This window comes from Chiroxiphia lanceolata, chromosome 5 (assembly GCF_009829145.1).
Source record: "Chiroxiphia lanceolata isolate bChiLan1 chromosome 5, bChiLan1.pri, whole genome shotgun sequence".
Lineage (NCBI taxonomy): Eukaryota > Metazoa > Chordata > Aves > Passeriformes > Pipridae > Chiroxiphia > Chiroxiphia lanceolata.
This window is the reverse complement of record NC_045641.1, coordinates 3,125,917-3,412,670: the sequence shown is the minus strand read 5'-3', so window position 1 is coordinate 3,412,670 and position 286,754 is coordinate 3,125,917. Positions and strand designations below refer to the sequence as shown.

Below are 286,754 nucleotides of genomic sequence, written 5' to 3'. Positions count from 1 at the left end.
TCCACCTGCCTCTTCTTTCTCATTAACTACACACAGGTGAGCTAAGGCTTTCCTTAGGCTCTCCAGGCTCAGGAACACTCTCCACTGAGCAGGTGCAAGGATTGAGGCAGCATTTAAGCCAGGAGAATGTATTTGTCCCCTTCTATTTTGGCAGAGAACATTGAACAAGTAGCTCTCAGTACCTGAGCAGCCTGCTCCCCATCATTGGAGCTGGTGGTGAAGGTGGACATTCCACCACATTGGGGCCAGAACTGAGCCTGCAGAGGGCACTTGGTGGGACCCAGGAGAGAGAGGTTATTGAGACAACAAGGCCTTCTGCTGTCACTAACTACCCATAAGAGATTATTGAAAAGACAGCACCAGATTTTTCTTGAAGGCGCACAGCGATAGGGCAAGAGAAAAATCAACCCAAGTTGCAGCAAAAAATGTTAAAATTAGATATTGGAAGGGAGAGGGGAATACAACTAAAGCAGTCAACTGTTGGAACAGGTGTCCAGAGGGCTTTGGGGATATCCATCCTTGCAAAAGTCAGTTTGGCAAGGCTCTGGGAAATCTGATGGAAGGGTGACATCAGCCCTGCCGTGAGAAGGAAATCTGGAGTTCCCTGGAGTTCTTTTCCTCCCCAAATCTGTGTGATGCTGGGATCTGTGCAGATGGATCTGCGGTGGTCATGTTGCTGTCCTCCTCCAACTGACTGCCAATAAAACCACTGTACACTGCCTGAGCGTGTTGGTTCTGTTTTGCATAAATTTGTAAGAATACTCTGTGCAGAATCCAGAAGACTGTATTGCATATAATGGGAAAAATCCCAGGTAATTATGAATTCATTGGTTTAACACTGATCCCAAACAGTATCAAAGAAAATCTGATATAGGCTGTGATTAGTAATGAATTAAAGGATGCTAACCTGATTGATATGCCTGAGCAGTTTTATGGAAAGCCTGTCATGTCACACAAATGAATGTTTTTTTAATGAGAAAGTAAGTTTGGTTAATAAAGATAAGGCTGTTATAAATTACTTAGATTTCTGCAAGTTATTGAACAGTTCCTGAACACAGTCCCAATTAAAGAAAAACGGTACAAAACCTAATCTAGGATACTAAATGGATTAAAAACTATTTCAGCAAGAGATCTTATAATGTAATTTGAAATTCAATTAGACTGGAGATATTGAAGCCTTCCATTTATTTATTTTGGACCCTGGGTTGCTCAGTGTCTTTAGGATTGACCCAGAGGAAATGATAATAATCATCACTGATAAACTTCAAGATGACGTGGAAGTTCCAGACTCATGGTAGGAGAGAGCCAAGGAAATAAGGTGAATTTAAATACAGCAAAGTGCAGTGTCACTGTTGTTAAATTAATGGATCACATTGGCAAGACAAAAGACAATGGCCCAAAGTGTGGGAACAATTAAACAGCCCAAATAATCCACTAAGTGGGAACATGCTGAGGGAATCTTGCAGCAACCCCAACTCAACTAACAGCACTCAAAGCTTTTTTTTTTTTTTTTTTTTTCAGGAAAAAGACTTCAGGATGTTCTTGAAGACAGAGAAGAGATTGATTTAGCACCCAGGACAGCATTCAAAGAGCTGTTCCAAGGAGGAACAACCACCACGATGCAGGGATTTATACCAATAAAGGAGTAGAATTTTGCTGCTACCCACCTACTCTGCACTTTGCAGGCACTTGGGACATCACAGCAGAGATTCAGGATGCCAGCCAGCAGCTCCAGAAAGGAAACAAACCTCCATGGCACGCTCCAGATTTCTCCTCTCATCCCCTTTCCTCACTGGCCAGCACCAAGCACCAACTGGTTTGCTGGTCCAAGGGAGGCTGCAGCCTCCTTCAGCTGTCACATCCTGAATCCCTGCCAGATCTGTGTTGCAAGAGCTGATGCCAGTGTTTTTAACCCGGAGTGTATTTGGCCCTCGGTGTTCTCCATGACATAGAATAAACATTAGGGAGGAGATTCAGGCTTCAATGAGAAATGCTTTCCCATGATACGTTTTCATTTTGGCATGCTCACTGTTTATGATGAAAGGATCCTAAAATAATTGTATTAGTTGAACCGTCTGTTCTTCTTGCTTTGAGGCCAGTACAGCGTGACATTTCAGAGATAAAATGTTGTGGAACAGCCTCTGACTTACAGCCCAATGGAACTTTCCTGAAGCCATCCTTCTTTCTCTTCTTATTCGCTTGAGGTTTATAACCTGAAAACGTCAAGCTTGCATCACAGGGTTGCCAAAAGATCGCCCTGTGCATTAGCTAAACCTTAAATTATCACCAAATTTTTCTCCAGAAGGCTGATTCACAAGCAGTCAGCGGGCCCAAGGAAAAAAAAAAAACCCTCCTCCCTCCAATTCAAAGGAATTCCAGGATTCACAAGAAGTTTCCAAGGGGAGACTGTGTGTCCTTAGGAGAACTTATTCCTGTGTGCAAGTTCAAGTGAGTCTACGGGACCTTAAATCAAAGCAGCCCAATGCCACTTGAGTTGCTGAGTAACTGATACAGATCATCACATCTTGACCAGCTGGAAGAATGACAGCAACAGTTTCTTGGGATGGTGTCTAAAGTCTTCTGCATTTTATTTCCATGCAATTAACTCTTGACTGCAACCTGAACGAGGGGAGATTATTTTCAGTTGCAGATAGATGGTTTTGTGCCATGTCCTTTGGACAAAGGTATGTGATTATAAAGCCTCTGAATCATTATGTGCATTGCTTAGATTAGTGCAATTACAGGAGAGCGAGGAGAGCACTCTGTCAAATGCTTTGAGAGCCACAAGTGAAAAGGGCTAGCCAAAAGCCACATCATCCATGCTGGGCCAGACTCTGCCTGGCTCCTTTGGGAAGTGCTCTGTAGCTGGAAACGAAAGGGGAAAAGGTTTAGCAGGTCCTTGCTGCTATCATCCCTTATAGAATGTTTTGGGTTGGAAGGGACCTTGAAGATCATCCAGTTCCAATCCCCTGCCACAGGCAGGGACACCTTCCACTGGACCAGGCTGCTCCAAGCCACATCCAACCTGGCCTTGAACACTTCCAGGGATGGGGCAGCCACAGCTTCTCTGGGCAACCTGTCATAGATTCTATGCTGTGGAAAGAGGTGGGATCCCATCGTGCTGTTCTTGGTGGAGAGACGTGGTGCTCCTTGAAGGAATTCAAGGCCACCCCTCTACCCTCACCAGGCCAGTCAACAGCAGTGCTGGGGGACACAAGCTGTCCAGAACACGAGCTGTGGCATGCACTTGGGAAAAGTCTCTTTTGCATGTCTGCAGCTGGTTTGGCTGCAGACAGTGACCATGCAGGGCACAAGCTGAGCCTTCACCAGCACAACTATTTATGTTGCCTTCACTTGGGCTGGTTGCTTCATAGCCGAGATTTTTGAAAACCACTGAGGACAGTGATGAATGGGAGGATGCTGGAAGTCTCAGGCTAAAGCATGAAAAGTCCTGGCTCTAGGAGCTTGGGACTGGCACTTCTGCCTGCACCTTAGCAAGGAAACGGGGATAGACCAAGCAAGGCATTTTTGTTGGATCATTTATTTATTGTTCTGTGCAAAGCACAGGGTGTAACTATCACCAGTCATTTTTGGCTATTGAGCTAGCACCAGACATCACAGTGTTAGTATTAGAGCAAAACATATTAGCTAATCATGAATTTGCTTTTAGCCACAGTGACTGCACGGCTTTCCTGTTTTTGCGCAATGCTGGAGTCCGTGAGACAGATCCCACAGCCACGAATTCCTCCTGGGTGGAGACCTGCTCGTTGCAAAGAGCCCCGTGGGGTGTGAGGGTGCACAGGGGCATGGCTGGAGGTCGTCTGTTGGGCTGGTTGGGCCTTGGTCTGAGCCTACAGCAGTGACTAGGTGGGGCCAGGGCACAGGGTCAAGCATTGCCCATGCTCTTAAATTTTTAGTGTGGTCCCTGGGCCAGTTTTGGCCAAGGCTAATGAATGGTCTCCAGGATTATGTCAGGGCACAGTCCTGACATTAACTCTCCTGATGGGCAGTTTGACTATATGGTCCCTGTTTTTGAGAGTAGAAGAGTTTATCCTGGTGGCCAGATGCTGCTGGGAGTTTATCCCAGTGGCCAGGGAACACAGCCAGGATGGCTGTTACATGGTTGTTCTTCCATGGTAGAGTTCATCATTACCCAGGTGTACTCCAGGCCTTTGGTTTGTCACATGCAATGAATGCATGTATTCCCTAGTGGCTTAATACTTCACAGCTAATTTCCCCCCAAAATATGTGGAGGTACATTAATCAGTCCTAAAGACATCTCGTTCTTTAGCTCATCCTTTTTTTTCCAGCATCTCTTTTTCTGCCCTCGTATGACTTCTCTAGATAAGCACCTCAGAGAGAGGTGCTGGGAAATGCTTGGTAGATGGGATTGTCCCAAAGCAGAGCACCTGGCAGCACAACCATCATGTATAAACCATGGCAGGGACAATGCCCAGGGCACTTGCCTGCTTTTTTTGGGGGGCTGTTGATGTGGTTCGCATGAGGATGTCCAAAAATGTCCTTTATGTACCAGGAATTACAGGAATTACACCAGGCATTGCAGGTGTGTGCTCTGAACTGATGCCTGTCTCTCTCCAACCACCACATGGAATGAGGGTCAAACTTGGACGCTCTGGTGCCTGAAAGGGACAGTAGCTGTGCTCACACTGAGAAACCAGGTCCCTGGTTCCTAAGTCTGGAACTTCTGTTGGGTGTCCAAAGAAGACCTGTGGAGGTGGAGAAAGGTCTGGAGTGCAAGTCTGATGAGGAGCAACTGAGGGAGCTGGGAGGGCTCAGCCTGGAGAAAAGAAAGCTCAGGGAGGACCATCTTGCTCTCTCTGCAACTCCCTGATGGGAGGGTGGAGGCAGGTGGGGGTTGGGCTCTGCTCCCAGGGAACAAGTGATAGGACAAGAGGAAGTGGCCTCTAGTTGTACCGGGGGATGTTCAGGTTGGATATCAGGAAAAATTTGTTCATGGAAATTGTGGTCAAGCGTTGGCACAGGCTGCCCAGGGCAGTGGTGGAGTCACCATCCCTGGAGGGATTGAAAAGACGTGCAGATGTGGCACTTGGGAACACAGTTTAGTGGGGAACACAGCGGTGCTGGGAGGATGATTGGACTTGATGATCTTAAAGGTCTTTTCCAACCTTAATGATTCTGTGATTCTGTGGCAAGAAAGCCCTGGCCATGTCCTAAATTCATATCCAAGACAGACTGACATGTGCACCAGCCTGTCCTCTGTGCAAGGGACACTCAAGCCCCAGTTTCTCTGTGCTGGGAGAGGATCAGGACTGTACCACAGCAAGCCCCATGAGGCAGCACCTGTGGACACACAACCAAACTCTCACATCTGAGACTTTTCCCGTGACTCACAGGCTGGCTCCTTGCTCTTGGGGTGCCCCTGAGTCAACCACTACCACGGGACATCCTCCAGCTTTCCTGGCTTCCCAACCCTTCTGCAGGGCAGACGCAAAAGCCACCAGCCATGGAATCATGGAATGGTTTGGGTTGGAAGGGACCTTCAAGACCATCCAGTTCCAACCCCCCGCCATGGGCAGGGACACTTTCCACTAGACCAGGTTGCTCCAAGTCCCATCCAACCTTGCCTTGAACACTTCCATGGGGAAGGAGCTGCTTTCATGACCCGTCCTGGCAGTCGGGGGCTGTGCAGCCTCAATGGAGATATTACACACACTTATCTTTTGTTGGCACTTCAGTTTTTGTTAATTTGGGGTGAACAAGCTCCCTCCAGCAGACTAAGCTGTCTTTTGCATTATGCTGACTTTCTGCTGCTATAATATAAAAAGCACATGGGCTTCTGCTGACGTAGTTATTCCACCAAAATGTTTAAGTACGAGTTTAGCCTAATTCTTTGACAATATTCCCAGATTTATTACATGCAAAGAGCAAGCACAGAACAAGTATTTCACTGACAATCTCTGGATTGGAAACAGACACAAAGAAATCATTTCTCTTCTCTGCAACATCCTAATTGCCCCTTTTACTCTCTGATGGGCTGCCAGATTACCAGTTTCCTTTCAGGTTTCCTTACTCTGCCTCATACATTATAAAAGTTCCTATTTTTTCTAATGCCCTTTCCTGTTTGCAGTTTGTACTCTCCCTTAATTTTTTTTCAATATCCTGGTGGTACCAAACCTTCCAAGGTTTAAAGCTTAGAATTTCAATATATTTTAAATGATTTTAACATCACCTTTCTTTCAATGTGCATCTGTAAGTGCTTTATGCGATTTTTCTGCCGTGCTACTGACTTTTTAGTACTATGGAGTTGTACATTTTAATAAAGACTAAAATAGCTGAAAGACAGTCCACTAGCAAATGAAAATCAACTGTAATTTTAATGTTATGTAATACAACTTTATGGGGGAAAAAATCTCGTAGAACTGAGTAAGGAAAGAAAGCAGTGGGAGTCGATAGAAATGTAACTCAGTTTTATGGAAGTTATTTTAAAATGCTGTAGAGTTAAACAGAGAATAATTTAATTTTTACAGAGTTTTTAATAACCTCTAAAACTCTATTGCACTGATTTAATATCGGCTAAGAGCTCAGCAGAAAGGTATAATTTCCTGCTAAATTCTACAGGATCGTAACATAGGTTTGTAGCCTAAAAATAATTTTATTGCCCAGGAGAGCATAGTCTCTGAGCAGGAGACTGCCTCCCCCCCCCCAGCTGAATCTCTCTGTAAGATGCTTTAGTATCAGAACCCTTTGCTTGCGTTTTGTTTCTAATATTTTATCTCCACACTGTTGGGAGGAAAAGAAGGCTGCCTGGTTTTTTTCCTGCTTAATAAACTCAGCGTCTTTCCCTGTTTGCCCAAATCCCTGCTTTTGGAAGCTCCATATCATGTCATAAATGCTACTTGTCCGAACAAACAGAGATTTATTTACAGAGCTGAAAGAACTTTTTGTGCTCCCTGCCTCATTTGCAACATTATTCCCGATTGATTTCTGCCGTACCTATTATTGACTTGCCAGCAATATTCCAGAGTAAGGTTGGGTCTATGTCAGAAAAATTTGTTGCCTCACACTGAGCCTTTTTCAGCACCGTTTACTCAATATTGTTCCCCTACCCAGCTACTGCTCCAATAAACCAAAACAGCTCGCTGTTGTCTGAAATGAAGAATAATTGGAAACACCATGCCTGCTTCTCTCAGCACAAGTAACAATTCGGCCATTTAGGGCTCCTCTAACACTCCTGAGTGCAGAACGACTCAAACCTTGGCTCCTGCTAGACAGTAATACCCAGACTTACAAACTGCTGGCAGCCTTTACCTCTGTGCTGCACAAGGTTGGGGATAAAACAGCACGCAGGGTCTGGATCACCTCATGCACAAAGCCGGTGGGCAGCGTAGCAGCATCTTACCTGAGCGCTTCCTAGCCCAGGACTTGCCTGGCACGTGGCAATTAGTGAAGCCTTAAAGATGTCCTCTGGGAAGTATCTGCGGTGGGTGGTCCTCTGGTGAGCTTTTCCAGGTTCCCTTTTTTTCCTACTGTGTTCTTGCAGACCCCTCGTGAGTCCTCTGTGCTCGCAGTGTGAGCCCCGGGGTGCTGCTCCAGCACAAGCAGAGGAAGGGGAAAAACAGCCACGTTTCACCTGGGATGCTTCAGCTCTCAGAGGATTGGCTGTGGGACCCTGGAGGACACTCAGGGTGCCAGAGGTAAGGGTGGATTGCAACCTCCTGCTCCAAATACTCCATTCCATCCCCCAGAGGGAATATTTCAGGACCTCACTGGGTGATTACGCTGAGCTGTAAACCCTCTGCCTTAGAGAGCAAAGGGGATGTGGACCCAGCACAAAGCACACTAGTGTTGTCTCCTTCCCAGCAGCTGGCTCTGACTCATCCCTTGGTTTCCCCTCCTACCCATGACTGGTGTCTGCAGGGTGATGCACCTGTGATGTCACCTTCTCCTCAGCTTTGACCCCCCCCATGACACATCCGATGGCAAAACTCTCGCCCCCACTTCTGATTCTTTGAACTTCAAGCTCTCTCCCAATGTCTCAGGATCACAGGGATGCTGTGTCAGCAGTTCTCTTTTGCTTAGGAAAAGACAGTTCAGTCTTTAAACACAAATGTCTCCTGCCTTTTCAGGAAGACAAGGGCATGACCTGCTGTACAGGTAATGGCTCACCCTTGCCTGTCTGATTTAGAAGGTGCTGGATGCCCCACCATCCTTTGATCCTTTCAGTCAAAGGTCTTCTCCAAACTTAATGATTCTGTGATTTGAGGGGGTTCACAGCCACCTCGAGTTTCAGTGGGGAACCATCTGGAAATGTTTCTTTCCGACAGAGTTCAGCTCAGCCCATTGTCAGGGAAGGTCTGCGAAGCTTCCGCAGAGAAAACTTCTCCAGCACAATCTGAATCCTGGTTTTGTTGTGTTTTTAAGGATATAGACCCAAGGTCCAGGAGGAACATAGAGCAATAGGGATTTGCATGGTGAAAATCTCTTAAAAAAAAACAAACATGGAGTTTGCACTTTGCTTTTGGACCTGAAAATGTAGAGCAGCAGAATCCATGAGTTGTCCAGAGGGGTGTTTGGATGGGCAGATGGATCCCTGTGTGAGAATGGCATAACGTTGGTCCACCTTCCAGCCCAGGCAATCCCACTGGGCTGGACTAAACCTGTGCCCCAGGCAGGAAAGAGGAAACACCAGGAAAACCCACTGCTGATCTCATTATTGATATTAATTGACCAGTTTAGAGACTGTAGTGAGAGATGATGCACAAGGATGGAGAGAGGGATACAGAACTCCATCAACAAACTTCACATCTGATGGCACAGCACACATTTGGGAGCATGGATCTGCTCCTAACCTTTAGAATGGGCAGAAATTCAGGCACTAAACACAATAATGTGGTTATTTTGGCTCTGCCAAAAGATGATTCCCATCCACTATGCGAAAATGGGTGAGTTAAACTGCCCAACAGCCCTATGAGTAAAACAGGTGCTCTTGTGTCCTTGTCACGGATAACAGAGAAGGAGAAGCTGGTGATGGATACCCAGGCCAGCAGAGCCAGCAGGGATTCTCAGGGGAGATGTCCTGGCTCTACTGAAATGGATGGAAATCTTGCCACCGGCTTTACTGGGATTTCAGCCCAGGACTTTTGGATGCTTTCTGCACACTTCTCTTGCTGCCTCTGCGTGACACAGTGAAGCTGCAAGAGCCATCAGATTTCGTCATTGCTTGGGCATCCCAGGAAAAAAGCCTTGTGCAATGCATCTCCTGGGCTACCAGAGTGATTTTTGCCATCTCATGTGGCACATCTCTGACTTTGTTTTTAAAGTATAACTGGCTGGCACGAAGGCATTTTATATTATATCATATTTATTATATTAGTCCCTGGAAGTCCGAAGTGGCACCAGGAGAGCAGTAGGGCCCAGCTGGAAAATGTGTTACAGCCCATAAAACACTATCCTTTGAGCATGAAAGGTTAGACTGAGCTATTCAGCCATCTCCTCGTTATTTGGAGGGGTTAATTGCGATATTAGATTGATGCACAGAAGATTTCCACCCTTGTCATACTGCTCAGGTTATGCCATCAGATTTTATGAAGAGGGAAACTGAGGCATGTGTAGGGGAACAAGCACACAGACTTGCTGCCACCCAGCAGGTTGGACACAGCAAGAATGGAAGGTGTTCCCTCCACTTGGCCGTGACACCTGATGCCATCTCCCTCCCCTATCCCTAAGTAAGTTCTCCCTCACACAGGCAAAAAGCATCACCTGCTAGTTTATACACAGGTATACATAACACTTTCTTAAAGCACCTGCCTTCTTCTCCCAAGTTGTGAGGAGGCTAAATCCCACTCTGAAAGATGGACCTGGTGAAGCCACCAGCTTCCAGCTGCCCAGTTCTCCATGTGGTGGGAGACTCCTGGGGGAGAAGGTGCTCTTTGAGGCAGATCACCCTGTGGAGCATCCTCCCTCCTCAGCCTGTGCTCAGACCGTGGGTGGCACCGGCTCATCCCTGCTCAGCTGAGCAGTCACGAGGAGTCATCTGGCTGGCAACGAGACCAGGGCTGGCAGCACCACCTGGGGTGCCACCACCCCAGCCACGGGCTGCAAACCCCAAAACTCGCTGCTGGTGTTGTCAGCATCCTTCCATCCCAACCACGGCAGCCAAACAGCTGCTGGTGTTGAAGTGCCTGGCAAAAGCAGCCGTCGGGATTCGGGGAAATATTAGGGCTGAAGTCACAGGAGCCAGAGCTGGTGCAAGGAAAATGTCCAAACCCTGAAATCACTGAGCAGTCGTTAGGTACACAAACGATGGGTCAGGGAGGCACAGATGGATCATGCACACGCGGCGCGTCCCTCCGTGAGTCAGGGCCCTGTCAGAGCCGTGTGACCGGCAGCAGGAACATGATAAAAAGCCCAAAGTACTGGAGCGAATCCCAGCAGTGAGTGGTGCACAGTTGGCTCAGAGGAGGCACTGCTGGCTCTGCACGGCTCCTCCCGGTGACGCAGAGCTCCCCTTCCAGGGCCTGGCGAGCGCCCCGGCCCAGGGAGGCTTGTGGGGAGTTCAAAGTCAGAGCCATACGTGGTGTGTGAGATCATCTGGTTGGACCTTTCTGAGATGATGAGCTGGTGCATTTCCCTGGTTCCCTCAGTGTGGGGGCCCATAGGCTTTCCCAGCAGAAGCACCTGCTCCAGCCCAGAAAAGCCTCATGCAGGGAAGGAGCCACTATTCACTTCACCACTCATTCCAGTGGTAGGTCAGGTTTCCCACTGTGGTCTTGAAGCTTTTCTCTTATTTGAGGTTGTCTGGCTTCTACTTTGAGTCATCAGGTCTTGCTATAACTGTTTGATGTTTAAAGAGCCCTTGAGAGCCTAGTGTCCCACATCCTGTGGAAGAACAAACCTCTGCCTACCTTATGACCAGCTAAAAAGCCAGACCTTCCTGACCCACTCCCTCCAAAGCTTTGCCTCCAGCCCCTGAGGCACTGATCATAGAATCATAGAACCATTTTGGTTGGAAAAGCCCTCTAAGATCTTCAAGTACAGCCGTTAACCCGGCACTGCTAAGGCCACCACTAAACCATGTCCGAAGTGCCACATCCACATGCCTTTTGAACCCTTCCAGAAATGTTCCAGGGCTTGACAACACTTTTAATGAAGAACTTTTCCCTAATATCCAACTAAACCTCCCCTGTTGCTTCCTCTCATCCTATTGCATGTTACCTGGGAGAAGAGACCAACCTGGCTTCAGCCTTCTGTCAGGGAGTTGTAGGGAGTGAGAAGGTCCCCCCTGAGCCTCCTTTTTTCCAGGCTCAGCCCCCCCAGCTCCCTCAGCAGCTCCTCATCAGATTTGTGCTCCAGACCCTTCCCTAGCTCTGTTGCCCTTCTCTGGATGGAACATTTCTGTCCTGTTCCTTTTACCCCTTTTTCCAACACTCTCTCATAACCACAAGCAGGACAGAGCTCCCCACCATGCAGAGAAAGGGGGACGTGCTTCTTACAGAAGGTTTGCAACAACCATTTTAACCAGTCTCACTCTGGGAGACCAAATTGAGTTCCTGGTCTCCTGAATTATTTCCACAGTTAATATTTTCAGAGTATAATCCTTCAGCAGATGGGGATGACTGGCCATCCTTCTCTCTGGGTGGAGAACTGGTGAGTGTTTGAATGAGCACAGTTTGCTTGGGGAGCCCAGGTCAGACTATTCATCCCACCACGTGTCATCAGAAAGTGACACATCACCAGCAGTGAATTTGTATTTACGATCAGATTTCTCATCCGTGTGACACCTCACCTTCCAAATTGCATTTGCTGCTAATTCCCAGCCAAAGCTGGAACTTGAGGTCTGCCAGGCAGCCAGTTTTTAATCCATTTTGCAAATAATAATTTGTGATAATTTAGAGTGCCAGTTTTTTAATGGAAATATATCATCAACAAGTGAGTATTGACTGTGGGGCACGAGGACAAAGGTCTGAGCATATTGCAAAGTCATAATTACCTCTCTCAAACAAATCTGTAATTTCACTCAAGAATGATAAGCCAAGCTCATTTGAAAATGCTGTTTTTCTCTCAAAACCAACTTGATTGACGTTGATTATGTTCTTGTCATTTAATTCCATATGGATTGAATTGTGTGTCAGCATTTCCAGTGTTTTCCTGGGACCATGCCTATAATTACTTGTGCTGTCCTGTTTGCCTTTTCATCAGTCATCATTGGATGGGGCTTGGAGCAACCTGGTCTGGTGGAAGTTGTCCCTGCCCACGGCAGGGGGTTTGAAATAGATGATCTTTAACGTCCTTCCAACCCAAACCATTCTAGGATTTGATGATTCCATGATAACCCTGCCCCTGGCCTTCAAGAGCTCCTCCATATTCCAAGGCTTGCAATAATATTAACAAGAGCAATCCAGAGGCCTATGGGGCCTATGGGTCCTCTTAAGGACCACGTGATGCAAATTTCCTAGATGACTAATCTAAAAATACTTGTCTGTAGTAGATATCCAATATCCTCCTTGGTTCTACCAACAGATGAGACTCATCTCACCTAATTTTAGCTGCCAAAACGTCAGGTGTTCGGTGCGAGCCAAGTGTCTGGCCTCCCCCTCTCTAGTCAATGGAGGGAAGCAGTTTTAGAAAGCATCTCATCCCACCCATCTCAGGAGCGACTGAATCACTCTCCAGAAGAGCTGTCTCTCCCCATCAGCTGCTTAGAAAGGCAAAGCAGGCAGCTGCATCAGGAGATAACTCTTGGTAGCCCTCTTCCCTTTTGTCAACGATTTAACATCTCCATTGCAATCCCTCCTTTTGCTCCTCATGTGCCCTAAATATTTCTCCTTATCTTCCTTATGCTCCTCAGCCCAACCACCACCGTGTTGCCTCTCACAGCTACAGTTCCCTTAATTATTTTCTACATGACACTTTCTACCTGGGACCTGTATCCCCTCTTTCCCCCGCTTTTTGTTAATTATATACTGCTTTTTATTTCTTCTTGCTGCTTTCTTCTTGCTGTTCACCCAAGATGAGCACCACGCTTAACACTTTAGTTGTTTTGGACATCTCCAAAAAACTCTTCTTCGCGACCTTCCCATTTCCGCTCGGGGAGTTGCATCCCAATGTTTTATCCCATTTCTCTCCGCAGCTTTGGGAAACCTACAGTGCCACCAGCTGCTGTGTCTCTCTTTGGGTCTGTTCTCTCTTAGTTCTTACCAAATGCTGTTGCAGGTGACGTTCACGAGGCTGTGAACAGCCACCAGCTTCCAGTCCGGTGATAAATACAATTTTAGCTGTCATAATGAGGTTTGAACCCGTTGGCTCCCATTTGGTGCAAGACCTTTTGTGTCAGAACTGATCTCCTTTAATTTTTAGAAGGCTTGTGGATGTTTTATTCTCCTGGCTGCCTGAAACTTGTCACGTACCTGACTCACGTTGACATTCATCTTAATAACAGCTGTATTTCCTGAAATGTATTATGAAGATGGACTCATAGAAAAGTTCATTTTACTCTGTTCTTTACCTCCATGACCCACGTTGATTCTCAAATGATACACATACCTGCTCTTGGGCTTGACTACGATCAGCCCAACTTGTTTATAAAACTGAGAGAGTATAGAAGGCATATGGGCCAACAAGACCAAGCCTCTAATCATGTTTTACCAATAACTCACAAAGAAACCTTGAGAGAAACCACTTTTTCTCTCCCTCCCTCTCCCCACCCCCATCACTGTTGTTGGAAACAACATCAACTCTGCTTTACAAAAGGATCTGAATTTCTTGGATGCAAGAGGTTGCAAAAGTACAGGCAGTTACCACCACAGACTCATGCTCGTGAGAGATGTTCTCAGCTCGGAGAACATTCAGATCTACTTTCCCCTTTAAATAAACTGGCTCACATGATTACCTCTGTAATGAGCTGGGACCCACAAAAAACCACTCTGTAGCTACCAGAGTTCAGAAGAAGTGCTGATACAAAAGAGCTCCCTTAAATGCCCCGGAGCCAGATTTACAGAGACAGATAAGACACGGCCTGTAAAAAAATCAGGCACCGAGTTCAAGTCTGAATTCTCCTAGGACTCATATGTATTCATTTCTCCTCCCTCTCTCCCTTTCCTCCTTCCCTGCTGCTTTTGCCAACAGAGATGAGCTGGCTATTGTTAATGGCATCACCCTGAGCGTTTCTCGTGTTGCAGCACCAAGACTTGTTAAAGAAAATCCCTGTGTAATGGCATTACTTTGCACTTTTATACAGAATCTGCAGCTGGGACCTCCCACACCGTCTACAAGCACAAAGTGATTAAGCCCCACAATGCACTGCCCAGTAGGAGCCATCACACACCTTTGCCAACCTCCATGCCAAGGCCTGGGGGGCTTTGCTGATCCCATGGTGGAGTGGGAGAAGAAAGCAGGGATTGATTCTCCTGCCTTTCTGAATGTCTCCATCCACAGCCCGGCTGGAAGTGGCCAGTAAAGGGGTTTTTTGCAGTTCAAGAGTTGGGGTGCAGCTGCAGAGTGGGGGAGCAGTATGAGTCCTTCCTTATTTGGCGTATTCCCTCCTCCCCTCTCCTCCACAGTGCACTGGGAGGAACAAAAATGATGATCCATGGGTAGAGAGGAGCTTTCTGCATGTGCATCCCAGTGGTGGGCTGAGGGCTGGACAGCTCCGGTGAAGGCAGAGGAGCCTGTGCTCCCCTGGTCCCACCTCTGCACACCAAATTTATGGGAGTGAGGGAGAAGCATTCCCCAAAATCCTGACCCCGAGCTGTTGCTCGGGCCACCGGGCTCCTTCCCTTCCACCAAGCACCAGAGGAAATGCTCGTGCCTCGTGGAGGAAACGGTGCTGCTGAGTAAATCCTCCCTGTCCCTCCCTTAAATTATTTAATGTCCTACAGGAGCAGATGACCCCTGCTAAGCAGACTGTCAGGAGAGCAGCAGCCTTTGATGCAGTAATTGGAAATTTCCATTCTTTGCTTGCAGCCCTGAAAAACAGAAGAGTCTAATATACTGGGAAATCTCCATGCTGAGCTAGGAAATTTCCATGATGGAAAATTTTAATATATTCTCCATCTTTAAACTGCTCAGGTTGATGAGGCTTGGGGTGTTTATTTTGTGTTTTGTGTTGTATTTGGGGGCTGTGGTCTGGTTTGTGTCTGTTTGTTTGTTTGCTTTGCAATTTGCTTAAAAGAATCAATGAATGGCCGTGGGAAGGCTTGGAAAAATCAGCCAGACCGAAGGAAAGTGATGCATTTGCAGGAGAGACACGTGCAGGACTAGCAAGGCACCTGTAACACTCCTGGCCGAGTCAGAGATAATGGGAACCTGTATTTTAACGAGACGGTCGCTGCCAGCAATGACTCCGCAAGAAGCTCTGCAGCACAGCTTTGAAAGGTTGGAGCTTTTGATGCTCTTTCCATAAAAAGCCCGTGAGCCCAGAGGGTGAATGTGCCTTTGCCCCCTTCAAATACTTTGCAGACCACACACATAAAAAGAAAAGCAGGTAAAATAGCAGAGAAACAGCTCTTAAGAGGTACCTGTGTGAGCCCTCGGACTAAATACCTGGTAGCTCTTGCCGGCGCTTTGAACAGAGAGTTCTCAGGGACAGAAAATATGGGAGGGAATTGTCAGCTGTGCTGTAAAAATGATGATGAGGAGCTCGTAGGAGCGAGGGTGGGAGGACAGCAAAGGAAACACATTGGAAGCAGAGCTACCGCCTTTCCTGACTGTAGCACTGAGGCTGCACAGGCTCCCGGGTGGCTCCTGCAAAACCTCTCCCAGGCTGCAGCTCCCGAGGCTCTGCCAGGGCTGGACCCAGCTCCCTGCACGTCCCATACGGATCGTGGGGCAGCTCCTGTCTGATGTCAGGCAGCAAAATGCGACGTGGCCTTGACATTTCAAAATAACAGCGTGAAAACAAAGCCCCACCAAGCCCCAAGATCCCTCGGCATGCAGAGCCCTCTCCAGCCAGCGGGGGAAAAACCAGCAGGAGGGGTTGGTTTTATCACCCACTGGGCCATTTGTTAAGCAGAAATTAGGGACTCATGGAGATGGAGACATGGCAACTTCATTTTGCCAGGCAGCTCCCTGTGGAGTGGAAGGGGTGGGGAGGAAGGGGGGCAGCCTGCCCCACACCGAGGGCTCCAGTTTTGGTCCACAAGGTGCTTGTGGGATCAATGCAGGCATAAATATGTCCACAAAGCCAGCCTAACCCAAAGGCACTGAGATCTTCTTGGCTGCTTTGTTTCTAATGTTCCAAAAGGTGTTTTCTCCCTCTGGCCACATGCCCACATGTGCATTCAAGATGTTCCTGCCAGTTCCCAGCATGCAGGAACTCAAAGGAGGCACTGAACTGGGATGAGTGGGTGGGTGACCAGTCAGTTCTTCATGTCCAAGCACACAAAACCAAAAAGCATACTTGTGGCACAGCAAGGGACTTCACCTCTGTTCCAGCTGGAACAGATCATTGCACCAAAATATCAAAGGCCTTATTTAATTGTGCTCCTGAAGGGCCCTTTAAGCACAGAATCACAGAATCATTAAGGTTGGAAAAGACCTCAAAAATCATCGAGTCCAACCATTAATCCAACACTGCCAAGGCCACCATTAAACCGTGGCCCCAAATGCCACATCTACACAGTCTTCAAATCCCTCCAGGGACGGTGACTCCACCACTGCCTTGGGCAGCCTGTGCCAATGCTTGACAACCCCTTAGGTGAAGAAAGTAGTCTTAAATTTTTCCTAAGCTAGGAACAGATATGGTCAGGTGGCAGTGGCTGAGAAGAGGTAGGATTGGTCCTCCTGAGCACAAGTCCTGTTGCCTTTGGGTCAACTCATGAGAGTATTCTGAAGATCCCCTTTGCTTGTCCATCACTTAAGCTCTAAATACCAGTGAGCCAAGACACCAAACCAAGTTATGTCTAATGGGGAAAGAGCTAAGTTGTTGAGTGTCTGCCTGGGATGTGTTGACTACAGTTGACAAAACGAGAACTAAATCTTGCTCTGCATTTGCAGTAAATGCAGAGAAGTACAGACCCCTAGGGCACAATCCATCTCCCTGTAAAGCAGACACTCAACCATAAGTAAAATTACTGAGTTTAGAGTCTGGCTCTACAACACAAGTGGGTGGATCCAAGCCTCACAGACTACAGAAGTGGGTGACTTTGGCTAGACAGCTGGCTTTGTCACTGAAATACTGTATTCATTTATCTGTCCTTCAGTCTGAGTCCATCTGCTGTCTCCTGTATTAAACACAGGAGGTAAAAGCCATTGTTGAAGCGAGGTGAGTCCTTTACTCTGGATTTTGTACTCCTTCCACAGTCTAGTCCATATAGTCCCCAGGTACAGGAAGAATATAAACAATGTGCTGTTTCCCTCTGGGTTTGGTTGTTCGACGGAGAAAAAAAACCCACAAAACCTCTGCTGGGCTTTCGCTGTCCTCTGCTAATGATGGTATATTTTTATTTTCAAGGATTTCTTTATTATTTCCTCTTCACTGCTGCTGCCAAAGAGTCACTTGAGTCATTTCCTCCATCCTGGAGGTGAGCCAAGCTCGGGATCAGGTCTCCAAAATCAGGACCATGCCTTTGAGTGGGAGAGGAGCCAGAGCCCAGGACCTGGTGTCCTGGAGCCTGGCACGTGGCTCGGCCACCACTCCGGGATCGGGGCACTCGGGGTACGATTTCAGGCTGCTGCTCCCTGGCTTTTTCCACTTTGCAAACTCATCTCGACCTTAGAGTTCAATTCACCACTGCCTGGCTGAACCCAAGCCAGGTTTCCCCCTAAGCAGGGTCACACCTGAACTTTTTGGGCTCAGGGTGTTGTTCAGCCCAAGCAGGGAATACACCCCCAGGCTGGCTAATTGCTGCTTCTCACCCACTGCAGATGGAGAGGGCAGGGGGAGGGCAGATCACTGCTGTACATGATGGCATAGCAAGCAGTCTGACTTTTGGACCTCTTCCTCAGGGGTTTTATTTCAGAAAATGATTTATTAGAATGGTCTGTTTGATTTAATATGCCATGAAAATGCTCTGTGGGTCACAAAACTAAAGTCTGATGGAGAACCTTCAGCAAATGCTGCCAGTAGCATTTTGCCTCTATTTCCTCCCATATTCCAAGAGGTTTGCAAGATTTGTGTTTGGGTGGGTGGGTTTTTTTAGCCCATTAAGAGTTTCTCTGGCCTGGGTCAGGTTTTACTGGCAGATAGAAGCTGTATGTAAAATTTACAAGGGGAATATTCACAGCAGGGAGATTTACATCGAGGCTGGAGCCGTTTAAATAGTCAGTCAGTCAGTCGGGAGCAGCCATAGTTCCTGGCCATCCAAATGGAATCAGCTCCAGAGTGGCGCCGGCGCCTGGTCCGTGCAGAGTCAAAGAGTTGAACGGAGCTGAGGCTGCGGATGCCGAGCAACCTTCAGGAATTGTGATATCTCCATGTTTATTTCATGAGCATAATAAGGAGCCACATTTGTTAAAGGAGCTGGTGCTTATGAATGATGCACTTATCGCCCCGCTCGGGTTCTCTTAGCACTTCTCCGAGCTGCTGGAAGATTACCCACATTATACATTCGACAGGATTCGTTCCAGCCATTTTCCAAGGTGAATATTTTTTTTTTACTGTTCCCCGTTAGCTTGGCTTCCCAAGGAAGCAAAGTTTATGGGTTCAAGCACCGTGTGCTTGGGTTCACGCTCACACACCTGTCCCTCCAGCACCTCTCGCAGCTGGTGAACCTGGTGGGCGTCTTCATCTGAATTCGATAGAGATGGAAAAGTGCAAAGTTGCCCAGAGAAGTTGCGGATGTCCCGTCCCTGGAAGTGTTTAAGGCCAGGCTGGATGGGGCTCTGAGCAACCTGGTCTAGTGGAAGATGTCCCTGCCCATGGCAGGGGGGCTGGAATGAGGCGATCCTTAAGGTCTCTTCCAACCCAAACCAGTCTATGTTTCTATGGTTCTATGAAAATTTTTGTAAGTTTAATGAAAGCAAGCAATCAAAAGGGAGGAACAAGAAAGAGAAAGATTGCAGACTGACTGAAACTTCTCTGGGAATACAGATAGAAATGAAGCCTTGTAAGACCTTCGACCCCGTGAGCCGCAAGAGAATCCACATTAAAACGCATCCTCATAAGGAACCTTATTTTTTCCCTGTCATAACTACTTTGATTTTTTTTTAAATTTACGTAGAAGTTGCTGTTTTAAAGGAATAGGTACCTTGTGGTACAGCATCAGAAGAAAGACCCAGTGAGAGACACCATTAGCAGGTGGAGCCGAGCAGAAAGCGCTGCCTCCCGTTGTGATGCTGTTGGGGACTGAACAACGGAGAGAGAAAACATTAAACAGAAACAGGCTGTGATATTGGCTCGTAGCCTGAGCACAGGCCCAGGGGTTTGGAAATCCAGGATCAAATCATGTCCGTGATAACAACTCCTTTTATTGCCGACAAGCACTTGGGGTTTTGGCTACCTTAGCTAAAAGGAGTGGGGATGATCGAGCCTGTCTCACAGGATCACTCCTGTCCAGCAATGTATAATCACTTGATGTGCTCAGAAGTTGAAAGCACCCTGCAGTGAAACAAAAGGCACCAGCCATCTCTCCTGTAGGCATTCAACGCTTCTCCCTACCTTTGACAGCTGCCACGCTACGGCAGAGATTGTTCTGCTCAGCCCCAGCTTCAGAATCCAAATTTAGAACTTGTCCTATGACAGGAATCATTTACATGACAAAATCTGCCTTTCTCCAGATTCCTCTAATTAAGTCCTGCCTCCCTCGCAGGCGAAGCCGCTCTCGGGCTGGTGGAGCGTTGCAGGGAAGGCGGCGCGGAAAAAGCGGCGTGTCTGTCTGCAGGATGCTCTCCTGAGCCCGCCAGGCTGTCGTTGGAGCTGCACATCCATCTGTGGGATGCTCTCCTGAGCCCATCAGGAGGTATTTGGTGCTGCACATCCGTCTGCAGGATGCTCTCCTGAGCCCATCAGGATGTGGTTGGTGCTGAACGTCTCAGGGTCAGCCCAGACAGCCAGAAAGGGAGTGAGGGCTCCTCGTCCTGCACCAGCTGCAATCCCACCATCAAACTGCAGATGTGACTGGGGAGCACTTCTTTTGGGACAGTTTTTTAGGGCAGATGCGGGTGCTGTTGTAAATCCTGCTGTGGGTGCCTGAATAAGAACGGATGTGGGCAAATTTTTGGCGTCTCCTGGCTCTCTACTGAGTACCTGGGGTGGAAAGGCCCACTGTGGTCAACAGCAAATGCTGTCCTCCAAAGGATGTGCTGAGCTGCCAATGTGCCTGGCAGCTTGGAATCAAAGCTACATGCTCACACAAATAGGAGGATTTTAGGAAATCCCACATATCCTTCGACCTATTCTAGCAAAAAAAAAAACCCTCCTTGCTTATTCATCCTGGGGTCACTGAGGATGTCTGAGCTCCTTGCAGCAGAGTACGTTTCAAAGACTTCCTCCTTGAATAGCTGCCGTCTTCCCTGCTGGGAAGATCTTATGTGTAACTGGCAGAGGAGCTTCTTCCTCCCACGGGAGGGATGTGCGTGGAGCCCTCGTGGCACTCCCCACCTCTGCGGCTCCTGGGAGGATCAGACCTCCCTTCAGATCTTCCACACCGCAAAGATCCCTCTGCTGAGGCACCCGGAGCCGGCTGGGACCTGCTCTGTGTCTGCATGGCGCTGTTTGGGGATGTGGAGGGATCAGAGGGTTCAATGTGCCATCCAGGCTGGGAGCACAGGGACAGGGTGGCCCCAGTCGGTGAAACACAAAGGAAGGAAGGGCGGCACTGGGAGCTCCCAAGTGCTACAGCCCATCTGGCTCCAAAAAGCCTCGCTGGGATGGGTCAGTGTTTGTTCTCCGCCGGCGGCACTTTGCCATCCCTGCGAGGTCTGGGCGGGATTTGGTGTTGCCCGTGTTTCTCCAGACAGGGGCACATAAGCAGCTGGAGCAAGAACAGCAAGGAAGCTCCAGGAACCACAAGACCATATGCCAGTGGTGCAGTTGGAGGTGCTCCTCCCAAGGAGCAGCTCTTCCTCCTGCCCCTACATGCCAGGACGGATCGTCTTCCAGTTGAATCACAGACTCCTCAAACCCAGCACCAGCTACAGGAGTGACGCTCCCAGGCTCCTTCTGAGGACGGCACCTTCCTCCCTGTCACCCATCCAGGTGGTGACCTGAGTCCTTTGCCCTCCCCTTCATCCATCCCTCCATCACATTCCTGCTGGAAGCCGTTCACGGCAGGAAGAGAGCACAGTGGGATGTGATGACCACCAGCAATATGCAGAACGCGTTGAGTGGGGACAGTGACTCCAGCATGTTTATCCCCTTGATAAATGAGATGCTGGATCCTTGGAGGCTCTGCCACCATTGGGAAAAGCCCTTGAACTTCCTTCCTGTGAACCTGCAAACACCTTTTGATGGTGCAATAAAGTCTTCAATGCCCTTCAGCCACAGCACAGCACAGGGAATTCCTGCCACAGGGAACCTGTTGTCCCAAATAGGAGCACATTGGTTTCGTGCTCTCACCCTCTTTGCAGGAAAAGGGATCATTTCACTCAGCTATTCCAGCCAGTTTCCACCAAAGCCATTACAATTCAGGGTCTGTTTCTGTGTCGGATGCCAACCACATAATGCTCCTAATCTTGGTAATTTTAGTTTATTAAGGATCTTGGAAACTGGGAAAACGGCTTTCAGAGGAATAAAAAAAAAAAAAAAAATCATTCCCAAACTCCAAATCAGGGAGGAAATTCCCTCAGTGGATCATGGCTGAAAACAAACATGTTTTTGTGCTTCCAGAAAATCAGCAAGACTAACAGTGCCATTGTTTATGTAAGGGGGGATTTCCACATTTCAGGGAACAGCTTGGAAGCCAGTGCAGTGGCTGCTCTCAGGAGAGCAGATGTGAACCAGCACCAGGAAAAAATCCCAGCAGGTTAAAAATCATGGAATTTTATAAAATGACCGTCCAGATTTGGGTTGTGTTTTGTTTTTTCTTTCCTTTCTGTGCCTGCTTTTCAAACCTTTAGGGGGCATATTTTCCTGCTTCCCTCGTAGCACGAGGACCACAACTGCACCAGACTATTTTTGCCCCTAATAAAAGCTCCCTGTCACGGAGCCACGTGACTCTGGCCACCCTTGCGTCATCGATGGCATGAAATATCACAAGATTTATAATAAAATTACGTGAGTCAGCAACACTGAAACCTACCACGAGAAACAAGAATGCCATCCAGAGGAGAAAACAAGTGGATTTTTAAAATCAGTGCTGGGGTGTGTGTTAGGACAACCCACATCTGCTGCCTAGGATTGCAGTCCCATTCCAGATGAAGGGCCCCATGGAGACCACGTGTACTCTGCATCACCCTGGAAGGGCCAGGAGACAGCACCAGGCTGATCCCATTTGCAGTGGTGGGACTAGAAAGGGACAGAGCCTGCTGGCCAAGGAGAGAACCATGGGAACAGCAGTCAGGGAATGATGGGAGGTGCGAGAGAGGGTGAGGGAGCCAGGAATCTATCTTGTCTTGCTGGCTCCTCATGACAAGAAGGACATTGAGGTGCTGAAGAGTGTCCAGGGAAGGGAAAGGGGCTGGGGAAGTGTCTGGAGCAGCAGAAGCGGCTGAGGAGGCTCAGCCTGGAGAAAAGAAGGCTCAGGAGGGACCTTCTGGCTCTGCAACTCCTTGACAGGAGGGGGGAGCCAGAGGTGGAGTCTTTGCTCCGGGGTAACAAGTTAGTATGAAAGGAAACAGCCTCAAGTTGCAGCAGGGGAGGTTTGGGTTGGATATTAGGAAAAATTTCTCCACTGAAACAGTTATCCAGCACTGGAACAGGCTGCCCAGGGAAGGAAGTGGTGGAATCACCATTCCTGGAAGTGTTCAAAACACCTGCGGATGTGGCACTTGGGGACATGGTTTAGTGGTGGTCTTGGCAGTGCTGGGTTAATGGTTGGACTCGATGATCTTAGAGGGCTTTTCCAACCCAAATGGTTATGTGATTCTATGACCTCAGGATACTTTCCAGCCTAAAAGACTCCAAGGTTCTACGGGGGGGGTGGGGGGTGGATGCAATCACCTTAAACTCTGCAGTGACATGCTCGGGCCTCAGCTGATCACCCTGATGCCGTTTGGAGATTACCATATCCCTTGGCTGGGCTGCCTGCCAGGAAAACATGACTGAGAGGGCGATAAGAAGGGTGCTTTACGGGGAAGGCGATGGCGTCACTGCTGACAGGGATGTTACCTCACCCCCTCTGAGTAAGCACCATGTGACCAGCCCGAAACTGGAGCAGTGGCTTGGCATGGGGTGACACTGCGGGGCCGGGGCAGGGTCACATTACCCCTGCCAACCACGGATGAACCTGGGACAAACATTTGGTGGGGCAGGGAGGGCACTTGGGATGTGCTGCTGGAACGTTTGCTCTGTCCTGATGTCCTGATGCCCACGGGAGTAAGGAGTGTGGTTGTTCTTGGGTCTGCCCTGCCATGCTCTGTACGGTGGGTCTGGGTGATGCAAGGTCCTTTCGGGGCTTGGGCAAGAAGAAATCACTGATGTTGGTACTTTCTAGTATCAGACAGCTATATTTCCTTAATTTTAGTACCTTTTTTTTCAAGAATTATATGACTATCTCAGCAGATTGACTCCAGGCACCTTTGTGGTGGGACACACTGGCCAAGCAAAGATGAGAAAACACAAACTGGGAAGACCCTGGCTTAAAAATATCCGTGCAACCTGCAACGATCCCCCTTGTGTGGGTGAGTCCTGATGGCCCTTAATTGAGCACTCCGGAGCTATTTTTTGCACTGAGCTGCTGCCTCGTTTAGTGCTCAGGATGTGCCCTGCTCAGTTAATGAGCAGCTAATCAGTGCTGTTCTCTGGTTGCTTGTGGCTGAACCCCGCAGAGCCGACGGACCTGGCAGCCCTCAGAGCACAGGGATAGTCCTGCTCTGTCTCCAGCTGGAGGGAGGGCACCCGGTGGGCTCTGAGTCTGCTGGGATTTCAGCTGCTGTCATCAAAAACCTCTCACCTGAGCGCCGGCCAATGGCCATTCTTGAAGATGATTTGCACTCAGGCAGATGTTCACAGGAATCCAAAGGACAATCCTGCTCCAAAACTACAATCCACAGGTATTTTTTTTCTTAAAAAGGGAGAAACATCTCACTCTTCCCTAACCCTGTTTTTAGAAATGGGTGAATGGTTTTGGCTGAAGATGGAGCAGTTGTACAAACCACTCTGTAGAGAAAACTTCTGCCCGAATGTTTCAGAGTTCACAGTGTTAAAAGCAAGATAATACATCTTCTAGTGGGAAGTTTTGGGTGATTTACTAACCCATCCTGGAGTGCTACACAGACGTTTAAAACCATATGTCTCCATCACTCACTGGAATTAACTGCTCCAAAGAAGAGAGCAGCTTAGCTCAGCTGAGCCAAACAGAAAGGGGAACAATTCAAAAGACACAATTTCCAGACTAGACTCAGAGATGTTTCCCTTGTTCTTCCCCAAAAGCTCTTTTAAACAAATAAGCCATGTAAGATACCAGAAAATCATAGAGCTTAGTTTCCTTAGGGTCTCTGAGGTGTTCAGGAGGCAAAAAATAATTATAAAACAATCAATAAATTATAAGCTCAGCCTGATGAGATGAAGGACAATGAGAAAATACTGGAATTAAAAATACCTGAGATAAACACAGAAACACTTTGTGTCTTTCCACAGCTCTTACAGTCCCACCAGTGCAGGGTCAGATGGAGAGGCTTTCATCAGCACATTAACTAGGGAAAAGAAAACTGAATGAAAATGGCACCTGATGTGTTACAGATTGACTAAATAAAGCCATTAGAGGCCACCATAGCTCTAAAACTTGATAATACAGACCATAATCTTTGTGCACTTCCCAGCACATCTGATGTGGTCCATGAGAGTCCTGTTGGGTTCCCTTGTCCAACACAACCCTGTCCCTCCCCCATGGGGAAATGCAGGACCAACATCACTGCATTATAGAAGATGCCTTGGCCAAATTGAGAGATCCCAGCAGAACATCTGCCAACAAAACCATCTTGTTTTGCAGCAACCTCCCTGCTGCATGGTGGAGGCTGATGAACGTCGTGTCCGCTGTGCCAGAGGCAAAAAACAAAGCCCTGGAAAATATTCAAGATCCATGAGAAGTATTTGGGGCAAAACATAAATGAAGTCAAGAGATTTGTTTTGCATAGAGCTCTCTGGTGAGCCAGGGCAGCACTGGCTCATGGACTTTCTGCTTTTTGGTCCATATCCACAGATTTGGACCTGGCTGTTATGACAATAAATGAGAGAAGGTAAAGAAGGTACTTCCCCAAGGAATGAAAAGCTGTTGTAGGGATTAACTTGGTACTACCCCTTGAAGTCAACAGGCACGTGGCACCCCTTAAATGGATGCCAGGCTCTGGCATGTTAGAAGACCTGGATGTGTTTATAGGACAGGTAGGACCATTTATGAGAAAGGTCAGGTTTTGTGCGGGGGCTGTGAAGTGTCTCCCTGAAGCACCTTTATAATTCACAAGACAAAAGATCAACATTATAAATGCCAGTGGCAGCAGTAGGGGCCATGATTTGCCTTCACTTTAAGGTTGGCACCAAAAATGACAGGCCAGTCTCCAGATGCACCCACATCTCTCCATTAGCGGGTGACCGAAGGGAGCTGAGGGTGATGAGAGCAGTAGGTACCTGCTGTTTACACCCAAAACTAGGGGAGATGAGTGCTGTCCCTTTGCCAGGGGTCTGGCGTGGTCCTGCTGGGATGGAGGAAGGACATCACTGCGCAAAGGAAAAGGTCCAGCCATGGGGCTGCAGTGGATGCCAACTGACTGTGTCACCGACTGCTCCAGAGCCAGGCTTTGCCCCCGTTGTCTTTGCCAAAACTCAGCCACTGCTGACTTGCAAGCAGTGCCCAGAAGGATCCTGTTTCGCTGCCAGTCAGTCACATCCAGACACTGAACCTTGTCCTGGACTAGCTGCAAAAACAGGGCAGGAGTAAAGTCCTCCCCCCTCGGCGTGACTCCATCGCCTTGGGATCTCACCAAGGAATTGCCTTCCGCGCGGCTACAGGGGAAGAGGCCCCTGGGGGCGGGGGGCAGTGGCTCTGCAATCCAGCAAGGAGAGCCTGGAGAACTGGAATTCCCCGTGGTGCTCTGCTGTGCCACTGGCCCCAGAAGAGCTGACGCATCGCTCAGGAGTTGCTAGTGGAGGGACCTTCACCGACCTTGGCTCCCGGGATGTGGCTCCCGCCGGTTACTCAGCACAGCACCTGGAACCTGCGCCTGGACGCTCGGAGGCAAAAGCTGACGAGCTTGGTCTCTGCCTCTCCTGGATGAAGACCAAGGCTCCAAACCTGGCAGAGGGTCAAGTCACGCAGAACATCCGAGGGAAGAGCTGTTCTGTTGAGGGAGTGGAAGAATGTGTTTATCTCAGCTCTCTGGGCAGGTGTTTGCTGGATGAGCCGTAGAGAGATGTCCTTGATGGGCTTGCTGAGGAGGGTATGGGGACCCTACAAGCTGTGACTTGTCACCAAATCCAGCAGCTGTAGACCTACTATATAACACCAAGAGAGAGGTGCTTCTGAAGTGACTCACAGGTGCCCCAGGTATTTCATAAGAGTTGCCAACAGTATTTTTCTGCTGTGCTACAATGTGGTTGGTTCCTTGTGTGGAGTCAAGCACATTTCAGGATTTGGAAGATGGCAGCGTTGTGCAGGTGCTGGAATGATGATTCACACTCTTGCCCATGTGGCATCTTTGGGTGAACCCACAGAGTAGACGATGCCTTAAAACTAACCACTGAAATCTGGCCAGGCCAGACCCAGCTTAGTCAAGAAATGGTGCTCTACACAGTGGTCCAGCACCTCCCTGAAGCTGACCACAGTCAGTGCCATCTTCTGCCCATTTTCCCCATGTCCTAACTTTTTTGGCCATTTCACTAGAGAGGCCACTGTATCCCACCCAATGATCAGCCATCCCACCTTGCAAAGCTGTGCCTTGATCCCTCTTTGCCTCAGTTTCCCACGTGCAAAACTGGTCTTGGTATTTTCCTACCCCTGTAGAGCTGCACGAGGATCAGTATATTAAAAACTTGGCTGTTGTTCAGGTTCTGGAGTACTGGGAGTGACTTAAATAGATGGTTTAAGGCCAATTAAAGCAAAATCTTTGCTCTAAACATAGAGATAGGAACAATACCACAGGTCAACCAGCCCTCATCCCTGCCAGTGTAGGGTTGTTCTATTTATTTACTGGTCTTCAGCCTTTTCCAAGTGCATGTGCTGTGAGCAAGTTCCAGTTTTCCCAGCAGAACAAAATTTCAGCATTTGACCTAAACACTTGCTCTCTTCATTTCACCCCTTTATTCCCATTTATCCCCTTGGCAATCCATTGTAAAGCTTGTTTCCCAGCTAATAACGGGAGTTACAGCAGGAAGGAGATAATGTCACGTTAAAGGGATGACTCTGTTTGGCCTGAGAGCATCGTCTGGGTGAATTAAACACTCCCAGGTGCCTGAGATGATGCAGAATGGATTCCCTGCATCGGGTCCCCTCCTTCTTCACGCCTCTCTGGCACGAACGTAGGGTTTTCACCCATCACTGGACAAGGCCAGGCTCTTCCAGGCTACGCTTGAAGGTGGAAAAAAGTGTGATAAGGCAGTGCAAAGGGCAAATGTCTGTTGAAACACCCACTACCCTGAAGCCCCACGGCAAAAACACGGTGCTGACTTCTCAAAGTCGAGCTCTCACCTCGGCGACCGCGTCCCTTTGGGCGTAAATCGCTCCTAAACTCAATCTGTTCATTTTCATTTGCCTCCTCGTCTCAGTTTTACCCTGGCTGTACAGACACAGACCCATTTGTGTTTCACGTCTTTCCAAGTGGTGTTTTTTTCATTCAAAGCTTTCAGAAGGTGTTTTTTGTTCGGGGGGGGGTGTGTGTCAGCTGAGATGATGCTGTTCCAGCACCATGAGCTGCTGAGGATTTGGCTGCTCCTTCACTTTTGCTTTAATAATGTGCATTTCAGACCAATTGATGGAAGCAAATGGGACATTTTGGTAGGTTTTCACTCTTGTAAAATTAATGAGCTCCTCAGCACCACTCTGGGAAAGGATTAGCTCAAGATGCACAAGAAAATATGCACAGGCAAGACTTTACTGCAAGGACACTTTTCTCCAAGCCCCTTCTGCACGTGTATTTCTGCCAGGTCATAGAACCACAGAATGGTTTGGGGTGGAAGGGACCTTGAAGGTCATCCAGCTCCAACCCACCTGCCGTGGGCAGGGGCACCTCCCACTAGCCCAGGTTGCTCCAAGCCCTGTCCAACCTGGCCTTGGACACTTCCAGGGATGGGGCAGCCACAGTTTCTCTGGGCAATTGCCCAATTGCTACGTTGTTTGAGCCCTGAGTAGGACTTTCACCAAAATACCCAAGTAATTGCAGTCTACCGCTGTTGGATGTTCTTTAGGCACAGCTGTGAGGGCATAGGACCAGAGGTGGGGGCAGGATTTGAGCCTGGTGGGATATGGCTGCTCCATGCTGCAGGCTGGATTCCCCATTGTGCCACTGGTGATGCTAAAGAAGTGAATAAGTTTTAAGAATTTCTGGTGGGAGGAGCATGACTCTGTCCACGCTGATGCCTTTTAGCCACATTTCTACTTTATAAACATCAGTCAGTCATGGGACTATCTTATTTTAGTCAAAATCTTTTCATGGCAGGCAGGACCTCTTTGTGCAGCCTCAGAAATGCCAATGCTCTTATTACCAGAAAGCATTATTCTGAGTCACTCTCCTTCAGTAGAACTTTTGAGATAAATCCGTGGCAGCCTTCGACCACTAAAGTGGAAATAACCTTTGAAAATAATTTGACTTGTCACAATTTTCTTTGAACTCACTGATGACTTGGCCCATTTGCCTCTACTCAACCCATCCATTTCCTCACATCTTGCTCTGGTGACAGAAGCAGGTCCAGCTCCTGGCAGTGACAGCACATGGGGCTGGATGAGACCACAGACCTCTTTGTGTTGGCTTTTCTAACACTGCCAATGCAGGTGCTGCATTTTGGGAAGCCCAGCTCAGACACTCATTCCCTGGTTCCACATTTACCTCTGAAATTAAAGAGGGTGGTGAAACACTGGCACAGGCTGCCCAGAGAGGTGGTAGATACTCCATCTCTGGAAATATTCGAGGCCAGGTTGGTCATTTAGTCTAAACCCCTGCCATGAGCAGGGACATCTTCAACTAGACCAGGTTGTTTAGAGCCTTGTTCACCCTGACCTTGAATGTTTCCAGGGATGGGACATCCACCACCTCCCTGGGCAACCTGTGCCAGTGTTTCACCACCCTTACTGTAAGAAACTTCTTCCTTATAACTTAATCTAAATCAATCCTCCTTCAGTTTAAAACCATCACCCCTTGTGCTAAGGATCTGTGTGTGCATCCCACTGTTTATAGCCTGTCCCAGAGGTCTTGGTGGACAGAGGGACAGTGGGCTGGCAAAGCAGAGCTGGTGTGAATGTGCAGTATTTGATTAATTAAGGCTTCCAGAGCATGCTAAGGACCACAGAAGTCTCCAAGTGCAGTCAATTTAATATTTGCAAGACATCCTGCTTCCTTTGGAATAATCCCTGTCCCACATTGCAATCAACTACCAGAAACCTCAGGCTTGTGGGAACCAGCTTGTTGCCTCATCCCCTTGGGGACAGTGACATGAGCACCCACACAGAGAGCAGGCACACAGGGTCCAGGTGTGGGACCCAGTGCATCTGCCCACTTTGGAAACATCGTTTCTTGGATGCTGCGCCCAAACTCCTGAACTCCAGGGGTTTGGTGCAGCCAGCTCAGGAAAGCCTGGGCTGTGCTGTGGATCCTCTGGAAGGAGAGGAGCTGGAGCAGGTTGGGATCTGCTACACCTCTCCCTTCCCTTCTGAGCTCTTCACAGCTTCCAGATAAATTCATTAAAGGGTAGCGCAAGGATTTTTGGGGAACATAGTAAAGCAAGCCTGGAGCTGCAAGGGATATGGGAAAGGAGCAAACAGATATCTCTTGGTTCTCTACATTCACCTCTGCCTGTGCCTGGGGACCCAACCCTCAGCCATGGGAATTAAAGGAAGCTGGAGAGGAAGAAGGGGGCTGTGGGAGAGCATGGCCAGCATCCTGCCATCTGCTCCCTTGGGCTGAGCCGCCTCCTTTCCTGCACCTTGCTCAGAAGCAAAGCTCCAGCTCCCCAGAGGTCTCACAGGAGAGTTACAAAAGTGCACAGAGGAGGCCGTGAATGTGGGGGAAAAAAACTGTCTGCAGAAAACAGGGAAAGATGATTTCTGGCCTCCAGCCCCACATCTCCACCTCTGCCTCCATCCTTCCTTATCTCCATCCCACTCCCTCCATCATCCCTAAGCATCCAGTGCTGTAGGGCATCTCCACCCCATATGGAGCAAGGCTGCTAAAACCCAGCACGTGGGTGATGAGACATTGTCTGCTCTGCTGTGACATCCCTGATAACTGCACGTGGCAGCTCCCGTGGGGCTGCAGAGGGCTGGGAGTGCCCACCTTGCTCAGATGGGCAGCAGTGCCTGGCTGGCACCTGCATCTGCATTTCTGAGCCTCTCTAGCCCTGCTTACACCTATATCCTGCTGCATCCCTCCTTCCCCCACCCATTCCCACTTTCCTTTCTGATCTCCTGCTCTGCTTTCCCCAAAAACCACTCCATCCTTCCCCATCTCTCTTTTTCTCCCTTTGTGAGGAAGAGGGGAATATTTTTTCTTTCAGTTCAGGTGGCAACTCAGCTGGCCCAGGGTGATCCCAGTAGTGAAGGAAATGAAACCCATCCAAAAATGAAGTCCTAAGAACACAAGCAAAGCCCCTCAGCACTGCACCTGCTCTGTGCCACACGGGCCTGTGCTGTGCTGTCCATAGGCTCCCAGGCTGCAGCTTTTTCTTTTCTGGACTATAAAAGACCATGGGGAGAGAAGATCTTTTCCTTTGTTTCGCTCAGCATTAACACAGGGGTGCTCTAACAGGAGTTTTGGGTACCCCCAAACCAGCATCCCTACGGAGCAAGAAGGTGATGGTTTTCCAGCCCCCATTTTCAGGATGCTTTGGAGCAGGACCCACATTTACTGCAGTGTTTCTTTTCCTCGGGAACAGTGGTAACAATGAGAGTGTTGGAAGTAGGCTGATGCTTCCCAGTGACTAATTAGTGTTTTTTGAGGTCTGACCACCCTCTGCCCCTTCTCAGCAGTCCTGGTTGTTGAAAGAGGTGAAGAAAGGGCTGCTGTGCTTCATTTGCAAACAGCATCTCTCTGGGGCCCTGAATAAATGTGCTTTACCCAGGAGAGGGGTGCAGAAGGGCTGCCTGACTTCTGGGGAGGGGGGTGCTGCCATGTGCCTGAATATCCACAGCCACTGTTTCAGCTCCCCTGCGCCCATCCTGGGCCACATTTGGGACAAGCCCCGGGGTCACATCCAAGCCACAGCCTTCACTTTGCCCCTCTGCCCCTGTCAGCACTGTCTGCTTTTGGCTGTGCCTCGTCCTCTGCCTTTTGCATCCCCACCAACCCCGCTCCTTGCAGCGAGGATTTTTATTTTTCCAGCCTAACCTTTGTCTCGTTGAGCCAGTGACTCATCTCACTCATTAGCTGAACTTTGAATATCTCTTTATCCGCTGGATCCCTTTCAAGCTCGTTCCCTGGCAGCGGAAGCGCCTGCTCGCCTTCGCTCTGCTCTGGATTGCAGAGGAACCGCCTGCCTCGCTCTTGCAGCGGCATCTGCCTCCCCGGCAAGGCAGGATAACAAATCCAGGGTGGAGCGGGGATGGATTTCAGCCCGTGCCCGCCTTCCCGTGCCCCGCGGGTTAATCGCAAGGACACAGCCCCGAGCTTTTAGAAGCCCCTCAGGTTTTTGGCAGGTATCCCCATTCTGCTCCCCCTCCCCCCCCGCCACCCCAGTTATTGCTGCAGTTTGTGTGTGCAAAGTGACAAGGACGCTCTGCAGCCACTCTTAGACCCAGCTGTGCTCAGTGCCAGCGCCAGCAGAGCCAGACAAGTGCTGCCTCGAGGACTGGTCTCCTCGTGGTCCTCTCCAGAAGGTCCAAATCCTTCCTTAGTTGTCGCCCTTGCTCTGTGCATAGACCTCCAGGTGAGAGCAATGATGGCCACGGGGCAAGGAGAGGAAATTTTGGCTCTTGCAACTGAACCTCCCGGGAAGAGCAGGAGGAAGGATGGGTCAGGTGTGACAGGGCATGGATGATTTAAAGGGTGTTAAAGCAGGTTGGAGCGATGTAGGTGACCTCAAATCACTGCTCCTGATGCGCTCCTGCTACTTCAGTATGGGTGAAGACATGAGAAGCCTCTCACCTGATTAATTAAGAGCAGAAGGTGTTTGGTCAAAGGGAGAAAACCCCTTCCCTGTTGCTCCCTGGAAGGAGAACAGGAGGTGACTTTATCTCCTGGGGAAGACTGGCAGCCTCCTCTGAGTCCCCACTGCCTTTCAACGAGCTCCTTTTCCCACTGAAAACTTAATTTGTTTTCCCTGGTGAGCAGCTCTACTCGCCTTCCCAAACTGCTGGGCACACGACCGAGAGCATCTCCATCGGCATCTCCGCTCTCCCGCTCCCGCTTACTTGTGCGCCGGTAATTTGTGTCTCTCCGAGCTCTCTCCAAGCTGGAGAGCCCTTCCCCATGAGGAGCTGGTGATTCACAGAGAAGGGAATCAATAAAGGATGACTAAGGCAGCCCTACATCAGGATGGTGATTGGAGGCTGCCTTCACAGCTTTGTCCAGAGTGGCAATTTGCTGACTGTCTTTACGATCTTTGTCTTGTGGGGTCTTTGCCAGGCTCCCAGCAGCACTTTTTTACTTATTCACTTATTTTTTTGCCTCTGGTGTCTCACAGGGATTTGCTGTTTTGAGTTTCTGGGGATGGGAAGTTGTGCCAACCCACGAATTCCTCGGCGATTCGGCGAGAGCAGTAACTCACGCTGCCCTAGACCAGCCCAAACAGGGAGATGGGTGCTATTAATCACTGCTGTGGGGCCTCTGGGGGATTGCTCACCCAAGAAAACTCCTTGGGACAGAGGAATTCTTTGATTTATGGACTCGCCACCAAATGCACTGAGCACACAGACAAGATAAGTGCATGCTGGACAGGAAACTAATTATGTCCTATCAGCAGCCAGACATTTCTGAGGGGGGAAATTAATGCCTGGCCAAGAGACAGAGGATACTTTACACCTGGTGCAGCCCAGCTCCCAGGAGTACATGTCCACACAGGTACTCTAAGGCCTGGAGATCAGCTCTTGTTCCATGCCATTCCTCCAATTCACTGTGTGCTGGAGCCTTCCAGGAGTAACACATGGTTGCTCCCATGTGCGGAAGGTGTCTCTGCCCACAGCAGGGGGTGGGAAGGAGATGATCTTTAAGGTCCCAAATAATTCTGTGGTTGTAGGGATGTGCCTGGTCACCAAACCAGCCCCACTCAATGTCTCTGGGGCCATTTCTCCAGCAACTGTGCTGTCCGAGCGTGGCCTGAGGAGGGATTTTCTTTGCAAGGTTATTCCATGCTGGATCAGTTCCCCAGCCCAGATCATTGCACAGCCCCATGGCAATGAGGAGAGGGATCTGGGGGCCGTGGGGCTGTTAAATAGGGAACAGCAACCTTAGTGACAGGGAATGTGAGGATGGTGCTTGGGGCAGCTGGCTGGTGCAGAAGGCACCAGGGAAAAGTCTTATTGTGAGGGGGGACTGCTTGGAAGATCCTCCATAAGGGTGAACTTCCAGAAGGGGAGCACAGAGATTACACTCATCACCTGATGGCATTTCATGGGCATCCAGGCTCCAGAAATGCCACGGGGAGTGCAGACCCTGTGTTGGAGCAGCCCTCAAAGCCTGCCGAGGTGATGACAGGGAAGAGGAAAGCCAGGAAGGAAGAGGCACTTCCCCACACCCATGCCAGGAGGATGCAGCACAAAATTCCTGGCACAGAAGTTGCAGTTTCCACAACAGCCCCCCAGGCTCAGTCTCATTTCAGTCATCACAGGGAACTAAAATACCTCTCTGATCTACCTGCTCAAAAGACCTGTTATCCTTGAGGTGCCTAACGGGAGAAAGTGCTCCTGGGATGGACAATCCATCCTGGACATGCCTCAGCTTGTTTTTCAAGCTGAGATTTCGGCTCTGACTCATCCCATTCCCAGCCCTGCATGGTCCCATTTATCCAGAAGGGCTGCTTCCACATCCCAACAGGGCAGATTTCTCCCTGCAGCCCTTCAGACATGCCTAAACTTCTCCATCAGCTCATCCTCACACTTGTTGCTGCCAGCATCGTTTTTATTGCCTCCGTCCAAGTGCGTGGGGCTGCCTCCAGGGGGCAAGCCAGGATGCCCAAATTGGCTATAGGGAATCTGGAGAGGTGACTTTGGCCTGTCCAGGAGCAGTGAGTTGTCCCCACTGGCAGAGCCCAGGTCTCCTGCTCTGCTCAGCCCACTGGAGCCCCCAGCTCTATGGAGAACCCTGTGCAGCTCCCATCCTGGGTGAATAAGCAAGTAGAGGAGGTACCAGCAGTGCTGAAGCACGTGGCTGGTGGATACCTGGGTTTTCCATGCCTTCAGTCCTGCTGCTCCTTCCTGCCCTCCTCCCAGTTTCATGGATGCTCTTCCAAGCTAAAGGAAGATAAAAGCCAGGTCCCAGCCAGGTGTCACAGGTGTGGGAGCACAGCTGTGTCCAGTGTTCCCTTTCCTGGGTGTGGGTGAGACCTGCTGGTCCTGGCACCACATTCTGCTGGGGATGGTGATGCCATGGATCCCACCGGGAACGGTGATGTACTGGGTAATGATCTCACTGAGGACAGTGATGCTCCAGGTGAAGGTTCTGCCAGGGATGGTGATGCCATTGGACAAGGGCCTTGCTGGAGATAATGATCCCATGGGTCCCTCCAGGGATGGTGATGCCATTGGACAAGGGCCTTGCTGGAGATAATGATCCCATGGGTCCCTCCAGGGATGGTGATGCCATTGGACAAGGGTCTTGCTGGAGATGGGGATGCTGCAGGTGAGGGCCCCACCAGGGACAGCGATGCCATGGATGAGAGTCCCACTGGGAACCCCCCCTGGCCCTGGCAACGCTTCTTGATTTCAGGCCCTCATCTCAGCCTCCCTGTGAGGCTCCTGCCCCTGGGCAGTTCCCAAAACCCAGTCAGATGACGGGGTTATTTACTAAGGTTGGCAGGAAGGAAAGGCTGTAAAGTCCCCAGATAAAAAGGCTGAGTCAGAGAACGAGGTGTCCACAGTCAATTCCAGTGTGTCCTGGAAGAGCAGCTCCAAGGGAGGGGACAGGGTCAGATGTGGGTTGCGTTGTCCCCCATAAGCCAGGAGGTCCCTTGGAGGCTGGAAGGGATGAGGAGGTACCAGACAGCAGGTCCTGCCAGCTCCCGATGATCCTGGAGCTGCTTCCCCTGGGAAAGCCACCCTGCTCCCCATGCTGGGAGGCAGCAGTTTTCTTTGGTCTCCTGCCCTGCTCGAGGATCATGGTTTGGTTGGAAAGCCTTGCAGACAGCCTGCCCTTCCACGCCAGGGATTGCTGCTCCTCTGGTAGGAAAGCCAAAAGGTTCAGCCTTTGGGTCTGAAGACCACATATTATCTTGTGCAGGGTGTTTTGCAACCCCTTGGGTGCCCTCTTTTGAAAGAAAGTAATTGCACATTCCTAAAAATTAGCCCTGATGTCCCGCAAATGCCAAACCCACATATTTCATTAAGAAAAAAAGAAGAAGGAGAGAAAAAAACCCCAAAACCAAACACCATAAGGAGACATTTGGATCCATTCACGTGCGTTTCTTTTTCCTCTGTTTCGTTTGGTTGTTTGGTAGCAAATTCTGCAGCAGTTTCAAACAGTTTCAAACCAAACTGGATAAATATTGTCTCTCCAGAAGGCTTTACCCCACACCTACTGCCCCTCACAGGGTAAAGCCTCCATGGCTGACCCACCCAGACCCCACCCCTGGTATTTTGCTCCTGGTCCCCTCATCAGTTGCTGAATCCAGTATTTCTGCTCTCTCCAGGTTTCTTCCTCCTCTCTCTCAGGGGCACTTGAGACTTCCATGGGTGATGATGGAGGGTCCTACAGTTTGTGAACCCCACCCCTCATTTAAGGCTTTACAAAAGCTCTGGAGCTGCAAAATGCACCTCCTGAGGACCTGATCCCGCCACATCCCCAGACCTCTTGGGTGTCAGTGTTGCATATCCCTCCCCTCTCCGGGCCTCCTGTTCCTGGTGTGTGAGGCCATGATGCTACAGCCCCAAGGACAACCAGCGATGCCCTGACCAGGGCATCTCCCACAGGCAGACACAGCCAGGAGAGAGAACGGGGTGTTGGGATCTGCTGTAGAAACTGCAGGTGAAAACAGCACAAGTGCCATCCCCACCTCTTCCTCCTCTCCCTTCATTCCCAGCAGGTCCTGAGAAGACTGACAGATGAAGGTCTCCCTCACTGAGGGTAATTCTCTCCCATCACCAGCCTGATTCCTGTCACCATTGAGCTGGATCTGTGAGAAGGGACAAAGAGCCATGAAATCAGCCCCAGAAACACCTTGTGTCCTTACGGCCTGCTCGGAGAAGACACAAATGCTGCCAGGTCCGTGTCCTCTGCTGCTCCCTCTCTCCTGACAGCCAGGAGAGCTCGGCTCAGTGCTCCAGGGACGTGGCTCAGGCTGCTCCAGCGATTCACGGCTGTTGTTGCTCAAGACCTCACGGATGGAAAGGTCTTGAGCAACAACAGCCGTGAATCACCCGAGTAGCACAAAGACAAGGCGGCCAGGGGAGCGTGTGGGCAAGCACAGAGCTCAGAGGCTGCTGGTGGGACCAGTTTAAGCCACGTTAGGTCGGGATGGGCGACACATTTGGAGGCACGATGCTCATCATCAGCCTTTCCAGTGGTTTTTGTTGCAGGGGAAAGGAGGCAGGCGATGAGCCCGGAGAAGGCGGCTGCGTGCGCTGGGCTGCCGTGTCTGCTCCAGAAATGTCTCTCTAAATATCAAACCAGGGCTGGGGCTGCAGAAAGACCTGGGAAAGACACCCATAAGTACATTCAGAGGGTTAAAAAGAGACACTGAGTGGGCTAAGTGGTGAGTAATGAAGATGTCACTCAACGGGATGAGATGTTTCAGCCTGCTCAACACCGCTTGATGGAAATTTCCAGGTGTTTGGAACAAAATCAGAGAAAACTCTTTATTATCACCCAAACTTCTGTGAATTTACCAACCTCTGTGTATCTCATTTTATACTGGAAGGGAGGCATTGTCCTTCCAGATCATTAGCAAAGATGTTAATTAAACTTGATCTTTAGCCCTGACTCTTATTCTGCCCCGGTAAATGTGCCTTGGTCCGTGTGCCCACTCCTGTTCAGGATTACTGACTGCACCTCAATGTGTTTTCAGTTTGTACAAACCACATTTCAGACCAAGGCTTTTTTATTTTTTTCCTAATTTTTTTATTTCCTAAGACAAAGAAGCAAGATATATTAGTCAAAATAAAAACATATGTTCATAAAAGGCTGCGCTGCCTTCATCCTCGGGTCGTGCCGTTCCCTAACAGCGTTCCTCTTAGCACCAAAAAGAGCTGGAAAATAAGAAAACCGGCAGTTTTCTGTGCCAATCATCCCTCAAGTCTGACTCTTGTCTCATGGTAATTTTATTCAGCGTCTGGCTTCTGCAAATTTCCTCCCCATTGACACTATTGTGTGGACAGAACCAAGCTCTAAACATTTCATCATGATTTTTTCTTAACTATTTGTTCTATTACTTTTATTGGCTGGTGATTGCCAGAATTATATTCTCCCCTCTTTTGTTTTAAATCACCACCACATTTCCTTTCTTCTGCCTCTCAAGGATGACAGTGTCTAAAGATTTTCAAATACAACCACCCAAGGATCAATGTGCTCGTTAACAAATCCTCTTGTTAGCAACTGAGAACGAGTACTGGATGTCTGCAACCTACACAGATTGATTTTTTAAATATAAAGAACCTCTTTTTCCTCTTTCTCCCTACACTTGGTGGACAGGATTTTAGAGATTGCTCAGAGTGTTGGCCCTTTTGGCTTGTCAATAGTGTCATTTTCCTCCTCACTCACCTCCTTCCTACCTTTTGGATGTAAATCCCTTCTTAATCCTTCAATGGAGACCAACCAGTTTTCCTTCTTTGCTCGCTGTGTCCTCCTCTCAGCAATCCTTAACTGTCTCAAAAGGCTCCCACGTGGTCACCTCTTTATATTCTCCATCCATGGGCAGATGTTCACCCCACAGAGGGCTCTGCCAGCTGGAAATGTCACCGTGTCCCAGCTAATTGTTACTGTCCTCAGCTGGACATGGAAGTATCATTCTGTCCCCAAATCCGCTCCAATGGGCGATGCTGCTTTGTGTTAAACAGGCTGGAGCAGCTGGAGGGTGGGGAGGAGTGGCTGGAGGGGGAACATGTCCAGTGGCACAGCTGGATCCAGGAGCACACATCTGTCCATGGCTCCCCATCCTTGAGGAGCCTCTTGAGACTCATCCTTGGCCTACTTTTGTGTTGGACAAACTCCTGGACTTCAGCCCTAGATAGAGCCTTGCTTGGGATTTTTCAGCCTTCTCCCTCACCCCTGGCTTTTACTGTCCCTTCAAGCATAGACTTAAATTCCCCTAAACCCCTGTTTTGCTTTCTATCCTTATGCAAACCTCTCTGTGGCTTGGCTGAACTCCATTCACATGCTGCATGTCCAAGGATTCCCATCAAGTCCCAGTCTGCAAGAAGCAGTTTTAGGAAGGTCTTCCAAAGCGTAACTCATCACATGAGTGCATGTGTTGGACTCCTGCACTGGGATGAGCAGCTGAGTTGGAGAGAAGCAGGGACTGGGTGGAGGATTGGCTGGAAAAATGTGAAAGCCCAGTACAGTCTCGAAGCAGCAAGACAACAACCATGTAGTTTTTGGGAGGTTGGGGTGGTCCTTCAGCCTTACAGCAGGAGCTGATGAGCCACGAGCTCCTTTTCAAAGCATCCAAGGAATCAGTGACTCCACCTCACGCCAGGAAGCTGTAACCAGCTGTAACAGCTTGGATTCCTCCTGCACTTGCCCTGCTGCCTCGGGGCTCTGTCACATCACTGCACTGGCCTGGTGTGGGGGACACGCTTTGCACCAGCGTTTCTGCCCTCACCACCCACACTGCTGCTGGGGAAGGGGAAAGGATGAGTGTTTCAAGTGCAGAAGCATTTTGGGGGATCCACAGTGCCTGAAACACCACCCCTGCTACACAGAAAGCACCAAAAATGGGGGGGGGGGGGGAAGTCCCACTTTAATCATTGCTGTGATTAAACTGAGAATTAGATTCAGATTTCAGCCCTGCCATGGGGAATAATCGCTCAATCACACAGACTCGGAGGTCTTCGCCTCGCTGGGCAAGCAGGAGCCGTGATGTCAGTCTGCAAACTGCATTTCCCTATGGAATGGCTCTCGTGTGTTTCAGCTTTCAGGTCTTTCTCCATCCCCAGGGCCTGGCTGTTAATGGATTTCTCTGAAGGCAACTCAGGACTCAGGTGTGATTTTGGTTGCCCACCCAGTAAGTCCTGGTGTGTGCCATCCACAAGTTAATGCAAAGCCTTGAAGGTGTTACTATTTTATCTGCTTATTATGTAGCTGGAGGAGATTGAGTAGAGAGGGAAGGACACAGGCTTAGGGGATCATGGGGCTGGCAGGGACAAGCCTGGAGGTTCACTCACCAGAAGCCGTCCCTGGGGGTAACAATCAGGAATTGCCCAAGGAAGAATCTCTACAGCCTTTTTCTCCTGAAGAAGGAGTCATTTCCCATGGAAATATCCCAGGCAATCCCCAAACACCTCATCCCTTCTCCTTACACACCCAGCCAAGGCAGAGATGCTCTGTTATCTTTCAAACCACAGTGATCTGCCTTTCCTCTCCCAACTCCATAACAATAGTGGGTCTTTAGAGGGCATTTTCCCTACATTTACCCTAAGCCAAGATGAGCTGTTTGTAGAGGGAAACAGAAGCAGAGAGACAAGGTAAATGCATTTTTCAGTGCTAGAGCTCTCAGGAGCTGTGGTGCCTCTGGACCTTCTCCCCTGCCAGCCTGCCAGGCTGAAATCACTGGGAAATGGGGATATTTGGGCAGAACTGAAGCTTAAGGAGAGTAGGTTTAGATTAGATACTGGAAAGGAATTCTCCCCTCTAAGAGTGGTGAGGCCCTGACACAGGTTGCCCAGAGAAGCTGCGGCTGCCCCATCCCTGGAAGTGTTCAAAGACAAGTTGGATGGGGCTTGGAGCAACTTGGGATAGTGGAATATGTCCCTGCCTGTGGCAGGGGGTTGGAACTGGATGATCTTTAAGCTTCCCTCCAACGCAAACCATTCTACAATTCTATGATAACTTTTCCCCCAAAAAAAAGCTTTAAATCCTCATCCTACCTCCAAAGACTCCCTGCTGCCCTGGGCAAGCCACTGGATTTTTCCGTGAGTCAGAAATGATGACACCTCTTCACTGAGCAGCGTGAGGGTGCAGGAAGGAGAACACAACCCTGCTCCTACTAACGCTGGATTTCTGAACCTGCCTCCCCTCCACCCACCTTATCAACTTGTTCACAGTTGCTGTTTGTGATGGAATTATTTAGCAGCAAAAGCTTTCCTCGTGGTGTTTTGACATCCCCCCCAAGAGGTTCACATCTGAGATGCAGATGTGCCGGCTACAACCTGCTGCCTGCGAGACGTGGAACTGTTGAGGGAGGTTCAGACGGAACAGCGTTGATGTGTAGAGCCCTGGGGCCCCACGTGCCCCACCTGTATTTCCCAGGCTGCAACAACACTGGTTTTTGTACCGAAATCAGCAGTAAAGTTTTCATCAACTCTCGCTACGCCGAATCCAGGCCCACGGATGGCGCCGAGCCCAAACATGATTAATGATTTTCCAAGCGCAAGCCAAAGGTGGGTGGAAAATGCATCTTGGGAACCAGCTTGGTAGCACTTTGATGCCTTCTGAAGTCTTCCCAGGATGCGAAAAATCTACCTGGCATTTTGCAGCTGCAAATACGGGCTTCGCAGCCACACGCAGCACTTCCAGCTGCACAGATGCTACTTATCTTTGTGTTCTCCTGGAACAAAACCTCGCTTTATTTTTCTCACTTCCAAAATAAACTTCCTTTTCTGCACTCCCACAGAGAATCGCCACCGGGAAGAAAAGCTGCGCGGAGTTTTTCTATCCAGCAGATTGTCCCTCTGTTCCCTCCACCCCGAGAACCTGAAAGCAGAGCTGGGCTACTGTTTACAGAAATCCGAAGCGCATTTAAAGATGCCTTGTTTCTAAATCCATCCGTTTCTGATTGAAAGAAGCTGAGCTACTCACGCTGGAGGAGCTCATTAAAATGTAAACAGCGTCGCTTTTAATTGCCAGCGCTAAAAATTGTCATTATTTATTTTAAACGTCGAGGTGCATAAGAATATGTGTTTAATTGCAAAAAGAAGGAGGAGGTGAATTTTAAATGTACTTTGGAGGTGCTGCAGCCCTGTTTCCATGAGGAGTTGCAGCGGGTTTTTTCACCCTGCAACTCCTTCCATGCACACTTTTCATATACAAATATATATATATATACACACCTTTTTTTTTTCTCTTTTAATGCATCTTTTTGCTTGGCCTTTCTTTTTCAAAACCTTATTTCCCACCTATTTCCACAATTCTCACCCCTGGAGAAATGTGGCAATCAGTCCAGTGCTTCCAGATCAGTCATTATTGGATGTTTTTCCCTTCACGCTGGTAAGTGGCTCGAGTGTGTGTCATTAGCTGAAGATGTGAGGTGCCGACCAAGTGCTAAGTAATGTTACGTGAGTGCAATGTGTGGCAGACACACTGTGCCACAAAAACCACGGTGCTGCTCTGCACTGAACCAGCACCTTTTACCCCAGGCTGGCAGAGCTTCTCAGTGTCGCTGCTGGAGGTTGTCAGCACCCAACAAAATTAGGAAATTGTTTTAATACGTGTTTACAGCTGAGAAAACCGAGGCACAGAGCAGCAAAGTGCCTTGTCCCCATTCCCGTGGTGAATCAGCAGCAAAGCCGGGCATCCCAAATTCCACCTCTGGTTAGGGGTGACGCTCCATTAACCCCTGGCTGCATGGATGCTGCCATGCCCGTTGTTGGCAAAACCCTGGGGACAAGGGGGAGGATGTTCTGGATGTTGCAGCCCACCAGTGTTTGGGGAAAGGACTGTGGGATCAGTGCATGGCCACCGGCACCAGTTGTAAATGTGCTGTACAAGGGGCTTGTGTCCTCAGAAAGGCTCCCATCCTGGAGAAGGATGGAGACCCCATCTCTTCCCTTTCCACAGCCAAGCTCTTGTGACCAAGATCAATTTCCCTGGGAAGTGGCAGGTTTCTGCATCCCACCATGTGTTTTGGTAGGGCTTGCTACACTGAGGAGGGAGAGGAAGAGCAGCTTCATCTCTTGCTGCCCAGCTCACATCATTTCCCACCTCATGCCCATTCCATGGATACACACTAGACCCAGCTGCCCATTAACTCAAGGGCTTTCCCTGCAAAACCTAAGAAGCCATGTGGTGAGTCAGGACAGTTTGGGACACAGTTGAGTCACAGCAGGCCACTGCTCTGTGTCTAAAGTCACCAGTCATAAGCTGGGACTAACCATATCACTGGGATGCTGGTCCAAACCCAGCCAGATTGTCCCTGGAGGGCTTTGGGTGGGATGTGCATCATCCCTGCTGCCTGGAGACACCCGTGCTCTGTCCTTCTTTAGCAGCATCGTGTTCCCCCCACATGTTCCTCCTTACAGCCTCTCCCTCCCTCTCCAAGGCATTTCTCTTCAGCTGCTTTTATAACTGTGCCCTCTTTGGATTCGCAGCGTCCTCTGGAAAATTTGATTTCACACCATATTTGTAGGTTTAACAAAAATAATTCCAAACACCAAAAACAAGCCGTGCCCTGACTGGCGTTACGTGGCGTTTGCGATAATTGGATTCTCAGAAAGCCAAGCACTTTCTGGATTTTAATGAGATTCAGACTTTAATTACTGCGGCCCTTTCCCAGGCATGCAGTGGAAGCAAGGAGGAAAATGACCATAATCAGGACTTGGGCATGTTGCAAGAGACAGTCTTGATGGATCTCGTTTCTGCTCCTTAATGAGGGGCCATTCTTGCCACACAGTTGGAAAGCCACTTTCTCTCACAGTGTGGCCTACATTTACACTCCTCGGGATTTTGGCCACAAACCACTGCTGCTGCATCCTCTCAGAAGACAGTTCTTCACTGGTGGAAAGCCAGCAGAGGTGGCTCCCGGTCCTGCAGGACAAGAGAGGGACACAAGGACTGTCGGAGAGTGGCAGATGCTTTCATTGAGGGTCTTTTGATTTCATCCAGCTCTGGGGTCCCCAGCACAGGAAGGACATGGACCTGTTGCAGAGAGTCCAGAGGAGGTCACCAAGATGACCAGAAGGATGGAGCAGCTCTGCTGCGAGGAAAGGCTGGGAGAACTGGGATTGTTCAGCCTGGGAAAGAGAAGGCTTTGAGATGACCTAATTGCAGCATTCCAGTACCTGAAGGGAGCCTGCAAGAAAGATGGAGACTATTTACCAGAGCACGGAGTGACAGGACAAGGGATTGGATTCAAAGTAAAAGAGAGTAGGTTTAGATTAGACATTAGGAAAAAATTCTTTACTGAGAGGGTGGTGAGGCCCTGGCACAAGTTGCCCAGAGAAGTTGTGGATGCCTCATCCCTGGGACTGTGATTCAAGGCCAGGTTGGATGGGGCCCTGAGCAACCTGATCTAGTGGAAGATGTTCCTGCCCACGGCAAGGGGGTTGGAACTGGATGATCTTTAAAGTCCCTTCCAACCCAGGCCATTCAATGATTCTATGATTAAGGTCTTGACGATGATGACGATGATGATGATGCAAGCACATGGTGATCCTTGGGAAGGCTCCAGGATCCCTGCAGGACCAGCACCAGCTCCCTGCAAGCCCCTTGCACGGCTCCTCGCCTCCTGCACGGCGCAGATCCAGGCAATTCCTGCCCGTAAGGCTGGGATGACTCATTTTCTGGCTTTCTCGCTCCCCGCCTCCATCCTGGAGGATGCAGTGTTTTGTCGAGTCTTATCTGCACCGAGGTTGGAGGAAGCAGATGAATTGCAGTGGTTTCACGTCTGCAGGGCCACGGCTTCAACGGAGGGATGGGGTCAGTAACAGAAACAATCAAACCTTATCTGTGAGGAGTCAAGACGCCGCGTGGTCATCTGAGAGGACCTTTAAATTGCGATGTTCAGCCAAGATGTTCAGATCCAAGCCAAGAGAAATTAATTAAAAAAAAAAAAAAAGACATGGCTTTGTTAGACACTACATCAAACTCCTCACCGATGAGTTGATCTATGTTCCCACATCCACTCATTTTATAGAGTGATAGGAAATCTCCCCATCTATGATCCTCGATAGCCCTACGCCTTAACTTTTGTTATCCCATCATCCTTTAGCTGGTCAGAGATTGATGTCACTCCCTGCCTTTCCCCTTGCTGTGTTCAGGACCAAAGTCAGAATTGCCAGGTAAAAATTTCCAAGATTGCTCTTCTTTCCATTTCCTTTTCCAAGTTCACAGCTATCTGCCTGGTTTTCCATCACATATAAAAGGTCACTGCTGCTGCTTCTTTTCCTCTCTGAGCCATCTGGAGTACACACTGTCCTTGCTTAATACACACAAGCTTTTTCTTGGAATTACCTTCTTTTTAAGCACTAGCTGCTTCCACATTCAGCCCCGTGCTCTGGATGCCCACACAGAGGTGTGACTGCTGCTTGCTGGCAGAGGGGAAGCCAAGGTCTCACAGGCAGCAGCAGTGGGCGGTCTGAATCTCTCTTGATATGAGACACCCCAGCACCCACTGTGCGCAGGTTTGGCACCTCCAGTCTTCCCAGTGCTGTGATCTCCATCATGGAATGGGGTCAGCAGCGAAGGAGACACACGGGAGCTGGGGAAGAGCTTGGCGAGGCCAGCGCTGTGAGGGGAAAGCCTTGTACGGGGTTCAGAGCACCTTGGGGATGTGGTTTTTGTGGTCACCCCCCCAGCACTGCCCAGGTGATGTCAGGCAGAGCAGGGACACATCTTCCAGCCCTCGTCCTCCAGAGACAGACATGTCTCTCTGGAACTTCTTGGGCCTCACTCCCCTCTAACTGCTCTGTAGCACCGATCCCCTGGCTCAGTATTGTGTTGTTGCTCTTCCCCCCACCTTCCCTTTCCCATGCAAACCTGGCTTGACTCACCCTGTCTTCTTTGCTTGCTTTGCCCTTTTCCCTTCCCAGAACAACTTATTTTTACCCTTGGAGCTGTGTATTCCCTGGGGGATCCATGTCTGCTGCTGCCATCCTGCTGGAGGAGGCAGGGCTGTTCTGCCTCCCCTAGGCTCATTTTTAGGGCTCTGCAGCAGGTATGGGTGGTAGGTGCTCCCCAGACATCCAGGGCAAACAGGGAGTTGGGAATCACAAGCAAAGCCATAGCTTTGGGGTACATCATATATTCAATGGGGTTACAACACAGCAGTTTTACACGGAGCCAAATTCACCAGCCTTGATAAAGATGACTGGAAAGATTTCTGCAAAGGGCAGAAATAAGGGCCTCAGGGAAGATGAGAGGGTGAACTAGAGGATTCTCATGGGATCAGGGCCTCACCTTGAAGAAGGACACAGCCAGACAGGCCCCATTGAGACAAATCCCAGGAACAAGGTGTCTGCATAAAGGCTCTTACCCTGGGGCTTATGCAAAGGAAAGTCCTCCACTTCCCGCAGCGACCAAGGAGCTTGAATTTCCACATGTAAATCTGGGCAAGTGGGGATACATCAGCAGGGAATGCCAGCAGAGAATGCAGGATGACCTCTGCAGGAAGTGAAGTCTCTTGCTAAGCGCCCAGACTGGAAAAGGGAAAGCTGCCTTTTGCAGGTGTCCCTCCTGTTAGTCCCAGGACCAGGAGAAACTGAGTTGTGCTTGGCTTGTGGCATCCAGCACCACTTCAGGACATGATTTAACGTCATTCTGCGTCCCATTCTAAGCCAGCATGGGAAAACCTGTGCTGGATGGGGTTAGGAGGGACCTTATTCCAGCACATGTTGGGATGATACTCTCTGGACAGTGCTTTTCCTGGTGCCCAGGTTGAAGGACGTGCTGACTTGGATCATACTCTTGTCTCTCTTCTCCTCTGACTTTGGGTAGTGTATCCTCCGCCTCTGGCATCTCTGGAGAGGATCAGCTGTGTAGGGAGGCCCCTGAGCCCCACAGCCAAGCCAGGGATGTGGAAGCAGGTCGGGAATGGCGCTCCCACATCCCACAAACCTCAGCTCTGCCTGCCAAGCCCACACAGACGACTGCCTGTAAGCACGAGTCCATCCCAAGCCTTCAGCAGTCACAGGACTGTTGCCTCCCTCCTCTTCCCGGGAAGCAGATTGCAAAACCGTGTAACCGCGGAGACTAACACAGTGTGGATCGGCTCAGGCACCAGTCCACGCCCATCTGTGGCTCCTGGGAAACTGCTTCCTATGGGGCGGGAGAAGTCGAGCTTGGTGAGAAACAAGCCTCCTACTGGGTATGTGGCTCTCCTTTCTCCCCCCAAAAAACCTGGAAACATTGTCCTGCAATGGACTGAGAACTTCTGGGTCTGTAGATAAAAAAAGCCCCATCCCATGTGTTACCCCAACCCCTCCCAAAAAAAGCCTTTTGGTGGGCGGAGCCCTAAGGTTTGGGCTCTGGACAGTGCAGAGACTACTTGGGTGGACTTGCTGCTGGGGCAACCTCTGGAGTTAAAAATGCAACCTGAACGAGTTGCGCTGAGAGAATTTGCTTGTTCCTTCACAGAATATGATTTCTGTCCTCGGTGGAAGGAAAATTCATCCCCTTTCATGGGAGCAGTGTGTTCCCCTCATTTTGCACTTGTGCTTGAATGCCAAAGAGGGTCTTAAGTGCAGCATCTGGCCATGGCCTGGAGGGTGTCCTTGGTGAGCTGTGTCCTTCCCCAAGCCCTGCCCTTTCCAGAACTGCTGCCAGTGTTTCCACCTACTTACTATAAAACCAGGAACAGACACAACAGGAAACGATGCTCTGGAATAAAGCAGCCTTTCTGAGACTCTGTAGACTGGGCACAATTCATCCCCAGGGAGTGCTGGGATGGGTTGGTGGGTTTGGCATGTGGACATTTTATGTGCATGTCCACAGATGTGCATTTCATCAGGGAAGTTAAAGGATGCTTTCATTTTCCAGAAATCAGGCATTACTCCTTATGGATCTCTCTGAAAAAGATCAGAGAATGCTGGTGGTGGAGAGGATCAATTCCAGGTTATCCATGGTTTTTCCTCTCCTGGCTCCTGGCTGTGGAGATCCAGCATGAGATGTCTGTACAGGACGCAGAGCAGTTGGCAGAAGCTGCTGAGATGCTCTGTGGCTGGTTAACCAAACACCAGGGAAAAGAGATGGGAGCTGGCATCATCTCCATGTGGCCTGTGGCTGGACACTCCACAGGAAACAGGGAGAGCCCAACAGCCTTGCTGGAAAAGTCATCTCTTGCACAGATCAAGGCATGGGACTGTCCTCAAGATGAGGAAATAAATAGAGTGAGAAACATTGGGCTGTTTAGAAAAGAGGCAGAGGGAGAAAGTGCTGCTCTGGACTGGCCTGGCAAGAGCCAGGCTTGCAGAGGTGGGACAGCAGATCCTTGGAAGGCACTGGGACAGCACTGGTGGGTTTATAATTTTCATATACAACAACAAGAGGTTAAAAACATTTGTTTGTAAACCCAGAGCATAATTAGTAGTGAGTCATGGAAAGTGTTGTTCCAGCTACTGTAAAAAACAAGCTGGCACTGAAGGGTCTGCTGGTCATTTGAAAGCGCAGAGAGCTTCAGCCCAAGATTCCTCCTTCCTTAATTGCAGCACTCTTGGCCACTCGCTCTAAATTAAGTAGACAGGAGCACAAGAGAGCTAATGCACTGCTCCGAAAGGCAGACTATTAACCAAAGTGTCTCTCAGATGTTTAACTTCAAGGAGGTGTGATTGAAACCCCATCAATTACGATCAGCGGACATGAGAAGGGAGTGAAGTCCATCCATAACGTAATTTGCAGAATAATAAAAATTGAACATGTGAAATCTCTGTTGGGCTGAGGCTACTTCAATCCCCAGGGTGAGTTAGACGGGCCCCTGTACCACAATTCCTGCTGTGCTGCCTGCACTGCAGTAAATGCAGTGCAAGAAAAGTTTCCCTGGTGCGTTTTTGTTACTCAGAGGATGTTGCTGTTGAATATTTATGTAACAGTTACACACATAAGGACTTTCTGGGCAGTCCCAAGTATTCCCTGCTTTTGCCTTCATTGGCAGTTTTCTCTTTCCAAAATCAACCCAGCTATTCTGACAGTTCTTCTGGATCACAAAGAGCTCTCTGCTGTCCCTGGCATCCTCTTCCTTTAAACACTTTGCCTAAGTTCCCTGCCCTCAGCAAACCAGTCAACGGGAACAATGGACTTAGGGAGACCGTGACATTCCCAACTGAAAAACAAGATTGAGTCCTTCACTTCCCACTGTGCTGCTGACAGCAACACTGCTTAGCACTCCTACCCTATGACACATTACCCAAACATTAGCTAATTATCCTGCCTGACTCCTTAGAAAGTAGGCAATTAAGTATTTAGCTCGGTTCTCCTGATGAAGAAACCTGGGCACAAAAAGAGGTTAATAGGGGAAAGACCAATCCCACTGTGTAGGGTGGAGAACATCCCTGTGCTTGAATCATGGAATCATAGAAGGGTTTGGGTTGGAAGGGACCTTAAAGATCATATATTTCCAACAACCCTGTTTTGGGACAGGAACACCTTACACTCTCCCAGGTTGCTCCAAGCCCCATCCAACCTGGCCTTGGACACTTCCAGGGATGGGGCATCCACAGCTTCTTTGGGAAACCTGTGCCAGTGTCTCACCACCCTCATAGGGAAGAATTTTTTCTAATATTTAATCTAAACCCTCTGTCAGTTTAAAGCCATTCCCCCTTGTCCTGTCACTATGTGCCCTTGTCCTATCACTATGTGCCCTTGTCCCTAGTCCCTCTCCAGCTCTCTTGGAGCCCCTTTAGGCACTGGAAGGGGCTCTCAGGTCTCCCTGGAGCCTTCTCTTTTCCAGATTGAACACCCCCAACCCTCCCAGCCTGGCTCCAGAGCATAGGTTCCCCATCCCTTGGAGCATCTCTTTGGCCTCCTCTGGGCTTGCTCCAGCAGCTCCACGTCCTTCTCACACTGGGGGCCCCAGAGCTGAACACAGCACTGCAGGTGGGGTGTGACCTTCCAGTCAATGCCAATTGAATTCTAATTTCTCCAATTTGGAGGAGCAATGAGGAGCTTGGGGCTTGTCTTTCCCATCTCAACTGACTGTGCTAAAGCTGAGCCCCTTCTAGAATGTACATAAACAGACCAGAACCTCAGGAGAGTGATTCAGCCTCACCCAGGACATGTCCCATTGTGATGGGCTGAATCAGCCTCTGGGAAGAGCATCCAAGGAGTCTACCTTCTCTGTGCTGCCAAGGGGAAGGTGAGGAAGCCCCAAGCAGACAGTGTGAGTTGTCTCCAAATTGCAGACATGCTGTTGCCAGGATCAGTGCTCAGGAGCTCCTGGGAAATGTATTGTTGCTGTCATTTGAGCCAACTTTTATGTGCATCGTGGAGCACTGTGACAAAAGCAGGCTGCAAATTCTCTTCTTCCTACTGTCCATTGGGTGATCAGTGCTCCATGAACTGGGGGTATCTTTGGAGGGAGAAAACGCTGCAATACACTTTTTTTTAATGTAGAGAGAAAATGTTTAGTGGAAAGGTCTTTAAAATAAAGCAACAGAAGGAGTCCAAGCCTAATAACAAGAGCTCTAGCCATTGTGACTAAGTACTCCATAAAATGTGTAATTAGGCACTATAGCAACTATTGAATTCCAAGGCACATTTTGCATCTGAAACACAGGACAGAGCATCCTCTTTGGGTGATTCAGAGAAATCATCACAGCACCCCAGGCACAGGGAAAAGGGAGAAGCAGCGCAGTGTGTGATAAGCAGCCTGTGCCTGACGTGGAAATGCATCCCAGCAGGAGCAGCCCTGCCTGGGATGAGCACACCTGCCTGGAGGGGGAAGAGATGAGTAAATATTTTTAGCCTGAGGCACAACTGGGAGGATCTCCTCTGCTTCCCAAGAGTGCTGGTTGAATCGTGGAGTGGAGCTGAGCACGGCAGGGCGTCACGCTCGTGGGCATGGAGAGGGTGGCACAGGGGTGACGTTGGAAAAGTGCATTTTCCAAAAAAATGAAGGTCATGGAATTGTTGGAGCTAGTCCAGAGGAGGGCCATGAAGTTGCTAAGATGACTGGAGCATCCCCCCTTACAAAGACAGGTTGAGGAAGTTGGGGCTGTTCAGGAAAGAGAAGGTTGCACGGAGACCTCACAGCAACCTTCCAGCATGTGAAGGTGCTACAGGGAGGCCAGAGAGGGACTCCTCATCAGGAACTGGAGTGATAGGACAGGGAGTAATGGGTACTTTTGAAAGAGGGGAAATTTAGGCTAGATATTAGGAAAAAATTCTTTACTGTGAGGGGGGTGAGGCCCTGGCACAGGTTGCCCAGGGAGGCTGTGGATGCTCCAACCTTGGAAGTATTCAAGGCCAGGTTGGATAAGGTCTTGAGCAACCGGGTCTAGTGGGAGGTGTCCCTGCCCATTGCAGGGGAGGTTGGGACTAGATGATCTTTAAGGTCTCTTACAACCCTTAACATTCTATGATGTTATCAAAGGATAGAGAGTGTGAGTGTGATCTGTGCCGCCCTTCCCATCTCCCCGGCTTTTCCTGCCCTCGGGTGCCCTGTTTTAGTTCAGATGGAGCTGAGCACACAAGGGTGCCAAGGAGATTTTCTTTCCCCAGCGTGGCTTGGAGCCACTTGCATCCCTTAAAAGGCATCTTCTGACTCTCATACACTCTCCTCCATTGTCTGGGGCATGTTGTTTTGCAGCTGGAGACTGGTGAATGAAGCTGAGTTACTGACCTTGATTCGAAAAAAAATGCACACTTGTGCTGTGCAAAACAAGCCCTTTAAAGCTTGGCTTTTATGCAGAGAATTATGGCAATGTGTGTATGGAGGCACTGGAATTTCAGGCCCCTTTCAGTCTTCTGGATTGCCAGCAAGGTCTTTCACTGATGTAAGCCTTCAACCAAAGGACAGATGCTGCAAGAGGCAGTGAAGAGGACTCAAGCAGGTTTTGGAGTGCGCAGCCCAGGAGCAGATGCTTGGATCACAGCCTGGATCAGAAGAGGTATTTTATTACCTCTTCTGGAAGGAGGTATTGTTTTACCATGTCGTAAGGAGGCACAGATGATCCCTCCTCTCTCTAAAGGGAGCGAACAATAAAATCATCTGGTTTTGAGGCTTGTTCTCCTGCCTCTTCAGTGTGAATGTGCATGGCAGCCACGCAGAAAACGGGTCTCAATGAGCTCTGCCGCTTTTTTTTTTTCCATCGTGTCATCAAAATGAGAGATGAAGATGAGTGAGGCCAGTTTGAGGAGTTTTTGCAATTCCCCTGGTCCTGCTCCAGCCTTGCCCACAGGTTGGAGGAGATGCCAGGAGCCAGACTTTGATGATTCTTGTGGGTCCCTTCCAACTCAGAATATTCTGTGATTAGAGGCATTTTGCTTTGAAGGTGCTATGGGAGGCAGCAGGTGTTTGGCTTGGAAGGGAGCTCTGAGCCTGGGTCTGGTGCAGGCAGGAGTTTTTATCCACTTTGCTCGACGTACTGAGTGAAACGAGGCAGAAGGAGCTTGGTTAGGTGAGCATCGCCAAAATCTGGTAGGACAATCCCCCGCCGGGCCAGCGCTGCGCTTCCGCTCCGAGAACAATGGGAGTTTACACAACTGCAGCCCACTTGAGGTTTCTGCCTTACTTCACGAGCCCCCAAATGTTACAGCTCTGCCTGATGTCCTTGGCTCTGTCCTGCTTTGGAAGGAAACATGCAGCGGCCTGTGCTGCCAATGCTATTTCCTCCCGCCCGTTCTTCAGAGGTCTCTTTTTCCAACAGCTGATCGGCTCCGCAGCTCCGGGGAGTACGTGAGATCCGGCTGGCCCACGAGCGGGCTGGTATGGCCGCCTGCCATGTTGTTGTTTGTATTGCTTTCATTTTTCTGGCGTTACTTGGCTCTTCCACGCAACTTGTTTTCATCCTGAACTATGTGCTCGTTACGTATCCAAACGCCCACGCGAGGTTTTGCATGAGGAAACTCGAAACACACGCGCGGCAGAGGAACAAGTTCCTGATGTGGGGGGGGGTGTGTGTGTGAGATATTTGTCTCCGGGCTGACACAAAAGATTGTCACATCCCCGAGTTTCCTGCCCTTGGGTTTCCAGCTTTCTGATGACAAGCACGTGAACGCTGTGTGTGTATCGTCCCCCTGGCAAAGAGATGTGGGGAACATCTCTCGTGGTCACCCTGGTCTCTCCCAGCAGCTCCAGCTACTGTCCAAGGCACCCTTCCAGGGACCTCTGAGCTCGCCAAAAGGCTGGGCCCTGATCACCAAAGGGACCCTGTTTGCAGCAAGGGAAGCTCTTGCTTCCCCTCCTCGGCCCCTTCCTTACAAACCAGTCAGCCGCAGGCAGCACGGATCCACCCAGCCAGCTCTGGTCTGGGAATTGTGCTGGAGAGTTTCAGTACGGTCCCAAATGAGGGGCTCAGGAGAAGGACAGCTCTGCAAGGTGTTCGTTTCGTAAGGACAAGGAAGCTCGTGAAAGGTCTGGAGCACAAGTCTGATGAGGAGAGGCTGAGGGAGCTGGGGGGGCTCAGCCTGAAGGAAAGGAGGCTCAGGGAGGACCTTCTCGCTCTCTACGACTCCCTAAATGGGGATTGGAGCCAGGTAAAGTTTGGTCTCTTCTCCCAGGTAACAAGAGGTGGGATAAGAGGAAATGGCCTCAAGTTGCACCAGGATTGGATTGGATATTTGGAAAAATTTCTTCACTGAAAGAGTGGTCAGGCATTGGGACAGGCTGCCTAGGGCAGTGGTGGAATCACTGTCCCTAAAAGTGTCCAAAAAACATGTGGATGTGGCATCTGGGGACATTTTTTAGTGGTGGCCTTGGCAGTGTTGGGTTAATGGTTGGACTTGATGGTCTTAGAGGGCTTTTCCAACCTTAATGATTCTGTGATAAGTACCCTCTTTTGGGGTTCTTCCCCAGAGCAGTGGGTCTCAGTCACTGCTGGAGGTAGGACAGGGTACATTGATTCCTTTGGGTTCCACAGGTTCCACAGATCCAGTGTTGCATTAGAGCAGGAAATGCAGCACAGACCTGGAGCAGCACAGTGGGATTCAGCCACTCGTGTTTTCTGAGTCTCCCCTTCCTCTACAGCCCCGTCACCACTGCAAGGGCAGCCACCCTTGTTGGGATACAGAGAGCTCAGCTGGAGGCTCCAGGCTGTGCAAAACTGCAGCACAGACACTTCCCTGCACATCACACTCCTCCCCACCGTGCTCCGTCCACTCCGAGTGTGGAAAAACCCTCCTCTCCCAGCGTGGAAAAACCCTCTTCTCCAGCATCCACCAGTAACTGCACAGCACCAGGAAGGCTGAGCTGGAGAAACCGGGGGGGGGGCTCAGTTTGCAGCTCAGGATTGCTTTGCTTCCTCACAGCCTTCCCTGCTGCCTGTGCTGCAGATGGAGAAAGATTTTCCAGGGCTGTCAGTACTGCGTATTTCACCAGCATTCCCCTCACTTTAAGTCCAAAATGTGCTAAAAATACGCTGGCTTGGCATCCAGGTCTTGATTCAAGTGGTAACAGGATACTGGGCAGAGAAATCCTGGGGTGGTTTCACTGTGCAGCAGGGAGCTGCTGCCTCTCCCTCCTCTTCCTCCTCCTCCTCCTTCACCTCTTCCTGGCTGCTGTGGGGCTGTTGCCCCCCACTCTCAATTCCCTAAATTTCATGTTCAGAGGTCACAGGTTTCCCATGTCATTGCTCCTCTTGTGCTGGTTGTTCGTGAAGCTCCGAACATCGAGGTGACGTCTCTTCCTCTGGGGTTGGGAGTATATTATTAGTAAAGTATTTGTTTCATTACTCCTGTGGTAATTCTGGGAGAGGAGGGATGCCCGCAGGCAGAAGTTTGGATAAGTGAAGTCTGAAATGCCACGGGAAGCCCACAAACTTCAAAAAGCCTCGTTAGTGCGGCAGCCGAGGGAGATGTGGATGTTTGTGCCTCATCCATGGACTTTGTGGTGTTGTTGCAGAGCTCTGTGGCTTTGATTCCAGTGAAAACACTGAGAACCCCCTCCGGGAAGGGGTCTTGAGATGAAGTGCTTGCTGTTCCCCCTCGCTTTTGAAACACCCAGTTGATGTTCAGCCTTCAAGGCTGCGGAACGAGTTTTTCATCCACAGGCAGATTTTGCTGCCACATTCTCACTCACTTTCCTAAAATAAAGGGGGAAAAAAAAAATAAAAGAATCCTTGTGCTAATTTAATCTAGCCAGGCATCCTGCTGTCCTGCCTCATAATATCTCTCCAATCTGTCATTTCCAACAGACAGCGGTTTATTTGTTTGGCTTTTTTTTCCCCCCATGGTCTTAAAATATTTCCCCTGCTTTCTCCAGAGCTGCCCCAAGGATGTCCCAAGCTTCCCCCTGGCTTTGGTTGAAGCTCCGGGTGAAAACATCTCCCTTCTCCAGGAAAAACCCTAAACAACCTTAAATAGAGAAACTTGAAAAAGAATCGCCAGCTTATGTGCTGGCCCATCAGTGTTTGGGGTTTCAGAGCCAGGTTCTGGGCACGTGGTGGTCCAAAGCACTGAAATCCAACCTGGTCCAGGTCTGGAGATCCCAAAGGGAGCATCCCTCCAAATGGAGCACAGCACCAGAAACCCAGAGAGGTACCACAGCGCTGCCAGAGAATTATTCAGCAGCATCAATTGCAAAGGAGGAAACTATGAATACTTTAATGTTTAATATAGAATCGTAAAATCACAGGCTGGTTGGTGTTGGAAGGAACCTAAAGACCATCTTGTTCCAACCCCCTTGCCACGGGCAGGGACACCTTCCACTATCCCAGGTTGCTCAGAGCTCCTCCCAACCTGGCCTTGAACACTTCCAGGGATGGGGCATCCACAACTTCTCTGGGCAAGTGGTGGTGGTGGTGTTGACAGTTGGACTTTATAATCTTTAAGGTCTTTTCCACCCTTAACGATTCCATGAGTCTGTAATTCCAGGAGCCAGTGTGGGATCAAACCCCACTGGGTTTTCCTAGATGCTTTTCCCAAGCACCTACCTGCATGGGGCTGGGAAAGGAGCCATGCCCTTTGGCAATCAACACCCCGCTCCAGCCTCATGGGGCACCCCCCACCCCAAGCCCCTCAGCCCACATGAAACCCCTCAGGGCATCCCCTGAGCACCTTGAGCCCCTCAGCCCCACAGGGCATCCACTGAACTCCTCAGTCCCCCTCAGCTGCACAGGACACCCCCTGAGGCCCTCAGGGCATCCCCCTAAGCCCCACACCCCACTCCAGCCCCATGGAGCACCCCCTTAACCCCTCAGCTCCTCAGGACATCCCCCAAACCCTTCAGCCCCTCAGGGCACCCCCTGAGCCCCTTGAGCCCCTCAGGGCATCCCTCGAGCCCCTCAGCCCCTCCTCTGACTCCCCTGAGCCCTTCATGCCCACAGGGCAACCCCCCGAGCCCCTCAGGGCACCCCCTGAACTCCTTGAGCCTCTCAGGGCATCCCTTCAGCCCCTCAGCTCCCCCTCAGGGCACCCTCTGAACTCCTTGAGCCCTTCAGACCCAGGGGGCACCCCCCAGAGCCCCTCAGGGCTTTGAACATCTCGAACCTCTCAGGGCACCCCTCGAGCTCCTCAGGCCACCTCCTCAACCCCTTGAGCCTCTCGGGGCATCCCCTGAGCCCCTCAGGCCAGTCCCTGAACCCCTTGAGCCCTTCAGATCCCCGAGCCCCTCAGCTCGTCCCGCCCAGCACAGCCGTGTGTGTCCCCGCGTCCCCGGCGCGGCCCCTTTAAGAGCGCGGCCCCTTTAAGGGCGCGGCCCCGCCCGCCGCGGTCGCTGCCGGGGCCGCTGCTGACAACAAGATGGCGGCAGCGGCGGCGGGTCCGGCGGGCACCGAGAGCCGCGTGCTGGGCTACAGCCTGCACCGCTGGAGCAGCTTCTCCTCCACGTACCTGCCCGAGTGAGTGCCGGCACCAGCGCCGCGCCCGGGGCGCGCTCCGGGCTCCGGTCTGGGGGTGACCGGGCGGCCGGGCCTGTGCGCGGCCTGCGCGGGGCCTGCGCGAGGTGGCGGCGGCGGGGGGAGCGGGAACGGAGCTGTGTGTGAGGGGGGTGATCTGTACAGCGGAGTTTGGGGTTTCTTGCAGAGTTTTGCGGGGCTGCGTGTGATGGAGGGGCCTGTGTATCGGGTTTTGAGGGGGGCGGTGTGTTCGCGTGCGGCAGAGTTTGGGAGTTCGTGCGGAGTTTGGGGGGCTGTGCGTGAGTGAGGATCTGTGCAGCGGAGTTTGGGGAGCTGTGCGTGAAAGGAGTCTGCATATCAGGATTTGGGGGTTTGCGTGTGTGACGTCTCTACAGCGGAGTTTGGGGCTTTGTACGGAGTATGGGGGGCTGTGTGTGAAGGAGTGTCTGTGCAGCAGAGTTTCGGGAGCTGTGTGTGTGGGTCTTTGCAGCGTAGTTTGGGGGCTTATACAGAATTTTGGGGGGTTGTGTGTGTGGGGGCTGTACAACAGAGTTTGGGAGTCTGTACAGCAGGGTTTGGGGGGCTGAGTGTCAGGGAGGGTCTGTACAGCAGGGTTTGGGGGGCTGAGTGTCAGGGAGGGTCTGTACAGCAGGGTTTGGGGGGCTGAGTGTCAGGGAGGGTCTGTACAGCAGGGTTTGGGGGGCTAAATGTCAGGGAGGTTCTGTACAGCAGGGTTTGGGGGGCTGAGTGTCAGGGAGGTTCTGTACAGCAGGGTTTGGGGGGCTGAGTGAGATGGAAGGTCTGTACAGCAGGGTTTGGGGGGCTGTGTGAGATGGAAGGTCTGTACAGCAGGGTTTGAGGGGCTGAGTGAGATGGAAGGTCTGTACAGCAGGGTTTGGGGGGCTGAGTGAGATGGAAGGTCTGTACAGCAGGGTTTGAGGGGCTGAGTGAGATGGAAGGTCTGTACAGCAGGGTTTGGGGAGCTGTGTGTGAAGGGGGTCTTTGCAGCAGAATTGAGGGAGGTTTTGTGTGTTTGGGTCCGTAGAGCAGGTTTGGGGTTCTATGTGTGTGTGTTGGTCTGTACAGGAGGGTTTGGGGACTTTGTGTGAAGGGCAGTCTGTACTCTGGGGTTTGGGGGGGGGCTGCGTGTGGGGTTGTATAGCAAGGTTTGGGGGGCTTTGTGTGAGGGAGGGTCTGTAAAGCAGAGCTGGGGGGCAAGAGGCGCTTGAAAGGGGTTCAGAGAGCTGAACTCCATCACTGGGGGGGGTGTTTGGGGAAATGGTTGATGAAGAGACTGGGGGTCTGTTTGGGGCGGAGGGTCTGGGCTGCAGGTTTGGGGTGATGAGTGAGTGGGGAGGGCCTGGAGCACCAGGAATGGGCAAGGGAAAGCTACACCTAAGGAGGTGAAGCTGACCCCAGGTTTGGGGGAAGGACATTTGTGGGACAGGCTGGTCAGTCACTGGTTGAAATGGGGAGAAGGGTCAGTGCCCCTCTGCCCTGCAGGTGAGGGGCTGTCAGATGCCTGTGGGCTCTGTGTTTTTTGGCAGCTGGGTGTCCTCTCCTGCCCTTGACCTGGAATGCTGGGCTGTGTCACCTGCTGTGTGTGGCTTTTGGGGAAGGGGGTCCCCTGCTACCCTCACCTCCTGCCTCTGGGAATTTGGGGGTTGGCAGGAGGAGGCAGGAGCTGTGCTTCACAGCCATGTGTTTGTGCTGCTGTGCTACCCTGATCCCATCCTCAGTGGGAGAGTTGGCTCCGTGGTATCCAGCTACATACAACCTGTTAAATTCCTCCAGTGACTGACAGAGAAGTTTGGAGTGACCACAGTGAGGTTTAGGTATAATAGTTTCAGTGACACCTTTTTGATAAGCCAGCCTTGGTGCTGGAATTTGGGAGGACCGTTAGGATCACAGGACAGCTGGGTCATTGTGGGTTGTAGAGCCTCACCTGATCATCGATTGTGCTGCTTTTACTGACCTTTGATTGAAGTATCCTCAACTCACCCGCTCTCAACAAGTGACAGAGTTGCCTTAGTTGTTAATTATTAATATCCTCAATTATCTCCACTTTCCAAAATGAAGCGAACCTTTAAAAACAGGTTTTTAACTGAACTCTTTGTTGTTGTATCTTTCCGTGTATTTGCTGTGTTAGGTATGAAAAAGAACTGGATTCTTTCCTAATTGATAATCTTTGGTGATAATTAAGTAATCCCCTTATCTTTCTTGTTAAAACAACTTGACTTTAAGGCGGCTCTTTCAGGTCTCTGATCATCTTGTAGTTATTTCTGCCAGCATTTCTGGCTTTTAACTCTGTGTTGAAGTGTTGTTCCCTGAGGAGGAGGGTGACAGTCCCTTATTGATCTCACTGATGAGATGTAAACATATAGTATTATCTTTCTCCTTGATACCCCTTTCCAAGACTCCCGTTAGTCCCTTTTGCTCCAGGCTCATGCCAGGATTTAATGTTCACGTGGCATCTGCAGTGCTGCCCAAAGTCCTTAATGTCATTGCCTTCCCTGATACAATTCCCATTCCTGTAGCAGGGCTGGTGTTTTCCAAAGCATGACCTTGCATCTGGCTGTTTTTATGATGTTGTTTAGAAGTGCTTATCATCAGGGAAAACAATTTTTATCAGCTTTTCAGCAATGTAATCCCAGGAATGGGGTTATTCTCTGGCATGCTGACCTTGGTCTGAGGAATGCTGGTCTCAATGTCTGTCAGAGCTGCCTGCTCTGAAAGTTTTGGGTTTTACTTTCTAACTTTTGATTCCCATGGGAATGAAAAAGGAGAGAGCTTAAATGCAGTCTGAAATGAAAAGGAGAGGCTTCGACCTGGGATTTGAGATTAGACTCCCAAAAAGAGAAAATGTGTGAAGAAACATTTTCTTCACACAGGGTGGGGTGTGGTTTTTTTTTGGAGCAAAGGGTGGGGTTTTTTTTTGGAGCAAAGATTGAAAACTTGAAAATTGCTGGGGCAGGAACATAACATACTATGGGATGGACATGCAGGTAGAGCTAAAACTTGTCTTAGTGTTTGACATGAGGAACAGAATGATGCTTGTCTGGCAGGAGTCAATCTTAGATGTGTTTCCTAACCTAAATGATATCACAATAATGGGAATTCTGGTTATGCTGTAGTTTAAAGTTTGAGAAAGTTTTCTAGTCTAACTAGGAAGAAATCACTTGACCTTGGAGTAGAAGAGGGGCTCTGCCCTCATGGATGTAGGAATGAATATACAACTTAATAAGTATTGCTGCTTGTTGTTGGGAGTTGTGGTAGTGCAGGAGAAGTGCTTGTGGAAGGAGAGCAGAGTAGCTTGTCAGCTGAGCATGATTTAAACACACTTCTTAAGTAGTTCTATGGTTTTAAATGTAAAACAAAGTTATGAAATATAAAACTTTAATCACTGCTGACCAGGAAAGAAGTTAGATGTCTAGTGACTTATATCACGTCTGGTTATGTGATGCTGAACTGGCACTGAAACTTTTCAAAGTACTGAAATCATCTGATAACTGCTCTTTTTTTCTTAAAAAAAAAACAAACAAACCCAAACAAAAGAAAACAACTAGAAGTGTTTTTCAAAGGCCTTTCTGGTCATGCTCTAGTTGAGGATCAGTAGTCTATCGAAAAAGACCACTTTTCTTTCAGTGACCCAGAAGCTTCCTCTGGTGAATGCTGGCATCTCTCCTCTGGCATTTAGTGCTGGTACCACGGATTTGATGTTGGATTCAGTGTCTGACTGTTTCACCAGGGCTGCGGCTACCTGCATGTTTACAAAGACCTTTCCAAACACTGAGTGTGGATTATCCTTCTGGAGTCTGCCAAGGAATCATTCTCCTGTTTTTCAAACCACTGGAGTTGCCCTCTGTTGGTTTGTAGCTGCCAGCAGGAACATTGCCTTGGATATTTACTTTAAAAACTCTGTGGGTGGAAGTGAAAGAGTTGGTCTGGTAATAGTGGCTACTTCAGTTTGCACTGAGGGGAGGTTTTGCCTTTGGGAAGAAAATTGATCCAAGAGGAAATTTGTTGTTGAAACATCTGGTGTTTCCAGAGACGCTCTGCCTGTGCAGAGGCACTTCTGCAGGAAGTGATGAGCTCAGTGATGAGCTCAGTCACTTCTTTCTTTTTTTTTTTTTGGATAAGGAGGGATAAACAGTTTATAGAAGGTAATGTCACCTTTGTCCAAGCTTGGGGTTGTTTTTTGTTTTGTTTTGTTGTTTGTGTTTGTTTGTTTGTTTGTTGGTTTGGTTTTGTTTTGGGTTTTTTGTTTGTTTGTTTTTTTGTAAGGAAAGGAATCAAAAGCTTTTATTCTGCATTCTGAGAAGCACTTGATATCCTGATATTTTAGTAGCCTGTTTTTGTAGCTGCTCCTGTTTGAACTTCCTCTGAGTTGGATAAGGGGTGAAGTGCTGTGCTCTGTGCATGGCAGTCGTGCACCCTTTTCTACTGCCAAATTACTGTATCCAAGGACCCTGGTTTCTAATGAAACATTAGAAACTTATCAGACACATGACTGGTGGTGTTTTGTATTTGACTGATGCACTTGGGTCCTTCTGTCACCGTTTTATGGAGCTGAAATCCCACTTCAGAGACTTAAGAAGAGCCTTTTGTGATGTTGCACTAGTCACATACCTCTGTGAGAAAGTTTCATCCCGTTTCTATTGCTCAGATCTTCAGAGTCATTCAGGTCTTCCTGTATAGAATCCCTGTAGAGGAAGATCAGTGTATTTCCTAGGTTTGACTTTAGGATTTTGAGTTGGGAATTTGTTTTACTACTTTTTGTGCTAAGGTGGTTACTAAGAATATAAATTGATTGGCTTCTTAGCTGATAATTTAACACCATTTACAGCCTTCTGATTGTGTTGCTTTTTCACTGCAACTCATTTTTATATAATTCATGGTGGACTTCAGTTGTTCTGAGAATTCCAGTCTTTTCCAGTTTGACACTGTGAATGGTATCAAATGCTGAAGGCTGGATGACTCTGCTGTCCCTTTCCTAGGAAGTGTACTGGAGCAGGGAAAGAACCAGCTGATTCGTTAAATGCACTTAAAATAATTCTATATTTTTGCTGGTTTTCTGTATTTCCATCAAAGCAGGGGGAAGTAAACTTAGTCAAAGATACTTTGACGGTAAAATGTGACTCATAGACTTTCAAAGTGAGAAAGCAAATTTGTTTTGTTTTGTTTTCTAGTGACAGCAAGTTCCTGACCAGTTGAAAATGTACTTCTGTATTATGTTTACTCTGAGAGAGTAAAAACTCTTCTATGTTTTTGAATCTAAGGTCCTGCAAAACCTTAGTAAGAAAGTGCTGAGAACAACACGTGTGACAAACTTTTGGGGGTAAAGTCCATAAGGATTAAAAAAAAAAAACCAACCAAAACCAAACAACCAAACAAAACCAAACAAAAAAACCCAGGTGGAAAATAACCTGAACTCCACCTCCCCTGTTTCTCTTCCTACCATGTGAAACCAGGGACTCAAGTCTGCACCTTAGAGGTTCATAAATTTCCATAAAGGTGCATCCAGGTCTTGAAGAATCCCATGTTCGAGCTGAGATCAGTCGTAACTAATGAAAAGGTTTATTCTTAATATTCTGTTCCCTGAGCCCAAGCTCTGTTTCCCTGACAAGGTGAGGGTACCCTCTGCTGAGGCCTTTTAAAGCCATTTAAACCAGACCCAAAGGGTGGACTAGTCGTAGAACTGTGACTTTGGGGGTTTTTTTTTTGCACAAACAAGCAATAATGTAATTTTTTCAGCTTCAGTTGTCAGTATTTATAGCTTTACTTGAATATTTCAGTGTAGCCAACTCACTTTCCTTGTTGTGATTGCTTTGCCTTGAGATATGGGAAGGTGAGCAGGCACAGGGCTGGGTCTGTCACTGCTGATGGCTTTAAATATTGATCAGTGCTTCCAACATTCCCTCAAATGAGCTGGGAATGCAAACCCTGGCTAAAACAGGGAGCTACCCGACTCTGTTCCCCTCTGCTGAACCCTGTCTATAGAAATGTTCTCAGTTCTGCTTCTCGTTCTTTTCGATGTCCAGTGGAAAATATTTCCCCCCCTGCTTGTTTGTATGGATTTTCTGGATGTTTCTGGACAATCTCATGTTCTGACAGGCATTTTCCCATTGTTTACATCACTTCTGTAGCCTAGGATTTTTCTCCAAAAGCTGAAATTCAGTACTTAGAGAGCAAAACATTTCTGTAGAAAATAAAGTTGCACAGATTCAGTACATAAGTATTAGGTGCTTCTCTGGTGTCTGATAAGGTGAATTAATGAGAGAGAAAAATGTCAGAGAGGTGAAGGGAGTGAAAAAAAAAATCACAAAATTATGAAGTTATGATGAATTATGAGTTATGATACCTCTTGCTTCCCAGGTAGAAGCACAAGTGTAAGAAGAAATCTCTGGGCCCTGGATAAAATATAGACATTACTTAAGAGATTAGACAGTTTTATTCACTGGCAGAAGGATGAAGGTGAAATGCTAATTGCTCAGGTTCCCTGGTGTGACCAACCTGGCAGAGCCTGTATTGGATGTTCAGCCTATTCTGGGATGGCATTTTTCAGGAACATTAAGAATGTACAATTTTCCTGGAAGGTGTTAACATCATCAGATTATGGATCATTTACCCTGTGTGTGGCTGTACAGCCTGTGAGTTTAATAAAAGTTTTCCAGCTCCTGATGACTAATTACTGGCTTAAAGACTAAAACACTCTGTGAAACAGAGTTTTCCTTGGGATAAGTGTGATTGCTCAGACATCATGTACAGTCTGCTTGATTTTCTTTTTTTTTTTTTTCTTTTCATGGCAAAGAATATAGTTTCGAATTCTGCACATTCATCATGTTCCAAAGCAAGCCAGTGCTTGACTTTATATGAACTTGTAAACCCAAATGTAGCTGTGCTTTTTTTGCCTGTCGAATTTTGTGGGAAGAGTGAACTGTAAGTTCAGCTGGGCCTGAATTCCATAATACACCAGTTACTGGAAGGGGAGGAGGAGGGAGCGCTGAAGATGTAGAGTGGTTGTTGCTTTAGGTAGCTGCTATTTCAGTCATTGCTTGAAAGTCAGCGTGCACAATCCTTGAGAAATTATTTCCTGGATCAATTTGAATCAAGCAGCACAGCCATCTATTTGAGTTGAGGACAGCAGCCTGCACGTCTGGATTTGAGCTGCAGCAGCAGAGTGGCTGATGGCACTTGCTCCTCCTCTGCTGGAGTGTTTTGCTGTTCCTGGCAAATAACAGGATCTTCATCCTGGAGAAAAACTGTGCCCTGGTCAGTTTGAATTTGGTGGTGTTTTCCTTGGTCTTCCCTGCCTTTCCTCCCAAGACTCCTGGGTTCATAATGTCACCCTGGAGCTCTGGGAAGGTGCCTGAAAAAACGCTGAAGCTCTGGGACGTGACCCGTATTTTTCTGGGATTCCTTTTCCTTTAAGCAGCATTTGGCTCTTACAGCTGTGTTTAAATACCAATTTCCTAGCGTGTTCTGAACTTGAAAGTTGTGTCAGTAAAGAGATGGTCTTCACACAGACTGCTAAAATGGAAGGGAGAAATTTGGATTTGATAAACTGACCCATGAGTAAGGAACTGCTGAATGAGTTCCCACTCTGCTCTCTCGTGGTGGTGTACTATTGCTAACTCTCACATTTTTGTCTCCTTGAAAACCTGCTTTTGGGCACAGTGTTTGGAAGCTGCCAAATATGAAAGTAATGCTGGCTTGGGAACTGCTGTTTCCTTCAGCATGAATTATGTATATTGCCCCAAAATAAGGAATTATTCTGTAATGCAGCTCCAGGGGCAAATGTTTGGCTTGTAATGCATTTCCCCAAATAAGCAGCACTTAACAGGCTTCTTTATTTTATATACCATATATAAATATACTTCTTTATTTTCCCAGATCAGTATTTTGTCTTCTGCATTCCCTGAGTTAATTAGTGAGAGAAACTTAATTTTGAAAGGAAAGCTGTGAAGGTTGTCCCACTTGGGACCAGGAGGCATTTTCCACAGAGTTCTGGTGGAAAAATCTCCAAACCTGACGTCACTTTGGGCATGAGGAGGCTCCAGTCTGTTTTGTTGAACATAGTCTGCTTTAAATTCTCTTTACAGGCATCAGTTTTTTGGGTGAACTTTTACTGGGTGTGAGGTTACGGTGCTGATGAATGTTAAAGATGTGTTTATGGCTTACATTAGCAATGTATATCTGTACATGTAATAACTTAGTCTGGTTTTGTGGCTTCCTCTGAGTGGAAATATTGCTAATATTGTGGCATGTAAGAGCATCCCTGCAATGTTGTGAAATTGTGGAAGGCCTAAATCTACTTCCTGGCCTTCGGTAAATTTTTCCATATGTGCATTAGTCAAGCAAAAATACTCCACCAGGGCTGTGATGCTTCCAAAACACAGCCCAGGGGATTTGTGTGGACATTGCTATCCTCTAATCTTCTGGTAAAAGGATCTGCCCCTTCCCAAGTGCTTCTGGAAATGGGAAGTGAGCACCATGCCGTGCTGAAGTGAGCTGCTCCACCAGAGCTGGGGAAGTTTTGGAAAGTTGAAGTTCAGCGACTTTTCTGGTGATTGGCAGTAGAAATCCCCCTGCTCACACACTACCTAAACTATTTTTTCAGCAAGATATGAGATCTTTTATGAAATAGAAACTGAACTTTGTTATCAAGTGGTCGTGGCTGGTGATTTTTTTTTAAACTCTGGCAAATTTTACTCTAGTATTTTATCTATTAGCTACAAATCTGATCAGCTGAAGAATTTAATCTCTTCATCTTTTTCCTTGACTATTGAAGGGCAGAATTCACGCTATTCTTGGTCCTTTTATTAAGCCAGGGATTTATTTCTACTCAGGGAACCTCCTCAGACCTCACCTAGGCTAAACTAAAAGGCTGGATTTCAGATATCCTTGTGTCTTGGACATGTACAGATGAACACTGAGTATGAAATGAGTAAAAGAAACTGTTCCAGAGGATCTTATAATCACTGAGTTCACTAATATCACTGACATTTTAAATTACTTTCACATAAAAAAGTAGAGAGACATTAAGTACATGGACAAGTTCCCTGTTGTGCAGAGGGAGAACAAACCTTGGTAATTTTTCAAGCTTGAAGGTTCTCAGCATCATTTACCAGTTAAATTGCATCCAAATTATAATCCCTGAATGTTGGGACAATTAGGCTGGTAATCATCTGTGATGCATGAAGTTTTTGTGGGTACCAAAATAGATGACTAAGCCTGACTTTATTTTGCCTCCAGTTTGTTTTTCCGCTGTGCCAACACTGATATTCCCGTCCTGGAGCTGGATTTGGGGCTCTCAGTGCTGCGATACAGTCAAAAGTTTAATCCCTGATTTAGGGCTGCGGAGTGTCACTGGAATAGAAGTTATTTACCGACCTCTGAGAACCTGGAAGTGACCTCAAGTTTGTGCCAGGGCAGGTTTAGATTGGATATCAAGAGAAATTCCTTCACCAAAAAGGTTGTCAAGCCCTGGAACAGGCTGCCCATGGAATGGTGGAGTCACCACCCCTGGAGGGATTTTAAAGGTGGCACTTGGGGACAGGTTTTACTGGTGGCCTTGGCAGTGCTGGGGGAATGGTTGGACTTGGTGATCCTGGAAGTCTTTTCCAACCCCAAACAGTTCTATGACTTCCTGGGAATTCACTGCTGCAATTTCAGTCACTATTGGTAAACATTTAATTCTTGGCATGTCAGGAGGAAGTGCCGATGAATCAAAGAGATCTTGTTTAAAGAAGTCTTAAGTAGGTGGGGGAAGTGAAAAATAAGTACTTCATAATTTACCTTACTGGAAGTGCCTTCAGCAGTGTCATTTTGCTTTTAAGGAGCAGTTTGGTTGGTCTGGCAGCGACGAGAGGCTGCTTAAAAACCAAAAAGTAAAATGTTAATTGAAAGAAATAATTGAAAACCTGTTTTTAATTGAGCAATACAAAGTTTGTTGTCCAGTATAGTCAGCTGTGATCTGATAAGGATATCTCTGTAAGGTGATTTCTAAATCCTTCAGTTTATTTTTGTTATGCCGTACTTGCTAAGCTATTTTACTTTTCAGAGAAGTGAATTTACAATATGCTGGATGTTTTGTGTGAGACTGCTGAGGAGATGAAGCAAATTTGAGCAGTCACTTGGCAAATCTCATCACAGTATCATATTTAAAAGTGCACACTTGTACATGTTTAACTCAAGCTTTGTTTTGCTGTGCAGGAGGTCCTCCTGTGGGGTTAAGAAATCCCGAGTTTTAAAAAAGCAAACCCAAGAAACAACACCCAAACACCCAAAAAACTTGTTTCCTGAATGGATCTGCATAATAACTGTGCGTGTTTTACTGCGTTTCAGCCAAGACATCTTCACATCCTTACATCCTTCTGCCATTTTACGCAGGGAACTTTTCCCACAGGAAGGAGAAAACCTTTGTAACAGAACCTAAAAAGGTGGTTTGAAACCAGCATTAGTTGCAGTGAGTTTCTGCGAGTTGCAGGAGAAAAAAAATCCGTAGTTCTTTCCAGATCCGTGGACTTTTTTTTTTTTGGTGGCAAGTTGTTTTTTTCCCCTCGTTTTTCTTGGTTAAGACTGTGTGTGCATTCCAGTGTCCTGGCTGGGCAGGAGTATCTCCGTGGATGCCTTGTGCTGGCTGCTCTGATGGCTCCACATGCTTGAAATAGTTGGTCCACCACCTCTTACGATGGCCTTAGTGGAAATTCTCGTCCGTGTAATCCAGTTGCCGTGTTCTCCCTTAATCCCTTTTGGGATGGTTGTAGGAAAAACTGAAAAAAAAAAAAAAAAATCGACCCTGGAGCGAGTATTTTGCCCATTTGCAGTTAGTCTGTGTTTCCCTAGCACTCCAAATGCTTTTTGCAGTGTAATGGCCTGGTACCTCTGTGGTTTTCCAGAGGAGCCCTGTCCGTGTTCCAAGAGCTCTTGGCGACGCGCGTGCCCTTTCCTGCACAGCTGCTCTCCGAGGAGCCACGTGAGTGTGCCAAGCAAAGCGAGTGTTTGGGATTTGTTTATTCTTAGGGGCTCGTTCCTAAAGTCGTGGATTTCTCTTAATAGCAGCTTCATGAAAATATTTAGGTTAGATGCAAATTATAGCAGCCTTAAACCTAATTTGCAGCGTGTTCTGCGAAGTCATCTTTATTTCTCCCTTCCCTCCCCCCCACCCAGAGCAGAGGAAAACTCTCTCTTCGTGGTTGTTGTGCAGAACTCTTTGCAGAGAAGTCCCCAGACATGGGGTCATCTCTGTCATTCCAGCAGAGATCAACCAGCACAACGGATATGACGGTTTTTCTGGGATGGTGAAAGGAAAAATTATCTACTTCCAGCAGTTGTGAGGGCAGTGTCTGCCCGGGTAATAAAAAGAACCTCGCCCTGTGCTCTGCCAGAAGGGCTTTTTGCATGGGGAAATCAGAATCATCCACTTATTTAGGGCTGGGAGCACTTTCAGTAAGGCCGAGCTGTTAATAGCCCTGCAGGCAGCCAGGTTAGGAAATGAAGGCACACCAGTGCCACCTCTGGACAAATAAAATGGCTCCTTCTCCTTAGCTTTTAGTAGCAGAGGTATCACGACATCTGATTTTTTCCAGTGGGAGAGGGGGATTGGGAGTTTGGGAACCTCTTGTCCGGATCCAGCTGCTCATCTTTGCCATCCCTGGTGGTGCTGGCACTGGAGATGAGCTGGACTGGAGAACTGATCTGACTAACCAAGTTATTTATGCAAATCTTTATTATAGCTGCTGGTGGAGAGAGTGGGTGGGATGGTCCCTCTTGGCACTGCTGGAGATTCATGAGAGACTCGCTCCTGTACCCACGGCTGATGATTAGGAGTTATCTCAAACCACATTTAATGGGTTGCTTTTTTCTCAGGAAGAGCTTGTGTAAAACCATTCTGTTCTTGTGTAGCTCGAGGATTTACAAATACCTTTTTTTTTATTATTATTATTTTTTTTTATTTTAGTGCCTTGTGAAAATTACATGGAAAGTCGTTGAGTTAATGGAATTTTCACTTCTAAAGTTTCTCAGATTTTAATCTAGGTGTCATATCTGCAAAGCCTGCCCCTGGGTATTGTGTGGGAGTTTGATGTCCAGAAAAAGGGCTTTACATGGAAAAAGGAGTCTGCCATTAGGATATGAATTTGTTTGTTTCTTACTGTCTCATGGCTCGTGGAATGCTTGAATTCCTCCAAGGCCATAAATTTTCCTAAATTCTTTTGGTAAATTGACTTTGTACATATGGACTTCTGTCTTCAATGTTTGTTTAATCTTAATAAATTAATAACCCACATATTTTTAAACATTTCTAACTCCATTGACACTGCTATCTTTATCTTTCACATTTCTTTTCAGCCTTAATTTTGTGTGACTGCCTGTCTCTTTTCTCTCTCTCTGTGGAAGGATTTTTATCTTGTCTAGCTGTGCTGATTGAGATCCTCTTTGGTTGTGGCAAACTGATCTTTGACCTGGAGAAGCAAACAAATCTCCTTCTAAAAATACGATATTTGGGATCTGTCCCAGGTATAAAATGCCTTTTTCCAGCAGGGAATTATCTGACCATGTAACAGTGCCAATTCCTGCAATTGTAGCTCAACATATGAAGAGTTTATGTCCAGTATTTAAGCAAATGTAACGGCATCATAAATAAAATATAATCTGTGGGGTAAGTTGTCTTCTTGCATTCTAGGATAAAGTTCTGTAAAGGCCATTATCTAGTTCTATCTGCCTTTATATCCCTTAAGTATTTAATATAAGATATGTATCTTCAAGTTTAGCATTTTTTTTTCTCCCCAGATGGTAAAAGGCATTAAGAATTTATTAAATACCATGTTGTCTTGCCTGTGGCGTGGTGTAGGAGAGTGCAGGTATGAATCTCCTCAACAGCAAGTGTCTTGTGGTTTCTAATTGTGACTTAGCTTGGAGACTGGCAGCTTTTATTAGAAATCTGTGTCTCAGAAGTTCTCCCTTTTGGTTTAGTTGGTTTTGTCCTGGTTGTAATTAAAGATGGGGGTTAGGTTTTTCTCTTGGAGCTGAGAGATTGTTTGCACTGCAAAGTAGATGTACTTATGTGGATGTTTAATTATGCAGATCCATGGCTTGATGTTCCCTGTTTGATGGGGTTTGAGCAGGAGGGCAGTGCTTGTCCATATCCTGTTCCACCACATTTTCGCCATTGGAAATGGGTGAATAAAGTACCTGTGGCCCTGGATCAGCGCTGGCATCGCTGTGTCAATAAATATGCCTTGGTGGGAATTAGCTGAAGGCAGAGGGGAAAACCTGAGTTTTATTCCCACGCTGTGTGAAAATCCTGAGGATCCAAGCCTGCAGATGGACACAACCACTTCACCAGCTCTGGAAAGTGTTGGGATTTCAGAGGCCACCCACCCTTGGTTGGCTCTTTGCTGTCTCCCTTGTCACAGCAGGGACTGCTTGGATACCGTTGCTAGAGCAGCAATTTCGGTCTGCCCGGTGTGGAAAGAGCGAGCTGATTTCTGTCTCTTAATGCTCAACCTCTGACTTAACCTCCTTCCCTTCGGAGCTTTCATGGCAGCGCTTTTTCCTCCAGCCCTTTGTAGTAATCCAGATGCTCGTGTTCTTTCCCTCCTACACAGCAGATGGAGATGGCATAAGCCTTTTGATGAGTTTCCTTTCTTTTTACATAAGTTTTATGAGCTGACGAGTTCATTAGTTGGATGTCGTGGAGTTCATAAGGCCCGTCCAGCAGGTGGTGCATCGTCACCTCGCCAATAATTATATACATTTTAGTGATTTTTGGTTGGCTTTTTTTTCTTTTTTTTAGTTTAATCTGGGAGGTGAACTTTACTGCATTGTTATTAGGAGAGGAGGCAGACCTGTCATGTGACTGTCACGATCAATCTGTTTAATTTTAGCCAAAAAAATCTCTTCTGAATTTGCTAATCCCGTAAATACTACGCTAATTCCGAACTGCAGCTCAGTTTTGCTTGGTTGAAGGGTTGAACTTCTGCTTTCTTGTGTGTTGTTCTGGGCTCGTAGCTCATGAAAAATACTTGTTAAAATATGGCATGAGTTAGGTGGTCATCTTCCACCCTCCAGGAAAGCTTAAGTAGGTTAACAGCTCTCTCTCTCTCTCTCCCTTCCAATATTGCCTGTCTAGTAAAGGACAGTTTCTGGCTTAGTAACCCTCTCACTGCTCATCACTTTAACCTTATTGAGAAGTTCTTACCCCGATGGGGTGAATGAGCCTGTTTTTCCACTTCATTACAGACTTGGGCCCGTGTAAATTCATCTGTTTTACATTTGTTTCACAATTTGGATTTTTTTTTTTTTTGTTTCGCAACTTTCACAACCACGAGGCTCGGGGGCGTATTTTGATGGGTCCTGTAAAATAGTGATGTACAAAGTTTTTAACAATGAGGGGGAGAACCTGAGTCTCTACCTGGTGATTTAGGTGGTTGCATGAGAATGTTACTGCCCTGCACGTAAACAGATTTATTGGAGAAGTAAAGTAGGTGGCTGTTGTTTAAATTAATTCTGGCTTCTCGGTTTTTTTTTTAGGAATATCTTGGTGGATAAGCCCAATGATCAGTCCTCAAGGTGGTCTTCAGAAAGCAATTATCCCCCCCAGGTAAGCCAGTGTTGTACAACTTAATATATCCTGGAATTTTTAGTTTGAATGCATGCTGCTGCTGTTGACAGCCTTTATAGGCTTCCTTCTCTGAGTAAAATGCAGATGGTTGGTACATCAGGTATTTACATTTCTAGCAATTTGTGATGTTTCAAGAAATGCTTCATTGCGGGGGGGAAGTTTCAGGTTTCATCCTTGGCAGTCGTGGTCGTGCTGGAAATAATGGAACCTTATGGTGAGATTAAGCTGCTAATGAGGCGTGAGGTCCCCCTTTGTCAGCACTACTGGAGGCTGTTGTAGGTTCTTGGCCTTGAATCCCAGATCTGAGGAGCCTGTGTTTGTTTCTCCTTAACGGCACGTTTAGAAATGTAGCCTCTGGTTAAAGAAACAGGAATGTCACCTCTTCTGCTGGTTAAGCACCTTATTAAAATAAGATTTGTATTGATTTTAGCATCTAATTTACTTTCTCGCTATTAAGTAGGTTTTAGGTTATCCAGAAAATGCTTTTCCACTTTTTTTTTTCTCCACTAGATGTGTTATCCTTTTTTTTTTTTGTGTTAGATCCACTCCTTATTACTCTGATACTGTTCGATCAGCTTCTGTATCTCTTATGTTGCTTGTTGGTTTGAATTGTTTTTAAATTCTTTTGTTTAAAGCACTGAGCAGGGTGTCTTGTGCAGTGTCTCTCTCGTGCAGAGTTCTGCTTATCTGCTTATTTAATCCAAGGGTTCCTCATGAGTGAACTCTCACAGGATTTTTCTCCAGGTAAATCTTGCTGCTTTGCCTCGGAGGTGTGTTAAAAATCGATAGTCTGCACTGCTGGCTCCTTAGAGCAGCAGGTCATCCTGTCCAGCTGAAGAGCTTTCATCTGGATTTTCTGATCAATCCTTCTCTGTTGTGTCTACAGAAGTGGGAGATTTTTTAGAGGAGATGGAAAACTGCCCTCTTTATTCCATTAACATGTTTCATAAACCTACTTGTGAAGACTAATAATTTTTCCTCTCTTGATGCCTCTGTGCATCTACTGCTCTTTTGATTTGATTTTTTTTTTTAATATATAATTATTTTGATAAACAGCATAGGAGTTTAATCCATGACCTGAAGTAGTTTTAGTCTATGTAGGAACTATGGATTGCAGGGTAATGGATGCTGAGCTTGGGTTCTATTCCAGTCTGTACATCCTTCCTCTCGTGCAGGAAGCACATGTTGTTCTTAGGGTGCTCTTGTTCCCAAGGCAGGGTCAGTTTTCGTGGTGTGGTTTTGGACTGGGTTTTTCATCTGAGGTGTACTTTTAGTTGCTGCTCAAATTTGCTCTTTCATTTTCTGAGCCATCCTGAATATTTATTGCTCTTAAAAATCTGATTGTGGAATGGGAAGGAGCCTCTTGCAACTGGGTGCTTTAGAATATTCCCAACCTGTGCTCAAAGCTGACAAGCAGTGATGGGGGTTGTATTCAGACATGTAAATTAAGCAGGTAATAATTAGAGTGGCAGACTTCTGTACAAACCACACGAGCTTGTTAAAGAGATGTCTTCCAAAAATTTTATGTGGATTGGCCGTGACCTGAATGGAGATGTTGCTGCAGAACGACTGAATCCAGCCCTGGAGAACTGTGCACTGCTCTGAATGCTAAGCAAGGCATTTAAACCAGCCTTTTTGGTAGGAGAGAGATGAATTAACACTGTCATTTATCTACCTGTGTGTCACATATCTAGACATGTATTAGGTATCCAGAATTAAGGTCTGACTTGGGAAAAATTGATCTCAGTAGTTGCAACCGAGATTGGCAAGACAGTATTTGAGTTTTATTCTGTTATTTAAAGACAAAACCAACAGAAAACCTGACTGCCTGACTGGAAAAGATCATCCTGCTCAATTCCTCTTACTGAATCTCTGTATCCAACAGTGAGAATATAAAATGCTGTGTAGTTGGATTCAGCAAGTCCAATCCTCAGTGCTGAGAGAGATGAAGTATTTGCAGTGCCCATATACTATGTAAAGTTCTTTATATATACTTTATGTTGAATATATTATATTATAATATCATGTATATTTATATTTTACATACATATATACTTTAGCTAATTCTCGTGTTTCCAACCTGAGCTTATCCATGTAAAGCATTTTTTGACAGTTAAATTTCTCTGTTGAAAAATTAACTGGAAAGAGGGAATTGGGGCTTAAAATTTGTAGAAGAGGCCTGGATGCAAAGAATGCAGCTTTTATTATTTCTGTGTATGTAGAGACAATTCCCATTTGTGTTGTCTCATACTTGACAAAAGAACTTCAGATTCGGTTGCATTTTGCTCAGAGTAATTCTTGCACCTTGCTCATTGAAAGACTGCCACATTTAAATGCAGGTAAAACTTATGCATAGGTACTGTGCTTCCTTGTTTTTCCAGGTGGCTGAAGTTTTTAAGCTTGGAAGTTCTTAGCTTGGAAACCTTCGACTGAAACAGTGGGTGACCAAATTATGAGTGCGGTGAGGAGAGAAGTTGGGGCAAAATCAGTTCCTATGTTAGAAGCTGAGTAGTTCATATTCCAAGAAATGTTGATATATACACACGTAGCTTTTAATTCCCCAAATAAACATCACATATCCTATGGAAAATGAAGCTGCAAAGCTTCATTTTATGGGTGGTGTGTTGGCAGCACTTCAGTTGAAGGCTGGTCACTTGTGCGGTGACGCATTTGTTGGAGTGTGTGGGTGGCCAAAATAGTCCGGAGAGGAAGCGAACGAAAACTCGGGGAAATAAAGCTCTCCTTGTTCCCAACTTTGTGGGCTGAAACCAGGGCTAAGGCCCAGCACAGGGACTCGTGTCAGTCCTGCTCATGGGAACGTGCTGGGAGATATTTAATGAGCTCCAGTAGCTTGTGTTTGTCCCGTCGGTGTCTCACCTGAACGTCAGGGCTTAGCAATTCCCTGCCGGGGTGAGGATGCTGTGCTACCTTAGAAGTATGAGTGAATCCCTAAACATTGATTTATTTCCTTCCCTTGTTGAGTGAAACAAAACCTCTCCAGGCACCTTTTCTTTCACAATCTTCCCCTTGCTGGGATGAGCACGAGTTGGAAGAACGTAGGTAAGAACCTCAAAATGTGTTCAGTAGCTCCATGAATATGCAGTAAATGTGCTGGAATCCGTATCAAACCTTTTTGAGGAAGGGAAGAGAATGAAAGTGGAAGTGTAGACACTTGAAATGCTGCCACGTGACTGTATTTAGTAAAGGGTTTTCCTGGCTTTATGGGTATGGTAGAGTTAAGTAATTCTCATGGCCTTGAAAGCCACCAGTTGGTTATGAATGAGTGCCAGTGAAAGGAAATACATCTGACAGCTGGTTTTCTGTTTATTAAACTAGATATCTTTCTTCAGTCTTGAAATAGATGACCCAGAAATTATATATTTAATAACAAACCTGTTATGCAGTAACCTATTCAAGCAGGAGAGGGCTGATGGGTCTATTTTTAATCCAGTTTTCAGTTTACATAGGAAGTGTGAAGCAATGAGGCTGGTGATGCTGAAGACCACAGCTCTGTCATAAAGGCTCATCCTGATGATTCTAGTGATGGTCTGACACAGAACAGCATCTAATTTCCCTGAGTGGCTTGATTAATAATGTGTAGAACAAAAGGATAGATTTTTATTTAGCCACCAACTTAATTGAAAAAGCAATCAGGAGGTTTGTGTCATGGACAAGAACAGCTCCTGTTATTTTGTTATGTTGTGGTGGTTATTTTTACCTGCAGTACAAGTTTCACTACTCCCTAATAAAAAAATGCTTAAAGAGAAGGAAATTAGTGACTCTAATTGCACAGGCAGCTTGTGGAATCTGGTTCAGTATATTTGATCACAGAATCAATTAGGTTGGAAAAGACCTCTGAGATGGGGTCCAACCTTTGACCAAACACCACCTCATCAAGCAGACCATGTCATTAAGTGCCACATCCAGTCATTTCCTGAACCACTCCAGGGATGGTAACTCCACCACCTCCCTGGGCAACCCATTCCAACCTTGTGGAGATGTGAATTTTGAATACTGGAAGAGCATATGTAGAAAGGTAGTGGTGTTGTTGACACGATTGGTTCTGCATCGGGGAAGACTGGTTTTCCTCTCTTGATTTCCATCCTACTCAGTAGATTGTATCAGGAATTAATGTAAAGTACATTAATAAAATTTACACTCAGTTGTGTGATGCAGAAGCTTTCGTGTGGTTGTCATCAAATGGTAGCACAGACCAGAGCTTCAAAAGAGTTTGAATTTGCTGCAGCTCCCAGTGTGACAGGGCTGGATTTACTTTATTTTGGGTGCAGTGTAATGAGCTGTTGGGGTGCTGAAGTGCTACACGTGCTTTACTCTTTGTGCATCTTCGCTTACAAATATGTTGAGTCATAAACCAGAAGTTTTACTCTTCTAAAGTTTTGTAACATCTCTCTTCTAAGTGTTGTAGTTCGAGGCTTAAACAGTTGGGCTGAGGTTTTTGCTCAGTTATGCCAGTTAGTGTCCTTGTGCCCTGTTTTAATGAACAAACACTTGAGTTTATAATTTGGACTTTTGGAATACTGCATGAATACGTGGACATTACATGTACTGATATTGCTTATTGCAATAGGAAAAGTGTCAAGTGTCCTGGTGTATGTATTGGCCTGAAATCTCATAGACTTGTTCTCTCCAGGTTGAATAAATCACTTGGTCTTACATACAGTTCTGCCACTTCTTTCAAAGCCATAGAGAATAGTCTGTCGTGGCTACAATCCTGCTAGCAGTCCAAAAATATCCATGCAGCCCAGCTGTTTGCAGCTCTTGAGGCAAAGTGTTTTTTCAACATCAGTGAGATTTGTAGCTGGTACCCACAGAGTGGCAGCAGTGTGTGTGTTTAGAAACCCAAAAAGTATATTATGTCTGTATTTTTATATATATCATAGAATGGTGTGGGTTGAAAGGGATGTTAAAGATCATCCAGTCCCAACCCTCTGCCATGGGCAGGGGCACCTCCACTATCCCAGGTTGCTCCAAGCCCTGCCCAACCTGGCTTTGAACACCTCCAGGGATGGGGCAACCACGACTTCTCTGGGCAACCTGTACCAGGGCCTCACCACCCCCACAGTAATGAATTTCTTCTTAATATCTAACCTAAATTTCCCTTCTTCCAGTTTAGAAGTCTTTCGGTTTGTGTGTGTATATGCATTAAAAAATACAGAACTCCATACCTAGGTACGGGGTTTTAAAGCAAACCTGTCTTTAATTTCCATATCAGTCAGTGGATAAATTCACAAAAAGGTTGTGTTTAGCTTTTGTGCTTCTGTTTTCTGTGGGGTCTGTGTGACTCAGCAGGTGGTGGGATGTGTGGAAGCGGGAAGGAGGGCTGCAGAGTTCCCTTCTGTCTGTAGGGTTAAGAAATCACTGCTGACCCTGTGGAGTAATTGCTGTACCTTGTTCCCTTCGGGGCACAAAGGGTTTAAGGGCAGTCCTGCTTTTCTCTCCCATAATTTAGGCTAAGAATTGAATAATGCAGGATGACCTTTGTGCCAAGGTTTTGCAAATCTTGTGTGGTACTTGAGAGAATATGTGTTCATGGCCCAGGCATTAGGTTTGGGATTCCAGCAGGATTAAGAATTGCAATTGCTGGTAGTGCTGGCTTTGCTTTTCCAGCTTCGGGAGAAATCTACAGGGAAGATATGATGGTGTGGGAGGAGTCCTTAGACGTTGTGTACTGTCTGTTCTGCATGGGAATTTTGGCAGCGGGCTGTGCCATGTATCAAGTACTGCCTTACTCATTACAGGACTGTCCTTTTGCTCATCCTCTGCTTTAGAAAATCAGTTTTCTGTATAGAACTTCAGGGGTTTTTTTATGGAAGTTTAGGGAGTATTTTGAGACAAAGGTGTGGCTTGCTTTGCTGGTTAAACTAACAGTGGGTTCTGGTATTTAGGTGGATGGTGTTCTTCACAAAACTAGGAATTTTTCATTAAGAAAAATCTGGAAATGCACCAAAGCATTCTTCTGTTGTACCCTTGCAGTGCTGACAGTGGTTTATTTTCTTCACTCTGAAAAAATTTGAGTTACTGGAAACATCTTTGGCAGTAAATCTTCTGTTAGGTACCTTCCCAGTCTGCATCATCTGCAACTGCTGTTGCATGTACAAGTATTTCTTTCAGTCTGAGCTTCTTCTGAATGTAGTGAGAACCAGCTGCTGGGAACCTTTATCCATCCCATCTTTATCCTGGTGCTCTCCAGAGTGATGTCAGTCCTGCTCATAGGTTATTAGTAGCTCTGTAGGGCTGAGACAGAAAGACTGAGAACTAAAGGGACAGGCAAGTTTGTTCTTCTTCTCTCCCAGGAGTTACACTTCTAGGGTAAGGTTCTCCTACTGATGGAGCTGTTTATGCTAAGCAGAGTGATGTCAGTGGCACTTGATAGGGAGACTACTCAGTCTCTACTCAGGATCCACAGAAAGGAGCCACACACATGCAAAATACTCTGCTTGATGTCTATGAAAGGCCGAAAATAAGGTGTGGTGGCTGGCTTGGCAGTGCTGCTGCCTGGGGGGACAGGGCCACCAGCAGAGACTGTGGTGGGAGGTGTCCTACAGCTCTGTGCTGATCTGCTTGTGCTGGAGTCCTGATGGGGTTTTGTAACAAAATCCAGCACGATGAGTAATTGTGATTCTGCGCTTTGCCTCGGTTCCCTGCGTGCTCTGCTTAGTTCAGAGAAATCAGGGAAAAGAATTAAAAGCGTTGTTTTCAGGTATAAAACTCCAAGTGTTCTGCAAAACAGAATGTCTCTACACTCCCCCCCAAGACCTGTTTGGTGAGGAAGGTGCTCAGTGGTCCCCCATGAATGGTGCAAGTGCTTCCCTGCACCTGCTTTTCCATGGGAATAGCCCTTTTCCTCCAAAAGGGCTGGTGAAGGTGGTAGCTGGAACCTGAGTATAAATCACCTGACCATTCACACACTGATGTGTCCCCACGGTGTAAAAGGGCAGCAAATGTTCAAAAGTGAGAGCATTTTCATCATTTTCTCTGCAAAGACCCTTTATTGTCACGAAGTGGCTCAGTTTTATTTTGGATGGTTATTAAGCAGTTGGTTCCTGTGTCCTCCACGCACCAAACTTTGTGCTCAGTGGTTAAACAGCGTCAGCCCAGAGAGGAGAAGTAATTTGATGTTCTCTTAGCGTGTGGAACATACTGTATTTATCTAATTGTGTATTCAGTTTAGGTTTCATTTCAGGCTGTGGTGGGCGTTTGAATCTTCACTCCCTGTAGTTTGATCCTATTTGCCAGATTTCAGGAAGTGTTGCGTACAACTTAAAGGAACGTATGTAAGTCCTGAATAGAATTGCTAGGAATAGATAGTTCAACCACATCTTTTTCCTGGATAAACTGCTTTTAAAGGAATATTCCTAAAAAACCCTTTCCTTCGTTTCAGTACAAAGGAGAAAATATAATAATGGAGAGGTTTCATCTTCAGTTTACAAAGCTAAAAGAATGAAAGTGAATTTTTGGAGGCTGTAATGCTTCTCCCTTAGTGTGTTTTGCAGCCTTGGCTTTAATATTAAAATCCACTGTTCTCTCTTCCACAGTATTTGATTCTGAAACTTGAAAGACCTGCCATAGTCCAGAGCATCACGTTTGGCAAATATGAGAAAACACACGTCTGCAATTTAAAGAAGTTTAAAGTTTTTGGTGGGATGAATGAGGAGAATATGACAGATCTCTTATCCAGGTAAGACATGATTCCATCAGCTATGGAGTTGTAAAGGCTGGACCAAAATGCTTTTCCCCCCTGGTTCCCGAGCAGATGCAGCCAACAGTGGAGCAGAGCTGTGGTTGTGATCCTGCAATTATCTGCCCTCATGTTTACGGTCAGGTCAGAGCAGCAATCCCAACACTGACTTCAGGAAGCCTTCCTGATCCTGCTCTAACCACAGAGGATTTGTGGAGAGCAAATTTGGGGATTTGGAAGAGCTGAGAGCAGGGTGCAGCGTTGGTGGATTGTGATTCCTTCCTTCCCTGTGCTTGAGGCACAAGAGAAATGATTCCCCAGGTGTGTAACTTTGAAGTAGCTTTTAAAAGCCCAAGTAAGCTCCCTAAAAACCTCATGGCAGCTGTAAAGATCTGAACTAGTCATCTGCTCTGCCTTTCCTCAAACGGGTAAATAAATTAAACAGGCAAATGGGAAAAAACTGCATTTTCCTTTGTTTAGTTGGATTTGGTAGTTAGGGTTGGATGAGGACTGAAGAAAGAGCCTTTTGGCTGTTCACGTTATCCAGAACTCCAGAGGAGTTGCCAATGTAAATTTGCAAGGGCCTTTTAAGGACTCTGCTGTTTCAGAAAGGGAAATGAGAGTTAAGTATCCAGGAGTACAAGAGAAGCAAGAACTAGTCTATTTTGGGAGGCCTCCAGAAGAGAAGTCCACCTCCAGGAATGTATGGGCGTACATCATCTGTAGCCAAGCAGAATAGCCATGGAGAAACATGGGAAGTTCTGTGTTGCAGGTATTCTTCATGACCATATAGAAACCATCCACAACTCTTCCCACCCTTCTGCCCTCTTTAGATAGAGCAGTGTTGCAGTTTGCCTTTATTGCTCCTGCAGCTGTGGGGGAAGAGGTCTTAGTATCGTAATAACTATTGATCTAATGTCATTTCACTTGTGCTGAAGTTTAATAAAAATCCTCATTTTGGGACCTGTACTTGCATCTTCAGTAAAAATGAACTTAAGGTTTTTGATAAATTATACTAAATATTTGATATTTTCATGAAGTAATGCCCATAAATTGATCAGAAAGCACTTTGTCAGGGTGATAATTTTAAGATCTGATCCTTCTCCCTCTGGAGAATGGAAGAGCTCAGTTCAGCAGATCCTTGGCTGAAGTCACAGGGTTACAGGGGCAGGGGAGCAGCACTGAACCAAAGACAATTCCCTCCCAAAATCACCACCCAGTGCTGCCTCCCAGGGAGACACAAGGTGGTGGAGAACAGCCCAGGCATTGGTCCAGCACGTGTACTTATGATTCAGAGTGATATGAAACAAGCTTCGTGTTTCAGGCATGACCTAGATTGCATTTATTAGCTAGTTCTAAAATACAAGGTAAGATTTAGTAACCTTATTTATTTTTTCCCACAGTGGCTTAAAGAATGATTATAACAAAGAAACATTCACCTTGAAGCATAAAATTGATGAACAGATGTTCCCCTGTCGATTCATTAAGATAGGTAAATGCATTTTTTCAGCATTCTGAGTAGAAAATAATCTCTTCTGATACTTGTGCCGGTCTTGGCACTCGTGACTTCATTGTACTCAGGCAAAGTATCCACAATAGCTGTTCCATTTCATCATCTTTTAGGCTGGTTAGACTTGGAACACAGTGAAGTCCTGTTAATAAGAAATAATACCTTCATAATTTAAATCCTGGGGAGTGAGAGCAAAACAGAGTCATTTTCAGAAATACAGTTGTTGAGTCAACTTCATTGCGGGAGAAGCTGCTTCCTATCCTCCTATAAACTGCTGTATAGAGCTTTAAATAACTGATTAAGCTAAGCACCAGTCAAAGTTTGAAAAAAGCTTGAAACCTTCCATTCTCAAACATGCTTGTGACACATAAAGCAACAGCAGGAGCCTCCCTTGTTCTCTTCCTGCTACTCTAATATTATGTCTCACCTCTGGGTAAAGATGTCATCCGGGGGCACCAGAAGGATTGTACCCCTGGTGTCTGGTTTGGCTGGAGGGGATTGCTGAGGGGGCATGGGGGTGTGTGATGGGAGCAGAGGTGAAGATCTCCTTCTTGCAGGCCAGAGAGAACAGGTGTCTTAGTTTTTGGATTTAATCCAAGAATTTGGAGCCTTTTGGCTTGCTCAGTAAATTTATCTTCCCCTTCCTAACTACTGAGATAGTACAAGAATGACTGGTTTTAAAACTAGCTGTTTAAGGTTAAAAATAGAGGAAGGAGGTAGTTGCTGAAAAAGGAGGTAAAGATCCTGTTGGCCAATTTAGATGAATTTAGGAGTGTTTTGATGTGTTGGGAAATTCTTTTGCCAAGACTCAGCTGATAGTGGCTGTGTAGGGGCACCCTGGGAGCCCTTTGCTCTGGTGTGTTTTACACAGCTTTCTGAATCTCCTCCTGTTTGCCTGAGGAACTGAAAGCCTCAGGCTGGGAATCCAGGAATCATTTGTGTGCCATAAACGGTGGGGATTCCTGTTCTTGGAGAAGTAGAGGATTTGGTTGCTCTTTGGGTTTGTTTCTGGCTGCTACTTTTGGAAGCATCTGTAACACTTGGCTTTAGGAAACCTCAAGAGTAGCAGAGGATTAGAGTTAAACGTTGTCTACATAAGGGAAGTTAAAATAATTTTTTATTATTTTTTTTAATTTTTTATTCTGAAGCTTCCAGCATTAGGTTTTTGGGAAATGTTATTTTTCAGGGGCTAAAAGTAGCAAGTAGTTCCTGGAGGGCTAAAAGGGCCAGTGCAGAGATTACTGGCTTCTTCTCTGGGTGCGTAAATGGTATTCCTGGAAAGTGTGTTCTGATGTAATGAAGTGTAGCACTAAGCTGAAGCTTGTTAGGATGGTGAAGTGCTGATTAATTTCTACTGCCAGAATTTTTTTCTCTGACATGGAATGAGCAGCTTGTTTTGTTGGAATGGGATCTTCATGTAGCCCTTTTCACAAGGACAGGTAGTGATAGGACAATGGGGAATGGCCTTAAACTGAAGGAGGGTAGATGTAGATTGGATATTAGGAAGAAATCCTTCATTGTGAGGCAGGTGAGACACTGGCACAGTTTGCCCAGAGAGGTTGTGGACTCCCCATCCCTAGAAGTGTTCAAGGCCAAGTTGGAAGGGGCTTGGAGAAACCTGGTCTAGTGGAAGGTGTCCCTACCCATGGCAGGGGGTTGGAACTAAATGATCTTTAAGGTCCCTTCCAACCCAAACCATTCCATGAATCAGCATCCTATATGATATACATTAATATTAGATTTTAATTGAGCTGTCACTTGTTCACCACTTATGGTTTGAGATGAGTTGTCCTGTAGCTCTATCTCGAGGCTGCCTTCCATGAAGAAATTGCTGTGCTAGAACAGAACTGGAAATGATCTTTTCACCAAAACCTGTGAAAACCTCAGGTTGATGGCTGGTGTCACTTTGGCTATGACATTGTGAGAGTGTTTTTTGCCGTGAAACAACTGCAAAACAATGTTACGAAATTCTGTTATTTTTCAGATTCACAGCTTGAAAATGTTTTGAGTTTGTTAGAATTTCCAAGCTGTTGGCCAAAGTAACTCCAAATTTCAAGCACCGTGCTGTGTTCCTCGTAAGTCTGCCAGGAAACGAGGCCAAAATCTGCCCTTTTGGACTCTTGGAGACTTGACACCACCAGAGTTCCTGTGATCAGTGAGGTTTGGGTTTTGGGAAAGGCATTGGGCAGCACTTGCATCAGGAATTTGCTTTATAATTCTGCAGATCAGCACAGAGAGCTTACCACAGCACTGTTAATATACAGAGAGGTTTTTAAGGGGGGACAGAGCAGGAGGAACCTGGCATGGGTTGGTCTGGGAGAGGGGAAAATTCATCCTACAGCTTCCATTGCTCTCATATCAAAGGAAGTTTCAGGCTCATAGAAAGCAGAAAGAATAATCCCTCTCCTCCTGTCAAGAGAAGCCTTGCACTTCTGTTAGTTTAATTAGTTCAGCTTCAGTTCCTGAGCACTGAAATGCCCAGTTGTGCAGCTTTTGACCTACTTGACAGGTAATTTTTACATTTCATGTAGCACCTCATTACAGAACTGGAGAGAGGGAAGAAGATACTTATCCAGACAAAATATCGAAAAATAATCTTTTTACTGTCTGTGAGCTTTGTTTTTGGCTCTGCTCTTGTGGTTCCTCCAAGCAGAGATTTTTCTGTGCTGTGTCCTTGAAAGCAGAAGGTGCAAAGACTGATTGCAGTGAAAGATGAAAAATTCTAGGTGTAATTCTCATGCCAGTTTGTTACAAGCATGGGAGTTGCTAACCAGGCTTCAAGATTTTTAAGCTTTGGTGTAACAAATCTGACCAATTTTTTTCTTCATGGATGTTTTCTTAATTTTTAAAAGCATACACTGTCTGTCTGTGCCTATAGATGAGGGAAACAGAAATCACCTTGTGAGAGGTATTTCAACTTATTGTGCTGTTTTTAATGCCTCTGCTACTGTCTCCTCTAATACAGAGTCACAGTCCTTGTCTAGGCATAGCTATTACTGAGAAGTATCCCCTAAAATCATCCTTGTGTGGATTAAGAGCTGTTTAAGTGACTCAAATGCCTTCTGCTTCTTAGAAGGATATTGATTTTTTTTTTTTAATTATTATTTTTCCTTCTGCTGGACTCCTCTCACTGTGGAGTGATAGTTCAACTGTTCTGAACAGTTACACGTGTTTCAGGATGGATTTCTGTAGTACCTGCAGAAAAAAAACAGGCATGCTGAGGGGGCTTTATGGTAAAAACTGGAGGAATAATGTAGCTTTGGGCTTTTAACACCTTTAATTGCAGTGTATTTCCACCTCAAAGATGTGGAGGAAAAAACTACTTCCTTGCTGCACTTAGTGTCTCCTCCTTCCAGGTTTAAGTCAGATTTTGGCTGCTCTAACAGGACATTTGTCTGAAGAGCTGAGCACACCTCAAAAAGGAGGGGGATGGAAAAAAAAGGGTGAGAGGTGTTTCCTGGGAACCAGAGGAGATGATAAAAAGTGGGGAGATGATCCAGCAGAACACTTGAATTTGCCAAACTGGAGTAGAAATCACATCCCAGTTTCAACCCTTCTGCTTTGTTTCTTTTCCTGCTCCTATGGAGGAGCTGATGAAAATCAACTTCAACTTTCTCTGTCTGGGGAAGAGTTTTTTCAGCACTAGGGAGGCATTTGCCTTGCATTCCCTATACAGTTTAATATCTGTGCTTTCCTTGGAATAGATGGTTGCACCATGAAAGTCTTGATGTTAAAATCACCATTTCTGGTGTTTTGTTTCCTTTTTTGTAAAAAAGACTGTTGGAACCTGAGTTAGCTGTGGGGAGGAGAAGTGTCAGCAAGTTGATGGCTTTGCATTTTGGTGGTTGTGAGAGCTGTCCAGGATTCTTCTGTGCACCCCAATATCTTCTTTGGTGTTGTAGTTGGCTACAAAGGGATGAATTGTTAATTTTTTTTTTCTGGGAGAAGGCCACTGAAGTTCTGAGGAGAATTGCTGAAAAGAAGTACAGGTGGATACCTCTGTGTGTTCTCTGGAAAGAGGTGAGAAGGTGATAGTGCTTGGTTTGGTTTTTCACCCAGTAAACTCAGTGTGAGGAAATTGGCCTCAGGTTCACCTCAGGAAATTCATGGTCTGGGTGCATTTGAGGTGGTCTGTGGTTTAGTTCAGTGTGTCAGTGCAGTGAGCTGCTGGTCTTTGATCTCTGTACCTGACCAGATATCAGATTTAACTTGAGTTTGGTCTGGTCTGTGTGTTCAGGTCTGAAGACAGACCCGAGGTGTTACCCTTACGTGTGGTATTTTCAGTCTGCTGCATTAATGGGGAGGATATCCGGGATCAAACTGATCTCTGTGCTTGGATTTAGAAATAGGAATGTTTTATGGTATTAAGGGACCATATTGGCAGCACTCACCTTGTGTGGAGGACAAAAGTAAGCAAGAAGGAAGTTCCCTGGGCAGAGTGTGGGGACTGTGGATGGGAGACAGGTGACTCGTGGTTTTTCTGACCAGTTCACGTCTCTCTTGTCTCCACAAACATGCACCTAAAAGGACCTGTTCTGAAAGCATCTTGCTTTGCTTTGTGTGCTGAACAATCAAGTAGAAATAAGCTCTTGGAAAAGATGATTTGAGAGCTGTAACATAGAAAGTATCTACTTATGGATATTAAAGTCAGTTAAGAGTTGCATATACAAAGTCTCTTTGGATCTCTTCTAAAAAATCTTTGCTCTAGATGGCTGTTCCCAGAAGTTATAATGAGCCTTTAGAAATAGGTTTGTAAATACACCCTCTAAAACTCAAGAAAATCAGGTGTTTGAGCATGTGCTTTGTGCCCAAACACACTGCAGAAAATAATAGATGTAGCTTGTTTGAAGTATAAATACTTAAGAACCTTTAAGAGCTCAGGAACAACTTTTTGATAAGCTTGGGGTTTTTTGTTTCCTCATGGAGTAGGAGTAGGTCAGAAAAACCTTAGTTCAACAGAGTAATCTCAGTGGTATTTGATAGTGGTTTGAAAGACAAGAAGTAATTTCTCTGTGGCAAAAACAGTGGAAGGGAGGAGGTAGTGGACTCCTTGCTGTTGCTGGTAACTGCACATTCACCTCTAATACTGCCTTTTCCTGTTTATCAGTTACAGTCAAATACAAAGGAAACAAAAGTATTTGAAATGAAACCACTTGATTTCACTGCAGTTTTTAGGAGTCAGAGTTCACACACGAGTTTTCGGGGAGTTGGAGCTGCTTCAAAAAGCAGAACCAAGTCTTAACCTGCAGATTAATCCTGAGATCAGTGCAAGGCCTCAGATACTAACCCAGAGTGGTAGAGGAGCTGTAGGTGAGAGGCTGCAATGTCTTTCATGGGTCCTTTAGTATTTTAAGTACATTTGTTCCAATTCTCAGATAAAATAGTTTCAGCATAAACCTGCACAGATTAAAGCTTTAAAAAAAAAAATTAGAGTTTTTAAATTGGGAACTGACAGTTATCCCTCCCTCCCTCCTCCACAACTTGCAGATGTTACTAATTTTGTAAAATTTTAAATACCCAAGCTTCTTGTCTTCACCATTAGGGAAAATAATTGTTGCTGACAAATGGGGAAATAAATGTACTATGAGGAGCAAATACTGTCGCTAGTGTGCTCGTGATTCCCAGCCTTGTCAAAGCTTGTTGCCTCTTGGAGCTGTTTTAAATGATAGTATTTTTGCTCTTTTGCTTAAAGCAAGCTTCTGCTTTGTAATAATCTGCTGTGTTAATGTTACTCAGCACAGGTTGCTTTAAATGACAAGTCGAGCATGATGTATTTGGTAATTTTCATAAACTTAGTTAAACAAACTAGAACTTAAGTCAGATCTGAAACACTGAAATTTGTGTAACCTTTAAGAGCATTCTGTTGCAATAGTACTGTGTAATGCAGTGGTTGTTTGATGTTTATGCAGCCTCTTTCTCCTTTTCCTTTCTTCTCCAGTTCCACTCTTGTCCTGGGGGCCTAGCTTCAATTTTAGTATCTGGTATGTTGAACTTAATGGCATTGATGATCCAGATGTGGTCCAGCCGTGCCTCAACTGGTACAGCAAGGTAGGCCTGCATTTTAGATGCCTTTTTTGTTTGAAGATTCCCGGTCTCAGAATGTTGTGAAACTTGTCTTCCTGGAATTGATGTGACCTTTTCACTCCTTGAATATCAGAACCAGCAAAAACTCAGACCACATGGCTGACTTGGACTCGAAGGGAATCTTTTTGAATTGTATCTGCTTGTTCTCTTTGAGAAACCAACAAAACACTCTCAAGAAACCCCAAAACCACCGCAAAAACCTGCCACGTAGACATCATAAGAAGAACATAAAACAAAGAAACACTTAGTCAAAAGGGGACAATATTAGGAAAATAATATTTGTATTGGAAGGGAAATGAATCTTGACAAAACCAGATTCCCTTTCCCCCCTCTTTTTGCCTTTTAATTAGTCATTCTTTTAAGGTGCCAGTCTGTAGAGCTACGTGAGTGCAGAGGCTTTTGGGTTAGAGGTGCAGCTTTTGTTACAGGGTATATAATGAGCTTGTTTTAAAGAGAATCCGTGTTGGTGTCTTTCCTGTTGCAGCTCCTTGCACTTCTGATGTTTCCCTCTTTCTGTGTTTTTGCTGAACACTCTGGAACAGAGTGGGGCCGGTGCCGCTGGACTGTGAGATGAGATGATTTATGCCATTTGTCACTTTGATAGTTCAGAAGGTTCCAAACATTATTTGTATAAACAGTGTTTAATTGAGTACAAGAGACGCCTTTCCTGTGGGAGGGAAGTGCACACTGACAACCAGAATTCATTTTGTTGCTGCATGTTATGCACTGGATCTTCTGGAACAATTAATGAGATTCATATTGTGTTGTAGAGGAGACATCCTTCCCAGCTGAATAAGACTGAATAGTGGAGCAATGTATCTCTGCTTCCAAAAGGTAAAGCTTAGAAGGGGATAGAGACTGTGTGTGATTAGCAGTGAGACTCCCTCACCCGTTCATGGTGCTGCCAGTGTGGTGAGGAAAATGTGTGACCGTGGTGTCTGGCTCATACCCACTTACACCAACATCACGAGCTTCTGCAGGGAGGATTTCAATGCAGCCCTAACAAGCACAGGACAAGTTGTCTGTAGCTGCTTTATGATCCAAGTGGTGGTGTGGTCATTAGTCAGCTGATGATTGATGTCCACTTCTGAAAAGTCAACTTGACAGAAGCTGCTGATGGTTTTCTCTGCTGTCTCTGCACGTGGTGCTGTGTGTGGCAATTTGGAGCAGTTGCTGCAAGCAGAAAGCTCTGATTTGTATTTTTTTTTGGTTAGGAGCCATCTGATGATGATGTCTGCATCTGTTTTCTTCCATCTTGTCCCATGGAATCGGCACTTTTCATGGTCAGCATGAGTGTAGTGACAGCTTCTTCAGGGGGTGCCAGCATTGTTCTCCTAAAGCTTGAGAGCCCCAAAGCAGGAAGGCAGAGACTTATTCATGATGGTCTGGGCTCTGCTAGGATCAGCTGCCAAGTTTTTGGTGATGAGTGCATGTGCCACTGATGTTCTCTTCCCTCCCAGCCCTGAGAGGCCACACATTGCTGGATCCACGTAGGAGGATGTGTTGACCCATGTTTTGGGAAAGGCAGGAAGGTTGACCTGTTTCTTTGAGTTGCTGTGAATATTTTCATGCGTGTTTTTGGGAATCTCAGAGGCTTTGAAATCTAGTATTTCTTTACTGCCTGTGACATCAGACGAGAAGAAGGTTCTGCTTGAAGTTGCCTGTCCTTTTTATTGTGTGCCAGCAAAACCTCCCTTTCCTGCAGGCAGTGGAGTTGGGGGTAAGGGATAAGGACTGAAAGCAACCAACACACTCCTCAGTTCCCCCCTACTGCTTTCTCCTTGCTGTCCAGCTCAGCCTACTGCCTCACAAAAGCCTTATCCCTTTCTCCTGAAGAGTGGGAAAACTTCAGCACCTAAGAAGTGGCAGTTTAATAAGGAGCACGTGAACTTATTTTTAATTCTACAAGTGTGTTTGACAGTGTTAATATCTTGGTCTCATGCTGCTGTTACGTTTTTAACCATAGGAATTATTTACAGCTTCAGATCAGAGCTATTATTTGGGTTGTCATCTCTTTAAACCTGTATGACAGCATTTATAAAGGAGCCTTTTACATACTTTTTATACACCTTTTTGCATAAAAAAGAGGTTTTCATATTTAACTTCTGAAGTAGTACTATGGTGTCACTTGAATAGAAGCTTTTCTGTGGCATTGAGTGGCCAACCTGCACCCAGCAGTCATTCCCTGTTTTAGAAGCCAAACTCAGTGGAAATACAGCAAGTCTGAATTTTGCCTAATTTCTAAACTGGAGGATCTGAAAAAGCAGAAGCTGGTTGTTACTGGTGTGCAGCTCTGCTTTTGCTTGCCATGGCTTTGAACAACAGGGATCTAATTTGGTTTTGGCTTTGATGTAAGTGAACATTTCTTAAAGACAGTGTCTTAGATATCTGTTGGAAAGACAAAAAAACAGTTGTTTTTTGCCAGTTGTGCTGTAGAACTGTTTTAGCTTCAATACTCCTTTACTGCAGCCTTGCATTCTTATCAGTACGTGTCCTTGGCCTTTTTCATGTGGGCTGGGAACTGGTTTTCTAAAAATGCATAGTTCTGGCTATTTGCAGCTGTGAAATACTGATGGATTAAGAACTAAAAATATATCACATGGCCGTGTTTCTTTTTAGCCGCTTCAGTTTGTGAAATTCTTGCTATCGAGCCATTATTCTGAGAGCACTAATTTTTGTTGAGAGTCAGTGTTAGTTCCAGGTTTTCAGAAAGATTCTATTCATTTAAATACCATAAACTTCACTTTTAGCAGTAGTGGCCACTTAGGATTAAAATCTCTTGTCTGTAATCAATCCTATAACTGCTTAAAGTTACATTTGCTTTTTACCACAGTAGTTGCGTGTTAAAGATGGAAATTGAGATTTTTTTTTTTCTTTAATGCCTTAGAATTTAGGTTTGAAGAGTCTATTTAAAATAAGTGGTTCTGCTACTTATCACCTTAAAAATCTATGTTTCTTATGCATGTTGTTAGCAGCTTTGAAAACACAGTGGAAGATTTGGTCGGTTAACAGCACAAACTGTGGGTCTTACTCAGAGTTTACTATTCCCTCACGTGTCTGTGCAGGGATGTTGGACCCAGTGTGGGTTTCTCTCACCTTAGTCACCCCTTTCCACAGTCAGGTGGGATATGGGCAGCTGTGGCTCAGAGAGGTTCTGCTTCAGGATGCAGGGGAATATTTAGAAGTTAAAACTTTGCTGTGCACGTAAATCCTTGTTGCCCTTGATCCAAAACCCTCACGAACCCGCAGGATTTGGGACCAGCCTTCAGCCTTTCCATTGCAGGAGTGGTGGTCATTGCAAGTATTCCTATTCTTGTGGCTTTTTTTTTTTTTCTTCTGCTCCTAGAAAAGCTGTGACCTACTTACTCTTCTAAATTATTTTGTTATGTAAGAGTCATACAATCAAATTATGTAACGCTGATAGAGAAGGCTTTTTCCTGCTCTGCTCTTCGTGTAGGCCTCGAACAGCAGGGCCAAGCAGATGGGGGGGAACTAATGGTCACTCCAGAGATCTGGGACACCGTGCACTCTCTTCTTGTACGCTCATTAAATTGGATGATACCAAGCTGTATAACTTCTATACTGTTGGAAAGTAAATGCCTGCACAGCTTGTAATGTCGTCCACACAGCATTCCTCTGTGAGCTGGCGAGCAATTTGTGCAGCGTGGACAAGAGATCCTGCTCCAGGTTCACAGGTAGCTCCCAGCAGTGCTGGTGGCAGGAAAAATCTACATGTCTCATAGGTTTTCTTGTGTTCCAGTAGTACCGTGAACAGGAAGCCATTCGCCTTTGCCTAAAGCATTTTCGGCAGCACAACTACACCGAGGCTTTCGAGTCGTTGCAGAAGAAAACCAAGATTGCTCTGGAGCACCCCATGTTGACAGACCTCCACGACAAGCTGGTGTTGAAGGGAGACTTTGATGCTTGTGAAGAGCTGATAGAAAAAGCTGTGAACGGTAAGAGACTCAGAGGAGTCGGATATGTCAACTATAAAAAATTAATTATAAAAAACACCCCATTGAAATATTGCCTTCTTTGAGCGTTGATGTGCTTTGTAGTAGAATTGGCTGGTCTGTGTGCTGTTTGATGTCTGGTGTGGTGTTCTGTCAGCTTTTGGGCTTGTGAGTGTGTTGTGTGACGAAGGCTAAAAATTCAGTCATGAAATGTCTTGTCACTGCTGCTTTTGGAGCCTCCTTCCCCCAGAGATGACAACGAGGTGCACTTGAGTGGGTAAAGATAAGTTTTTCATCTAAGTGTTGGCAAGCTGAGGGTGGGCTTGACTATCAGGAAAGTCACTGAAGTGGTGAGCAGGGAAGCTGACAGCTGGAGTTCTCCGTGGTGATGTGGATCATGGTTTCTGGTTGGAACTTGCCACTAAGTTGGTGTTCAGGCAGAAGTTTTCATCTGTATCTGGATGAGAATGCTGTTTTTTCTTATAGGGAAAATAATCCTTGGAGAATGGTGTGGAAGTCAGTGACTAGAGGCAAAGCCTGTTTTCCCTTGCAGAGCAGGACCTTGTTGGTTTCATTGGAAATACTATTAATCTTTTACTTGGAAGCTTTCTGCTTAAAAACACGGTGTATAAACAGCTCTCAACTCCTAAAAGGAGGGAGATGTACTTTCTGTTGTTAAAATGGGATGTAGAAAGAGTTGGGCTATTGCACTGAAGTGTCTCTCAAGACCTGTGCAGCGGTTTTGGATTGCAGTCTGATAAAAGAGTGGTGCTCCTGGCTGTGGGTGTAGTGCTGTTTGAATATGTGCAGTCACTCCTCATGGGACACTTGTGCTGGCATGAGAGGAGAACTGTGTGTCTGATGCCAGTAGAGTTAGGGACTTAGTGAACCGATTTCATGGATATCTGGCACCGGAGATGTTTTTATCTGATTCTGGGCTAATCAGTCATTTTGTAATACCTTTGGATAGATGCCAGTGTACCTCCTTGACTCCAGCAGTGGGGCTTGTACCACTGAAGTTGGTAGTGGTTCTCAGAATTTGATAGCAGTGATAGCTTTAAAATCAAGAATTGTCTTCCATGAAAATCCACCATCTTTTTGTGACTAAGCTGTTCAACTGAGCACAGTTTTAGGGAGCTTATTGTAACAGGTCGTCCAAAACTGCAGTGAGTGGTTTTCTGTGTGTTTGGCTCAAGGTTTCTTAGGCAGAGCAGCTGAGCCCTGCCCTGTGCTGAGCTCCAGGAGCAGCTACAAGTGTTGAGACTGAGAACAGCGTTCATCCTTGCCCTCCTGAGCCCATGGAGTGTTGTTGGCTGGGATGGGAGCGTGAACAGCTTCCTGCAATGCAGGGACATTGTGCAACTGGCAGCTTCCCTCTGAATCTTAAGGGCAAGGGAGGATTTCAGGCTGGAAAAGCAGCAGGGAGCTGTGGCTGGCTGTTACTGTCTGTGTCGCAAAGACACGAGTGCCTGGGGGAGCTGATGAGCCCACCAGGATGCTACAGCAGCCAGAGGAGTGCTCTGTGCTGATGGTGATGATTTTATCATTGCACAGCCTTGGCTGTGACTTAATTTCAGTGCCTGGAGGCCCTCCTCTTTCCACTTCATTGCAGGCTGGAGTAGGAACTCGAATAGAATTTCACTCAAAGTCTAGAATGTGCTGAAAAAGTTCCCTCAAAAATGGACTTTTTTTCTTGGGCACTAATGAAGTGAATGTTTGTAACTTTTTTTAAAATTTGTTACATCTTTATTTCTTTTCTACTTAATATTTGACATTTATTTCATCCAGCAGTTTTCCCCTAGGACTTGAGCTGAGCTGGTTGGTGTATGTTGAGAGTGGGGTTGCTGTCCACAGTGCTCAGCTTTTCCAGGGCTGGAAGTACTGGCAAAGGACTCTCCTGGTAGATCAAAACAAGACCTGCAGTCTTCTGTCTGACAAACAGACACTTGTTCTGTGTCAGATTTGATGTGGACAGTCCTGCTTCCCTGGTTCTTGAGATCATTCCCTCTAGGAAGGCTGAGGAACTCAGCAACCCTTAAGCAAATGGGAGGAATATGCTGTAGCTTGTTTTATCAGTCCTTTTTCTTTTGTTCCAGCAAGTACAGAAGCATGTCTTGCTCGCAACAGACGGTGGGTAATTTAGCAGGAGAGTCTTCAAGAGCATCATTGTTTTGTCACTGCTTCTGAGGGACAGAAAAATATGTGTGAGGGTGTTTATTTTGCTGCACTTTAATCCGGCACCTGGCCAGCTGAAATTAAATGTCAGCATGCGCATCTCCCATTGCTCTGTTGGTCATCCTTAATGATTTTGCTTGCCTTGGAATATATTAACCTTCCTTCCCCCATCGTCCTGCCATTCTTTGTACTACCTTCAACTCTTGAGCTCTGTCGCCTCCCAGCACCCTCTGGAGGGAAGTGCCATCTATCCCGAGACACGGAGGCTGCAGCCCATATTTGCTTTAAGCTGACACGACTGCAGGTTTTCCCTAACTGGGTCAATTGTGCCCTCACTCAGGACACTGTGTCCTCTGGCACTGGTGCTCGTGCTGCCTCATGGCAAACCTGGGCATGGAGCTGTTCAGGCTGTGATGGGACAGTGGACAGGACAAACCTCTTCTGATAACTACAAAACTGCAGCTGGAATAGTTTGTCTGGAGTTGTGCAAAGTGGCAGTCAAAGTGTTGAATATCACTGGTACTTAACTGGTGCTGGTGGGATAGGATGGGAGTAGGTGTCTTCAGCCTTTAGCATGTTCTCCTACAGTTTTCCTACCTCCTGCTCCTTGTGGTCCTCCACTGTCCTTAGTCTGCTCTGCATGTCTTAAGCTCCTCAGCATTTTCTGAGCAACCTGGTCTGGTAAAAGGTGTCCCTGTCCATAAGGACCTGACCCTTCCATAAGGGTTGGAACTGGTTGATCTTTAAGGTCCCTTCCAACCCAGGCCGTTCTACGATGATTTATTACCGTTTTACTTTCTTAGCAGCTCTGTTGTGAAGTCTCCGTAGCTGCTGCTTAGTCTCTAAGGTGTGGGTGTTCTTACCACTGAGCTCCTCTCTCTGATGTGTTGCTTTTCCAAATAAAAGCGGATTAACTTTGGTCCCGTGTCTGTGTAGTGTAGCTGAAGTGTAGAGTTAATTGAGACATGCAGATCCTTAAATTATCCCTGAAATCGTTCAAAGAGCGGCCTGTTCTGCTGCAGGCCGGGCATGAATATGTGAACTCCTGACCGCTCGCTGATCTGGGAGTTCATTGCCTTAAAGGCACAAACAGAAGTGCAGCGAGGTTGACAGAGATACTGCACACTCAGTTCAGCCTAAAATGTCTCCTGGAGAGGCTGATCTTTGCAGTGGTGGGTACTGAAAAAGCGCGACGCGCTGCATCTCTCGCGGGGCCATTTCCATAGGCTTAGTCATGTAGAAAAAGAGTAGGTGGTCAAGAATTAGCGCTGGCAGAGCTAACTCTTGTTCTTTTGCATTGCTAATGACGAGCGCTGTCTTCCACCTCACATCACCAGATGATTTCTTTTGAGAGCTCGGTGGCAGGCAGCCACACTTTGCCCGCAGATTCTTTTGACTCGTGCGTTACACTTCGAAAACGGGCAAATGGAAACTCTGGCAGCTGCCTGACTTCCTCTCAGAAAGAAAAGGGTCCCTTAAATCTCAGCTGGTTCACAGACTCGGTTCAAATGTTTCGCATTTGGATCCGTTCCTATAGCTCTCGGGCCTATATTATTGAAGGAAAAAAAAAAATCTGCTTAATATTCCTGCAAGAGAGTATGTGGAGTGCAAATTACTTAGTTGAGCTGCCTGCAGCTCCTGCAGACGTGGAAAGCTGCTTGGAATGGATGGAAGATCTGCTCGGTTCGTATTAGTATTCCAGGGACCGAGGTGTTCCTTGTGGCACTGCTCGTGTCAGGGTGTGACATGTGTTTATCTGGTGACAAGTGAGCCCTGCACAACAAACAAGAGGTAGTGATGCACAGCCTGCAGGCTCCAATGTCTCCCAAAACTCGTGATGCGCAGGAACAGGACGTACAGGAACAACTGTATTCCCCTGGGAGCTTTAGACAGACTCGTATACCTTAATTTTACCACCCAATATTGTTTGGATTTGGTTCTGAGAAAGTGTGGTTGCTGCTCTGTACGCTCAGATATATGGAGGGGAAGGGCTGGCTAGGGATCCAAAGCCTATCCTAAGTAAATGGTAGGGTTTGTGTGGAAGAGGGATAACTTATAGGGACTTGAGAGCAGACCTAGTTTCGTTTTTGTGAAGAATAAAGTTGAAGAAAATATTACAGCTCTGAGGCTGGAGAAAAAACCGTGTTTTTCCTTGTTTCTCCCAAGAAATTGTCAAGTAATGGCTGGATGCGTTCTGGTTATTTTTCTTTGGTTTGAGAAAAATCATAATTCTTTAAAAAATCCAAAGCCCAACTCCCAGAAATTATGGGTCACTCTGAAGTTTTTTCAGCCATTAGCAGTGAAGTGAATAGATTTTAGTAATCCTATCTGCAGATGTCTTGTCTGAAAAACCCCCAAACTTAATACAGCTTGTTCCTGATTGGCTTCAGCAAGTTAAATATTTTTGTCCATGGTGTTTGTCCTGATCCTTTCTGGGTAACCTGCAGTTGGCTGGCAAAATAAAGGCTTGGGTTATCAGAGTGGCAGAATTTACTGAGCTTTAACCACTGTGAACTTCGTGTTGTTACATCCAAAATGCGTCATGACTTGCTGAGAAGAGCTTGAAAATAGTACAGAGCAAGGTTTTGTCTGTAATTTTAGTAAACATGGACATTGAAGTGAGAGGTCTCCGGAGTGAAGGAAAACTTCCTTTCAAAACTTCCACTTGACACTTTTTTTTTTTTTTTTTTTTGTCAGGAGTCTTGAAATTTATTTTAAACTCCTGATTCATTGGGAACAGCTGACAAAGCTGAGCAGGCCTAGATCTGGTCCTTGGAGAAGCTTTGGAGACCTTTTGGTCAGCAGAGCCATCCTGACAGGAACATAAGGAGTGCGCTGGTGTAGGTCTGGCATCAAGTATCAAGTGCAGAATCCACCTAGAAATCCTCCTTTTTCCCCCCCCCCTTTTTTTTTTTTGTCCCTGGTGGTGTCAGACAGGTGGTGATTCAGCTTCCAAAACAAGCTGCTGCTGGTTTGCAATACAAGTAGAATGAATGTGGAACTGCTCCCCGCAGAAAGAAACATTTCTGGGAAGCAAGCTGGAGTGTTTCCAAACCAGTGTCCCATGGAAGACAAGAAGCATTATTAAAAGAGGCTGAAGGCACAGTAGGGGAGAAGTGTCGTATCTTGACAAGTGCAGCCTGTGGGTGTTGAGCATGGGAGAGAGGTTAAATGACCCTTTCAGATCCTATGTGGTGTAATTCATCCTTTGGAGCTATTTATGTCCAATTATCTATTGGCTGCCATCGGGGTAAATACGGTTTTGGTTTGTGTCGTGCAGACCCAGGGCTGTAACAGTAACCAAAAGGCTGCGTTTCTGTCTGGGTTTGTGGCTGAGTCACTATGGGATTTCTTACAGCACATGCATTTGTTCTATTAGAGTTGGCTTTTCTGAATCAGAATTTATGAGATCTCAAGCTTCAAGCCTCTCGTGTGTTGTCCCAACTTCATAAATGCTGAAGAAGTGGGAGTTAAGAACCCTGCTATTAAACCCAAAATAAACCACTTTCTACATACATTGAGCAAACTTCTGGCTTTCCTCGATTACCTAATGCGGGGAGAGAGCTGATGGTTTTGGCTCTGAGGTGAAAGTAAAACCTGCCCTGTTTTCAGAGTATTTATTTTGAAAAACTTGCACAACTGAGTTTATGGAAGCTTTGTGTTTTCAGACCAAACTCAGCACCTTTCAGGAGCTCTTGAGTGCCCTTGTTTTCCTATTAGATGGTCTCTAAATAGAGCCTTCATCTTCTCCCAGGAAATACTTGCCGGCTTGGGGTTTAATTAAAACCTGGATTTCAGTCACGACAAACTACAGGATGCCAGGAAACACTTTAAAATATTCTCTGAACCTTGTGTCATGCTTAGCAAAGATTTTTACCTTTTTGTAAATAAATAGGGATGTGTTCAGTAAGGATCATTCTATAAATAAACAGAGGCATCCATCATCTGTTAAACTCTTACCTCAAAGCCGAAATTACTGTGGTCAAAAGAACTAAGAACTATTTGATGTTGGTTGCCTGAACTCCCTTCTTTTTTTTCAGGCAATGCATAAATGCAGCAGAAACACTTGTCAGGAAGGGCTTGTGTGTTGAGGTGGTGGGTGGGATGCAGCCAGGACAGCAGTGCTGTCTGATAGTTGGTTGTGCCTGCAGAAGGTGAGGTGGCTTTTTTAGAGGAGACATTTGAAGATCAGCAGCACCAAGTTCCCCAAAGGTTTGCCAAACCCTTCCCAGACTGAAGAACAGTCCTGGAGGGCGTGGGTGTTTTGAATCTCTTTTTTCAAAAGATGAATGCTTATGTGATAGACTGATAACCTGGAACCAGAATTAGGAGCTGGCCTCTGGATGCTGAAGAGGTGGCGTGTGGAAGGTGTACCAGGGGAGAGGAAAGCACAAGGGGAGTTGTGGATGAAGTGCTGGAGTTGGTGTTTCTCACCAAAATGCTGCAGTTGGCATATCTGCCCCGTGACCTGACACATCTTCTGTTTCTCTTCTTGCTTAACTCCCTGAAGAAAATGTAAACTATTATTTTGTTTTTCATCCAGTGCCCGTTCGTCCCATATCGGAGCATTTAAACAATCTGCTTTTGCTTCCCTTTTCTTCTCAGATGAAGCTCCAGAGATGCTGTCTGACCTAGTTTTAACTTCACATGGACTAAAATGGTTGAATTTTATATGCACTGGCAACTTTCCTTTTTGCTTAAATCAGGGGTAGGGATTCTATTCTTAATTAAATACACCACACTGGAGATTTATAGACACTTGGCATGACCTGGCAGGCAAACTGGATAATTCCTGATTGATCTAGTAGCAAGTATTCTTTTTATTTTAGTGCTTTCACATTTAGTTCATTAACAAACTAACAAAAGTTTAACAAACTAACAAAAGTTGAACAAACTAACTGACATATAATGGCACATTCACTGAACGTGAAGGCTTTGGAGTGGCAAACTGGCTTGAGTAAGGCTGAAGTTACCCACATGAAAAGTGATTTTGCTATAATGGAAGTATAAAATGCTTTATCCAGCAACATTTTTGTTTTGCAGATGGCTTATTCAATCAGTATATCAGTCAGCAAGAGTACAAACCTCGCTGGGGGCAGATTATCCCCAAAAGCACCAAAGGTAAGGACATTTCTTAAGATAGAACTGGCAGTATGTGAGTTCTGTCTTGTTCCTTTGAGAATATTGAGCAAGAAAATGATGCTGATGCAAGAAAGGCTTCTCTAGGACAGGTTTTCTAGGGAATGGTTTCTTCAGTGAAAAAGTCTGCAGAGTCAGTGAAATGCAGCCTTGTCTCTGGTTGAGTAAGGAAGACTGCAGGAATACTTGCAGTAACTTCAAGGACAGATCATCACTTCAGTACCAAATCTCAGGATATAGGTTAAACATGAGAACAGTTATCTGTGTTACTGGATTTAATGAATGGAATTGACTCAAACTCAAAGCCAAGAGTGACAAGTAAATACATTGTCTGAACAGGGCGTGTTTTGAATGAGATCTTTTGAAGTCTTTATGTGTTATGTAGTAAATGTAAACTGCAGAATCTTCCTCTGTTGTTCTCAAGGCAGAAACCAGACTTGTAGCAGGATCCTTGACTACAGAGTACAGAACTCACTGTCACACAGCAAATGTAGGATCCAAGGTGACAACTGCCAAATGTAGAGCAGTGTCCCCAAACCCCTTGGGAAGGGTTATCAGGAATACAAGCAGAACACGGGTTATCTTGCTAGTGTTCCTTCCCGTGGATGACACCTGTCCTGAAAGCTTAAGATATCTAAGGAGGTTGGAAAGCAGCTTTAATGGGACAGTTGGGATTCCCTTATGTGTGAGGATAACTGTTGCAAAGGCAGCTGTGCTGTGTCTCTCCATCACCTCCTTGCTCCCATCCCAGGGGTTCATTACCCTGTCAGCTGAGTGTCTGTTCTCACAGCTCAGCCCTCAGGCAGCTCTCAAGTGGGGAGAGAGGGAAGAGGAGCCAAAGGCTGGTTGTGTCCTCACTGCTGGAGAGCTGGAGGGACGGCTCAGAGCTCTTTTGTGAGCACCTGTGTGGCTCCAGGAACACCTTTCCAAGGTACTCAGAGTTGCAGGAGAGTATAAACTTTTACTCTCTGTACTGTCAGTCACCAGATACAGTTTTATAACACACAGAAGAATATTACCTGGGAAAAGTGCTAAGCTAATGAAAGCTTTAAGGTAATGCTTAAAGAAGAGTGAGTTACTAAGTTGCTCTGCTTCTGTATTGAGGTTGTACCTTTCCATGGTTTAAAAATCTCATAATGGAAAACCCTCTCCTCCCTCTTTTTTGAAGGTGATGGGGAAGACAGTCGACCAGGGATGAGAGGTGGCCATCAGATGGTTATAGATGTGCAGACGGGTGAGTAGTTGTTACATTTCTTAATTAACTTAATTATTTAATCCTCTGTTTTCCAGGTTTGGAGGTTCTTTTTTTTTTCAGGTTTTGAGGCAAAAAAATTGCACTTTCTAATAGCTGGATTTAATACTCTGCTTTTTCTCTGGAACTGTATTCCAACTGCCTTCCCCACCCCTTCTTCCCTATTAATTCTCTGTTATGCCTTAGCCATTGCTTTGGCTTAACTAAGAAACCAAGAACAATTGGTTTTTATTTTTTGTCCCTCCTACCCTCTTAGAGCAGGAGCTCAAACAAGAAAAGAGAAATTAAGGATAATAATTTCCCTTGTCTGCTACAGGCTGTGCTCTTTGGAATAGAGCTCAAGCAATAGATCTGATGTGTTGAAACATTCTTTGTATTTTGGTTGGAGTGGCTTCTGATTTCCACAGTGTGCAAGAAACTCCTGTTAAATATAATTTGTTAGACTTTTTTTACAAAAATGTTTCTTGTAGCAGTCTAAAGAATGGTTCAGCCTCTGCTTCAGAGAACCTGCAGAGAAAAGAAAGGGGGCTGTGTATCAGTAACAGTTCCAGTGATAGTTGTTCTCCATAACTTTATGTATCTTTGTCTTGCTTTAATTTGATCAGATTCCCGTGGCACGTCAGCCCTTGCTAAAATAAGGAAAGCATCTACCTGAGTCTTTGCTGTATGAGTGAGAGGATTGTTCTGGGGAAAGGAGAAACGAGATCAGGGTGTGATTAATGGAGAGGAATATAGGGTGGCATGGAGGGAGTTGGCAGAAAAGTGCCTGTGACTGTATCTGTTGTGGTCACACGGACGGGACAGGAGCATGTGACAGGGCAGCACCTTCAGGAGTAATTTGCTAAGTCATAGTGAACAAGCAAAAATGTAGCTGCAGTCTCTGGCTTGTGCTCAGAGTGTAGTTAGAGCTCTGGAGGAAGCACTCGAGTTATTTTGTGTACGAAAGCAAACTTTTTTTTTTTTTTTGGTGGAAGAGGTTTGAGATTGATTAGAACAAAACGCTGCTGGAGGATCGCTGGTGTTTCCCTACAAAGAGGCTGGGAACGCTCCCTAGTGGCCTTGGGAATAAGTAGACAGTGAGTGTTTCACTAGAGCTTGGAAGTAATGTGATCCTTAACTTGGAAATGATAGTCCATCAGACCTTGTGAAAATAATATATCCCTGGTAGTGTGAGCCTTCCTTTCCATTGCTGTTGGTTTTTTTAAGCCCTTGTAAGATCTACCTTGGACTTCACCTTTCACTCTGTTTTAATAAGGCAATAAAAACCATCTGTCTATATACATATATTTTTTTTTTTTCAATTGCACAAAAGTGGCTGGGGAGCACCGACAGGGGTGGAGTCCCAGTGTGGGAGAGCTGGATCTCCCCCTCTCATGCTGGCCCTTTCTTCCTGCAGCTCTGTCCAGTGGTGGTGGGATACCTTCCCAAAGTTTGTGGGCTGTTTGGGAAGTTGCTCTTAGTTTTGCATCCAGGTCCACTGAGGCTTGTACAAGCCAAAATGTTTTTGAGATTATAAGTATTGCCATTTAGTTTGGGTCATAACAGACCAGAGGGAGTTCTTGGGGCTTTTATCCTTAAAACCAGCCACTGGTGATTGCTGGAGTTTTCCTTTTGAATATAGGTAGTATTTAATGAGCTGGTGGGAATTGAGCCAGTTATGTCAGGATGTGTTTTACAGACTGGAGCTGTAAAGCTTCCTGACTAACCTTGAGCAAATCCAGTGTTAATGGAAAAAGGAGCAGTGGTGTGCTCTTTCCTTCAAAGACATCCTCCCTGCCTTACCCACGCACTTGCTGAGTTGTGGGGTTTTTTTTCCTCTTTGGCAACTGAAAAATCATCTCACTTTGCACTCTTTGTTAGAGAGGTGAGGTCCTTCTCAAAAACGAGTGTTTTCTTCAGTTTCAATGTTTTGGAAATGAAGTGAAACACCAAAATCATACTTCTAAGGAGATTCTGAAGTTTCATATCACATAAAATACATGTTGGAAGCAAATTTCCATCTCTGATGGCCAGACCTGCTGTAGCTATAACTGAGCTACAAGTGGTTCTGTGTTTTGATTAACCTCAAGGAAATGTTAACCAGTTATTGTTGACTACAAAAATATGCTTAATTTTAATTTGGTAAATAGCACTGAGCCTGCTGGATGCATGTGTTGGTGTTAGGATAGAGGATATGGATTGGGAAGCAGCTGAGCTGGATCTTATGTTCCTGATGGTGCATTGAATCACTGAGACTCTGTTTATAAGTTTCAGGTAGAACATAGTTTAACTTGGTCTAAACTGCCTTATAGCATGTTTTGTCTTCTTACATAAAAAATAAATTAAAAATGAAGAGTTACTGGTTCTCATAATGCCCTCCATGCTTCTAATCATATTAACACTCAAGACTGGAATGACTCTGTATGGCAGAATTAGGAGGTTGGGTTTGGTAACCACGTACAGAAACATAAACTAGAGCTGAGACCACTGTTAGGTACTGTATGTTATTCCTGCTTTTTCCTGCAAGGTCCATGTCTCATGGAGTTCTCCCTTTGGGAAGCTGGAGAGTTCTCTGTGCTTTTATACAAGGAAGGGGAGGTAATTGGGTCCTGGAGGTAATTGTCACCTGGGTCACAATCCAGGTACATAAATTAAAACAAAAGTATCCTCCAAACAACCCCAGAACTACACAGGAACACAGTGGCATGTGCTGAATGTCAGTCATGGAAGGCTGTTTATGTAGGCCCTGGTGAAATACTTGAGCAGTAAAACACAGGCTTGTGTGTGGAACTGTGTTCCCAGGGCCATTGAGCCCTAATGCAGTTTTGGATGAGGATGTTGGGATCTGGCATTGGTACTTTGTTAACAGAACTTTGAGTCTGCCCTCCCAGGCCTCTTTATAGTTCAGATATGGCACACATTTCAAAATTCCAGTGCTTATTCTGGAAGAAAGTGGGGATGAATAAGTGAATTGCCAAATTCAAGCTTTCAGGAATAACATCAGTGTTTCAGAGCAATACATGTGCTGTGTTTTGGAGATTTGGGTTATAATTCCATAGAAAAGGTGGCATTGATCTCCTCTGCCCTCGTAGGACAGGCACAGTTTTGTGCAAATCACAGTGCAGTCCATAAAGATACACAATTTATTTTGGTAACAGAATTATAGACTATATAGAAATCATCCTGTTTAAAAAAAAAAATCTTGTGTTATGTCCTTCTTTTTTCAACTTTCAGCTTTCAGTTCATTAAGCTAAAGCCTGCTGAAGTTTTCCAATGAGACTGTTGTAGAAACAATAGCAAAACAACCAGGATGATTTCCTTGGGTCTCCATTTCTCTTCTTTTTGGCAAGTGAAACAGTTTTTTGAGGGGAACATATTAGTGGAATGGTGTTTATTGATTTGTTACCTCTGTTCACTCACTGAAGTGCGACTACTCTAATTTTGTTTGTACGTTATTTTGCTTTTCCTTTTGCTGGAAGGAGTTCTGTTTTCCTCCTTTTGTTGGATAAGTGAGAACAAAAGCTGTGGGTTGGGAACACAGGGAGATGCAGAGCCCTGGGCCCAGCGTGCCCATGGTATGTGTGGGCAGCACAGTGGAGACGACAAGGCTGGTTCAAAAGCAGCATGGAAAGATGAAAAAGATGAAGAGAGAGCAGCAGACATGAAGGATGCTGTTTTGCCTGAGGAAAACACTGTTATCCATAAGATATTTAAAGACAGGACTTGTGTACAAGATGAAGGGATCTCTGAAACAAAACACAGATGGCTTCTATGCTCTGAAACACAAACAGCTGCTGAATCCTGGAGGTTACTCAACTTCGTGGTGCTTTCACATTTGAGAGGAAGACTCTATGCCTAGTCTGAAAAAAAAGCTTGGATCCAGCCAACATCTACACTGAACTGTGGCTCAGAAACCGAGGGGTGTGATACTGCACAGAAATTTGGGTCTGGTTTTACATTTGTGCTCTAAGTGCCCCTCACAAAGTGGACAATGCTGCTGGCACATGACTGAATCTGTGGTTCTGCATGGGGAAGTGATGTCTTTTCATAGAAGGCTTTTGAGATACCAGTGGTGTGTCCTTGTGGTGATGAAAACCAACCTCCTGCTGGGCTGTGTCAGCAGGAGCATGACCAGCAGGTTAAGGAGGGGGATGTTCCTCTCTTTGGTCCTCAAGGCCACATCTGGAGTGTGCCTGTGCCCAGTTTGGGCTCTCTGGGACAATAAGGATTGTGTCAAACTGAGAGTCACTGAAGAACCACCAAGGTGGCCAGGGCTGGAGACTGTGATGTGTGAGGAGCTGCTTTGGGAGCTGCTTTTGTGCAGCTGGTAGAAAAAAGGTTTGTGGGAGGGTCTCAGAGCTGTCTTCACGTGGCTGGTGGGAGCATGGAGGTGACCACACTCATTTTGGGGCGGGGGGGGGCAGAGGGATAGGATGAAGGGCAGGATGGGAAACTCCATATTCCAGATATTAGGAATAAAAAAAATGTAATGAAGATAATCAGTCATTGCAGCAGATCTGAGACTGAAATATCCATCCTTGGAGATACTCAGAGTTTAACAAAGTAATTCCCTGTGCAGCCTGGTCCTGCTGTGAGAGGTTTGGGAGGTGACTGATGGATCAGATGACTTGCAGAGGTGTTGTAGGTCCATAATTCTTTCATATTTCATGGAGAACTGTTCTAGCAGACACATGGAGATACCATTTGACTAAAGCATGTAGTTAGATATGTCACCAGGATTGGAATGTATTCACTGTGCCTGTGTATTAGAAGGTGAAACAGGGAGGCTCAGGCACACCAAGCAGCTTTTGTCAGCCTGGCCAGAGCAATTTGCCATGTAACACCCTGGTCAGATGAGGAAGACCCACTGTACCAAAATCCCACCCAGGATTTCATCACATGGGGAAGGTGGAGTTAACAGACAATTCTCTTGGAGAACACGAGTGAACCTGGACTGAAGCTGCCCCAGGATAATTTAGTATTTCACAGGGGTTAGAGAAGGATGCTTTACATACTTGTCTGAAAAATAAAAATTAATGAGAGATCGACAGGAAATATGTTGAATTCTGGGAACATGTGTCCTCTAATTTGAGGAGTGCTCTGGCACCCTTTAGTCATCCAGACAGTAAGGGAGGAGAAGAATTCAGATATTACAGAAACATTTTTGTCTGAGCAAGCAGTTTAGAAATATCCACAGAGCATATTTAATTCAAAGTGTTCAATTTGTATTCAGAACTAAATGTAGAGGAAATACGGTGAAAATGCTAGAGGAGAAATTTGACTTCCTAAACGTAGCTGGTGAAAGCTTTGGGTAAATATAATTACTTTCATGTTTTTTCTTGTTGCCTTGCAGGTAGGTTTGAAAATTCTTCTCTGTCCCTGAAGCAGAATAGAGACTTGCTTTAATAAAGCAGCAGCAATATTGCTGTGTTACACATTGCTTGGATACAGAGGGAGAACTCCTCTCCTCCTTGAGTTCCCCAGTGCTGCCAGAGTAGGAATAGTTATATTGGTGTGAGATTCCTGGGCTCCCTTCTGGCTGCCCCTCTCCTGTGCCTGGAGTTTGTGGTCTCTGCCCTCTTCTTTTGAGTATTTGCTGATATGTTGGTGAGGTGGGAATTGCATCCTGGATCTCTGCATACAAGGTGGAAAAATAACCCTCCCATAAAATCTGAATTAACAGGGAGAACAGAAGGGTGATTCTGGTTGGGGAACATACTGAAGTCTGACTTTTAAAAAAATTTGAAATCGAAAAAAATTTCAAAACCAACCAACTAAAACCAGTCTCTGAATAACACCAAACAACTAACTTTTTCCTTATGACATGGGAGAACCATTGCAAAATTTAGGAGAACTATGAAAAATTATTTTCTTGAAGTAACCAGCAACAGTTGCATTTATGCATTAAAAAATGCTCCTTTTCAGTACAGAAACTTCCTATAAAATATGTATATAGTTCTGCAGTAAGGCATAAAACCAAGAAATGGTAGTCACTGGGTCTAGATAGTGATGGAGCCTTTCTTTGGCGTGAGCTACAGTTTTCCATCCTGATGGAAATGGAGCCTGGCACAGTGGTGGTGTCCCCTTGTGTTCCCAGTGTCACTCTGGGGATGCTCTTGGTGGCACCAGCTGGGTGGTTGTGCTCCTCCCTCACTGCTCACGGGCTGTTTCACTCTGTCAGCTTGGTGTAGGTAACTCTCAGAAGCTGAGTTTTCATCAGATTCATTCAGGTTTGCTATTAAATTTCATGTGAGCCAACAAAGCCTTTCCAGGCAGGCCTGACGTTTTGGCAAGGCCCCAGGAGGATATTTAGCCCGTGCCAAATCTTTTATTTTTCTCAGCTATCAATGAAGCTGTTGTGGTGATGTGGGTTTTGTGAGCTGTGAGAATTTATGTGCACAAAGGGACCTGCTCTTTGCAGGGAACACTGGGAGCCCTGAGTCCAGGAGGAAGGGTAATTAAAGTTAATGAACCAGGGTAACCTTTCCATGGTGATGACCACTATCCTGATGGTAGGTAAGGGTCAGGGACTGGTCCTGTTTTGTAATCCTGCTTCTAACTCTGCTGTTTAATTGGTGTTGGATTAAAAATTGGCCATTACCTCCATAATAGGAGTGGTTTGTGGATTTTAAAGGACTTTTTCAAAGCTCTACAGGTCTTGAGGGGCTTGTTCTTCTTGGACTTGGCTTTGTGTTATGTTTTAATGCAGTCTAAAAATGAAGTATTTTCAGCATTTGAGACTAGATAGTGATGTTTCTATAATGGGAGCAGTTTAGTTATCTCTCTATGGCAGAACAGAGACTTTTCTTAAAGGCTTCCCCTGTTCAGAGGCTTCATCTGGTTTTATCAGTGAGTCTGAGAATCCTTTGGTCTTGCTGTGCATGGAGCAGTTGTGGGTTTGAAGTGAAAGGCCTGAAACACTGACTTTAATTCTTCTACTTACTTGCTTTCGTGCCATCAGGTGAGTTCCTTTATGCAAGGCTTTTCCCTTCAAGAGGATTTCATAATTGAAGTAAATTTTTCTTTCTAAGGGAATGGACTAAACAGAAAAACTTTGCTACTCCTGTCTCAGAAGTCTTGCTGATGTATAAATCTTGCACCAGACAGGGTACAAGCTGAGATGTCATTGATAGACTAAGTGCACAGGATCCAAAATGTTAAATATTGTTCATTTGTCTGTCTGGAATTTTAATCAGAAGGCTGTGGGTTTGATTGCCTCTTATGTAAATGTAGAAATAGAAAATGACTCTGAGAACTGGCTGACTATCAATCTTAAAAACTTCCATTACTAAACCAAACCACATTTCTTTGTCTTGGTGACTGGTTCTGTTCAAAAAGGAGTAGTGTTTTAAGTAAAAATTGTTTTAAATTACTCTTCTGATAGTTTGTCTGCTTGTCACAGGTGTTTTGTTAGGTATTGGCCTGTTTAAAGATGTTTTCTTCAAATAACATTAACATGTCCTTCCTTTTTTTTATCAGAAACTGTTTATTTGTTTGGTGGCTGGGATGGAACTCAGGATCTGGCTGACTTCTGGGCATACAGTGTGAAGGAAAACCAGTGGACCTGCATATCCAGGGATACTGAGAAAGAGGTAAGTTCTGCAAACATCCATATTGTTAAAAATACATGAATTGTTGCCCAGGAAAGTACCCCTTCTGAAGTGCTTGTGTTGAAGTGCAGCTGCAGTGAGAGCCACAGAGTTCAGACCTTCAAGTTCTGAAGACTTTTGAAATGCTTACATGGGGAAAATGTGAGCTGGCTGTGGCTTTGAAGTGTTAAGATTCCTGGAGGGGAAAGGTTTGTTTCTCAAAAGCAGAACGATCGGCCAAAAATCAGCTCAGCGAGTGGAACATGAGTTTAAGTAATTTTATATGGCTGAACAACCAGACTTATCACAGAATCACAGAATGGTTTGGGTTGGAAGGGACCTTAAAGATCATCCAGTTCCAAACCTCCTGCCATGGGCAGGGACACCCCCCACTAGAAGGTTCCAAGAAGAACTTGGTAAGCAACCTCTCAGACCCAGTGCTGGTGTTGAGCTTCAGAAACAAATTGTTTATTTTTTTAACTTCTGTCAAAAACGAGTCGAAAGGGACAACTAACGGATGGAATTCTAGAGAACAGGGGTAACTGCCAAAGGCTACACAACCCCAAGAGCTTTCGTGGAATTCGTTTGGGCCATTTTCTTTGGCCTGTTTTGCTCCGTGTTTGACGTATGAAAACTGAAATGAATGTAGCTTGGGTTATAGGAGGTAACAAAAAAAAAAAAAAGTCCAAGAGCTTTGGCTTCTACAGTTCATTTTACTGTGCACTGTGAAATGTTCAAGTTTTGTGTGGTTATTGTGTTTTGAGTTCGTTACTTGTTCTGTCAGAGCATAACTTCAGGAGATTCTTGCAGCCTCTTCGTGAAGGTGTGAAAAATTCGAGAATCCATCACTTTTTGAGAAATTCATGAGTTAATTTCTTCAACTATTTGAAAAAAAAAAAGTATAAAAATGTCTCATTTCTCATTTGTGTTTTCCCAGTTTCTTGTCATGGCTAATTTTGTGAGCTTCCGTACGAGATTAAATAACTTTTTAATATTGTCATTTTTTTCCCCAGCAAAGGTTTTTAGAGGTTGCAGTCAAGTAGGACAAAGAGCCTGTGCTGGAAAAAAAAATAAAAAAAAAAAATCTCACAGTGAGGCACTTCCTGTTGCCTTCAAATCTGTTTTGTAACATCCTTTACAAAATGGGCAATAACAAAACTGAACATGATACTCTGATTTCTATCATAACAGAGATGTGTAAAGGTAAAGTTTTTATATTTATGTACTGTTTAGTACATACATTTGTTGTGCTCAGGATGGAATGAAATAGGGCCTTCCTGAAAAGAGGTTACTGTAATTTCTTCCTGTACAATCCAGTGTGGGTCAGACTGGTGTTTAAGGGATTAATTTCCTTTCTTACTGGGATCCTGCTGCATCAAGTTGAGTTTCTGTAAAAGTTAGAAGGCCTGGCTGTGATGGTTTCACCTCAAGTTCCTCGTACCTGACTCTAGCAGGGCTAACACCAGGTTGGGAGGAAGGAGGGATACACAGAAGGAGGGTTGTGGAGGAGACACAGTTGAAGAGATGTGAGCTGATACAACGAAGAGGCTATAAAGAGATTTTGGAGGGAAAAAAGTTACAGGGTGTAATGGAAGATCAGGAAACCCAAATGGAAGATGGGAAGGGTCTAGGAGTGAGAGAAAGGAAGATAGAGGAATTTTTAAAGAGTGGAGGATAGTTGAATGTATTGAGGATGTACTTAAAAGAGAAAAGTGTGAAGCAATGTGGGTGGCTTTAGAAAGGGAATTCTATAAGGACTCTTTGTGACAAGCTTGAGAGGTGGGCCCGTGGAGTTCAACAAGGCCAAGTGCAAAGTCCTGCACATGGACTGGGGCAATCCCAGGAACAAACAGAGGCTGAACAGAGAATAGATTAAGAGCAACCCTGAGAAGAAGGACCTGGGGGGAGGAGAAGCTCAATATGTCTCGGCTGTGTGCACTCACAGCCCAAAAAGCTCAGTCATATCCTGGGCTGCACCAAGGGAGGGGATTCTGACCCTCTGCTCTGCCCTGGTGAGACCCCACCTGCAGAGCTGCCTCCAGCTCTGGGGGACCAACATCAGAAGCTGCTGGAGTGAGTCCAGAGGAGGCCACAGAGATGCTCCAAGGGCTGGACCCCCTCTGCTCTGGAGCCAGGCTGGGAGAGCTGGAGGTGTTCACCTGGAGAATAAAAGGCTCCAGGGAGACCTGAGAGTCCCTTCCAGGGCCTAAAGAGGCTCTGAGAGAGCCAGAGAGGGACTTGGGGCAAGGGCATGTAGTGACAGGACAAGGGGGAATGAGTTTAAATGGAAAGAGAGTAGGTTTTAAAGGGATATTGGGAAGAAATTCTTCCCTGTGAGGGTGGGGAGGCCCTGGCACAGGTTGCCCAGAGCAGCTGTGACTGCTGCATCCTTGGAAGTGTTCAAGGCCAGGTTGGACAGGGCTTGGAGCAATGTGGTCTAGTGGAAGGTGTCCATGCCCATGGCAGGGGGTTGGAGCTTAGATGACCTGTAAGGTCCTTCCAACCCAAACCATTCCGTGATTCTGTGATATGATCTGCAGTGTTGTTCAGAAGGAGAACTGCTGAGCCACAGTCCAGGGGTTTGGTGACCTACTGAGATACAGTACTTGGAAGCCAGCAGTGGGTTGCTTTGTCTTTTTTTTTTTTTCTTGTATTTTTCCCCCCAAAAAGTCTGGATGAAACCTGATTTAGAAATGAAAAGGTCAATCTCAAATGCTGAGAAGAAAATTCAAAAACAAAAACTCCAGATGTTTCTCTAATAGGGACATAAACTGTTCACAAACAATTTGCAAAAAGGAAATGTCTGTTGACGTGGAATTTTAAAAAATATTCAGGGTAGATTCCAGTAGAGCTTAATATTGCTGTTTTGTTGTATTGTGCTGGTTCTGCTTCTGGCTCTTTTGTTCTAATTAATCAGTGACAGTGGTTAAATTAGGCATTCAATAATTAAGCTTGGGCAAAAACAGAATACGGTAAAAATTGCATCTTATCCAGTGTTATTGTGGGAATAATGCACAGGAATGGTTTTGGGATAAAGGTACCAGAGCTTCTGTTGCAATGCATCTTGAAAAGGTTGTGTGACTTTAGTGAACACTTTTGCTGCTGTTTTTCAAAATTTGCCAGTGAGGTCTCTCTTTGTCACCTGTTGTTGCATTTGTCTTTTTTAACAGACCATCAAAGCTAATTTTCCATAACTGTTTTTCACGGAATCATTGAATAGTTTAGGTTGGAAAAGCCTTCTAAGGCCATCATCTCCAACTGTCAACCCAGCACTGCCAAGGCCACCACTGACCCCTGTCCCCAAGTGTTGCATCCACATGGCTTTTAAATCCCTCCGGGAATGGGGACTCCACCCCTCCCCTGGGCAGCTGTGCCAGTGCTTGACAACCCTTTCAGTGAAGAATTTTTCCATTATATCCAATCTAAACCTCTTCTGGCACAACTTGAGGCTGTTTACTCTTGTCCTGTCCTTTTTTCCCTGGGAGCAGAGCCTGACCCCCACTTGGCTCCCCCCTCCTGTCAGGGAGTTGCAGAGAGCAAGAAGGGCCCCTCTGACCCTCCTTTTCTCCAGGCCAAGCCTCCCCAGCTCCCTCAGCCACTCCTCATCAGACTTGTGCTCCAGACCTTCCTCAAGCCTGCATCCTTCCAGAGAGATGCTCCATGGAGCATCTCAGGACCTCTCAACTTACCCTCAACTTCTGTCTCCTCTGTGGGGTCTGTGACAGCTCTCTGAGTCAGTTGGCATGAGGCACAGCTAAAACATGTTTAGTTTGAACCTTTAAAGGTTTTTACCCTGAACCAGGGGGAATCTTGCGACAAATGCCTTTGTCTCTGAGGTTTATTAGAGGTTGTATGTCAGCAGACCTTTTCAGGACTAGGAAATAAATAGTTTTGAAAAAACAAACCTTGTCATTCCTTGGGCATTTTGATTCTAGGCCAGTGTCAGTTAATAGAGAAACTTAATGTGTGTGTTTTGGTGTCTAATATTTCTGGTTTCCAAGCAGCAACTTTCTCTTTCGAAGAGTAATTTAGTGAAATTCAGCACAGGAGGAGAGTTTTAAGTCTAGGAAAAACTTCCTTTGGTGTAAATTGATAATCATGTGGATTTTGAAATAGGATCAAAATGCTAAGGGACATTGATGCCTCTGGAGATGAGATAAATGAGACTAAAGCAAGGATGATGTTGACATACTTTGTATGGCACTGCCATTCTTGTACCTTGTTTTAGGATTTCCTGGAGACAAGAGATGGGGGATCTCCCTTCAAACAGTGTCACTGCATCAACTGGTACCTTCTGTGGTGCTTATTTGTAAACACAGTACATTGACTCATCCTCATTCTGGCTTCTTCAGAGGGAAAATCCTGCTCACAAATCAGCTCTCTGAAGGACATGAAAATTGTGTCAATGGGTTAAATTCAGGTGACACTGTGTTTCTCTCAAAAACTTTTAAGTGTTTTCTTGCCAAAGGTAGAAGTGAAGGTCTTGTCATGGTTTAACTGCTTGAGAGGATAAGTCTTTTCTCACAATGAAAGAAATATAGGTCAACAAGTGCCTCCTGTTCAGTAGGTTCAAAATGATCTAGAAAATGGGTGTATTGTGAGGTGACAGTTTGCAGTGAACACCAAGTGCTTTTCCAGGATGCTGCAAGTAAAAGCTGACAAGTGTAGAAAGATCTAATGGTGAGAGCCAGGGGGAAATTCAGCTGCTATTGTATTTCCAGTTAAATTTTCTCCAGTCTCTGCATACATTTCTTTACATTTATTGACATGGATGAATTTACCCAAAGCTTTCAGTGTCATATTACCACAGAAGTAAGAGCTTGTGACTGATCTGTTGGGTGTGATGCAGCAATACATGAGCTTATCTATGTCAGGCTTTTACCCTGTGCTGTTTTAAGTGTAGGAATTGAACTAGTCTCAAATACTGACTTCCTCCCACAGATGGTGATACAGTTTGGAAGACACTTTAAGCAACTTGAGGGTTTTTTGTTTCAAATATTGTGATGTTTACGGACTCGAGATCTAATACACTGAGTGTGCCATGTCCTGCTGCTGAGCAGTTCCAGTTGTACAGATGCTCAGCTGAACGAGATGCCTGGTGCCACAAAAGCACATAGGGAGAAAGCAGCTGTCCCTGAAAGAAACTTGGATACTGCAGACATACCTCGGAGCCAACTTCCTAAATAGTGCAAATGCCTCCAAAAGTAGGGACAAAGACGGCAGATGCTGAAGTGAACCAAGTGAAAAGTATCCCAGGCTGATCCTAAATATCGCAGGCTAATGGCTTATTTTCCTCCCTGCTTAGTAGCATAATGGTTTTAAAATGTTCTAAGCCAGTATTCTTTCAAGAGAATGTTAGAGAGAGACTTTCAGATATGCCTGACTGACGTCTCCAGTGATTTCTACTTAGGCAGCCTAAAGCAAAAACACCCCGTTGAGGGAACAGCACCTCAGTTTTTTATTTATTTATTTTAGAATAAACTTTTTGGAAAGGTTTTCAGCTTTTAAAGGTAACTTATGTGCTTATGCTACCTTATGTGCCTAAGGAGTTCTGTCCTCTTAACCCTAGTTTATTTGTGGTTTTGTTTTTTTTTTTTAACTTTGACATTTTTTTAGAGAAAAGGTCATCCATATTTGAAAACAGCTCCGGGTCTTAAGTTATTCAGTTCCCTCACTTAGGTGCCTGTAGTTCTTGCTTCCAGCATGAAAAAAAGCCCAGAAAACCAGCCAAATTTCAGTTACTCCTCACGCCAGGTGTTTGAATGAGTGGAGGTCCCTTTCCTGCACATGCTGGTGTTGAAGTCACGCTCATGGAGAAAGGAGTATTAAATAAATGGATTATGCCTGGTGTTCTGGAGGTTGCACAACTCTGGCAGTCCCAGAACTTGTGCGTGGCAGTCTCCAGATTACATCTGAATTTCCAAGTCATCATAAAGCCTTCAGCTGCAAAGTAAAACTGCTTTTAGTCCTTGAAGTGAAGCGTCAGGCAGAGCTGATTTGTGGCATTTATGTCCCGATAAAAATCACCACTTCAGCTGCAGCTTAGGATGAGTTTAATGCTCTGATCCCTGGTCTGGAATGGAACTTTATTTTACTTATGTGACTTTATTAGGACATTGTCACATCATCCTAATGCATGTTGCAGTTCCCTGTAAATTGTAGATGAGGCAGTGTGCAGTCCTGCTCGGGTGGCTGTGGATCCATCTCAGGGAAGAGGACGTTATTCAAATGTTTGAAGTGTTACAGAATTTTCAGGTGAAGATTCAGTGAAGAGGTTGATACTGGTACAGGGAATTCTGATTTATATCCTTTTGGCTTTTGAAGACACAGAAATATGCACCTGTAAGATGAGCCAGCTGGAATCCCTGGACCCCAGCATTTCACACTGAAGGGATGAAGAAAAAGGATTTGAAAGAAACAGGAGAGTATGTGGAGGTAGAAGGTGGGAGGAAAGCTTTTTGTCTTGCCAGCAAAGTGAAAGTGGCTTCACACACCAGTAGACTTCACCTTGGGAATAGTCTCTTATTTCAGCTGCACTGAGAGAGACTTTTGTTACATTAACACTCTTCAAGCTGTTCAAATACTGAAATCCCTAAAGAAATATCAGTTATCCCAAGATGGTAACACAGGGGAAGCGGTCTGAAGTAGTAGCATTGACAAATTCTTCACTAAATTGTCTGCATAATTACATGCTTGAAAGTATAGTAAGTTTTCGTGGACCTTGCTCCTGAAGCATTTTAACCACTGGGTTTTGGAGTTAATTAGGGATTTGAGCTTTCTGGACTGTCTTGAGACTGGCAGAATGGATGGTGCATTGATGTGTTGAGTTCTCAGACTTACCTGAAAGAGCTTAGTGTGTTTAATAGGACTTAATCCTTGAAATTTCCAAGGCTTGCATGTGATGGAGTTGTTATTGGTACATATTGATATGGTATTCAGGAACTGTTGGGCTCTAGGAGATTAAACAGCCACTTCTATGACTTTCTAACACCTTTGAGAGCAAACTACTCTCTGTCTTCACTTGTCACAAACATCTGAGAGCCTGTGGCACTCAGAAGATTTAGACTTAGGCTTTAATGTTTGTCTGTCACCAGCTTTTCAAGGACAATTAATTAAAAAAGAAACCCAGAAAACTTCTAAAATTGTAACCTTGCTGCACCCTGATCTTTGTGGCTAAACAGTTTATAAAGGACTAGTTAATTGTTTTCAGCCTGCTGGTCTGTGAGTGGGACTGAGGATCAGCATCTGTGGAAAAATCTCTCTTGGCTGGACCTTTACTGGCCATTGTTACTGGTAATGAGAGGACAGCGTGACCTTGTGGTTCATGCAAGAATGACCTCATTCAACATCCTGCAATTGTTAATGGGGTTACTTAAACTGGACACACGAGGGACGTTGTCCTGAGGGCCCATCTCGGAGCTGGTCAAACCTGTGGTTCTCTGGTGGGTCATCTCTTAGATTTCATCAGTGTTGCTGAAAGCAAAGCTGAGCAGTTGATGTGGAGCAAACTGTGATTTACGTGATAAAATTTAAGACGTTATCATTTTTTTTCACATTTCACCAGTGTGAGCAGTGCTTGGTTTGCAGGTAAATTGTCCCTCTTGTTAGATATAGCACAGAATTTATGTCCTTCTGCTGCAAGGTTTCAGCTACTGCTCTTGTTTGCATTTGTAAGCTGAATCACTTAGACTGGATGACTTACTTTTGATTGTAAACTAAAGCCTAGACAAGACCTTCATACACATTCCTGTAGCCTTCTTCAAATAAATTAGTCACAGAATGATTTGGATGGGAGGGACCTTAAAGATCATCCACTTCCACCTCTTGTCGTAGGACAGGCACACCTTCCACTATCCCAGGTTGCTCCAAGCCCCATCCAACCTGGCCTTGAACACTTCCAGGGATGGGGCAGCCACAGCTTCTCTGGGCAGCCTGTGCCAGGGCCTCACCACCCTCACAGTGAAGAATTTCCTCCTAACATCTAATCTAATTGTCTCCCCTTTTAGGTTAAAACCCCTTTGTCCTATCACTGTCTCCTTCTGTAAAAAGTCTCCCTCCATCTTTTTTATAACCTCCCTTCAAGTACTGAAGGACCACAAATTATTTCACGCTATTTGCATACTTGAAGCTCTGGGAGTTTTTTCCCCTTTCCACTATTTCACTTGCTTGTGAGATGTCTTGGTTTACTACAGCATGAGATCCACGGTGTTATGCATTGCTGGAAGGCTTTGATGATGCCTTGGTGTGAGAGCAGAGGGCTCAGAAGGCCCAGGAATGTGGCTCCCTGCACTGGCATCACCTGTCAAAGTTGTTTCTGCAGAGTAGGTGAACTTGTGCAGCGCAACTGTCAAAAGAGAATGTTGGTGCTGTGGAAAGCTCAGTTCTGAGGACACACTTTGTCTTTAGAGGTGCCTTGATCAGGGCACATCAGGAGCCAAAAGATCACGTGCTAGTTCATTCCTTTATGAAAATACTCTGAAATGAGTTATTCCTGCAGGCAGGCTGGCAGGGAGGCTAAAAAATAACAATTTCATGGGAATAGAACATTAAGCATCTCTCCGTTTTCATAGCAATGTTCATGTGCTGCGCTGAGCCACGATAAACCTGGGCTGATCCCTGAGGGATGGAGCAAACACTTGGAGTAAATTCTTACGTGGGACTGGAAGGGAAGGGCTCTCATGGGTCATCAAATCCACCGCTGTCATAAGGATCGTGTCGTATGATCTCTGAGCCTGATCATTTGACTTATAAGCTCATTGAACCGTCTTTCAAAAATAGAACATCAGGCCATTTATTTTTTTAATTCTAATTTAAGCAGGGAAGGTCTCCCCGTGGAAGGCTCAGCTCAAGGCCGCCAAGAATCAACAGTGAGAAATTAGGACTATCCCATATGTGCGTGTGCTTTTATAGGGAGGAGGGGGGGGAAAAAAAAAGCTTCATCCTGTTTAATGTTTTTTTTGTTTTGTTTTCCCACCTTACAGAGATGTGCACACAAAACTGTGTGCTAAAAGCTGCCTCTGACTTTAATCTGCTCCATCATGTCTGAGTCAGATGCCCAGAAAGGACTTTGCTGGTAAATCTATCCCGTGGCATCGCTGTAGGAGGGCACCCGTAAGCAGATTAGCCATAGCTCAAATACTGTGTCAACTGCCTGACCGAGGGTGGCTTCTCTGTCTTAGCTGTGGATAGACTTATTAATGGTTAATTATAACTTTTTTATATCCAAATCTAATATTTTCATTAAGACACTAAACTCTCTTGTGTGAGAAACTGTGTAAATCCATGGCTTTCCAGTGCTGGTCCTGGGGAGTTTTAAGCGTCGTGGTGTTTAGCCAGTTTCTGGTTTATTTATTAGACTTCCCTAAATATTTATTGGTAGAGCATAGTTTATATGTAACAGGTTGCCCAGAGAAGCTGTGGCTTCCCCATCCCTGGAAGTGTTCAAGGCCAGATTGGACAGGGCTTGAAGCAACCTGGGATAGTAGAACGTGTCCCTGCCCACGGCAGGGGGTTGGAATGAGATGATTTTTAAGGTCCCTTCCAACCCAAAACATTCTAGGATTCTGTGATATTCTTGCCACTATTTATAAAGGTAACAGGTATTCCAACTTACTTTTAAGGCTGCTGTACCTGCTATAAATAATATTCCTTGAGAACGTGCAAGTTCATAGAATCCTACAATGGGGGGAGAAGAAGTCTTTACAAAGTTCAAGAAATTATGTTGGTCAATTGTGACCATTAACATTTATCATAAAATCACAGAATGGTTTGGCTTAGAAGGGACCTTAAATATCACAAAGTTCCAACCCCCTGCCATGGGCAGGGATATCTTCCACTATCCCAGGTTGCTCCAAGCCCTTTCCAACCTGACCTTGAACACCTCCAGGGATTATTTGCAGAATAATTGCATGAATAGTGTGTACACTCAGCATCCAGAATATATTTTTTGGAGCTAAACTTCCATCTTATGCTCCTGGGAACATTTGAGGTCCCAGTTCAGCCCTTTGCAGCATCTACCCCATGTGACATCCAAAGGTTTTTAATTCTGGTGCAGGAGCTGTCAGGTTTTGGACATCAAATGACATCAGGTGGCACTGATTTCTGCCATCATACAGAGCAGGAAGCTGGGATGTGCTATTTGTGAGAGGGTCTTGCCTGCTGAAGGAACCCTTAGAGATGGGTCTCAACCCTGCCACGTGCCAGTGCTGGGCTGCCCTGGACATCAGCGTGGTTGTGATGCTCCTTCTGTGTGACTGAACATGCAGGACCCTCCTCCCTCTCCTGTCTTGGTGCTCCTGGCACGTGGTGGGTGATTTTGTGGGTGACAGGAACAATATATCAGCCTCTGCTCCTTCTGCTTCATGGTGTGGGCTGATGGGCCATACAAATCCTCTATGCTACTGTAAAAACCCCAGTAGATAAAATGATTCTGTTATGTTTCTAGGTTATGAGAAACTTTAAATACCTTCTGTGAGTAACTTGTATGGGATGAAAGTGTTTTATGTTGTGTATGGCTGCAATTGTTTCCCTTGCTGAATTAAGTGCCCATCTAGAGCAAAGCAAGTCTTTGCTACAGCTCAGTTTAAACATTTTGGGAGAGCATTGGCTGAAGACTGCCATTGATAAAGCACTAACAAGCTCTAATCTTAAAGCACATGGACTTGAATGAATGCCAAGAATAATATGCATTTCCTTTCATTTTCAAGATTGTGGGGAACTTTCCCTTTTTTTTTTCTTTTTGTTTTTTTTTGGGGGGGGAGGCTGTGAATTATACTCCAAAACTAGGAAATGAGAGCAATTAATCTCTGCAGTTGTGTGTAGGCAGGAGGGACTATTTGTTGCATGACAGGCTGCTCTCAGGACTGGAAACAAAGTAGGTTGTTTGTGTCTTTTTATGTCCTCGTCCTAGTTTGCTTTAGGACAAGAGCATTTACCTCATGACGCTTATTTTTGAACTTTATACTGGAGGCAGTGTTCACATTCCACTCAGTCTTTTACAGGACCAAGAGCAGAGAATTAGTCAGCTGTTCTTTGTTTTTATTTCCCTGACTCTTGAACACGGTCCAGGCTTGCTCCTGAGGTTTTTCATCTGGATTGGTCTGAATAAAACAGATTTTTCTTGCAACTGAAAACCCTTTATTTGCAAAAGGTTATGATAACCAAAAGAAGCCAAGCTCCCCCAGTATTTTTTGGGAGGGTGGGATGGGGAGTGGAACTGGTTCCCTGAGGTCATGTTCACATTAGAGGAGGTTCATAGGACATTTATTTAAAAACAAACCAAAAAAATAAAAGCTATCATGTTTGTGCCTTAGCAGAGCATGCCATGATGCTGTTGCTAAGATGATGCCTGCTGATTCTGGCATAAAGAGTGATTTGAGCAGCCCCTGCCCTAAGGAGCCGAGTCCCAATCCTTTCTCTCCTGTATAGGAACAAATCAATTATTCCAAGGAGGCAGTGTTGTCTCTCGCTGCCGTTGTGTTGCTTTTTGAAAACGTTTTGTAAGTTAGTCCTTAAGTGGGATAATTGCTTTCAGCATTTGCAAGTTAAATGAAGAAAGCTCTAATTAGATTTTATAAAGTGGCTTAGCATGTTGAGAAGGCTTTTCATAAAGTATACTGTGTATTCACTTGGCGTTGCACAATTGAATTTCGTGTAGCACTGACGAAACCTAAAAATCCTATTTGGCCTTGGGTGCTTAAAGGATTGAAAGCCTGTCTTAAGTGCTCCTGGCTATACAGACTCTCTTCCTTTCCTCACCAACCCACCCTCATCAGGGCGTTTATCTGTGTTTTAGAGACCAGAGGAGTTGCGTCAAGACCAACCTGTTTGAGGAAGAACATCAGAGCAGGGCATAAAGCTTGGGATTTTGTGGCACTTCCAAAGGGGGCCGTGGCACTTGCTGTTTAATCTGTCTTAGCTGTTATTGTGCTGTGCTGATTGTATGGTGGGGCTGGGTGGCACAGAGCCACTTTGTTCAGGTTAGTCCTGGCTCCGTGTGGGCACTTATTGAGTTCCCCAGAAACCCAGCAGTGCCTGTGCTCAGTAGTTTTTGGTATTGTTTGGTGTCCTGTAGGTTAGAAATGTGATATGCTAATGCTTTCCTGCTGCCATCTCAGCCTTGGCAGCAGCAGAGGCACTGGCCGAGGCAGCCTAACACATTGCTTGCCACCTGAATAAGAACTTAGCCTAGTCACAAGCCTCTTTCACGTGTGGTTTCTGCAGTGTGTGTGTGTGCCAGGAGCTTCCTGAGGAGAATTGGAAGGAGTCCCCCAAGCTGGTGTTTGTTCAGGTCCTTTGGGCGCTGTTGCTGGCTGTGGCTTTTCTGGAGTCTGTTTCATTGAAGATGAGCTCTGGGAAGTAACATCTCTGCTACCTCAGTCAGTCAGGTCACAAAGCTTCATCTGCAAAAGTGTGGGTTCCACGTGTGAACAACTTTGAAAACAGTTTGAAGAAACCAGATCTAAAGAAGAGTATTTAATCATAAAATCATGGAATGGTTTGGGTTGGAAGGGATCTTAAAGATTATCTTGTTCCAACCCCCTACCATGGGCAGGGACACCGTCCACTAGACAAGGTTGCTCTGAGCCCCATCCAACCTGGTCTTGAACACTTCCAGGGATGAGGAGTCTTGCACTGGTTTGTTATGAGTTCATATAACCACAGAAGCAGATAAATGGCAACTGGTCAAAACTGTGATTTGCCTTCTGCTCTGCTTGAGAAGACTTGGGGGTATTTAATATTCTCTTGTGGTTACAAGCATGCAGGTAAAAATGTCTGTATTAGCTGCAAACATGTTTGTAAATCAGTATGTTTAGAAGAGTAACAAGTACAGTAGGTACTTTTTGTGTATCTGCAGGGGTTTTTTGGGTGATAAGGCCTGAATGTCAAGAAGGGTATAGAGATCTCTAGTAAGATCCACTCATCTTGGGACATCTATTCATGGGTTGTCACCAGCCACCATACTGGCAAGGGGGACAAAAAGTGGTTGTCCTGCTCTCTCACTACTTGATCTCTTCAGCTGTAGGTTAGAGTGAGTCATCTCTGTCATGGGCCATTCTTCTCACTTGTTGCTTTTAAAGGGTCACTCATGGAATCAACAAACTTTCCCATGTGGATTTGGTGGGACACTCTGTCCATGACAAGTTGTAGCAATGTGTTCTTTGTCCAGACAGACTGCTCTTGTAACCACATGGAGTGACACGTCTTTGGATGAACATTCACAGTCACTTGATTCACTCAACCACATGTGCCCTGAAGTGTTTTTAGTCATTTGCTGTGTCTCTGTAAATGGACTTTGTGTACCCCTTTGAAGCATGTTCATACTACAAGGACTTCCATGGTCGAGTAGCTCTCAAGTGAACACAGATTTGACCTTTCCTCTCTTCTGCCTCAAATGTCAAACCAACGTGTACCACTGTTGATGGACTTATTTACTCATACTGGTAAACCTGTAGGCTCAGTAGGAAACTTTTGACAGGTTCCACGTGATGTTGTGAGTGGTGTGCAGGCAGAAGTTCAGTTTTCTTTGAGAACAGATTTTGAACTGGGTGAAGTTTTCTTTATTACAAGAGGTAGTTCACACTATGGCAGGCTCTGTTCTTGAGTGAACTCAAGCTGATGAAGTTTGATGAAATGATCAACCTTAAAACCTTAATAGCTCTTTAGAAAGGGAGCTATTACCATGTGAGATGTGGTGTGGATATAATTCAAGAAAGTAGGCATTTATCCTTGATTCTTCTCTCATTTTAGAGTAGACTTAGGAAATTCTTTTGTTTGTATGCTTGGTGTAGCAACTGTGGTGTTGTTGCCAGTGGCTTGAAATGGGTATTGTGTGTGAAGTGTCTCAGCCTCATGTCTGTACTCAGACAAATTTGGGTTGATGATGCAGCTTTTCTTGGCAAGGCAGGTCTGAAATGGCTAAATTGGAGATTTATTCTTCAAACGGCCAAAGAACGCTATTTGAGCAAGTTTGGGAGAATTTACTTTAGTACACATAGAGATGAGGGAGTGGGGGATGATACTTAAATCATCTGGTTCAATTAAAAAACTGCAGTGACCTGACAGAGGGTCAGAAAGCACAGGTGGGTCTTCACCTTTCACCTACAGGGCAGCTGTGCCAAGGCAAATATGTGCTGGCTGGCAGAGGACTGGTGCCATATCCTTCAGTGTCCCAGCTGCAGGGCTTGGGATGGACTTTGCATGCTGGGGTGACCTATTTGTGAGTCAGGGGCAGCCTTGCTGTATACACAAATTGGTGCTTCTCATGCAGAGAAACTCCCCCGTGTGTTTGGAACAGGGTCCTCTGGAAGGTACTATTTTGTATTTTCTAGTAACAAAGTAAATTATGTTGTTGCCTTCCCTATCGTCTTCCATGTGACCAAAGGCAATGAATGAGCTTTTACTGCATTTCAGGATTTTATGGTAGTATTTCACTGCTATCAGTACTTTTTAATTTTTTTCAGAAAAGAATATTATCTTAATTACCATGAAGTAACTAATCCTCAGAGCTGTAATCACTGCTGACATAATGCTTCATATTTACAAAATATGAACAATTCAGTTCACCTGTTCACTTTGTCTTTTGAACTACTGTAAACAGTTTCCTGGAACCATTGTTTAATTGAGAAATTGAATTCTGTAAGATGAATAGTAAAGGCTTTAGACTACAGAGATGTAATGCTTCCTTTCATGTTTTATCCAATTTAGTGATGCATGTTCCATCAGCATACTTTAAATTTCAGTAGAATTGTTGGAGTGAAATGGTACAATTATGAAGATACATTTTTTTCATAAATCAGTACTTGTGAGCACATGGAACAAATATTCTGCTAATTATTTATTGTGGCTTTAAGTTTCCTAATAAATGGTGAATTGCTACGTTTACCTACTTGTATGATCTTTATTTTTCTGTAGCTTTCAATAGATTATTTTTTATAGGACCATAGAACAGTTTAGGTTTGAAGGGACCTTAAAGATGATCCAGTTCCAGCCCCTCTGCCATGGGCAGGGACACCTTCCACTATCCCAGGTTGCTCCAAGCCCTGGCCAACCTGGCTTTGAACACTTCCAGGGATTCAGGGGCAACCACAGCTTCTCTGGGCAACCTGGGCCAGGGCCTCACCACCCTCACAGGGAAGAATTTCTCCCCAATATCCAATTTAACCCTGCCTTCTGTCACTTTGAAGCCATTCCCCCTTGTCCTGTCACTCCATCCCTTGTCCCAGGTCCCTCTCCAGCTCTCTTGGAGCCTCTTTAGGTCCTGGAAGAGACACTCATAGGTCTCCCTGGAGCCTTTTATTCTCCAGGTGAACACCTCCAGCTCTCCCAGCCTGGCTCCAGAGCAGAGGGGCTCCAGCCCTCAGAGCATCTCTGTGGCTTCCTCTGGACCAAACCCAATCAGGTCCATGTCCTTCCTGTGCTGTTGGACCCCAGAGCTGGAGGCAGCTCTGCAGGTGGGGTCTCACCAGGGCAGAGTAGAGGAGCAGAATCCACTCCCTCTACCTGCCCATCACACCTTTTGGTCTTTCATACTTCAGTCCTCTGCACATCTTACCTTCCTTTGTCACTTCAAATCTTCCCCGTGTTCACGTTGGTTTCCAGACTCTCAGGTCAGCCAGCCTTGTTCTGGCATCCTCGTTTGTGAAGTGCCAAAATTATACAAACCCTAAATAAACTACGGAACTGATCTGTGCTCCTGATGCCATGTTTTTCTTTTGTCTGATATTTTGCAAGTAAGGCTCTGCACATCTTGATTTCTAGTATTTTTGAGTACCAGAATATCACTCCTCGTGTTTCAAGGTAAGTGTATGAAGGCCCTTAAAATTAGATTTGGGAGCAGAAAGGTCACTGCCCAGTACTGTGTATCATCATCATAATGTCATTGAATAAATCACTCCTTGATTTAACTTGAGCACTCCTGGGTGGATTAGCCCATAATAATTTGTCAGGGGCACTCTCTGTGTTTCTCTTGAAGACCATGACTTAGGGCAGCTTTGCTTACCGTGGGAAACTTTCTTTTGGTTGGAGGCTGGAAGGACCATATCTATTTGTGAAGGACAGGGAGTGCTTTTGTTACCTTCCCAGACCCATTATGGGATGTGATTGCTTGTGGGAGTGTCTGCTTATGATCTGTTAGAAAACAACCTATTAATAAAACAGAGGCTCTTGTAATAGAGCACTTCTTAATCTTCTTCCTGTGTGGCTATTTATAGGCTGTGACATCTTAATTTGCCTCTCATGTGCATCAACTTCTGTTACTTTAAAAGTTCAAGTAGCTTTCACAGGCCTCTGAGAATCACTTCTGGAGGAAACTTTTCTAAGGAATCTGACAAAAAAGGTCCAAGTCACAAGTCTGTTGTGACAAGTGCATTAAGGTTTTTGCTGGTGTCTTTCTAAATGACAAGTAACGGGATGTCTTCTTGTAGTTACTTATGTATTAATCCTGTCTTTGATTACAAGCAGATTTTCCTGAGTTCTAGTTGCTGATAATACGTATTTGCCCTTAGTCACCTCCCTGGAGCGATATTAAATCTATGATTGTCTTCTTTCTGTGGTCTTGTTCTCTCTTAGAGTGGTCCCAGTGCCAGATCTTGTCACAAGATGTGCATTGACATCCAGCGGAGGCAGATCTACACGCTGGGCCGTTACCTGGATTCCTCCGTGAGGAACAGCAAGTCCCTGAAAAGTGACTTCTATCGCTACGACATTGACACCAACACTTGGATGTTACTGAGCGAGGACACTGCAGCTGATGGAGGCCCCAAGCTGGTGTTTGATCATCAGGTCAGCCACACTCACACTCCTCCTGCAAGGTCTCGGTGCTGGAGAGTCAGATTTGATCTGTGATTTAGAAGTGCTGTACCAGGTAACCCGGAGAAGGGGTGAGGAGGGTGTGACGTGCCCTCAGTTAAATTCTAACAGCATTGCTGTTTAATGCTGGTATTCTCATCAAACTGAGTCAGAAGGATCATAAAAACCTTTGCAAACAAATCCATTTTATTAAGACACGTTTTATTAAAGCTCAAAGCACGATTCATCTGGTTTTAATCAGCCTCCTTGAGCTGGGTTTGCAGATCTGCCTTCTCGAGGCCGTTGGGGAGCAACTTGGAAAGCTGTGCTTGGTACCTTTGGAATAATATTCCAAGCAGGCTGCTGGAATGAGGCCAACACAAGAGCAGGATTCCTTCAAATTGAGTTATGTACTTGCTTTATCACGATTGAAACACCTTAGAGGAGTGGCTGCTAATCCCTTAAAAAGCCACACCTACCCACGTGTGCAGACTGACAACTCCTTTACTTATGTTGTGCGTTCACTGGCTTTTGTCTACTGGAAAAAGGTATTTTGTTCTCAATTGATTTTGTTATAAAGCATTGCCAAGAAACAGCACATCAGGGCTCATTTTTAAGGCAGCCCAAGATGTGTTTTATTGGTGCTGGCTGTTTTGTAACCAAAGCTGTTGTTTGCCAGCACAATGTGCCTTTCTGCTGACACCGAAAATTAAAGATACGCCATGTCTGCAGAACAAAAGCCAATCAGTCTTTCTGTTCTATTAATAAAAAGTACCAGTCTCCAGGTGTTGGGGAAGAGGCACAAGGAAATTGTCAGCTGGCAAGGCCACTCTGGGTACCTTGTTTGTCTCCTGAAATGGCTCCTTTTTTTCTCCTTGCCGTCTCCTGTGTCCTCACTAAATTCTTTATCAATCTGCAGCTCTTCCTCTCCTCTCCCTTAGCACCTACTGCGATAGCAGTTTTTATTTAACCTTCAAAAATGTGCTGCAATAGAGGTGTTTTGTGTAGGCTTTGCTGAGTAGCATCTCTATCTTACTGTAATCTTGTCTGTTGGTTTGCTTCCCCCCCCCGGTGTTTTGTAATGCTCTGTCTGAAAAACATCACCTGGAGTCAGGGAGTTTGGTTTGATTTGTGCTGCAGTGCTTTTCTTGTGTGCCATATACTCAAGTCAGGCTTGGGGGTAAAACATATTTCTGCTGCAGTCCCATCAGGAATCCTTGGCTGGGTTTATGCCCCTTTGTGTTCAGGTAATGGGGGTAACAGTAAAAGTGTGCTGGGGATGGAATCAGAGTAACAAATCACAGACTGACTTTTGCATCGACCGAGTGGTGGGCAGTGAATTAGCAGGGATTTTGAATTTTTCCCTGCACAGCCATTACCAAAGGTGATATTCTGTTAACTCTCTGGTTGAGGATCCTTGAGAAAGACTCTAAAATATTTTTCCCTGAAATCAGCAGCTAGAGATAAGGTTTTGTAGGTGATAAAGGGTACGCTTATTTTTTTTTTCCTTATTAAGCAGTACATAGAAATTACATTTTAAATTAATTTTATGAGATTGATACCTGACAGCCATGCAGATGTGTGTTCTTCCCTGTTTGTTGGAGGCTCAGGAGATGTACAGAGTGCTAACTTAGGTATGGCTTGCAGAAAAGGAATGTTTAATCTTAAATCTCAGAGTTTTTAACTTTCAATGTGCTGGCTTAAAACTGCTTCTCTGGTCCTTGCAGATGTGTATGGATTCTGAAAAACACATGATCTACACCTTTGGAGGCCGAATCCTGACCTGCAATGGCAGTGTGGATGACAGCAGAGCCAGTGAGCCACAGTTCAGTGGGTTGTTTGCTTTCGACTGCCAATGCCAGACATGGAAACTTCTGCGAGAGGATTCCTGCAATGCTGGACCCGAGGATATCCAGTCCCGGATAGGCCACTGTATGTTGTTCCATTCTGTAAGTATCCACGCCCTGCTTTGATTGATGATGCCTGACTTTTAAGGAGAACAGCTGGTTTTGATTTTTCTTGAAAATTTGAAACTCTTTAATCCCCTGAGAGGTGTGTTTGTCTCACTCAGTTCTGTGTTCGTGGACATTCTGGTGCTGCTTTGGTAAGTGCAGGAGGTACTAATTCAAGTCTTGGGGCTTTCATGAGTTCAGCTGAGTAATATTTCAAGTAAAAAACGAGGTGAGTTTTAATGAGTTAATTTTAGTGGAATAGTAGTAAATAGGCCCGAAGGCTATGGTTCAATTTGACCTAAAGAATTGTTCTTTTTTAAGTTGGTAGAGCAATTTAGAAGCTTCTGGTCTAATAGATACTCTTACTGGAATGGGACTCAGTAGGTGTGCATCAAGTTGCACAGGCCTCACAGCCCATGGTGCTGAGCACTCAGCTGCAGTTTGTTGTCCTGAGCAGCTGTTGACAGCTGGGCACAATGGAATAACAGGCACTTCATCCAGAGCCTCATGGAAAAGCAGAGGAGTTGGTGGAGTGGGGTGTGGGTAGCATTTTATTTAGTATTAGGCATTAAACCCCACCTTCCATTGCCTTTCCAGCTGTGCTCATCAACCACATGTTTATTTAAGAGAAGAGAGTTAAAGAGGAGAATTCAGGAGATGAGAATTAAAATTAATGTTGTGACATTATTTACTGATACCACCAATTCAAAACCCACCAATTTGAAGAAATTACTGAATTTGTTTCTCTTTCCCTTTCCAATGGAAGATCAGAATTTTTAGAGTGAATACTGGGCTTTCAGAGCCTTCAATTTTATTTTGATTTTGAATAGCTCTTTAAAATCTGATGAAAAACATATTGCAACACGAAATTCTGCACAGGCACCTGAGGATCTTTCCAGTATGTGTCTGTGATAAATGTAAGAATACTGGTTTCTGTAAGCACAGGTTGTGCAAGTTTAAGTCCTTTTCTGTTTTCTCAACCATTTGAAAGAATAATAATCTGCCTCTTACAGACTTTCCACTTGGCAAACTTGAAAGAAGTAATAAACCTGTTATTCTTGGCTTTCTGCTTGCCATTTGCCTGTTGTGAACTTAGTAATGTGCTGGTACCTGGAGGGTTTCTCCTACAGTCTGTCTCTTATTCCTGTCCTGTTTTTAACAGTGAAGTTATGATCTGATGGGTTTTAGACACAGGGACTGTTAATTCTTTAATATTAAACTTGAAAGATGAATTGGTGTTATAATGTTCTGGAGTTAAAGCTGGATGAGACAGGGCTACAGTACTTACAGTGATTTTTAAACTTAGGAGAAACATCTCTATTCTTCTTTGATTCATTAATTGCTGCCCCATCCCTGGAAGTGTCCAAGGCCAGGTTGGACAGGGCTTGGAGCAGCCTGGTGTGGTGGAAGGTGTCACTGCCTATGGCAGGGGGTTGAAACTGTGTGATATTGAAGGTCCTTTCCAAGCCAGACCATTCTGTGATTTTTATGATTAATGGTCACAGTTGACTCAACATAATTCCTTGAACTTTGTAAAGACTTTTTCTCCCCCCCTTCATTCCAGAAAAATCGCTGCTTGTACGTGTTTGGTGGCCAGAGATCAAAGACTTACTTGAATGACTTCTTCAGCTATGATGTGGACAGTGACCACGTGGACATTATATCAGATGGCACGAAGAAAGATTCAGGGATGGGTAAGAGGAGATCTTCATAATCATTTCTTTCCATTGGTACAAATGAGAAATGAGTTGTGAAAGGTGAAATATTGTAAAAGGAGAAATATATAGGTGAGAGGCCAGGTCCAGTGTCCTGTGGGATCAGGTTGGCATCCTTAACTAGCCCTCCATACCCAAGTAAACTCCACAGTATTTAGGTTAAACTTATGCCAGCTCTTCTGTCCTTTCTGTCATTTGACACTGACCACCTTCAGCTCAATACAAATAATTGATGCATGAAACCATATAGCACCTCAAAAGAAAAAAAAAAACCAACAAAACACCAAAACAAAGAGCAAAATAAGAATGAAAAATACCTCTTTTGAAACTCTAGCAAAACCAAAAAAAAAAAAAAACCAAAAACACCTGAAAAAAGTTTTTTCTTTAAATCTGGAAAGGAGAAAGCAAATCTTTATTTTTCTGTTTTCGCTAAGTGAGAGATACCCTAAAATCTGCTTGGTTTGAGATGCAGAAAGGCAGAGAGGATGCTCAGAGACAGAGAATTGGAGGGACAAAAGTTGTTTTGGCTGACAGGAACTGACCAGAAAGATGAGACCAACCTGTTGTTCTGTTACATTTGTAACAAATATCAGGAAGTGCCAAAAAAAAAAGGCAGGAGGAAGGGAGCAAGGCTTCAGCTCTGTTTGGTTTGTACCACTGGAGCTGTGTACCCCAGGCAGAGTTCTGTATGACAGAAATCTTTTAGAAACACCCAAAAGGCCTGTAACATAACCATAAAGAACTGATTTTATACCTTTTCTCCTCAAATGACAGAGAAAAATGTTCTTGTTTTTTTTCAAAAAGGATTTCTGCTTGTATAAACACATCATTTTCCTGTTAGAAATACCATGATTTTCATCATACAACTCAGAATTTGAAATTGGAGTCTCACTGTGTACTACCATGGGAATATTTCTCAATATTATTTATATTCGGTCCTGATCTTGTTTTCTCTTCTCCCAGTTACCAAAATCCCAGGAAGCTAATTTATCTTGAATTTAGGCTGCCTTCCTTCTTCTGATCAGGCTTCATTTTTAGCAAGTAATTTTGCTGAACGTTTGAAGTGAATTATTGATGGTTACGAGTTATTGTTTGCCTGTTAATCTAGTTATGCCAACAAGGGAGAAAAGTACCCAAGCTCTTATTCTCTGGAGTCATTTATTTACTTGAGTGCTTCCAAGAAGGAACCAGCTTGGATTGTTGACAGTCTCCTTTATTCAGGTGCCTGCGTGTTGCCTGATGCTGCTCCACACACACCCACGCACTGTTTGTTATCCTCAGAGCTTTTAAAGAATTGATTTTTTTTTTTTCCAGGAAATTGCCAGCATTCTGCCATTTTGAGCTTTTCAAACTACATTTCTTCGTAGCCAGAAGCCTTAAAACACGTGGCTTTAAGCTGGCACCTGTGTCTGCTTCAGATTTTAAAGATACTGAGCTTGTCTTAACAGCTGGAGAAGACACTGAGCTCTGCTTTTCAGAGTATATGAACTGCAAGGCTCAGCTGAGTAAGAGAGACTATAATTTTTAGCCCTCCTCCCCATTCCCACAGGCCCTGAAGTGGTGAATAGAAGATCTTTTCCTTTTTTTTTTTTTTTTTTTTTTTTTGGTAAGAAAATGACTCATTGGACATAGTTCACCAGTCGATCTCTGGGTTTACTGTTCTCCTGTGTGCAGGGAGTAAACAAACAGATCTGAACATTTCCATTGCTTTTGAAAGGAAATGCTGGAATAATTTGCATTTTAACAGGAAGGGAACAAAATGCTCGTTAGGTTCAGACAGCAAATGTTGACAGCACTGTTTTCACCCGAGAAAAGCAAGTCTTTATTGTGCTCTTGTTAGGTACTGATGCCCCATTTTGATCTGTCTGAACAAAGTGATTCCCTGCCTGGTCGCTGTGAAGTTTTAAGCTGCTCGGTGTGATGAGTCAAGTTGAGGATGCCTGACCTAAATGTTCCTATAAAGTCCCATGATTACATTTTGTTCCTGGCTCACATGTGGCATTCAGTTCTATTCTTAGTTGAGCTATTTTGATTTTTACCCTTTCTAAAAGAACCTAATTGTGCATTTGTTCGAGTATCTCTTGGAGTAGTGAGAAGATTTTATTAAAAGTAGTAAAACGTATCGCTGAGGATTATGAGTAACATGGAGTTGTTGCAATGCTATAAAACTGTGGTGATGATGTGTTGATTTTGCTGCTCTCTTCTTCTGGGTGAGATATTTATGCTGTTTCTTTGCTTTTGTTTTTGCTTGTGATGTTGATCTTTCAAGCAGTTCTGTGTACTTACTACTGACATGTTTGAAAATAGTGGGTGATAAGTAGCAGTTAAATTTTCTTAACTTGGAGTAAAGGACATAATTTTAGCAAATTTAGGCATGGAACTGTGATGATGTGTTGGATGTGAAGGAAGGCAGTAGTGGTGGAAACTGGAGGAAGTTTAGTACTGTTGGATAGAGCCTGTGGTTGGAGGAAAGGCAGTTTTATACTCTTAATCACTTTAAAAAGCATATAAACAACACACAGCCAACAAAAAAAATCCCCACCAAGCCCCAAGAAGATATTCCAGAGTGTAGCTCTGAAGTACAGAGGGGGTCTAGAGATGCCACCAGTCTCAGGTGTCTCCCCAGGGCTGGAATGACTATTTCTGACTCGCTTAATGCACAATCCATGACTAACCATGGACAGTCATTCCAGGTCTGAGGAAGCTAATGGGAACACTGTGGTCAAGGTTCTTGTGATAATCCTCTCTGACCCTGACTCAGGTGGTGTGTCAGAGCTCTTGGTCAGAGGGAGAATGTCCTTCTGCACAAGAATGCACATCATCTTTTATCCCTTGGCATCGAATAATGTCCAAAGTCAAATGTGAACAAGCCTTAAACCTTCTTGTGGCTCCTTGTAATGGTGGAGCGGTTCTTTGGGCAATCTACAAGTAGTTTTTTAGCTAACAGTGAAGATCCTGCATGTTTTGCTGGGCAGGTGCTTGTTCCAGATACAGAACTGTGCACCTGATGGATGGGGAATTTCATGGATAAGTACCACGGACAGAGGCGACACAGCTCAGCCCAGGAAAGCATGGTTAGAAACAAGGCAAAGTCAGGAAAACCTGAATCAAAATAGCACAGCAGCATGGCCAGGATCCAGCTCAGCCAAACAGCTGGAATGTTCTGTTTTGATCACCTGTTTGTGACACCTGACATGTTTTGCCTGTGCTCAGGTGAGATCTCCCTTGCCATGGCCAGCACATCCCTGGCCACGGAAGCACTTTTGTTTTGTGAGGGACTGTGCCTGCTTTCATCTTGTGAAGTGCTTCTCAGTCCCAAAATCCTTTCCTCTGCCTGTGAAGGTGAGGAGGAGAGTGGAGAGTCCTCAAATCCCAAGGATGCCCTGCAGGGATACCACAGCTCAGGATTCCATTCAGATTTACTGACTGACCTATTTTTTCTAAAAACTCAGAGCGAACTGAGCATTGGACATTGGATTGTTGCTTTGGCAACATGACAGCCAAACTGTTCGGATGGTCTCCTTAGCTGCTCCTTGGCAGGCTGCCAGGTGCAGTCTCATCAGGAAAAATCCAAGAGGATAATCATTATCTTGCTGTGTCAACAGCTGGCCTGTGTGCTGTCACTCAGCATTGGAGTTCAGGGGAGGAGGTGCTGCTTCCATCTTATAGGAATTACAAGGAATGCCATGGAGCAATTTGCAGACCTACCATTTTTTAAAAGATTAATCCATTGGGAAGCACCAGGTTCTGGTGAACAGCAGTATCCACGTGATGGAGCTTTCTCCCAATTTTGTAATCACGAGGCATCACAAGGAGGGAGATACTTGCGAGTCATTTGCAGTGGGATTGGCATCACATGTTCTGAGGGTTTCATAACTCAGGTGGCACTAAAAGGCTTCCTTTAATTACCCTTCATGACACGGTCTGTAGACTATAAATTTATATAATTTGTTTGCCATTACCACGTTTCAAAGTGTGTTTAGAAACTTGCTGCTGTAGTGTTCCCTCCAATGTGAGAGATGAGCTTTCCTTTCCAAAATTCTGTCTGGTGCCATGAGAATATCTGTGAAACCATCAGTTCCACTTTAGGTTGCTCACAGAAGCTGTGGCTGCCTCATCCCTGGAAGTGTTCAAGGCCAGGTTGGACAGGACCTGGGACAGTGGAAGGTGTTGCTGCCCATGGCAGGGGGTGGGAACTGGATGGTCTTTAAGGTCCCTTCCAGCCCAAACCATCCTAGGATTCCATGAACTCCAATTTCCTGCTTTGCAAGCTCTGTCTCTGTGTAAAAGCTGTTTTCTTGCTTCAATACTGGCAGCAGCCAATGCTGTATTTGCACACAAGAGCCAAAAAATATTCAGCTTTCTGAAATGATCACTGTGATCCAATAAATGCCTGTATGTAGGGGCTGTGGTAGTGGGAACGTGGCTGTTGCACAATTAGGTGTCACTTTCGGAGAAAAGCTTTTCCCATGTGTTATATTTAAATGGAAATTACATTGCACAGAACTCCCCAGCATCTCATGGAAGCTTGCTCAGGAATTATTGCTTGTTTATGTAACTGGCTGCGAACTCGAGGCCCGTGTGGCTGAATATTGTTCTCAGATATTGAGGCCATGAGCTTTTGGTTTTTACTGTATAAAAGTAAATTAAAATACTATGAGGATTCACATTTCTTATTTTCAGTTAGTTACCGCCCTTCTACCCTGGGCTGGTTGATAAGATTAAAGGGGGGAAAAAAATACGCAGTGGCACAAGAAAAACATTTACCATCTACTAGACTTTTTGGGATTGTGTTTAGTGGTTTCTCTCTACAGCTTTTCCTCTTCATAGTGATCTGTTGTCATAGGAGCCAGGTTAAAGTCATGTAAACACAGGCCAGTGTTCAAAACAGACCTCAGCCCTCAGTCACTGCCTCATCCCTCGAGCTGGCTGCCCACAGCTGACCCCAGAGGTGCCCTGAAAGCTGTGGAATCAGTGCAGCTTTGCTCCAAATTTGATCTTACATCTCTGTGAAGAAGCAGAAGTGAGGGAACTCCCATGGACCCATTCCTACCACTTTATTCACCCCTTGGATCTAATACATTGCAAACAGCAGGTCATGCAGGGCTCTGGTTCTCACCCCTTGTTGTTTAGGATTTTTTTCCCTCCAAGTCCTAAAATGAAACAAAATGCATTGTAAGCAGTCAGTTACTGCCACTGTTGCAGATTCATTTTTATAGGTTCAGTTTTGTTGGTTCAGTTAAATTCCCTTCCCAACGTACATTTTGTTACCTAAATATCCCAAGTATTTTTCCGAGGTTTCCAGCCCGTGTCCCTCTCTAATACTCCGACTGCATTTGTTTGAATTATATCCAGCATTTCCTGCCAGCCTGCTGTGCTTGCAGATGATGAACCTCTCTTACCCTCTAGTGGAAGTATTTCAGTCCTGAGGATTTTTATGGAGCCCTTTTGCTCTTGTCAAGGATCAGACTTTCTTGGAAAACATCTTTTTCTATTGGTTTTAAAACATCACAGCATCTCGTGCTCACTGTGTAGTATCTTGTCTTATTTTCTATTTATCTTCAGGGACTTGTTTACCGAATTTGTGTTGTCTTGTGGGGTTTTTAATCATATTACATTGAACTTTCTAGTTTTGTCTTCCTCTGCAGAAGACTTGATGTCAACTTTTTCCAGCCTAAGGCACTGCTTAAATATGGTTTCTACACAGTTGCTTAGATAGGTCACAGAGTTTTTTATGTAAGTTGCTCCTTGTCTTAGGCCCTTAGTAACTATAAGGTTTTATATTTCTGCTATTTTTCTAGACATTCTGCATTTCTAACAGTCAAGAAGAGACTGAGGGAAGCCTGAAATTACTTGACTTGAATTGAGGTTTGATTGCAGTTGCTGCAGATGAATTCTCTTCTTAATATCAAGAGGGAAAAGAAAAAAACAGGAGCGCTGAACTTTGGCAGCTTTTCCCTCCTTCATTATTTAAATAATAATTTCAGCTTCAGGAAATCGAGCATAAACGAGATACAACATTCATTTATTTCACAACATTTCAGGAGGAGGGATGGGACTTCCACAGACAAGTTTCAGATGCTTTTGGTATCAGTGGTAATAGAGGGACTGTCTTCCTCATGATTATAATAATTTTCATTTCAATGAGCCTGAGGTATTAATGCTCTGAAGGTTTGCATGGTTTGTTGTGGTTTTTTTTTTTTTTTTCTAATATTCCCGGCATGGTCTCAAATGTTCAAAGCAGCAGATAGGGTTGCAAAGACATTTTCCATCTACATTAACATTGCTGATCAAATTTAGATGGCTCTGCTGCCAGAAATGTCTCAAATAGGCCTTGAGTTGAATCCTTCTGGGTCAGCAATTTAGTCCCTGACTATGGCAGCAGCATATTACATGATACTTTTCAAAAATTGGCAATGTTTAGTCTATAATTGTCTTTTTATTCTCAATTTCCTTATGGGCTGACTTTCAGTCCTCATTTCTTATTGAAAAGACATAATTATTAAGTTACTGTCTTTATGGTTTGCAGGTAAAACAAGGTGTGTAGTCATTGTTGTGCCAGCCTTATTCCCTGATATTTTTTCCTCTTCTCTGCCACCCATTTGCTTATAAACAAGAATAATTTTCCTTTAAAACTCTGTGGCAAAATTTGAGGTCAAACTAGGCAGGTTTGTGAAACCACAAGGAAGGATTTTGTCAATGGGACACTGAGAATGAATTATCTGAATATATTCCAGTTTCTACTTAATTTTACATAAGAATTAACCATTTTTAATTTTTTTAAAGAAGTGCTTGGGTTCTGTGGTGTGAACAAACGCTTCGGGAGAGCCTTAAATTGCGGAAAACTAAATTCTACACAGAATTTCTTAATTAGTTTATTACTTTCCTGGCCTAGCAAATGAAAAGAGTGAGGTATGAGAATGAAACCTGTGACGGAATGGGCTTCCAAAATACCATTTTGTGTCTTCTGAAACAGCAATATTAAGTGGTTTATTAGCCCAGGGCCCGTTTTCTAGGCCGTGGGTGCAGTTTAGTTTCATTGCAAGGAAGAATTTGCAAAATAGGAGAGTTCTGAGAATTTTTCATTCCAAAATCTTGACCGAGGGCCAGGAACCTTCACCAGCCTTTGTAAACTGACCCAGAAAGAGAAAGGAGACAAACAGGATCCGTAAACAAGGATCACGTGCCCTTCCCAAATACATTTTGGGAGGATGGTTGCCTAGGGAAACAGGAAATGGGGAATTATACAACAAACAAAAAGGACTGCCAAGCAAATTCGCTGACCTTTTTTCGGGGAATTGTGATGAAAACTGTTGGAATCCGCAGGATTTCACCATATCTCTAAATCCGAAGGTAGAACAGAAGAATAGTTTGGTAATTGCACCACAGTTATTTGGGAAATACAAAAGTCTTCCTTGGCATCTTTGTCCTGGAGGAAGCAATGCAGGGCCCTGAGCTGTGTGGTCATGAGTTCATCTTGAATTTTTTGGAGTTTCCCAGCTTTTGCAATTAAGCTTTTTGGAATCAATGCTTCCTTTTAGGGATGAGATAATAACAAAATAACTCCATTCATATTTGCAAGGGTCATCTGGTCATTTAGCTCTGTTGTTTGGGCAGCTTAATCCTCATTTCTGAGCTGGTAGTCTCACAAATAGCTCTCTCCATATCTTTCTCTATGAAACAGCAGCTCGCAGAATGTTTTGTTTCCTTCCACGAGTCACAGATAAGAAGGGAAGAAGAGAATTTGCATTGGACTTGGCTTCAGCAGGGAAGGATTCAGCCTCTGGATGATAATCTGCTGAGTTGCAGGGAGAGGGAAATGCATTTGCCTGATGCTTGGATCCCTTCCCGAGTCCTCCATTATTTCCAGCGTGTAACTTTTATTTTCTTTTGTCAGTTCCAATGACAGGTTTCACTCAAAGGGCCACCATTGATCCGGAACTGAACGAAATCCACGTCTTGTCAGGGCTCAGTAAAGACAAGGAGAAGCGGGAAGAGAATGTAAGGAATTCATTCTGGATTTATGACATTGTGAGGAACAGCTGGTAAGTCATAAATTCTAACTTCTACACTGACTTTCTTTGGAAAGCAATCCTGTCTCCCAAGGAATTGTAACCTCTGTTGACCCTGGAATGATGATGTTGAAGACAACTAAAGTTCCCCTGAGGCACCTCTTTTTCCCCATAGTCTTTAAATACACCATGGCAATAATCTCCCAAATGAGGGAGAGAAATCACGTGAATTATTGGAGCCAGGTGGAGGGGACAAGGGGAAGTGAGCAGTTATAAAAGGCTTTTCCTGTAGGAAGTGCTCAAGGCCAGGATTCATCATCAGTGCAGCAAATTCAGTCAAATGTAAGTTGATAATACTGATGCAGTTGATAACTGGTACATGGTGCCAGTTATTAGAAACTGAGGAAACTGGTGCATGTGAATGGTGATGGAGAAGTGTCCATGGCATATCCACTATTCTGAGAAAAGATATCCTGGTCTGTTTGCTGTGTTCTGATTTCCAGTGTCCCTTCTCAGAGCTGGCAGAGTTTTTGTGTTCAAGGTCTCTTCTAATGTGGGGGTCAATCACTTTGAAAGATGTGAATGTTGTTTTCTAAAAATGGATTTTCAGTTACGACTTAAGTCTGCTTGGAAATCACTGATTGATTTAAGTGATTACAGCTTTGCTGTAATCCATGGTCTAAAGCTCTGGGTCCGAGTTGTTTTTCTCCATAATAAAAAATACTTCATGCTGACAATTCTGTGGGCAGATAGTGTAACATCTAAAGATACCCCCAAAGCTCATGACAGATAATTTTTTAGAATTTTTTTTGTGTTTGGCTTATGCTTGAGGACTGTGTTCAGCCAAGGTGACCTCTGATTGTTGGATGGGTTTCTTTTGTAGAGCTAAGAATGGGGATGGGATAATAGAGGACAACATGTAGAGAAGTAAGAAAATCTTTGGTGTTATACACCATTTGTACCTTACAGCCTTTCAGCAACTTTTCCTGCTTCCTCTAAGTCCTGCTAACCATTATTTACTGCCTTGTATTTCAGGTCATGTGTCTATAAGAATGACCAAGCAGCAAAAGAGAATCCAGGTAAAAGCCTCCAGGAAGAGGAGCCCTGCCCAAGGTTTGCCCATCAGCTGGTGTATGATGAGTTGCACAAGGTATGAGGGTCCAGATAAATACATGATTTTTTTGGTCCTACAGCTCTTAAGATGTAGTTGTTTCCTCAAAGGTGGTACAATGAATATAGGTTTTTTGTTTAGTGCTGATGTTTGGATTAATATGGTGAGTAACTTTCATTTAACTTCCCATATTTTGAAATAAAATGCTGAGCTTCTTTTTATGTCACTACGAAGCGGACACGAGAGCTGTTCTCACACTTCAAAACATGTGAATCTTCCTTCATTATCCTCAGGGATTTAATCTCACAATCTGTTAGTGACTAAATGGTCTCAGTTACCAACATTTCTAGGAAAAATCTGAATGAACTAATCTCAGTTGAGAATCTTCTGTACCAGAGGTGCCTGACTGGGCCCTGCATGTCAGAAGCAACTGTCATTGTTTAGCACTATCAGACACATTCATGCTTAAATAGACTTAAAATTGGTTTTAGTGTACCTGACTGCTCAGTAAATTTAGGATTTTGTGCATATTAACCAGTAAAGCACAAACCCACAGATTAGGTTCATAAATTCATCAACCCATGAATTTAAATTACTGTGAGAAACTTACTGAACCTTTCACGGATATTTTCCAGTTAAACTCTTTCTAAAAGTTTTTTTTAGTGTGAATTGAAGAACAGAAATACATTTTAGTCTTGCACTCAGTGGGATGGCAATTAAATCTGGAAAACCCAACTAGCCCAAAACTTTGGGGATAAGGGAGATTTGAAGGAAGAATAGGTGCAAATTCCATATGGAGAACTTACATTGCTTTTTGTCTTCACAGACTAACACTGACTGTAAATACTGCTCTGCCTTTACTTCTAAGTGTAAGGTACCCTGAGACTGAGAGTAGTATTTTATAAGTTACTCTGAAGGTTGCTAAATCATTGCAGTTGCCCAGCTTTATCTGACGAGCTGTTTGATGTGCTTGTTTTGAAGAGTCTTTATTTTTAGAAACCTCTGTTCCAATGACCTTTCTAAACTCCTCTGATATAAATAAGGAGAGCCTACAGCAGTGGGATGCAGAATACATTGTTTTGAGTGATTATTTTTAAAGCTGTGGGGAAAGGTAGCCTGTTGGACTTGTTAAACCTCAGTATTTGAAGATCCTTTGTAGCATGTTTAATGTCAACAGTTCAGAGTCTGAAATTACCAAACGATGGGAAGAAAAATACAGTGAAGAAATAAACAGTCCTTTTTGTAACACTTCCACTCTTCTGGAAGTTTGCCTCTCTCTGTAAGTCTAGTCTTGCATTTCAGAGACAGACAGGTCGAATTAAAGCTCTTCAGAATTTATGGGACATGTTGGGAGGTTGATCATCTCCCAGGATTATGCTGGACTGGGCTTGCTGTCACTTTACTTTGAGCATCTTTAGGACTTCCCACTCACTTGGTTGGTGCTTAAGGATCTATCATGCTCATAGGTTTTTCCTAAAGAAAGAGTGTGTGTGGGTTTGGGATGTTTGTTTATAAATATCTCAGGAATCTGCTAGAGGTAGGTTCTAACAGTGCAGCTTTTTTATTATCTTCAAATGTAAGTGGTTTAAGAGAACTTTCTTCATCTCCTGAGGGACAAAATGAGGCTAATAAAAAGATGGAGCAACTTGATTAAAAGGCAGAATTTCTCCCTCAAGAATAAACCTCTCCAAAGCTTGTCCTTGTTCAGTGCATGTACACAGTCAATCACCTTTTTGATCTGCCTCTCATTTCCTTAGGTTCATTACTTATTTGGAGGGAATCCTGGTAAATCCTGCTCTCCCAAGATGAGATTAGATGACTTCTGGTCTCTGAAGCTCTGTCGACCTTCAAAGGAATACCTGCTAAGACACTGCAAATACCTCATCAGAAAGCACAGGTATAGAAACAAAAGTGGTTTGCAGTTTTGCAATTTTCTTTTCCAAGTGTCCCTTTTTTTTTTTTTTTTTAAGTTGATGAAACTTGGAATATCTTTATACCATTTTGGGAAATGTCATTTTATTGGTTATATGGAGTAGATGATCTTCAAAGTCCCTTCCAACCCAAACCATTCTATGATGCTGTGCTATGATGGTCTGCAGGTTTCTTGGTTATTTTTTTAAATTATTTTAATAAAACACAACAGGGCAGAACTAAACTACAAAATTAACTTCGTTCTGCTTTGACTTTGTTATTCTAAAACTAGAAAAATGTGGTGTGGGGGGAGTCATGGGGAATTTTTAGATTCCCTTTTCAGTCTGCTGCTCATCAACATGTGTTTTGGTGCTGTCACCTCCCAAGGAAATGGAGTATGTTTTGGAAACACTGTGCTAGGAGATAGTAACAGCTCACAAGGATGCTAATGAAGTCTGGGGGCTGGATGCCTTTGCACATCTGAGACTCAACTGTGGTGAGGTCATCAGTGTTTCTCATTCAGAAACTCCTGAAAGAGCTCACTTAGGCAGAATTCAACAAAGCAATGCTTCTTGCACTCTGCATGCTTCAGAGCTGCCTTATATTTGCTATTTAGGGCAACAGCTTTTCAAAATCAAGCTTAGGGTGTTGCCTTAGTCAAGAAATTGCAGCAGAAAACAGCCTTTCAAGACCCAGCAAATTATTTGAAGCCAATAAATAGCTCTCCCTGCATTCCTGGGGAGAATACTTTGTTATCAGGTTCTGCCAAGAGCTGGGAGGTCAGGTTTTCCTGATGGTATTTTGCCTCTGAGGCTGCAAGAAAATTTCTGCACTCAACTCACAACCACTGTGCTGGATGGGGCCTTTTAAGATCAGCCACACAGTAGATGTGAATACCTACAAAAATTAATAAAGGCCTTGCCCGGTTATCTGGGAGGCTTATTAAACCCAGATGTGGTGGTATGGAAATGCAGCTGTGCAGCCTCCAGGGACAGCTCTGGATTATTTGTTTTTACTTGCTTAAATTGCACTCAAAGGAAGTGTTACTGTGTATTGTCTGGCAGAAATTTGGGGTTTATGCACCATGCCTCCCCCGTTTTTGGGTTCCCTGTGAGGGAACCAAACCTGACCAGCCGAGGTGTGATGGGTGCTTGGCTGGAGTGGCATCTTTAGCCAGTTTCAAAATTTGGGCTATCCACTGTGATATAAATAGCCAAGTAAATGACCCAAACAAAACAATAACAATATGAGAAGATGACAGTATGATGCTGCACTGGCTGGAAAGGTAACAGAAGGGAAAAGATCATTTTAAACCTCATCCTTTTTAGGCTTATGCACCCAATCAATGCTGCAGGGTCAGAGCTCTGCTCACTGAGGATGATGAGCCCAGAATCATTTTCTCAGGGCTCTATTAACTTCTTCAGGGAATTCACAGAAGTTACAGTTTCTGTTTGTTGAAAGACAATGGGAAAATAATGGTGGTGGTGAACAGGATTTTTAGGTACCTGTGCTCTTTCCAGAGGTGGGATATAAATATCCCTGGGACTGAAGTGCTCAAGGCTTGCCCGTGTCTGAACTGTGCTACTCACGTGAGGTGCTACTCACACCTTACAAACCAAACTTAAAATGTTTTATATATATACATCAAGAACTTGGCTGTATGTATACTTTTGAATATTTTCAGTAAGAGTGTGATGCTTTGCTCTTGTAACTCCCTTACACCCCCCAAAAAAATCCTCCTCCACGTTTCAGTCTATATTCCTGCAAATTATGGGCTGAGCTGCCACTAACGTGGTTTTCTTTGGAAATGCTGGTTTTGATAGATGGGTTTTGCTCTTTGTAGAGCTGATAGTACTTAACCCTGAAGGAAGTGGCTGTGCTCAAGTTTTCTATCTCTTCAGGTTTGAAGAAAAAGCTCAGACTGACCCTCTTAGTGCACTGAAGTACCTGCAGAATGACCTGTACGTGACTGTGGATCACTCGGACCCTGAGGAGACAAAAGAGGTAAGGGCTCAACAAATCCTTGTCTTAAAGAAGCTTAAACTGTTCTCAGTAAAAATTTTGAACCTCTTAAACCTTGTTTTTATTCAGTTTTCAAAAGCTCTACAGTGCCCAATGCTTTATCACACATTTCTCCCCCCTGAAGTTCACCTTGCTTTAGAAACAGTCATTTACCTACAGGTCCAGACAAAATAGCTTTTGAACTCCTAGGGGTGAAGAGTAGGCCTTTGTTTTAATTCCAGCATACTGATGTGTATTTTGGGAGCTTGAACTGAACTGTAAACTCTCTGAAATGTCACAAGTCTATAGTTGGTTGTGTAGTAGAAAATGAGTAGAAACTTATTCATGCTGCCTTTTGGCTTGTCAATATTCAGCAGCTCCTGGGAGGGGGAAAGAGGTTTTTCCTGAGGTGATCAGTGTTTCTGGAAGTAATTTGTATATATACATTGCTTGCTACCCTTAAAATCTTATTTCCCCTCTGCTTTTTGAATATTATCCAGTAGGCATGTTTTTTTATTTAATCCAGGAATTTGTTCCCATTTCCTGTTTTGATTCCAGCACCGCAGTAACGTGTCACTTTACAAGAGGGATTAAAGAAATAGTGAGAAGTGACACAGAAAGTGGTTGATTTGACTTCATCACTAATTTCCATATGGAAAGATGTGCATTCAGCTCCCGTGGGGGAGATGGGGAAAACTCCATGGTTCTTACTGTCTTCTTGCCTTAATGACTTTGGAAGTCATTCAGCAGCTCCTTTTCTAAAATTGTGATAGGAGAACGGGCATTTCTACTCCATGCTGAGTCCCTGGATTAAATCACTTAGTCTGGTGGTTTTAAGCTGCTACTTTAGATAAAAAAAAAGATTATACAGGCACTGAAAGCTTTTGGGGGAGAATATTCTGCTTGTGTGTGCACAGTATAGAATTGTAGGGTTAGAGTTATGAAAAAAATGTGTACTCTTACCAGGATCTTGGAACTGGTCACATTTGTCATAAATTTTGGTCAACCTTTCTAAACATCTGATCCAATATGTCTGTGTGTTCTGTTACATGGTTTCTCATTTAAATTGTACCATATCAAGTTGTTTGACATCCTTTCTAGTCATTTCTAGCATAGGAAAGACAATGGATGGTTGTGCTGTTCTTAGGGTAGAAAAAGGAGATATTTTTATTTTTCCCCAGTTATTCACTGTCTTCTACCAGTGTGGCAGCACTTTCATGGAATCCTTTGGGTTGGAAAAGCCCTCTAAGATCAAGTCCAGCCATTAACTCAGCACCATTAGCCAAGGCCACCACTAAACCATGTCCTCAAGTGCCACATTTACACGTCCTTTAAATCCCTCCAGGGATGGGGGCTCCACCACTGACTGCCCTGGGCAGCTGTGCCAATATTCACAACCCTTTTGGTGACCTTTTTCCTCATATCCAATCTTAACTTGAGGCCATTCCCTCTTGTCCTGGCACTCATTACTTGAGAGAAGAGACCAAGCCCCACCTGGCTCCACCCTCCTTTCAGGGAGTTGTAGGAAGCCAGAAGGTCCCTCCTGAGCCTCCTTTTCTCCAGGCTGAGCCCCCCCAGCTCCCTCAGCTGCTCCTCATCAGACTTGTGCTCCAGGCTCTTTCCCAGCTCTGTTCCCTTCTCTGGACATGCTCCAGCCCCTCAATGTCTTTCTTATTGTGAGGGGCCCAGAACTGGACACAGGATTTGAGGTTTCTTCTTTCTGTTTGAACCTGTACTAACCCATAGTGTACAAACCCCCATTCTGATGCTCTTTTCTCTCCTTCTGCTCCCTCTCACTCCTTTAAGACCCTGTCCTGTGTTCTCTGATCTCTCCCTTTTTCTCCATGTCACTCCTGTGTACTTGGTGGCCTGTCTCTCTTCGGCCAGTTACTCCTGAAGAGATCTTGCATCTCATGGCTGGCTGGGCCTTTTTATTCCCTGAAAGAAAAACCTCTGTGGTGTGATCAGCAAGCTCCTCTCCTCATTCCTGCTGCCTCTTGTCACCCACAGACTGAAGGAGCTGCCGTAGACGCTGCACACTGGGCACAGGAAAGCCTTTTAATATTCTACATTTCATTTTCCCAGTTCAGTGCATAGTGTTCGACTTGTCCAGCTTGTAAGAATGAGGAATTTACCTGCCTGCATGGGCTCCTCGGAGATTTTTGGGGAATCTAACACCTTTATCTTACAAGGTAGAAATAGAATAAAAATGTTGGAAAAAGATTTACCCGTTTTCAGAGAGCACCACTGGTGTTCTGGACGTCAGTGATCCAGCATGTGAGCTCAGATAGCTCAGTCCAGCTGAGTGAATATATTGTGGATTCTTTTCTCTGCAGGCCCGATGTCTGATCCAGACAAAATCCAATAGCTTGTCTGTCGTGCTGGTCCGTCGGATCAACACAAACCGTTCGGCAGAATTAAAGCTTCCATTCCAGTGACCTCCAAAAATCACTTAACTGGTTTTGGGACACTTTTTTTTCTTTTGTTTGGATTTTGTTCTTTTTTTTTTTTTTAATTATTATTAGTTGTGCTGGTCATAAAGGTTTTACTTCCAGAGCTTTTTTACCCTGGAACAGATCTGGCAGGGCTGTGGCCCTGAGCCAGCTGCTGGGCTGGTACTGACTGGATGTATTTCCAGTTGACGTCAATTTACCTTCCGGTTATCACATCGAGTTGGCTTTTTGCTCTGGCATTGCATCTTCAAACAGCTCTCTTGTGCTTTCCAAAGGACTGACGCAGGCTTTTTGGATTCCATATCGAATTTCAAGCACCAGTTTGATTGTATCTCTCAGCCCAGACACCTCCATGCTCTGCCTTTATTTGTAGTTGAGATTGTCTTTTAATGTTGAAGGTGATTGACGTGCTCCGTGCTGGCTGCAGCCATGGAAGGCTGTAAGGATTCTTAGTGTGGCAGATCTTTAGGGAAGCAATTCCTGCCTGTTTTCCCTCTTCCTTGGGCATCTGTTAAATCTGGGAAGGACCAAGCTGAATAGTTTTATCCTCAACCCTGTGCAATAGTTCTCCTGGAGACCAGACCTTCATGTTTTCTGGACTGAGGTGTGGGTGGTGTTATATACCATTACAAACAGAATTTCCCCTTACGGTGAGGTTTGCTTGCTTTGTAACAGAAGTAATTCCTTCTAACTTACTTAGACAAGTCTGTTCAGCTGTTTGGAGTTTGATGCCAAGGAAAACAAACAGACTGTTCTTGAAACTTACTTTGGCGTTAGTAACCAATTTTGTTTAAAGTAGCATGAATGATTGATGGTAGGAACATACCCCCAGATTTTCATTCCATTGCTGTGAATTTTAGGGATGCTAATAGGATTATATTTTTATTTCACTTTTTTTATTATTCTAAAGTGAAGTAGATGCCTGCAAGTAACAAGTACTGCAAGGGTGCCCGTTTTAGTAGCCACAGGCTGTGTGCCAGCAACTCTACCCATAAATGCAGATCCAGTTCTCTTTAACTGTGATTCTGCTTGGACTCACCTAAAATCCCTTTAGTCAGTTCAGGGTTTCCTGATCAGTAGATCTTTTTCACTGACTGTGGATTAATACCCCTGACACTGTGTGTAAAGGAGGGTAGATCCCCAGAGCATGTGGAATTTTGTCCGTGATTTAAGAGATTAAAGTTCTATAAAAGTGTCATTTGTTGGTATAAAAATTTCTGGTGGCATGGGTGTTCTTCTCTTTCTTACACAGATTTTGATGATAGTTACAGCTGTAGGCTTTTAAAGAGAAAAGGATTGTCAAAATAAAAATCAAGTTGAATTCCAAGTTGTGTACTTAAGGAAAAATGGGTGCTATTAAAGCACAGAAACATCAGTAGGTCATGTACCAAGCTAAAATGTTCCTTGAACGCTGCAGGAATCATACCCAGAACTTTGCTGCTCTTAAATGGGCTACAGTAGAAATCATGATGATACAAAAAAATGTCCAGTGCTTTCCAAGTAAAGGAGAGCAAGATGGTTTCTGTACATGGAGATTCAGCGACTTGACGGAGCTCAATCCCGTGACTGCTGTAAAACAGATACCAAGCACAAGGAAAACTTGCAGAATGTTTTTCTTGGAGCATGGTAGGAGAAAGAGCAAGGACCTGGAGGCCAATTTGAGGCCTGACTTGCTTGTAGACCCAGGCTGGAGGCCCCTATTCAAGGCTGCTTCATACTTTCCATTCTTAAAACCTTGTCTTTAATAAATTTGACAGATAAAGCCAGCGGGGCCCGAAAGTATTGTTTGAGTCTGCATTAGACTGATATTTCTGGGAAAATTCAAGCCCAAATGGGAAAAATAGTTCTAAGAAGGAGCTAAGAAAAGCCTGTTTCTCTTCTTCATGTCCTGCTGTGATTCTTTGTAAAGCCTCAGAGCCTGAGTGCTGCAGGAGCAGAGGCTTTGGAGCCAAGGAGCCTTTAGAAAAACAGCGTTCAGCCTTCCCAATTTCAGCGACGGCTCCGTCCTCAAAGAGTTTGAGCCTCTCTTTGCTTCTTTGAGCCTGTGCTGAGAGTCACCAGCCCCAGAGAACTGGGCAAAGCTGAGGAACTGGTTTGCACTGTGATCTGAGTGCTCACATTATGGAGGAGGAGGAGGAATTATGTCTGATTCAAACAGCCTGCCAGGTATCCCAAACAGGAGTTACTCATTCCCCCTTAACCACTTCATTTCTCCAGAGGCAGAGGTGTGCAGCAAGTATACAAAAATAGATACAACTAATACAGCCTTATTTTAGTTCCTTGTTTTTCTCCAAGGAACCCCTGCTCACTTCAGAAGGTGGGTTGGATCTCAGAGAGAAGTTAATTGTATAACAAAGGAAACTTGTCTTTTGAGTGCAGGCTTAATTTGGAATGGATGAAGCCAGTGAGCCAGAGGGATTGTCAGAAGAAAATGGGTGGTGTGTGATTAAAGCAGTTGGATGCTTCTGCTGGATAATTGAATTCTGGTCTTGCCTCTGTAGCAGAGTTGCCATGTGATGTTAAGCAAATTGTTTTTCCTAGATGGTCATTAATTGAGTGTTTCATTCTGGTGCCTGGTGGGAGAGATCTCAGGTGTGACTTGCTTGAGGGCTTTGCTTTTTCTGTGAATTCAGAAGTTGTTGCATAACATTATTTTGAAAAATCAGTTTCTGTTAGTTTCAAAGAGGGAACCCAAAATTAATCAGAATTTTAAGTGCTGTCTGTTACAATAACAATTAAGAAAACTGAAGGCGTGGTCTTGAGTAAGCAGTAACTGTACTATGCATTGGGAAAAAAGGTATCCTTTGGGAGGGCATCATAGGGTTAAGCTGGGATTGTAATGCAAATGCAGAGTGAACCAACTTAGGCTCAGCACTGTCTGTAACTGATGTTCTTAAATCATGTGCTTGACTTTTCTATCAGAAAGTGTTTTTTAAATGCGAGCTGATACATAAACTTAACTTCAAACCAAACAAACAAACAACCTCAAGGTTAACTGAAGTGCAGTGTCATCAGTGCAGAAGGAAACAAGATACTTCTTTCCAGCTTTAAGGGGAAGAAACTCGTAGCCATGAAAATCCATCCTTCCTGGTGCAGATGAGACTGGAATACTTGGCATAAGGTCTTTTCAGTGGATTTTTAGTCTCAGTTCAGTGAATTACAAGTTGGATCCTGGTTATATGGTCTCTTAGTTGGGCACCTGAGCTCCAGCCTTGGAGTGTGGCTTTCTGCTCCAAGTGGGAAGGCTGCTGGCATTGCTATGGGAGGAAGGGAAACCTCTGGAATTATGTGGCATCTACCTTGGCAGCATGCCCCTGAGGCAATTGTGTGGGAGGGAAGGGTGGCCAGGACATGGCATTTGCTCTCAGAAGCAGCACGGATTTAGCCACGGGTTTTATTGGAACTTTTAGAGCTATTTCTGCTGGGCAGCTGTTTGAGGACGTTGCTGATTGGAAGCCAAGCAGCTCTGGGAAATTAAGCTTGCAGGAAAATGCACGTGGAGCATTGCAGTCACTCGTGATTTGGGATAACCAGGCCTCACACTCAAGAGGGAGCTTAATCACCCTCTCCCCTCTCTTCTGGAGTTTGTCAGTCCTGTATCTTTCTAACCTGTTCTTGCACCTTCCCAGGACACCCTCTCCAAAAGATGTAAACTTACTCCAGCACACCACAGTCCTTATTTTAGACTGGTTTTGCCCTTGATGCCACGTTGAAATTGATCTTGCTGAAGTCTTTTTGTAGCTTCTTGCACTTAGGTGTAGATTTACTTCTTGTAGCAGCTTTCTGCATTTGTGACTTTTGGCAGATTCCTCCTTGGTCATTGTTCTGTCATCTTCTGCAGCCCTGACTCCTTTGAACTTTCTTCCTAGAAAACTTGGTCTTCAGACCACTAAATCTTTTTTTTAGCACTTTCCTGATATGTTTCTAATTGATATAGGGCATCCCAAAGTGGGTGCCTTGTTGTAGAGGAGACTTACAAGCCTTGATAACAGCAGGAATGCTTGATTTATTTGAAGATCCTGCTCCTTCTTTGTGCACTTTCTGTGCATTTGCCAGTTTTACAATAGGATGATAATTGATCTCTTATAACTCCTAGGTGCATTTTCACAGAGCCTCTGCACCTGTTTTGTATCACTGATTTTTCCTGTTGGTGTTGATTTAGCACTTGGCCCTAATGAAACACACCTTGATCCATCATTTTAAACTGGATTTAGTGGAAGAACAGTAGGAAGGCTGTCTGCTCCATGCTGTCAGTCTGTCTGAGCGTGGTCTAAGGCCTGTGGGCTCAGTGATGCTGCCCTGTCCTGCCAAGCAGGTTATGACTGAAAACCCAGAATAGTGCTGCCCCAGGGCACACATGAATCACTCCTGATTCACAGCTCCATTTTCATGTCAAGCCACTGATGGCCACCCACAGAAAAGTTATTTGACCTGTTTACCTTTCCCTGTTGGTTTAATTTGGGTGATGCCTTGATAATTTACCTTTAAATATCATATAAAAGCATCAGAATTCCTATGAAAGCCAAAATGGACGATGTCCATTGCCAAGTCCCATCCATAGGACCTGCTGCCTATAAAAGAAATCAGGTTGATGTGATACAACTTGTTGTTGCCAAACTCACGTTGGCTGCTACTCATCACCTTCTCTACTCCTTCATGCTTTCAAATTGTCTGTGTTCCCATTTTTTTTTGTTGAAATGAAACCGATGGATATGTAATTCCTGGCCGTTCTTTCCACTCCTTTCCTGAACGTATTTATCCTGGTTCTTCCCCCCTCTTCTCTCCTTTGGGCTGTGTGCTGAAAAGACACACAGGAGACACAAGATTCCAAGCCTTTAAGAAATCAACTCATTCCTTACAGGAACATGACAAAGCACTAAGCTTTGCTACTCTGGGGGTGACTGAAAACAGCAGCTGGGGCAGAGGAAGACACAGGTCACCATCTGTCAGTGAGATATTAAGGGAGAATAAATCCATGAATGTGTTACTTCAAACGTTTGTATTCATGATTCTGATGCTCCCAAAGAAGTTTTATTTTTAATTGAAGAGATGCTGCCTTAAGTTTATGATATCAGCTTCTCTGGCAGTTCAGAAAGGTTGATACCATTAGAAACGTGGAATGTTTTGGGTTGGAAGGGACCTTAAAGACCATCCAGTTCTAACCCCCTGCCATGGGCAGGGATGCCACCCACTTGATCAGATTGCTCAGGGCCCTATCCAGTCTGTCCTTGAACACTTCCTGGGAAGGAACATCCAGAACTTCTCTGGGCAGAGCTTTCTCTGTGTTCAAGAAGTTCATGCTGCACCAGTTCCAACTGTATCCAGCAGTTCCCTTGTTTTTTGTGCTATCTAATCCCTGCCTGCTGAACCTGTACCATGTTAATCCCTGGGAATGTTACTGCGTGGAAGGGACTCTTCTGCTCTGTGATACCTGCTAAAGAGGCAAAAAACTATATGTAAGAAAATGAGATTTTTTAGAGCTCTCAGTCAAGTACCTTTCATTACATCAACACTGCTCTAATTCTAGGAAAAACCATCCGACCTGTGCCAAGCTGACAAATTGTATTGCTCATGTGAAAGTGCCTGCTGCTGTTATTCATGTGTATGGCACAGCAGTTCTGAGCACTGTGCAGAGAAAACACAGCAACTTTCAAGCTGCTTGGACTTCTTTGAATCTTTTGGGGTTTTTTCCTGTGTGGTTAATAACACTTTTTTTTTTTTTTTCTTTCTCCTTTCACCTCTTCTGCAGTTTCAGCTTCTTGCCTCAGCATTATTTAAGTCTGGCTCGGATTTCACGACTCTTGGTGAGTATTGTGTGTCAGAGGAATTATATGATGTTCCATTTGATAATTGCTGTTGGTTTCTACTGGATTTTATATCAAATACTGTAGTTCCTATGAACATTGTAGGCCCTTTTTCATTTTGAATGTGCAAAGTGCCACTACCCAGCCATTTGAGAGGTTATTTATAATGACCAGTGTCCAGTGCCTCGAGCCCATATTTAAAACATCTGTCAACATCAGTGGTTTTAAACCAGTGCCTCCCGGGATCATTTTGTGTGTCTTATTACATCTGATCCTTCGCTGTTACCCAAGTAAACAGAAGCTTTGGTCAGAATAAAGCACCTCCTGTCATGTCACTTTGGAATCTCACAGCATGGCCACAGCTCTGTTTGCTGTGATAACTGCAATTCCTGGAGTAGTTTGGTTCGCCCTGTTCTTTGCAGGACGAGTTCTTTGGGCAGAATGTCAAGAGCGAAGAAAACAGTGGCGTGAAGGGCTGGAAACAGGAGAGCTGAGCCAAAGCCATGATTTGTTTCGCTCCTCTCTCCAGTTAACTCTTTTACAGAGCTCAGAGATCAATCCTGGGAGAGCTATAGGAAGGCTGTAGGCACAACTTACATCCTTGTAGTGCTGGGTTGTCCTCACGTTACCGAGCTCTCGCTAAGAGTTTGGACGACTTCAGTTTTTCATGGAGGCAGAATTCCCAACGTAAGAAATTGAAGGAAGGAAAAAGCCCACGGCACTGTCTGCCCATTTGGATGAGGAAGCTCTGCTGAACTGGCGTGGTTTGGAAGACATCTAGTTGATCCTGTGAAATTAATTTTGTTTTTAAAGAAAGAAAACAGATGTTTCAAAAAAGTTGGATTTTTCGTGGAGTCACAGAATGGTTTGGGGCTGGAAGGGACTTTGAAGTTCATCTCATTCCAGCCCCCTGCCATGTCTAGTAGACACCTTCTACTAGACCAGGTTGCTCCAAGCCCTCTCCAATCTGGCCTTGAACACTCCAGATGGGGCATCCAGAGTTTCTCTGTGCAACCTGTGCCAGTCTTTCACCACCCTCAAAACCTTTCCCTGGTTTTAAGTGTTGTAGAAGATGAATTAGTTGTTGAATCAATTCAGTACTTTTATCCAGAGTTTGGCCTTACAGATAGGATGCACATGCCAAGCAGTGCTTCTAAAATAAAACAAAAAACCCCAACCCTCCTTCATTTGATTAACTTGGTTGACTTTGATTAACTGAAGAGTGAGTTCACCGAATTAAAAAGCATTCCTTGGAGATACCAGCGATAAAAGTAACACAGAGCAGAGGAAATCATTGTGTGCCTACCCTATTGTTCTTCCTGTCGATGGTTTAAATGTGATGATTTGGATAAACAGTGCAGACCAAACCCTCCCCTCTTGGGAGGCAGCACTTCAGAAACCCAGTTTGCAAAACTCCCTTGTGCCAAGATGCAGCCAAGATCCCCTGTGCAAGTCCAGTGAGTAAATACCTGACTTGGGACTCCTACCCATCAGCAGGACTTGTCTCAAGGAAAACTCCAAGCAATCCAAGGAGCAGTTCTGGTTATGGCAGTGAAGATAACGAGGAAGGCCTGAGGACAGAAGAAATGAGGCACCAAATAAAAATAGCTACACAGATTTTGTTTTCTGGGACATCAGAACAGCCCCCTGAGAACTCCGTTTCTTCAGGGCTGTCAATGAGCTTGACAGGCATTTGCTTATTACTTTTTATGGCATTTTGATGGCAGTGCTGGCTTGGGGTGATGTGATCTCTGTATGTATGTGCACAAAGCAGTGGGGTGGAGGGCTGGCAGCCTTGTTAGTGGAGGCAGAAGTAGCAGACTTAACATCGATCCCAAGTGGACAACTGGCCTGTTCCACTGAGCATTTAGAATAGGGAGAACTGACTCAATTTCCCTGTTTCTTCCTTCCCCAGGATTTTCAGATGTTGACCACACGTATGCCCAGAGAACTCAGCTGTTTGACACACTAGTCAACTTCTTTCCAGACAACATGACCCCTCCTAAAGGCAACCTGGTGGACCTCATCACGCTGTAACGGAGCAATCACTGGACACGTGGAAGAGGAAAAAAAGCATCCATTTTCAGTATTTTAATTTTTTTACTGCATTGATTGACTGCTGGGATGAAGTTAATATAGTAACCCCTAGGTGTTTGAAAGGGGTTTTATACTTGTATGGTGAATCCCTGGAGCTTTTCCCTTGGAGTAGGTTAATAAAATGTAACTGACGTACTTCTGACTAAATATATATATTTTTTCTGACTTTGGATTTTGAGTTAGCAAATGTAAGATGAAAAGGTGGGGGGAAAAGAAAAAAAATAAAACCCAGTCATGTAGTGATCTTTTTGCCTGTGGGGGGAAAATTGAGATTTGTGAGTTATCTGGGATTAAAGATGATGGGTTTTATTTTGGGTTTCCTGAGAAAGAGGGGGGAGAAGTTTTTCTTTCCTCATCTGTATCTCATGATATATTGCTTTATGCTACAACTCCATCCTCAGCAGCTGCATAACTTGCTGGCAGGACACTGGCACACATTGAGGTAAAAGTAATTTATGTCTTGAGTCTTGTAATCTTGTGTCGTGGGGCGGTGAGCGCGTGTTACAAAGCGTCTGTCTCCTCGCCCCAGAATCAAGCTGACAGTCTTGTCTAACTGCATCTGAGACTCGATTTAAGCTGAATACCTACATCCCTCTCTTCTGTTCTCTGGAGCCTTCCACTTAAACCTGGCAGGCAAGTGGGAACCTCAGAGAAACCGTTGGAAAGCGGGAGCGCGGCCGTACGGGCCCCTTTTCAGGGATCGCTCTCTCTGCTGCTGTGCTCTTCTGCTGGGAAACCACTGGGGTCCTCGGCGAGCCCCGCAGAACTGGGTCTTCCACCACATCCCCCCCCAAACCTCTGCAACCTGACCCTGGGTTGGGTGTAGGATTTCTGAAGCAGATTGTCTTCGTTTCCATGTGCTTCTGTGTGCGTTTGTCTGTGTGTCCTTGTGCAGAGCGTTGCTCCCAGCAGCTTGTCTCTTCCCGTGCAGTGCAGCTCACTCATCAGTACATTTTAGACCTAGATCTGAATGTGAGGAGGCCTTCTTAGCATAAATCTCTTTTGAAAGCCAGCTGATGCATATGTATAGAAAATATATTCTTCCTCCTTGCTGAAAGCCTTCTTTATACACACTGTAAGGGCTTGGTGCTGCACTGTGAAGTGGAATGAAGGACATGCATACCCAGCACTAGAAACTGTGCATTTGGTGTCAGTGAGTGTTCAGTACACACTGGCAGATGTAAATATTTATATGAGACTGCAAAGCTTTATGTCCAGCAATGTTCATGCCAACTGGGTATCGTTGCTGCACCCGCTGAGGCCTCGTGGCCCCTGTTGAACTTGATGGAAAATCCTTTGTGTTGCAAAGATGGACTCTTGAAATAAAGAGTTGGTCAAGTGTCTTTTTCAGAGCTCGAGTGTCTGCTTGCTTTGATTGCATTGTATTGCCTCTTTATCATGTTCTTTGTGTGACTTTTGTAGTCCTGCTACGTTAGAAATAAATCTTAAAAAACCCTCATAACTAATGTTTAATCACTTAGAAAGGTACAATATGTCAGAGGCCGGGCTTTGCTTGTCTTCAGGGAGGACTGTACAAAGCAGTGTTCTTAACCTGTCACTTGAGACCGTTCAGACATTGTACACTTCAGTGGATGGCAAATCACGTGTCTGGGGAAGACTCCACTCAGTGAAGGAAATGAAATCTGATGAAATCATTTCTTTGGAACGTGGCAGGTTTTTTTCCCAGTGAGGTGGAAAGTTTTATGTTACCGCTGGGCTTCATGATGTGCTACCTGTGCTGAGGCTTTGTTAACTAATTAGAGTTTATACATTACAAATGTAGATATCAGAGGAATATTCCAGCTGAGGTGTTGCTTCCATTGAGGTTGAACTGATCACTTTTAATGCAACCAGCCAAAATGCTGCAGCCCTCTAGTACGTAAAATTTGAGTACTGCTGTGCTCCCTTATCACTTGATCTCATTGCCTGTGTGTGTCCTCCAGCTTCAGTCAGATATTTAATGCTTTTTGTGACAGTTCTCTAATCAGCCAGGCTCTTCATAAATTTTTATGTGTCCACCTTGGATGACCACATGTGAAGCCAAAAGACAGACGTAGCTGGAGCGCACAGGAGAAGTGTAGGATTGCCAAAAGCTGTGAATGGCGTTGGTGGTGAGCAGTGCGTGGTGTCAGGTCTGATTTGTGTCACAGAAATTCGATCCAAACTCGTTGTCCTCTGCGTGGGGGTGCCTGTGTTTTGTAGCACCGTGTGAATCGATGGTTTGTCGGAGTTGCTTCTGCAGGACTGACGGTCCCAGCTAACGAGGGCCCTTCAGGATGATCAAATATTGACCTGCCTTTATCCCGGGCGGATCGATGTGGGCTCACACCAGTGAAGTTCATGGATGGCAGCTGGTGATTAACCAGCAGAAAATATTTGCTCAACCTCTGAGTATTTGTTGAGCAGCAGAGGCACCGTGTGGCCAGAGAGGTTAATCCAAAGGAAAGGCTTCTTGTGGCTTTGCCAAGGGTCTTTCCTTCTCCTTAAAGCTAGGAATCAAAATTAAATGATTTTTTTGCATTGGTGTGTGCTGCACTGCCTGATTTTAAAACCTAATCAAAAATTCTTGAGCAGTGAAGTACAAGCTTCCTTTCAGAATCAGCCATGGATTTAATTGCATGCAGATCTTTAAAGGTACTGGTGATATTCCAGGAAAGCATTAGATGTGCTCATTACAGAAATCCCGAAGTACAAACAGAAAAGAGACCCACTGGATCTGAAAACAGCCACCTGAAAGTGTTTCACAGCCCAGTGCATGCCAGGTTTATAAATACACAAGCTGTGCGTGAGAAGCCTTCGAACCTCACCATCACCGCTTGCAGGCTGTGTCCGAGGCTGCTTTTTAGCTTAGGCAAGACAAACATACTCTATTTGCCTCTACCTTAGGTTATAAGGTGACTTTGTGTATGAAGTTGACACCACGTAAACTTTGCACTACAGTAGTTTTATCTGTAAATTCTGTGTTAACTTGTAAATAAGGTATTGCAGAGGAAGGTGTCGTTCCTTGTCAGAGGGGGACTCATTCACGAGGACTGGGGTCTTTAAAGCCAAAGTTGCAAGGTTCTGGTAGGTCTTTTAAAGCTGGAGGAAGTCAGGGTGGGATAAACTTGATACAGACATCCAGACTTAGGTCCTGTTTTAGCTTTTTTTAATATCCTTTGAGTTCATGAGTTTGGTTCTTCACTGACAGTGGCCCTTACAGTATCATTCAGTAGATCATCTCTTTGGAAAACAAGAAATTATTCTTTATATTGTTCCTATTCAGTGACACATTTTCTTAGAGAAATAAAGCCCTACAGAACTGATTTTTTTGGTCACTTGGATTAGGTAGAATTAAGTGAGTTTGTTAATGTTTGTTTTACACAACCCCTCCAAGTAGTCACAAGATAGAAGTTCTTAAGAGTTCTCCCAAAATGACCTCTCCAAGCAAGTGCTGCTCTTACAGCGTAACCCAGAATGTTTTCATGTGGCAGAAGGACAGAGGATAAAAGTTAGGAGACCTTAGCCACCTTCTTGCCACGTTTTTTTGAGGATCCCATTGATTAATATTGATCCCAGGGAGGCCTGAAGGGTGATGCAGAGTGTTCACTGAAATTAATTGTAGTTTTTATCTTCTGTCTCTTTGAAAGGTATTTGTGATGTGTTTGTTCTTATCATCTCTTCCTTTTGCTGAGTATAATGAGAAAGGAGAACTTTGTCTTGGAAAAGTTCAGTTTACCCTTTCCCTAGATGGCATCTTGTGTGTGTAGTTAAGGTAGTCAGATCCAGTTGTGTGAATAAACATCTGGAATTTGATTTTTGTTTGCCCAGGATGGCTCTGTGTGAACACAGGAACGTCCTACCTAGCTCAGGGATCAGGATGAAGCTTCCTACCAGAACATCAGGTTAGCAGAATCTTACTCTAAATTTGGAAAATCAGTTTGGGAACACCCAATTGGAAAATCTTTTTTAAGGTACAGCCTTGTGCAGTGACAACTAGAGTGAAAGTAGGAAATTTTCCTAAAGAGCATAGAAAAGCTTCCCTTTGCGAATTGGAGTGACAGGGTTAAGTGAAATTGCTGAGACATTTTTAGTCATTGATTATAACAACTTAGCCTGGAAATTTGTGATTTAATGACTGAAATTTAATGATTGAGGAGTCAGTAAGCAAATTAATTGGACCCCCCCTATTTGCAGGAAGGTGGCAGAGGTGTGGGGCTGGTGGCCAGGGAATGCCACAGCCTCATCCGTGTGTTCCTTTAATTGGCAGCCACGAGCGTCCGGGTCTCCATTAGCCGTGTCTTCTTCCAGAAGAGACTCCTTCCAAAGCAGAGTAACGAGTCTGGAAGAGTGTTTTCCATAGGGCTTTGTGGAACAGCTGTTTTCTGAATCATTTTCCTGATGTGTGCAAATTTTTCAAAGGGAGTTTTTTTTTGTGTGTGTGTGTGACGGAGTCGTACGTTGATCTGGCCCTGCCGTGCCAACCTGCACTGGGGAGTGAGGGATTCAGAGCAGTGCCCCGAGCAGCACTTGGAAACTTGTTTTGCTGCTCTTACTGTGAAAAAGATGAGCATCAGTGCTGCTCGTTTCGAATGCAGGAGAGTAACACAAATATTATTAGTTTTCTTGCTGCCTCCTGTATTTCAGAATTGAGAAAGAAATACTTTTGTAGAGCTCATCAGGTGAAGCTTGAATTACTTCTGTGCAGCCTCCACCTCTGTACAGGCAGTAATTCTGTGGGTGGAACGCTGTGCCACTTCTGGGGAAAATGGCAAAAAATCATTAGATACGATTCCATTCGGTCCCTTTGTTTTTACAAGTGGAAAAATGTCTTGTGAAACCTTGAGTCCCCGTGTATGCTTTGAATTTTAGCTTATTAGTTGGCTCGGAGTTAAGGAATGTTTGGCTATTGTCAAGTGAAGTCCTGACAGTAAAAGCAGTTCATGTTATGTCTCTGGAAGTGCTTGTGTTGTTTTATAGCTGTATTTATTACAGAAACAGAGGTGGGCCCAGTTAAAAATTAAAATTATTGGTGTTTTGATTTAGGGAGAAGATTATAGAAACTCTGAGCTTGGCCTATTTTAATAAGTACATGTGATAATTTGGAAATGGGTCTTATTTTGTGAAAGGAGAGTTTAAGAACAACTATATGACTTGTTCTTGGTCTAGACTGTAGTAGTATATAAGCTGTAAATAGTGTTGAAATGTAAATGTGCCGTCAGAAGCTTAGTGTATCTAAAACTCCTGTGGGAATGGGAGACCTGATCATATCCTGTCATGGAAAAGGTTATACTGGAAATGATTCGAGTTGTGGTAATGGCTTATAGGCAAAATCCCTGTTTTACTGAAAGCCTCTATTATAATGAAAAGTTGGAGTGGAAAAAGTAGGTTTACTGTACTGGAACCATGATAACAGTCCATGGCTCAGCACTTGGATCAGTTGGCTCCAGATGCTTTTGTCTGTAGGCAGTGGATCCAAATGTGGTTTTGGAGTGGAAGCCAGTTAATGACCTGCTTATTGCTGTTGGAGAGTCCCCCAGGAAAACCTCACAGGGAATGCCAGCAGGTATCCTTTTGGCATTCCTGGCAGAGGTCAGAGAACTGGCTGGAGTTTGGGATTATCCACGTGTGCTTTGGTTATATGTGTGAACCTGTTTGCGTGGGCTGGATGTAATTCCAGCTGTATGGCTGAGGTGTGGAGATCTGCAAGGCAGCATCTTCCCCAGACACATATCCTGAAGGTAACACATTGCTGCTGTCTCCTTTGCTTTCATGGACTGAATTTGATAGGGATGAACTCCAGGCACTTACTGTGACCCAAATTCAGTGCTCTGCTTCCAAGCCACTCGCTGGAGCTGCTGTCAGTGGATCACCTGGGTACTCTGAAATCTTAATTTATACTTGGTGCAGACAGAACTATTTGTTGTCCTGGCTTCCAGCTGTTTGCTCTAAGTCAGCACAGCTTTTACTGGTGACCTGGAGACTGTGAGTGCTGTCAGAAATCAGTCTACTGTTCAGCTCCAGCATGGCATGACAGTTCATTCCTGAAAACAGGAATGTGAGTGAATGGCTCAAAACTGGCTCTATCTGCTTAGATTTTTTGGTTTGCTATTAATTTGAAAGGAAAATCTTATCACGAGCAGATATGATGATGAAAGCATGGTTCCTTGGCTATTCCCCCATTTATTCTGACTTTTCTTTCCCTGTGTGGCTTTTCACTGCTGTTAAAATGCCTTCAGACTTCCCTGAGTTTAATGGATACCAGCTGAAGAATTAGAGGTTAGAGCTGCATGGTGGTTATTGAGGCAGCAGTTTCTCCATGTCACATCATCCTCCAGTTGCTTCCTTTGCAAAACTCCTTCCTGCTAGCTCTGAGACAGTCAGGGAGGATCCTTGTGATCTTCATTGTTCTTTCCAGGGATGTTTTTCATTCTGGGTAAGGACAGGGAAGCGTGGGAGCTGATTTCCCACTGCAGCATGATTTACTTGTGCCCCTCCATGACCCCACATTCAGTGCTGTCATAAGCCTTCCCTCCTGTCTCAGGGTTTGTTTTTCTTGGCCCCAAGAGGGTGGTAGTTGTTCAACAGAAGAAAAAGGGTGATGAGACCAACCTTCAAGTTGTCCAAGGTTCCTGGACCTGCTTTCATCACCCCAAATCTTTCACTGGTGGAGGCAAGCATCTGGTATTGAGGTGGGGTGGTTTATTTCTGCAGTGTAGCAGGGCAGGGGGAATGGGAAGAGAAAGATGCTTAGGAATAGTACAGCAGTGGCTCATGTGAGTAGGTGTGTAAGATGTGATCTGTCTTTGTGGAAGGACTTTGAAGACTCTTTAACAAGTAGTTCTGCTGTTTACACCTGATTTTTTCATGTGAGCCGGATTCCCTGGCTCTTTTTCCAATGGAAGTGATGCAATACCAGGATCTTGGAGTCCTGGAGCTTCACCTCGAGCTTGGCCCCCTCCACCCCAAGGACACCAGAGAGACTCATACAGATTTTACTCTCTCTCCAGTCCCTCCACAGTGATGGCAAGGAAGCCAGATGGGCTTAACCCTGCTCCAACAGCCCAGAGGTGGTACAGCACCATCAGCTCTGGCTGCCTTCTTAAAACCTAAAAATGTTCTGAGCTTTCTGGTGAAAGCTGCCAGTGAGATGAAGGGAGATCAGGTGCTTTTTAATTAATGTGGTGGGGGGGAGGTCAGACCACAACAGTGGCTCTGGTGGTTGCAGTCATCTCCACATCCCAAATGCCAGTGGATAGGTTTTTCTCCTCAGTGATGAGAAAATACACTTTAAATATCCTGACTTATTAACCAAGGGATTCAATCAATTACTCAGTGTTTCACTAAATACAGAAGTGCTGCAGCATGTGAACAGGGTCTGTTCTTTAAAGAAACCACTTAGAGGCTGAAAAGTTTTTTGGGTTGGTTTTTTTTGAGTTTTTTTTTTTTTTTGAGGTTTTGACAAAAAATTCAGCTCTTAGGGGGAAAATGGAAAACTATTGTGTTGCTCACTTGGTTTCCTTTCTTGTCTGCTGTGGTCCCTGGGAATGCAAACTTGCAGTGGTGAGGGAATATTGCCTTCATCTCTCCCTCATCATTCCTATCCCTCCTCCCTTCCCTCCCGTTGATGTTTAGATGTGTGAAACACTTTTCACTTCAGAAGCTGCTGTGCTGGGTATTGGAAAAGAAAACAAGCCCCTTGTTATTAGTAGCTGTTCCTATTTACCAGAGCTGTATTTTCTGCTCTCTTCCAGCACACCCTCCTCCACAGCAGGAAATGAGGGGACGGTGGAGAGACCGTAAGTCAGAGCAATGAGCTTAATTATACAAAGAAATGTGTTTATGGGAGTCTTGAGTCTTGGAGGCCCCAAACTGCACAGACCACTTTGCTGAGGGGCAGAGAATCAAAGTCTGTGGGCTCATTCCCTGTTAATTGGAGATGACATTCCCGTCCTTGTGGGGCTGGTGGTGGTGTGCATCTGGTGTATTCAGATGCTGAGATGCACCATGTCTCATTTTGGAGTACTGAGCTTTGTTAAACCTTCTCCCTGTGGAACTGTTGCCATGATCCCTCTTGGGTGAGTTGATAGCATAGACAGGATCTGGAAAACTTGGGATCAAGCAGCAGTGAGCTGGCTGGGCATCATCACCTGGCTGGGGTGGGGTTTTTGTCTGTTTGTTGAGCTGTTGAGCTCTGGCAGTAGCACTGTACTGTGTGGTGGTTTGTTTGTCTGGACCTTCAGTGTTCATTAGCTCGTCCTCTAATCCTGTGTGTGGTCCCCGGAAGCTGGTTATCCCTACATAGTGCTGGAAGTGTGAGTGTCCACCCCCTGTCCACAGTTTGGCCCTTTTTGTTCTGTTTTGGCAGCCAGCTTGAAGCATTTGCCTCCCTACAGCAATCCTGCAGCCTCTGGTGTCCGTCTGAATTCCCGTTGGTGTCTGTCCTGCAGTTGTTGTCTCAGACACCTGAGCACAGGGGAGCTGAGCTGAGGGGTGTGGACAGCCCTGGGCTGGGAAGGAGCATCCGTGGGGTGTTGAACACTGTGAACTGCTCATGTGTTTCAATAGGCAAGTTAAATATTGACTAGTCCTGTGTTGAGCCTGTGGTGGTTACAGGAATCATTCCTGGGCTCTGGTGATTCCCCATCCCGCCCTTTTCTTTACGGATGATCTTTGTTCAGCCCGGAGTGTTAATTTTCTTCCTTGGCATAAATCATCTTTGATGATTTCTGGGTTGGTGTGTGAGCCCCATGCTGTACATAAATGAATGAGTGACACGAGGAATATCTACCAATGTAGTTATGTTGTATGTAATGTACATAAGGAGAGAATGTATTTTGTTCATTTTTTTCTTAATAAAAATGTATATGCCAGCAAGGGTGTTTATTTAAGGTCTGTTTGTTCACATATCGCTTCTGAGAAGGGAAAAATGTCTGTGGGGGTGTTGTAGTGGTGGAGAAATTGTGAAACCAGTGGTGCATTATGTCTGGCCTTGTTCCCTGACATCACTGGTGAGCAGAGTCGGTATCCCATAAATCCAGTGTGTTCCTAACATTTACAACAACTTTTATTGAGGAGGAACACGGAGTTAGAATACAGGCTGCTGCAAACCACTGATTTTTAATATTTGATTTAAACCAAAGTCCTTTTTGTTTTTTTTCTTCTTTACATGAGCTGAGACTTAACCTGGAACAAAATGTTTTATTTTGGGCACTTGAAGACAAATAGAGATGAACTGCCCACGCTGCTGCTGCCCTCGAGTGATGCCATTCCTGGCTTACAGATGTGAGGTTTGCTTCCCTCCTCCACAGCCTGACCTGAGAGTGAGGAGAGGCTGCAGACCAGGAGTGAGTTGGGATGAAATGCAGAAATAAGGATGAGCTCCCTCTCCCTTCCCTCCGTGAGCCTGAAGGCACCCACAGCTCAAACAAGTGCTCTGGCCGTGGTAGGGCTGCCCTCACCCGCATCAACCCAGCATCCCACCCCTCTGAGTCATCTGTTTTATAAATTAAGTTTTCCACCACTATCATACTTCCTCCTGCATGGGAAAAATACCAGTTTTTCCATGGCTGGCTACCATGAAGATCTGGGTTGGTTTTGCTCCTGCTGGTTCAGTGTCTTCCCATGTAACATCTGCAGAGCAGAAGGTTGTGGCTCTGGAGCACAAGCCCTGCCCACCCCCTTCTCACTCAGCCAAGAAATGAGTCTTTTACATAAGAATGTTTATTGACAGAAATACATGATGCTTTCAAAATATATTTGTAGGAAAATGCAAGAATAATCTCTACAATCCAGTTCCTCAGTAAATTCCAGTGTAAATCAGACTCCTGTCCCTGTGAGAGGTGCTGCTACACAGTACATAAGAACTCTAGTATATGTGCAAGGTTCAACAGGTAGCCACCTTGGGAATTAGATTTTCCTTCTCCAGTCCCTTATGGATTATGACTTCTGTGTGTCTTCTGTAGGCAACAGTCACAGTTTCAACCTCATCAGTTGGATCATGGCACTGAGAGCGGGAGATAAAATGGTCCTAAAGTATTTACACCTTCCTTGTGAATCTGAAAATAGAAAAGTCTCTTGCAAGGACCTCTGAGCTGCTTGTAAAACTCTCTCCCAAAGGTAAGAGCAATAATCTCTTTGTACAACGTGTGGGATGTTAAAGCTGTTCTGGGGGAAGAGAAGAGGAGCGTGGGGAAGGGAGGAGGGGCAGGGAGGGAGGAAATGCCTTTACTTATTATTTTTGGTCTAACAGTTATGGCTACAGCTACAAAGGGAAGGGTTAAGGCCAAAGATGCTCATTGCTGCATTTCCTACCTGATTTTTTTTTGTTTGTTTTCCAAAAAGAATGTTCTCAACATAAAAAAAAAAGGTACTGTTTTCTTTTCCTGTGGAAATAGTTCTTTAAATAGGGGAAGGAAAATCTACTATAAAATATTAGTGGTTTAAAAATATGGTGTCTGGAAAAATAAATAAATGTACAATTCCTATTCAAATATAAATCACTATAAGCACTTGCTGAGCAGTTCACTGGTCTCTGCTCGGAAAGATTTAAGGTTGTTTGATCTCAAGCCTTTGTAGGGTTCTCCTGGAAAGTCTTTGGACCTGATTCATTAAAGCACTTCGGCATCTCTTTGCTGGGAAGGGGGAATCTTTAGGCACATGCCAAAGCCCGACTGCCTGGAGATGCCCTGCCAGGGGTGTCCTCATGGAACACCAGCCCCTGCGACCACGGCGTTGCTGCTGCCCCGTGTTTTTGCTGTGTTTGTTGTCTGGGAAGGACAGAAAGGTGAGGTCACTGACCTGCTGCTCGTCTCTCAGGGCAACTGGGAAGCCAAGACACTCATGGAAGCTATTGTGGATACCCAGACCAGTTCTCTGAGCCTTGTGGCCACGTTACTGAGCTGAGCTTTATGCTGCCAGAGCAGGGACAAAGCCGTGGTGCAGGGTTTACCTGGGTGAGAGGTGTTTTCCTGCTTCATGTCAAATTCTGATCCCCTACCAGGCTGGCCTTTAGCTTTTCCTTTCTTCCTTTTTTTTTTTTTTCTTTTTTTTTTTTTTTTTTGGTATTTATTTTAACTTTTATTTCCCCTCCCCTCCAAAATGACTTCCCCATAGTGCAGTGCACAGGTAAGTGAGGTGTGCAGGATACATCGCTAATGAATAGCAGGAGTATTTACATACAAAAATAGAAAGGTTTTGAACACTTCAGACTCTGCCCTTCAGTGCAGGGGAGAAGGGGGAAGAGCCTCTTGTGTCTTCTGCCTGTCCTGGGGCTGAGAGAACCACCCCGACCCTCTCTTTCCTGAGTACTCCCGAGGACCAACTCGACCTGATTTCTCCAAGCTTCCCATTGCTTGGTTCTGCTTTTCCCCTCATTCAGGGCAGCCATGGGAGTGGATCCCAATCGTGTTGACTTGGTGGCAGAGCCTGAAGGAAATCTCCCTCTTGTGCACGTGATGAGTGCACAGTTGATGGCAAACGGGAGAGGGAGGGCAGTGCTTGGACACTGCTCTTCTCTGCAGCTCCTCTGGTTTGCAGGGGCCTTGGGACAACCACCATCCTCCTGGTGGGAGGTGTGCTCACCCAGGTGACCTTCTGGTCCTCTCCTCTCTTTCCCGTGTGCTGGAGGATGGATCCCTGACTCTGCCAGTGCTGAGCTGCTTCACTGGCACCAGTGCAAAGGTGTGAAACTCTCCCCATCCTTTTAGAGCCACTCAGGAGCTGCAATGGGGAACAGAAAACCAGAAAAAGCCTCAGTCCAGCCATGGGTTTCTTTTCCCCTCTGTAGACTTCAGCAGAGGGAGACCTCGATGACAAACCAAGGGCTGCAGGATAAAGCTCAGTCCCAGCCTCGCTGCTGTGCTGGAAGTTGCTTTGCAGGTCTCTGTTAGTTTACTGGCTTGTGAGGAAGAGCTTCAGAGCTTGGGCTGAGCTTACAAACCTCAAGGGGAGGAAACACCAAGGGCTGTACAGGTGGAAAACCCTGAATGCCACCAGGCTGCCTGGCTCATGCTTCTGCTCCTTTACCTCTTCTGCTGCTCAGGCAGGAAAACATGAGCACAAAAATCTCAAACCCTGTTGGGGCACGTCACCCACAGTCTTCTGCAGGATGGATGAAGGCCGTGAGGTGCTGCTGCATAATTCCTGGAAGGCAACTGACCTTTCTGTAGGGAAATGCAGCACCAGAGATGGCCTCCTGCACCACGAAACCCCCAACATTTTGCCTGGCATCCCTCTTGATCTCCACGCCCTTCCCAAGAGGGACAAACTCAAGGAATTACTCCTTTTCCTCTCCTTCCCTATCTCATCCCATCAATACAAGAAGCTGCTGCACCTCTCTTGGTCTCCACGTGGGTGCAGGATCTGTCCCACAGCCCTGGGTGACAGGGCTGAGCATCACTTGGCACTGCTGCATCCCTCCCATCCTGCTGGGTCCGGATGCATCCACCTGCCCACGGCACAGTGAGAGGCTCTTGTGCGTTTTAGCCGGCAATTTCTGGGGAAAGGATGGAAACTGGATTCAAAAAGAACAGGTTTTTCCAGCTTTTTCCACTCCATACCTGGGCGTTGGGGAGGGCAGAGTGATGACTAAACAGAGGGGTTTTTGAGCTGTAGTTGCCAGCTGCTGGTTTGCTGTTGGATTTGCTCCCTCTCCCATCCCGCTTGCTTTGTTTCTCTTCAGTTTTGAGTCGCTCGGTAGCTGGAGGACACGGTTGGTGTGGTTGGATGTGGGATGGGAGGAGACACCAGCAGCTCTTCAGGAGCAAAGCCACCCTGTTTGCCCATGGCTGTTCAGTTCTGGTGTGGTAGGTGGGTGGGTGGCTGCTTGTCTTGATGTGACCACCAAAGTGTCTTGACTGGATGTGCCCCAGAGGTGTCTTACGCCCCTTCCTCTTCCATCCTGCAACCCACGTGGTGGCACAAGGGGCCATGATTAGTTCATTAAGGGATTTTCTGTTTGGTTTTTTTTTTGGGGGGGGGGATTTTGCCTTATTTTGGAGCTGTGTGTGCATGTGTAGAAGGATTAAGGGGGTTTCTTTGGGGGGAGTGGTGGTCGTTTTTTGCTTGATCGTGTTCTGCACCCTATAAATGCGTGTCCTCCTCCTCCTCCAGGTCCTCCTTCATGAGGGTGTCGAGAGGAACGATCCAGCTGTCCCCCAGCTCACCGTTGAGGTTCACCTTCTTCTCCTGCATTTCGGAGGAGGTCTCCATCACCTCCAGCGTGGGGTTGTCGTGGTAGCCGTTCTCCATGGTCTGCAGCTCCTCGGTCAGGCGCTGCTACGAGAAAAGAAAACCCATAAACCCCACTGGAAAACACCTTGGCCACGCTGTGAGTGTCACCTCGGGGCTGTCACCCCCCAGGCAGCTGTGACAGCTGCCCCTATAGATTTATGTAACTACATATAGAGACTTTGACAGTGAGGTTGAGGCTGGGAGGCAGCGAGGGGATAGCATGGAGCTGGCAGGAGAGAGACTCTGCTAATGATGGGAGGGAGGAAAGAGCAGCCAGAGACATGTGGAAAACCTCCAGGAGCAGCTGCCAGCTTCAGCTTGGTCCACTCAGGACCTTGGGAAGAGGTTGAGTGTTGCTGCCTTGCCCCAACCCTACATCTCAACTCCTGCCTGCCTAATTCAACTCCTCTCTTCCCCTCCCCTTTCTCCCACCCTGTCGCTTTTTAGCTGTTTTATTATTATTATTCTCCTCCTTGACCCAGGGGCAGGTCCCACCTTGCAGAAGCTGCTGCCTCTTGCCCCTCCCTGAGCATCATCCCTCCTCATCCTGGAGCTCAGTGGAAACCAAGCAGGGAATGATGGAATCAAGCACTTGATCACCCTGGTCCTTTGATGTGCTTCAGGCTCCAACTCAGCCCTTCATCCCCTGGCAGACCCCCAGCCTATCCTAATTTTGCATCCACTTGGGCTCCTTCATCCTTGTCCTTCCCTAGAGGGATTCAGTGGGGAACTGCAGTCCTTGGTCAGCCCTTTTTGGGACAGCAGGGCTCTTAGTGGGCCCTTCATCCCCATCCTTCCCTGGAAGGATTCAGTGGGGAACTGCAATCCTTGGTGAGGCCTTTCTGGGGAAAGTAAAGCTCTCAGTGGGCACCCCTGTTAAAATCTGCCTCGATTTACAGCTTGATCTATTACAGTGCTCCTAGTAAATGTCAGGAGACAGGCGTGGGAGGGAATCCATGGAGAAGGAAAGGGATGATGAAGGAAAACTGCAGGGCTTGGCACTGGCAGAGGGGCTGCAGAGGTGCTGCTGGGGGTCCCCTGGGTCGCTCACGGCAGGGGAGATGTGGGCAGGGACGGTGGGGTGGGAAACAGAGGACACAACTTGGCTCTCCCAGGGGCTGCTTCCCTGTGGGATTGCTGGTCCAGCCCCCAGAATGATGGATGGATGCTCGGGCAGCGCTTTCTCCCGCCGTGGCAAGGCAGCCCCTGGCCATGCAGCAAGGGGAAGGGGGATTTTTAAGCTGGGCTTTAGTAGGCTTTAGTCCTGTTAAAAGCTACTGGACCCTACCAAGCGCCGGAGGTGAGAGCTGGGGGTGTTATGGATGCAGCTCCCGCCCCTCCGACCCCTGTGTTGGAACTCACATTAAAGATCAGGGCCACATGTCCATCATCAAACCCGGGGAGATCAGGGTGGATGTGCTGGGTATTTCCAAGGGAAAACAACGGAGGGGGGAAGGGTGGGAGGGAGGGGAAGGGAGGGTTGGAGAAAAAAAAAAAAAGTAAAATAAAAAAAACAAACTTTCAAATCATTTTTGGAAACGAAGCAGGAGGAAAACAAAATAAACTACCCAAAAACAAAGCCAAGAAGGAGAAATGTGTTTGATTTTCGGAACTCGCATCCCTTGCTTTGGTGGCGCTGCTTTGCCCGGTGCCTGGTGGGAATTTACCTCCGGAACATCCAACTGGGACTGGTACCTGTTCCTCTGCACCAGGATATTTGAGGGACACACATTCCCATCGCTAAAAATACCCTCCTTCTACCTGTTTTTTGCTCCCTGTCCGTGCTGGGATGTTTTTCACCCCAGTCAGGGAGATTTCATCCAAGGGATGATGAAACCCCAAGGGGGCCACACTGCAGGTCAAGCATCTGTTGAGGTCCTGCATCCTCCCCCATTTTTTTCCCAAAAAATCAAGCCTTGAAAGTACAGGCAATTCTGATGCCTGGTGTTGGTTTACTCTTCCCTGCCTCCTATGTTCACCTCCTTTGCAAGTATCTAAAGCAAAGGCTGCCTTATCCCTGTGGGGCAAAGGTTGGGATCCCTGGGGAAGGATGAACTAGTCTGGGGGGAAATGACTTGAAGTAGGATGCAGGGGTTTGCCTCTCCATTAAGAGGATGGTTTAGCCTGATTACATAATTTGATTTTATCCTTTTTTTTTTCCCCCTCCCTTTCTGTTTTTCTCTGTTCTGGAGCTGAATCCTCAGCAAGAGCAGCTGGGACCAATGAAAACCTTGGTGCCAGTGCCGCAGGGTGTGGGAACGGCCAGTCCTTGCAGGTGGATGCTGCACTAAAATCACCCAAAATTGCTTCCTGAGATAAAAATTACATTATTTTCGTTTTCCATGTCCTGTTCTTCCTTAAATCCTGCTGCTGCTGCTCTGAGGTTTGGCCCTGGCCCAGCTCTTGCAAAGGCTGAGCTGTGCAGGGTTGATGCCCTCCTGTGGATGATCTCCTTCCTCCCTCCCCCCCTGCACACAGCCTCGGGCTCCCTGGCACCCCTGGGAAGGCATCGAGGTGATTCTGGGCACCCACTATTCATGAAAGTACTTCAAAAATTTTTTTTTGGGGGGTATAGGTGGTTTTGGAGGGGGGTTTTGGGTTGAGAAAGCCTTTCTTGTCAAAATTACAACCCAAGGGTGCTGCCCAGCTGTGCTGTGCCCTGGGTGGCAGCAGGGATGGGTCCCCAGCCTCTCCTATTCCTACTTTTCATCCTGGCTGCTTTCCCCCCCCAAAGAAGCAGCTCCTGCCCCTCGGGAGCACCCACAGCACTTGGGCAACCCTTGAGCGAGGGTGGTGCCCGCTGGGCGAGCCAGGATGTCTCCACCAGCAGAGACGGCAACCCTGGTGATCCTCCATCTCCTGAGGGGGATGAAAAGCTCTCGGGATACCCGTCCCACCCCCTCCCACCTCACCTGGTCCTTCTTCTGGGAGAAACGCTGGTGGCAGCAGCCGTAGATGGCAGCGATGAGCAGCAGGGAGCCGGCCAGGGTGACGATGGTGATGATCAGGGGGGTGCTGAACTCGTCGATTATCGCCTCCCTCTCCATTTTGTCGTTGGTGACGTTGGCGATGCCGATGCCCAGCTGCCACACAAGGGACAGGTCAGGCCCCGGAGCCACCCACCCCCCGACGCACCTCGGGGCACATCTGCCCTGGGGAAGCTGGTGCTGTGAGCAGGGACCCACTTACCTGCTCTAACTTGTCCTTCCTCTCCAGCTCCTCGAGGATGTTATCAGGGTGCAAAGGGACTGGGGGAAGAAAGAGGCTGCAGTGAGCACAGGAGAGGGGGGGCAAGGTTGTGCCACCATCCCCTGGTCTGTGGGGTGATCCCCTTTCTGGAGATGTGTGGACACGAAGCCAACCCTTTTAGGTGCTTCACAGCCAGACGAGGAGCCAGGATCTCTTAGAAGGGGGACAACCCTCAGTCCCCACCATCCCCCAGCCCCAGGGAGTTGGGGGCATCTCCAGTGGGTGATTTATGAGTGAGGCCAACGAGGGGCTGTTACCAGCTCCTTCAGGCCATGCCAGAGCAGTGCAGGATTAGTCCCCAGTGTGCCTGGCTGCCTTGCCTTAGGTCAGATGCTGAAGGCTGGACTCCCCACCTAATGCATGGTTAGGTTGCCCTGATGATGAGGAAGGAGGGGATGGAGCTCAGGCCTTCCTCGCCTTCGTGTTACACAGCAGCGGGATGTCTCCATCTACCTGGCACCCTGGTCCTAAAGCAACATTTGGGCATCCCAGGGCTGAGATGAATTTCCCCAAAGGGCTGTGACATGGGCAAGAAACTCCCCTCTGTGGTCCCTTAGGGAAGGATTTGAACTGGGCACTGGATTTTAACCATTTGGGAGGAATTTTTCATCCTGGAGACTGGTTTCCTGCCTTAGGCATCATGGATGGGAGAGGGATCTGGTGCCTTCCTCGGAGAGAAAAGCTCATTTCTGGGGTCTTCTGAGCCAGTGGGATGGGGCAGCCCAAGGAACGGAGCCCCTTGGCCAAGCTCCACCAGACCTGAGGGTTCTGCCAAGCCTCCACCTACATCCCCGTGCCAGGGTCCCCGGTGCCAGTCCCATCCTGTCCCACTCTGGGCAGGAGGGTGGGGTCGTACTCACGGTGCAGGACCACCTGCATGTCCCAGCGCTGGGACTGTGGCTCGTGGGACAGCAGTGTCACCGTGCAGCTCTCCCTGCTGGCGTCGAACGTGTGCCGGCCCGTCGAGCACAAGCTCTCGAAGAAGGAGATGTTGGCGCTCGCCGTCCTCCACTCGGCCTGTGGGCACAACGAGGGTCAGCACTGTCCCCCCACCCAGGGACTGCCCAGGAACACCTCACCCCTTCAACAGCGATGGGAGATGTCCCATCTTCTAAGAATGACCCCTCCAAGGGAAGACTGGACGTGGCACTCGGTGCCATGGTCTAGTCGACGGGGCGGTGTTCGGTCACAGGTTGGACTCAGTTACCTCAGAGGTCTTTTCCAACCAAATTCCCTCTGTGATTCTGTGATCTTCCCTTATCCCTTTGCACTGCCTGGCTGCTGCCGGCCCTCCCAGGGAACAGGAAAAGTTTAAAAGTAGTTTCTTTACAAGAAGCTGAGCTCTTGGCCGCAGTTCCTCACCAGGGCCCTGCACCAGCCTTATCTGTGAGCCGCAGCCTTCGGTGTTACAGGAATAGCAGGTCCCTGAGGGAAGCAGGGCAGGGGGGCTGGGGAGGCTCAGGGGCCACAGTGGCAGCAGGGCAGGGCTGTGCAGCCCCACTGTTCCCCCACAGGCATCTTCAGCCTTTCTGCCACCTGCATTTCTACCATCTGTCCCCACCAACACGGGTCCCTGTCCTCCTTAGAGCTTCCCAACTGCTCCATGGGGAAGAGCAAGAGACAGTATTTTGCTTTTGGATAGAATCACACAATGGATCACAGAATGGTTTTGGTTGGAAGGGACTTTAAAAAATCATTTAGTTCCACACCCTTGCCATGGGCAGGGACATTTTTTGCTAGACCAAATTGCTCCAAGTCCCATCCAACCAGGCATTGAACACTTCCAGGGATGGAGCATCCATAGCTTCTCTGGGCAAGCAGGAGTGTCCCCAGGGGGAGTAGCCTGGTCAGCACTGGAGGGGTGGTAGAGGATTAGGTGGAGCCCATGCTCCCTCTGCTTTTTGTATCTGCTCAGTGCTTTGTAGCAACTGGGAGCTCACTAGAGACCATCACCCTTCTGCATGCACAGATCCCAAAGTGTGGATGTGACACTAAGGGACACAGTTTAGTGGTGGATTTGACAGTGCTGGGTTAGTGGTTGAACTCAGTGACCTTGGAGAGCTTTTCCAACCTTTTCCATGCACAGACCTGGCCTCCAGAGGTCCTATATGGAACATGCTGCATATACAGCTCCTTTGTGCACAGGTGCTCGTGCACAGGGGCTTGCCTGCAGAGTCCTGTGTGTAAAACTCCTCAATCCATGCTGAAACGAGGTGGCTGGATGGGAAAGGCTCTGCTCCTGCCAGCTCCATTCCCCCCAGACCTTCCCCTCCCTCTCCAACACCACCGGCAGCCGGCAGCATCCCACCTGCTGCACCGCAAGGATGGGAGCTGCCCGGCCGAGGAAGGCACCTAATCTCACCCCATCTTATCTAAATATTTGGGAAGCAGTCAGTGGAGACAGGATGCACTTGCCGGGGCGGAAGGCCGGCCCCGGGTACAGTGCGAGGGTGAGCTCAGCACCGTGAGGCCCCGGCTGTCCCTGGGAACCTCGCCTGTCCTTTCACTTCGCATCGGGAGAAACCTTCCTCGGGTCTCTCGGGAGTTGTACCATCCCGGGCGCATTCCTGGGAAAAGAGCTGCATGGGAAACCTGCCCCCGGGGCAGCAAGACAGGGTGGCATTCCCTAGAAAGCTGGTTCCCAACAGGACAGGGAGGAGGGGGCTGTGGCTTGGTCGTGGCGGTGGTTTTATCATGTCTGGACGCTGGGTGTTGCTCCTACGCCTGGAATGTCCTGAGGTTTATCAATCCCTGGCTGTGCAGCGCTTTCTGCTCGGCAGAGGAAGGGAAAGCCCCTCCTGCCTCCCTGCATCCCCCTTCCCCCGCAGCTCTGCATCCCCCCAGCCCTTAATAACCCACTTCTCTCCCTACCACCCTGGGGGGGGGGGGGGGAAGCTTTTAAAATGCTTTTTTCTTGGGTGGGAAAGGAAACTGGATGCGAGGCTAAAACGTAACTGAGCACCAAAACCACTTCGCTGCCGGCCGGTGAGCAGCGCCCAAACCCCTTCCGAGGCTGAACTGGGAACCCCTTTCGAGGCTGAACTGGAGGGACTGACCCTTTCCAGGCTTGGAGAGGGGCAGGGTAAGGCCGCTGAGCCGGCAGGGGTGCCCTGGCAGCTCTCCCCTCCCCGCTCGCATTCCTTGGCCGGAGTTGAGAGGCGCTGCCGAGCAGCTCGGATCCGGTTCCCACACTGGCGGGGACCTAAAACCAACATCCCCGAATGAGGTAACAGCACTTGAGTCAACAAACCAGCCCCGCCAGCTGGACAGGGCGAGGGGGACCACGACCCTCCTCGGTCAGGGGGTCCCTCCACCTGCTCCGGGCAATGTCCTGCTGTGCCCAGACTGGTGGGTGTCGCACAGAAATTCCCTCAGTAAAGGTCAGGTGCTCCTGCTGTTGCTTTTGCAACCCCCCCTGCAGCAGGTTCTCCCAAGCATCCATCGACTCAGCTCCCTGGGCTCATCCACAACCCGGTGGGGGACACGATGGAGGAGGACCAGTGACTCCCTGGGAAGTGGCCACAGGGTCATGTGGCACAACCACAGCTCGGGCTACACCAGCCACCTCTGACATCATCACCTCTTGCTTCACCTGACTCATTTTGGGGCTGGGATGAGGAGCAGAACACCCATCTATACATCCACCCATCTATACATCCATCTTTTCCAAGGAGGGAGTTACTCAAGCAGCCAAGAAAAACTCAACTGAAAATACACTTGACAACCAGTCCTTGGGAAAAGGCATCCTGTGGAATGTGAAGCATCAAGCTAATAAGCCTTATTAAAAAACCCATTAAGATCCTGCTCTAATCAAAGGAAGGAGAAGGAGAGGGTGAGGGAACATGGACCAAACTGTTCAGGGCTGGTTCAAAGCATCACCTGACGAGGAAGAATGCAGAGAACCAACCAGCCCATAAAATATATTTGATCCACAAAGTGGTACCAACTGTATATTTGGCTTTTGTTTATTATTTATAGTTTGAGTTCCTTTTTATTTTTAAATTTACTGGAGAAACGGAGGTGTGATGGGGCGAAACGTCCACAATTCCTGAGTTCGGCCCCAAATGTTTGCTGGGATCTTTGCATCAATGTTGCTGCCCCACGAGCCCAGCCATGGGGTGAGTGGCTGCACAGTGCCTTCTCCCTTGCCACGTGTGATCTGGACATGTCCCCCACCACTGGTCCCCCACGTTGCCCTTGATACTCCCCTGGCTTCTTGCTGGATCTGAATTTTCAGCACAACGCCGCCCCAACTCTGGCTCAGGATTGGAGCTGTTTCTGGAGCCACTTCTCCTTATAGCACACACTTTCCTGTTTTCCCACGGGCTGTGAAACGCAAAGGATTTTTTCACTTTGCTGTCAGGATTTGGCTGGGGACGTGTTTACCAGGGCCTACAAAGCAGGGAAGCCGGATAGTGCCATTTCTCTGTTATCTGCTCCGCTGAGGAGCCACAAAACCGGTCGCAATTCTCAGGGATCCAACGAGTGGAAGGTTGATGGGAGTTGTTTTGGCAGCCCAGGAGGGCGCTGCTATGGGAGGATGCATCCCTTGGAGCCTTTCTGTGGCTGTTTTGAGGCATAATTGGCATTTTGTACTAACAGTGATTCGGCTCATTATTAAACCCAGAGGAATCAAAGGGAAACGGGACCACAGACTTGCTGCTCACCAGCTCCAACACTCCATTGCCCGATGGAGTGAGCACAGAGGAGTGATGGATGAGGCCAAACTGGGATGTTTACCCACTCCCTAACTCACCAGTGCTTCCAAAAAAACCTCCAGCAAAGCCATGGGAAGGATAGCAGCTCCATAACCCACAAGGAAGAGGGAAGCATTAAACTCCAGCACGGTCATAACTAATCTCAGGCTCCAAAACTGGGTTTTGTCAATCTCTTTAAATATTTTTTTCTATATTCAGTATAAAATTTGACAAGAAGCTTTCCCAGCACGAAACCTGCAGCCACGTCCAGACACTACAGGAGGAAAGGGGTGATCCCAGGAGAAACTGGGGCATGGTGGTAATAAGGTCCCCCCTTGGAGTCATCCTCAACGTTGACAGCAACACTGAGAACACCATCACTGCTGCGGGTGTGTGGGCAAGGAGCACTTTCAGGCAGCAGCAGCCCAAGTTGGAAGGTGATGACCATGAGATGGCAGCAGAAGCAGGTGCTTCCCCTCCTCCCGGAGCACCGTGGGTGCTGTCAGGAGGTCTAAACCCTCTCCAGGGCGGCCACCAAGGCACAGGGAATTTCCAGAGCTGCTGTGGTCGGGAGGAATGACTGTGCTCGTCTCAGCCTGTATCTCAAGGGGTTTTATGAACTGTGTGGCTTCACTTGGTGAAGACTGAGGATGGAGAGTCATAGGACAAGTGGGAATGGTTTTAAATTAAAAGAGGAGAGATTTAGATTAGATGTTAGTAAGAAATTCTTGGCTGTGAGGGTGGTGAGGCCCTGGCACAGGTTGCCCAGAGAAGCTGTGGCTGCCCCATCCCTGGAAGAGTCCAAGCCCAAGTTGGACGGGGCTTGGAGCAACCTGGGGCTTGGACGGGGCTTGGAGCAACCTCCAACCTGGGCTTGGAGCAACCTTGTCCCTGCCTGTGGCACAGGGACTACATCCCTGAAATGCCAATTTCCTGATGCTTAGACTGCCAGAAATCAGGGCATTATACTGCCAAAACCCACCCCTGAACCCCACCCACAGCTCAGGTTGATACCTGTCAGGACCTCACCAGCCAAGTGGTGTCTCTTCCCCTTTATCATCAGCCTAAAACTTCATCCTATTTAGAAGTTATCAGTATTTTGCATCTTCCCTAATACAGGAGACTCACAGTTTCCACAAGAACCATTTTGAAGGTGGATATCCCTCAGGAAAACCAGTAGACAGTGCCCACCCACCAAAAGGGGTCTTGGTGTGCAGACTTGTGTTGGGCTTGCCTGTCCCCAGCCTTGGCACTACATTTTGCTACTCCCTGGTCTTGTACAGGGTCCAAAACAAATGAAATGGAGTTTTTTGCTCTCACTTTAGGGTTCTGTGAGAGCCAATACAGCATCAAGGAGTACAGTGAGTCCCAAACTCCAGGTTCCAGTGCTTCCCAGTTGCTCTGCAGTCGGATGCTGCCCTACCCCAGTGGGAGGTTGCAAGGTCTCACCAACCACACAACAACTCTGGAGCAACACCACATCCCTTTCTTATGTTTTGGAACAAAATTTCTGCCCCTCAACTAAGGCAAAAATTTCTCCTGTCAGGATTTGCGTAGGGAAAGGTTTACCCTTTAAAATTTCCCATTTAACTTTTTTGTAAGACCTCTGTGGGCTCAGCTGGTCCTTCAGCTTGAGGAAAGCCACATGGGCCTCTTCTCCTCCTGCCACATCCCCCACTGGCTGACACTGCTGAGTGTGGGTTTGCATTCACCATTTTGCATTGGTTGCATCTTATTGTGAGGAAATTACTCTCATTTCTGAGCATTTTCTCACGTGCTCAGAGCAGCAGCTGATCTCCCGTCACAACCCAGCTGCTAAACCTCCATGGAAGTCCAAAAAGGTGGTACTTACACAGGTTTTGGCTTCTTTCAGATACATGGTGAGCCAGTTGTTTTGCAACTCTACAGGTGTACCTTTAGCATCTTTACAGATGACCTGGAAAGACAGAAGAAAAGCAACTCTCAACGGCTGGGAAAGGTTGGAAGGACAGTTGGTCACTGATTTAGCTGCCCCAAGCCAGGAGATATCCCAGCAAAAGCTCTGCTCCATTTTATGGACACAAGACAGGCCCAGGAGCCCTTCACTCAGCCCTTTATATGTGGAAAGGGTTTTCACAGATGACTGACACGATTGTCCATGGAATGTTTGCTAATGCCCTTCCCAGACCAGGCCTAGGATTTGCAGTATGAGGTAAAGCAGGAATTGCATGGGGAGTAGGAAGATCCATGCCACCAGACTGTGATGCAGCCTAGCCCCACAAAAGATGATCATCCAGAAACAGGATCCCCTTCCCACCTTCCCAGCACTTTGGTTATCCTGAATTGTGTTTTGAGACCCCCCTACACTCCAAAACCACTTTCTACTGGTATCATTCATGTCCTGTTTATGCTGAGTTGTGATTTTTGCCCTCTCATCAAGTCCAAGTTCACACCAAGGCAGCTTCTGCTCTCCATAATGTTTACCTTCTTCCCAAATTTCACTTCTTCCCTGTTCAACACCCAGACCATAATCTCAGAATCATTGAATCATTTAGGTTGGAAGAGCTTTCTAAGATCATTCAGTCCAACCATTCCCCCAGCACTGCCAAGGCCACCACTAACCTTTGTTCCTAAGTGCCACATCCACATGACTTTTAAATCCCTCCAGAGATGGGGACTCCACCATAGCCCTGGGCAGGGTGTTCCAAAGCCTGACCACCTTTTCAGAGAGGATTTTTTTTCCTAATATCAAATCTAAACCTCCCCTGACACAACTTGAGGCCATTTCCTCTCATCCTGTCACTTATTACCTGGAGGGAGTGACCAGCCCCCACATCACTAAAACCTCCTGTCAGGGAGTTGTAGAGAGCAAGAAGGTGCCCCCTGAGCCTTCTTTTCTCCAGGGTGAGCCCCCCCAGCTCCCTCAGCTGCTCCTCATCAGATTTGTGCCCCAGACCCTTCCCCAGCTCCTTTCCCTTCTCTGGACGTGCTCCCCTTCACCTCCATCCTCTGTGTCTCTTCACTGGGAAGCTACAGGAGAAAGGGATGGGACTGAATGACCTTTAAAGGTACTCCAGAGTGCCCACCTTCCCACAGGTGTCATTACCTCATTTTGGAAAGAAGTGTTCAGGTGCTGGTGGCCAGGACTGCTGGGTACTGTGTGGTCCCCTGGGGCTGGGGGGGATGACTGGGCACTGTCAGGGCCCCTGGAGGCACTGGTGGGTTTGGCTGATGTAGGTCCAACATCGTGGCTTCTCTGGTCTGAGTCCTCTACATGCACCAAAAAAAACAAGCAGGGAGACACTGTTACAGTACAGAGGATACAGCTGACACAGCTCTGGTAGGGGTCAGCTGAAAATAAGCTTTTGGCTCTAGCCTTGCCTTGAGGATCATTGTGTCAAAACTTGGAGAGGCTTTGGGTTGCTCCTTTTAATTTTTAATTTATTTTTTTTTTTAGATTAACTTCGATATGGAAAGAATATCATTCCTGATTTTACTTTCTGCTGCTGAAACCCCTCAGAGCGTTCTGGAGAGCTGAACCCAAAGGCTGTGATGGCTGTGTGTGGGTAGCTGGGTAGTCACCTAAAAAAGAAGTATGGCATGACATTCATTTCACTTGATCTGGGGTGTCTTCCACGAAGTTTTCCTCAACAGAGGCAGACCTGGCTACCCAGGATCTCCCAGCCACCTCCATTAGGAGGGGATGAAGTGCCACAGCCTCTGTTGGCTGCACCTCCATGGTAGAAGTCCAGGGTGACATGTTTAGAAGTAGTGCCTGGTGCTAAATGAGACAGCCTGGGGTGTCCTGCCTACCTGTTACTCCAGAAGGGCACAAGCCCCATGTCTACCAGCCCCATGCAGATGTCTCAGATACCTGAGATCTGAGGGACCTCAGAAGATTTTGTAAAGGTCTGGAGCATCTTAGAATTATCTGTGCAATGGGAGCAGTGCAAGGAGCATAGCAGCCTCCTGCCTCCCCAGTTCTGTTTGAAGACATGGATCTTCATCCCTGGGTTCCTAATTGATCCTGAAATGGTGACAAAGAGAAATCAAATGCCACAGGATGTTCACAGCCTGTTTGCTTTTGGGACTCCTGCCTCTTCCACAGAAAAGATGAGGGATATTTCTCTCCCAGACACATTCTAAAGGCTCCAGGAGAGAATTAATTCCAAAGCCATCTGTTTCTCTTGCATTCCCTCACCTAGTTATTAAATATAGAGGGTTTTTTAGACCTCTTCAGGCTTAATGCTTGAGGTCAAATTTGAATTAACATATTTTCATATATCATCCTTTAATGAAGAGCAGTCCTGTGGAGCAGGAGGGGAATGAAACATCCTCCATGATGATACTCATTTCACCTCCTTATGGCTGCTAAAATGCTCAAAACATGACTTGGGTGAATCCAGTGAAGATGGTCTTGCATTAAGACCTTGGCCCATTCAGTGATACCAACAGCTGACGGGGATGGAGGTGGTTTTAGAGTGGCTTCTTTATTGCAGGTAACTGGAAATTGGTTCAAGAACAACATTCTCCAGGGGAAAATGATGCAGGGCTTCAGTGTCATCATAGCTTTTATTCAGAGCCAAATGGGAGCTGAACCCACAATCCCAGCCAAGTCTGGAAGGCTCCACATGGAGCTCTCACACTCCCACAGGGTGACTCCTTCCCTGGGAATGCTACCAGAGAAAATGCCAAGGGGGACACTAAACCGTGCCTCAGCAGGGGATTTGTAACTAACATGACTCTATAAAGCTCCAGAGATCTAGAGAAAACATATTAATGGTGTTCAGCAAGATCCTGAACACCACATGGACGCTCCTAATGCTGCTTAGACAGAAGTCAGCAGCCAAGCCCCTCCCGCAGCGGTGAAGAATGTCCTCCCCAAGCGCTTAGACTCTTTTAGAGGTTGCAGACTCAGAGTTTAGCCACAAAATCTCCTTAGTCATCTAAAGCTCATTTGCTGTGCATGCCCAGACGGCCTTCACTAAGCTGTCAGCTGTACTAGGGATCTCCTGCACTCAACATTCCGGGTGCTGTCAGACTGTTTCACCAGCTCCGCAGCGTCGGTCCCCACCCCTGAACCCATCGCTGCTGGCCCCTGTCTGCTGTCACTGGAGATCGAGTCACTGCAGTTGAGGGTGCCCTGGACACTGTTTAGTCCATCCAAAAGCCACTGTCAATGCTTTGCCAGTTGATTCTTGCCTTGAGTTTCACTGACTGCATTGACTCGACCTCCGCTGATGGCAACAGGGACCTAAATACAAGGATGTCACAGAGACAACTACGCTGGGAAGTCCTAAAATGAGACGAGGTGATGACACCCTGTAATGGCAGGAGGTGTTCAGGGTAGACAAAGGGAAAGACCACAAAAGGGCCTCCCAGCACAAGAAATCAAGGTTCTCATCTTCTGGTACCTGCTCCAGGAGTCAGTGTGGTGGCTGCCTCTGGGCTCTTGTGGATGCTGCCAGGTGGTGAAGTCGGAGATGTTTTACTGGTGGAGGGGGGCAGAGATCCACTTAAAGGGGTAACAGAAGTGCCGGTGCTTCCAGGTCTGGTGGAAGAGGCAAGGTCCTGGGCTGGAGAACTGGAAGAAGAATGAGGCTGCTTGGTGACGTGTGTGGAAAAAGGGGCACGGTCCTTGGGGCCAAGGGCAGAGCTGCTGCTCAGGACTCCGGTGCTCTCAGTGGTACTGGCCAAATGATCCGGAGGCTGGCCTCCCTGAGCATCCGACCTGGATGTGGCAGCAGCCCCTAAACCTCCCTGGGTGGTTGGAGGGCTGCTCACATGAGTGAGGACAGGGTTTGCAGTAGTGGTGGTCCCCAAGCTTCCCGAACTGACTGTAGGACTGGTCTGCTGCTCGGCAGCAGCGGGGGCCGCAGCAGGGCTGGCTGCGGATGCTCCAGAGCTGGCTGCAGAGCCGGCCTGCTGGGAGCTGGGGGGTGATGTGGTGGGGGCAGGTGTTGGGTTTCCCTGTTTGGTGGTGGTGGTGGTGGCCCCTTGCACTGTGGTAGGTGACGATGCAGGGGTGGATGGGGTGGTTCTCAGAGTGTTTGCAGTGGTGGTGCCTTGAGCAGCGGTGGGTGATGCGGCAGAGGGTGCAGGGGCTTCTGGCTTGGCTGTTGTGGTGGTCGTTTGAACTGTGGTAGGTGACTTAGGGTCGGGTGGTGTGTCTCCTGCACTGCTTGTAGGGGTGGTCGCTTGTGCCTTGCTGGTGCCTGTGGTCGTGGTGATGGTGTCACTTCCGTCTGGACCTGCAGGAGCTGGTTCATCCTCGCAGCTGGCACCTGCGGAAAAGTAAAAATGCCAAGATAAACCGTGAACTAAGGAAGCTGCCCTTGGTTTCCACCCAGAACAGGTATTTGTAGAAATAAACGCTGCCCATAAACACTGAGTCATTCACTCGGGGCTCGCCTCGTGCTCTCTGAGCTCATATCAAATTCCACATTCTGGTATCACTGTGAGGAGGAAACCCGAGGAACCTCCATGACAAATGTAGTCAAACTCACAGGACTTCAAAGTGTGAGCAGGAGGACAAGACCTGCTGGTTCCCAGAAGGCAGATCCCTCTCACATGGCAGGTCCACCAGCTTCTATGCAAAGCCCTGCAAGTGATTCCCAAAATGAAGCAGATCCAGCCCTTACAAGGGGCCAGCAAGGGATGTGCCGAGTGTGTTTGTCCAACCCTGTTATGAGGGTCTCTCACATCCCTGAAGTGTTGATGATAAATCAGGTGACACTTAGAATCACAGAATCATCAAGATTGGAAAAGACCTCCAAGATCATCGAGTCCAACCAACTACCTCCCATTATCCTACATCAGGAGATCTGTGGTTGGTTTCTGAACAATACTTTAAGTTCTTAGATGATGAAGCTGTTTCTCAGTGAGGGATTCAGCTGAAGGACAGTTTTCCTGACAAGAGAGAACCCTCTGACAGCAGAGAGCTCTGCAACATCCCACAGCTCTAAAAGGTGGTACTTTCACTACTAGACCAATATAAAACCTTGGGTCTATTTTTCAGTTTGTAATCACTGCAGGAGCTCCATCAACTGCTGCAGAGATAATTTCTCCATGTGGTAACCACCAGCTCTGGGCTCTTGCTCAAATTCACCCCAGGAAAGGTTTGACCAATATTTCACCTTTCAGGAGCTGCAGGCTGCACTGAGCCACTTTATCCATGGATCTGTCTGGAGTCAAGGCAACAACCTGATTTTGGGGGTGTGTGTGTGTGTGTGTGTGTCTTCCATTTGGTGACTGTACAGAAGAATGCTATTTTTTTTTCCTTCATGAAGCATCTGTACATTATTTCCAACCCTCCCAAACAGGAGACACACTTCCAAGATCTGATTTGCAGCCTAATGCTGCTCTCCAGAGATCTGCTTCGTTCCTCCGTGCCAGCACAACAGCAAAGGATTTGCTCTCACAGAACCTGCACTGGTTGTGTGTCAAGGGCCTGATGAAAGCTCAAGTTTCTGATGGGAAAATTTAACCCCACCATGTCAGGACCTGGTGTGGTGGAGTTATGTTTGAGAAGGACTCGGGGAGTGGGATTTGGGGTGGGGAGGATGCAACAGATTTGAGGTCCCATGGAATGGAATGGAATGGAAGAGAGAGGTTCAGAGAGGAGAGGAGAGGTTCAGAGAGGTTTGGAGAGGTTCAGAGGGGAGAGGAGAGGAGATTTCAGTCGGAAGGGACTTGTAATGATCTGCTGGTACAACTGCTTGACCATTTCAGGGGAATCATAGAATGGTTTGGTTTGAGAGTGACCTTAAAGATTATACAGTTTCAATCTCCTGTTGTGGCAAGGACAACTTCCACTAACTCAGGTTGCTCCAAGACCCATCCAACCTGGCCTTGAACACTTCCAGGGATGGGGCAGCCACAGCTTCTCTGGGCAACCTGTGCCAGGGCCTCGCCACCCTCACAGGGAAGAATTTCTTTCTAATACCTCGTCTAATCCTCTCCTCTGTCATTTTAAAGCCATCCCCCCTTGTCCTGTCACTCCATAAAAGTGCAGACCTCCTCCTGAAACATGGTTCCTACTCCTGTTTCCCCATCAGCCTCTGGGAGTAGCCATTCCCATTCCTGGAAACACCATTAAGATGTGAATTTAACTGAAACTAGCAGCATGAATTATTTTAGGAAACACTTGGCTTGTGAGAGAACATTTCCATTATATCTACAGGAAAAGAGCTTTTGTGGAGATAAGTCATATTTCCTATAGGCTGATCACTGTCTGCGGGAGAAGGAAAGGTAGGGAAGCAAAACACCAGCACAGGGATCTGAGAGATAAACCCCAAGTGCCAAAGACAGGAGGGAGTTTTGCTCTACCCACCTCCTCAGTTTTATTATCAACCTGTGTGCCTTGAATCTGAATCCTCAGTGATGGCTGCACCATCACTAGAGAGAGACCAGGCATCCAGTGAGCCACAAAATGGGTCTGTCCCATAAACAGGGTGTAAAACTTTGTTGACAACAAAAGAGGTAAAGCAAAAATATCCCCTAAAGGTAGAAACAATACATAAAAGAGATGTAAATAAAGAAAGGGTTGGAAGCAAAGGGGAAATCACCCACTGCTCTCGCTTCCTCTTTGTGCCACAGCCCCATCCCAGAGAGGCAGAAAGCACAGGCACCAAAGAGAGGTCAGAAAGACAATTCCATTCAACCCTGTCCACATGAGAAGGGGCCGTGCTTTGGCTCTGGGCCAGGCCCGGTGGCCAGCTGGGACCTTGTGGTCCAAGAAACCAGGATCCCTGCCCCAGCACTTCCCTGCCTAGGCCTGGGGAGCTGCAGATAGTTTTTTACCACTTTAAACTGGAAATGGAGGCAAAAGCCCAAAGCAAGGGATGCAGAAATCTGGTGGGATCCTCCAGGTTTGCCCTGGTGGGGCCTCTTTTGAGGTGCACAGGGTGACACTGCCCAAAAAAATAACTGGGAGAAGAACCAAGACTCAAGTTGATGCCCACAAAACTTACTGGTGTTTTATCTTTCTGCATCAACTCCTAGTTTTCCTCTTTGCTAAGGTCAAAAGATGTTAAAAGACCAGTTTATTCTTCTTTGTTAAGCCAGGACCAGTGATTTAAGTGGGATTTAAGAAACTTGAGGAGTTAGCACACTCCTACTTGGAAGTGGTGAGCAGCCATTGAGGGGGATGGATGGATGGAGGGATGGATGGATGGATGGATGAATGGATGGATGGATGGATGGACTCAACGGGTGCCAACCACATGGACAAGTAGGACACTGTGCATCCTACTACATGGCCCTGGCTAAACTCGGGCAATGCTTAGTGTCACAGAGGTAGAAATCACTCTCCTCTGGTGGGTAATGACCTGCATCTCTTTGGTAAGTGGCCACACAAACCTGCTCCTGCTCTATCAGGCTGGATGGGACCACTGGAAAGCCCCTTGCAAAATACCTCCCATCCCAAACTTCATCTGAAGGTGATGTTTCTTTAATAACCTCCACCCCAGCTCAGCTTTTTTCCTCCACAGATTGCTTGTCTCAAAGCAGACTGTTTCAAAGAATGACTGTTGCTGGCTGAAATGCAGCAGCTGTGGTGAACAGCAGCCATAGGAAGAAGAAATCCAGGCAGGTTGCAAACTTGACACTCTAAGAAAATGTGCAGCACTGTGGCCTGGACTCACAGCATGCCAACGGAGAGAGTGTGGCTATGAGTTGGTAAAATCCTCCTCTCACAGAGGACCAACACCTGTATCCTTCCCCACATCTGTGCTGCAGGTTTTTGGGCACCTTTCTCTCAGCCAAATTTACCTTTTCTCTACATCTGTGTTATATTAATCTGTTTTCTCACTGCTGCTCAAGGAGCCAAGTGCTGCTGCAGTCACAGGGCTCAATACCCTTCTGCAGCTTTATTGCTCTGAGCTCAACATTAGGTGTTTGCCCAGGGACTCCCTCACTGCAGCACTGGAGAAAAATGTATTTTACTTAGAAAAATTGCATGTTTTTGGTGTTTTGCAGGTTCACCACCCGCAGAAGGCCTGGCTTAGGCATAATGATTGCAAATATAAATCCAAAGCAGAAACAAATACAGAACAAGCAGTGAGAGCACAACAATCCCAGGAGTCACTGTTTTCCTTCATGTACTGTGTCCCTTTAAATGCCAGAGAATGATGTTTTTATCTTTTCCTCCTTCACTGGCCACCTGTGCCAAATTTTGCCAGTGGACCCAGGGGTAATAACTGGCAACAAGTCCCTGTTTACCTGGGCTGGTGGCCAGTATTACCTGACAAATGTGCTCAACAGAGGAATCAAAAAGGATCTGATTGAAGGAGGAGAAAAGCCCTGTGACCACAGACTGGTGGCACGAACAACCAGACAGGACAGGATTATGTTCAGTGCCCCTTCAGCATGAAAATCACTCACAAAAGACACAGTAAGTCCTTTTGCAGGAAACAAAGTGACCCCTTCACGGAGATAAAAGGATTTAACACACGCCGTGAGAGAGGAGATCCTCCAAGTTATCACTCCCTGCACCCGGAGGAGATCCTTTCCAAAAGAAAGTTCACTTGAATTTCAGCCAGAGTCCCTCACCCTGTTTTCCAAAAGGCAGAAAAAGATACTACCTGCCCCTGACCTTCCTGGCTGCATTTTGGCACGACAAGGCCACTTCTTTGATTTCACTTTTTGGACCATCACCAACTCGTCGTTTTGGGGAAAATGAGAGGAACAGAGCAGATAAAAGGGTATTTTGAGAGCACTGGTTGCAGTGAATCTAAAGCTTTGGTCTGCACTTCTTCTCTGACGTGGATCACTCAGAAAACCCACACCTTCTGTGCTGGGAGTGGGGCAGACCCACAGGAGGAGAGGGTGAGCCCTCCACACACGCATCCATGAGCACGGCGGCCAAACAGCCCAGAGGAAATGAGTCCCCTGCATAAACATGATTTCATGTCCGGATATGTGTGTCCCATGACTGTGCCTGGGATATGGTGTGGCTGTGATGGGGACAGCCCCAGAGGGGAGAGAACTTTCCCTTATTGCTAATTATCCAGATGGGCTTGTTTGGCCTGCAGTGAGCAGTGTTTGGGAGGCTGGAAGTGCCACCGTGGGTGCTCCTGGATGGGGCTGGTGTGGGAGTTCTCTGACCAGGAGCTGATGGGATTTGAAGAGCCACCCCAAATGTAAAAGGAAAGATGTGCTGGTCTGTGCCAACACAGCTCCTTACAATAGCAGTTACAGGCAGAATTTTGAGCTGCTGTGCACCACCACTAATCACAGAATCATACACTGGTTTGGGTTAGAAGGCAACTTAAAGATCATCCAGTTCCAATCTCCTGCCATGGGCAAGGACACTTTCCACTAGATCAGGCTGCTCCAAGCCCTGTCCAGCTTGGCTGTGGATACTTCCAGGAAGCCACAGCTTCTCTGGACAACCTGTGCCAGGGCCTCTCCACCCTCACAGGGAAGAATTTCTTCCTAATATTTAATCTAAAGCTCCTCTCTTTCAGTTTAACCGTGCCGTGGAGTGATGCTCTGGTTGTAACCTCGGTGCAGTGGGTACGTGGTGTTTTGCAGGCTGGGGAAGGTGCTCAGGGGAGAAGCTTGTTTGGAAAGGTCACGGCTTGGAGCACAGAAAGAGAATCAAATCAGTGCAAAACACAAAGTGAAAGGACACGTCCTGTCCATGCTCCCATCAGCCCACCCGAAGCCAGCGATTAATTCCCTCTCCACGCAGCTCCTCTGATTAATTCCCTGCCCAACAGCTTCCCGCTTCCTATTTTGGTAACGCCTCCCCCGCTCTCCCCCTGGCCCCCCATCCACCTTGTTGCAACAGCTCAGATATTGGCTGAAATTCTATTAATAGTGAGAAAAGGAAGCTCAAAAGAATAACTTAGGAAATGGTGGGTGACACACCCCACGCCGGCGGGCAGAGCCCGGCTCAGAGCCTTACGCCAGCCGGCTCCTGCTCCTCCCAAGGCGGGATGAGAAAGCCAAGGAGCCTGAGCAACCCGGGGAAGGGATGTGAGCCAGGCCCGAGGAAGTTCCTATTTTCCTCCCCCTTTTTTGCAGCCTTTCCTGATTGAACAGGGGCAACGGGTTGAGTTCATCAAAGGGAAAGTGGGGGCTGAGGCTCCAGGGGTGGCCTTTCCCAGGGAAGAGCGTGTGCCAAAGCCGGTGAGGAGGCTCCTGGACTTGTCTTTGCATCACAAGAATCTCCTGGGCAAAAGGAGTGTTTTAATGCAACCATGTCTGAGGTGGAGCAGGGACCAGTCGCTGCAGAGGACAGGAAATTTGTCACCTCCTTTTGAAACTGTGAGAGCGATCAGATTGGCAGAATATCACAGAGCAGTGTTATTTATCCTGGAATAAAGCTGGGCTACCAGAGCAAATACCTCACAAGGCTTTTAATTTTGCTTGTGCAGAGGGCTCTCTCCCTTCCATCAGCTCAGGGATAGGTGGGATCCAAACAGTGCCGTCCTCCTGAGCTGCCTGCTGGGATTTCGGTGAGGGAGGTGGTACGAGGATGCTGTCAGTGTACACAGCACCTTTCACCCTTGAAAAACGGCACTCTCCACCTCATAAGATGCACTTCCAAACCAGCATCACCCAACCCTTTTGCTGCCAGGCTCACCATCAGCATTATGAAACAGTTTCACCCAGGCCAAAGACCAGCTTGGCTTCCTGGGTTAGGGAATGGGGAATGGGGAAAGGTCCAACAGCAGCTGCCAGAGCATTAGACTCTAATCCAATTATCTGCTGTAGGGATGTCTATCCTATCCAAAACCCAGCCAGAATAAGAACTGCTGCAAAACAGTTTAGATAGAATTGCTCTGCAAAATATTAAAGATGAGACCTAATTAGTGCTGCAGTAACACCTGGGAAGGGGCTGCACCAAATGCACTGTGGGTAGCAGGTCGAGAGAGGGGATTCTGCCCCTTTATGCTGCTCTGGTGGGACCCCACCTGCAGAGCTGCCTCCAGTTCTGGGGTCCTCAACATCAGAAGGATGTAGAGCTGCTGGAGCAAGTCCAGAGGATGCTCAGAGATGCTCTGGAGCCAGGCTGGGAGAGCTGGAGGGTGTTCACCTGGAGAAGAAGAGTCTCCAGGGAGACCTGAGAGCCCCATCCAGTGCCTAAGGGGGCTCCAGGAGAGCTGGAGAGGGACTTTGGACAAGGGTCTGGAGGGAGAGGACACAGAGAATGGCTTCCCAGTGCCAGAGGGCAGGGTTAGAAGGGATATTGGGAAGAAATTCCTTACTGTGAGGATGGTGAGGCCCCGGCACAGGTTGCCCAGAGAAGCTGGGTCTGCCTCATCCCTGGATGTGTTTAAGGCCAGGTTGGATGGGGCTTGGAGCACTTGGTGCTAGTGGAAGGTGTCTCTGCCCATGGGATGATCTGTAGGTCCCTTCCAACCCAAACTATTCTATGGTTCTATGAAACGAAGATGTCTGGACTCTGATTTAAAGCCACTGGGTTTGTTTTCAGCAGGGAACCTTCACCCCTCTGTGAAAAGACTCTGTTGAAAAGGCTCTTCAAATTGCTGCTATTTAGACCTTGCAGGCAAGTGACAGAGAGCTCAAGGTAATAATGCTGACAATTGCCATTTTCTCTGCTGTCAAATGAAAGGAACCTGCCCCACAGCCTCTGTTCTGGAAGACTTTCCCAATAAACCCTTACTGGCTAGACATGGAGGTGGGCAAAGCAGATGTGCTTCAAGCCTCAAGCAATTTTGTTTCATCTCCAGATGGAGAGAAGCATCCAGGGCTTTTTCCTCTACTGCCAGCCTGGAGATACCCCTTGGCTGGAGATTTGGGGCATGTTCCCACAGAATTTTAGCATTATCCTGAGGACTCTTACCAGTCTGCAGGATTTTGCAGTCAGTCACATCACTACAGTAGCCAAAAGCCATTTGGCTTCCAGAACTGGGAAAAATTTAAGTTGTTCCTATTTCTACCAAGTAGAAGTCACCCTGAAGCCCAGGAAGCAGGACTTGAACCAAACCTCACATGAGCTTTGGCTGCTCTGTCCCTCCTGTTAGATCTGCCTGACTTCATTTAATTCACACATCAGCCTTTAAACCTCTTTGGTTTCAACCAAAAAACCCCTCCACAACCTGATACACTTTTCCTGCCAGGACTGCCACACATGTCCCCAAAATCCAGGTTCTGATGAAGCGGCATTTTCTGATGAGAAACCTGCTTCATTAACAAATTCCCCATCAGCTCTTTCTGCAAGTATTTGAGCCAGCTCAGCTCGTCTGCTGTTTCATTTGGAAGGATGACAAATATTAAAAATAATCATCCCAAGGCACATCTCCCCACACTCCTCTTCCCCTGCAGCCCTGACACGTCTCCTCCTCGATCCCTTGGTGCCTCTGAACACCACATTTGGAGAGGCAGAAATGGGTCTGTTTGCTGTACTAATTAATGACCAGACAGTGGGTTTGAGGGAGCAGGAGTATCTCAGTGTTCCTCACTCCCACCCTCTTGAAAACTTTGTTGAATTGTCTTCCATGCCATGCTCTCCTGAATTTCCCCTCAAAGACTGTTTTTGCCAGAAATTTGTGATGAGAGACATGTTTCACCCAAATCACAGAAGATTCTGAGTTGGAAGGGACCCACAAGGACCCTCAAGTCTAATCCCAGGCTGTGCTCCATCCCATGGTCAGCCCCAGTCAGAGGTGAGGAATGCCAGCAGTGGGAGGAAGCACCAGTCCAGCCTCTCTTAAGGATAAACATAGGACATCCTATTTGGGATTGTGTCTCCGCGATTCTTCTCATGGAAAATCTGTAGCTGTCTAAGAAGTGAAGGGAAAGATGAAAAAATAATCAAAAGGAGACAGGAAGCCCACTGTGGAAAATGAAAGCTCTGAAATCCTTTGCAAGAGGTTACCAGGGAGGCAAACAAACACAAACACACTCGCACCCCTCTGTCCACACCACCCCGAGACATTTTTGATCACCGAGTCTGGAAACAACCTATTTCCACCAGGAGCTGACGGGATTTTTAAGGGGCTTGGCTCCAGTCCTGCACCTTTCCCAGGCTGCAAAATGAACTGGGGGCTCTGCAGTCTGAACAGAAACACCTCATCGTGGAGGAAATGGTGGCGGAGCCGCTGGAGCGGAAACGTGGGGAGCACGAGCCAAAAAAAGCCTCACGTCCCTGCCTGACCAGACCCTCAAAGCACAGAATGTGGCCACGCTCCTGTCCTTCTCCTGAATCCTTTATGCCATTAGAGTGGAGTTATCCTGTGATGACCTTGCTGCTTTTGAAGCAGGATTTGTGGCAGTGATTGAGCATCAATCACCCATCAGCTGAAGGACACCATGTCTGGTACATTCAGCCCCAAGACCCCTCTTTTCCTGCAAAAGTCACCCAGGACTTTGGAAGAAACTCAAGGTTTACACTGAGTAATGGGCCAGAAAAGTCTCTGTGCAGCAAGGTAAAGCCCAGGTACCTCTGTCTCAAAAGAGAATGAACACAGCACTGAAATCCACAGGAATTCTGTAAGACCACATGACTTGATTATACACTGAATATCTGGGGGTTTTTCTTGCATAACTTCAAGGTTGTAAGTCTTTAGGATGCTCTTTCAGGCTTCTGTCAAGTAAACACAAGTGTTAAAAAAACCTTTTTAAAACCAAAAAGTAAATAGATGAAAAGTCTAGATTTGTGTGAATTTAGAGAGGAATCTCAGGTCCGTAAGAAGGACGGAGAGATGATTAAAGCTACCAGATTGACAATTCTACTTTGGCTCCATGAGGAGACCACCCAGCTTCCTTCACCACCTCTCTCTGAACCCCAGGGAGGTTCAGAGAGGTGTGGTAAGAGGTTCAGAGGGTTGAAGGAGCTTCACCATCTTTCTTCAGGTTTGAAGGAGTTCACCACCTCTCTCCAAAGTTGAAGGCTGGGCCATGAACTGACTCCAGCACTAAGGAGCTGTAAAGCTGTTGGCAAGGTGGTGGGAAGGAGAGCTCTGGAGAAGCCAACACTAAATGCTCCTTGGCCAAAGCATCTGCTTTGCTCTTGAGGGCTGAACTGTCACATCTCAGCAGCCCTTTCTGGGGACCTGACCTCCTTTCCCCAGCCCCGCCACGGAGCTGCTGCTCACCAATGGAGATGTTTGGGGACACAGATTTATTCATTAAGACAGAGCAAAAGTTCCTCCCCATGCTTCCTACCCCAGAAAGATGAATCCTCCCTGGCTGGCTTTTCCTGGAGGACTTTGCTCCAGACAACTTGAGGAGGAGGGAGGACGTGAGCCCGCGAGACAGGAACTGATCTTTATTCAGCCTGATGGCTTGTCTACACCGAGGTACTCAGAAAAATTAATCTAAAATTAAAAGGAGGTATGATTTCAGAGTGGATTAGTCAAAGTGCACACAGCCCACCAGGTGGCCACTCTTGTTTCAGCTTTAAATCACTCTTTATTTAATTTAGCCAAAATGAAGTAGGTTAAATCAAATTAAAGTCTCCTCAGCTCTGAAAGCTGACGAGAGGGAACTGATGAAGTTTAAGGAAGTTAATTCAGGAGAAATCTGGTGATGGTCCCTGCAGAAAAAAGCGGCCAGATGTTGCACTGACCAAACATCAGGGATGGGGCACACTTGCCTCCCCGGCTGAGGTTGGCCTTTTGTGATTCCTGGGCATGGAAAGCTCTGATTGATGCCAGAAAAAAGCCATCCCGTCCAAACCCCCTGCAACAAGCCGGGAAATCTTGAACCAGACCAGGTTGCTCAGAGCCATGTCCAACCTGGCCTTGAATGTTTCCAGGGATGGGACATCCATCAACTCTCTGGGCAAACTGTGCCACTATCTTACCATCCTTATAATAAAAAATATCTCCCTTATATCTAATCTAAATTGATTAGATAATCAATTTGTTCAGTTTGAAACCATCGCCCCTCATCCTATCACAACAGACCCTGTAAAAGAGTTTGTCCCCATCTTTTTTACAAGCCCCCTGAAGTACAGAAAGGCCACAATAAGGCAGGACATTAAGGAGAGAGTAGACAGAGCACTGTTCCCACAGGACTGGGGAGTGGGTGCACAGGGCAGTGGGATCACCCACTGTCTTCTAGGGCGGGATGGGCAGGAGGACAGAGGGGCAAGGTGGGCTCACCAGCCCAGTCTTGCTGAGGGGCACGGGGACACGAAATCCATCGCCTTACTCTCCTCTCCAGCTGGCTGGGTTCGTATTTGGGTTCACACTGAGCCACACAGGGATGGAGCTGGCCTTGAGCTACTCATCCTGCCAGCTGAAGCCCTGCCAGCTGGCGGGCACCGGGGAGGAGTTGTCACATCTCATGTCACTCCAGTTGGGCGCAGAGCATCGGTGATGTGTCTAGACTTTATCCATGGGGGATGAGGGCCACAGGGCTCTCGCAGAGCAGAGCTCCCATGGGGAGGTTTTGCAGCCAAAAAGCTCCCACTTTTCATAAGTATCCCACTAATCTTGCAGTGAGGAAGAGGAACGGAGGGAATATGCCCTGTCTTGTGGTGGGGTCACTTCCTAAAGGAAAAGGATTAACCCCAAACCCAAATAGGGGCTATTGGTTTCCCTGGGATCTCACAGCCCAGCAAAGCCAGACCACAGAGGGGCATTAAAGCTGGCATTAGCAGCAAGGATCTCATGCCCAAACTTGTGCCATCAATACAGATGATTCCACCCTCAGCTGGAGGCTGACACTTGCTGCAGGCCCAGCAGGAAGCGGGTCCAACCTGCAGCCCTAAAGGTCAGAAATCAAGAGGAGATACTCCAAACCCAAAGGAATAAGGAGACCTCAGCCTGGTCACAGGCAGCTTCAGTACAAGGGGAAAAAAAACTGGAGCTGGGTGACTGGGAGGTCAGTTTGTGCTGGCACAGCACTGCTGTGGTGCTGCAACACACTGTCCCCTGCTCCTTGCACCTCCCTTTCCTCTCCACCTCTCCCGAAGATTTACAGCAGGAATCGCCCTTGCTCAGCAGCCTCTGCCTGCTCCTGCCACCAAGATTTTTGGTGGGGAGGTGGCCAGACCCCCAGGACCAGGCTTGGGCAGGACTCAGAGGTTGCTCGCCCACCTCGAGGGCAGAAAGGGCCAGCGGAAAAGAGATGGTGGGGACACGATAAGACCCAAAGCCTCACCCTCCTTTGTGCTCCCAGCACCCTTGGTGAGTCACAGGTCGGCCCAAATTTACGCCCTCCAGCAGCAACTTTATTTTTGACCTTTTTTGGGGTCGTGAGTCATGTCGCTTTCCCCAGCTCATCTCACACGTCACCCACCACGAGGCCAGGATGGACCCAAAGATGACAAGCTGAAATATCTTGGATGATCCTTATGGGTCCCTTCCAGCTTGAGACATTCTATGATTCTGTGATTTTTGATCCATCGAGACTCAAAGGCGTCGTGATGTGACGGGGTGAAAGACACGACTGATGCCAAGTGACATAGGAGCCACATCCAACAGGCACTGGTGACCTCCTCAAGCATCCCAACCTCTCTAAGTAAACTTTTGGGTGATTCCTAGTTAAATACTCACCCCCCCAGTGAGAATTTGCTGGTCGTTCAGGCCGTGCTGGGGACAGGTTCCTCTGCGGGCACATCTGGGACACCTGCAAACCTTCACCGACACACAAGCTGCCACCACACCCCCCTCACTCCAGGTTTTTGCAGAAGATGGATGTCAGGATCTATCCCCCCACCAAGACCAGTCCCCCATGACCTTGGCTAGCCGGGGTTACCGAGCCAGCAGCCTGGAGATTTCCTGTTAATGCCGTGAGGAGAGCTCCACATTTCCTTGGGATCCTTTGTGTGTCGGTGCTATTTTGGGTCCCACCTCTTTTTTTCTTCAGTTCCACACCCACACCTCCCTCAGGGTGGGGTCTTCCTGGATAACTGGGAGCTCTATATATATACACACATGTGTACATATGCACCTACATATATTTATGTAGCTGTGCCTGCGAGTTGAGCCTTCGGGCACTGAGTGGACACGGAGGACTTGGCAGGAGGCTCGGTGCTATTCTTTAGGTGGGGAGAGCCTAGGAAGGGAAGGACACAGCAAACCCTCCCTCCTATTCAAAACTATTTAAAGACTGTCTGGCACTGAGTTTCTTTCCCACCAAATGGCTCCAGTGACGATCTGGCTTTACAGGCTCTGTAATCTGATCAACTTCTATTGTTGGCAAATTCATAATTGCCTCATTATTTAACAGTCGGTTTTACAGAAAAAAGAATATCCATTTTAGCTTTTTGTTGTTGTTGTTTTGCTTTATTTTGTTTTTCAGGACCACTAGGACTCAGTTTCTGTTTGAAGAACTTGTGTTCTTCAACAGCTTCTGCTCTTCCCCTCCTTAAAATAATATAAATGGTCACAGGAATCACTGATTAAAGGTATGAACAGTGAGTGATGACCTTTTTCAGTGCTGTCCCAATGAAAGGTTCTCCAGCACAGCATATTTATTACTCAGTGGCCTTTTACTGAGAGAAGCACAGGCAGAGGAAGCGTTCAAGGCCAGATTGGATGGGGTTTGAGCAACCTAGTCTAGTGGAAGTTGTCCTTGCCCATGGCAGGGGGGTGGAATGAGATAATATTTAAGATGCCTTCCAATCTAATCCATTCTATGATTCCATAGAGAGGAAGGATGCTCCTGGAAGCACTGTGTGCTGGCTCACACCTTTGCTCAGCCACAACTCTCCAAAACGAACCTCATTACATTTCTTAACCTCTCCCTGTCCTAGTTTCCCCATCTCTACATGTAAGAGTGGACAGTTTTTGGATAGAGGAGCTGTCTTCACTCACAGGTTGGTCCAGCACCTTTCTAACCGGGGCCTCAACCTTGGTGAGGTGCCAGAGCAATACAAATAATTACTAATAGTAAATCCCATGGGAGTCTATTACATTATGGTTCAACTTCCTCCCAAACAATTGCTCCTCTTCCTTGCTTTGTATGTTCTTCAAAAGAAGCGGCTGCTGTGCTTTAGGGCTGGGACACCGGCCGTGGTAAACATACACCCTGCTCAGCTGGGCCTGGGCAGCAAAAAAGGAGATAAATCTGATGTAAGACAATCACACTGAGGGCGGAAAAAGAAAAATGAGGGTTTAATGGAAACGGCAACGTAGCAGCACGAAACAGCTCTTACCCTGAAAGGTCCCTAAGGGCACATTTATTCACTATTTTCGGGATGATCTTACTCGGATCGGCAATAAGAGCAAGAAATGTCGAGAGCAGAAGTGCCCATTGGTCTCAGGGCTCAAAACATCTTCATCCAGAGTGTGGTGAAGGCCCTGGAACTGCAGGAGTGCTCAGCTGAGGGAAGCAGAGATTAATTGTGGACAGTACCAGTGCTTGGACCTGTCCCTGCTTTCTGCCTGCGCTGTGGGCACCCGGCCTGCACCACCCAAAATGTGCATAAAGGGAAAGATGACCCATAAACGGGGAGAAAAATGCTCCTGGCCCACAGCCAGTGTACCAGATTGTCTTTGTAGGCTGTACAGAGTACAGGAGCACCCCAATACCACAGATTTGGGTACAATATCAAACTCCTAGAGGGAGCTGGGAACCCCAAATATCGAGTGTTCAACAAAAGGCTTCACAAAAGTTCACAACAGTGGTTTGAGCTGGGTCACCTCAGAGCAGAGTGGGCTTTGGTTGGGCTCTCTTGAGGTCCTTGGGTCCTCATTCGCACAGCTTGCCCTGAAACACATGGTGGGCTGTCTCTGAGGATGTTTTCCCATTGCCAGGACCAGGAATTCAGGCCTCCACAGCAGGCAGCAAAGTGGAGAAGGAAGAAAGGTCTTGCTTATTAATCGGCCAACTGGCCTGACTTAATACTGACAAAGAACAATGCCCATTTTGCTCACCCCTTCCAAGATGGAGCCTGCAAAGGCTTTAATTAGTCAATTAAATGTGGCTTTGTCATAGGAGATGAGACAAAACCAGGATCAGCCAGCTGGGTTCTTGGCTGCTGAATGACATTGTCTTTCCAGCCCAGTGACCTCATTGTTATGACTCAATAGGGGAACAATGTTGTCCACCCAGCAGCCCAGCAAGGAGTGAGATTCCTGTGTGGTTACAGCTGAGCAGAAGAGCATGGGAAGTTGTGGGATGTCACCGGGATGGGGATCCAAAGCTTTGCACTCGCCGGGTTTCAATGGCATTGTGTGCTGAGAAACTCCAGCCAAAAAATATAATCTATAATACAAATACAGCATGACACAGTGGCCGTACTCATCTCCGCAAAGACTCCCTGGACAGGTAGGTGCAGGTGGGAAGTTTGAGCATGAAGAGATTCACTGGTTAGGGAGCAAAATCCTAAACGATATCTCATGGGAAGGAAAGCTTGCAACACCTACAGCCACGGTGGCCTGGTTGGAAAAGACCCCTGTCCATGTCACCTTTTGAGTTCAGGGCTTTGCTGGCATCTTCCTGCCACCAAAATATCTCCCTGCCACCAAACCCCTTCTCTCCAGGGCAGTGCCTGGAGGTTGTGCTGCAGGGCAGGCCATGGCAGGGCAAGGGGAGGGAGCAAAGGAAGCAGGAAGGAAGAAGGAGTTGCATCCCCTCCCTGCTGTTAATCATCCTCCTCTTTCTCCTAAAAGCAGCCATCAGGTCTGCAAACACCAGGTTGAATTCCCACCTTGGAGGGGATCCATGGAGGTGACCATGGTCTGGGTGCAGGGGTGGGATGTGGGGCTGGGCTTGGTAATAATATTCAAATTCCTCTACTCTCGAGACAGCAGAGACCAGATCCTGCTTTTGGCTCAGTAGTGAAACTCCGACGTGTCAGCTTGGACATTTCCTTTAGAAAACTGAGCTGGAGTCACAGTGGGGTTGGGGATGGGAAGAGAGGGCAGGGACTGCAGGTCAGGTCTGTGATGGGACCCACAAAAGGGCATCAGCAGAGCAGAGGAGGGAGAGAGCACTGAGCTGGAATTCAGTGGGTGCTACTGGTTGGAATCCAGGAGTGGGGAGTTTGGAGGGAGAGCAAATGCAGCCCCACTTGGGGGATGTGCTACACTGGGGAAGGCTGAAGCTACATGAACAGCCCTGTCAGGTTTGCAAGTGACCCTTAGCCAAATCAAAGCATGGATTTGCTGCAGAAACCACCCAGTTTTATGAGATACAAGAAAACAGCTTCCCTGACTATGGAAGGGCAGAAGTGACGACTGAAAAATCCAGACAGGATTCAAATGCACATTTGGAGAAACACAATCAGCTGTGCAAAAAGACCCTCCCGTTGCCCTGAGCCCCACCTCATCCTGACATCTCTGGACATTATTATCTGGGCAAAATGCTGCTGAACACCACTAAGAAACCAAGCCCTGAGACTGGTGAGCATGGAGGCAAGAAAGAGCTGAGCCATCAAAAGCAAACAATGACTTCTATCAGCGATTATTGATAATTCTCAGTAATTGATTGTTGATTGCTTTAAATTCTCGGTAACTGATTGCTTTAAATAATTAATAACTTGCAAGTCTACCTACTACAGACACTGTTCTCTGGTGCAGGCATGTTCCTGGCCCCTCTTACCTGTCACAGAACCACCACAGAATCACAGAAAGGAACCTTGAAGATCAACAGCACCAAGCCCTTTGTCCAGCAAATTTCTGCACAGCACAGTAGCAAAATAAAAGGGACACCCATGCTAGAAGCCAGGTATTGCATTCTGGGACCGTGGGGGATGCAGCAGATGGACAAGTCCTGTGTTGCTGCAGGATTTGGATCAGATCTCCCAAATGGGAGCAGAACAGTGTTGGAGAAAAGGGAATGTGATGGAGATGAGTTACAGCAGCAGGACATTTGTATGTTAGACCCTCACCCTTGGGAAGGTGGTTCATATCCAAATCCAATCAGCTCCAAAAGTTGATCTTTATTACTACAAAACAAATGCATTATGCCTAATCTATATTATCAAGGAGAGGGCTCCTCCTTTCCCCACTCTGGGTAGTTTCGTGGAAAAATCCATGGATTGAGCAGGCTGGGATGATGTGGAACTCAGACTTTGGAAAGTCCTGAGAGGTCCAGGTGGCACCAAGCTCCTGTAACTAGCCTTTTGTGAGGAGAAATATGGGAAATCTGCCCACAGGCACCTCAGGCACATCTGTCCACCTCAGCCAAGAACAAAGCTGTTGCTTAAAAACAGGAGCTGAGAGATCTGAGGGTCTTTCTTTGCCTCTGTGAAACAAATTCCTGCATCAGGAATACTTCTTACTTCAGACATAGGCTGTGAGCATCTGGTCTTGCTGGATTTGGGCAGAGGCAAAATCTTATTACCCCTTCTCTCTCCTGTCCCTCAGTGGGGTGAGTGCCCCTGCTCAGGCTGAGCCGAAATCCTTGCAGGAACAGCTCATGGGCTGCACTTTTCTTACCCTTCCCTTCCCTGAGCCCCCCACTGTGATGAGCGTCAGCCTTCAGGATGGGAGTAAATAAAGTGAATCCCAAAAGTGCTTTCCAAAATCCAGCTTCAAAGCCAGTTTTCCTGCAGAGGTTTCCCAGTGCTAGTCCCACTCACCATCCACTTTATCAACCCTCTTCCTCCAGCGCCTCAGGGTACCAATTTTCCCAGCCAAGACAGAGATAAACCCGTGCCCCAAAACTGCTTCTGAGCTGGATTATAAGGAAACCCTCCCTAAAAGGCCAGCTGGGCTGTGTTTGCAGGCTCGGGGCAGCCCCTGCTCCCAGGGAAAGCAGCTTTACATCCATCCCGGCATCGCTGCTGTCACCCCCCCCCCTCCAGCGAACCCCCGCCTAATCAGATTGGAGTGGTCCTGCCAGACACGCAAAATGCTCTCACGGAAGACAAAGAGTGGAGCTGCCACCCTCATCCGCCAGCTCAAACACAAACACAGCCCCGAAATAGCCGGCATTCCTTCGGCACGGCCGGCCCCCGAGCGCTTCTCCTCAAACCCGCGAGGCACACGCAGCGTCTTTTGGGTGGTTTTCCGATTTTAAAAAATTATTATTTATTCATTTTGGAGTTTTTTATCAGGACTGTTAGCAGGGTTTTTCTGTGTGAGAGGACACGGAGACTTTGCACAGTGGGACCTCGGCTGCCACACCCTCCAGAGCTTTGGGTCTGGCCCCAAATACACCCGCTCTCCACAGTGTCCCCCCAACTTTCTCACCAGTAATCATCGTGCTGGGGCTCTCCACCCATCCCGAGGCCTATCCAGTTGTCCACACTGTGTCCTGCAATACTGGAACATTCTGCACTGGCCAGGGAGAGCAAGCAGAGGGTTCTGCAGGAGCTGCTGGTGGGGCAAGATGCTGATGAGATGCTGTAATCCCATTCCTAATATGAGCAGGGGAGGGAAAGCCCTGCTCCCTTGGCATTCCCTGTGCCACCAAAAGTCCTTTAAACCCCCCAGAATTTTACCCAGCGCAGCTGTCAGCTACCCATGGCCAGATGCATAACAGCAGCACACAAAAAATTGAATTTTTTTAAAGCAGAAAACAGTCTCTTTACTTTTTCATCCCATCAGTTTGGATTCCTGTCTCTCCCCCCCAACCCTCTCTCAAGGGCATTCATAAAGGACTACACAATGTACATGTTGACCATGAGGTCCCATATTTTTTCTGCCACCTTACATGTCTACATTTCTCCCTCCTCCCACTGGTCTACCTTTCTTCTTGTGCCACTTGCTTTGCCAAAATAAAAGCTTTTCCCCCTCAACTCAGCTGCCCTAAATCACCCCCAGAAACTGAAGCCATGATTTGGAGAAACCTGAAATGGGTAACGTGGACAGTGGGGGGTGACAGGTTTTGTGCTTTGCTGTGCAGCCCAGGGGGGTGGTGGTTTTGACCATCCTTTCCCTCATTAGGAATTGCTGATCACTGCCCCATCCACCACTGACATTCTCCTGGTTGGAAAACTCCACAGTAAATAAGATTTGGGGTGAGATAGTAAATTATAGGCCGGGTTTGAAGAACTATTCACTATGGAAGAGCCTCTGGCTCCCATGGTCATCATGGGATATTGCTCTTCCCAACATCCTGAGAGGAATTTGGGCTAATGAAATGCAGAGTGAGGGTTGCAGGGTCTTGCCCAGGGTCTGTTAGTGCATCGTCCACCTTAGGCTGGGTTCAACTGCAGCTTATCAGGGAACTTTATGAGCCTAAACTGACATTTTGTAGCAGAAACAGAACACCCATGTCACTGGCAGTGGCACAGCAGTGATGGCAGGAGTGGTATCACAATCATCTCAAGATCATTTTATTTTCCTTTTTTTCTGCTCCCTGTGATTGTTGCCTTAAATAGCAAAGTTTTTTTACTCAGGCTTGCTGGATAAAGTACTCTGATGTTAGATCAGCAAGGGGATGCATTAAAATAGGCTGGATGAGGAGATCCAGGATTCACCAGGCTCTGTGGAATTGTCTATGAATAGTGTTAAGAAGAGGGGGAATTCAGGTTACCCCTGCCATCCTCACCAGACTGCCATGATAGGCATGCACTGTGGATGGATGGAGGTTCACCAGGATCTGCTAGGCTATGTTGCTCCCCTGGACACAAGAAGGATCTTTCCAATCTGGGCTTGTCCTATTGGGAATGGGTGTGCTCGCTGCCGTGGGCCACGATCCATCAAGGCCAAATCTCTTCCTAATTTGTAAAAGGCCAAATTTAAAAAAAAAATAAAATAAAAAAAAATTAAGTATACTTCAGTAAGACCAAACCCAAGTAGGGTACTCATGGCACTTGGGGAATTTGGATTTTCTAACACTAAACAGGATTGGATTTGGATGAGGGACAAAAACCGGGCAGCCAGTTAAAGGAAGCCTCGTTAATTCTTGCTTCTCTTTCCTTTAATTGCCTCCTGCCCACACTATGGGCAGATATCCAGGGTATCCAGACACCCAGCGTGGGGTTCTTCTGTCAGAAGTTACACATATAAACCTCAGCTATCCATTGAAATTCCCTCTGCAGATCAAGGGGAGACACAGCCAGCCGCTCCATCCACAGTTAATTCCAAGAAAACAATTGGAAACTGAAAGCTGAAAAATAAAATTGTTTCCTCTCCCATTTTAAACAGTAAAAGTGAATTTTAGGGGAACAACTCCTGCTTGTTCAGAATCCTTGAGGGACACGAAACAATTCATTTCAGTCATGAAATAAACCCCATCACTAAGCTTGAGATTTGCTCAGTGAATTGCTCAGCACTAAAACTCAAAAGTGTGTTGAAAACTTTATTCATTAGGTAACCAGGCCCTGGGTTATTTGATGTGACTTAAAGGAATTTTAAATGCTGTTTTGCATCTGTCAGTTTAACAGCAATTTCCTCTACAAGCAAAGAGCGTTTTCCACCAATAAACCCAAAATTAGTTTTATTCATCATTACCAAGGAAGACTTCGGAGATGCATAAATTAGAAATCAAGACAGAGAGGCATCAGGCTATAAAATTGCTTAAACAAATATGTTCAAGAGTGTGTCAACCTGGTTGGAAAACACAGTTGAAAGGCAAGAGTGGGCTGTAAATCTCCAAGTTTTACAATGAGGAGAATTAGCCCTGCCGAAGGGATGTAGCTATGAATTGTAAATGAAAAACATGATTAAAATCAGATCATTCAAATTCTGACTTTCTCCTGCCGTATTTTAAGTCGTGATTAAAATTCATAATTTAAGCCACATCAATTTAAATCAAAGCACCCTGCCATAAAATGAGGTTTTGAACCCTTTGTGAGGTTTTAATGAGAAAAAAAAAAAGATCGTCCTCCTGTTGAATGAAGTTAATGGGGATTTATTGGTGCCATTCATGGGCAGGAACTATCTTAGAAGCCTCCAAAATCACACAGACTGAGAGCCTTGAGGGCTTTTTTTTAGCCATCTGGGAAAATTTTAAGGAAGCAAAATAATTTTCTATAATAGGGTGTTGCATTAATCTCTAAACTTTTTTTCCCCTACAATATTTCACACGACTGTTCAGGACAGGAAAATTTATTCCTTGTGCCAAAGAGGTTGGCACCTCTCATGGCCTTTTTGGCATGGGAATTACCCCAAATGATGGTGGGCTGAGATTAACTCTTGCACACTCGGAAAATGGGCTCAAGGGGGTGATTTTTGCTTTCTGACTTCACAGCTGATGTGATGCCATGTCCCACTTTGCTTATAATTTGCCCTGGTTGTCTCTCAGTTGGATGAGGTTTTTCTGGGAGCCCCAGAATTGCTGGTTCATCCCATTTGCAGCACACACATCCCAGCTTTTCATTGCCACGTGGGATTTTGGGGGGGGGTTATGGCATTGTTGGGATTTGGTATAAACTCATGTGGCCTCAGAAGGAGGCAGTGGAGAGCACAAACACCTCACAGCCAGATCAGGGTAAAAATGAAACCCATATTAGAAGGAAAAAATAACAAAAAGGAAAATAAAAAACACGAGGGGGCCGTTTTGTGCTTTTACTGCACGTTGCTACTTTCTCCACTTTGCCAAGAGAAACCCTTGGGAGCAAATTTGTATTTATTTATTTGTTATTTTAATTCCTTTAGGCTCCAAAACCAAATCAGGGCACCAGCAGAGAGTGATGACTGAAAAAATGCATTAATGAGAAAGCTGGTTTGGAGCAATCCCAGCCTGGTTTGAGGGTCCTACTCATTAGCTGGCCTAGTACCTGGTAGAAATTTGCTCCCTTTACCTGTGCTTTAAACATTTCTTCTGCTGCTTAATAAATTAGAAATGTCCAACCAGGACAACTTTATTGCTTATTTAGCATAAATATATCTATCTATCCCCAAGACCTTGATTACTTGATGTTATTCCAGCACAACCACTGCTAACCAGATCCGTGCCGGCACAGAGCATCTCCTTAACACTGCTCTGCTTTTTCTCACAGCCAAGGCTTGCAGTATCTTGATAAGCAGCATATAATGGTCACCCTGAGAGCTCTCCACTTCCCTCAGCCTGCAGCAGTATCGTTTAAACTTTTCCTTTTTTTTTTTCCCCCCAGTTGCCTACGTGGTGGAATGTCTTATCTCACCCTCCTGCCTTCAGACTCCAGGGAGGAGGGGGAAAAAAAAAAAAAAGTGGTCTTTGCTATTAGATTTCAAAGAAGGACTTTCTCAAATACAGTTTTTCCAAATCTTTCTGAAGAGCCTTTCAAGTCCCCTTTGTCAAAGTTAGAGATCTGGCATTTTTGTCTTTGCCTTCATCTAACAGAAGCCACTTAGAATAAATGTCTGACAAGGTTGTCTCCTCATTTCTCTACGATAGATTTAATATATATTTAAGCACTATAGCTTAATAACTCTAAGCCAATTTCTCCCTTCTCTTCCAGTTAAATTTGCTAAAATCAATTAAGGCTGCAAGAGAAAATTTCAGCCTTTGCCATTAATAACTAAGGCCTTATTCTTCCACTGCAAAATGACCTTCCTTCTGCCTTTCACCACTCTCATGAGCCATGTGGCCTCAGACCAAACTCCCTGCACACAGAGTTTGTAAGACAGAGAAAAAGGCTCTGGATTAACGCAATTTTTATTAAGGATGCTAAGAATATCAACTGGACCTCAAAGCAACATCTAAAATGGGACCAACTCAGAAATAAAAAATTCCCTTTTCCATTTTGGAGGAGGTTATAACACGGATCCCATCTACCTATTTCCAAGGATCTGTCCTGCTCCTGACATCAAACACAGGTTTGGGTTTTAAACCCAAGGATCATATTCTTATTTGCCTTTAAATTTTGCAGCCTTTAGGGTGACCCACCACCAAGACGTTCTTCCAAATCCCAAAATACACCTTTTTTTTAATGTTTTTAAGTGCATATAGACACTGTTCTACAACACCAGGGACACGGTGTGATTCTTGGGGTGTCCTGTGTAGGGCCAGGAGATGGACTCAATGATCCTGATGGGTTCCTTACAACTCAGTATATTCTATGATAAGTATTTCCAGGAGCAGATTCTGGATATTTTTGGTGCAATGTTGGATCATGTTGAGGAGCATATATGGAAACAAACCTTTCTAGTGGACAAATTAGCCCAAGACACATCTAAATTGCCTTCAGAGGATGCAGCTGAATTAAAGGACAGCTCAGCTCCAACCTTGAACACGCTGGCTGAGTATTTGAACCTACATGGCATTACCTTGGGTCCCTCAGTAGGAGAAAGAAGCAACTTGTCCCCTGAGACTCTCAGTTTTCCCCTCTTCCACAAGCCAGTTCATCCCAAACTGGAGCCCAGTGATTTTCTGCTGCCAGCCAACCCCAGCACCACACCAGGACACGGAACCTTGGACATTATGCACAAGTCAAGCCATTGCTGAGAGCCAAACCTCAACGTCGCCTTCCCTCAGCTGGTTTATTGCGGATGCACCTTTAAAAGCAGGTGCTTCAGCCCAAAACAAAGGCTCATTCCCCTTCCTCACCCCTTCTGCTCTGTGCAGGGCACTGAAGCGCCACACTGAGTTAATTTTAACAAGCTGTTTGCATCCTCCCTGTCTCCTTGCAACACTTTGTCACCGAAGTGTCACCGGTGCCTGCTGAGCGCCCCTGGTCCGCGGCCAAGCGAGCTGTGAGACACACGTTGTCCAAGGGGCAGAAAAGGTGCCTGCAACATGCAGAGCAGCAGGAGCTGCAGAGATCTGCAGAACAGACACATTTAGTGACGAGAAAACCTTCATCAACAAGGCCCGGGGCTCAATAAGCAAATAAGCACTGGAGGATGTTGGTGCCTTTGGAGTTCGGAGCAACTTCAGTCCGAGCCTTGAAGGAAAGAGGGTTTTTTTTTTCTCTTTAGGGTTGATGGGGAATCCTGGTACTTTCTGGTTCCAAAAGGATTTCACAGAATCACAGAATATTCAGATACAGAAGGGACCCACAAGGATCACCAAGTCCAACTCCTGGCCTTGCACAGGACAACCCCAAGAATCCTACCACTTGCCCAAGAGCGTTGTCCAAATGCTTCTTGGACTCTGGCAGCTTTGGTGCCATGACCACTTCCATGGGGAGCAATACTTGGTACCAAAGGCTGACTCTGAGACACACTGGGGCTCAAATCAAGTGAATATGAACAACCCCCCAAAAGGTCACCCAAAATAACCCACCCCAGAGTTTTGTACTTCCAGAAAGCAGTAACTTTACTATGGGCATTTTCTAAGACTCCTCCAGACACTCACTATTTCCAGCACTATTTGCAATTCAAAGCCAGCAAGAAATTTGAAGGAGGCTGAATCATCCTTTAGGGAACCTCAGGTTTCCTCAGAGAGTGGTGAGGCCCTGGCACAGGTTGCCCAGGAAAGTTGTGACTGCCCCATCCGTGGAAGTGTCCAAGGCCAGTTGGGATGGGGCTTGGAGCAACTTGGTCTAGTGAAAGGTGTCCCTGCCCATGGCAGGGGGTGGAACTGGATGATATTTAATGACTCTTCCAATCCAAACCATTCTGTGGTTCTATGATGAACTCTCTCCCTTGGCTGTGGAAGGAGGTGAGGACACTGATACCCATCCCCGGGAAGTTCACCTTGAAGAAAAATACCACTACATCTGGTGGCCCCAGGCTGTCACACTATAAAGGGGTAGAAAGCAAGCAGTGCAAAGTCACCAGCTCCTCCTGAATCTGAGCACAAAGCTCCAAATTTAGTGGGTCTCATGATAAAAGCCCTCTTTGTGGCTTGTGCCTTCTGCCCTTGCAGCATCGTGTAGTTGCTTCTGGCCACAGAAAGCTGTTGTTGCATTGCAGTCCCCTGCTCACCAGAACCTCATGGAGTCATGGAAGGTCAGAAAAGACCTCTAAAATCATTGAGTCCAACCATTAACCCAACACTGCCTGGTCCACCACTAAACGAGGACCCTAAGCACCATGTCTACTTGTTTTTTTGAACACTTCTCACTGCTCTTTGTCCTGCAGCAGCCCCAGCTGAGAGAATCTCCCCATCCTTGACCACTCACCACATGGTCTCTCCACCAAACAGCACGTAGTTTAAGAAAAAACAGGAAAAACAGAGACAGAAATGCTGTCACAGTCTTTTAAACAGCATTTCAGCTCTTCAGTTCATACCATATCATATGGTATGGACTGAATGTATGCACTGGTTTTTGTACAGTAACAGGGAAGATTGTATTTTTGTCCCCAGCTCTACCTTCTCAGACAAGGTTGTTTAGCACAAAAATTAATATGTTTTTGGACATGGCACATTTAGACACTTCTAAACTGGAGCTGTGATATGGGCAGAGCATATCCCTCCTGCCCCCACCCGGTTTCCTCAAGGATCTCCAGAGCAAAATGCCAGAAGGCTCCAGCACAACTCTAAAAAAAATATACAGTTAGAGCCATAAAACCTGGTGAAGCTCAGACAAACTGTTCCCAAGCCTTCAAAATAACAGGAGAAAGCACCTTCACTCTGTGTTGTGGGACACCATCACACCAGGTAATTCTAGAAGGAAAATAGGGATTTTCTTTTGTTTAAGCCCCAATGGCAGATGGAGAGGGTTTGGGGGGAGATGGGTGGCACTTCCCCAAACTCCACCATGCAGTGGGACCTGCAAGACTCCCATGCAGAATCAGGCTTGAGCCTGGCTGTCCCACAGAGTGCAAGAGAAAGACTTGGTGGATTTGTTTGGGAATTCCAAGCCCAAAGGAACTGCTCTCTGACATGTGGAGTATCCAGCAAAGCCCTGGGGGTTGCAGCAGACAGAGCACAGGTAGCGGGAGAACAACAAATGCCAGATGACTGTGCATGGCTTAGAGTGGGAAAAAAAAGGTAAGGTTTGCTCTGGAGCTGTGTGTGAAGGAAAGGGCAGGCATTGCAAGAATTCAGAAACAACATCCTTAGGTGGAGATGGGCCAGTTATGGAAGAAGCTGAGCACGTAAACAGGCTTTGGACAAGGAAGTTGGCAGGAGCACGTGAAATCTCCTCGGAGGCTTGGGGAGATTTCACACTCCTGCACATGGGGAATGGACCAAACCGGGCCACCTGGATTCCTGCAGAGTTCAAACCCTCTGTGGTGTTCAGCCCTCAGAGCTGAGGGTGATTGTTGGTCATGCAAGAGCGCTGTCAGGCTGGGAGAGCTGAGGGTGAGGCGGATCCTCAGGCTCACAACCTGCGTGTTTCTGTCTGTGTCCCTCCCCCTCAGATCAGCAGTGGGGAGGGAGGAATTTCTGTGCATCCACAGGTGGATTTGCTACCTGCTTGGTCCTACTACTGCCTGGGCCACTTGGAAATAAAGCTGAAGGCACCTGGGCTTGGGGCTTGAGCTCCCATAGCACAGGTAGATGTTACAGCAGGATCTCACCTCCACAGAGCATCACTGTAATAAGGATGAAATCCCACTCACCCCATCCTCCCCAGCCCTGCAAAGCCCCCAGGGGGGGCTCTGGGTGCTGCAGTGGGTCCTTGAAGACAGGGCAAAGAGGCCACCCAGACCAGCATCATGGAGAAGGGGACAAAATTTGGGGTACCTAAATCCCAACAGCTCCTCTCTGCGCTCACACGGGCGCAGCACAGCAGAGGGATCCTCGCTGGCCATAAATAACCTCCATCACTCCCCATGGCCTGAGCCCCAAAACACCCCAGAACTTTCTCCACCCCGGATGGGGAGAGAAAATACATGATTTATAAAGTAAATAATAACCAAAGTGCAACCCCAGCCTCCCTAAAAATGCTGAGAACAGATATTTCCAGCCGGTCTCCTGTCACTGCCAACATGAATGATCACCAACCTCCTTGTCACAAGCCTTTAGAGCAACTCTCCGGAATTAAATCAGCATATTGCATGGTTCCAGTTCCTTTCATCCAAAGATCTTCAAATGATTTACAAACAATTCTTTAATTAAGCCTTCCAAACAGGCCCCAGGCTACTATTACTGTACCTGCTTTGCCACGGGGGAATCGAAGACACGGCACTGCTAAAACAGCCTGCAAAAAGGTTGCAAAAATCTTCTCAAAGTTCCTCCAACAGCAAATATATTAAGAAGACACTCTGCTTCACTGCTGATTTTGAAACCCTCAGGTTAACCATTTTTTTCTTCTCCTGGAGACATGGCCCCAAATTGCCTCCTCCCGCCCTTGTCAGGATTAGTTAGTATTCAAAGGATAAAATGTTTTTTTAAAAATGCGCATCTTTGACAGCTTGTCTTCTACAAACACGAACTCCCAGTACCAGGGAACTACCAGTACCAGGGAGCCAGCCCAGCTTTGGGAATGAAAAGCAGTGTTTTGGCAACAAGGATTTAAAACCCATCAATCTGAGGTTTGTTTTGATCTGGGCGAAGGGTTGATCTCCAGTGAAGCCCCTTCCTGTTCTTTTTTGCCCCCAGGACAGGTTTTTGCTGTGGCTCTTTTGAATCCTCTGTGAATAAAAAGAATTGGTTTTCTCTTCCTGATGCAATTTTGTTATCAGACCCCCCCTGTGGGAATACAAGATGCAATATGGGGAAGGAGTAAATAAAATTAAATATCCCATGAAGACACTGTAATGGGTAACTGAGCCACTCACTGGTTGGTTGAATTTACAGATGTTATTTGCCCAGTGCCATGTTTGCTGCATCTCTTGTACACTCTTATCTGAAGCTGATTTTATCCTGATTTAAGGAGGGAAATAAGGGGGAATCTCTGCAGAATCGGGGGTTTGGGATGACACAAGCCTGGAAGTCAGTATTTCTAGAGAAATAGCTGTACCCAAAAGAGCTGCCTTTAAAAAACTTCAGCAACCTTGTGTTGACTCTGCTCTGCCACACGCACAGAGGTTGTCACCTTCCAAAAACACTCTCCAAAATCCCAACTTCCCGCTCACCCACCCATTTCACATCCAGTTCAAGGAGAGCAAATCATGCAGGCTCCATCCCAATTTCTTAAGATACTCGAAATCTTGCAGTTTCACTTACAGACTCAACTTCTTCCCATTTAAGGAGGGGAAAAAAAGATCAATTTTAAGCTTTGAGTAGCTCAGATGATTACAGAGATATCAGCCTTGAGACTCCAAGCCCAAACACCCAGCAAACTGGGATGCCTATTTTGGCCCCTAAGGAAGAAAATCCTGGTGCCAATACTCAGCAAGCAACATAAAAGCATCTCTAAGGAGCTTATTTCAGAACTTAAGAGCAGCAATGAATGACAGAAAATGCTGTTTTCAAGGATTTAGTTAATTAATTTCTGAGAAAGGTGTAATAGGATCACTTGAGAGTGTTATAGAAACAGGTCCCCCCACATCCTCCCACTGAAAGCCTGTTTTGTCCCAATCCCACAGTATTTATTGCCCCATTCTGAAAAACAAAACAAAACCTTCTGAGAAGGCAAAGTCAGCTAAACTCAGCTAAATTCTGTCCAGCACAAGAAAATTGTGTTAACTGCTCCTACTTTATGCCAATGTTAATAACACTCAGCCTTCCTGAGCTTTAAGGGGAAGTGAAATCTCTTTTCAAGCCCACCTTGGCATCCAGGAGAGATGGGGGCTCACACCTGCTCACCCACCAAACCCCCAGCACCGTGAGTTCCATGAGAGGAACAGGAAAAAAACCAGGCAGGCAGAGATTTCAGCCAGACCTCTGGGAATTCACCCCACAGTTAAATCCCCAGGGCCCTGCCTCCACTTGTGCTTTTACCTCCGGAGCCTCCTCCAGCTTTTGTTACCTTGAATAAAAGCACATTCAGCTCAGCAGAGGTTCTTTTGGGAGACAGGAGTCGGAGCAAGATTTCACCTTCTATTTTATTTCGTATTTTATTTTATACTATTTCATTTTATTTGATTCCCACCTCCCTTGTCTTCCCTGATTACAGTGAAGAAACATCCCACTCCTCCCTACCTTTATTCACTTTCCAAAGAATCAGTGCATTTCCTTTCCCTGCTACTTTTCCTTGTGGTTTTTTGGCCACCTCTCCAACAAAACACCCCATCAAAGAGCCAGACCTCCCACTCCATCACCCACCACACCCTGAACCCCAACACCATCGCAGGACCCCAGGCACTGTTTCCACTCCCAAACCTCCCCGGCACGACACATCCCGCCCGGCTCCACCGCTGCCCCACAGCGAGGGGTCTCCAGTTTAACCTTTTTCCAACTCCTCCATCAACTTCCAGCAGGGAATTGCTTTCTCCCCCCCCCGCACTCTTTTCCCACGCCATCTCCACGGTCAGAGGTGATGGCTCGTGTTCGGTACGTGCAGCACTCGGAGCGCTGGACCGCTGCAAGAACAGCCGCACCAAGCCGAACCCAAAGTCCCCCCTTGCTCGATGGGACCCTAAAAAATCGCTCTCCCGAGAGAGATGTTTCCCCAACGCCCGGGCAGGGATGCGGGTGGGAAGCAGCGGGTTTGGCTCATCCCGCTGCAGAGCGAACCAGCACTGCGGCTCCTGCACCCGAAGTTGCGCCGCCGCGGAGGGCTGGATGCGCTCGGGTTTTAGCTAAGCGGGGTGATAAACCGGACTCAGGAGGCGAGTGGGCGCTCAGCATCCCCTCCCGGATCGTTTCCCTCCAAACTCGCCGATAGTAAAGGCAAAACACAGGGGGACGAGAAGGCGAGGGTTGCTGGAAGGTGGGGGAAAGGCACGCCGAGGGCAAAAAGCGGGGAAGGAGGCGGCACTCACCGAGCAGCAGCAGCAGCAGCGGGAGCAGCGGCAGCAGCCCCGGAGCCCGCATGGTGCTTCCCGGCCGTCCCGCCGCTCTCCCGGCGCTCAATCCCGGCGGGGCGGGCGGGAGATGCCCTCCCTCCCTCCCTCCCTTCCCCGGTCACTGCCCTCCCTCCCCTCCCTTCCCTTTCCCCGGCCCCGGCCCGGGCCCCCCCTTTCCAGGTCGGGGGAGGTGCGGAGCGGCCCCGACCCGCCCCCGCCTCCGCCCCCGGAGCGGGGGGAGAGAGCGGTGGGATGGGGATGGGGATGGAGGGGGGGATGAGGAGAGGGGGATCCACCTGCCGAGGGGATGCGGGGTTGCGTTAGGATGGGGGTGTGCGGGGTATTTGGGGTTCTCAGCTGCGTGGGGGCGTTTGGGGGTTTCCTTGGTACTTTGGGGTGAGGGGGTATTTGGGGTTCTTAACCGCAGGGAGGGATTTGAGGATTTTGTTGGAATAGGGGGTTTGGGGGGATTTGGGGCTGTCAGCTGCATGAGGAGATTTGGAGTGAGGAGGTTGGGGAGGATTTAGGGGTTTTGTTGGGATGGGGGTGTGGAGGGGATTTGGGGTTCTCAGTGCATGGGGAGGATTTGGGGGGTTTCATTGGGACGGGGGTTTGGGAGGGATTTGGGGTTCTCAGCAGTATGGGGGGATTTGGGGGTGTTGTTGGGTTTGGGAAGTTGGGAAGGATTTGGTGGTTTCATTGGGATTGGGGTTTGGGAGGGATTTGGGGTTCTTAACTGCATGGGAGGATTTGGGGGTTTCATTGGGATTGGGGTGTGTGTGTGGATTTGGGGTTTCTTTAGGATGAGGGTATGGGGGAGATTTGGGGTTCTCAACTGCGTGAGGAGACTTGGGGGTTTCATTGGGATTGGGGTTTGGGATTGTATTTGGGGTTCCATCCACATGAAGGGATTTGGGATTTTAGTCAGGGTGGGAGATTTGGGGTGAGCATGGGGGTTTCATAAAAATGGTGAGGTTGTGACAAATTTGGGAGGGGGCTTGGTGTTCTCAACTGGATAGGGAAATTTAGGGGCTTCATTGGGTTTGGACTGGGTTTAGGGTTTTCATTGGGATGGGGGCTTGGGAGCATTTAAGGTTCGCAACTGCATGGGGTTTTATTGGAGTTGGGAGGTTGGAGAGGATTCAGGGGTTTTGTTGGAGTGGAGGTTTGGGGGATTTACGGTTCTCACCTGCATGGGGGGATTTGGGTGTTTCAATGGGTTTGGGGTTTCCATCGGACTGGGGACTTCAGGGTGACATTTGGGACTCCTGGTTTGATGGAGGGAAATGGAGGGTTTCTTTGGGATAGGGATTTGGAGTTCTCACCTGCACGGGGAGACTTGGGGGTTTAGTCAGGGTGAGAGGTTTCAGTGGGATTTTGCATTTACATGGGGGGATTTGGGGATTTCCTTGGAATTGAGTGGTTGGGGAGAATTTGGGGTTTTGTTGTGAATTCGGGTTTGGAGTGAATTCGGGGCTCTCACCTACATGGAGGGTTTTGGGGAGTACATTGGGTTTAGAGGTGGATTTGGGATTTTTATCAGGATGGGGGTTTCCAGGGTGGTGGGATTCCTGCCTGCATGGAGGGGATTTGGAATATTCATTTGGACTTTGGAAGGATTTGCGGGTTTTGTCAGGGTGGGCAGTTTGAAAGGGGATTTGTCATTCGCATCTGTATGGAGGGGTTGGGGTTTTCACTGGAACTGGGGGGTTGGGGAGGATTTGGGGTTTTCATTGGAATGGCAGGAGTGAGGATGATTTGATATTCCCATCTGCATAGTGGTGAACTGGGGGGTTTCACTGGAGTTCAGGTTGAATTTGGGGTTTTCACTGGGGGGAAGACTTGTGAGGGATTTTAAGTTTTTTTCTGGATGGTTTGTAGGTTTGATTTTGAATTCCCACCCACATGAATAAGGATTTGGGATTTTCATCTGGATGAGGATTTGGGGATCAGTTTTGGATTCCTACCTGTATGGGGAAATTTGTGGGGTTTATAAGGATGGGCATTTGGGGGTGGATTTGGGATTTTCATCTGGACGGGGGTTTGGGGTTTGATTTCAGATTCACATCCAGGTGTGGGTTTCTTGGGGATTTTCATCTAGATTGGATTCATTTTGGGATTCTCACCATGAGGGGGGGTTTCTTTGGAGTTTTGGGTTCATTTGGGATCACTTTCTGCATTTTCACCCATCAGAACACACACACAGTGCCCCAATGGTATAAAATCCCCCTGATCCCTCCTCTCCCCAACAGTGAATGTACCTTTTCACAAGATGATTTCTAGGAAAGATTTGCACCCGTTTGGAATGTCTTAAAGGAACGACATGCCCAGAGTATGAAGGACAAAATTATTATCAGATCTTGGTATTTTTTGTGGCAAGAGAGAAGGGTGTTGAAAGTTTTTTCTCTGATGTTCAGGTTACAGCTGAGAGGAGACTAAAAATAAGTTCAAAGCTTTGCACTGAATCCCTCTCCTGGCTCTGACAGATCCAGGTAAACCAAGAACCTTCCCAGCCAGGACCCAGAGGTGGCAAAAATAACCTTCCCTCCAAAAAGAACTTTTCAAATACAGTTTTCTTGATGCCTTCAGTTGAAGGTGGACTTTTTTCTTATTGTAAGGTCACCTTGAGAAGATGAGGAGATGCTTGGGTTGACTGGCTCACTCTCCTTACCTGCTTTGCATTTGTCCCCAGAAAAGGCTTCTTGTCCTGAATTTGGCCTCTGGGTCAGTGCAGAGAGACTTTCCCTGTGCCTCAGCCCAGCCTGACCTCCTCTTACTACAACTCTGCATTACACAGCCCCTAAAATCTGGGAAACTCAAGCTGCAATAAGTGAATGAGCATGTTGATGCACATTATCAATCTTGCCAGTATCAGAGAGGCAGTTTCTTCTCCCCCTGCAGAGTATTTTTAATAGCAGATCACATTTACATACACACACAAACTCTCCCAATCAGCACATTTTGGTTTTAACTGCCAAGTCAAAGTAGCCCAGGGGAAAATCTGAGGTGCTCCAGCGTAGCAGTGTCCCTGGGATGGAGAGGAGGGAGGGGATGCTGAGCTCCTCAAACTCTCTATGGCACCAATGCCCACAAAACACTACAAAAATATCCCAGGGCACATTACTCTGGGCTAGCAGTGCCTGGGAGATGGGCTCCTCCAGGGTGTGTTAGGTCTCCACATTGGATGACCACTGTGGGAAGGACAGACAGAAGCAGAGTTTCCTTGGCGGAGAAAACCCAAGGAAAACAAAATGACCTGAAATCTACTTAAAAATCAGCCTAGTTTTGGTGGCCATTGGTTTTACTGTACAATGTTTGTAATGGGAGGCAGGAGAAGAAATTCCATCTGCCTGGTCCTATCAGCAGATCTGGGCTGTGCTGGTCCTTTGGCCTTGTGCAGGGAGAAGGGACCCTCAACCCCTGAGCACCTGATGCCTGAATCCTTTTAAATTGCTAATTTGGGATGCGGGTTGTCTCTTAATTATCATAACCCTGGCACTTATGCAAGGAGTTTTGTCAGTTCTCAACCTACTTGGGGGACATGCTGCTCCTCCCTTGCTGCAAGTGCTGGCTGCTGGCAGTTGCCATGGTGGGTAAAATAACGGCATTCCAAGAGTCTCCACTTCTTGGAAAGACTGATTCATCCAGAAACATGGTGCTAAGCTTGCCTTTTTCAAGGGGGCAGTACAAAAGTCTTGCATTGTTTCCATTGCTTTACAGGGTACAGGTGTCGGATCAGGATCTGCCTCTCGCCCCTGCCTCAAAGGGGATAATTACTGAGAGGGTGTCAGATCAGGGCTATGAATCATGAGTAGCTGAAGTAAAAGAGAATGGGATATTTAGCATGGCTGCTTCAAAAGCTGGGGGTCTGTTATAGCATATCCCACACCAACGTTTTACCGTCAGCCTGGGAAAAAGTCAGAAAAAGCCCTAATTTGGGAAACTGGGCACTTCCAGGGGTGTCAAAAAGGTGTTTCACAGAAAGATGTAAACAGCCTTTGATGCCCAATGCAGCACTGCTCACTGGGAGCTCTGTCATGAGTGTCCCAGCTCTGGAGGTTTTCCTGAATACCAACATCACAAGGTCAGGAAATTATGTGAAAGCTTTTGCTTTCAACTCCAAACATGAAAGTCATGTCTTCGAGGTGTAGAGAAACCTGTTGGAGAATGGCCTGCACACCTGCCTGAGAAATGGGGGCAAAAAATAAGAATTTACTTTAAAATTTATTATTAACATTATTATTATTTAAAAATCTCACGGGCTTAAGTCAGTCAGGTGTCATTTTTAATCCTGTCATTGCACACAGATTGACATGTACCTGGTTCTGTGTGTGCCAGCTAAATATTTGTCTAAGACTGTGAGAGAACAGGACAGGGAGTCAGTGGTTTCAAGGTATGTGAGTCAGCTGGGCTGAAATGGCCTCAGGAGGAGGGAGATTTCACCTGACACCAGATTTCCTTGTTGGGGAAATCCCAAGATGCTCTTTCGCCTCCCCCAAAGGGGTATGAAACCCCCATTTCTTCTGCAACTTAAAAGTAAACTGGGCAAAGGAGGAGAAAACATGAAGCAGGAGTTGCTCTTGGTGGATAAATTCCCAACGACAGTTTTATCTTGTAATTCCTTCTCGGCAGTGTTCAGATTCGTCATAACATCTGACTGAGGTCTCCAGGCAGCCTTGCGATATTTACCTCTTTTCACAGAAAATGACCGAGGAAAGCGACGCAGCAGGAAAATCCTCGGGCTGAGATCCAGCTTAAGGATCACTCAACTTGCCAGTAATCCGGTTTTATTGGATGTCGTCACCTATTTCCTTGCGCGGTCGGGGCACGAAGTAATAACCTTTGGAATTCAAATTCGGGGTTAGGACGGGAAGATGAAGGGTGACACACACAGAGCTGATGCCTCTGACGTGGGCAACGGTCTGAACAACAGCACGTGGGCTCCTGGGGTGAGGATCACTAAGTGGTTATTTCAGGAAGGAAAGCAAAAAAAAAACCCAAAAAACCCCATCAAAGTACCTTCCCTTTATTAAGAGACAAAAATACCTGTGGTCTGATGTTTGTGCTTGTATTTCAGAAGATGGGGAGTCAGTATTGTCATGTGGGAGTCCGTTCCTTAGCCTGGAGCTGACCCAGGAGGAATTAAAATGCAGCTTTGCCTCAGGAGCAGGAATTGTCTTGAGAAAGCTGAGAACAGTCCAGGATACCCCCTCACAATGCCAACTGTCTTTTCCTGGACTCCTAGGAGTGAAGAGGCAAAAATTCTACAGGTATTAGTCAAAGACTTCTAAAATCTGGGTTCAGCTCTGAAATAACCTCCTGATCTCAACTGTGATCCTTTTTGGAAGGATCTCTGTTCTCGCACTTTGCTTTGGACTTGGTCGTTCAGACAAATGTAATTTCTGATTCTCTTGAGTTTAATTTTTTAAAAGAAGAGGAAGGAAGGAACCTCCTTTTCAGTGAGTTGCCAACCCTCCTGCAATGCACCTGCTCCAGGAGGTTGGTCACCACCTCAACCACATGCAGATGGGCAAACAAACCCACCTGTGGGTGAATTCGGGTCCAAACCAAGACACTCACATCTGTGTGTCTGTGTCTCCAGGATAGTTGTAGGGATTTCTGTTTGAGCTCATTATCATCACTGGAAAAGTGCAAGTGTTTGAACAGAGGTGCCTGGAGGCATCTCAGGTGCTAGAAATGCCTTCATTGGGATGCACAAGGACATTGATGGCTGTTGAACAGCAGGTGCACTAGAAGGGGGGAATGTGGAGGGGCAAACCTCTCCCCACTGGGGCTAAGGGTGGCTCACAGAAACATCCAGAAGTTTCACATCACATCTGTCGTGCATTGTCCTTCATACAAGGCTCGCCTGATGGTTTTGTATTAAAAGGGAAGAGGAAGAGGTGCAGGGAAAAAAAGCGAACAGCCCTTTAGGAGGGACAGGTCAGCAGCTAGATGCATTTTTCCACTGTTGGAAATAGGCACTGGTTGATACCTGTCACTCTGTGTGCCTCCAGCTAAGCAGAATAGAATAGAATATTTCAGTTTGAAGGGACCTACAGTTATCTAATCCAACTGCCTGAGCAGCTCAGGGCTGACCAAGTTAAACTCTGTTGTTAAGGGCATTTTCCAAATGCCTCTTAAACAGGCTTGGGGTATCAAACACCTCTCTAGGAAGCCTGTTCCTCTGTTTGAACACCCTCTTGGTAATTAAATGTTTCTTCATGCCCAGTCTAAACTTTTCCTGACACAGCTTTGAACCATTCCCACATGTCACTGGATCACAGGGGGAAGAGCTGAGCACCTCCCTCTCTGCTTTCCCACCTTGGGAAGCTGTAAAGAGCAAAACAGGCATCTCTTTGTTCAAGCCCAGAGTGAGAGGATCACTCCTGCTCCAAAATCCACTCTGTTCATCCTCCCCAGAAACACTTGAAAAGGTCTGTGGGCTGGGAAGGACCAGTAGGAGACCTCTACAATAAATTTGGGATGGATTGCTCCATTTTGGTGGACGATGTACCAACATTATTTCCTTCTGGATGGAGCAGGGAAACTCCTTGAAGTCCTGATCTGGATTCAGCGGGAATTTCACAAGATGATCCTTGGGTGCAGCACGTCTCTCCAATCTAAATGTCTTCTGTGCTGGCCACTTGGGCACACACTGCTCTCCAAACACCAACTCCACATCTCTTCCCCTCCTCTTCCCACTTTGACAAGGATTTGCCCCAAACCATCCTGGAAGTTACCAGGGCAACCTGCGAAGTTCCGGCAGCCTGGATCATTGTTTTGGGGCTGCGGCAGCCCTGAGGAATTCACTATTTGTTTTAGAGATAAAAGCTGCAACTTCCACAAATTCTTCTCCAATTTCACTCTCCATTAACTGCATTGCCCTGTCATAACAAAGCTCACTGAATTATTAGAGATGAGGTGAATTGTTTGAAGCCTGGACTGGGGAAGGGGAAGGGGTAGAGCTTGTTGTGATTTGGCTCCGTGGATCCCCTCCATGAAGCATTTAGGATGTGGTTGGGGCTTTGTGAGGGTGCCTGGGGGACAGTGAGGGTTGCTGAGCACTGGAGTGAACTGGGAGTGAGGAGCAGAGGGTTAATGGCTGGGTTGAGTCAGGTTGCCTTGGGAAAATCCCTGTTTGTCTCTCCGGCCCTGTCCTGGACTTCAAGTGCTTCAGTTGGTGCCCTCCTGTTTTTTTGTGTGCTTTTTTAGACATGGCAGAAAAATAAAGGGTAAAGAGGGGGTCAAATGCCCCTCGTGTCCCAGAGTAGTGGTGGACCCCTCCACTTCCTTCAGTACTATCAAAAGCCTCATATCCTCTTCCCCACTCCAATGTCCACTGTGGGGTTGGTTCTCCCAGTTGTCTTGTGAACAATTTCCCCTGTGTCTGGGGCAGCAGCTATGGGTTACTGAGACACAAAGCACCACAATTGGCTTCCTTCCACCAGTTGGCTTCCTTCTACCCCAAAAACTCCTATCTGGGATATCAGCATGGCAGAGCTGGTGTAAATCCTGTGTCACCCCAGTACCTCCAATCCTTATACTGGTCTTTGCTTGTGGTAGATCAAGATGAGAAATATGCTTTTGGAAAAGGGAATTAATTTCAGCGGGAACTCAAGCCGGGACAGATGAGTTACTTTTTGCAGCTGGATGAGGGGAACCCCACTCATAAATCTCAGCCCTAATAGTGATGCTGGTTTAGTTTTTAACATGTGTTTTTCTCTTCCAGTACCTCAGTTTCCCAATGTAAGCTCTAAGTTGCATCCTGTATCTCAACAAGATTAATAAAACAAGATTAATTCATGGACTGGATCTATGAAAGGTTTTGAGATTTACAGAAAGAACATGCAGTGGAAAGAATAAATGATATTATTTCCAAGAACTGAAGCTTTGTACATATAAACTCATTTACTCTTTTTCCTGCATAATAGTGTGGGGTTTTTAAATACTTTATAAGGAGCTGTCCTATTCAGAGACAAGATTGAAAACAAACTGGAAGCTAATTGAAACACTGCCTCTCTTTTATTTCCCTACTCCCATGTTTTAGTGAAGCCTAATTTAAAGGACATTCATCCAGTTAGTGGAAATGCGTCACTCTCATCGGCAGTAATGGGAATTACAGGAGGACATCGGTTGCACAAAGTCCTCCCTGAAATCCCTGTAGCCCCAGAAAGCTGAGGACAAATCACAGCATGTTTCAGTTTGATTTGGCCTGGCTAATGGACAACTAAGCTAAACTGCATCAGCAAGACATACTGCCTCACTCCTTGGCATGGATCTCAACTGTAGCTGGTGACTCCTGGCTAGGACAGGAGAATAAATTAAGTCTGGCTTAGGTGGATGCTATGTCATCAGAAGGTTGATAAGGATGGAGATATAAGTCCTGAATTTTCCTGCTGGAGAAGTGCAGAGGAGACAGGAGAATTCCTGCTTGTGTCACAACATATGGTGAAAGTACTGAACTCTCCAGGAGAACACTGCTGAGGCCTCTCTAGATCTCTGGTTGCAAAAGAATCCACCACAGGCAATAGCCAGAGGTTTGCTGAATTTACCTTGCTTATAAGAATGGAGAAAATAGGGATTAATTGTACCTTGGTACTGGTGAGGTTGGGACTCTTTCTGCTGCAGCCAGACCCTGTGTGACACGCAAAGTCCTTCAAAGATCACTTGCACCAAGGCACCCCTTAACCATCTCCTGGAGGCAGTTCCATCATGTTCAGTGTCTTCCAGACACATGACACACTAAACATGCACTGCTCCCAGGGGATTCCAAGGCCCACTCAGAAGAGAAAGACTAACAGTTATCAGGCACTTTTTTGGCCTTTTCTCCTTCCCTTCACTCCTTCATTGTAATGCAGCCCAACCTACCTCTGCACCCCCCTGTGTCCCTGTCCTTTTACGGGTGACAAAAACAACGCAGAGCAGAGTAGCCACATACTTTGACAAGTGCATCTGAAAGGTTTGTCATGAGGAAAGGAGAAAAGGAGGTGAGAATAGCAGGGGAAATCTCCATGCAGCCAGCTCCTCACCGATCCTGCAGTTCTGTGCAGGTGCCCACATCAGCAACACCCCCAGCGTGACAATTTTGTGTGGTGTTTGCAAAAGAAAAGGCATCTCAGAGCCTTCCAAGCAGTTGAGAAAGAAAACACCTTGAGGATGTGAGACCCTACCATCATCTCCTCGCTGCTGGTGCCAGGACTCCCAGTGAAGTGCTGACCTGGGTGTGCCTTAGGAAAGGTTTATGGTACATGCTGCACATGGGTACTGGCATCTGTGATGGCTTTAACTTCCTCTGGCACTCAGGTCTAGGATAAGTTGGGCAGGAGTTATTAACCCAGATCACCCAAACGTGGTGTCACTGTTGATTCAGCTTAAGCCACCTCCAAGTCTACTGCCCAGACACAGGGAAATTGTTGCCAGGAGACCTTGTGCAAACACTTCACCCACTTGAGATCAAGCCAGCCTGGAGGCAACCTGCCTGCAGCCTCCTACCTAGTAAAAAGAAATTATTCTTTTAGCCTGGCACTTTGGCAATGAAATGGGATTTATTAGAGCTAAGGAATATTACAGTTCATTCTTGTGGTTTGGACTGATCTGAGAAAGCTCAAACGGATTCAAACCTGACTTTTGCTCAGTGCTGTGCAAACAGGCATTGGAGAGCATCCCTGTTCCAACACAGGGTAAAGCCACATCCTCCAGGCTGGGTTAAGGATGTTAATTGGGTACCTGGGGAGCTGGCATTTCGTGGAGGAGAATTAGCAGCATTCACAACTCTTCACCTTGATATTTTCCATCAGATACAGCCCTGCTTTGTACAGCCTCAGATCTCTGCTGCCTGCAAAGGGAGAGCTTCAGCTCACAGATGCAGGCAGTGATGTCAGGGGAGCTGCTCTGCCCTAAAAATGTCAGTTTTGGCTCTGAGGTTGAGCAGCCAGAAGGAGGGAGCTCTGCAAGTGCACCCCTACACTTGCAGCAGTCAGAGGTACAGCCCTGCTTACCCCCTGCTCTGCAACTTGAGGGGCTGAAGCTCTACTGAGGTAAAAAAGGAGGAGAGTCAAAAGCCAGAGTGGAGGGGTAAAGAAGCCCAATTAACAAATTGGGCAATAATTACCCAGTAATCTGTGGCTTGTGGCCTGGTCTCCTCTCTCTGGGAGTCCTTGCAGCAGAGTCCTTGCCAGTTACATGAGGATTACGGGATGGATTTAGGAACATGGAAGGGAGCACATCACATCCAACAACCCTCCTCTGCCCTGTGTGGAAATGTGACCACTTCTGAGGCACAAGTGAAGGGTGGGATGTGATTCAAACCCTCAGTTTTTTGGACATTCACCCATGGTGACAGATGTGTCAGTAACTAGAGGAGGCACATGTCCTTATGGAGCAGTAGCTGGAAGCTGCTCAGGGACATCTCAAATGAACACTGAATTTATTGAAGGGTCCAGAGAGGCATCCTGTGCTCGTGGAGGTGAAAGATGTGGCTGCTTTGTTGATGATTCTGCATTTGAGAGATGTATTTATGCCAAGCAAGCTGGGCAATGGTGTGTGGACACAAAAAGGCAGAAGATCTGAAGACACTGCAGAGAGGCATGGAGGGTTTTTCAGGATTCAGCTCTGTGCCAAGTGCAAGGTAGGGCACAGCAAAGCAGAGAAATTCCTCCTGAATCAATTAGAATAACAGTGAATCAAGGATGCAGCAAAAATCGCTCCTTCTAGAGAAGGGAACAAACATCATGAGAAAGGGTTGCTGGTTAGAAAGTTGAATGTCCAGAAGAACAGTCCAGATGTGGTCTATGTTTCACACTGTTGAGATTAACAATAAAAGGAAATTCCGGGAAGAAGAGGGGGCTGGGCTGGACCTGCTCCAGCCTGACCACTACCTCTGCCATGAACATGGTGGGAATGCTCCCGGTGTGGGGAGAGCTTTGCTGAAATCTCTGGGACCAGAGGAAGTTGTCATTATGTCCCTACATCCTGTGTGTGAGCGAGCTACAGTCCACTGAGGAGAACATCTGCAAAAGATGCAAAAGGACACATGGGACCTTGACCTCTCTCCAGCAGGTTGAACGGGGTTGACCTTCCTGGTAGCAAATGGCAAATCCACTCAAAGAAAACCTGCAGTTCCCTCCCATCAGACCTGCAAAGATCTAGAGCTATACCCACCACCAGCAGTGACCGCGTCAGAGATCCCTTTGATGATGGAACAAGCTCATGGCTTTGACAAATCAGGATAAGGAGGGTGTGCTTTTCATGCCTGGTCTGAGTGACCTACTCCAGGATTTGAGCTAGATCCCAAATCTGCCAAGAGCAGGGTGGGACTGGAATCTACACTGCAATCTCTTAGTCACAATCAAAGGGAAGACTCAGGCTTAGGCAACACCCAACTAGTGAGTGCTCTGTGTCTCCCTGTGAAGTTCTTGTAGGCCCTGGTTCACCACCATCTAGACATTTTCAAGTGTGTCTCTCCATTCAGGGTCTCTCCAATCAGTGGAGATGGAGATGTTTCCCTGCAAATGACTCCCACCACCAGTCTGAGAAGGTGACAGTGCCCTGGGTGGAATGAACAGAGGGATGAGCATGGATGTTTATTCTTTGTTGTGGGTAATGTTAGATGAGGCATAGTTATCATCTCATGCCACAGAAGGTAGTGCCATACTAACTTCCTTCATATTTGGAAACATTTAGGATCCTAAGTCAACAAGGCAAATGTTAAGTCTGTTATATTTCTATATTTCTAACCCTCTGGACAATGGACTCAAGCACTGAGATGACCTGTGAATAGTTTTGGTGAAGGCAGGGTTGCCCATCCATGGGTGTTATCTGGTGTTATCCTGGAGCACCCAGGAGGAAGGGTGGAAGGAGCAGGATGGGTTCACAAGGGTAATAAGGGTGCTGCAGCACTGGGAAGAGTCAGGTAACCTCAGAAGAACTTCCAGCCCTTTTGTCTCAAAGATCTTGAGAAGGAAATTAATTCCTACCTAGACTTGGGGACCATCATCAGTTAATGCATAAAGCTTCGTATGCATCAATGCAAACTGCCTGCTGTATAATGGGGAAAAACCTCTCTGAAATAAGGAATGTGGAAACAACTGCTCTCCCATGAGAACCTTTCCTGGAGGAAGAGCCTCACCTCTTTCAAAGCGACTGAAGTCACAGGGTAGATGACAAACCCAGATGTTGACCCTTAATGTTGTTTTCAAGATGCTGGATTAAAGAACAGGTTGATGCTGTAACATTATTGTTCACAGGCTGCATCACTAAAAAAGAGCCATTTTCTCCAAAAGGAGTCTGTTTTTCCTCTTCAAACCCTGCTTTCTTTGTCTCTTTAACGTGTCTGCATGTCATGGCATTTGAGACCAGCATGTAGGAAGGCAAACTTGGAAAACAGGAAATATTATGACCATTTTCTATGGATAACAAAACAAAATATGGTGGACCCGAGCTCACATTCAAAACTGGGTGAGTGGGTACCCGAATGAATTGTCTGTTTTGAGCACTGAAGCTCAGAAGAGTGAGAACCAGAGAGCCAAGCTGCAGTGGTGACCAGCCCAAGCTGGGATCTCTCTTCACTTACTTAGATGTGACATCATTGATTCTGCATCATCTGCTTCTTGGGCTTCTACAGCACCAGGCAGGGTTGGACCACCCACTCCTCATTAAATAGCACAGGGAATAATCACAGGAAACAATGAGAAAGAAAATGGAAACTTGAAACTCCTCTGGCAGGGAATTTTTCCTCTCCAGTGAGCTCTGGTTTTGAGATGAGACATAGATTTGTCAATGAGTGAGAGAGATTCTCTGTGGATCTCACTACCCAGTGGTTGTGCATCTTCTGAGGATGGTCAACAGAAGGGACAATTGGCCCTTGCAAAACAATGAAAACCAGAAAGAGGATTAGGGAAGCAGAGGAGCAGGAGGTGGTGAAGAGCTCCCTGTTTCCTTGATGTCACTCTTGGCAGGACACAGAAGCACAAGACAGCATGTATCCAGGAATAAATGAAGTTCTTCCTGCCTGGGTTCCTTGGCTGTTGTCACCTCCTATTTAGTAGCCAAAAGCCAAGCCTGGCACGGCACATATTCCACCCCACCTCCCCGTGCTGGAGAGCAGCTCTCCCTATATTTACTCTCCCTGTATTTACTCTCCCTATATTTAGCATTCCTCATCTTCCATTGTGTGGCTGCAAACACACATCCCACTGGGTGTTCCAGGGGAGCGCCGAGGTGGGGCTCGGCCATTTCAGATGGACACTCCCTATTTTTAGCTATCAGATGGTGTGTGGATGTGTCAACCCCTCGTAATTCTTTCCATGGGACAGATCTGGACACAGTTTATAGCTCTCCATGACGTAAAATCCCGCACATTTTCCCCTCTTGGTGTCAGGGAGATGGAGGAGGGGAGAAAGGACTGGAGATGTGTCCTTGAGGTAGGATGGGTGGGATAAGGTGAGAGGACTCCCTCAGTGAAAATCAATCCAGGCAGAGCTCAGGGGACTCAGCCTGGAGAAGACAAGCTCCAGGGAAACCTTATTGTGGTCCTTCAATACTTAAGAGTGGGCCCATAAAAAAGATGGGAACAAACTTTTTAGCAGGGCCTATTGTGATAGGACAAGGGGTGATGCTTTTAAACAAAAAGAGGGTCAATTTAAATTAAATATAAGGAAGATATTTTTTACAATGAGGGTGGTGAAACACCAGAGTACATTTCTCAGAGAGGTAGTAGATGTCCCATCCCTGGAAAAATCAAGGTCAGGCTGGATGGGGCTTTGAGCACCTTGGTCTAGTTAAAGATGTCCCCAATCATTTCAGGGATGTGGAACTGGGTATTTCTTTAAAAATCCTTTCCAACTCACACCATTCTATGGTTCTGTGACTGTCTTAATGGTCAGGTCTCATGCTGTTAGGCACGTTCATCTTCTCGTGAGATAATGTCTACTAAAGGAAGGCCTGTCTTGGGATTGCTCCCTCATGACCATCAGAAAGAAGTAGTCTGAACATCAAGAGTAAGGCCACCCTTCCACTGTGAGCTTTCTGGCCTCTTTTGCATGTCAAAAATATGGGCGAGTTGGCACATGGGTCAGATCCAATTCCTGGAGAGACTATCTTATCATTATTCACAAGCTGCAGTAGATTAATTAAGTGTTCAAAGCTGGGGAACAAAGAATGGGCATGCATGGCTGGTTTTCCCAGTAGAGTTGTGATGCTGGTTGGCCTCTTCTGGTCTTGTTCTGCTCAGACTGTTCAGGGATGATCTGGCAAAGGGAGGGGGTGAGTAATGAAACCAGCAGAGATTTATGCAACTGAAAGCTCAGTGGGAAAAACTGCTGAAGGAGGATTTTCTAGCCTGCAGGAAGTGAGAAGGAAAAGGGAAAGCCCATTTTTTATGCTGAAAAGTGTTAAAGATTGCACATAGGAAAAAAGGCAGCCTAACCATACACAGGCCCCAAATTAGGGGACGTATTTGGGTACCTGGAAAGAGCTGAGTGAAAAGTCATCACTGCACCAGAGTCAGGAAGGTCAAACAGGAGTTTAGAGCTTGTAAGAAAAGAATAATGTTAATAAAACCCCCACAGTGGCATTGAGTAAATCTCTGGGGCACTGAGGCCCTGCATGGAGTGTACAATGCTGATCCCCCCAACCCAACAGGACACAATAGTGCTGGAAAAGGTAAAAGCACCAGGAACAATCCTAGGCCCTGAATGACTCCTGTGTAAGTACTACCCAGGGAATAGACTGGGACTCCATTGTCTGCAGCAGAGAAAGCTGAGCAGGAGAACTGCCCCTGGGTCACAGCATCCGGAGTGATACGGAGTGGGAGGAGGCAGGAACATTCACTCCTTCCTCTCCCTCCTGCAGCTGGGCATCATCCCTCAGCCAAGACAAAGCCAGGCAGAGCTCAGGTGTGGTTCTTGCTGCCTCAGGATGCTGCAGGGACCAGAAGCATGAATAAAACTGAAAAAGGATTACAAGACTTCATGGATGGGATGCCAGGTCTATGGGTGGTTGATGAACGTGATGCTCTGGATCAACATCCTTGTGCTGGAGCTCCTGGGAGGTCACCTGTTGCTGCAATTCTCATAGTATTCTCTAGGAATATGCCTCCATTCCCACTCTCCCTCTTTATCCATGCCTAGTTATTTGGGGGATTTGGTGGTGGCTCAGACCTGGCTTTGCTAATCCCCACAGTGGTGGCTGTTATTCCCTGAGGAATGTGACCAGCTGGGATCTGACAGTGAAAGGAAGTAGTGCAGCATCATGTCAAAAGAGAAGGCAGGGGAGCCCCATCAAACAGCAATTATGAAGTGAAACCAGACAAAAAAAATGAAGGGATTGAGCCCTCAGGGACATAAGGAGAAGATCTGCTTTCCTGTCGGGATCAAAAGGAGTCAGGATTACCGAGTGAGATGGCAGGGAGAACTCAGAGTTCCCTTGAGAGCTGTGTCTCCCTCAGAACCCCACCAAACTTGTATTTTTGTTTTCTTGGAAGCCGTCTAAGGAAGGGGATAAAAAGGCTCTCAGTTCTGGGAGCGCAATCCCTTCTCTGCTGGAGGGGGCAGGAGGCTTAATGCAGCCCGGCATCCCTCCCTTTCAGTTCAGCCCCCAGACACAAAGGCAGAAAAATGCCAGGAATTTCCCAGCGCCCTCCCCAGACCTGCTCCCATCTCCCTTTCCCCCCCTCGCCACCTCCTCCGGCTGGGAAGGAGGAATACTAATAAGAAAATAGAGATCTTTAATGGGCCCCTTGCCCAGTCACTTTGGGATTGAATACTGAAAGGGATGGACGTGACCAACCATAAGGAATGTGGCTTCTTCAAGTCCCGTTACTCCGTTTTGCTGCTTTGTTTTGTTTTCCCTTCCCCAATTTCTCCCCCCTTTCTGCTCGGCGTTGAAAAAATTCCTCCCGGCCCCTCGGCTCTGTTTCTTTCCCTTAGAGTCAGGCTGCGGCTCTAATCACTGCTGGGTGATTAGCATGTGAAGGGAGAGAGGAAAACAAAATCTTTATTGCTGGCTGGTGGAGCAGGGGCAGCTGTCTGGATGGATGCTGGCTCCTGTGTTATCCTCCCCATCGCCTCTGATCCCTTTCCTTGGGGATGTTTTCCTGTAAGAACAGGCAACACACTAAGGAAAAGCAGAAAAGGGGGTGAGGGATGAAAATCGGAGCAGGTGGACTGTTCTTCATGGGGAAAACCAAAATATAATTTATTTTTCTTTCAGCTTTGAACTTGGAGAGAGCGGGGGGGGTGGGGTGGGGGACGACGACACAGGGACTTCAGTGCTGTGCCGAGGGGACGACAGCAGGAATGAAAGGATAATTTGTGGTGCCGATCTCTATGGGAGCGGGAGGCACAACACAGAGCCCTTTGATGAGATGAGGATGGGGACGGAGGAGGTGGCTGAGGAGAGAGGAAAGGCAAAAGCCACGAGTTAGGTGGTGGTGGGGACAGCGGATTGGGGGACCATCCTTTGCAAGCCATCGCTGTCCCCCTGAGAGAGATCCCAGCAGAAGACGAAGGGCTGGCAGGCGGACAGAGTGTTTTTTGCTCATCCTCTCCAAGTCCCTGGATGAGAGACGGACCTGCAGAGCCCGGCGCTAAGGAGCCTGCAGCCAGCCTGGGGCTGGCGGATGGACCAGCTCCTGCTGCAGCAATTCCAGCTTGAGGTCGGACAGTGACTCCGGAGGGACGTGCTACCGGAATGGAAAACTATCTGTTTGTTATTTGTTACGGGGCTGTGATGGGAACGCCGGTGCCTCTGGGGCGGGTATTCCCTGCAAGCTCCAGAGCTGGCTGTGCTCAGCCCCTCCTCCCCTCGCTCCAGGTGTTTCCTCTTCCGAGCTCGATAATGAAATCTGGGAGCCCGAGCCAGTTTATATTTAGTTTCCATCGCTGCTGGCGGGGGGCTGTTGGTGCCTGACAAACAGCAGCAAAACACCACTGGTGGGTTCCCACTCCCTGAGGTTTAGGAGCTCCCTGTGGAGGAGGAGGTGGGGTAGGAGGGATGGTGACAGTGGCAGGAAAGGGCTCAGCACACAGCTGGCCATGCCATTAGCCACTGCTTTGGACCAGCCCCCCCACTCCAAAGCCCTGAGATCCAGACCAGATTTGTTTTGGGAACTGTCTCTGCCTATGCAAACTAATCCCATATAATGTCTGGTATTCCTGACCTGTCTCTGCTCCCTTGGTAAAGAAGCTTGTCCAGAGCAGGTATCCTCCCTCCTCCATGCCACTTGTTCCTCAAGCTGAGCATTACTGTGGCCCATGCCACCCACAGTAGGTGGGATTCAGCTGCCTAATCCTAGGTTTATTGGGCCATCTGAGTTGTCTCTGTGAGGTGTCTGATACATCTGCAATCTTTCTGTATCTCAAACACAGCACTCTCAAGCACACGATGGGATTCTCGAGGCTGTTCTGTGCAGAGTCAGGAGCTGGACTTTGATCATTATAGGGCATCCCCTTCCAACTCAGGATATTCTGTGATATCCTAGAGCATCTCAACTGATACCAGAGCTCAGCTTAGTCAAGCCCTCAGTCTCCACTGGCTACCATGGGAGCTTAGATACCCGGCTCCCAAGGACAGACCCACAGAATCACAGACCCACAGAATCACAGAATATTTGGAGCTGGAAGGGACCCACAAGGATCTTCAAGTCCAACTCTTCAGTGAACAGCCCATCCAGGGATAGAACCCACAGCCTCAGAATTAGTAGCACCAGGTGACTTTGCTGTGAAAGTTGGGATTCTGTTTCCTAAACAGAGGTGCCCAGTGCCTTGTGTAACACCTACATGGGGCTCACCAGTGTGACAAAGGAATTAGAGAAGAGTCTTTTTGGACAGCAGAAGACTGGCCATGATAACCAAAAGACAGCAAGGAATTGCTTTTTGTGACCTCGATATTCCTCAAGAAGTCTACTCTAAGACAATTCCACTCTTTCTGGCTGCTTTCCCGAAGATGTGGCTGCTGTACCATTGAACCTACCACAGGTTTACTGAATTGTTTTGGGTAAGGTGGGAAGATACCCTGAGAAGTGTTCCTGGGCAGGCAGCAGCATCTCAATGCCTCTTTCTGCAGTGACACTTATATTTTGGGTGTGGATGGCTTTGGTCCTGGGTGACACCCTCTGCACATCCTCAGAGGTGACGTGCAAACTCAAGACTCTGGTTGACATCACAAGGTCATTCCTACCACAGCCTCTTCTTCCTAGAAATTTTGGGGCAGATGTCCCCAACCTGGACACAAACCCTCTGTCATAATCTTCCCCAAACAAAGGCAATCTCTTTTTTTGGAGAAAACCAGTTGAAGTGGGAATCATCTGGGACAAGGGAAAGGCAAAGGTCCAGACAGTATTGCCCAGGGGTGCTATAATTTCAAGCAGTATAAAAATGATGACAGGGAAGCAGGAAACCCAGAAACTGTAAGGAAAGGTCAGAAAAAGGAAGAGGGAAGAGAAAAGAAAGGAATGAATTATATGGCTTTCTAGAGCTGTTGACCAGGTAATGGGACAGAGTGAGATGATTTTCACTGTGAAAGTAAGGGCTGAAAGTAAGGGAGCAAGTGTGTCAAGCTGAAAGAACTCTGATTCAGGAGGGAGTCATGATGATCCAAAAGGATCTTAAATGTTTCCAGAGTGTTCTTGAGGTTCTGGCACCCCTTTTCCTGAATGAAGGGAATGGGAAGAAGGCAAGAAAGTGAAGAATGTTGATCCTTGGGGCTGTACCCGAGCCAGTTGTGAGAGTATATTGGACAAACTCTTCTGTTTCAACGACACCACTGAAAAATCTGGAGACATCTGTGAAAGGTTTTGACCAGTTTTTACTGGGGAGGTCATTAGTGTTGAAAATCAGTGAACATGGGGGAGAATAGATGGCAAAAAGTATTTCTCCTACACCACCATACAACATGAGCCAACACTGAGCACCATCTGAAGTCTGTCAGATCTCACAAACTCCCAACTCTTGCCTGTTGCTCTGAGAAGTTTGAGCAGCTGATTCCCCATCATTTGTAAAAAAAAAAAAATATTATTTTGGTAAGATTTAGGCCCAACTAGATGGAATGGTCTTTGGAAAGCTGTTTCATAGAATCATAGAATGGTTTGGGTTGGAAAGGACTTTAAAGATCATCCAGTTCCACTCCCTGTCATGGGTAGGGACACCTTCCACTAGACCAGGTTGCTCCAAGTCCCATCCAACTTGGCCTTGGACACTTCCAGGGATGAGGCAGCCACAGCTTCTCTGGGCAACCTGTGTCAGGGCCTCATCACCCTCACAGGGAAGAATTTCCCTCTAATATCTAATCTAAACCTTCCCTCTGGGAGATTAAAGAGATTACCCCAAACATAATTTTTATCGTGGACAGGGTTCTAAGGCATATTTTGATTTCAGCCACAGGAAACACTTGTTCCACTGGCATCCTGTAGGATATCTTGAACTCACCAGCCAGGCAGAAGAGAGGAAACTTGTGAGAACTAGATCGTTGCATCTGCTCTTAAATCATCTGCTTGTGGTTGGGTAACTCACTGTCATTTAGGACTCTCTCTCTAGGCTTAAATTAGAAACATCATTGAAATTAATGGACATGAGACAAGGAACTCTTGATATTCCCAGAGTATTTGTGGCACTGAAAGTCATCTTGAGTGATAGAGATGAACTAGGGAAGACAAGGTTATTTTTCAAATCCTTCTGCTGAGGAAAGCTAATGCCTCACAGTTACAGTGACTTCTGTCATTGTGGATCCTAAACCAAAAGACTGTTGGGTCAGGAAGTCTGGTACCACTGATTAAGTCAGAACTGCTGCAATGTGCTTTAAAACTCCTTCAGCATGTGTTTGGTGCAATGGGGATGTGATACCTGAGGGTCTCTATTCATTCACTGAAAGAAAATTCCAGTCATGGGGGCAAAAATTCCGTGTACTGCCACGTGCATGTACACACCCCTGCACTTGCCCTGGACACTTATTTTAACAGAATCATAGAATCACAGGATGGTTTGAGTTGGAAGGGACCTTAGAAATCATTCAGTTCCAACCCCCTGCCATGGGCAGGGACACCTTCCACTAGGTCAGGTTGCTCCAAGCCTTGTCCAACCTGGCCTTGAACACTTCCAGTGCTGGGGGAATCCCCAGCTTCTCTGGCAACTCACCACCCTCACAGTAAAGATTTTTTTTCCTAATATCTAATCTAAACCTTCTCTCTTTCTGCTTAAATCTGTTTCCCCTGGTCCTGACACTACATGCTCTTGTAAAAGTCCCTCTCCATCTTTCTTGAAGGCTTCCTTCAGGTAACCTGAGGATCATGTTCCTCCATGTTGCTTTCATGACCAAACCAAACATCAGATTTTCAATTCTGAACAGTTTGCAAGCAAAACTACCACCCCAAAAATTTCAAACCCACCAAAACTCATCCAAAAGACCTAGGCAATCATAAATCAAAGAGATTGGGTAGTAAATTCCATAGCCCTGGCTGGGAAGAATTGCCCAGTGTAGAGTTGAGGCTGCACTAGTTGTGGGACTGCAGAGATCATCCAACCCACTGAGACATCTCACAGAGGGCCATCCAACAACAGTCTTGCTCTGTATACAGTAATCCACTTGCAAAATATTCCAGCAGGCAGCCTACTGAACCTGAAATGGTGAGGATGTTCATGACAATTCTGGTGAAGCATTGAAACTGAGGTATTTTATCTTATGATAAGTGCCAACATGTCAATTATTTTGAGTTCTCAGGACCTTTGACTTTTTTCCCCTCATCCATAGCTAACAGCTCCTGTGTTACCATCTGTCCTGCAGCCTGGAAGAACAGTGGAGTGCACTGTTTATCCTCAGAGGGCTTCCCGTGGGTTTGGGGCCATCATACAATGCCAGTGGAGATGTATTTTTGGCAAGAGTGGTGACGTTTGAAGGGACATCCTTCTTGACAATTTCTATAGATGTTTCCATTTAAAATAAACTTTTTGTTTAGCCAGGATTTTCATTATATAATCACATACTCTTGAGAGTTAAAGAACATAAGGAAATGCATTGTTAAAGGGAACCTTTGTTTTAGTGGAGCTACTTGAAAGAGGTTTCAAACTAAAAGGTAGTTGCTAAGAGGTTTCTTTCTGGATAAATTGAAAAGATGCCCTTCCTAGTACATGAGTATGTAAGAATAAAAGGGACACATTGATCACTGAGACTTGGTCTATACTTTCACAGACTTTTATTACAGAAATCAAAGAAAATTTGCCTCATGGGGAGGAAATAATTTACACCCACCCATACACCCCCTCCTTGCAAGGGAAACCTCCTGAGAGACTCAGAGACAAGGACACAAAGCCAGAATGAACTTTATGTTGTGAATGTGGCTTAAAAGTGGGCCCAGAAGAGGAGTTTTGGAGTAGGCTGATGAAATAATAATCACAGCAGCATAGGAAATAAATTCAAGTGCATTCAAAATTCGAGGGAATCAAGGCATAACATGTTCCACAGACATGTAATACCCTCATGATCCAAAATGTGCATTAATGGTTGAGGGAAACATCTAGAAGGAGCCACAAAGAGTTCATCCTTAATGGTGATAGTAGGAGGTCTTGCAAGGAATACTGTGGTTTGACATGGAGCTGAGGAGCTGGATGAGCCGAGCTCTCCTGCTGTGGTGGGATCTGGGTGAGGCAGATGCCCACTCTGCCCTTCCCTTGCCTGTAAATTTGGAACAGTGACATTTAGTCTTCAGGTGGCCAGAATGCTCCCCAATTTGCTGTCCTGGAGCTGGAGAAGCACAACAAAACTGCCATGTGGGGCTGTTGTCTGTCCTCGTTCATCGGGTGACTGGAAACACTTCAAGGAAGCAGATTGGGAAATGGGAGATGCCTGGTTTCAAACCAGCTTTAAAGAGATGTGGGACCTTATAAACTTGTTGGATGGAGAGATTCTGGGGAAGGGGACAAAGCCTGGGTAATGACAAGAGCAGAACAATAAGCAAGGGAGTGAACAGTGAACTCACCAACCTAAAGTCCCCTCTTGCCTCTTCCCATAGGATGGAGCAGTAAAAAATTCTTCTTCACACCCAAAGGCCTCCCCTTGGGTGAAGTTTTTTGCAGTGAGGGTGGTGAGGGCCCAGCACAGGTTGCCCAGAGAGGCGGAAGATGCCCCTCCCTGGAAGTGTTCAAGGCCAGGCTGGATGGGGCTTGGAGCGACCTGGTCTAGCGGAAGGTGTCCCTGCCCTGGGTAGGGGGATTGAAACTGGATAATCTTTCCTTTCCTTTCCAACCCGAATCAGTCTGTGATTCTAAGTGAGAGATGGAGGATTTGAGGGCAAAAACTCAAGTCTGGCCAAGGGAGCTGCTCCCCTGGCACAGGGGAGTTAACTTTGTGCCAACAGCTTCAGGAAGCTCAGAGGGTGTGATCAGCATCGAATTCCTGTGCCAAGCATTGTTGCCAAGCACTGCAGTGACCTGAGTGTTTGCTGGAATGGGCTGTGAGCCATCAGATGGGGAAAACTGAGCCTTAGGGCCTTGATATTTCTTTGTGACTACTCATAAAGCACGTCCCACCTTATTATCTCCTTGCTAATGCATGAGGCAGGGTTGGGTCTGCGCTGTGTGCAAGGTGGATGCTGAAAGGGACCAAGAATCAGGTTCAGAGCAAGAATCTTCCCTTTGTTTGCACAAAGTAAAGCAAATAGTCACTGATGTTGTGCTTCTTCCAGGCAAATAGCACTCTACCTCTGTGTCTCTCCTCCAGAGCCTGCATCAGACCAAGCAGGGAGTGAAAGTGGTAGCAGACACCAGCTTTACATAAAATCATAGAATGATCTGGGTTGTAAGGGACCTTAAAGATCATCTAGTAGGCCCAAAAGATCATCTAATTATCTTTTCCCAAATAGTTGATCATATCTTCCCCAGCAGAGCTGCATACTAAGCTTTTCCTCCACAAGGGATAAATATTTTAAAAGTAGCTCAAATACTAAGTATGTATTCAGACTATTCTGTTTTCAAAAGGCACTAAGGGGAGACTTGGTAGGGATTTACTGTGGCAATTCAGGTGTTGGGGACATGGATTGGTGACACTGCCACGACATTCCTGCTCTCCAGATGGACTTGCAATGTAAAATTTAAACAGATTCATGAATTTGATCCCAGAACTCTGGCCTAGTTTTTTAAAAGTGTGTGTGGAGGTAACCAGGCCAGACCCAAACTCCTTTTGGTGCACCTGGTTTTCTTCCTTAAAAATCACTTCCTCTTTGCAGCTGAACCTGGTTGAGTTGGAATGTGAGAAGAAGTCAGTGATTCCTCTTGGAATGTAGAATGAACACTGCCAACTTGCACAGTTTTTGGTGCATGTTAAGTGCTTGAAGGGAATCAGCTTATGAGATTTTTCTGGTTAGAAGGAAAATCAATAAGTAGAGTCAAATGGGAAATGAATTTGAAATAAAGCAAGATATCTGCTGCTTGGGAGTTCAGTCAGGCTCTTTAGTTGGATCAAAGGCCCATCTTCACTCTTAAGGTCCTTCTCTGGAAGACCTTGGAGGCCTCCTAAATGCAGATGTGTCCATAGAGGGTCACCCACAGCAGACTGGACACAGGGGCATGTCACAGGAATTTATGAGGGATTTCAGATTCTGCTGTCGATGCACTGAATTGAGACCTCCCATTTTCATAATTATTAGCCAAAAATACCCATCCAAATGCAAGTGATCTCCACAAGAACAGGGAAACAGTGTCCAGTGGTCATCAGTTAAATCAGCCTTGGGTGGCAGAAAATCGTAGTGTCAAAATGAGTGTTACATCTTCACCTGGGAGAATTTTTGGCTCAGAAGCTGTTCTCAGAAAATATAGTCAGTTAAAATCAAAATACTGATACTGGTTGAACCAATATGAATTTTTTTTTTTCCATTTTTTTTTCCTTCACAGAAATAGAAAAGCAGGCAAAAAATCCCATCAGGTTGAGTCATCACTTTGGGTTTGTCTTAAAATTAAACACTTCAAATCAGGTGTTTTTTTTTGCTTATCCCTGCCAACTCTTCAGAAAGGTCAACTAAAATCACAACCACTTTTGCAATTTAGCACTTCAAAATTTCAATTTGGAAATGAATAAAAAAATGTTTTTAACACCTCCAACTTATTTATACATTTATTTATTTTTTTTTAAAAAATTTGAGAGTGTTTCTCTGAGCGGTTCACAAGCAGATCTGTGGTACCCTCCAGCAGTACTTTCATCAGCACAACTCTGTCTGGAGGAGGATGTCTCTCTGTGGTTGGATTGGACCATCTAGATCTGTCAGCCTTCAGATGAATTCATAATGAGTATATTTTTGACCCTTCTCCACATACAGGCTGACTTGGGCAACTGGAAAAAAAGGGAATCTGTCAGTATTCTAAGCCCAAACTCCAGGAGTCAGGACAATGAGCTGTCACTGTAATTTCAAAGAAAGAAAGAAAGAGGGAAAGGAAGAAGGGAGGAAGGAAGGAAAAGAAGGAAAGAAGGAAGGAAGGAAGGAAGGAAAGAAAGAAAGAAAGAAAGAAAGAAAGAAAGAAAGAAAGAAAGAAAGAAAGAAAGAAAGAAAGAAAGAGAAAGAAAAAGAAAGAAAGAAAGAAAGAAAAAGAAAGAAAGAAAGAGAAAGAAAGAAGGAAAGAAAAAAGAAAGAAAGAAAGAAAAAGAAAAAAGAAAGAAAAAAGAAAGAAGGAAGGAAAGAAAGAAAAAAGAAATGGAGGAAGGGAGAGAAAGAGGGAAGGAAAGAAATAAAGGTAATTTAGCCCATCCAATGGAGGTTTTTTTGGGATAGGGAAGTGCCCAGCTGAGAAATGCTGACCTTTATGGCCAGTCCTACTGCAAGGAGAGACCAGAAGGTGAAGGAATGGCTTCCCAGGGGCTGCATCATTCCACTGCAAAGCAGAAACAAAGCCAGGATGGGGGTCACTCCTCGGAGGTGTGACCTGGCTCAGTGAAGTCCTCGAGGAGGTACGAGGTCCCTGTCCGGCTGATAAGACTCACTTGGCTGAGGACTCTGTGTATCTGAACAGAGCACTGGGTGTTCTTATTGCTTTTGCACTGTCAGCCCGAGGAACTGGGAGGAATGTGATCCTCCTCCCTCTATCCTTTTATCAGCACTCTATTACTCCACAGATTTGTAACTGTCCCGGATTTGCCTTCGTAATCCTGACGCAAACCCGTCGGATCCGCGGAGTGAATTATTACATTAACTGGGACACTTTGCCTGGTGCTCCTTCCATGAGCTGATTCCAGTTATAGGAACAAGAGGAACATATGTTTGGGGAATAAAAAGCTACAGTTCTTTCTGCAGTGCTGTCTATCTGTGCTGGCAGGGTCCTGGAGTGGTGTTATTCCAGCTCACCTCAACCACTCACTTGAGGGCTGAGGCAGCTCATAAACAGGTACAGAGAAATCTTCAAAATTCAGAAGCATAAATGGGTGTGCAGATAGTTATGGGGCAGAGATGAAGGGCTGGCTTCAAGCTGTGCAAGAGCAGGTTCAGGTTGGATATTAAGAAAAATGTCTTCATTGAAAGAATTATTAAGCATTGGAACAGGCTGCCCGGGGATATGGTGGAGTTTCCATCCCTGGAAGTGTTCAAAAAGTGGGTAGATGTGGCACTTTGCATTATGGTTTACAAGGGCCTGGAGTGATAGACAAAGGGGAATGGCTTTAAACTGAAAGAGAAGAGATTTAGATTGGATCTAATGAAGAAATTCTTTACTGTGAGGGTGGTGAGACACTGGCACAGGTTTTCCAGAGAAACTGGGGCTGCCCCATCTCTGGAAGTGTTCCAGGCCAGGTTGGACAGGGCTTGGAGCAACCTGGTCTAGTGGAAGGTGTCCCTGCCCATGGCAGGGGGTTGAAATGAAATAGTCTTTAAAGTCCCTTCCAACCCAAAACATTTTATGATTCTATGATTCTGAGATTTAGTGGGCACGGTTGTATTTGGACAAAGGTTGGTCTTGATGATCTTGGAGGTATTTTCCATGATTCTATGGATATCTAGGACCTATCTCTCTGCTAGGAGAAGCCAGCATTTAAGTCCAAATCTTTTGTTGAGCATCCAGCCCATCCTTGACTGTCCCACTGTCTTCAGTGATCCATGTGTGGTATCAATGCCTTGGAATGGCCAAAGAGGGGCTCTGGAAGGCCTCTCTTTGAAGGATGGAGATGGATCACACCACAAACACATCTTGCATTCAGAGCAGCACCAACACAGACCTGCTGGCAGGTGTTTGGCTGTGACTGGGAAATACTTTTCTGAACACTTTTGATGAAGGCACTACGAGATTTTCAAAGCTCTGAAGGTTTCTGTTAAATCTGTGCATTACATCTCTGTAGGATGAAAATAGACTGTCCAGTCACCTAAGGCACACACAGGCATCCAGAATGTGGGAATGTCTCAGAGGAAGGCACTGGGGAGGAATGCCATGGGAGGGAGCTGCAGAAATTACCTGCATGCCACGGAGCTGAGTCACCCTGGGACTGAGTTTACTTATCAGGGGGAACTGGTACATGGTGGAACATTGTTTAAAAGTAAAATCCCATCCGTGTCAATGAAGGGGGAGAAGTAAATTATAGGGAGCAGAGGGAGGGGAGGGAGGCTGGCATGTGGGGAGGCAGAGGAATGAAAGGCTGTTTTCACTGTGACCAGAGCCTCAACAGGAGAGGGCTGGAATTAAGGCAGAAATACTGGAGCTGGGGGAAAGGAAAGAGCTTAGCAGTGTGGAAAAAGGAACAGGTTAAAAATGTACCTGTGCTCTTGTTAGTATTGGCCCATGCTAGTAGTGGGTTAGACATGGTTCTCTGAGCAAGCAGAGGTCAGTCCTAACCTGTGCAAACTCAGAGCTAGATTCTGCTTTGGGGTACAAGACAAAGTGGGAGCAAAGACTGAGTTACAGAGAAGTAAGAACCTGATCCTACAAAACCAAGAAACAGGATGGACTTCAGCAACACTCCTTCCTCCTCTCTTCCAGCTCAGCTTTCTACACGTTATTTTCAACATATGGTTGTTGCACATTGAGTTTTAATCCTGAACTGTGGGTTAGAGGTAACTAAGGAGGGTGAGACTCCTTGTCCTGCAGCTCTGATGAAGAGGATTCTCTTCCTCTTGCCCCCTACTCAGCAATATGAAAGCTGGCTGACCCATGGTAGGGCTCTCTATAAACACAGCTCTGCTGACATCTGACATCTGTGGGAAGGGTTAGAATTCACTGAGAGTGGGGCCTTGCACAACATGTCAAGAAAAACAGCTTTAGCTCCAAAACAAGCAGCTGATATCATCATCAGGTATCCCACAACTCTGTCCTAATGACGATGACATTATGCAGAAAAACCACCCTTAAAAATGAGAGTCTCTGACTGAAACTGCTCCAGGAAAAGGTCACAGAGGCAGCTGCTTTCTCTGCTGCCACAAAACTGTGTTGGGCTCTTTATATGGAAATAACTGAGGCACATTGTGCTTTCTTTGCCTCAGTATTTACTGGCAAGTTCTTCTCCAAACTTCCCAGATCTACCTGTGTTGTAGAGAGGAAAAGAGATACTACCCAGAGTAGAGGAGGGTTAAGCTGGGGACTGTGATAGTAACAAGTCCATGAGACAGAGAATTTGAGGGGAATGAGGGAGCTGCCAATGCCTTTGGGAGGTTTTTGGAATGACTGTGGCAATTCCAGATGCAAAAAAGGCAAACATCACACTCAGCTTCAAAGGGGCAGGTAAAGGGTCCGAGGAATGTAAATGTGGTCAACATTTCTTTAGTCCTTTGGAAAATAATGGAGCAAGTCCCCGTGCAAGAGGTTTCCAGGCATAGGAAGGACAAAAAGGGGACTGTGAGCGTGATTTACTGAGAACAGACTGTGTTTGGACAACTTCTTGGACTTCTGGGATGAGCTGATGAGTTCTGCAGATAGGCAAGAGCAGCTTGAGCAAGGCTTGCTCTGCTTGAGCAAGACTTTTGACGTGGTCTCACAGTGTCTTTATATTCAAGTTGGAGAGGTGTGCACTGGAGGGGCAGACTATGAGGCTCATGCAGAAGATGGAGATGGACTTTGCTCAGAGAGGACATTCCTCAGGTGACCAGTGAGATGGCAAGAGACAAGTAAAAAGTTACAGAAAAGGAAATTCTGGCTGGATTTAAGGTGCAATTCTTCACTGTGGGCATGACTGACTATGGCAACAGCTCCAGAATCTCCTTAGAAATGTTCAAAATTGGACTAGATATTCAAAGCTTTCAGAGCTTCTTACCAGGCTGTGATTGAGTGATGGTCCTTGGAAATGCCCCAATGTGCTCTTATCAATGTCTGTCAGAGACCAGTGCTTTTTCTGCTCTCTCTCAGAGGTATAAAAGCGGTTAAAAAAGAAACTATGCAAAGAATGACATGGCACAGGAGGAATCACAGGATTTTATTTCCTTGTTCCTAAAGCCTGGGAATTCCAGCAGCTTCCAGAGGCAACCTTTGCTGTACTGTGATAGTGAACATAATGTACATAAACTCAAATATTTGCAAGGGAGAAAAAGAAAAAGAGTCCACTAATGAAACTTTATGTCCAAAAGGGGTTTAACTTAGTCAAAAGGGGGAAGCTTTCAAAAAGAAACTATAAGAAATGGAAAAAGATGCAAAATTCCTATAGATGGCACAGTAAATACTTTGAAGACAACCAGCTGGACACTCAGAAAATAAAGATATATACCATGTGCTTAAAAGATTTTAAAAGAGAATAAATCTAGAGAAATAAGTGGCCAGTAAAAGACTAAAAGTGATTGAAGCAAAAAGACAATATTTTGAAAGACCTAAATGAGAAATGAGGAGTAGAAAGAACTTAATATCTGGAAGTTTAACACAAAGCATCAATAAAGTGTGCCAAAAAGATTTTAAGAACCATTTCACTAAAGGAATGAAATATTAATAAAACCTTACTCCAATTTATTGATACAAGAATCTGTCAGGGACTGTATGGGAATTATGACTGGAGTAAAGGAGATGTGCAAGGAAGACATGGTCACTATGTGCAGCAGAAAGCTTTGATGAATTCTTCCAATCATGTTAAATGTGGAGTAGTTTAAGATGGTTCCTACCTCAACATTTATCTTGGGGAAGAAGAGGGAGTAAGTCAATCAAAGGAATGATTCCTAACAGAAGAGTTAGTAAAATAAATTATAAAAAAATCAATGAAAAGAAAGGAAAACATGATTCAAGGGTTCCAGGGGAATGGAAGTATAAAAATACTGTATTATTAATGGTGATGTGCAGCTTGTCACTTCAATCAGACTTAGCTGCAGGGGATATAAAATAGCAATTGTGTTGTGAATTTTTGAGAAGGGCACCACGAAGGACCTGGGAAAGTAATGCTGACTTGTATTAAACTCACTGGTGGAATCTGCAAGAAGGAACAGCTTCCATAGTCCCAGGCCTAAATGCAACATGTTGAGGAAAAGGCAACATTTATTTTAAAGAAATTATCCCCCACAAATCAAACTGTTTTGAAGGACTCTGTGAACATGTGGTAGGATGATCCAGCTGGTGTAGTGGAAATGGGAGAGTTTTCAGCAAAGTCTTTCAACAGAGGAGTCAAAAAAATGACCTGTTGTGGGATTGATTGCTCTTGTAGATTATTAATTGATTAAAAGATAGGAAACAAAGAACTGATGGGTTTTGATGGTGGAAAACATTGCCAGGAGGGTCCTGCAGGGTTTTCCACTGGGAGCTGTGTTCTTGAACACACTTGTAAATTATTTGGAAAAGACTGACAATAAAAGAGTTGAAATTTGCTGATGACACAGAATTATTCATGGTAATTGAAACTAATATTCCCATCAGGACTTGTAGGATCATCTCAACAACAGGCAACAAAGAGACAGGTGAAAGTGAGTGTTAGTAAATGCAAAGTAATGCACATGTGGGAAATGCAGCCCTAAACATTTATACACAGTGATGGTCTCTAGAGTAGCTATTTCCACTCAGAAAAGAGATCTCAGCATCAGAGCTCAGGGGAACTGAATGTTAGGAATTACTGGAAGGGAATAATGAACAAACCAGAAAGTAGAAGCATGGAGCTGCTTAAATCTGCAGTGTATCCATGTCATTTTTGTGGAATCATTCTAGTTTCTTTCCTAAAATCACATTTTAGAACTATGAACAGTGTGTAAAGAACAGAGAAGGTGAGTAGGAAATGGTTACTCACTGTTACTCATAACACAGGAGCTAAGAAGCACCCAGTAAGATGACCAGGAGTCAGACTGGAAGAGAAATGAAAGGAAATACTTCATCACACATGCCTGTATTAATGCAATTCCTTCTCTCTGAGTCACCAGGGTGGGATTCATCTGACATAGCTTGAAGAGTGGATTCACCCCACTTGAACTGGGCATCTTTTGTGCTGGAGGCCACTTCTGAGCTGGGCACTGAGGCTCCACTTACAGTCAACAGAGTCAGGGTTGGGAGGAATGTGATTCCCCTCAACCAGTACAGAATTTTCTGTTAGCAGAGGCTGTGTCACAACTCATTGTCCACTGGCTGTATTGTCCAGCTCCCTGTACGTGGAACCATGGAATCAGAGAATGATTTGCTTTGAAGGGACCTTGAAGGGTCATCCAGTCCAACACCCTGCCATGGGCAGGGACAACTTCCACTATCCCAGGTTGTTCCAAGCCCTGTCCAACTTGGCCTTGGACACTTCCAGGGATCCAGGGGCAGCCACAACTTCTCTGGGCAACCTGTGCCAGGGCATCACCACCCTCACAGTAAAGAATTTCTTCCTTTTATTCAACCTAAATCTGCCCTTTTTCAATCCAAAACTGTTGTCCCTTGTCCTGTCACTACTGTCCAGGTGAAAAGTCTTGTTTCATCTTATAACCCCATTCCTGTATTGAAAGGCCATTACAAGGTCTCCCTGGAGCCTTTGCTTCCCCAGGCTGAACAACCCCAATGCTATCAGCTTTTCTTCATAGGAGAGAACCTCCAGCCCTCTGGACATCTTTTGGCCTCCTCTGGGCTTGCTCTGAGCAAAGAGAGCTCAAACATTTGAGATAGAATCTCCAAGAGGAGCATGAAAGGCAGGTACAGTTCCCATTTCACAGGGATTGCCATGTCCAACACCCCCAAGCTGCTAGGAAAAAACCAAAGCTTAAAAATACTACTTCTTCTCCTTTTTTTTCCCCAACAGGTTGACCTTAAAGGGCAACACGTTCCACCAACTCTGCCTGGTTTACAAACAGATAAGAGCCACATCCTGGCTCTGGGTGGATGAAGGGGAAGATAAGTTGCCTTCATGGATGTGTCTGGTAAAAGGATAAATTATCTCCTTTATGGGCTCTTTGTTGCTCCTTGCCCAGCTCAGGGCTGTATCTCTGGCAGAGCAAACACGTAACAGAACGAAGTGCTGTCCATCACAGGGGGCTCTGTGGCTGCACTGCACACTCTGTTCTGGTGGCAAATGTCAGGGGAAAATGGATGGAGTTGGGAAACACAGGAAAAGAGGGCAGTGGTTTTCTGCTGCTTTTGATGGTGTTGGTAGGAGGGGACAGTGACTAATCGTGCTCATAGAACAGAAACATCAGTGAGATAAGGAGGCCTGGTGCTCCTGCAAACAGGTGTCCTTCCCAAAAATCACATTTGCCTATTTTTGTCGTGTGCCAGTCCTTCCCTTCCTCCAGCTTTTGATTCTGCCAGCCAGAGTGGGCAAGAGGACAAAGCAATGGGTTGCCTGGATACCTGGGTTCATCTCCTGCTTCTACCTCCTTCCATCTACTGTTTACTCCTGGGTGTCATTGTTTTCTTTTTCAATCCTTCTTCTGCCTTCTCAAATATGAACAACATTTTTTCTAAGTCTCTAAAGCTTTCTGGGAGCAAGCTTTGTTTTTATTATGCTTTCATATACAGTGAAAACATACTCTCTCTCTGGCTACTACCCATTCCAGCCTTATGAGTAATATTAGTTAGACAAGTAATGTACAACAAACAGCAAAGCCCAGTTCAAATGGCTCCCAGAGCTTCCTTTCTCAGGCTTGCTCAGCCTGAAACCTAAATCTTCTTTGCCCAGAGCATCTTTTTTACTGCCTGTATTCCTGAGTGATCCAGAGGATCTTTAGTTTCTCTAAGTCAGAGCTCAGCAGCCTTTTAACAGGGCAGCAGTGGCAGCAGTTGTGCCAGCCTTGTACTCCTCACTGCCTCCTCTGGGCCCACATTCCTGCAGTGCTGAGAGATTATTGATGAGGATCAGGAGTTGTGGGTTCCTGTGTGCACCTGTGTTGGCACAGGTTGTGCCTCAAAAGCCAAGCTCTCAGTCAGACCATTCCTCTGTCCATGTCAGCAGCGGAATTAACCCAGGCAGCGCAGGTTGTAGGTAAGACTGGAAGTGCCTTTGTGCCTCGTGCTGAACATCCTGAGGGATCAGGTGTGGGTTGTACCTTCACTTGTACATTCCAGGTGAGCTTTCTCACCAGGAAAAGTGGCCTGAGCCAGCCCTGGCAATCCCTGTGTGTTAAGATCACAAGTCTGGGTAGTTTGTTACTGCAGATCAAATGATGGGTTAATGAAAAAGGTTTTATTCATTTATAACATCAGAGCTTGTACTAGTGACTCCACCCTTCCTCATTTTTTTTTTTTTGGAAATTACTTCCTCCAAGAATAAAGCATTCCTGAGCACAGGTCCTCCCAGCAGCCCTGGGAAGGATGTGTCTCTATTAAAGGCTTTTTGTCCTCTATGTAGCTCTTTCTGAGCCTTAAAAGTACTTTTAACCAGCTCCTGACAAAACATCAGCTGAGGATGAGAAATATTTATGGCAATGGACTTGTGGCTTGACCTCCCCATCCAATCTGCTGAAAAAGCACATTTGTAACACCAACTGGCATAAAGTTGCTTTTTAAACAAACAAACAAACAAAGCACCCTGAAAAAATATTCTGCCTTGTTCTTCCTGACAAGCATCTCCAAGGGCTGCACTACAAGAAAATTTCAAGTTCTTAGGAAGAAAAAGGGCTTTTAGTTTTGGCAGGACAATGGCAAAGAGTTTTGCTTTCACTAAATTCAGACTTCTCCATGTGATCTGGTCGTCTTTGCTGCCTTAATATTTAAAGGTGAGGAACAGACACTTGTGGGGATCACCTCACACACACGGGTTTTTCCATCTGTTGTAGGATGAGATGAATTGAATTCTGGAGTTGCCCATTTTGCTCCGTGCAGGGAACCTAGAGGATTGCCTTATTGATCAGATAAAATCCCTAAAATCTGTTTTAGGGAGAAGCAGATCTGTCATGCACAAGGCAGTTTGCTCTTGGCTCGAGTTTTGGTTGGAGCCAACTCACAGGATCACGCACAAAAGGTCAAGAGGGACCTCGTGGACTCTCTCTGCTCTTTGTGGCATTATTAACTCTAGATGTTGCTTATAAAACAGAAGCACTGCAAAGGGGCTGAGCTTCCTGAAAAAGGGACATCTTAAATCAGTGTCTTAAGTACAGAGGCAGCAAAGATTGTCATGCAATTGTCACCACCTTTTTTGAAGGTTGATTTTCATGTTTACCAATGACCAGTAAGACAAACACTCACAATGCAAGGAGCTAATGACTTTAGAAGAATCACGGAATTAATAAGGTTTGAAAAACCATTAAGATCATTGAGTCCAGCTGTTAACCCAGCACCAGGAAGAAAGGACAACACATCACCTACTAGGAATATAAAGTGGAGGTTCACTGGCATGTTTTATTCAGCACTTTCTGAGGCACATTCTTACTGTAGCCAGGGAGAACCAAGAGCCTGATGTCCCTGGGATGAGTTTGGGAAATTTCTATGAGCTTTGTCCCTTGATTTCCACAGGAACTGGTGGTTGGTCAGCCTAGCAACCAAGAGGAGATGCTGACAGCTTTGGCTACACTTGGAAACCCAGACTTTATCTGCACAGCCACGGAAATAGGCTTAAAAAATGAAACCCCATGGAACAGAGTGGAGATCAATCAGCTCAGTCCAGGCAAGAGCACAAACACCCTCAGCAGAACCATGTGCTCATTACAGGGAGTGGTTATATCTGTGCTGAGCTCTCTTATACCTCTATTAGTCACACAGAGGTATTTAGGAGGGTATCCATCCAACCCAGAAGTCATTTTATCTGCCAGCTAAACTGTTTTGCAGGGGTACCATCCTCCAGGAGGAAGAAAATGTGGCATCCTGACAAAGACACTGAGTCAGCACTGCGTTGTGGGCAGGGGGAAGAAGAAGCTGAGATGTTCAGGCTGTGTCTGCTGCCCAGACACAGCTGCTTGTCTGCCCCAGGAGAAGATGCCAAGACAGGTTTAAATATCTGTGCATTTGCACACAAGGGTTCAGCTTGCCTGTGTGCGTCTGTGTGTGTGTAGACCACTCTGTATGACCTTAAGGTTTCCTAAAACTTGGGAGCTGCTGAGTTAAGCCCTTTCAGTGGCCCCAAGTCCCTGGAATATCTATGCAGCTGCCAAGGAAAATCAATGGAAATAGCTGAGTGGTGGAGCCAGACTTCTGCTTGAAATGGGGTTTTGCCGCCGGGACTTGAGGCTGAAAAGGGCTTCAAGTATTGAACGTGTCATGCTCATGATAAAAAGTCTGTCTTCAGAAGAGGCCCCTTTCTCAGGGTCTGAGTCCATTTCCTCTGGGCATTTGTTCTTTAACCAGTCCCCTTGACCAGAAAGACTCTCCACCTGGGAGCTCTCAGGCACCTTCTGATCTGCTTTGTCCCATTGGAAGGGGAGCTGTGATCCACAGGATGGAGTCTGGTCTTTATGTAGCGGGGATGGAATCCATTATTTCCTTTGAAAACCATGACTCTGCCTTTCAGTTGGCATTGGGATTGGACTGTCCCCGACTTCAAAAGACTGAGAGGATCTCTTATCAAACATCTTCAAAAGCTGTGAAAGGAAGACTGGGAAATGCCAGCCAATTTCCTCTGTTTTTGTAGTAACTTGTTTATGTTTTTCGAGTTCTACTCTGAAAAAGCAGTTGGCTTGAATTAATATGCAGCATGTTTGGTTTTTGCTGTTCGTGTGTATGTGCACTTTATTTGATTCCCAGAGGTTGCCTCAGACTTGTTTTCTCAGAAAGGACTGAATTGTTTCTTTTGCTGTTTTTCTGCATTACTTGGGCTCGTCTGGTGCAAGTTCTCACTTCTTGCTTTGCTAAGCAAAGAAGTGCTTAATAAAAAAAAATAATTAAAAAAAGCCAAACCCACGCCTTCTATTTCCTTCTTTTGAAGAAAAGCAACAGAAATGACGCAGAATTGAAGAGAAAGCTGAGAATGGTTGTGATATCACAGGGTAGGGATGGAAGAAGGGAGCTGTGGATCTCCACTCAAAGCCAACGTTGCGTTGCAAGGGAGGAGTTGCAGGAATATTGTCCCCCCACATCCTTTTGCATCACGTCAACCTTCAGTTCAACCTGGTCTGATCATTGTGCTTAGAGAGAGGGGAGGTTACAGAGAGGCTGGTAATCTGCACACCTGGCCAAAATCTGCACCTCGGGGTGACAGCAGAGATGTCTTTAACTTGGTGTCTCCAATTCCTTTCTTGGTGCTACAACTTGGATTGCCAAGGTTGGGCTAAGAATGGGCAGGATCAGGTTTTCCAGGGGAAGGAAGGAAGGAACAGATAGCCACAACCCTCCTCTTAACAGCACACAATTCTTTCCAAATCTTGAGGGAGAGGTTGTCACTGGCTTCTCCCCAGCTGCATCCAAGGAAGACTGAGGAGTGGGAGGCCAGTTCTCCTTGCTGGACCAGGAGTGAGTTGCATAGGAAAAGAGAAATGTAGGTGGTAGGTGTGGGTATGTGGCTCTTCACCACCTCATGGCAGAGAAACCCTGAAGAGGGCAGGTGTTGGAAGCTGGGTTTGTCCTCCAGGAGACACTGGTGGGACAGCAAGAAACTGGTAGGAATCTCTGCACAGCGAGAGCTGCCAATGAGATCAGGCTATTAGACATTAAAATAGCTGAATAATGAATAAAGCAAACTAGACAAATGGGAATAGTGAAGGAGTGAAGAGAGAGGAGGGAACGTGGAGTAAAGGGGACACACATCTGGTGAAACAACTGCTTTACAGCACCTGTGAGTACTCAGGGTCTGCCACCTCCTGATGAGGGTGTACAGAGCTTTTTTTCTTCTCTTATCACTGCCCTTCCCCCATATTGGTGGTTCCTGAAGGGCAGCTTCCTATCTTTTCACCATTTATCCCAATTCAGTTGCTCTGTGTGGAGATTTCACCAACCACAACTGACCCAGAAGGTTCACTGCCTCTTAGCCCCTGCTTCCGGGACAACCAGCCCTGGAAATGGCACTGTGGTGATATCAGGCCTTCAGAGTGGCACAACTAAGTGGCATAGAAAGGAGTGTTTCCCACTCCTTATCACCAGCCTCATCCCACAGTTTCTTCTCTTTCTCCCCTATAGTTTCTTCATCTGGGATCACGTATCCCTGTGAAGATTTTAGGGTGGGCTACTCTTCTTTGGATTTTGTACTATCCTACATTTTGGGGATGAAAGAAAAGGTCCAATCATGTGGAAGCCCTCAATCCAGTCTGATCAGCTAAACAGGTTTAAGGGAATAAGAAGGGAGTCCTCCAAGAAGATTCCTTGAGTTTTATTCATAGAATCATTGAATCCTAGAGTAGTTTGGGTTGGGAAGGAATTTCAAAGATCGTCTCATTCCAATCCCAGCCGTGGGCAGGGACAAATTCTACTAGACAAGTTTGCTCAAAGCCCTGTTCAACCCAGCCTTGAACACTTCCAGGGATGTGGGATATGCACCTCTCTCCTTATATCTAGTCAGAATCCGACCTCTTCTAGTTTTAAATCATTACCCCTTACCCTATCCCTACAGCCTCTGCTTAAAAGTCAGTTCCCATCTTTGCAAACAAACACTTCACCCACAGCCACAGCTTTTTAATTTTTTTAACATTTTTTTTTTTTACCACCACCCCCAAAAAAAAAATTATCTCCCTAAACCTTTCAGTTAGAGAATTCAGATGGTGAAAAACATATTTTTTGTTTGTCTTGTTTTGTTTTGTCCCCCTTACTGCTTCTGGGGCTTTTGCAAAACAAACAAATAAACAAGCAAACAAACAAACCCACACTGAAAACACACTCTAACAAAACACTTCCATCAACAAAGCAAGAAAAAATTGGTCACTTGAAAAATCATCCAAGCATGTTCCAAGGAAAATAGCACTTAAAGCACTGGGGTTTTTTTTACAAAATCTTTGAAGGAAGAAAAAATCCACTCCCTGTGCTGCCCAAATCTCTGAGTACAAGAGATTGAAAGCCAACAGGAAACCTTTGGAGATAAAGGTCACCCAGACCCCCCATGTAGGGAATCACATTTCAGGTAGGTGTAAGATTTATGTTACTCTGAAGTCTCACAAGGATTTAGCCCAGTCTGTTCCATGGCTTACACACTTCTCCTCAGACTATCCATGTTTGTATACCCTGCATTCCCATCCCACTTCCAAACCCAAAACTTAAATTGGAATTCTTGAGAATATGGGTGAGGGCAGATCCTGGGGTTCTGATGAGGCACCAGGCTTGGGAGGAGCAAAGAAGTTCAGGACAGGGGCTGAGAGAAGGAATTACCATCAAAACAGGGGAGAGTGATGCATCTTTCTAAAATGCTTTTGAGGGTGAGTTAACTCAGGGAGTTAAGCCATTCCCCTTTTCCAGCCTTCCAGTACTTAAAGGGGGTTGTAAAAAAGAGGGAGAGTGACTTTTTACATATGTAGATAGTGATAGGACAAGGAGAAGAGTTTTAAACTAAAAGAGGTCAGGTTAAGGTTAGATATTATGAGGAAATTATTCACTGTGAGGGTGGTGAAGCACAAGAAGAGGTTGCCCAGAGAAGCTGTGGCTGCCCCATCCCTGGAAGTGTTCAAGGCCAGGTTGGATGGTACTCAGAGCAACCTGGGATAGTGGAAGGTGTCCCTGCCCATGGCAGGGGGTGGACAAGGTGGTCTTTCAGGTCCCTCCTTCTGTGATTCTGTGATTCTATGTCATAGTTATCACTGGGCTGTGTAAGTGGACTCATGACTGTATTTAATTCCTCAGGTGTATTAACCCACGGCCAGCCAAAAATCACCCTGGAGGAAGTTTATATTGGGAAAAAAAAAGCTCCTGCAAGGCATGTGAGTGGCTTCACAATATGGTTTGCAGCATCCTCTGCTCCGTGTTCTTTCTGAAGTGCATCACACGAGCCACAACTCTTCCAGACCTTCTATTTTAGTTCCTGGTTGCTCTTTTCCTTCACCTTTGTATTTACACCTTCCTCCTCCAAGGCCTCATCAAATAACAGGATCTCCTTTTCAACCTCAGCCTTGGCAAGGGAGCAAACCAGGGTGGGAAATCCCAGTGGCAGCAGGGACAATTTCTGTTCTCTTACCCAGCCAGGACTCTCCCCAGAGAACCCTTTGGCAGCCTACCAGCTCCCTGGACACCTTCAGGAGCACCTGGCCTTTAAATATGATTTTTTCCCCCAGATTTTCCACCTCTTCCTTTAGTTTTCCCCCTTCTTATACAAGTCTGTCAGGTTTTGGCATGACAGCCTAACCCTGTCTGGAAGAGGAAAGCCAAGAAGACCCCAAGGGAGAGGTCCAAGCAGGGGAAGCACATGTAATATCCCCCTTCAAATATTTTCCAGCTTCCAGTTATTTTCAGCAGTTTCTCTAGCTGGGAGCCCCCAAGGGGTCTCTCTTTTCAATACTTGTCTTCCAAGGCACGAGACCAGACGTCTCAAGTGGAGACACAACCTCTTAAACATTCATATTTAATAACACTTATTTTTTTAACTCCATTAAAGATTGCTGGGAGGTGGGTTCTCTCCACCAAACAGGAGGGAAGAGGTTTATTTGGGGCACACTCTGGGAAGATGACTTAGGCAGAGATCTGAGCTGTGTTGACATGTGTATGTTACAGCTTCATCTTTAACCTCTGTCCTCATGGAGCCAGCTGGGAGATGAGGCTGGAATTAACCTTTCCCCACTGCAGGACGCCCCCAGATATCTCCTTACTGGAAAATTTTCTTTTTTTTTTCTCTTTTTTAATTACAGTGATTTCGTGCAGCTGTTGGCATCTTCCTGCTCCTCCTGCTAACACCAGATTTGTAAGGAGGGTCTCTGCTCAGGAGGGCAGCTGGTTTTTCTCATCCCTTTACTTAATTAGGATGTGATCTTCTACTACAAAGCGCTTCAGAAATCACATTGGGCTCCACACTGAGGACTGATCTGGACTAGAGATCTCCAAGGAAAAGTGATGCTGAGGTCCTGCTCCCAGTCAGGGTTTGCATGGTGCAACCCTCTAATATTTGTTGGATCTGGCAGAAGTTTATTACACACAGAGATGTGGTTTTGACAGTTCTTCTGCATTCACAGAGGTGGCTGCAACCTTAATTTTGGCACTTACCATCCTTGGGGGTAAGAACTCAAAACAAGAGCTGGATCTGTTGTCCCCAGTGGCATGTGAACAATAGCTGAGCATGAGCCTGGAGCAATGAGCAATGAAAACAGACAAATAAAGCCATCAGATGAGTCTCTTCCTCCATTTTAAATCTTCTTATTGTCTTCTGCATTAGTGACTGTGATGCTGCAGCTCTTCAGAGCTTGCTGGACCCCTTAGGACCCCATTTGTACGACAGCAACAACAAGGACAGCTGCCCTTTCAAGGCTGTATCCCCTTTTGCAGCCACCTGGAAAATACAAGTGCTGCTGCAGAGGCAACATCTGAAGCATATTTTAGTCTCCAAATGTACCCTGAGCTCAAGGAAAAATTCACCTGGTGTTGCTTATTGGGGCAAGTGGGAGCAGAACACGCTCCATGTCACCGGAGAGTCATGGACCAGAAATATCAGATGGTATATCAAGAAAGCAGGGAAAGGGGGAACTGAGGTAGCAACCCCATGGCTGGTGTTTCCAGTAAATTCTTATGCACTTTGTTAGTGTTTGTTGTTCATCCTCAGCCACTGGGACTGCTGTATGAGGTCCTTGGGTTTCCTTCGTGAAGAACTGAGAATTTCTAGGAAAAGAATACTGAAAAGAATGAAACATTAGATTCTAAATCCCAGTGAAATCAGTTTTAATTATTTCATATGCTGTGTATTCTGAGAAGAAAACACTGGTGAATTTTCAACATTCAGTGGTCTCAGAAATGTCAGGACTTTTCCCTGTTGTCCCCTAACTGTGGGAAAAGAGCTACATTGAGCAGCTTTTTCTTCCCAGGCAGGAAGGTGACAGGTCTCTGCAGCCAGCTCTGCACCTCTCAATTCACCAGTGCTCCATCTCTGTCAGTGGAAAAGGCTTTGCTGGGAAGGGAAGCACATTTCCTTAGGGAACAATCTCACAGGATGATTAGATAATGCCTAGAGATGGCCGGGCAAGCTCAGGGTCATGGTTTGTGGAGGTCCTCGGTGTGGACCAGACTGCAAATACCCTGATGGCAGAGACTCAAGGCAAAGTGTCACTCCAGTGACACCATTCCCTGGGGAACAATGTGGAGTGTCAAGCTCAGGACTTCTGTCACTGTCTACTAGATGCAAAGGCTGGGACTTGTGTCCCTGCAATGGCAATAAAGGGGGATTTTTCCTTGAAGGCTGTTTTGCAGAAATATGGCTGCCACACTGTGCAGGGCACTGTGGGTCCTAAAATCATGGAATCATGGGTTGGTTTGGGCTGCAAGGGACCTTTAAAGGTCACCTAGTTCCCCCCCCCTGCAGTGAGCAGGGACATCTTCCACGAGATCAGGTTGTTCAGAGCTCTGTCGATCGTGTCCTGTGGAGCTGTTTTACCTGACAGGTCAGGTGAGCAGAAGGACAGGAGCTGGATAACCACCTAGCAGGGACCTCCTTGGGTAGGTCAGAGACCTTGTCCAGGACAGTTTCTGCCTCTTCTTTGCTCACTAGAAGTTCAAGGCATTGTCCCTCTCCAGATCTCCAGACAAACTTCTGGAAGTGCCAAAATCAAGGAACAAATGCATGTGCCATGTCTTCTACAGGGGAGAACTTTGGGAATGATTCACATCACTAAATAAATGACAGGAAGGTCTCTGACACTGTGCCATGGAGATAATGTGCAGTGGAGACAGATACACTGGTTTCTTTCTGTGCATGGCTTCTGGCACCTCTGTTTTCTTTAAGGCTGACAGAAGTATAATTCCCCACAGAGGGTGGTGTACAATTCCCCACAGAGGGTGGTTTGGGAGCTGGCACCATCCCTTTAACACTTACTCAAGAGGATATAACTGCAGACTCCCTCAGACCTCCCTGTTTAATGCAATCACTTTTCAAAAGCTCTCCTCCTCCTCACACGGCCTGACTGGGTTAAACACCTCTAAGGAGGTTGGAGGGAGGAATGTTTTTAATCCCACTGATTTATTAAAATTGTCTAAAGATAGCCAGCTGCAGGAGATAAAAGTGCTGCCCTCTGCACTTCAGAGAGATCCTCCCTGAGCCAGCTCAGGAAAACATTGGCAATGGCTTAGTGACCTCTGGAACAGAGTGGTACCTGTGCTGGCCAAATCCAGCCCTGGAAAACTTTCCAGCTGGACTGCCTTCTGCCAGCTCTTGCATCTTCCCTGCTCATAGGATTCATGGGGAAAAGTGTGGTGTCGGTGGAGGTGGGCACTGACCTCGCTGAGAAAACTGCTCCCAAAAGGATTTGAAGTTACAACAGTGAGAGTAGAAACTAAAAAAGGGCCTGGTAAAGTGAGACAGAGGGATTTGTATTTATCCCTGAAGGGGAAATTTGGGGTATTTGTGCATTTGTGTATGTATGTGTGCATGCACACACTCCTCCGGGGTCTCTACCTGAGATTTGCTGATCTGGAGGACAAAAAATGGTGTTCACAAAGGTTGTTCTGTCCTTCAAATCCCTGCTATGATAAGGTCTTGGTCATGCTTTGCTTTTCCCCTCCCAGCTGCGCTCCCTGGACCACCAAAAGAGCTCTGGGCCAGTGCAGTGCTGCGAAACCTCACCCTTCAACATTAGTGTTTGGGGCTGGGGGACGAGGCAAAAGAGGCATCTGAATTTCTGCCCCACACTTCTCCTGCCTGTAATAAATGGTTGCACAAGGCAGAGTTCAGAGATCCCTGCACTCTGGGCCACACCAGGGCTCTGCAGGACGTGACAGCTTTGATTTGTGCCTGTCCACCAGAGACAAAAGGCAGTGTCAGGAGTAATGGAATGAGCGTGGCAGGCAGACCCAGCAGAGCTCTTATCAGCTGGGGGAGGCAGAGCAGATCCATGGAGCAGAGCAGACCAGGTACCAGGAACCAGATCTTAAGGTTACATTCCTCACATACGTGGGATTTCCTGTGGTCCCCCCTAAGTTTTCTCTGCGAATTGAAAATCTGAAATCTCTAAGGGGAAAAAAAGAAAGTCTTACTGAATAAAATGTAATTAATTTTCTGCACTGGTTTAATCTATAAAGCGATACAGTACAAAGAAACCCTTAGCCCAAGTTAGGGGGAGTGTATTGTTTAAACCCCAAGAGAAGTAATGTTTAATTTAATTTCACAGGTAGCTATTTTGCAAAGACTCTGAGGGAGGAAACTGCCAATACCAGCACTCCAAGAATTTGACAGGATATAATTTATAGTGCCATTGTACTGAGAGACCTCAGAATGTTGCACACACATGTGGGCACCCACACACACCCACAGAGGAACCCTCCTGCAAAATTCCAGTGTAACAATGCAAAAGGAAACATGGAAAAATGGAGAGGAGCAGTGGAGTTGGCCAAAGTCTCAACACAAGTCTGTGATGAGCCAAGAGAGGGATTTCTGGTGTCCCACGACCCTGTCCTGGCTCTTCCCTTGGGATTGCAGTGCCCTCCTGCCTGCCTTTATTTTTACAAGGGTTGGGAGGCAAACAGTGTCTACAGAGATTATGTTTTATGGAATCATAGGGTGTGCTGAGTTGGAAAGGACCCACAAGGATCATTGATTCTAACTCCTGGCCCTGCCCAGCACAACCCCAACAATCCCACCCTGTGCCTGAGAGCATTGTCCAAACACTCCTTGAGCTCTGGCAGCCTTGGGACTGTGACCACTGCCCTGGGGAGCCTGTTCAGTGCCCAACCACCCTTTGGGTGAAGAATCTTTTCCTAATATCCATCCTAAAACTCCCCTGACACAGCTCTTTGCCATTTTTTGCTCCTTGTGGCCTGGTTGAATGGCACAGCCATGCCAAGACTGCACCACCTCTGCCTATTGCTGATGCCACCAAAAGTCATCGCTCTGCAACATAGGAGAGGGGACCTCCAGATACCATTTGCCCTCATTTCAGCTTCCCATCCATTCCAAACTTGAAGGAGGTTGCAGTGAACAGTGAGAGGTTTCAGTTTGCGTGGACAGAAAGTACTGATAATGTCACAGGCAGCCTAAAACCATAACCCAAGCCCCAAGGGCTTTGTTGGTTCGGTGCTTTCTGGCAGTGGTTTAATTTCATTAACTCCTCTGGGGTCTCATCTGGCCTTATCCTAAAATGAGAAGAGCCTTTTTCCCATGTTATTCCCGTCAGTCATTGACCAATCCTGCCAAAAGACATGAGATGTGGCCATTAGGGACATAGCTCAGTGGTGACTTGGCAGTGCTGGGTGAATGTTTGGACCCAGGATCGTAGAGGGCTTTTCAAACCAACTGATCCCATCGTTCTGTGATCTCTCACACAAGGAGGGACTGACCTGTAGAACTGATTCCCTCCTTCTCTCCTCCTGTAACTTTCCCTCCAACAGCCCAACCAGCCAGATCTGACAGGCTGGGATGAGCTGTGATTTTTGGGCAGTCATAGAATCATAGAATTGTTTAGATTGGAAAGAACCTTAAAGATCATCCAGTTCCACCTCCCTGCCATGGTCAGGGACACCTTCTACTAGACCAGGTTGCTCCAAGCCCCGTCCAACCTGGCCTTGAACAATTCCAGGGATGGGGCAGCCACAGCTTCTCTGGGCAACCTGTGCCAGGGCCTCACCACCCTCCCTCATTGTAAAGAATCATTTCCTAACATCTGAATGTCGACTTTTAGAGCTCAAAAATATTCCCCCATGTGCTATCACTGTCTGATCTGTAAAAACTCTCCATCTTTTTTATGAGCTCCTTGTATGTACTGGAAGGACATAATAAGGTCTTCCCAGATCCTTCTCTTCTCCAGGCTGAACAACCCCAACTCTCTGAGCTTATTTTTGTAGTAGAGGTGCTCTAGACCTCAAATCATCTTAGTGGCCTCCTCTGGACACTCTCTGACAGGTCCACACCTGACTGACAAGGGGTGAGACTCTACCACACCATCAGTTGATGCCAATCTCTTGTAGTCCCAGGAAAAGGCACCTTTCTCAGGTACGAGCTGATCTTGCAGCCTGGGGGCTGCAGAGCAGGCACTTCCCTCCCGTTACAGCCCCATGATGTGCTTTTCATGCAGTTTTCACAGGATTTTCTTGACAAGATCTGGACTATCAGGATAGCTGAGTTGTGTCAGGGTGTGCACAGCCCACGTCAGTCACCCATCAGGAGAAGGGACTCAAGAGACTGAGGGTTTAAGGCTCAAGGGCACCCACTTAGCTCCTCTAATCCCTCTTCAGTTCAACAGCTGTCCCATGGCACTTTGCCACCCGTGAGCTTGTTGAGTGTGAAAGTCTCTTGCTTCACAGCTTAGCTTTGCAAAACCTACGTTATTAGGATTTCAAAAAGTTGCTCCCGCTCCAAGACAAACAGAGAAACTCAAGCAGCCTGTGAGACCAGCCTCCTGGAGGCAGAGACCTGAGAGGGCAGATTAGAAAATAAAAGGAGAAAGAAATGTATAAGTCCTGGCCAAACTATGACTAAGGCCAAGACAGGATAACGGCTCCCAGTTCTTTGAAGAATGTAAACACCACGATGTGAGAGCAGATACGGTTCAGAGAAATGGAGGAGACCAAGCAGAGAAAAACATGTGCTGTGGCTTGGGAGGTGATTTGAGGCCACAGTGGAGGTTATCAGTTGTTCAGAGGGGGGAGCAGGAGCCCCGTGGCTGTTATCTGTTCAACATGGACAAGCCCACGTGTAGGGAACACACCTGGATGTTCCAGCAGGACAGGCTGACCTGGAATCATGTGGGAGAAGACAGGAAAAGGAGGGAGTTGTTCCTGGGGTTTCTGAGAGCTTGGTTTGCTCATTGCACCATGTCTTGGGCTGCATCAAAGCGTGGCAACAGGTCAAGGGAGGGGATTCTGTCCCTCTGCTCCATTCTGGTGACACCTCACCTGCAGAGCTGCCTCCAGCTCTGGGGTCAACAATATGAGAAGGATGTGGAGATGTTGGAGTGAGTCCGAAGGAGGCCACGAAGATGCTCCAGGGGCTGGAGCCCCTCTGCTCTGGAGCCAGGCTGGGAGAGCTGGGATTGTTCAGCCTGGGGGGAAAAAGGTTCCAGGGAGACCTTAGACCCCCTTCCAATGCCTAAAGGGGACCTACAAGAAAGATGGGAACAGACTTTTTAGCAGGGCCTGTAGTGATAGGACAAGGGGTGATGGTTTTAAAGTAAAAGATGTTCCATTTAGACAAGATATAAGGAAGAAGATTTTCACAATGAGAATGGTAAAACACTGGCACAGGTTGCCCAAGGAGGTGGTGGACGCCCCATCCCTGGAAACAATCAAGGTCAGATTGGATGGGACTCTGAGCAACCTGATGTAATGGAAGATCATTGCAGGGGAGTTGCACTAGATGGCTTTTAAGGGTCCCTTCCAACCCAAACTGTTCCATGATTCTATGATTTAACCAACCCCTCTGCAAGCACAGCTTGCATCTTGCCTGGCACACCTGGGACACAAACTGTGCCACAGGGCTGAGAGATGAAGGAGTGGTACAAAAAAACCCCCTTCTGCAAGTGGAACACATCTCCCTTTAAAAGAACCTAGTCCCCAAAGCCCAAGATGCCTGAATGCCCAGGGTGTAACCGGTGCAGCCAGCCCTGGCAGAGCACCAGTCCCTGCAAAACAGTGATTATGTTACAAAACAATCCCCAAACTTTAATCAGTTCTTAATTCAGAGGTGCCTCAGAACTAAAAGTGCACATAGCATTTAAATCCTTTGGTGCATTGCACCAAGAAATCATCCTCCTGTCTGCAATCCCTTGAAACCACAGCTTTCCAAGGGGGCAGAGGAATATTTCTCAAGCAGTACTGAGGCCAATTTGACAGCATATTTAAATAACTGTTTAAATAGGGCCTCTGAGAGATCTAATTTTTGCTTTTCAGCCTAACAAATCAAATAAAGTGAACTTGACACAGAAAAAAAACTCCTTCAGGATTTCGAGGCTCTATAGAAAAATCACTTGGGAGCATTTGTGAAACCTGGTTTCACAGCCAAATCTGCAGCCTAAGCTCAGGCATCTGGGAGCACTTTCACTGGTGGAATATTGCAGTGAAAATTGTTTCAGCAAGAAAGTCAATGTAATACCATAGAAAATAAAAAAAACTAGTGGTGTTAAGTCTTTCAACTTGATCACTTGGGTGTTTTTGAGGTAAAGTCCCAGCTGCTGCAATGATGGTGTGTCTCGGAATTCCTAGAATTACATTGCAGAGAAAAATGGCAAAATATGAGAATCTCACCATCAGAAGGCAAAGAAAAGTCTTGGGAAGGGTCTCAGCAGTGTCCTCTAAACACAGGCAGTGGCAAAACTTAAACTGGGGGAAGAGGAGATGCTGGTCCTGAGGTGGGAAACAGCAGGTGGGGATTGACACTGAGATATCAAAGGGTCATCTCAGATTCTGACCAGAGGTTTTTCCATCACTCTGGACACAGATATTTGCCTGCTAATTGCCAACATCTTTAATCTCAGAGCAAAATCAGAGTAAATTATCCTTGGTGGATGGAGAGAGGATGGAAAACTCCAAGGTGCTTAAGAAGTGGGACCTTCTCTTTGTAATGTCCACCTTCACTGGAGCTCTGTTCCTTGCAGGAGCATCAAGCAGAGCTGTCAGTACCCTTTCAGCAAGGCATGCAGAACGAGGTGGAGGCAAAATTTATTGAAACAGAAGATTTGGGGAGACCGCAGCGGGGCAAAGTGTGCAGAACAAGGCAGCTGATTAAGTGCCACCCCAGATTAGCCTGGGGTAGGGACAGAGAAGAACTAATGTTTTATTCTCACAGATTGAAGGAAAACAGGACCCTGAGCCATGAGAGAACAACAGCTGGGACCACTTCCGAGCTTGGCAGAGCCATATCCTCTCCTGGATGCTGATGGGGATGTGAATTAGGGGCTGTGTGTTGATGTGAGGCAAAGACAACCTAGAATGGATTTTTTCCCACATGCGAAGGTATCAGCAAATTGTTTCTGGGAAAAGAGCTGCAGCCACTGCCTTCCCTGAGAGCAGAGGGGTTCTCTGGAGCTCAGGGTAATGCAGAGTAATTTGGACAGCGTGGGAAAATCCTCTGAGCTACCCCAGAGAGAGGAGGAGGAGGTGCTGGGGGGGATGTGGGGCTTCCTTTACGGGAGGTCTCTGAGGGCAGGTTACACAAACATCTGTCAGCGAGAACGCAGGGGAGCTGATCCTGCCTGGCAGGGATGGAATGGACTGCGTGACCTTTCCAGGCCCCTTCCCACCCTCTGAGGCCACAGGCAGGGGGGAGCGTGTGGAACAAATCCTCTCTGGCTCTATGGAAGGACGTGTGTGTGTATAGATGGCTATACTTGCCTGGGTACAGGCAGCACCCTCACCAATCCTACAGCGTGGGCTGAGACCTGGTTTGGGTGCAGCAATTTGGGACTCACCAGTGTGTGCAGCCCTGTTCAACACAATTCTGTGCTTGCCCATTTCTTCTTTGCTGTGCTGATCATGGATTTAGATCTGGACAGGCATGGATGAGACCTTCACAGAGAGAGAACTGAGGGAGGGATGAAGGAAGGTGGTAATCTCCAAACAGGCAGTTGGAGATCACTGCAGCTTCTGTTTGCTGCCTTCCCATGATGGGCTGGGCATCACCTGTGGCTGCCTTCATCTGAACAGGGAGGCAGAGCAGGACCAGGACACAGTGCAGAGCAGGAAATTGGGAAAAGCTTCCCACAGTTTAAGTGAAGTGACTCAAGCTAAGTGACTTGACCAAGGTCATGCACAGAGTCTCTTTGGCAGTCATGATGCAAACCCACAGAAGTTGTGGCTGCCATCCCTGGAAGTATTCAAGACCAGGCTGGACAGGGCTTGGAGCAACCTGATCTAGTGGAAGGTGTCTCTGCCCATGGCATGAGGTTGGAACTGGGTGATCTTTAAGGTCCCTTCCAACCCAAACCATTCTATGATTCTACAATTACAACCTTGTGATCAAGGTTGTTTTCTTAACCAGTAGATCTTTCCAACACTACAGAAGCTTTGACCAAAAGTTGCCAAGGGTCTTAGAAACCCCTGGGACGGGTGGTTGGGATGTGTTACCTCTCTGGGAGCACCTGTAGCAACTACAGGTGAAACTTCTGCTGACTTCAAGGAATGGGAATCTCCTCTCATTGCAGACAATGGTGATGGCTCCGAGCAGCAACATCTCCCCTATATGAGCAGGGAGCAGCCCCCAGGGAGACTCCACACAGGACTTAGCTGAGGGTGTCCCTGCAGATGGATGATGGAATCTGGGCTCTGCGTGTGCCCTCAGAGGGAAGGAATTCAGGGTGGAGCCCAGGGAAACAATCCCAGCTCCGTAGTGGTGATTAAAATGGCCCCCAGATTACGGCACCGGATCAGGTCAGATTAAACAATGAGGTCAGAGGACAGAAAGGAGACATCTGTGCCTTTTGGAGGGCTGGGATTGCTCCAGGGACAGAGTGTGACCTGATATCCCACAGACTGTCATGTCACCGAGGCCACCACTTCCTTCTTGTTTCATCAGGGATCACACAGCCCCTGGCAGCCCCCTCCCCACCCTGGATCCAAGGAGTGCTCTGGGAAGGAGCTCTGCCCGAATCTAATCAGCTCCTGATAGCAAAATACCCCCCAAACTGTGGAAGGTCCCGTCCCCAGCCCCATTCCCTGTCACTGCTTCATCTTTCACCTGTGGAAATCAGGGATGTGAGGAATGATGGGATGAAGGTTTGGCTTCCTCAGGCCACTGGGATGTAGAGGTGGGAATTTCACCATGGCCAAGGCCTGTGGGGATGGACAGAAGGGGCTTTGGGATGGTCCATCCTCCCGTGTTCACAGTGAGAGTGGGAAGCACAAAGAGGGAGAAGCTCTTTCTCCAGAAGCTCCTCTGCAGTTCCAGCTGCACTTCTCACCTTGGATTTACACTATTTCTGAGATGCTCCCCCCGGAGTCATGAGGTCTTTTCTTCTCCATCCCCCAGCCCTGAGCACATATCCTGGAGAAAGATGTTTGATTTTAGAGGATTCTTGCTAGTCCAGGACTCTCCTTTAGCCTTCTGAACCTGCAGGCTCAGCCGTGGTGGACAGTGGGAAGATGCTTCAGGGAGCAGGAGGACACTTTGCTCTTCATCTCCTTCAAATTCCCTCTGCTTGAACTTATCGCTGTGTTTATGCACCATCCCTGGTCCTTTCCATTTCACAGAATCATGGAATTGTTAAGGTTGGAAAAGACCTTTAAGATAATCAAGTCCAACCATCAACCCAGCACCACCATTAAACCGTGTCATCAAGTGCCACATCCACACAGTTTTTTAAACACTTCCAGGATGGTGACTCCACCACTGCCCTGGGCAGTCTGTTCCAATGCTTTACAACCCTTTCAATGATTTTCCCCCCCCCCCCCAATATCAAATCTAAACCTCCTCTGGTGCAACTTGTGGCCATCTCATCCTGTCACTTGGTACCTGGGTGGCATTTGTTGTCCCTCCTTTGGTTCTCCTGGTGTCCCAGGAAGAACTACAGGGTCTTGACCAAGCTACTGAATCCAGCTGTCTGATGCCACTGGAGATGTCCCAGGGTACCTACAGGACTGGTAGATGTGACACAAGACCCATGGAAGACCTGCATCCTTTGGGGTAGCAGTTGAGTCCTTGGCAGGACCTTGGGCATCTCTGGTGACATGAAGCATGACTCTCTTAGAAAGTTAACTATTTAAATTACTTCTAAAATTAGTTTGATATTAAAATAATTATTTCTAATTATTTTTTTTTTCAGGATGGATTTAGGCCACCCACGGAGGAGCTGTGGAGAGTGTGAGAGGCTGCAGATGCAGATATCAAACAACTGCCACCTTCCTCCCCCATCCCTCCCATGGTCTGACGTTGATTTCTAAATGTGGGTGACAACTTAATTCTTCAACTGTTGGTGACAACTTAATTCTTGGTGTCTGCAATTGTCAGTTTTCTGCTGTCATTAACCATAACGACTCTTGGCTGCTGGCAAGAGCTGATAGAGGCTGGAGTTTCCCAAGAAGCATCACAGGGGTTCCAAAAGCTTTGAATCAGCAAAGACAGCGAAAACGCTTCTCCAGAGGACAGCCCTGGTGTGTGGAGGGGATCAGTCAGGATTTTCCCTTAGAGGCAGCAGGATGAAGCATGAGCTGTCCCTGCCCCATCCCTGTTCCCCCCAGGTCTCTCCCATTTTCTGCAGGCTGTTTGCAGCCCAGGGCTCTGTTGCTGTGGGGATTATCGACTGCGAGGTTCACTGGAAAAAGCCCTAATCTCTTTCCTGCCAAACTTGGTGCTTATCTGCAAACCAGAAAGGCCGTGTTGGGTTGTTACTTTGTTACTTTTTTTTTTTCCCCCTCTCTTCTTCTCTCTCAGGACTTTGGTGATTTATGAGTTCACAGAGTTACAGTGTTTTTCTTTCTTCGTTTGCCACCTCCTCTGGCATAGAGCATGAGCCAGCTTCTCCTAAAAGGAGATCGCTCTTGAGGTCTGTGTAGCTTCGGTGTGTTTTTGAGATGATGTCGAGGTGCTTTAGATGCTTCCTAAAGCTATACAGCTCCAGAGGCCTTCTCCTTCCAGCCTCTGTCTGGCCAAGGTTGCAGTGTGGGGAAGAGAAGGATATTGGCTATAGAAGAAGAAAAAGGAACAACTCCTCTCCTTTGGCGTCAGGAGACGAAGGAAAAAGGAAACCTTGGCTTGCTTGTTGCCCAGAGAAGTTGTGGATTCCCACTCCTCAAGTGTTCAAGGCCAGGTTGGACAGGGCTCTGAGCCACCTGATCTAGTAGGTGTCCCTGCTCATGAAAGGGGGATTGGAACTGGGTGGCCTTTAATGCCCCTTCCAATCCAAACCCTTCTATGATTCTGTGGAAACCATGGAGCTGTTTGAGCCTCCATCCCTCAGCATGCACAGGCATGAGAAGGCAGAATGGGAATGGCTGCAGCCTCCAGACAACAGAAACTGGCCCTTTTTGGCCCTGTCCCACCATGCCAACACCAGCAGCATCCTCCAGCTATCCTGTCCCAGCTGGTGGGAGTGTCTGGGGAGTGCCCATGCCACACATGCCATAGAATCAATAAGGCTGGAAAAGGCCTCCAAGAGCATTGAGCCCAACCATTAACCCAGGTACCACCATGTTCACCACTAAACCATCTCCCCTGGTACCACATCCATGTGCATTGTCACAGGGCCTGGAAATACAACCTTGTGGTCATTTGCAGAAGCTTCTTCTTGCTCCAATGCTTGGATGCACAGGGATTGGTAGAGTAGGAGCTTAAAATGCTGCAGATTCTCTCCTCTGCATCAAAACAAGTTTTCTCTGGCTCTTTGTTGATCAAATTCTAAACTTTTACTCTACCTTAGCTGAGGTTTATCTGAATATGCCCATTTATTCAGGTTTTTTTTCACCCAGAGGGTGGTTGGGCACTGAACAGGTTCCCCAGGGCAGTGGGCACAGCACCAAGGCTGCCAGAGCTCAAGGAGTGTTTGCTCTCAGGGACATAGTGGGATTTTTGGGGATGGTCCTGTGCAGGGCCAGAGGTTGGACTCGATGATCCTTGTGGGTCCATTCCAACTCAGGATATTCTGTAATTCTTCACTTTTGAGTGAAGCAGTGCTTTGCCCTGGTGAGCCTGACACCATGATTAATTGTGCCAGGCAGGAATGTGAACTGAGCTGATCTCAGCTGCTGGGAAATGATCTCTGAAAGAACAAGAGGCTGGATGGATCTCACTCTGGCCAGCAGGCACCACAGGATGTGCCCTAGATGCACATTTCATATCAAAATATAAAGGCAGTTTTTAAAACAAAAAGCGAATAAAATTTAATATAAACGGGGTGTGTTTTTGAACAGCATCAGTCAATGTCATCCTCTTGTGAAAGGGATTTATTGTGCTTGTGAGAGCACCTTCAAGGCTATTACATGTGCATATATATAGTGAACATAGTGACCCTAAAGCTCTCAATTATATATTTATTTCACATGAAACATGGAGGAAAGGAAATGGCTGGAGAATCATAGAATTCCAGAAGGGTTTGGGTTGGAAGGGACCTTAAAGACTATCTCATTCCAATCCCTTATCATGTGCAGGGACGCCTTCCACTATCCCAGGTTGCTCCAAGCCCCATCCAATCTGGCCTTGGACACTCCCAAGGATCCAGGGGCAGCCACAACTTCTCTGGGTAACCTGTGCCAGGGCCTCAGCACCCTCTCAGTCAAGAATTTCTTCCCAATATCCCATCTAACCCTGCCCTCTGTAAGTTTTTAGGCCATTCCCCCTTGTCCTTTCCCTCCATCCCTTGTCCAAAGTCCCTCTCCAGCTCTCTTGGAGCCCCTTTAGGCACTGAAAGGGGCTTTAAGGTCTTTCCCAAGCCTTCCCTTCTCCAGGCTGAACAGCCCCAGCTCTCTCAGCCTGTCTGAGAAAGGTGGACTGAACCTGTTCAAGATCATTGTTCAGAACTGAAGAAAACAGCTGGCTGCCAATCCTCCCTGGTCATACCCTCTGCCTTCCAAGGCATCACATCTCAGCAGCTGCTCTGTACCTGGCCATCCCTACCTCCCCTTTCATACACCTCAGAAGCCTTGAATGAAGAAGAAAACCCCTGGCCAAGCAGGAGTAGCTCAGGCCTTTCGGGTCCCTGTGAGCTGAGAGGAAGCTCTAACACACAGGGCAGCTTCAATTGAACTTGCTGATGTCTTGTCCAACTCAACTGTCCCCCTTCAAAGCACCTGGTACTGCAGAGGCTTTGACACACCTTTCATCAAAGCCCTCGTGCTGCTTGCCATCCCTCCATAAAGAACATTAACCTCTGAGCAAGCTCTAGGTTATTTTATCCCCTAAATCAAAGAGAGCTGCTGTGGTAGCCTCCTGTGTCCTCTTTGTCAGAGGACATTTCTGAATTGACTCTCAGAGAGATTTCCCAGTGGGGTCTCAGACTTGAAGGGACAGCATAAAGAACAGGGCAGAAGATTGAATAAGATGTGTAGAAGCTGCTCTGTTGGGCAGGTTTATGAATTGTCCTCTGTGTCCTTTATTATGGTGATACAGTAACTCATGACTTCACTTTTTCCCCCCCCCGACTCCAAATTTTGCAGCTCACTAGAGGGAGAGGTCTATCCCACCTTGCAGAACCTATTCAATGTGATGCAGCCCCTGTAAACAGCCTCCTTCCAAAAGGCTGAAAATAAGGTGCAACATTTATCTCAACAGGCTGAGAGGACTGGGGTTGTTCAGCATGGAGAAGACTTTGAGGAGTCCTCAGTGTGGCCCTCCAGTACTTAAAGGGGGTTTATAAAACGAGGGAGAGTGCCTTTGTACAGGCAGATGGTGACAGAACAAGGGGGAACATTTCTAAACTAAAAGAGAAAGATTTAGATTCCATGTTAGGAAGAAATTTTTCCCTATGAGGGTGGTGAGGCCTTGGCACAGGTTGCCCAGAGGAGCTGAGAAGCTGGAAGTGCCCAAGACCAGGTTGGATGGGGCTTGGAGCAACCTGGTCTAGTGGAAGGGGTCCCTGCCAATGGCAGGGAGAGGAACAAGATGATCTTTAAGGTCCCTTCCAACCCAAACCATTCTGTGATTCTAGAATTCCATGATCCTGGACTGATAAATGTCCTCCCACACAAAGAGTAGATAGGATGAAAATCAGGTGTTATCTCTCTCATTTGAGGTCCCAGTCTGGATCAAAGGAAATGCTAATAGTCAGCTCTCCATCCCTCAGCCTTTACTCCCACCCTGGAGATCTCTCCATGCTGTGGGCCCCTCCAGTTGAGCCATGAGGATGTCAGGTAGGAGAGACTTTCACAGCCATTCGTTCAGCCTGAACAAACCATTCCTGGGGTGTCCTGAGCTAATCTGCTTTCAGCCCATGCCTCATTTTCCCTCAGCGTGGTGCCAGGATGACAGGATGAATCTCTCTGCAAAAAAACCCCTGCCAGTTCTTCTTTTGCATGTTTATCTATCAGTGGCAGTTGCCTGATGATTTATTCCTCATTTGGAAGGGTTGGCACCACAATAAACCACACCCAGTTATCTTCAGGTTTGCAGCAACTCGATGCATCCCCTTTCCCCCTCCTTCTCGCCAACGAATTAAAACCACACCATCTTCTGATGCACAAATTGCTCTGTCAGATATAATGATTTTTATCCCAGCTCCTAATTTGCTTAATATGTTAAGGCTGGTGCCAAATTCACTACTGCTCTGATACTCAGGCAATTGCTCATGTTCAAGCAAAGTGGGTGTAAATTGATAATCTTCCTGATTGACTTGCTGGGACAGTCTGCAGAGCTGAGGCACTGGGGAATCAGGCTCAAAACTTGATTTTCTGCAAAAATTCAGCTTCTACATGCTGTCAAGTGACACTGTGACAGTTCATCAGGTTGGGTTCTGTTTTTTTGGCAGATCTGTTGTGTTTGGATTGTGGTAAGCACGGGAGGATGCTGAGTGCTTTGCTAGATGAAGGCTCAGTTCATGGGAAAACCCTTTTCTCTCTGGAGATGTGAAGGAAGAATTCTTCCAGAGGCAAATCATATACACAGAGCTTAAGCATAACACTTCATCAGCCTCTTTAAAGGCACCCCAGGGAGAAATCTGGGACCAGTCTTTAAGGATTGTTCATGAAAACAAGTTTACTTAATGATAGTCACTGTTATTCCTTCTCTCTCCAGAGATTTGGGCTGCAAGGTTGGCATCCTCACTCAGGGCTGCCAGCTTGGACACAGCAGGATTATAGCAGTGCTACAACCACTGAAAGGAACCACTCTGGCTCTTTTTGAAGGCAGGTCTTTTACTTCCACAGGGATGTGAGTGGACAAATCAAGGATGCAGCAGAAAAGGACCCTACCCTGGGCAAAACATGTGTGTGATTTAACCCTTCAGTGAGATGTTCTGTCCCCATCCAGCAGGGACTCCATCAAACAGCAGTTGATAAATCTGGGGAGCAAAATCAGCTTTTATTTCTCTGCTATAGATAGTGGCCTTTGGTCTAAGAGCTAGAAGAATCAAGTTTGTGTCTGTTGGAGATGACTCACCCAGGAACAGAGTGTTAACACAACCACTACTCATCAGTCATGACAATCATCATGTTTGCATTGACCCCACACTTTCAGTGGTCACAATTTGAGATGTGGGAATAGTAACACCGTCCTTAAGCCATATTCCTGTTGCTCCAGGCATCCTGTTTGGAAGACCTGTGGTGACTTTTTTAATGATAGGACAATATTTCATAGACTCACGGAATCATTTAGGTTGGAAGGGACCTTTAAGATCACCGGGTTTGCATATCTCTTGTTGAAAATCAGCCAGTACCACCAGGGCAATATCATCACCAAGGGGACTCAAACAAACTAAAGAGCCTTTTATCCTGGATTTGGGGAGGGTTTTTAACCCTGGAAGGTGGAAGAGGCTGCCCTCGCGTGGTAGTTTTAACGAAACATCCCTTTGTGATGTCTGGCTTTCTCAAGTTTAGGGGATTCCCGGGGAAATATGAACTCTGGAGGGATGTTCCCTGGGTTGCATTTGTGTTCACAGTAGAGGCACTGGAGATTGAAGAGGCGAGCGAAGGGATATTCGCTTCCCAAACTTCACACAGTTGCTGTCTAGGAAAGAAACATATCTCCAAGTTAGTGTTAGTCAAATAAAAGTAGATAAATAATTACTAAAAAATACCCACCAAAGCCCCGCCAACAAAAACAAATGCCAAAACACAAACAAACAAAACCCAAAGAGAAAACCAACCAATGAAAAACACACTGGAGGAGTTTCACAAGGCAAAGCAAGGTCACATCTCAGCAGGTGTCTATGATGAGGAAACTTGCCCAGGTCGCACCTACCACCTTGTGTCCCCAAAGATATTGAACTTCCTGTGCAGCATCTGCCTTTCCTGCTACCTTGTTATGTCCTGGGGTATCAGGTGTCCACCTTGGCTCAGGTTTGTCAGCAGGTGCCATGGGAACAATCAGGGCTCTGGGAGCAATTCATCCCCTGTCTCTGGAATGAGTCTTGAGCTGTAGGACTTCCTGGCAGGAGTTATTCTTTCTCCTGAATCCCCTGAGAAATGTTAAACTGTGTTTCCATCCACTCCAACAGCAGGTGCAACACAGGGTAGGGATTACACCAGGCACTGCCATGCTCTGCCCTATAATTCTGTCTGTCAGTGCTTGTGCTCTTTGCATTTGACCCCCTCTGGGTGGGCAGTGAGGGAGGATTCCTCATGATGCTGCTGGAGTTCATTGCTGTCACCTTTTTTCCACTTGCACTGCTGAGGGCAGACTGCTCCCTTGAAAATAGGCATGGGAAAAACCTCCAAAATCCACAGAACCACAGAATGGTTTGGGCTGGGAGGGACCTTAAAGATACCTAATTTCAAGTTCCATGAGCTCCATCTCCAAGCCCCATCCAACCTGGCCTTGGACACTTCCAGGGGTGGGGCAGCCACAGCTTCTCTGGGCAACCCGTGCCAGGGCCTCACCACCCTGAGGAAAAATACTCTCAGAGAGCCCTGGTCTGGAGAAAGCTCAGCTGTGACTTCTCCTCTGCAGAAGCCCTGGCCAGAGAGAGCTGAGGCTTGGGTTGGTCCCAAATGTCTGCACTGTTGTCTCTCAGGCATCTTTAGCTGCCTGCATGTCTGATATTACCTCCTGAGAGCATGACCAGAGAGAAGCCAGGCCAGATTCCCTCTCCACATCCACAATGACCCTTTGTCCATGATAGACACCTGACCAGCCCAGGTCCTGCTGCCAGTGTGACTGAGCAGCTCCCCTGTCCCCACCATGAAGATGCTCACAGTATCCTCAGGAAGGGTTTCGACAGCTGCTTATCAAGATGGAGCAGCTTTTATCCCCTCCTTAGCAACCCTCTCCTGCCAGGCTTTCCCCAGGGACACCTTAAAATTTCCTCATTCTCCTCCATCTGGGAGATCTCCAGCTCATTCCCATGGGAAGTGCTGTCAGAGGTGATCAAGGACATACTTGGTGGAAAACTGACAGCAGCTGCTCCTGCTATAACCCACAGCTCCTTAAACACTGATAAATTTTGCCCTCTCCTTGGTGACAATCCCGGACTGGGAAGCTGGAAGGAGGGATCTCAGTTGCTTCTTACACAGCAGCATATCTGTGTTCCTTTGCAGAGGTGCCTGGAGGTGTCAAAGGGGTGAACAAGCAGCTCAGCCAGACACATGGACCCTTCTGTGACTGATTCAGATGAGGTCTATGTAGGAGGAAAACCCATCAGCTCTCCTCTGTAGAAATGGGGAATCAGCCAGGGATGATCCTTTGCACATGTGGAGAAGGTGTGAGAGTCCTTAGAAATGGCAGACCCAGGTCAGGTCCCCACAGATTACCCAGGTATGCTCATAAGAGAAGTATAGTAAGATCTTCATTTCACACGTGGGGGGTATGGGAGCCCCAAGAGCTGGGAGGAAAACAAATGACCCCTGAGGTGCTTGTTTGAAGGTGTAGTAGCTATTGATTTCTGACTATGTCAAGTTTATCAGGTTCCTTTTACCAAGCAACCCATGCAAAGCTTTAGTGCAGAAACCTAATTCAGCAAGCTTTCTAAACAACTCAGCATGGCAAAACTCCATTTTTTTCAGGGACCTGATCTAAAAAAACCATTTTTAAGTTACTTTTATGCAATTAAGCTAATTTATGTGTGGACCTGCAACCAGCTGGGAGGGTACACCATGTCCTGTCAGCCCCATGGCATCACAATGACACTAAATAACAGCATAAGTGACAAAAATAAGAGCTGTAAATGTGTTCAAGGTCTGAGTAATATTACCCGAGGGAATGGCTGGAGCTGTGTCAGAGGAGGTTTAGGCTGGATATCAGGAAAAGGATTTTCATCCAGAGGGTGGCTGGGCACTGAACAGGCTTCCCCAGGGAAGTTGTCATGGCACCAAACCTGCCAGAGCTCAAGAAGCATTTGTACAATGCTCTGAGACACATGGTAGGATTCCTGAGGTTGTCCTGGACAGGACCAGGAGATGGACTAGATGATCCTTCTGGGTCCCCTCCAACTCAGGATATTCTATGATTCTGTGATTGCAAAGCCAGAGTAACTCACCTCATCAAACATCCTGTTTTACGGAAGGAACTTTTGCCTTCCTCTTGCCCAGGAGTTGATCCTGCACAGGTCTGGGATCCCACACTACACACCACCCTTATCAAGAGTAAATCACTCCTTCCCGTGTTTACCATCGACGTTTTACAAATCCAGCCTCTGTCTGACAAGTTCTTTCTGCATTTCCAACGCTTTCCCTGCCAACTGTGACGCTGAAATTAAGAGTTAACACAGGTCACAGAGAGCTCAGCCTTTCTCCACCGCGACGCTCCCAGCGCTGGTTGTGTCTCTGTTCATCAGGTTTGGAGAGAGGGACGGCATCGAACAGTCCCCGAGTGATGCTGAGGCGATTTCTTCACCCAAACCGAGCCGACCGAGATCGCTGTGATTTTGGAAACTGGGCACTTGCGGTGAGCAGCCAGCTGAGGGCAGGAGAAGCTCGTGAGTGAGTCTGTGCTCGTGTATTCCTGACTGAGGAGGAAGAAGGGGAGATGGGGGAAGGAGTAAAGCAGCACTGCCTTGAGCAGTGCCTCCTGCACTGATTCCCAACGTTTTATATCTCCATTGGTCCCAAAAGAGGACCTCGAGGGAGGCTGGAGTGGGAGATTTTGGAATTGAGCACCCCAGAGCTGCAGTAGTAGAAGAGAAGGGGTACTGGGATTTTGCACTACACCAGTCACCACAGAATCACAGAATGGTTTAGGTTGGAAGGGACCTTAAAGATCATCCAGTTCCATCCCCTGCCGTGGGCAGGGACACCTTCCACTAGCCCAAGTTGCTCCAAGCCCCCTCCAACCCGGCCTTGAACACTTCCAGTGATCCAGGGGCAGCCACAGCTTCTCTGGGAAAGCTATCCCAGGGCCTCCCCACCCTCAAGCATGAAGAGGAGCCTCCAAGACCCTCAAAAACCTCCAAAAACCCTGGGATGGAATAGCCCTGCTGATGGACTCAGGCTGGTGGTGGGACCACCACACCCCAGCAACTGGTGGACAAGGGGCTCCCTTCAGATGGAACAGGATGTCCTTGCATCTCCTATTCCTGAGGGAACGATGCTGTCCAGGCAATGAGGAAGGTTTTGTGATGGGCAACAACTGTCAGTGGTGAGGATTCTGTATTCCCTTCCCTCGCCAAGATGATGCACAGGAAAGGCGCTTAAAATTTGCTCTTGTACCCTTTGTTTTAAGCCTGACTGTTAAAGGGGTTTAGATTTTTATCAGCATCTTTCTTAGATTTATTTTGGGGTTTTGGGTTTGCCAAGTCACATTTTCCTTGAGGTTTTTTTCCAGTATGTTTGCAGGAGTATCACAGCTACTCTTTGTGAGTATTTTCACCTTAGCAGGAAGGGGCAGCATTTTGAATCTCTGATAAAAATTGGTCTTTCTCACAAATCCAATGCTGGGACTTGTGTTAATTAAGAAATCAACCCAAAATGGAAAGGATTTGAATAGTTTGACCACCTTTTTTTGCAACAAGTGTTCCCCATTTATCTTATGTACTCTTGCAGGAGCGTGTTCTCTTGGAAATATCATATTTTCTGTGCTTCAAACAGCATTAATCTTCTTTAATTTTACTCACCTTAATGTTAAGCAGGTAAATTTTAACTGATTATAAAATTTTCTTCAGAGAATGAATTGAATTTTGCATTGACTGGGGCACATCAGCCCTCCTACTACATAGAAGTGCTGAAATGATATTGGCTGAAAAAAAAAAAACCAACAACCCACAATTGTGATATCTATATATTAGAAAACTGGTTATGTAGGAAGAACTCATTTTGGGTTTGAATCAAATACAAAGGCAAACTGCAATCCTAATATAACCATAGCAACGCAATAATATGTGCTTGAAATGATCTGTGTGGTCAAAGAGAGCAGAATATCTGAATGTCTCAGCTAGAAGAGCAAAGAAATTACTATGAAAAAATAATATATGAAGTATGTTTTAAGAGAGGTGGCCGTTGGGAACTTTCTGAGATGATGTTTCTGAATGCCCCGAGGGCAAAACCTTGATAGGAAAAAACTCCATGTATTCTAGCCCTTGATTTCAACTGAGATTTTCTATGATGAGTTGTAGCACGACTGGCCTGAGTTACAGCTGGAACAAGATGTGCTGATCAGAGCCTTTTAATGTTTCTCTGTGTCTGATGGACAACATCCCATCCAGCAGCCAAGCTGCTGAACGCCCGGAAGCTTCTGAGCTTTGCTCAGCAGTCAGGCTTGGAAACCTTCCCACATTCTACAGCAGAGGGTTTTTTCCTCCAAATAATAGAATGGGTTTGTTGGAAGAGACCTTAAAGACCATCTTGTTCCAACCCCCTGCCATGGGCAGGGACACCTTCCCCCCGTTGCTCCACGCCCCATCCAACCTGGCCTTGGACACTTCCAGGGTTGGGGCAGGACATATTCTCTGGGCAAGCTGTTCCAGTGTCTCACCACCCTCACAGTAAAGAATTTCTTCCTAATATCTAATCTAAATCTACCCCCTAAATCTCTAAAATCTCTTTGGTTTTGCTCAACAAGACCCACTGTTTTGGGGTTTGTCCCACCAGGGCTCTGCCCAAACCATCTCAGCCTCCTCCCATCTTACAATGCCCGTGGACAAACTGGTGACAGAAATTCCCACATAAAATATCCCTGCAAAACCCCAGTGGTGACTGTTTTCCCGGGGATCCAGCAGGTCACCAGAGCCAAGGATGAAGAGCCATATCCTTGAAACCCCAGTGCCATCCAGCACCCAGGGCTGTCTTAAGGAACAGCACATGCAGCAACACATTGCAGCAGGTAACACATGTAACAGACCCAAACACCTTTGAAAATCACCCAAACCCCTTTGAAAATCACCCAAACCACGGCTCCAGAGCTGCTTGCCAACATTTCAAGCATGGCTTGTTCTGAGCCCACATCCTGGGTGATGTACTGGCAGGGAAAAGGACATCTGCATCTTCTGAATGTGCTTGATTAGTTAAATCACCTCTAGCGAATAATTTGCCTTCTCTGTTAGTACAACACAGCTAATTCTCCTCTCCTTGCCCTGGGGAGGCAGCAGCAGTGTTTGTTAGTGCTACAAGACTGGTCTCCAGTCCTGGAAATCCTGGGCTTCAATAAAGGATTCGGCCTAATTGCTGCAGAATGGGTTAAAAAGCCACTGCATAGTGGTATAAAAAGCCACTGCTTTCCTCTCTGCAAGTCCCTTCGAGGGGGCAGGGATTTCTCAGAGCAGAGCTTGGTCATTCAGCAGCTGTTATCCATGACAAAGGGAGAAAACACGTTGGAGTGTTTAAAACTGGGCAATTACACTTTTAAACATTGTCCTGATGGAGGGCAAAGGAGAAAGGAGAGAATAGGGACCAGGTGGATTCTCCTCTCAGCAAAGAAAGCCTGGATATCTCTCTTACACAGCCCCTCTTGTCCCAAGACAGGCTCTGGGCTTAACATAAGGATGCTCAAGGGGAAGCCACCGGGATGTGGGAGGTCAGAGAGCAAGGTCTGAATGTGGTTGGGGTTTGGGGACTGAGCCTGCAGGCAAAAGGCAAACTGCTCAGATTAGAAACAAAGGCAGAACTTTCTTGCCTTTTTTTTTTTGGGATTCGCTTAAAAAAAAAAATTGAATTAAAATCAAAAATAGAAGAACAAAAGAGCGAGGAAAGAACGCCTGAAACACAACATGAGAGCCTGCCTCTGTTTAGGGCCTGGCTGGAGATGAAACCCGAATGTTTCTGAATTAGAATAAAAACAACAAAGTGAAGGACATTGTGTTTTGATGGGTTTCATTTTATCCTTTGATAATTTTTCATTTGTATCCCGCAATGGCATTTCATTCTGGTCTCTGCCTGACTGCACATTTTATTCTGGAGCTTGATTTCACTCTATTACTGCATACATCAGTGGCTCCTGAGATTCACTAACTTGGTCCTGCTCCTTAGCAAATAGACATGTCTGTGCTGTGCTTTGCTGTAGATACTTTTACAAGCCATTTCCCCATTGTGCAGGCTCATAAATATTCCTCTGGCACGGCCTTTTCTTCTGTAGGAAAAAAACAAACCCAACAGCAGTGAAACTGAGAGGCAGTGAAAACTAAGCAATTTGTCAGTGGCATCTTTGGACAATTAAAAAACTCCATGTCTCTCCTTGGGTTTTTTTTGTCCTCAAGATGAATAAAGAAAAGCAAAGGTGAGAGGAAATGTACCTGCTGCTCATCTAACTTAATTAAGATCCAGGAATAGGGGGGAAAAATGCAGAATCGGAGGCTTTTAACACTGAGTCTTCTAAAAGCAATAAAAAACAGATATTGGGAATAGCTGGGGATAACAGAGGCATAGAGGGTCTTGGCTTTGAGCAGAGGGGATGGTGTAGATAATACTGACAAGTGCCTTTAAAGCTCTGTTTGCTGATCCTATCTGCTGCTGAGATTCCGAGAGAGGGAGAAGCTCTCTCTGAACATGGGTTCAGTGCTCTGTGTCTCACTTAACCCACCAGAAAAATGAAGATGCTCCCTCTTCCTCCAACAAAGAGTTAGTCAGGGTTCAAAATCCTGTGCCCTCTTCCCACGAGGAGGTGCTGAAATGGATGTGTTGGATGCACAGCACTGGTTGCATGCACAGGAAGAGGCAAAGATTGGCAGATGTTTTCTGTTCCCCAGCTTTCCCTTTCTCTCTTGCATCATCATCAGGATCCCATTCAGAGGCATCTCTGGGTCCCCCAATACAGGAAAGACTTGGACCTGTTGGAACAAGCCCAGAGGAGAGCACTAAGTTGATCAGAGGGCTGGAGCAACTCTGCTCTGGAGCCAGGCTGGGAGAGCTGGGGGTGTTCTGCCAGGAGAAGGGAAAGCTCCAGGGAGACCTGAGAGCCCCTTCCAGAACCTAAAGGGGCTCCAAGAGAGCTGGAGAGGGACTTGGGATAAGGACTTGGAGTGACAGGATAAGGGGGAATGGCTTTAAATTGACAGAGGGCAGGGTTAGATGGGATATTGGGAAGGAATTCTTCTATGTGATGGTGGTGAGGCCCTGGCAGAGGTTGTCCAGAGAAGCTGTGGCTGCTCCATCCCTGGAAGTGTCCAAGGGCTTGCATAGGGCTTGGAGCAACCTGGGATAGTGGAAGATGTCCCTGCCTATGGCAGGGAGGTTGGAATGATATTTCAGGTCCCTCCCAACCCAAACCATTCTATGATTCTTGTTCTTCAACTTCTCTGGCCTGTCCTGTGACATGGAGAACTCCTGAGGTGGTAGATCCATGAGCAATGTCCATGGCCCAGCCCAAGAGCTGTGCTGTCCTGAGGCTCAGCATGCTGCCTCAGCTCTGGAAACTCCACTTCTGAGGGATGTGGAGGGTTGTGGAACCCACCTCCCCGGGGATAATTCTCTACATAACTGGGCTTCAACGCCAGGAAGGGACAAAGTGTTAGTGGGAGAGGAGCAAAGCAGATAAATAACACATGGGAAAGAGCTGTCCCTCCCAGCTAATGTAAATGTTCCCCCAGCATGTCCTAGAGCATTTGGCCTCCCTAGAGCTGAAAATATCTCCAAGAACAGCTGCTTCCAGCATTTCCCTTTGAAAACAGCCAAGCATCCAAGAGACTGTTTAAGGAGCTTTTCCCAGCCACCTCATATTTTAACTCCACACTCTTGCCCATTAACCTGTCAACCCCCTTCATGTTTTCCTAAGCAGTTCCACTTCCTCTGTCCAGCTCACACCCATCTCATGCTCAGCTGCCATCGTGGTGTTCCCTTGGTCACCTCCATTTGGTGGTGGTGATCATCCAGTTCCAACCCCCTGCCACAGGTAGGGACGCCTTCCACTAGATCAGGTTGCACCAAGACCCATCCAGGCTGGCCTTGAACACTTCCAAGGATGGGGCAGCCACAGCTTCTATGGGAAACCTCTTCCAGTGCCTCACCACTCTCTGAGTAAAGAATTTCTTCCTAATATCTCATCTAAACCTGCCCTCTTTCGGTTTAAAACCCTTGGTTCTGCAGGGAAGGAGAACTGACCTGCACTCACATTTTGTAGCTTCAAATTATCTCCCTTTTCTACTAAAAATGGATCCCAACTGAATCTTTCCTTGAGCTCATAATTTTTGTTCCAGACTTGAGGAACTAAGTCCATGCTCAAAGCATGATCCTCCTTTAGATACCAGGATTGTGCTCCCTCAGAAAAGAACCTTTCCTACAAATAGTTCAACAATCCCAGTTCCTGGGAGATCACAATTGGAAATGGCTGATGCCAAAAAGTGAAATTTCTTTTAGTTGAAATTATAAAGAATGGTGGTTTTTGGCCAGGGAAGGGTGTTTTATGCTCTTGCAGTTCACACTATTCATTGTGGCTGTGATTTATAGCCTGCTGATGGACGCAGCCTGGGTATTTTGGTGTTGTACTCTTCCCAAAAAGGCAATCTGTGCCCCAAAGACATAACCTTCTAAATAGAGTAGCCAGACAGGAAGGAGGGGAATCATTTAGCCATTTTGTAAAAATTAATCCCCTGGAGTTGTGTAATTAATAGATGCAAAATACACTGTGAGCCTGTGGCCAAGTGGGGATCTGAGCCCAGGTCCCTGCCCAGCCCCGCAATCACAAACCCTTCCTTCCTCTATTCACAGTGCATTAGGAAAAGGTCTCTGTGACCTGGAATGATCTTTCAGTGACTCACTTCTTAATCTTTCAGCATCCTCTTGGAGGTGGGGAGGGCTGGGGAGAGAGGCAGAGCTTTGGTTATTGTTGTTTTCCATCTTTTTAATTTGCAGCTACATTGCTTGTTAGTCTGAAAGCAAATTGAGACCAGGCTGAAGGAACCATCTCAGCAATAAAAGCTCTCTGCAGAGGCAGACCAAACACTCTGTGAAAGTGCAAGCAAGAGGGAAAAATTGGCTGCCTGAGCTAAACAGCTGCTCAGGTTGACTTTCAAAGGCAGTCCAGTCTCATGCCCTGAAGGGGACACCCCCTTAAGTCCCTACCCCCTCTTCCCACCTATATTTAGAGCCTTTTTCCTGCTCTGGGACCCCGTGTCGGACACAGCTGGGACACCAGATCCATGTTGTACTAGCAGGGATGTTTTGCCAGGTGCTTTGTAAGGTGGGAGAAGGATGCTGGGCTGCTGGGATCAAAGAAGCCCTAATGCTTCCAGGCAGGCAATTTCCTTGCCATGGGGCCTGAGGGAGCTGATCCAGGACCTCCTGAGCAGTGTCTTGGCCAGGAACCCCTTCGTGGCAGTGGACTCCAACTCTCATGTGTGGGAGGGAAAGAATCAAGTGACATTCTGTGATTTTGGTGGGAGCAACCACTCCCAGCAGGATTTATGGCTAAAGGAGAGGAAGTGCTCAGCATCCTCTCCTCCGGAACCCAGCAAACTATTGGTGCTTGATAACTGATCTTTAACACAAAAATGTGGAAATTCCCAGCCTTTTCACCATAACAGGCTGAAAGAGCTGGGGTTGTTCAGCATGAAGAAAAGGCTTCAGGGAGATCTCACTGTGAACTTCCAGTACCTGAGGGGAGTTTATACAGGGGAGGGAGGGGGATATTTTATACGGGAAAATAGTGACAGGACAAGGGGCAATGGTTTTAAATTGAAAGAGGGCAGGTTTAGATTAGGAAGAAATTCTTTACTCAGAGAGTGGTGAGGCACTGGAAGAGGTTTCCCATAGAAGCTGTGGCTGCCCCATCCTTGGAAGTGTTCAAGGCCAACCTGGATGGGGCTTGGAGCAACCTGATCTAGTGGAAGGCATCCCTGCCCATGGCAGGGGGTTGGAACAGGATGATCTTTAAGGTCCTCTCCAATCCCAACCATTCTATGATTCTATAACCACAAACTTGAAGCCAAAAACTTGAAGAGAAAAAAAAAATAAATCTGAAAGTCTGAAAACATTCACCTGACTCCAGCAGCAGAAACTTTCAGAAAGCCACAAGAGCCATCAGCCATCAGAGCTGGTGACATTGCCTTTAAGTGCCTCAGGAAATGTGACCCTGAGATGATGCTCTGGTAGGAACCAGAATGGTGGTTTACTTGGAGGTTTCCATAGGTAAATAGGGAATATCCAAGTGAGAAGGTGGAGAGAAGACCTGAAGAATCCTCATAGAGCTCAACAAGGAACGCTCACTCCCCTGCAGTGCCACCAGCCCCAGGTCTGTGCTGGTGCCAGGATCTGCTCCATGGTTGGAGGCTTTCCCCCAGCAGCTGTCTCCTGAACATTGGATGCATGTCATTAATGTATTTGAGCTTTTCCAGACTTATCTGTACTGAACCTCTCAAGGCTCCCTCACTAAACCCTTCTGTCTAATGAAGTAATTGGATTAATAGGCAAACAGCAAATCAGTGGCTTAATTGATGTTCCCAGGTAAATCAGCACAGGTAGTGCTTATGTTTAAGGGCTGTTTCTGAAGGAAAAGCAGAACTGAATTAAATCCTTTTTGCTGCTTTCTTACAATATCTGAGACTGATGTGAAAGGTTATGATTTTCTCCCCATTTGCCTTCTGTATTAGGAATAATTTTGATCTCTCCTATCTTGTTTGTATGTGCCTCACACCCTGGGTGACTGGAAAAGTGATGGGGCTGCAATATTGAACACTGAGAAGTGTGAAGGGACTAATATTTAGGGATGGAGGATTTTTTCCTTAGCCCTGGTTTAATTTGCACTCTTCATTTACCTGCATGTAGCTGAAATGCCTCTTGGATGGCTGAGAGGAGAAGCACTTTTGCTACAAACCCACCAGAGGCTCTTTGTTAAGGGCTGTGCAGGCATCAGGAGCTTCTGCCTTTGACCACCCAGAGGAATATTTCCCCAGGGAAGGAAAAGCTTCCTGCCACGCTGATCTTCCTCAGGATTAAAAAGGCAAAGAAAAAAATCCCATATATTAAAATAATGCTGTTAAAAGGAGAAAAAATACTCCAGGCTTTTCTGATTTCCTTTCTAGCTCACTCTCAGAGACTGTGCCTTATCCAAAGGTGTTCTAGATCAGGAGAAGCCATGGTGTCTTGTTCGTTCAGAGGCTCTGGATTCCACCATGGGGGCTGGACCCTTGTGCTCCACCACAGACACTGCTCTCAGAGGGAGGGACAGCCACGAACAGAAGGGGACAGTGGAGAGAACCACGTGTGTGTGATTGGCCTGGAGGAACTGGTTTATGAGCTGGGATCAGAGACAGCTGAGCAGGGCAGAGCAAGGACAGAGGAAGGTGTGGGAAAGCTCTTCCTCACAGGGATTTTTTCCTCCTCGAGAACACAGCAAGACTCTTTGGAGAAAGAGTGGGATACCAGAATTGTCTACCTAGAGGTTTCTTCTGAACTGTGGGACAGCCTCCATTGCTTTTCAGGACATTTAAAACAGGTCAGGGTGGTCCAGAGCCTGCGTTAGGGAGGACACAGGCAAAGCTGGTGGGTAGACCTGCATCCTTTGGATTTAGAGCAAGGTTCTTCTTGCAGCTCCTTATCCCATGAATGAGAGGAATGCAGTCCCTGCTCCAGGGGATCATTTAGAACCTTTTCACAGGTGTCCTGGTGCCTCTGTTCCCTGGATACAGTCCATGCCTCTGGACTCACGGTGGCAGCAACGTGCTGCGCAGAGCACAGGCAGGCACAAGGTGGTGGCTTCCCCCACCCAGGAATTCAGCCTCGTCCTGGAGCATCCCGGCCATTCCTTAGGGCACATCGACTGGCGACACTCAGAAGGCCCCCGGACCTGTCCCGGGGACCTCACTACAAAGCTGGGGTGAGGAGAAATCCCGGCTGGGCAGGAGATGGGACTTTGCTTCCTCGCTACAAGCAAAGTCACCATCAAACGCAGCGTTTTGCAGTGGAATTCCTCCCTTTTCCACGATGTACCCAAGGGATTCCTGTCGTTTGGCCCCTGCTTTTTTTTCCCCCAGATGCTTGACTAAGGCAGTAGGTGGTTTTGTGTGGAGCAGACCTTGGAGAAACGTTACATTTGGGAGCTTCATAGCAGAGGGACCTGAACATCTGTGACCAAGCCCCTGCTCCACCGGCACCTCGGCTTTGGCAAGGAAGAGGGTGGGTCCTTCGTTCAGCAGGAGAGGGCAGCAACACCCTCTGGGTTTGGTCTGACTGCACCGTGGCTGTTTGTCACAAGTCCTTTAAGGTTTGTGCTCCGCAGCGCCCAAGCAGCTCTGTCAGACAGACCCCAGAGAGCATCTCCCACCACCGTCCAGCGCCTTCTTCCACCATCCTCCTGCACACACCTCCTGGCTGCCACGGTGATGGGACCCACTGCCACCAACCTTGGGAGGAGAAGAAAGATGCTGGGGACACGGGAGACTTGGTTTCTGGTCCTGAATTCACCATCAGTTTTTTTATCTGGCCGTGCACGTGCTGTAAAACCTTTCCCAGTATTATCTGTGAGGGCCGGGAGCTGCCTTGGAGAGCTGGAACTGGAGTTTGGGAAGGGTTTGGGCAGCATTTTGCACAAGGTAAGAGGGGCTGTGTGAGGACTCCAGGCAGCACTGGAAGAGAATAGCATTAAATAATAATAATAATAATAATAAAAAATATCAACAGGTTTCCTTCCATTTGATCTGGTGTGGGTGTTTGCCTGCCCATGTGTTGGACAAGTTCAAGACATTAACCTGCCTGAAAGCCAGGTTTTTTCCTGGTTGGGTTTATTTTGTTCCCCTTTAGAGACCTGAACTGGCACACCGAGCTGTTGTGCAAGGGCCAGACTGACCCCAGGGGCGAGGTTTGAGTGAGGAAGGGGCAAGGTCAAGGCATTTTTAGACCAGTTCAAGTGGTTTTGTGAAACCACACTTTCACAGTGCTGGTGTGCTGCTGCCTGGGGTCAGATCCAAGTGTTTGCTCATCCCTGGATGCTCAAGTGAAAAGACAGCCCCACAACGGAGCTGATCTGGTTTTCCCTCCAAATAATGGTGTCACAAACCATCAGTGACCTCCCACGCACCAGACCTCTCTCCCAAAAGTCCTGCAGAGGTTTCCCAACTCCTCCTTGTGAAGGAGCCTTAAATCACAGCCAGCAGCTCTCACAAACTGCCCATTGATTTCTGGCAGCTTGTGAATGTGGCAAGTGGCACGGAGTTGATACTGCAGATCCATAATTAATGCTTTGTGATCCCAGATCTGAAGGCCCTTTCACAGGCAGAGGGACTGTTAAACTGCCCCTGAAGATGAGGGATAGAGTCGCAGAAGGGATTAACAGCCAAGCCAGTAATGAGCTCAGAAAAAACACAGGCACAGGAGATGAAAAAAATAATCTGTGAGTGAAAAACATTCATTTATGAAGTGCTCTTTTGCAGAAGGCTGGTGCTTCTGAAGCCACCCAAAGCAGAGATATTCTCATTGCTTGTTTGCCTGTGAAAGCCTGAGTCAGACAGTTTGGAGCCCAGAATTCCCAGGATGGGCTTCAGCCAGATCAAGTTTGGTGGCTGACGTGCTCTATCCAGACAGCAGAGCAGTGACACTGCCCTCCAGGCTGGTGGATCTGTCCCTGGGATTCTTGTGTTAAGAGGGTCCCAGGGATTTTTCTTGTGTGTTTGGACAGATGTGTGGGTGGCTTTGGCTGGACGGTGGGATAAGGGAGTAAAAGGAACTGGTGCAAGGAGCTGAGTGAGGACCCAGCAGCTGGATGAGCATGGAGGTTCCTTATCCAACCCCTTCCTCCTGGTAACTCCATGCCCAGCACAGATTGGGTTGGAACTTGTTTTGTTTCTGCTCTGTTCTAAAATGCTGCTCTGAGAGCCCACCCTGTGGTGTTGGCACCCACTGGGAACCCACCCACTGTGGTGCTGGTGCCCACCTCGAGTGGCAGAGGGGTCTTTTGGGGTGTCCTCTCCTTCCCAAGAAGGATGGAACTTGCTAGTGTGAGGTCTTTTCAGGCCTGGTGAAGGATATTTGCTGGGACTTAGGCAGAAAACACATAAATAAATAATATAAAATAAGTAAATAATCAACATAGACATGTATGTAAAATAAATAATAAAATAAATATGCATACACATATAGAATTGTTTAAAGGCAACAATTTTAAGTTTCTCGTGTGGGCTGGGGAAAAACAAAAGAAAACCAGCCAAGGAGGAGGTTTCAAGGACAGATGCACCCTGTCACCCTCTTAGGAGTATTGTCTGTCTACACATCTTGAAAAGGAGGGATTTATATCAGCTGGAACCTATGGGTAGATAAAGAGCCCACTTCAACAGGAAAAAGGAGCCATTATCCAGAGCATAGTTAGCTTATGGGAATGAAAAAAGAGCATTTGGAGAAAATATCTGCCCATTAAATATGAAGTTAAGAGCTTGGCTTGAGTTCAGAAGGGGAAAAAAGGCTTTTGATTAAGCAATAAAGCCAATGGTGATGTTGAGATTATTCAGGGCTTATTGCTTTTATGAAAACGGAGAAAAAAAGGAAAGAAAAAAAATGAAAGCAAAAAAAAAAAGAAAGAAAGAAAGAAAGAAAAGACAGTCTGTTTTACATTTGCTGGGACTGCAGTAGATTGCTCCTGCCAGGGTAATAAACAGGAGCTCGGATCTATCATGCAAGGCTGGTTATGAAGAGGGAAATATGTATCTCTTTGGGTTTTAAAATGGTCAGAGGTATTTTAGCTGACAGTTCACCCTCCTGATGCCTCCGTGGAGGGAAGATTGACTGCCACGGCCTTGTTTGTGGTTACTTAATCTCAGTGCAATTCTTCTCCTTGATGGATCAATGCGAAGCCTTCAGCTCAGTTATGACATTTAGATGGACCCATTAGAGAAAATCAAGAGGAGAGTGATCCCAGGGCTCCCTGTCCGTGAGGAAAGGTGGAGGAATTAGGAGTGTTTCATCCATTGAGGAGAGGCCATGACACCACCTTTCAATCTGCTGAAGAATAGCACAGAAAGGAAAGGAAGGTGCTTTTCTCCATGGGAAGCTCTACAACACAATCAAGGAAGGTTCAAATGAAGATCTGAGAATCATATCCTAATGGGACAGTGGGTGAGATGGTCTGGGGGAGACTGGAGGGATCTTACAGCAGGTTAGATTCACACCAGTCTGGAAGAGCCCAGGCAGGATTGAGGCTTGGCACTGCATGGTAACACATCTCAAGGTTCTTCCAAGAGTTAATTATCAGAATCAAAGCTGTAGATGGAGTAACATTTGGAACATCATGCCTTTAAAGGGACTAATGAATAGGATACAAACCACAGTGTGTCCTGCTCGTGCCTCTCTTATGGTAAAGCAAACTTGCTTCTTCCTGGATGTGAACATAATAAAATGCAAATGAGAAATACAGGGAAATAATTTTAAAGACTCATTTTGAGACTATCAGAATAACTTATAAAAGAAGCCACTGCATTCCTCACCCCCAAGGGACCATGGGCTGTCCTGTAGTCAGAAACGGATGTAGAAGGAAATTCTGGAGAGATCAACATGGTTTATGCAAGAAGCAGTGACTGTGATTTCCTGCTATTGGGCAATGTAGCAGCTCACAGTGGTCTGAAAGGTCCTTTCTAGCCTTGAATTATTCCCTGTTCCACAGAGTCCATCATCTCCTGGGTCTGAGTCTGCCTGAGCCAGGGCTCTCTTTACTCTGAAAACATCCCTCATACAGAACTGGACTCTGGCCATGCCCCCTTTGCAGGCAGGACTTGCCTTTCTCTGGCAGACACCCACTATAATTAGAGTTTCTTACGAAGAAGGAGTCCCTTCTCTGGTCCTTTGGCTGAAACCTGATGGGATTTCAGCTCTGAGTTCCCTCATTTCAGCATTTGTTTTGGTTTGAATGGAAATGTGTTAGGCCTCTTCTGAAGTGACTGTGTGCAAGCATCCTATGAGACCCCAGTAGGGCCCTGATAAAAGCTTTAGGAATCAGGACAGATTAAATGAGAAACAATCACTGCAGAAACCCAGTTTGCCTTGTCTGAGGAATAGAAAAGAGGAGAAAAAATGGCCCAATTTTCCTTGCTTTTCACCTCTCAGTTTGAGAGGACAACTCCCTAACAGAAGTTCCTGGCTGTTTGTCCCACAGCTCCACAATATCTGTGCCCCTGGGTGTTTTGGAGGTGTCATTCCTGAAAACAGACACACCTTTTCCATAAGAAAACTCCCATGGGATACCATCAAAAAATGGTGGCCCATTGCTCAGCTCAGTCCTCCTGGCTCCCCATAGAATTTTAGAGACATTCAGGTTGGAAAAGACCTTTAAGATGATCCAGTCCAACCATTAACCCAGCACTCCCAAGGCCACCACTAACTCATGTCCCCAAGTGTCATATCTACACCTTTTAAACACCTCCAGGAATGGTGATTCCACTACTGCCCTGGGCAGACTGTTCCAATCCTTGATAACCCTTTTCATGAAGAAATTTTTCTTAATATTCAATCTAAACTTTCCTGGTGCAATAAGGTTGGACTTAATGATCTTAGAGGGCTTTTACAACCTTAATGATTCTGGGATTCTATGATTGCATTCCTCTCGTCCTGTCCCTCGTTCCCTGTGAGCAGAGCTCGACCCCCACCTGGCTCCCCCCTCCTATCAGGGAGTTGCAGAGCCAGAATGTCCCCCCTGAGCCTCCTTTTCTCCAGGCTGAGCCCCTCCAGCTCCCTCAGCCACTCCTGCTGCTCCAGACCCTTTCCCAGCTTTGTTCCTTTCCCTGGGAAGGATCCAGCCCCTCAATGTCTTTCTTGTACTGAGGGGCCCAAAACTCAACTCAGTATTTGAAGTGAGGCCATGGAATATCATGTCCCAGCCCTCAGCATTTAAGAGCCTCCATTTACTGGTGAATGACTGGTGGGATGTGGGACTAACCCAAAACCCTGCAGGAGAGGCTCCACTGCCTTCTGCCACTGTCACATCATCATCCACCACACCATGGGAGAGACTCACAACCCCTCAAGGAGCAATCAAGACCTCCAGGAAGACTGTGGTACACCCAGGGCATCCCTCCTGGTGCCAGCATGACTCCACTCCCAGCCACTCAATGCTGTGGAAGGATTTCAGCTTGACCTCCTGGGCTGGATGCTGCATCCCACTCCCACTGCCCACAGTCTCCCTCTAATCTCTGCCTGCCTTCCCAGTGGTTCCCTCCAGCCATCAGCAGAAGCAGGGGCTGTCTGTGCTAGTGGATAATTAGAGTGCTGCAGGGTGCTTAGTATGCAGGGAGTGACTGTGCTTTGCTCAGGAAAAAAAAAAAAAAAAAAAAGAGAAAAAAAGGAAAAAAAATAGGCAACTGAAAAAAAGCCCATTTGCCCAAGCAAAAGAAAAACACTTTTGCCACTTGTTTCTCTGCTTCCCCAGGAAAGTCAAACCCCAGTACAAAGGCACTTTTGGCTGCCATGGGAGGGGTGTCTGGGGAAGGATTACCAGGCATTTTTTGGCCCCATAACATGGCAGTGCTCTCTGCTGATGGCTGCACAGGGAATGGCTCTATCCTTCACCTTCTGCCACGGAGGAGCCTGCAGTGGAGCAGGGAGGGGCAGATTCTGTGGTTCCTTCAACAGCAAGGGCTGTGTTGGGGTCTGATGGAGCTGAGATGTTCCAGGTTTGCATGTTTAGGGCCAGTTGTGCAATGCAGACATGATGCCCTCTTAGTGTCCTTCATCCTACATGTGATGGGAGCCAGCTCTGATGAACCTGGAGTTGGAAGCAGAACTCAAGCAGGATCCAGACACAGTGCCAGGGGTCCATAAGGGAACATCTGTGGCCTCACTCTTCTTCAGGAAATAACCAGGGAAACCATCTCTGGTTCAGTTTGCTCTGTGCCTGCGTGATGAGAGGGGAGAAAGTAGGAGAGGCTGCTCACCAGGGAGCATTTCCAGGACAGATGGTAAGCTCAAGGCTGGAATCTGTGTGGATGCCTGTGTTTAGGCAGGGAAGAGACACCTGATCCTTGGCCAGCACAGAGCAATTACCACCTGCCTACCTCCAGCCTTCAGTTTGCAATGCCCATGGTCCTTCCCTATTCCCATCAGACACTCCAGCATAAAACCTGCAACTTTCCACTAAAAGTGGTGGCTTTTCATGTGGAAGTGGAAGGGTTAAACGTCTTCCTTTGCCCAAACCATATGGACAAGGCAATAATTGTAATAGCAGAAATTACAGCAGCACTCCAGAGTCTCAGGCATCCCTGGAGCACAGCAACTGGCACACAAAGGCAGCAGGAAGCACCACCCACCTGAAAACCCCATGGGGACAAGAGAAGGGGAGGAGAAAAGGGACATCCTCCTTCCTAAGGCACACAGGGGGTCAGTGATGTGCTCCATGAGCAGATTGTGGCAGAGCTGTTCCACAACAGGGCCTGGTTACAGCCTTATCCCTGGGGGTTTTATCTGAAGAGCTCAGCTCCTGATGTGCTCTTTGCCTCCAACTCAGTTCACCCAGTGAGAATCAAACCTGGGGACAGTCATGAGAAGACACTGAGATGTCCAGCAGTGTTCTCACAGTCCCAGCAAACCTTGGGGGATCTCAGGGTTCTTTGGTATCCTCAAGAAACCAGAACATGCAGATAACACAGGCCAGGAAAAGACCTCATCCCACCTCCCTGTACCACGAGCCCACCAGAGCTCTCCCAAAATGACCCACTGTCTCTGTTGATGTGGTGAAAATGCCACTACTCGGGATTCCAAATTTCTGCCTATCCTGTCATTTCCCATTTTCAGATCTATCCAATTGTCATAATTTTGACCACTTACACTTGCAATGAATGGCAAAAATTTGATGACCTGATGCCCTGGAAGAGGAAAGGACACATTGTGATACCTGATGAAAGCCATGTGGGAGGACAGTGAATACAAGCAAAGCACAGAGAAGGATGTGGATCTAAACTGAGGAAGTGCCTGTGAGGAGCCTGGGCAGACCCACCTTCAGGATAGAGACATCTTGGACATAAGCAAATGGAGCTGTAATGGATTTCCTCTCTTTTCCATTCCAGGTAAGGCTTTACAAAGTGCATGAAGGCAGCAAAGATGGTGTCTGTCTGGAACAACCAGACCTTGCTTTTTGAGGAAGTTTGTATCACAGAAGGGTGTAGACTTCACCAGAGAGAAGAGTCGCCAAGAGGTGAATTAAAACACTTCCTCCATCGCTGAAGAGAGGATCTCCTCCACTTTGTAAGGTGGGAACACATTTCCAGCAGGCAGTGGCTGAAACATCGAATGGGATGTCAGTGCCCCTGGGCTGGCCTGGCTCTGCACACTGAGGTGTTGTTTTGGACATTTACTGGTGCTCAGGACCATTCCTTCACTGCTGGTGGGGTTTTTTTGCCTCTTGACTTCAGTCACTGAAGAAGACAGTAATTATCTCACCAGGCAAAATTCAAAGCAAGTAGATGGAATGAGAGAGATAAATGACTTTTCCTGAATGAACTGTATTTTCCTGAATCAAATATCTCCATGTCTGGTAATGTCAACTCTGAATCCAGCCAGACTTGCCTAACTGGAGATGGAGCAGCAGGCTGGGTGTGTTTCAGAATTACATATTTACTAATACCCAATCTCCTGAGACAAAAAGTTCCTCTGGTGAATCTGGGACTTTGTGAAAAAACAAACAAAACAAAAACACCTCCCTTGGCTTGAGCTGTGCTGATGGTCTGACTGATTACCGGGAAACTCTTAGTCCTTGCATAATCCAGCCCAACTCACTCCTCAGACCTTCCCTGTGTGGGACTGCAGCTGATTTCTAACCTGTTTCCAGCAGTTTGGTTGCAGTTTCCTTCCCTCACAAGGTATTGCTTTGAGCTGTAGGCTTGCTGTCCAGAAGTCCTTGATCTTGGAGAAGCAGAAGCCTTTCCAATCTAATAACCCCTCCAAACCTTTCCAGTCTAATAACCCCCCCAGATCCCTCATAAATGTTCCCTTAACAGCAACCAGCTTCTCCTGTGCTTTGATGCAGAAATTGGCTTAATTCATGTCAGCTGCTGAGAGATTGATTTTGGGTGTCTGGCTCTGTCCTGGGGAGGGGCAGGTTAACCCCTTGTCTGTGGAGACCTCAAGGCACCCTGCCATATGTGCTGGTGGGAGGTATTGGAAGGGAGAAGGGATGTCCTCCCTGGGGAGGAGGTACAGGCTGCTGGAGATGATGGGCTGGCAAAGCCAACCTGCTTGTAGCTGTGGATAATCACACCGAGGAGAGCCTTGACCTTCTCCTGAGGATCCATAGGGGCAAGAGGAAAAGTGAAGCATAAGGTCCACGTTGTGCCCAAGCCATCCATGATGTCCTGGTCTATGGAGACTGGCAAGCAGCTCCCCTAGATGGACACCAGGAGATGTTTATGCACACTGGTTACACCTGAATGATGGATTTCTTAGTGCAACTCCCAATATTGGTGTGTCCCAGGTAATACTGTGTTTTAGGAAATGTCGTGTATTAGGACATATCACGTATTAGGAAAAGGTTCTTTTTTCTCCCAGAGGATGGTCAGGCACTGGAATGGAGTCCCCAGGTGAGTGGTCACAGCACCAAGACTTACAGAGTTCAAGAAGTATTTGGACAATGTTCTCAGTTTGGAAATGCTCAGTGGTCTCTATTTGGACCATATCCTGGTGTGACTTTTTGGGTTGTCCTGTGTGGGTCCAGGAGCTGGACTTGATGATCCCTGTGGATTCCTCCCAGCTCAGAATATTCCCTGATTCTATAAAGCAAGCTGGACTCAGACTCTTTCAGATCCCACTATTTCTTATGCAAACAACCTCTGGGCTCTCTCCAGAGGGATCTGGGGTTGTTTTCTCTGTAGACCATAAGATATCACTGCAGGAGGGGTTGGAAGGGGCTCTCTGCCAAGCCCCAAATGGATGGGACCAGCGAGCTTCCACAGATTCAAAATTCCCTTGAAAGCTACGCTCAGCTGTCACCCCCTGGAAGCTGGATGTCCCCAGAGATGACCCAAAGGAGACTCCTGCAGGGAAGTGTTGTGGGTGGCAGGAGAGCTGGTTCTCATGCCCTGCACAGCCCTGCTTCAGAGCCCCAGCCCGTGAGATGTGCAGCCACCAGAACTCCTGCTGACATGGTACTGAGGGCCTTAATGGATGGGAAATCCTAAGGGAATATGATGTACCTGTTCTAGGACCCAAAGCCAACTGTGCCAGCAGCTCCTGTGCTGGAGAAGAGTGGGTGATTCCCAAGCACATCCTTGCTCAGACAAGGAGAGCATGGGCAGACTGATCCCACTCTGCAGCTGACTGGGAAGGGTGACTGGGAAATCTTCCCAATCAAGTTTTCCTCCCTCTCCTTCCCTGCACCAAGGATTGAGTCACAGTGAGTCACTCAGCACCACGGGTAGTTTGTGGAATTGATGTCACTCAGCACATTTTCAATGGGTTTTCCTCAAACTGAATGTTTTATGGGACATGTGGCACAACAGATAAGGCTGTTGAAAGGGGATGAAGGGGACTTCGGGATTCTTTTCCCTGTGCCTCTGTTCCTTCCTTAACTCAAGATGATTAAGCACTTGTGGCACTCCAGAAGTCAACACATGTGTTGAGGGCTTGGGTTCTGGCCCTGTTCCACTGCTGGGATCAGCCTGTGTGTGTGTGAGTCCCTGTGTCCTTGATCCAGGGGAATGAGGTGATCCAGGTGGGAAGTGGTGCTGAGAGGTCTGTCACAGTGGGGGTTTTGATAGAAAGGCAGAGAATGATTTTTCTGGTGAAAGCAAGGCTTGGGAGTGCAGGATTTGGGCAGTTCTCAGAGGGAGAGGCCCTTCTCAGCTGTTGAAAAGCAAAATTTCTAGTTTAAGCAAGTTGTCTGAGCTCCTGGAGGAGGTAGTGGAGAAACCGATGCATTTTCAGGGAAAGTTTTTGTCCTCCAGATGGGCTAATAACCTTCTGGTTATTAGAAACCTTCTATCTCCATCCATCTGCTATCAAAAGACCCCAAATAACTGTTCAGCTTGGACACCTACCTTGCTAAATGCTAGAATTAGGTGATTTTGAATTTAAAGAGAAAAGGAATTCCTTAAATGAGGAGGGAGGGAGTTATTTCAGTGCTTGAGACCTGCAAGACAATGTGGAACCTTTTCTGGGGTGTTAACTCTGGAACCTACTAGTGGAGAAGGTATCATCCAATTAGTAAGAATAAGAGATTCTCAGCAAATTTCCTTCCTCTTTCCTTTTCCTTCTCATCCATCCCTGGCATGCAGCAAAACTCGAGGTAGCTGCTTGCCCTTTCTGAGGATGGCTGGTGTGACTGAAATGAGAACACAGACAGCTTTAGGGCTTCGTATTCTTCTTTTCCTCTGCTCCTCCCAGTCTTGCAGCAGCGAGTTGTTTGAAATCTGTGCTGAAAAACTCCTTTCTCTTTGAACACCTTAACCCACCCCAGCAGCTCCAACAGGCACGTGAACACACACAGAGCTACAATGGGTTTTGTTGCTGTTGCTGTTGTTTTGATGCCGAACAAAAGTCCTGGCTCCCACCCCCCTCCTCACTGTCTCACCTTCAGGATTGTGTGTCAGGAATCAATGCTACAGATGTTGACTTAGCCATGGTGCTGGCAGGAAACTTTTAATACATTTCAGATACAACAACAAAGAGCAGATGCCAATTCACAGGGAGGGAAGAGAGATGTTTTGATCTGGGGGTTTTGGAAATGAATTTTCATGCAGCCTTTCTTTCCCATTTTATAGTTTTTTTCTTTTCCCTGGAATGCATATTAAATGCTGATAGCCTGTTATCCTTGACCTTTAGAGCCTGTGAATTTGAAAATCCAATTCCCTGTGAAAAGCAATGCATACAATATGGACTTTGAAGAAAATGCCAGTAAGTATGTTATTTTCTTTTTGGCCCTGCAAGGGCCTTCTACCAACAGAGAAAAGGCAAGAGCCCGACTTGGGTGTAATGCAGTCAACAAGAGGAGAGTTTTCCACGCTTTGCAGGCCATGGGTTTTGTTCCCTGAGTAAGTAGGAAGGAACATTAAGTGTTAGGAGAGAGAGATAATTCACATTCCCCTTTCTCAGCTCTGCAGTTATTGTGCTTTTTAACTCCTCTAGTGCTGCCAGATGTGCTCAGAGCACCTTGGTAGAATGTGTCTCTAGATGGGCCACCTCTGTCCTGGTGGGATTATCTTTAAACACTGATAGAGGATTCTGGGAAAATCCTAATCACCTCTGCTTTCTGATGTGCTGAAAGAGTTCTGGTGACCTCCAGTGGTGTTGGGGACAACCTTTGGAAGCTGCCTGGCTGTGCTGGGAACATCCCTGAGGAGTTTTCTTCCAGATGATGTGTAGAGAGGTCAGGACGTTATTTGTCCAGCTGTACTGGTGGACATCCACAATCCAGGAAACCCACTACAAGTGCTCAGTTTGCCAGATATTTCCCTTCTCTCATCCCCAGCCACTCACCACCTTTTCTGCTTTTACTGGGCAGAGATGCCTTAGCACTTACACACTCTGCTCAGAACAGCACAATTCCCCACTCTCCAGCTTCTGGCCAAGAATGATAGTTACCTTATTTTTGCTTTTAAAATATCCCATGTTTCCCTATGGAAAAAAACTGGGAAGGGTGTTCAGGAACCGTGTTAAACTCATGACTATGTTTACCAAAGGTGGTTGGATCACTGTGGGGTTGGTAAGCTGGGAAATGCAGATGTTTTAAGAACGTACCAAAATCAAGGAACAAAAGTCGGAGTTTACAGAAGAATTCTTTACTGTGAGGGTGGTGAGGCCCTGGCACAGTTTGCCCAGAGAAGCTGTGGATGCCACATCCCTGGAAGTGTTCAGGGCAAGGTTGGATGGGGCTTGGACCAACCTGGTCTAGTGGAAGGTGTCCCTGCCCATGGCAGGGGGTGGAACTGGATAATCTTTAAAGTCCTTTCCAACCCAAACTATTCTATGATTCTATGAACTTCTATTCCTGAAGAATCTGGGCATGA

General features: G+C 46.5%; 2 protein-coding genes across 4 annotated transcripts; one reads left to right on the top strand and one right to left on the bottom strand.

Annotated features, from left to right (window-relative positions):
• Positions 1-56,040: 56,040 nt before the first annotated feature.
• On the top strand, positions 56,041-150,231 carry MKLN1 (muskelin 1). Its single transcript, XM_032687266.1, has 18 exons — positions 56,041-56,162; positions 70,695-70,764; positions 78,342-78,484; positions 79,888-79,976; positions 85,933-86,042; positions 89,842-90,034; positions 97,250-97,327; positions 98,514-98,579; positions 106,056-106,168; positions 122,735-122,947; positions 124,681-124,902; positions 126,470-126,599; positions 134,518-134,665; positions 135,668-135,782; positions 137,501-137,640; positions 139,556-139,658; positions 147,858-147,912; positions 149,828-150,231. The coding sequence occupies exons 1-18, from the start codon at positions 56,065-56,067 to the stop codon at positions 149,947-149,949; spliced, it is 2,208 nt and encodes a 735-aa protein (XP_032543157.1). The 5' UTR covers positions 56,041-56,064; the 3' UTR covers positions 149,950-150,231.
• Positions 150,232-159,693: 9,462 nt separating this feature from the next.
• Positions 159,694-206,686, bottom strand: PODXL (podocalyxin like). 3 transcript variants are annotated; one of them, XM_032689021.1, is made up of 9 exons: positions 206,597-206,686; positions 176,561-177,430; positions 174,253-174,416; positions 173,020-173,103; positions 167,331-167,487; positions 166,411-166,469; positions 166,134-166,304; positions 164,584-164,640; positions 159,694-163,266 (listed from the first exon to the last, which is right to left on the bottom strand). In XM_032689021.1, exons 1-9 carry the CDS (start codon positions 206,646-206,648, stop codon positions 163,072-163,074), a joined length of 1,809 nt encoding a protein of 602 aa, XP_032544912.1. In that variant the 5' UTR covers positions 206,649-206,686; the 3' UTR covers positions 159,694-163,071. The 3 variants fall into 3 exon arrangements, with proteins under 3 accessions (XP_032544912.1, XP_032544913.1, XP_032544914.1); XM_032689022.1 differs by having other exon boundaries at positions 159,694-163,263; XM_032689023.1 differs by lacking the exon at positions 164,584-164,640 and having other exon boundaries at positions 159,694-163,263.
• Between the last annotated feature and the right edge of the window lie 80,068 nt (positions 206,687-286,754).

Bases quoted from the DNA above. Each gene is read 5' to 3' on its own strand.
- PODXL (XM_032689021.1), bottom strand. From the start codon at position 206,648: ATGCGGGCTCCGGGGCTGCTGCCGCTGCTCCCGCTGCTGCTGCTGCTG. The intron at 173,104-174,252 runs GTAATGACACCT...CTGTCTTTCCAG, and splicing joins ACACTTCTTTCCAAAATGAG to GTCATCTGTAAAGATGCTAA. The intron at 167,488-173,019 runs GTAAGTACCACC...TTGTGCCCACAG, and splicing joins TGAAAGAAGCCAAAACCTGT to GCCGAGTGGAGGACGGCGAG.
- MKLN1 (XM_032687266.1), top strand. From the start codon at position 56,065: ATGGCGGCAGCGGCGGCGGGTCCGGCGGGCACCGAGAGCCGCGTGCTG. The intron at 126,600-134,517 runs GTAAGAGGAGAT...TTCTTTTGTCAG, and splicing joins GAAGAAAGATTCAGGGATGG to TTCCAATGACAGGTTTCACT. The intron at 147,913-149,827 runs GTGAGTATTGTG...TTCCTTCCCCAG, and splicing joins CTCGGATTTCACGACTCTTG to GATTTTCAGATGTTGACCAC.